At 37.3% G+C, this 256,377-nt stretch overlaps 1 protein-coding gene across 1 annotated transcript; it reads right to left on the minus strand.

The window, feature by feature from the left end:
- Positions 1-28,480: 28,480 nt before the first annotated feature.
- Positions 28,481-186,959, minus strand: CPS1 (carbamoyl-phosphate synthase 1). The gene is made up of 39 exons (XM_068544532.1): positions 186,950-186,959; positions 174,356-174,502; positions 155,482-155,591; positions 152,370-152,514; positions 151,169-151,258; positions 148,798-148,854; positions 136,626-136,718; positions 134,195-134,284; positions 132,357-132,485; positions 131,696-131,802; positions 130,692-130,830; positions 129,978-130,055; positions 128,117-128,215; positions 126,377-126,472; positions 123,242-123,431; positions 122,082-122,239; positions 120,312-120,440; positions 110,117-110,261; positions 108,406-108,616; positions 106,838-107,036; positions 104,281-104,457; positions 100,829-100,947; positions 77,780-77,921; positions 76,376-76,441; positions 75,868-75,931; positions 73,981-74,162; positions 67,602-67,796; positions 67,114-67,181; positions 65,361-65,436; positions 59,634-59,711; positions 57,111-57,218; positions 47,884-47,973; positions 46,295-46,465; positions 43,595-43,669; positions 40,918-41,016; positions 33,801-33,860; positions 32,956-33,068; positions 29,392-29,521; positions 28,481-28,665 (listed from the first exon to the last, which is right to left on the minus strand). Exons 2-39 carry the CDS (start codon positions 174,479-174,481, stop codon positions 28,567-28,569), a joined length of 4,503 nt encoding a protein of 1,500 aa, XP_068400633.1. The 5' UTR covers positions 174,482-174,502; positions 186,950-186,959; the 3' UTR covers positions 28,481-28,566.
- Positions 186,960-256,377: the final 69,418 nt, after the last annotated feature.

The following is a 256,377-nucleotide window of genomic DNA, read 5'->3' on the forward strand; positions in this document are numbered from 1 at the left end:
CATTGACTGTGTGTTCATGGCTCAGTTATTTTCATTTTCATTGCTCTTTTTTAAAAGAGGGAACTTTTCACACTGGATTATTTAATTAATGATGAATATGTGACCTTATGTACATTTCAGTCCATTGTGATCCCTGACTACACAAATAATTCATATCAAGGAAACTGCTCGTATACAGGAAAGAGAAGCACTGACTTGGAGCTCCATTATCAGTTTCATCTTCAGTAGGTGTCATATCATAATTCCTTCTTCCATTTCCTTTTAAATTTGATTAACAAAGAGCAAATATGTTACTGCTGTGCAAGAATGATGCATTCATTAATCACAATACCATTTACAATTATGAGCTACATTTGTTTTTTATATTAAAATAATAGCTGCCATAAGAGTAACTAATCTGACAATAATATTCTATTAAGAACGTTCAACAGTGCATTATAAATCTAAACTACAAAGAGAAATTAGAGTGATTGGAGAGTTACTGTGTTCCAAAATAGAAGGTATCATATGCCAGCTATTGTCATGAGATGGTCAGTAGAAAATACATAAGGCGCAAATTCCATGGTGAAGATACCTGTAAGTAAACACAGAGAAGAAATATTTCCATTTATCCTTATAGCATCTTAACTTCAGTTATAAAAGCTGTTATTCAAAGAGTACATGAAGGCTTAGGGTTATTAAAGCAATTCGTTTAACGATATGTGCACAAAGATAAAGGTAACTACAAATGTCTGACTTCTAACTCATGCTGATAGTTTGGAATTTTCTCTTTCTCATGAATTCATGTTTCTTGTAGATAACAAGCTGCCCTGGGGAAAAGGGACCTGGAGAGAAAAGGGTAGTAGCTATTACTGGGAGTTTACAAAGTGCTGCACTCCATTAACATTTCTCGTTCCCTGGGAGCCTGTTTCTGACAGCTCCCAAAGCTCAGCACTAAGGCAAAGGCTTAAGCAGGTGGATGGTGGGCTGTTACACAGGCGTCTCTGCATTCTGGAAATAACACAAGTTTAAAATCACACAGATATGGGTTCAAAACATAACTCTGCCACCTACTAACTCTGTTGCCTTGGGCAGATGATAACCTCCTGAGTTTCAAGTTTCTCATATGTAAAATAAATAGAGAATTCTCCTCCATCAAGATAAAATGATATTTTGGAGATTAATCCTTTTTCTGTTGTTTCATTTGCAAATATTTTCTCCCATTCTGAGGATTGTCTTTCTGTCTTGTTTATGATAGCATGGACATATATACACTACCGAATGTAAAATAGTTAGCTAGTGGGAAGCAGCAGCATAGCACAGGGAGATCAGCTGGGTGCTTTGTGATGACCTAGAGGGGTGGGATAGGGAGGATGGGAGGGAGACTCAAGAGGGAGGAGATATGGGGGCATATGTATGCATATGGCTGATTCACATTTGTATTGTATTATACCAGTATTGTGTAGCAATTATAACACAGTATTGTGAAGCAATTATACTCCAATAAAGATCTATTAAAAAAAAAGATAAAATGATATAATGCATACAAATATCTGGTAAATCTAAGTGTTCAATTAATTAAGCTAGTATCTATTTGAAATACTTAAGGTCTATCATGTGGCAGGTACTACGCTGGGAGATAGTGGTGACTAAGACAGACAGAGTGACTTAGCCTGACCAACTCTCCTCATTTGTCCAGGATTTTCCCGGTTTTAGCAAAGAAAGTCCTGCATCCCAGAAACCCCTCAGCCACAGACAAACAAGGACAAACTGGTCATCCTACCAGAGCATTCAACCTAAAAGACTGTATCTAGATGCCAGCAAGGATATGACCACAGCATGAAACTGTAGTTTCAAAGAGTTGTCAAAAGGGCAAGCAAAGTTGTCATCGCTCATCCTGAATTGAAGTGAGCCTGAGAATTACAGGATTCTCAAGGGGCTGGCAGGAGAATAAAGAACTGGATTATGAACAGGGTGTGCTAGAGAAATTAGCTGAGTAAAGAGCTGACAGAGCCAAACAAGAGTCCTTGAAACTCCAACCTGTCCTTGAGGAAACTTTCTATAGTTTGTGACCTACCTATAGACATCCAATTCAGAAAGAAGGTATAAAGGAAGCCAGGCATGTGGGTAGGTAACCACATCACTTGAGGAGGAGATAAAACATAGAACATTTTGCAAGAAAGTCTCAGTGGACAAAGCCTGACTGGAGCACAGACTTGAAGCATCATATACTCTTGGATAATATCTCCGTGGTGCCTCCATCTAGTAGTGATAGAAACTAAAGCTCCGGATGTCCCCTCAGCCTCGTGTTCCTGAGCCACTGCTTCAGATGTAAGCTCCTCTGTGTTTTTTCTTCCTTTCCTGGAGTTTTATTCCAATACTGCTCCAAGCTTTCTGCCTCCAGTGCTCCCTCCCTTGCCTGCCCTCCCAACCAAACCTTCCTACAGCCTCTGGACCCCACAATTTTTAATGGGAACTCCCATCAGATTCTATCTACTAAGTCTGGAAAGAGTTTTTTTCAATGCTTCTAGCAGCATTAATATTCCTCAAAAGATATTTTAGAAAGTGTTACTCTAGCCTCACCTCTTACCTGCAGTAGCCTTTACCCACTGTATATAGAACTTCTGGAATCCATCACACTCTTCACACCCTCTTATCTTTGCATGTGTTCTTTTCTGTTCCAGAAATGTTCTGTTTTCACTCTTTCTCCTAGCTAATTTATACTGCACCTTCAAGACTAAGTTCAAATACACTGCTTAGGCCCCTCCATCTGGTTTATAATCCCTTCCCCATACCTCCAGGGCACCCAGTTCATTCCACTTAGCAGTCAGTTTCCCAAGGAAAGAGCTCCTCTTATTTACCTTTGTTACTTCAGGGATTACTACAGTATCTGATGTATGCTAGATTTTTGCTAATTGTTGAATAAATAAGATGTTGAAGACAAGGGAGAATAAATCATTGAACCAAAATTTAATGGGGGAATTTGAACGAGCAGTATACCAACTGCCTCTCTGCAAAATTGGTAAGAAGAAACAAAGCTGTCTTTCTGGAGCTCTCTTAGAACAGGAAAATGAACTGCATGACCTCTGGGGTCTTCTTCTTGCCTTTGGAGTCTGTAAAGTTCTGGGAGAATAATACATATCTCTATGAGTTTGATCTAGACCTTTCAAATGGATTTATTATTCTTTATTTAAATTATGTATGACTTACACTTCCAGCTGAATATCAATAGGAGAAACCAGTCTGATCTTAGATTTCTTAACATCTCCAAGTTAGAATCTCATTCAAATTCAACGAGATTAAAAGACCTTAGATAAAAATTATTAGGGATTTCTCCCCACTCTTTTAACAGTCACTTATATGATCTTTTTCACATCTATTTTGACTTTCTAAATCCTCTTGTAGAGATTTTAAATTATCCTTTCTTGACTTGTTTAGTGAAAACATTTGAATCTTCAGAGGAAATCTGTTGCATTTATAACCATCTTTTTTTCCCTTTTAGATTTTTTTCTCTTGCTCTTTTATAACTTCTTTTTTTCACTAATCTACTCTGCCAGGGATTTTGACAGCTGAAATATGTGATTAGTGCCATTTTATGTCTCAATGTATGTATTTAAATTACTCACAGTGGTTCTAGTTGAAGTTTTGATCTGTCAAAATATTTTATTCTTAAATGAAAGCTACCCACACGTGCTTTTTACAAAAGCAATTCTTGCACAAAAAGATTTATAGCATCTCTGTTTTTGAGTAATTCTGAATAGGTGACCTAAAGTATCTAAAAATGACAGGTTTCATTTCACTTTCTGTATTTTGGGCTTAGATATACACAGTAAAATTTTTCATGCACACCAGTACTTAAGATTCAATAAAGGAGTTAACTTTCTTCCCCCTGGAAATCATTGTCTGCTATCTTTTCTTCCACCACTTCCGGCTCACTCTTCAACACACTCAAGTGTGGCTTACAATCCATCATCTCATGAGAACATTATTTTAAATTCTTTTTAACATTTGTGACATTCCTCAGCATTGTATGAGAAGTAAGGGAAAATTAAGCAGTTCAAATTCTGATATAGATTAAAAAAAATAGAATTTGGGAAAATTTGAACTTAGTCTCTAATTTAAAAAAATATATCCATATAATAATGTCTTCAACTCTATAAAGGTAGTTTGTTACTCTTTTAAAGGAGAAATGTTACCAGAATACTAGCAAAGCCAGACATTTCTAAGTCAAATGTGTTACAGAAACAGTATATTTTAAAACATATTGCTCTAGAAATAATTTAGTTTTAGTCTAAACACAGATTTATACATGTAAATTTAATATTTGAAGAGTTAACACATTTTAAAAGTTTTGATGTGAATATTAAGAAAATAGTCTCTTAAAACTAAACTCTCAGAACATCATGAATTCCTTGAAGAACAGTCTATGCTTCATGTTTCTTTATCTATCGTGACTATCATGCAGCTAGGCACAATGTTAGTATGTAAAAAGCACTCCAAGTTGAACTTGAAGTGGAGAATTGAAGCAAATGACTGAAAAATCAATGAAAGGCAGATTTTGATTTCTTACTTCAGAATCCACCTGTTGGCCTTACCAATCACTGTTCCAGGGGGAGATTTTATTTAAGAGAATAGAAATAACTTACATGGTGACTCTACCACATGACTTTCCTCAGTTAAGCAACAAAGGGAGTTTGTTCTACAGAGGTCAAACTAGCTTCTCTGTGGTCTAGTATTAAAGTACGTTGGAGAGAGACAACACAGAAACTCTTTCGGCCAGGCTTGAGATGCCAGGGTCATACCTTTAATCTTTCTTTTTTAGATGGTTCCAAATTGCTGGAGAAAAATAACACAGTGGGGCACATTTATGGTTTCCCAACCCAGCAAGGCCCTTAGGACTGCCTGACTAGCTTTCCTACTCTCCACAATGATCATTTCAAGTCTTCTGCTTTCTCCTTAAATTTTGATCCTTCCCTATCCTCTGGAATTTCAATGGATGACCCTCTCTCTTATTTTGCTAATAAATTAGAAACATGATAAGGAAGTTTTCACAACTCTCATCACCAAATACACAGACCTACTCACATAGACACCTGGATTCACCTCTTTTTCTACTTTGAAAATGGAGGAAAGATCCTTCCTTCTAAAAAGGGCCTTACCTGCCGCCTTCTTATAACTCTATGGCTAGAGGTTATCTTCCCTGGCCTCTCTGCTATCTCTCTCTTAGACCCTACCCTTTAATATTTAAACATGCTTTAATCATTCCCTTAAAAATTAAGAAAGATAAACTGTCCTTGGACCCTACATTCTCCTAACCTATTCTTCTGTCTCTTTTCTCCCCTAACTCTTGTAAAGAGCTCTCTGCCTTTAGTATCTCTACTCTCTATTGACTCTTCACCCATTTCAGTATGGCTTCTATTATACCACCAATGAAAACATATTTTAATAATGCAAATAATCTTTATGACTCAAAGAAAGTTTTAATTCTTCATTTTACAGGACTTCCTAAGAGCATTTCACATAATTGGCCTCTCTCTCCTTTTTAAAATACTTTCTTCCTTGAGTTCTGTGACCACAGATCCCCCAGGGTTTCCTTCTACTTTGCTGTGACTGGCCATCTCAGTTCCCTTTGATAGTTCATTCTCCTCTACCCAGCCTGCTGAGATACTGACTGATGTACATTATTTAGAACAATAGGAACAAAACAAATGGACTGGGAACTGGACTTTCCCAAGATTAAATTTGGTACTACAGAATGAGATGACACAGACATGCCATCTTTACAGAAAATATTCTGCAGGTGAGTCTAAGGAGAGTCTTAATTCCAGTCATTTTGGGCAACTGAAAAGACAATAGATTATATGGGAACAGGAGGGCAAATAAAGCCTAAACAACTCACATACAAATTAATCTCTGCCACTTATACTATTGCCCACATACATTCCCACATAGGCTTAGTGCAAATAGCTGACTCAAATGTGATAAAAAATGAATTATAATAATTTAAAAAGGATACAGCACAGACAAAATCATTTAAAAATACTTTTCAAGAAGAAAGGAACAGAAAAAGCAAAAGGCAGACCAAAAACAATAACTAGAAAAAATATTGCCACCAAGCAGATAAAAATGTAGGCCAAGCATATTGCCATGAATTCAATATAACCAAGTAAATTAATCAAAGAGCTCAAAGGAGAATTACAAAAACTCAGAAAAAAACATAGTGAAACAACAGAGTGAGATGAAACAATCTTTCAGAGCTCAGGAAAGAAGTAAAAAGAATCACAAAAAATGAAATCCATCAGAGACGTAATGAAAAGAAAACAAGCTGGCTAAAACACAGTAGGAGTTATAGAGAAGAGGTTTGGGGAGAAGAATTTTAGAACTGGAAATGATGGAAATGATAATTGGGAAAAGAAGGAGGTAGAAGTGTGTAAGACTGATTCCCTCAAATTTCATATACAGAATATAAAATATATTACTGAAACAGAAAATTATATAAGTAGTATAAGTTTATTTAAAGGAGGTAAACAATAGATAACCTAAGAAAAATGATGTAATCCATGGAAATCATTTCATAGAGAGAAGGGGTTAAAAAGATAGAAATATATACTAACTTCTTACTGTTCATTCTGAGAAGTAAAATGATATAGGTCATTAGATCATGAACTCAGAAAAGAGATAAGTGTAGATAAAATGAAATATTTTGGGTTTGATCTCAGCTGCTCCTATGGACACAACAAATATACAGCTACATATGGAATGATTTTCCTCTGAAAAGGACCTGAGAACTAGATGAACAGTGTGTCTACAACAAAGGATAAGAGGCACATGGAGACAGGTAGGAGAAGCAGAGACACAGTCTCACCCTGGACGATACCCCAGGAGCAGTGACCTACAATCAAGAGATACACCAAAAATATGAAGCTTTCCCTCAAGGAGTGAAGGAATTGAGCCCCACATCAGGCACCCTGACCCTTGAATCCAGCACCAGAAGACAAGCACCCAAAATATCCAGTTTTGAAAATCAATGTGCATTAAGTCCAGGAGAACCATAGCATTGTAGGGAATGGAGACGCCTCTCTTAAAGGGCTCATGAACTGTTCCATTTGCACTGATATCCAGCACAAAAGCAACAGTTTGAAAATGCCTAGAACATAAGAAAAGGAAGTCTACTTACAGATTTAAAGCTGCTGTTGGAGAAGCAGGAAACTGCTGGGACTTTTGCCAAGGATGGAAGTGCTGGTGGGTGCCATTTTGGTAATCTCATCCTAACTAGCTCATGACAGAACCGGCAGGTGCCATTTTTGGTGCCCTCTCTCTAACCTGCTAGCACCAGTGTGTGTGCTCTGTCCACCCCATGCCACAACCCAGCTGGGTGAGTGCCCCAAACCCTCCTTCACCCCATGTAGCAGCCACACCACAACTAGGCCAGGCAAGCACTCTGTGCCTCACCCACCCTACACAGAAGCTGCAGCCCTGCTATAGCTGGCAGGCACACACAGCCCATACAAGGGACACCTCTTTAGTGCCTGACTCTGGTGGCCAAGAGAGACTTCACTTCCTACATAAGGACACTCCTTCAAGAGTGAGAGAGTTAGCCTGTTTCACCTAATACATATAAATAGAGAGTTAGGAAAAATGAGGAGACAGACCAATCCCAAACTAAACTAAAGAACAAGACAACCCCCCAGAAAAAGATCTTAATGAAATGGAGATAAGCAACCTACTTGATAAAGAGTTCAAAGTAATGGTCATAAAGTTGCTCACCGAACTCAGGTGAAGAATGGAAGAACACAGTGAGCCTCAACATAGAGATAGAAAATATAATAAAATATAGAACAGAAGTTATAACTGAAGTGAAAAATACACTTTAGGAATTCAACAGCAGACTGGATGAAGTAAAAGAACAAATCAGCAAGCTAGAAGACAGAGCAATGAAAATCACCCAGACAGAGCAGCAAAATGTAAAAAGAATTTTAAAAAGTGAAGATACTGTTCGGGAACTCTGGGACGATATCGAGCAGAATAACATTCATATTATTCGCTTCCCAGAAGGACAAGAGAGAGAGAAAGGGACAGAAAAATTATTTGAGGAAATAATGGCTGAAAACTTCCCTAATCTGGAGAAGGAAACAGACATCCAGGCTCAGAAAGCCCAGAGAGTTCCAAAAGATGAACCCAAAGAGAAACACAACAAGACACATTATAATTAAAATGGTAAAAGTTAGGGGTAAAGAGAGAATTATAAAAGCAGCAAAAAAAAACCCCAACTATTATGTACAAGGGAAACCCCATAAGACAATCACCAGATTTTTCAGCAGAAACTTTACAGATCAGAAAGTGTAACATGATATATCCAAGGTGCCGGAGGGAAAAAATTTCCAATGAAGAATTCTCTACCCAGCAAGGTTGTCATCCAGAATTGAAAGAGATTATGAGGCTTCCAGATAAGCAAAAGCTAAAAGAGTTCATCACCAATAAACCATCCTTACAAGAAAAGTTTAAAGGATTTCTCTAAGCTAAAAAGAAAAGGCACTAATTAATAATAAGAAAACATAAGAAAGAAAAAGCCTCACTGGAAAGGTAAATATATAGTAAAGGTAGTAGATCAATCACTTATAAAGCAAATATAAAGGTTAAAAGACAAAATTAGTAAAGTAATCATTTTAAATATAAATGATCTAAATATACCAATTAAATGACAGATTTTCAGAGTGGCTATAAAAACAAAACAGAAATATATGTTGTCTGCAAGAAACCCACTTTAAATATAAAGACTTAGGTTAAAAATAAAGATAGCTCATGATAATACTAACTTTTTAAGAAGCTGAAGCAGTATATTAATTTCAAACAAAGCAGATTTAAGAACAAGGAAAACTATCAGGGATGAAGCAGAGGACACACAACTGATTTAAAATTCTATATCCACAGAATAACCTGCATGTGAATGTTTATAGCACCAAATGTTTATAATCACTAAAGACTCGAAGCAACCAAGATGTCTTTCAATAGGCCAATGAATAAACAAGCTGTGGTATGCCCATAAAATGGATATTCAGCAATAAATGAAATGAAGTATCTGTATTAGGTTGCTTGGATCACATAAAGAAATACCACAGACTAGGTGGCTTAAACAACAGAAGTTTATTTTCTCCCAGTTTCTGGAGGCTAGAAGTCCAAGATCAAAGTGTCAGCAGGTCTGGTTTCTCCTAAGGCCTCTCTCGCTGGCTTGCAGGTGGCCACTTTCTTGCTATGTCCTCACATCCCTGGTACCTCTCTGTTTCTCCAAATTTCCTCTTCTTATAAGAATATCAGTCAGATTGGATTAGAGCCTATGCCAAATGCCTTATTTTCAGTTAGCCACCTCTTTAAAGTCCCTATCTCCAAGTAGAGTCACATTCTGAGGTACTAGAGGTTAAGATTTCAACATACAGATTTTCAGGAGACACAACTTAACCCATAACAGTGTGAAACCATGAAAAGACTTGAACCCACATTTATGTAAATAAGTGATTAACTACATTCATAAATTCTGGAGAAGAGACAACTCATTGCAGAAGAATATCAAATAGTTTATATAAATATTCTGCTCTCAAAGCAATGGGGTATAACTCCCCACTCCTTAAATATGTGCTGCACATAGTGACTTTCTTCCAAAAAGTACAGCATAGAATGGGGGAAATAAAGAGTAATTTTACAATGGAGAAGACTGACAAGCATTACCTCAGTCGGGGAACCAATATTAACATCAACAGTCATACCTAATACTGATAGTACGTACCCATCATACGATGTAATGAAAATGACACTTCACCTCTGTAGTATCTTTTCCCCAAAACACGTAACTTCACTCTAATCATGAGGAAAATTTCATATAAATCCCAACTGAAGAACTTTCAGTATTTGACCTGTGCTCCTCAAAACTGTCAAGGTCATCAAAAACAGGGAAAGTCTGAGAAAATCTCACAGCCAAGATAAACCTAAGGAGACAAAGTAAATGTAACGTGGTATCCTGGATGGGACTGTAAAAAATAAACAGAAGCCTCAGTTAAACAGAGTTGAGAGACCAGAAGGGGGAGCGCTCAAGCTCTGTGACAGCAGAGTCCAACAACAGGAAGAAATACTCCTCTTCTTCCCCGGCAACACTCAGCTAATGAAAAGCCATGGATTCTTTACTTACTATAGCCCTGTAAATTTCCTTTTCTTCTTCATAAAAGAGTTCTTCCTTTGTTGTGCTTGAACTTGTGTGTGGCTTGCCGTGGTTGCAGACCCTGTATTACAATTCTCTGCTGATTCCAAATAAACCCTTCTATGCAGGAGGAATAGCTGGCAGTTTATTTGTTTTAGGTCAACAGGATCCTGGAACAGGAAAAGAATATTAGGTAAAAACTAAGGAACTATGAATAAAGTATGGACTTTAGCTGATAATAATATGTCACTATTGGTTCATTAATGAAATAGACCATACTAATATAAGATGATAATAATAGGGGAAACTGAGTATAAGTTATATGTCAAATTCCTGTACAACCTTTGCTATTTTTCTGTAACTCTAAAAGTGTTCTGAAAGAAAAGGTTGACTTACCAAAAACACCAAAAAACAAAAAAACCCAAAACAAAAACAACAACAACAAAAACAGGAATGGACACATAAAAACCAAACCGAACTGTTGGCTACATAAAATAAATGCATGTGCATTTAAATAAATGTGACTTTGAAGACTGAAAACAAAATTATGAACAAAGACTTACCCGGCACATGCAAATTTAAAATCAGTAAATAAATAAAAGTAAGAAAATCAAAATTTGGCCATAATCATAATAGCTAACCAAGCTGAATACAAAGACAAAAGTAATAAAATAAGATAGGGCATTTTTAATGATAATATGCCATATCAATACAATATGCCATATACAAAATATGATATACAATATGCAATAAAGATCATCCCACCCTGAATATTTTTGTACTAAATAGAGCATTAAAATTCAAAGCATAAAATCTATACGGAAAATAAGTGAAATACACAAAAATAAATTTGCCTATCTCTAGCCATGATAGATCAAGTGAAAAATATTTTTAAAAATCAGGCACTATACATACCTTGTTTGTATATAGTCTTCGAAATTCAATTATATTCACCATATGTAAAGACACAAAAAACCGTCCATTAAAATTTCAAAAGTACAAATATAGCAAACAATGTGATTTTTTTTCAAGATGCAATAAGTCTAGGAATTAATAACAAAACTCAAAAACAGTTAAAATCCAAATACTTGGAAATGTAGGGCTTTTTTATTAGAGAATTATTTGATTTAAAAATCAGGAGTCAAATAGCAGATTTGTTAGGAAATAACTAAAGTTAAAACAATTGCAATAAGAACCTATGGGATTCAGATAAAATGGTGGCTTAGAGTAGTATTCTTAGCATTGGAGACATATTAATTATAGAGAAAGAATAAAAATAAATTAATAGATCAATCAGCAAATGATGTTACAAACAAAATATAACAAAATAGCCTAAGAAAATTGGAGGAAGTAATTAGTCAAGGGAATAGCAGAAATCAGTGACAGGAAAAAAGGAACATTTAAAACTATGAATATACCTGGATAGGTGAATTGTGAATGGGAGGAAGAAAAAATGATACAACACATTAACTATTAGTTAATCTAATGAAGAAATAAAGGATGGGGGAAAGCACAAATACACAAAAGAATAGTAATGGGGATCCAACCACATATAAATTTTAAAATATGGAGGTATATTGCTTAACTCTAAACAAATTTATTCTAAGCCTAAATTAAATGAATAACTTTTCTAGAAAAATATAAAGTTCCAAAAATAACCCAAAAAGAGATAGAAAACCTAACTAGAACAATTATTTTAGATTAAATGATGTTCAAAAGTCAACCCCTCCTCCACAAAAAAGTGCCACTGCTGGACAACTTCACATTGGATTGATATCATGCCTTTAATTTTTAAGTTCTTAGTATATCAGAGATATTAAACCAGACTAAGATAAAACAGAAACGAACACCGCAGTCTAATTTCATTTATTAATATGGATATAAAAAGTCTAAATACAATAAGAGGTAACTGATATTTTTCTTAACATGATTACGCTTAATGGAAAAAGCCTAGAAGCATCTCCTTAAGATCAGAAACACAAATACATCAGCTATCACGATCATTATTTATAATTCTTTTGGAGAAATAACTAGAAGAATAGGAGTGAAAAAAAGTAAAAAGTGAACAGAAAGAGGAAAAATAATTATTTGCAGAGGAAAACTTAGAAAACTCAAGCAACTGAAAATAACTATAAATAATGAAAAACTTCAGTTAAGATGGCTGGATACAAAATCAATATGTGAAAATAATAGCCTCAATATATACAAATAAAAGTCCATTAGAGGATGTAATGGAAGAGAACATGTTCTTTATGGAGGTGATCATGAAAAAAAAAATAACATAACTAGGAACAAGCTTAAGAAAAGTAAAAGATCCTTATGTAGAAAACCTTAAAGTGTTACTTCAAGGTTTAGAAAAGATCCAAAGAAGCCTAGGATAAATAGAAAAGCAATCCCTGTTCTTGGATGTCAAAGCTTAATTAATTAATTTATAAATTTAAGATGACCTCATTAAATAAAAAAAAGACAAGCAGTACACTGGAGAAAGGACAGTTTTTTCAAAGAGCAAGGCTGGGAAAGCAATAAACCCTACCTCCTACTTCATACTCTACACCAAAATAAATTCTAGATGGATTGTAAATGTAAATGTGAAAGAGAGAAATATAAAGTTCCTAAATTTAAGGCAAACACATCATGACATTTAGTTAGAAAAAAAAATTCTGAAATGGTGTACAAAATGTCTGATCAAAAATAAGTAAAGATGTTAAAAAAAAAAGTAAAACATTGTTAAATTTAATAGTTTGAACTTAAGATTTATCAAAATATTTCATTAAATTCTGAAAAAAGCAAACCACAGAATGGGAGAAATTTGTAATACAACACAAACACATACATTCAACTATAGTTAACAAAAGTCTCAAATCTAGAATATATAAAGTGCTCCTATAAATCAGTAAGACAAAGGAAGATGACCCAATAGAGAATAGATAAAAGATTTGAACAAGCAGTAACAATAAACGGTGTCCTAATGACCAAACCTGAAGAGCTGTTCAGCTTCATTCGTCATCACTGAAACGCAAATTTAAACCATATTACAACATCACCACACGTCTACCAGGAGAGCTAAAATACAAAATAAATACATAAATTTAAAAATATACAAGTGTTGATGAGGGTGTGGAGCGAATAAAAACATTTACTGTTGGCGGGAGTGTAACAGTTTCAACAGCTTTGAAAAATTGCTTGGCAGTATCTACAGGAGCTGACAATGTATGTACACTCTGACTCAGCAGTTCTCCTTTCAGATAAATGCCCAACATAACTCATATCCACCAAAAGATATGGACAAGGATGTTCACAGCAGTATAATTCAGAATAGCCAATAAAACAACTATTTCAATAACAATCCAAACACCCATTAATAGTAGAATGGATAAAAAAGAAATAGTATATTCACACCACAGACTATGATTTAACAATGAGAATGAACAACCCACAGCTACACAAAACAATGTGGATGAGTATTATTACCATATTTTTAGCCAAAGAAGCCAGACACAAAAGAGTATATGTGTACAATTCTGTTTCTGTAAAGTCAAAAGCAGGCATAATGAATCTATGGTGTTAGTAGCAGGGTAATGGTCACCCTTGTGAGGAGGTAGAGACTGGAAGTGACGTCTGGGGAGCTGGTTATATTTTGTCTCTTGGTTTGGGTGACAATTACATGCATATGTTCACTTTGTGAAAATTTGTCAATCTGTATATGTGTGATATGCGCACTTCTCTGTATATATGTTATACTTCAAAAACAAAGTTACTAAAGCAAACTTTTAGAACGAGATACGGTAAACTTTATATGGAAAAACTAACATCAAGAATTAGCTGGGGGTTTCCCTGGTGGCGCAGTGGTTGAGAGTCCGCCTGCCAATGCAGGGGACACGGGTTCGAGCCCTGGTCTGGGAGGATCCCACATGCCACGGAGCAACTGGGCCCGTGAGCCACAGCTGCTGAGCCTGCGCATCTGGAGCCTGTGCTCCTCAACAAGAGAGGCCACGATAGTGAGAGGCCCGCGCACCGCGATGAAGAGTGGCCCCCACTTGCCGCAACTAGAGGAAGCCCTTGCGCAGAAACGAAGACCCAACACAGCCAAAAATTAATAATAATAATAATAAATAAATAAATAAAATTTAAGAATTAGCTGGGAGATTATAATAGTTGAAGTATAACAAGAAGAGACAAGTGTTTTATTAAATCATATTTCAAAGTTACAATAATTAAAAGCATAAAAGGGTCAAGTAGTCATTGTCTGCTTTCTTCTGCAGATCTGTTATTGCTTTTGTCTACCCTGCTCTGGAGAAGAGAAATGACTATCCTGGGGGACGGTTGTGGCTGGATGACATACTTTTTCATCATATGTACCATGTGCACAAACTACTTATCCTAAAAGTAAATTGATCACGGTACTTTGTTTAAATCAACATTTTCCCATTGCTCCTGGGATATAATCTAAAATTCTATTGTTGCCCAGCCTGATCTTCCTCTGAACTGGCTTGATGAGGCTGTCAACAGCTTGAGAATAATTATCAAACTCTTATTTCCAAGGCAACCCTCTTTATCAAGAAGACTCAAGGACCCAGGTTATAGAAAGCAGACTGTCTACACTGGCTGACTTGACTGGTGAGAAAGATCAGTCTTCTCGCTACTCCAAGAAAAGACCAAAAGTCTGCGAGAGGGAGTATCTGTATATACTGATCATGTGCTTTATTGACATCAACTAAGAGTGGACTCAGTGGATAAATGATTCTGTCACCTAATTACTGACAGAAAGTATGGCTTAATAACACCTACTGGAAAGCTTTAAAATCAATTGGCAGACTAGCAAAGTTTAACTGGCTTATAGTTAAGAAGTTTATATCATAGGTCAATTCATTTAGTTACCTAGGGGTATATATTTCTAACCAGTTTATCTTGGAGGTATACCAGAAATTGTCTTTGATTAATATTAAGCACTCTATTGTTGCCTTATTGATATTTTTATGGCTACTGTGAACAACTGGGAACACCTGCATTGGCTTTTCTTTTTTTTCATGATAAAATGGTTATGACCATGTTATATAGTTATCTGTCATAGAATTTGAGGAACTTGAATGCCCCTTTATTCATTTGTTGAAATAGACTTGACAGTAAAAAATGCTTTGAGATCATATGGTTTGTCAAATATTCTACCCAAATTCAGATTACAAGTAGAAAAGATTCGCAATCCTGACCTTAAGGGAATTTCTGATTTCCAGGGTTTGCCGGAGAAGATATGGTCAAATCATCCGATGTTCAATTTTTTTAAATTGTTTGATAGGAAATAAAACTCAAAGAGGATGTCAATTACCCATTTTTCTAGACATTCCAAATCCTATAACCTGTTTCCCACTGCCCTTAGAATAAAACCCACATGTCTTACCACAGGTTACTATGCCTTCTAATCCCATCTCCACCCATTCACTATAGCCCAGCCACACCAGCTTCCTTGTTATCTCTCCAACTCACCAGAACTGTTTCTTTTTCTGAAACCTAAAAATTGTTGTTCTCTAATAACTTTCTTCCTAATCTTGTCATGACGGTTTCCTTCCCATCATTTAAATGTGCTTCAATTATTGCTCTTCAGAGAGGCCTTCCTCCTAGTTACTCTCCATCACATAATCCTGTTGTATCATTCTCATGACACTTACCACTATTTGAAACGAGTTTAGTGATTTGTTTGTTTTATCGGCTATTTTCCAAACAGTACACCATCTCTGAGACCTTATCCATCTCAGAGTGCAGAGTCCAGCACATAGCAAATGCTCAGTATTTTAAGTATTTCTTAATTGAATAAATAAAGCTGATTATCAGACTAATGACCTACATTGAGAGTAATGACCTACAAGCAGCCATAAAATCTAACGTTTATATCATATACAAGTTTGAGGATTTAATCCACTATACCCTACAGTATTCCTCTAAAGGATTTATAGGAGTTATTTATCTTACATATTTATATACAGGAGGAACTAGCAACTTGTGTGCTCTGATCTGGGATCATATATCTCTTGTACCCTATCTTGTTTCTATCCCTTGCTGCCAAGAAACACAGGACCAAATCTGAGACCCATCTCCAAAAGCCAGACAGAAATTGATGGTGCATATTTGGAGTCCTGAGCTCAGCCCTAGGATCACTGCATAGTGTCATTTTTTTCCATCTCTATTTTATTTTATTTTGTTTTATTTTTTAATTTATTTTATCATGTTGTCCTGCATGCATTTCTGTAAGTTGTCTCAAATTCTATTTGGAATGAGACAAGTTAAAAAAAAAAAGAGAACTGTATAAAATATGTGTGTCCATTCAGTGTCTGTAGGCAACCTTGCTCAGGATGTCCTCCTCTGTAAATTTCTCAAGTGCTTACCCTTCTCAGAATTAAGGTGGCTCTGGTCCATTGGTTACAGTCAGGTCCATCGGTTACAATTCAGCATTTGATCAAATACTCTCTTATAGTATGTTCTAGTTGTTTCATAATATAGATTCTATAAGATTTTAAATCCTTACCTATCTACGTATGTTCTCCACAGCACTTATAATAGTACTTGCAACATAATAGGTATTCAATAGACCTTTATTAAATTAGTAAATGAGCAAATGAGTAAATAAGTCCCATGGCTCAATGAAGGGAAAGAATTGTTTTTAAAACCTCTAAAAAAGAACAAAATCAGTTCAATCTTTCTAATATTCTGTAATCCTACCAATCAAAACAATGGGAAATTAGGGGATATTTTTTGTCTATAGGTTTCCTACAAGAACAAAGAAAGCATTGATGATGTTCAACTATATAAATATTAAGAGACAGTCTATGCCATGCTTTCAGGATACAGAATTTTACTAGACGCAGATGTGTCAACTCTGCAGTGTTTTTGTATTGATTCTAAAGTGCTTTTTGGATGAACTTTGGAAGCCATTTGCTGAGTGTGGGATTTTGTATGCTTGGGGTTGTCAATAAATATGTTTTGCTATAATTAATAACTGTATGTTCTTGCACCTGTGGGGAAGATGAAGCATCTTTCTAATTTCACATTCAGCAATAAACATGAACAACTGTCTGCAGGATTCCTCTTTTGATTCCAGCTGCCAACAGCTTGGAATGCTTCGAGTCCAGCTAACTCTACATCTCCCCTCATTAGCTGGTGCCCCCATTTATTTTTCTGCCTAAATGGGTAGAAAAGTCATTTTGTTTAGCTCATTTGGATCTGTTGAGAAAGATACCAGCAAATCAACACCTGTCACTTTTCAGTAATTCCTAAGAGGAACTGGGGTTTTGTAGCAGATTTGCCTTGGCAGGAAACGAAATGCTGAGGATCGCAGTAAATGACTGGATTCTATGAAACTGCCATCTCCTCCCTTAAAGTGGAGAATGAGCATCAGCTTATTACGGACATAATTAATCCAAATCACTTATAAGGTAATAAAACTTAATTCTGTATTCTTAAAAGCTAAGGACCCACCGATTGTTGTTAAGCTTTTTCTTGATTGTAGCTAGTGAGTTAAATTTGTTGAGGCTATTTTTCCAACAGTTAATTTTTTAAATATCATTTTATTTTTAGTTAAGTAGCTTTGATATAACATTGCTTTTAGTGGTAGATCAAATACATCCATTAACTTCAGCTTAGTTCCTGTATTTTGGGAAACATTGGTTAGGAACTAAATTCCTGGATGTATCTTTATATAATTGTCATTTTCTGCACCTTAGAGACTTTCTCTCTTTATTATCTATTAAGAGAAGTATTTCCCTCTCATCTCTGAACAGCCGGATATCTGTCTTTTCATTGATTTTTAGGTACCTCTGTGCTTGAGAGCACAAACATGACAAAACATTTCAAAATTCCTTCTGATTTGGTCAGATCCTGTTGTGAGTTGACTGTTGTAAATGAGTGAGATCATCCCTTGAAAGTATACTAACAAGGACATTATGGATTTAATGACCCTTCTATCCACAAAAGGTTAAGCTGACCCCAGAAATCAGCTGTTCATTCTTAAAAAGTAATTAAAAGAACTAACATTTATTAAACTTTTGCTTAATCAATGTACTTTTATTAAGTGTACCAGGTACTTTTCTATAGCAGCCTACATGAATTATCTTATTTACCTGAACTACAATTCTATAAACCAGGTACTATTACTGCCCCCTCTTTAGTAATGTGGAAACTGAAGCAAGGAGTTTAGACAGCTTACCCAAAGTTATACAGCCAGTTAGTGGTGAAGACATACTTTAAGCCCAAGAAATCCAGATTTTAATCATGATACTCCAGTACCCTTGCTTGACTAAAGGGTACAAAAGTATGCACACATACATGTACACTCATTTCTCTAAAACCTGTCACACGCTTACTGTTGTGAGCACCGTGATCAATACCATAAAATCTCACATGTGTGGATACTATATGTAGGTGCCTTTTTGGTAGATCATGTCCAAAGGATGATCATGTCCGTCATCTTGCAGGATGACAAGTCTGCTCCTAGTTGTAGCTACACAGCTGCTTCAGAACTTCCTGCCTATCTCTTTTCTAAACCTCATCTAAATAGATCTTTCTGGCAATGATTCTCTGTTTGCTTTTGAGTCAAAAGCAAAATTTTGAGTCAAAAGTCAAAAGTCAAAAATTACTGTTATTACAGATCTTGACCTCGGTTGACTTTAAAGTACCACCTAGCCTTCAACAGCAAAATATTACTTTGTGCCGTGGGAGAGCCAGGTATGTCTTCAAATAAGATGATGTTGTTCATACACTGCTGATGAGATTTGCACTGTGAATGGCGTTTACAGCCATGATGGTGACAATGCACAGAAGTCTTCAGACTCTTGAATCAATTGAAATTATTTGCAAGTTATCTAATTGGAGTTAGGGATGTGTGGTTAAACACAGCTGTAAATTCTTTGCTACTTCTCCCACTGATAGGTGGAGTTTCATTTCTCTGTCTCCTTGAATCTGAACTGGCTTTATTGGTGTATTTGACCAATTTCAACGTGGAGAAAGTGATATTCTGAGACTTCCAAGGATAGGTCATAAGACTTGCAGCTTCCACTTAGGTCTTTCAAATGCTTACTCTGGGGGGAAGCCAGCTGCCATGTAAGAAGTTCAACTTCCCTGAGATCACCATGTTGGAGATGCCAAATGTAGGCACTCTGGTCGACGGTCTCAGCTGGAGCCATGCTTCCATTCATTCTTTCCAAGGCACTATATGTGAGTGAAGCCATCTTGGACCTTCCAAACAAACCCAACTACCAGCTGAGTAAACAAAATGACCCCACCAATGTCACAAAAGCAGATGAATCATACAGCCAAGTCTGGCCCAAATATCGAACCTACGTAACTGTGAGATATAATAAAAAAGTTGTTTTAAGCCACTGAGTTTTGGGGTAGTTTGTTATACAGCAATGGATAAATAACCACAGCAGAAAATGATAGATGGCTCTGCCACAAAGAAATCAAACCTGACATTCTGTCATCACATAACCTCAAAGTCCCCAGGCTCTAAAGAAGTCATTTCACATTTATAAGCAGATTTCACTTCCGTGTTGGGATCCAGATCAATAAACATGGATCTCTGACTCTGTCCTGTTACTGGCCCCTCAGAGTGCATCTCCACTGTATTCATAAATGAGTCCATGCACACTGGCTGCTCACCTGGCAGAATTCTTTATCCCCTGGGTCCACTGAAAGCTCCCACAGCTTCTGATCATAATTCACATTTTCATTAACATCTTCACCTGGACCCCAAAATCAGTTCACGTGACCAGGTAAGTATTCGGACAACACCCAACTCTTCCTTCATCTGCTGTCTACTCCTCCTGACCTCCTCTCTCAACTTCTTTGATCTTCCCCTTGCTCTCGGTGACTCTCCCCTGCAGCTCCATCTCCTTCCCAGACCTACTGCTTCTTTCTACCTCCTCCTTTCACCTCTGTATGAACTTGGGCAGTCACTTTACCTCTCTTCACATCTGTAAATTAAGGATGCAGTGAACGTTAAAATTAGGTCATATAATTTAAATGTTAGCATATCACAGGATACAGAGTAAGTGCTCAAAATATGTTCACCTTCATTAAGATCATTACTACTATCCTTCAGCCTAAAGCAATAGTGGCCCTGGCAGTCAACTCATGCCAATAAACACCTGTCTGACTACCAACTACTACAACATGTCGTCACTCCTTCCCATAAAAATCTAAATTCCATTTGGGCTCATTCAGGACCACTTCAATCATGATCAAAACCATCAAATCAAAATAACTACACTTCCCAGAAAATCAGAGCTTGTCATGGTGTGAATAAGCATAATGTCCAACCCCAGCATACAGAGAAGCTATCTGTCAAACTGTCACGGAGGTCCTGCCAGAAACCCAAATTTGTGTAACCAAATTACTCTTTATAATTTCATGGTTTTGTTCAATATGATTATATTATTTCTGATGGACATATCAAAGTTATTTCAGATTGGGTTAATCTGATTAGCAGAATATTAAAACTTGTTATTTTAGCCCAAGTAGTATAATATGACACTACATTTTCTTATCAACCAAGAAAAATAACAATTTGCAATTTTGTCTTCCTAGAAGACATTTTTGTTCAGAAATCTCAAAACATTTTAATACTGCATGAATTTCATTTTTATATTGCAAAGAGGTTAATAATAACTATTAGAATTTCCTCTTTTAGGGCTCTTTTTCCCCCAGTATATGATAGATATTGAATAAGCTATGTACATACTTATAAGCGATATGTTTCCAATCTTTAAAACTAAATATAGAGCTGCCCTCTAGACATCTCCATTTAGATGTTCCATCACAATAACAACAACAACAATGATAATAATGGCTAACACTTACCATAGCACTTACTCTGTACCCAGCAATATTTGAAGTACCTAATTTCATTTTCTCAATCTTACAATCATGACAAGCCTATGAATAGGGATTATTATTCCCACTTTATGGAGGAAACTGAAGTATGAAAAATGTAAATAACCTGCTCAGGATCACACAGCTACTGAGTGTCAAGAGCCTGGATTCAAACCCAAGAAGACTGGCTCCAGAGTCTGGCTTTTAACCACTGACTACACACCATTTCCATTCTGCCTCTCATGGACACCTGAAACTCTTGTGATTAAAACAGAACTTATCATTTTCAACCAAAACCCAGTACTAACTCCTGTGTTTATTAATGCCAAAAATATCACATGATCTCTCACCTATTTGCTCAGGCAAACATGGAGCTCTGGATCTGAGTAACCCCTCTCACTCATCCAAACAAATCGTGACAGTTCTTTCTCCCAAATACATCATTCTTCAAATTGATTTCTCTTTCCTATTCCAGTCCAAGTGATTCTTGTCTCTCCCTCTCTCCCTCTCTCTCTCTGTCCTGGGTTAGATCACTGCATTAGCCTCTTAACTAGTCTCTGCCTCCAATCCTGGTTCATACCATCCATTCTGCGTTCTGCAGTCAAAGTGAGTTTTCCAAAATGCTAAAATAATTATGTCACCTTCTAACTTAACTTCAACATTTTCCTGCTATCCTTAGCAAAGTGTCCAAATTCCTTAACATGGCTTATAGGGTGCTTAGGGTTTAGTCTGTGCTATTTCCCAGCCTCACCATCAACCATGCATGAGTGATGCTCTAGTCACACTCAGCCTTCTTCAATTCTTCAAACACAGTATGTTTTCTTTGCCTCGGGGTCTTCACACACATTATTTTCACTGTGCATACACACTGTAGAACACACCACACTTCTTCACCTGGCAAATTCTTACTTATCCCTCGGGTTCCAGTTTAGATGTTCTTTATGGAAGCCTGCCCTGATCTGCCCCAGGCATGTGTTCATATAGCCCCTAAATTTCCCTTACAAAAGCATTAATCAAGGTCTATCATAATAGTATTTTTTAAACTCTCTGCATCCACCCCTAAACTGTAAACTTTGTAAGTCCAAATCTATTTTATTTATAGACGCTCAATAAATGTTTGTGAATTTAATGAATAAACATAAGACACAAACGGCTAAAGAAAAGTGATACGGAGATACTATATACAAGAAACTACATACTCTTAAATTGTCTATTTTCTACCAAAAAGTAGATTTGCATGACTATTCTGTGTGAACTACTCTATAATAAGCAATTATAAAGATGAAAAAGGAATGGTGAGTGGCCATGAACAAACTACAATGGAGAAAGAACAAATGAAGGTGTAGATTACACATCACTCTTGGAGGTTGATAAATATGTGCTTATTTAAAATCATGGTCACTGAGATATACACAAGTATTAATAAGATTACTGAAACAATAACTAAAGTTGAAGAGAATTCTGTTGATCTAGTCTTGAGGAGAAAGTTGACTGAAGATTTTGGAAAATTAGTGTTTACAGGGTTTCCTTTACAAACTCTGCAGCCCCCTAAATATATGAAGAGTGAAATTAAGACTGGAGGTCCGGTGTAAACTGGATCAAGATCCCTTAGCCAAAGGAGGAGATAGGAACTTATAACTAAAAGGGAGGACAGGAACATAATCATTCTGATCAAACACTTTGCACCACAATCATTTTTAAGAATCAAAATTTTGTGGATTCAATAGTTTTGAACACCTATTATAATTTAGGTTCCAGGAATGTAACAGGGAAATATGTCCCTACTTTCTGTAGATCTGTGTAAGTACCAGAGACTCATGATTGGCTTTCAGCTCTAGGTTTCAGGTTGAAGAAAATAAGTGCTAAGATGACCTGGAATTATTTATAGTGGAATAACCTCAATGGATCAAAGAAAACCATCATTGATTAAAAGCAACCCCTTCATATGGACATTAGTACAAATATGGTAATCAAAGAACCATGTGTTTCAGTTACTTCTGAAAATATGTTTGAAATCACCCTTCCAGAGAGATTAGCATGGCAAAACCCAATTAGGGTAAGCCAGGGACCATTCCCTGATGAATCAGTCTACAAAGTACCATGTGTTTACATTTATAAGTCCCTGGGGCCCCACAGATCCACAGATTTCAACAGAGTCAGACCCTAGAGTGAGTGAATTACTTCTGAAGAAAACAGGACTTAACACAGTACACCAAGGCAGGTAATGATAGATTTAGCACAAGGTAACTTTTTGCTCTGGAGGCCCCCCAACACTGGGAAAGTCAATTCAGTGTTGCTTTATCTTATTCTGATATAATGAATAAAGTATGAACCTAATTTACTTCAAATGCTTGTGCCTTATGGTTTTAAAACAATCTCTAAAAATTCCTATTCACTCACATCTTAACTGCAACAATACCATTTTCCCCCTGCAGCTCCCTATATATTTTAATTATGAATGGGAAGGAAAGCATATAAAACCTGGCAAGTAATATGAAATTATGTCCTTAGTTTAATTAGAAAACATTCTTTAAAAAGGATCCATATGTAACTCCTCTTGAATGGAGAGATTAAAATAAATATTAGTCTAATCCATATAAACTTCATTTGCAGAATTCTATGTGGAAACCTGTAAAGAGTTATGGGAAACATTTAGCAGAATATTTCTGTTATGCTAATGACCTCAAAGCCATGCCATATTTCATCCTTCAGGACCTTGCATAGGCAGGTAGAAGAGAGACTATGAAGGAGATTACTGAATGAGCTTAAATTTCAGAAAGGAAAATATAGTTACCTAGACACTGGATATTAGAGTGTATTTTTATTAATAAAATACATACATTTCCAAGTTATTTCTCTTTTTTAATAACATGTTTTGAACTTTTGGATTTCTTCTCTTTTCTGCATGCTCATATCTCACCTGTCTTCATTGCAGCTGCCAACAGCTCTAAGCTTTGTGTGGGAAATTGCCACTTGGGAACACAGCATCTTTGACTTTTTTGTGAGACTGCTGTGTTTCTTCCTTTGATGAACAAAAGCACTTCTCTGGAGTTTGAGTGTTTCTTCTAGGAAACACCTTAAAGAAATAATTAGCTAGGCTGGTAGTTTCAGGAGAGAGAAAGTGAACCTTTACCGCTACCAGAAAAGCCTATTTTTTTGTTTTGGTCAATAATCAATAGTTTTCTTTGTGAACACAAGTCCTTTATAAAATGAAAGTTTAAAGACTTTAAAAATGATCTTAAAGCAACAAGGAGCACTCACAAATGGTGTTAGTTTTGACTTGCTGAGGTTCTTTTTGTTTTTTTATTCATTACTGCATTGATCTCAACAGCTGTAGGTACTTAAACTCTCTTTCTGGAACCCTTGCACCCTACACTGTGCACAAGAGAAGAAGTAGGGACAATTATTACCAATTTTTCACAGAGCCCAGGGAGCCACGCAGGAGGAGGATGGACGTTCTTCCTCCTGCCACATTCCCCTCACACTCACCAATTGCAACAGCGTCTCATAAAATAGCACAGTAATATTCATTAGGAAAAATAGAATTTTTTTACATAAGAACCAAGGAAAAAGAAGTGGTAAGAGAAAGACAGGAAAGATGGAAAGTTAAGCTAGTCTTTTTCAAGCTAAGGGTGTCTCCAATAGTATATAATGAAAGGTCTTTGTGGATTTCATTGGGTGTATGTGAGCATTTATGGCACCTGCGCCTGCAGGGGAGCCGCACCAGCATCCAAATGGTAATACTGGTGTGTAATTACAGAGCACTTAACTGCATTCAGCCTTGGTTTGTTTCTCTGATAATTTCCACTTTCATTGTTCAAGAGGCTGTGGACACTGTAGAAGCTGAGGTTCAAGTACCTGCAGCTGTTGAGATACATGAACGTAGTAGCTGTTTTTAAAAGTTTCCAGTAGGAATGCTGTTTAAGAGGAAAGTTTGACAAAAGTACAGTTAAAATAGTCTACTTACCTTTCCAAAGCCGTAAAATCCTACACCTCTAATTGGATCATTCTTTAGTCGTCTTTCTTCATTTCACAAGCTGGCTGAGCTCCTTTTCACCCCACTCAGTAGAGCTGGTCCTCCTTGCCTGCTGTTGAATTCTCAGTATGGAAAATGCTACTTTGATTTTTATTCAGCTCTACAGACATAGCCCGTATGTTGTCTGCACTGGTGATATATAACAGATTCAGACGTTTTAAAATGTGTTAACCTGTTTATATAAAAGAGTACAAATGTTCCAAAAGGACAAAGACTTGCCAAATCTAAACACAAATCTGCTTTCATTTTCTTGCATTTCCCTCCTCCAACCAAACTACTGAATGCATTATTTATTTGTGTTTAGTTCTTAAAGTTTGGAACATTAGAAAACCCAAAGGTAACAAAAACAAAAATTAATATAATTTCATTTTCAGCACCTTGGAGAGAGAGTGTGTATCATCTTCCATTTCCCCAAAACCCTTTATTTCAGGAACAAAAATATAGGGATTATTTAGAAACACTACTGCTTGATTAATTATTACTACTCATTTTATTGTATTTTACAAATAGCTTCTTCAAATTAATATAAAAATTGAGAGCGTTTATAAAATTTCCACAGTACAAAACTTAACTATTACTTTGAACTTTTGGTACTTTCAGCAAGCAATTCTGTTTGTTTCAAATTATGAGTTACTTTTCTAAATTGGTCACTAACAGTCTGCTTACTTTTGGTCAAAGTGTAATTTTTCTCTTCCTTTGAGTGTGTATATACATATGTGTGTTTAGATAGATAGACAGATGATAGATAGATAGATGATTGATAGAGGATAGATAGAGAAAGCAATACTGAATCAAATGGGGTAAAATATTACCAATAGGTAAATCTGGGTAAAGGGTGTACTATTTTTATTTTTGCAAATTTTTAAGTGCAAAATTCTTTCCAAATAAAAAGTTTTTAAATTTCTATGTGGTTTAAACACGCATAACTAAGAATTCATTCTCAACCTCTCCCCATAGCTCTTTCTCTCCACACATGCCTTGAGCTCCAGTTATACGAGGCTGCTTGTAATTTCCTCAAATGAATGTGCTTATCCTCTAGTCTACCTGGAGAACTACAACACACTGTACAAGACAACACCTGAGACCATCTCCCCAGAAAAGCCTTTTCCTGATCTCTACAAGCAAGTATTTTCTTCACTGTGAGAAACGATTTTTTTTTTAACATGCCTGTCTTCATTAAAATGCAAGATATAGGCTTCCCTGGTGGCGCAGTGGTTGAGAATCTGCCTGCCAATGCAGGGGACACGGGTTCGAGCCCTGGTCTGGGAGGATCCCACATGCCGCGGAGCGGCTGGGCCCGTGAGCCACAACTACTGAGCCTGCGCGTCTGGAGCCTGTGCTCCGCAACAAGAGAGGCCACAATAGTGAGAGGCCTGAGCATCGCGATGAAGAATGGCCCCCGCTTGCCGCAACTGGAGAGGGCCCTCGCGCGGAAACCAAGACCCAACACAGCCATAAATAAATAAAATAAATAATAAAAATGAAGAATTTCTAAAAAAAAATACAAGATATAAAGAAATGAAACTGCATTTTGTGTGACCCTGGGCATGTTACTTAACTTCTGGTGCTTCAGTTTCTTTACTTATAATATGGAGATGACAGCACCTACTCATAGGGATATTTTGAGGATTAGATGGGTTAACTCATGTAAAGGACTTAGAACTACCTGAGTAATAGCAGATACTCCATAATGTTAGTTACTTATGGTGGTGCTGGTGGTGTGATGGTGCAAAGTAATACAGCATCAGAAAAGTACTAGAATAATAGGTGTAGGAGGGATCATAGTATATTCTACACTAAAACTTGAAGAAACTCATTAAATATTTTTAGGTGAATGAATCGATGATCAGGGAGTATATTAATATAATATTATGGGGAAGAAGTAAGGAAGGGTCTCAAACACAATGATAACAAGAGGGAAAAAAAGGGGAAAATAAATTTTAAAAGCCTTCATGTAGATCTATATCAAGGGAAAGGATAAAAGCTATTATGTCCTCATTATCTTAGAAATTTCACAAAGCCACATTTTAGGTGGTATTTCTGGGATATGGTATCACCACGGCCATTGGCACTATCTTTCAGACAATGTGGATCAGCCTCTGACTGGGTTCAAGTGCTTTTCTCTGTGTTATGCAAGACGTTTTTTTAAAAGTTTAGTTTATTACATATGTGTGGCAATCATTAGTCAGTGTGTGATTATAGCTGTATGTTTGAAAGGATCCAGATCAAGGGTAGTATATAACTACATAAAAATATAATAAATTTTTAATGAGATTTATAAGCAAGGGATGGGAGGAGGAAAAAAAAAGAGAAATGTAACAGTTTAAGCTTCATTAATTTTAATATTAATTTGTTCATACCCTATAGGGCTTTGAATAGAAAAAGAAAAAAAGATATAATCTTGGCCCAAAACCCTGTTTCATCAGAGAAATGAACACATTTTGTGTATCAGTGTAAAAACAAATGAACACATAATAGCAAGAATACAACTGTCTTGTCTGTTGATAGCATTTTATTTAAAAGTTCACAATTAGAGCACTTGTAATAACACAAAAAGTTTAAAAGTGACAAAGGCTGCCTGTAGGAAGGACTTTTCTTATATGTAGAAGGAACAAGGACCTTGTGCTTAAAATGTGTAAAACTCTCATCGCAGTGTGGGACTCAGTAGATCAACAGAATCTATAATCTGAAGGGAATGAACATAACTTCCAAGTTATTCCAAAGTTGGCAGGAAGAAGGGGGGGGGGTGGCAGAGATGGCATAAATCTGAAGATTTCACTTGGCTCAGGTTAAAAATCCAAAGAAAAACAAGAATAAACCACCTCAGCGGTATCCACCATCTGCTGACATACTACAAAACACAAAACTGCAAACCAGGGTCCTTTAAAGAAATCCATACTTTAAAGACCTCTGTCACACTTCTCAAATTCAGCACTGTGGGAGGGGATAAGGATATTCCTGGTTAAGCCAGAGAGAATGATTATTAAAAAGAAGCAATACACAAACATCATGATGGAGGAGTTCATAAATTAAATCCATATTTCATTTTAACCATTTTTATAGTATTCTGCCTTTGTTAAAGTGTCCTGAGTATGGCAGATAGTATTTAAAAACAATGACAATAGTGTCCGTAAAGTATATATAGAAAGAGTTCAGAAGATAGAGCAGCAACTTTTTCGACCTTGATCATCGTTAATCAGCACCATAAAATGTTAGCTGCAAAGAAGCATGTAGGTAAGCTTAGCCCACCAAAAATAAGGCATTAGTAAATGAAGGAATTCTCGTGAAGAACAGTTACTCAGGAAGGACTCTCTAAGTAAGGTTTTTAAAAAGTGACTGACAACAATTTAATTGTGAAAGAAGAGAATATTAAGGCATAACTAAGTAAACTGAAATAAAGCTTGATATCAATATTCGTCTCTGGGAAAGAAAGTTGCGAATCAGTTCCTTTAGATAAAAATGTGGCTTAGGTTGATTTAAGAATGGAGATGGGGTATCCGTTTCTCTATGCCGCTTTCCCAGCACCATACTGCCTGTAGTGGAAGAGACTCTTGGCGTCCACATTGCGAGATTTCTTCACAGCTTCCGCAAAAAGTTTGGTCACCTGAAAATATAAGGGTAGGAATCTTAGCAACGCATACGAAATGAAAGCAAATGTTTAATGAAGCAGAAGCAAAAAGTCACAGTTTCTGTACCCAATTTTCAAAGGGGCAGGAGATGGAAGACACAAACATTTTTATTTAATGGGGACTTTCTCCTGTATCTCAGACCTCAACATGAATAAGCTTATTTCCCCCCACACCCCATGGGGATTAAAACTGACTGAGGTGGAAAAAAATACAATGGGCAGAAAGTTAATGAGTCTTGACAAACATTTCTTCTCCCTGTGATAAATTTGATGGGTCATGTCCAAGTAGAAGGGAACATACCTCCTGCAATCATTTCCTGTGAATTGGACAAGTGCTTGCACTGTATCTGGATCTTCAATGATCATTAACCTGTTGCTTTTATGTGGTGGCTTTCAGTTAGACACGATGGAATAAAATTGTGTATCTTTATTCCATGCCACACCACATGTTATTTAAAGGATAATTGTATGGGTAATGAGAGAACCATGGCTATCCATGGTTTCTGATTATCTCAACTCCTTGATCACCAACTGTCTCAGATAGGCCATGACCTACCAAAATAGACCATTATTTTAGATTCTATTTAGAAATTCTTCTCCATTCTGAAAGTTACAAGAAAGGGAGAAGAGAGATGTGCACTCTTAAGGGAGGCACAGAAATAAAAACCCTCAGGCAGGCTATCTTTGAGAAAAATAACATACCTGGAAATTAGTGAGGAGAGCAATTCCACTGTCAACAGCTGTCCTCCGAATCACATAATTATCGTGGACAAATTTAGTGTTGTTATTGGGGAGGTTAATCACCAGGTCAATGCTGCCGTCTCTAATCAACCTGGAGGAATAAACCAAATAAACACAAGTTTACAGGAGACTATGTATATTTTATAATTAGCTTTTTAAAATACTAATATAAATTACTGTCTTAACCATTCAAGTCCATGCCATACTCAGTTGATTGACACCTACCCTCCTTTATTCTTAAGCAGATGTACAAATTACACACATTTGGGGGTTATAAATTTTTGTTGTGTTCTTGAAAGAATTCTGGTGAATGCCTAACTAATCAAATGGAAATATTTGTTTCTCTTTAAAATGCTATCTATCCATAGCAAGAATTGGTAATTTGATAGACAATTATTTATTTTACAGGAGGTGGTTCCTCCAGCACTGAAGGCCATTCGGCCCCCATACTACCCCCTCAGATCAACTTTACTTCATTGCCTGTTTCCCAGTGCCTCAGCTGATGGTGTGGAAATACAGGTCACCTGATTTTAAATGAAAACATTTCACATTCTGTTGCTGGGCTACACACACTAGGAGACATTTAATCAAAATGTCAAAAGCATGAAGTATTGTTTTACAAAGCCCTAAGGAGGGCATATAGCATCATTAGAAGTCTACTAAGGTCAGAACAATGTGCCCTTCTTTTATTAATGTGATAATAATTTTAGGTTACTTTCTTAAGAGCCTTATCAAATAGTATATCACATAGAATTTGGTATGACTTAGCCATTCAGTAGGCTGTAACATCCAGTAGCACCTGAGAATTATCTCCCATGTACCTGTGCCACATAGCTCCATAAGTGTTGATGTAATGGTGTTCCTGAAGGCTCATATAGTGTGCTGAAATAAATGTCTTACAAAACCTAGTGATGTAGAGAATCCAAAAGATGCTACCAGAAAACTACTAGAGCTAATCAACAAATTTGGTAAAGTAGCAGGATTCAAAATTAAAGTACAGAAATCTCTTGCATTCCTATACACTAATGGTGAAAAATCTGAAAGAAAAATTAAGGAAACACTCCCATTTACCACTGCAACAAAAAGAATAAAATACCTAGGAATAAATCTACCTAAGGAGACAAAAGACCTGTATGCAGAAAACTATGACACTGATGAAAGAAATTAAAGATGATAGAAACAGATGGAGAGATATACCATGTTCTTGGATTGGAAGAATCAACATTGTGAAAATGACTATACTACCCAAAGCAATCTACAGATTCAATGCAATCCCTATCAAACTACCAATGGCATTTTTCACAGAACTAGAACAAAAAATTTCACAATTTGTACAGAAAAACAAAGACCCCCGAATAGCCAAAGCAATCTTGAGAAAGAAACACGGTGCTGGAGGAATCAGGCTCCCTGGCTTCAGACTATACTACAAAGCTACAGTAATCAAGATAGTATGGTACTGGCACAAAAACAGAAATAGAGATCAATGGGACAGGATAGAAAGCCCAGAGATAAACCCACACACCTATGGTCAGCGTACCTTTGATAAAGGAGGGAAGAATATACAATGGAGAAAAGACAGCCTCTTCAATAAGTGGTGCTGGGAAAACTGGACAGCTACATGTAAAAGAATGAAATTAGAACACTCCCTAACACCATACACAAAAATAAACTCAAAATGGATTAAAGACCTAAATGTAAGGCCAGACACTATAAACTCTTAGAGGAAAACATAGGCAGAACACTCTATGACATAAATCACAGCAAGATCCTTTTTGACCCACCTCCTAGAGAAATGGAAATAAAAACAAAAATAAACAAGTGGGACCTAATGAAACTTCAAAGCTTTTGCACAGCAAAGGAAACCATAAACAAGACGAAAAGACAACCCTCAGAATGGGAGAAAATATTTGCAAATGAAGCAACTGACAAACGATTAATCTCCAAAATTTACAATCAGCTCATGCAGCTCAATATCAAAAACAAACAACCCAATCCAAAAATGGGCAGAAGACCTAAATAGACATTTCTCCAAAGAAAATATACAGATTGCCAACAAGCACATGAAAGAATGCTCAACATCACTAATCATTAGAGAAATGCAAATCAAAACTACAGTGAGATATCACCTCACACCAGTCAGAATAGCCATCATCAAAAAATCTACAAACAATAAGTGCTGGACAGGGTGTGGAGAAAAGGGAACCCTCTTGCGCTATTGGTGGGAATGTAAATTGATACAGCCACTGTGGAGAACAGGATGGAAGTTCCTTAAAAAACTAAAAATAGAACTACCATATGACCCAGCAATCCCACTACTGGGCATATACCCGAGAAAACCATAATTCAAAAAGAGTCATGTACCAAAATGTTCATTGCAGCTCTATTTACAATAGCCAGGACATGGAAGCAACCTAAGTGTCCATCGACAGATGAATGGATATAGAAGATGTGGCACATACATACAATGGAATATTACTCAGCCATAAAAAGAAAAGAAATTGAGTTATTTGTAGTGAGATGGATAGACCTAGAGTCTGTCATACAGAGTGAAGTAAGTCAGAAAGAGAAAAATAAGTACCATATGTTAACACATATATATGGAATCTAAGAAAAAAAACCAAAAATGGTTCTGAAGAACCTAGGGGCAGGACAGGAATAAAGACACAGATGTAGAGAATGGACTTGAGGACGCGGGGAGGGGGAAGGGTAAGCTGGGACGAAGTGAGAGAGTGGCATGGACTTATATATACTACCAAATGTAAAATAGATAGCTAGTGGGAAGCAGCCGCATAGCACAGGGAGATCAGCTGGGCGCTTTGTGACCACCTAGAGGGGTGGGATAGGGAGGCTGTTAGGGAGGCGCAGAGGGAGGAGATATGGGGATATATGTATACGTATAGCTGATTCACTCTGTTATACAGCAGAAACTAACACACCACTGTAAAGCAATTATACGCCAATAAAGATGTTAAAAAAAAACCCAAAACCCTAATGATGACATAGTCTAAGGCATAATAACCAACCTGATCAAAGAATGGCAAACTAGGTAATACAATAGATGACATTACCATAGCACTCCCCCTAGTGTCCTGCATGCTGCAAGTCCTCAGTAAATTGACTGATTCATTGATGTACGACCTCAGTGAAATTCAGCTGAGCATTCTTGATATACACAATATAAGTTTGACATAAAATACAGAGTGCTACATTACATTCTTCATGCCCATGATTCTCATCACTGAGATCTTGGTGTCAGTCAAGGAATGGATACTTACTAGGAGACGTTTTGAGAGATGCTACATAGCACCATGTACGTATATGGAATCATGTGTTTTGTAGTAATAGCAAAGTTCATGAGAAGGAAGCTTTACTATCGTTCACAAATTTCATCATTTTAAATTGGATGACTAAGAAGACTTTTAGAAGACTTGCAATAGCGTAAGGTGATATATTTACATCACACTAGTTCCCAAAGTTAATCCTTCATCTGTTTTGCTATCTCAGAATACTCTGCCCAGTTCTTACTTTCTGATGGAAGAGAGGCTGGGATTCTGTCCTTCTTGAGACGGCCACGCCACTGGGGTCGCAGGGACATTGTTGGCATTGAGCCAGTCTGATGTGGCTTCCGTGGCAAAGAGCTGCATTTAAGATGGAAAAGTCGGTTACTGTATCACAGGGAAAGTTTTCATAGAACAAAGACGCCCACTGGGACACACGTGTCATTTAAAGCATAGAGCAGAAAAAACTGGTGAATATGAGATGCAAAATGATGTCAGAAATAGAGATTTAGACTCAGCATCTAGAGTCATGGGCACTTTAAATATTTTTAAAATATTTGCAGTAAGAAAAAGTTTAATAACCTCAATTGTAACTGCTTTTGTAGAGGAGAAAAATAAAAGAGTTATTGATGGCTGAAAATTCATTGTTATTAGGCCAACAAACCCTCATGACCACAGGTCCAATGAGCCTTGGGACTCATTCTGTTTTACAGAACCAGGCTTTGTGTGGAGATATTCATGGCAAAGAATTTTTGCCTGTAACTGTAACACCTGGAAACTATGACTTCATATGGAAACAGGAAAAATGGAAAATATATGGAAATACATTGAAACTTTATCCCAATTCTGTGTATGCAAAACTCTCTAAGTTTTTAGCCAGCAAATTTTATTGAGTTTGTGGTAATTGTGTTAAAACTTAAAGCTAGTCTTTCTAATTAGTTTATTCCATTGACGTTTTGAAACTATCAAGTTAGATATCTTTCAAGTGGAGAGGCTGTATTTTGCACTATTTTATTCGCTAATATTCTTCAGTATTCTTTTTTGCAGATAGAATGCTGACAGAAAACGACTTAAAAAAATAATATCACATACCTTGAAGCCTTCATTGTGTAACTGTTCAGCCACACCAAGGAATTGTGGACGGAATGATTGCTGAAATTAAAGGAATTTAACTGAATTCACTTTCCAGATATACATGCTATTCATTTAGTCATGCAATATGGCATTCTCTCATGTCATAAAAGGCAATGCCATGTGTTGCCAGGTGCTTTATATTCAAAGATGACAAGTTTTATCCTTTTATTCTCCTTTAGTGAGTATGAGCTCTTACTTATTTTCCGATATAGATGAAATTCCATCCACATTGTCTTGCTTTCTACTGTCTTACTTCTTACCCCTCAAATTCCTTCACCCCCTATTTAATCCACTTAGTCTCTGCCTGTAGAATCAGAGTCACCCCAGTTCTGGATGAACCCTTTTCCTGGTCAGGGAGAATTTAAAGTCACCTGGATTAGGCGCTCAGCACCAAGTCAGCCTTGTTGGATGTTTTGCTGTTCAACCCGTGCTAATTGCTGAATTCTAACTTTGGACTGCACTTCAATAACTAGGCCCTGTCCTAGCAGTTCATGCACCGTTCCCTACAATAAGTCAATCATTTGGAACTCAGTTTGGCAAAAAGTAAAAGAATGGGCTCTGGAGTCACTAAGCTGCATTTCAAATCCTGTCTTACTATTCATGTGTATGAAAAGTTAACGTCTTTGAACCTCCATTTCCTCATTTATAAAACAGCAGTAAGGATATTAATGTATCTGCTTCTTGGGGCTCCACAATAAACGGTGTAACCTTGGGCGACTTACTTAACCTCTCTATGATGTACTTTCCTCATCTGTTAAATGGGAATAGTAACTGTATCCACATCATAGGGTCACTGTGGGTATTCAGTGAATAAGTCCTATGTAAGTGTTAGTACAGTAACTTAGCACGATTACTGGCTCATTAATAGTTCTCATTAAATATTATTATTACTATCATTAAAAATAATTGCTGGGACTTCCCTGGCGGTCTAGTGGTTAAGACACTGCGCTTCCACTGCAGGGGGCAAGGGTTTGATCCCCGGTCAGGGAACTAAGATCCCACATGGCCACATGGCCAAAAAATAGAAAAAAAAAAAAAAATAATAATAATAATAATTGCTTTTTCAGCCTCCCAGAGACTAGATTCCTGACCCTGCACCCTAGCTCCCAAGCCTGCGTTCCTCTACTGGCTGTCACACTTACAACACAAACAAATTTTCTTCTCACATATATTTTCCTTCCCGACAGGCTTACTTAACATTCAATCTCACTGTTTAGATATTTTCTTAGAGTCCATTGCTGTGCTCTTCCGAGAGCCCCAGCTGGACTCACCCAGTTTCTGGCCTGCATTCCCTGGACTGTCTATTGCCATCAGGGTTCCTCAGTTCTGAACATACCTCCTTCCTGTGACCAAAAGCCAGTATTTGCAAGACAGTGGTCAGGGTAAAAGAAAGCAAAACTCAGTGGCCTACCCAATGTTCAACTTCTGACCTTGACCTCATTAACATGAGTGTCTGAGTAACCTAGCTAAACAAAGTATGCAAAATTATACAAAGTTAAAAACATATCCATTCTGCTTCAAATTAGAAGATTTTGGCTGTTTTCATTTATAAAAAGTTTGTAAACAGATGACATAATTTGGTTACTTTAGAAAATGTTTTATAATCTATTAGAAACCATATTAGTAATGGTTGAAAAAAATCATGGATATGGTCTCATTTCAGAGTTCCAGAGAAACTAAGAATTGTGATAAAATATATCAAGAGCCTTGCACAATTTTGATAATGTTTAATACACAAAACCTCCTAATAGTTACTTGCAGAGGTTTTTTTGAGAAAAAGATCTAAATCCTAGGAAAAGACCCCAAGACTATGTTCAAATATAAAATTCTTTCAGGTTCTGGCCCTCTCAATCCCAGAACTGCAGTTTTATGAGAGGAAACTGTTGGCAAATAGAAAAGATAAATGCAAATGGATGAATCTCAGCTAAGGCAGGCTCAGGGATTATTCATGGCAGCCTTCTAGAACACAGATTTTAACCATGCCCAAGATAGTAGCTTTTTATTCCCACTTAGGACCCAACAGGAAGAAATGGGCTTAGATGCAAGAAGCTCAAGGCTAGACATAAAAAAAAAAAAAAAAAAGTGTAAAATCAGAGAGTAAGTCAATGACATCAGGGCAATTTAATGAGCTGTGTGGCAGTCTCTTTAAGAATAGGTTAGGCAGAAAATTTGGATAATCATTTATTCAAGTTTGATTCTGCTTGGAAAGCAAGGGACTGACTGAAATGGCATTTTAGGTTTTCTTCATGTTTTAGTTGCTTTGAATATAGCAAATATATGTGAAATATTCTAAATGAACCTCTGAATTTTGTCAAGCCCCCCTAATATGGAGCATTATATAGTGGCCTCCTGCTAAACAAAGAACAGACTTAAGGAAGCACCAAAGTACATTAGGAAGCTCACCATAAAGGTGACCAAAAAACACTTATTGACCAATTGATACATTAATCATGTACTGAATGAACTATTCTCAATCTCTAACATTTTCCCCTAGCAAAAAGTCAGTGATAATATATGGTCACCATGTGCTAACATAACATTGAACCAGTTTCCTAAAATACTATTTCACAAGTATAGTAGTTCTCAAAATGTGGTCCCTAGGGAATCAGCATCACCTGGGTTTGTTTAAATTACGAAAATTTGGGCCCCACCCCAGATCTGTGGAATCAGGAATTCTGGGAGTTGATCCCAGGAATCTGCATTTTAACAAACCCTCCAGGTGATTCTGATGCGCACTTACATTTAGGAATAGGAGGGAAGAGGGGCTAGGAGGACCACTCTTCACTCATTTTGTAATTTGAGGTGAAGACGCATTAACCTTGGCCAAAGTCACTATGGAGAAGGTTGAAGGAGGAGTACTAGAATGTAATTTTTTTTCTTTGCCATTTTAAAGTAAAATAAGTCAGCAAATCCTCTAAGACCTGCAGACACCGGTCAGAACCTCATTATGCAGCTGTTTCAGTGTTGCCTCCCAGGTGGAGAAGATAAATATCCGACATGACAGTATTGGCAGTTTCCAGCCAGGGAACTACTCTGCCTTCTGGTCTGGGGTGTTGGCTTTCACAGTCACATTATAAACTTCTATCAAACATGTATTGAACACTCGTGACACATAAAATAGGCTCTCTACAAAAAGAAATTACAGCTGTCAGCTTGCATCTGAGTAGCCCCAGATTTAATAGCTGATTGAAAATACCTGGGTAAGAAACCATTTGTTACTAAAGGTGAAAAGTACAAGCTGATTTATTTCCTGGAAAACATTTATAAGGAAGAAAGTCTTTTAAAAATGAGAAAGACAAATATTTCCTCTAATTATCATTTTCACATTAATCCAACTTCTGGCTACAGAACCAGAAGCCAAGTTGAGGCTGCGTCACGCCTGTGGACTCTACAGGGACGTCTGGATTGACAATGCTATGGTTGTTCCTAATGATTCTGTACTGAAGATAAAAGGTTATTCATGTCACTTGGAGTTGTCTTTTTCAAATAAAATGCTTGCTTTGTGTTTCTGAGCAGTGCTGACGCGCAGATGTCGGGATGGTGCTCTTCACAAGCCATCACTGAATAGCCCAATCAGAGGGGAAAAAACAGTGAGGGCTCTTGATCTACTCTAGAGTAAATCATTTATTGTTAAAGGGCGTTCCAGAAAACTTCAAAACAAGGCAGATTGCCTACTCATAGCAACTAAAAATAAACCCTGATGGAAATATTGCAGGAAAATCAAAGACGATTTTGTTGCCACATAAACCTACATTACGCCTTTCTTATATCAGGATCTATGCTTATGGAAAGGGTCTTGGTAGAGACACAGTACATATAATAGTTGACAAGGATCCTTTGACAAAATCTAAATCTTGATTTTTTTTTCCCTAAGTCCTAGTTACACAAGATTGATGCTATGAATATTTCAAACTTCCCGAGTAATTTGACCATAGGATTAACTTTGAGAAGGCAGAAACAGAGGGTCTCTGTGTATGAAGGAGTAGGGTAGGAAAGAGAAAAGAAAGAAAAATTAGGAACACTGAAATATTACCAATGAGCGTGTACACATGCACACACACACACACACACACACGATCTATTTACTAAATGTTGAGACGTGGTTGATACTTGCTAGTGATAAATTAAAATTTGAAATATGTGTTAAACTACCAACAATAAGAAAAAATGTTTCCCGGCTCAGCGTCCCTTTTGCCCTTCCTCCATATTTCTCTTTTCCCCCAATTTTCTCTTGCAACCTGCTGTGAAAAGTTAGAGGTAAGGTTTCTTCCATTAAATCTTTCTACTAATAGCAGGTAGCTGGGTCAGGGTGGGGCAATGATGAGAAAAGAAGACCTTTACTTCAAATAAATGGTATAGATGTTGCCCAATCTCCCCATTTATACATGAATGAATAATAAAGCAAATTAACTGCAACAGTGCTGGCTACCAGGGCTCTTCTGTGATTGAAGTCTACATAACATCATGCTAAATGAATGATTATCTCAGGAAATCAAAATGCAATGGTGGACTTTCTTTCTTAGTGCTTCATTACATAACTCAATGAAATGCCTTCTCTTGTATTTACTGGCCTGAACCCCGTTTATATATTAGCAGTACTATTTTAGGTCCTTTTCAGTTCTGACTTTATGTATTTGGATGAATTTATATGAATTCTTCTGTCCAAGTGGAATCACGTTAAATAAAATGTGTTTTTTTTAAGCATAATGTATCCTGAAATATGGAAATATAATTACTTTATCCATAGTTAATATGAAGCTTAGGTAGATTTGGTCCCATTCTGCCTAAGAAGATGTCCAGTGAGTTTTAGCTATTAACTCTAGGGTTAGTATATTCTGTCATATTGTTCAGTTAAATTTATGACTATCCTTTTTAAAGAAAGCACTATACATGAAAATCCTCCATATAATAATGAAGAGATTATACACTGACTGTTGGTGATGGCAGCTTTTCTTTGCCTCCCATATAAAGTAGGTTAGAAAATGATTTTTGCGTATCTCTAGAGGCTTAAAGTCTTAATGATCAATTTTACCACAGCTGCAAATATTTTATTAAATATAATTTTATTATTAAATATTTCTTTAAATATAATTTTTAAATTCTGTAATTAAAATACATATATATTTAAATTCCTTACATTATGCATGCATGCACAGGGAGAAAGTTCTTTGCAAAAATTCATGTAGCTGCTGGAACACTGATTTCTTTAAAAAAGAATACACCGAAAGGTAAAACTTCAATGGACAAAACCTCATTGCTTTAAGAAAACTTTTTTTCCCCTACAAACCCCCTTTTTTCGCTACAAAGCAAAAATTCTGTTCACTGACGCCAAAATCACACTAGTACTTCATGGGGATCAAATTAATTTTTGCTTTACATTTCCCTGCAGCATTGGAACCAAACAAGGCACAATTTTATACATCACTGCCTTCTTAAAGTGGTATTTTAAAATGTTAGCACTGTTATGATTAGTTGTGAGGACGGGGACTAAGGGCATGGTCTCCTCTGAATGCCCCCAGGTCTCACATTAAACTTTAAGCCATAACTAGAAGTTGGAGAAATACTCTTATACTTGTGACTTAATAATACTTAATACCCATTATAATGTGATGAGTCTCTCATATGGTGTGATGTGTCTCTGAACTGCCATTAAGCTTCGCAATTGCAATTCACCTTGTTAGCTTCTGTTCTAACTGATCACCATCGCCCTTCTGGCACCTTTATGAAGCAAAATCCCAATTTAGTCTTTGCAGAAACTTCTCCAAAGCCGCTACCCATCCAGTCTCCAGAGTCTAATTTGCTGATATTAAGGCACTCTAATGCGACAGCATCTATAATAATTACCCACTGATTTGAAAATACCTGGTATTATTCTAATTATATTTTTATTGATTTGTATGTAACCATGCAGGATTTGAACTTATTAAAAGTATGGCAGGGGTGATATATAAAACCATCTATTGTTATTATAGGCTCCAAGAATTACTAACCTCAAATGAAAGTGAATGATCAGTTGGGAAACATCTAGTATTTTTCAGGAAATTTATAAACAAACAGTTTGTACATTCTTGCAATAATATTCCAAGGAGTGATATGAGTTTCCTGGCTCCAATTTTGCCCTAAGATTTACATTTGACTTGCAATAATAAACCAATAATGTCCTTCTCACTGTATGAAGATATTCACATATAATTACTTCACCCTGCTTTGACTTAGAAGGTTTACTAAGTAACAATATTTCAAGAACTTCCACAGTACACTGTGGGATGTGCTGACTTTCTTAAGCCCATTAAGTCACCTCCCTTTAAGAACTTTCAATTTGTTTTGGAGTGTCAGGCTAAGAAAATTTCTCAAATAATGCCCATGTCTTCTTCAACTTTGAACCTTTGACATTTAGTAGAAATTGAAATGTGAATGAATGAAAGTAAGGAAGGAAGGAACAGAGGTCAGGAGGGGATAATACTGCCTTCAGTTTGGGATGTGTTGTGTTTGAGACATCCAGATAGAGGTATCCAGCAAATTGTTGGAAACAGGGGATGGCTGAGGATAAAGATTTAAAGTTGATAGTTTTAGATGGAGAGTGGATACCACAGACATGAATGAGCTGGCAAAAGGGAAAGTCAAGAGAAAGACCTAGACATAGACATAGACACAGACTCAGAAAAAGATTTGAGACCCAACCTTATGGAAAGCCTAGGTTCAGAGGCTAAGGAGGTCGAACTAAGAATAAAAATATAGAAAAGATGTAACCAAAGAGTAGAATAGAATCCTTTTGAAGTTACCCTAAATCCCGTTCAGGATAAATACCCCTTCACTAGAGATTTTTTTCTTTTCTTTCTTTCTTTCTTTTTTTTTTGGTTGTTTATTCACTTATTTGTGTTGGCTGCTGCAATGAGAAAAGGCAAAAATCAGGGAACAGACAGAGTACCAATGTCCATTCTTTCTGGAAGTTGCTGGGGTTTTTTTAGTGGAACTTTAAACAAATCTCCCCTCTTCTATACCACCATTAAGGTCATTTCCCCCACCAACTCCCAGCATGTGCCCGCAGGCATGCATACAACCACACACCACTTACCTGAATTCCAATCAAGATGCCTTTCTGGGGTATCTTAAATCCTGTGGAAAGCATTGCCTTTAGGAAAGCGGTATGAATACCTTCACCAAAGCAAGCCACCTGTTTAGAATAAATGAAAAAAATAAAGTAAAAGAAAGCAAATGATAGTCACCCAACCTTACCAAAAAACAAACACAAATGAAAAGTCAGAGACTCCTATGCTAGATTTTATTGAGTTGCCCAAGGACCATGTAATCTGAATCCAGGGATTAAAAGTCTGGCTAGGGCAGACGTATCTTGTGTTTTTAATTAAGCATAATGAATAAATAAGCAATTCTTTCTCTATCCAACAACACTCCATAGAGCAACGTAACTGGATTCTACTGTGAGATATCTGGATACAAATTACAACTTCTGGCCCATAATATGGTGAGTTACCAAATGTTAATATGACTTAACGTTTAAATAATGGTATATGTCATGTATGCTATGCAACAGGGCATGAATTCATGGTTCAGTAGCACAAATGCATAACTGCTGATCAATCAGTTAGGTGTCATTTCATATGTGTGAGAAAGCCTTCAGAGAAATTCAATAAATCTATGAAAATCTCAAAGGAACTTGTTCTTTTATTATTATTATTGTTTTCATAAAATGAACCAAAATACCTTGCTACTAGTCCTGAATACTATAGCCTAAAGTAAAAAAAATTCCAAATTAACATATAATGTTGGGATATACAGAGGCTTCCCCTAGGGTAACTGTACTACAATATAACTACAAGTCAAGTGCCCACACTAACTACAGAACAAGTGGTATATCTGAGCATGTTAGGAGTAGATTCTGCCATGCACATCATCATTGGGCATGGGTAGAGAACCACCATTAGAGTAAATAACACTGATGTCTAAATTCATTCTTTAAGCAAATGACTCCCTTACTGTCAAAGGAAAGTTCTCATGACTATGATTTTCAGTTGATCACCAGTACATGTTACTTTTTACTCTACAGTGAACATTTTCTTTGGTCAAGAACTGGCTAACCAAATTAGTAATGTCACCCTAAGCTAACAGAACCCAAACCACACTGAAAGAACCTGGGCAATTCCATCATAAGTGCATATACAACCCACAAGAGGTTTCAGCAGTTTTCTACAAATAACATAAAAAGTAGTTAAATATGTAAGTAAAGATTAGGACTAACATTCCCACCTCACCACTAGGAAAGCTAAAGGTTTATTTAATCCCACAACAAGCCATTTTAACACTGAAAATGTCTCTGAAGCATAACTGAGATTTCACTAACTTAGAATTATTATTATGATTTCAGTTATAAAACAGAACTTGTAACATTGTACTTAGTGACACTTGGAAATATGACTCTAATTATGGAAGAAGAATTATCTCTCTGTACTTCTGAAACAGATACAAGAAAGGGGGAGCTGAATTTCTAATTCTCTCATATTTTCGTATTTCAACAACTCCAAGAATGTATGTCTGGAGGCAGAATGGACATAGATACAGTACTGAAAATAGATTTGCCACACTAGAGAAAACAGCATGAAGGAAAACAGATCTCTCCCTGATCTGAATCCTGGGCTGGCTGAAAACAGCCCTGCTACTGAGTGACCAAGGGATCACGATGAATATCAGAGTAGCTCCTTAAACAGCAGAGAAATGTAATGAAAGTCCCTTGTTTTCAAGTTAGGTTTTCTCATCTATTAAATTAACAGAAGCAGCAAAGGAGCTAAGAAAAGGCAATCATCAGTCCAAATATGAACAAGATAGCCATTTATTCCTCACTGCCTCTCTTCCTGTTTCACTTGGCTTCTCATCACAGATCTTGCTTGCAACCAGGCAACCATATAAAATATCACGTATATGTTGCAATTAGGTATTTTCCCCTTTCAGGTTTTCCTCAACACCAAGAGGAAACAATGACGTCTCCCAGTCTGATGTTGCCACCCCCGTGTGCACTGATGAGAATGTGAAGGCTGTATCTAGTAAGTCTGTCAAGGGCTAGGTGATTCATAAAATGTCCTGGCACTAACATGTAGGGAACTCTCTGGAATCTGACAGCTTTCTACAAGAAACACATTTCACATTCTTAAAGAAACCTTCAGCTGACAGAGTCCTCAACACAAGTGAAGAGGGACATCCAGTGGCCAGTCCCACTATAGTTTTTAGATAATCCCCAGGAGGTTAAAGTTGCTTTGAAAGTGGTTCTGGGATTTTGCATATATTTGCAGATCCCACAATATTTTGGCCCCACTATCTTTCTGCTGCTGTACATTCATTCTACATATTGCTAGTAAAATCACAATGATCTAATTTCATAGTAGCAAGGAAAGTTAGATGGAGCAAGAGGTGCTGTTACAGAGAGACTTGAGAACCTTAAAATAAAAATACCTGAGAGATATTTACCTAGACATCTAGAGAAATATTTGAAAGATGTTCTCAATGTGTAATGTGGAAATGAATGACACATGTTGAAATATAAGTGAGAATTTAGACTCTGGGCTACAAAAGTCAAAGACTTTTCCGCAGCTCAAAATGCCTAAGTCTTTTCAGATTTACTCTGATAGCAAAAGAAGTATCCCGCTAACTACTTACTAACTTGCTTTACTATATTCAGATCATAAAACCATAGATTTCAAAGTAGATTTAATGAAAGTGTTCATGGATCATTAATTAGTTACCTCTCCAGTAGAAGCCATCTCACAACGCAGAATGGGGTCAGCGTCTCTCAACCGGGGCCAAGAAAACATTGGAGCCTGTCAAAAATAACGGGTAGGAAAAATATGTGAGAGAAGGGTATGAAAGGAATAAAGGAGGATAAAAATATTTAGTGAATCATCTCTCATAGGGTTCATTTAGGTTACAGTAGACATGTAAAAAATTTCTTTGGTCCAAGCATCTGACTTGAAAAGTGGCTTTAAACCTCTGTTCCAGGAATTTCTTGAGCTTTGGGCCAAAAATTGGGTTAAATAATCACAAATTATTTCTGTAAATAGGGCCCCAGTGACCAGTCTAGGCCAGTGTTTCTAATCTGGCTTACACATATTCTTACTGGAGTGATTTCAAACGAAGTATATTGGGCATTGGTCTCCCCAAACACAGAGTTCAAACACACTTTTTCCTTGGTAGGCTTCTGAAACATTCCTCTTCTTGTTCTGATTATTTGGACTTGCAACAAGCCACCTTGCCAGAAATGTCTGTCTGCAAGCTGACTTCTGAGACATTAAACTGCTGTTGATACCTCTTTAAAAGCTTTGAAAAACATTCTGCTTGGGAACACTTTTGCCCAGAACTTTCATATGAACTAGAACATAGATAGGAGTGCTTCCTTTTCATTTATTTTAGCAATGCAATTCACTAAGAATCAAATTCTTGTTTCTTGCATATATCCATTTATCTAGCCTAGACTATTCCTCTTTGATTCTGGTACCCCTCTAAGTCATCATGGGAATTCTAGCTTGGGGTCATTTCACTGGGTCATCCTAGTCAAGTTATATATTCCTGCCCTCTAGCCTCTCTCTATCTCATCTGTTGATATCCACCCACCTCACTAGGACTATATTAAGATTGACTGTGAACAAGTAATTTGACAGAAAAGTCAAGATTCATGCACAAGGATAACTAGGAAAGAAGTAAACTGAAAGATACAGTGCATTTCAAAAAATTCATATCTACCCCTCAGTATTGTTATTAGTTGGAAATTGTTTCATACACATATGTGTGTGTATGCGTGTGTGTGTGTATATTCCTGTGGTTAAGAATAAAGAAACATGAATTTGAAATTCATATATAGAATCTCCAGTGGAAAAATACTTTTCGGGGCCTTCTTCTTATTGGTCTCAAACAGTAAAATCCTATGTACATATATTCCCACTGAAAGCTTTAACAATTTATGTTGTGTCACAGCTTCCAGGAATAAAATGTTACCCTCCCCCAACATAAGAAGTGACATTCCATCCCAGTGCACTATAAAATCCAAGGCATCCTAAATTATTAACTTAAATAAGATTAACAAATATTTTTTGATTTATAGCTTCAACTTAAAACTTCCACTGTGAAAGTCAGAAGTCAGAGTCTCAGCTGTAACACAATTATGGTTGAAGTCACTAGTACACATAAGAATGGAAACCTTTGAAGGCATCCAAAATATGTAAATGTCACATAAATATATTATACAATATAAATTAATTTTATTGTATGCTTTATCTAAAAAATTCAAATATATTTACATAATATGTCACTAATCCTCATACTGTCCAGTGAGGTAGTTAAAGGTCATTATTATAAATACTCTGTTCATGGGCACACTGAGGCAGCTAGAGGAACACAATGGATTTATTATTAAGTTCTTATTCAAAATGTACATATATACGGGCATATCTTGTTTTATGATGCTTTGCTTTATTGCACTTCGCAGATACTGCAATTTTTACAAATTGAAGGTTTGTAGCAACCCTACGTAGAGCAAGTCTATTGGCACCATTTTTTCCAACAGCATTTACTCACTTCATGTCTCTGTGTCACATTTTGGTAGTTCTCACAGTATTTCAAATTTTTTCATTATTATTATATTTGTTATGGTGATCTGCGATCGGTGACCACTGATGTTACTATTGCAAAAAGATTATGACTCACCAAAGGCTCAGATGATGATGAGTATTTTTCAGCAATACAGTAGCTTTTAATTAAGGTATGTACATTGTTTCTTTAGACATAATGCTATTGCACACTTAACAAACTACAGTACAGTGTGAATGTAACTTTTATATGCACAGGGAAGCCAAAAAAATTGTGTGGTGGTCTGGAACCGAACCCACAATATCTCCAAGGCATGCCTGTGTTTGAAGTTAGTGAACAAACCTTAAATTTTCCTGGTCACTCTTCATAAAGATGCCATCAATTTCATTGCCCTCACAGTACCACTGTGAAAAAATTCTGCCACTAAAGAAAATAGGAACTAAGCCAAGGCAGTAAACATTTAACCAACACCACAAGGTAACACTTTTACAAGATTCATGCATTCCTGAAGTCTTGGCACAACTGAAGCCTTATCCCAAGAAGATATGTTCAGAATTTCTGTCTACCAACTAAACTGGCAGCATTATGCATCAGCTTCACAAATGTAGTTTATAAGTCACTCAGCTAGTTGGTTTTGAAGTTATGTAATTCTAAATATTATTTTAATTTTTGAAATGCACAAGAGTACACATAAAGTTGCCCGTATAGCAACTGCATTGCATTATTCAAAGCAAACATCATAAACCCCTAGTCTAGCACTTGAGTTACAAGGTTCAGAATGTATCAAGATTATTCTTGATGAAAAATTATTCCTTTCATTTCTTTGGAACTTAAAAAATGACTAAGATTTTTGAATATGTTACCTTAATCGCAACATAGTCAGCAGGAATTATGGGATGCTCCAATGTTGGAAGGGGCTTCTCATCAATGTTCTCTCCAATCATCACCTTGGTGGCCACATCAATGAAGTCTACCCCAAGGGTCTTTGAAACAAAGGGGAAGGATCGAGAAGCTCTCAGGTTACACTCAATCACCTGGAGAGATAACAAAATTCAGAAGAAGAGAAAGGATGGTGAGAGACAATGACAATATTAATATGCTCCCGGCCACTCTGGTTCCAGCTGTTACTGGGGCCCAGTCTTGCTTTGCCAGCCTCTTCCTTTTCTCCCCACTGCTTGACTTTTGCTAACTGGTTTCCTTTCAGTCAGTATCCTTGAACTCTGACTTTTTCCCATCCCCATTCAACAATTCCATCCCCACACACTCTTGACAGATTTGTTTTAATGCAGAGTTCAGATAATGCCACAGCCCTACTAGAAAGCCTTCAGTGGATTTCTACTAGCCATGAGATTAATGTCTAGTCCTTGAAATACTTCTATCCTCTTGCCTCAGTATACCCCTCTATGTTATCTTGTACCACCTTCCTGGCCCCAGTCTTTCTTTCTAAGTTTACCCTCCATGATTTCCCTGGAAAAATAATAAACTGAACTAGTCATCATCAGCTGGTCATTGATAAACTGAACTAGTCACTATCTCCTAAAATGCGCCAAATTTACCCATAGATATTGTATGTGTACTGTCCTTTCTATCTTCCTTTGCTTGTCAAAATTCCAGCTATTCTTTAAGACTCAGCTCAAATTACAAAATCTTCCTTGAAATCTTTTATGATCCACCCCAAATCAGGCATATGACAGTCAAATACATGCTCATACACATATGTGCAGGCACACAGACATACAGACACACACACACACACACGCACACACTAATAGATAGGCTCTCTCTGTTCTGTGCCTCCGATACCACTTTATTTGTACATTCCTTCTAGCAGCTATTATATTCTAACTTATGTTATAGTCATCTATAAATTCATCTTCTTCCCAGTTCTCACTAAATCGCGGATCTTTGAGAGCAGAGACTGGGCTCTATACGTCTTTGTAGCCACCTTATGACTTTGCATAGTAGGTGAGGAATCAATATTGGTTACTGATTAGTTACATTAAATAAACTAAATTAACTAAGACTAACCTAGTTGACTTAACATTTTTTATTTTTTTTTGATAAATGGTATCCAAAACAGCTTTCTTCTCTGAGAAAGGAGTAAACTTCAGTACATGTAATTTATGACTATTCTACAGTAACCTGGACAGATTACTTTATGATAGTTACTGCATCCATCTATAGTGTACTGAAGATGGCAGTCAGTGATCTTCTTTCCAGTGGATCAGAGTGCTTTTCAAAGCTGTGACTGACATATCAGTGCCACCAAGAGCCAGTGCCTTCAAACAAGGCAGGCATTATATGTTGTGCAACTCCCATACTCAGACATAATCAGCTGCAGGGGTCTCAGCTGCTCTGTGGCAGTGTTCACAGAGAAGAGTACCAGAGGGACACAAACCAACACGACCTAACACAGCAGTGGTGTCCTCTCAAACACCTTGGCATTTCTTACCAAGACCTCGTTTCCTTTGACAAGAAACTGGACGTTGAATGGGCCAGAGATGGCAAAAGCCTTTGCTATCTTCCAGGTGGCATCCTTCACCTAGATAAAAAGGACAATGATATAGTGCTAAAGAACATTCCTTAGTTTAAAAACAAACCAACAAAAAAGATATAGCACCTTAAATTTAGATTTCTTTCATTTCTCTTTACAAAGAACTACATCTCCACTGATAATAATAATAGTAATAGTAATAGTAATCATAGAAGCCATTCTTAGGCTTCTATTAACAAAGTAATATTTGCACCAAATGTACTAAATATTCACAACAGGATAGCAGGGAAAAGAACAAATAATCTTACAGGATTATCTTTCTGCCAAATGCCTCTATCTACCTACAATTATATACTCTGGTTTTATTTTGAGGACTAAATGGAATCCTTTCAGTCTAGTTGCTTCAGCACCAAAACTGCAATCCAAACTCTGTAGCAATCTAATGACCTACCTGCTGAGAAGTGCAGGCCCTAAAATTACATGGTACTGCAAAGAGACCAGAGAGATTTCTTTTATGTGCTTTTCTTTTGCCCTAGACTGCAAGGGTAGATATTATGGTCAGAAGGAAACGTTCCCTTGAAGGGAGGCTCTGCATGTCACATATAGGAATTCCTGTATCCAACCAGAGACAGAAGGTACTCATGCAAAGAGAGAGTACTGACTGCTGGAACCAAGAGCTCCTCATTCATTACTCTTACAAGAGTGGTTCAGCAACTTAATCAGTTATAAAAGGAAGCAGAGTCCATGACACAATGAGCTCTGAGAGATTTGGAAAAATCTGAGTTCTTGAGGTCATTTATCCTGATATAAAAAACTGAAGCACATTTGAAATCCCAGGATAGTGTTCCTTTATGTTGCTGCTGTTACAAAGCATCCTGCTACCTTCAGATTCTAGAACAAAGTAAGACCTTCAGAATTCAGTCCAATGTACAACTAGCCAAAGAGGCCTGCCTAGATTCTGATGGCAGGATTATTGGAAAGTTTCACTAAAACAGCTAAGCCTAACCTCATATACCAGAAGACTAAAGGAACATCCCCAAGTTATTCAAGATGGTGGAGGAATAAGACATGGAGATCACCTTCCTCCCCACAAATACATCAGAAATACATCTACATGTGGAACAACTCCTACATAACACCTACTGAACGCTGGCAGAAGACCTCAGAGTTCCCAAAAGACAAGAAACTTCCCACGTACCTGGGCAGGGCAAAAGAAAAATGAAAAAATAGAGACAAAAGAATAAGGACGGGACCTGCACCAGTGGGAGGGAGCCGTGAAGGAGGAAAAGTTTCCACACACTAGGAAGGCCTTTCGCAGGCAGAGACGGGGGATGGTGGGTGGGAAGCTTCAGAGTCACAGAGGAGAGCGCAGCAACAGGGGTGCAGAGGGCAAAGTGGAGAGATTCCCGCACAGAGGATCCGTGCCGACCAGCACTCACCAACCCGAGAGGCTTGTCTGCTCACCCACCGGGGCGGGCGGGGGCTGGGAGGTGAGGCTCGGGCTTTGGAAGTCAGATCCCAGGGAGAGGACAGGGGTTGGCCGCAAGAACACAGCCTGAAGAGGGCTAGTGTGCAACAGCTAGCCGGGAGGGAATCCGGGAAAAAATCTGGAACTGCCTAAGAGGCAAGAGACCATTGTTTCGGGGTGTGCGAGGAGAGGAGATTCAGAGCACTGCCTAAACAAGCTCCAGAGATGGGCATGAGCCCCGGCTATCAGCACGGACACCAGAGACGGGCATGAAACACTAAGGCTGCTGCTGCAGCCACCAAGAAGCCTGTGTGCAAGCACAGGTCACTATCCACACCTCCCCTCCCGGGAGCCTGTGCAGCCCGCCATTGCCAGGGTCCCATGATGCAGGGACAACTTCCCTGGGAGAACACATGGCATGCCTTAGACTGTTGCAACGTCATGCTGGCCTCAGCTGCCGCAGGTTCAACCCTCATTCCGTACCCCTCCTTTCCCCCGGCCTGAGTGAGCCAGAGCGCCCTAATCAGCTGCTACTTTAACCCCATCCTCTCTGAGCGATGAACAGACGCCCTCAGGTGATCTACACGCAGAGGCGGGGCCAAATCCAAAGCTGAACCCAAGGAGCTGTGCGAACAAAGAAGAGAAAGGGAAATCTCTCCCAGCAGCCTCAGGAGCAGCGGATTAATTATTCACAATCAACTTGATATACGCTGCATCTGTGGAATACCTGAATAGACAACCAATCATCCCAAAATTGAGGCAGTGGACTCTGGGAACAACTGTAGAGTTGGGGTTTACTGTATGTGACTGACTAGTTTTTGATTTATACGGTTGTCTTAGTTTAGTTTTTAGCGCATGTTAACACTGGTGGATTTGTTTATTGGTTTGGTTGCTCTCTTGTTTTTCTTACTTTTAAAAATTTAATAATTTTTAAAAAATTTTATTTTAATAACTTTTTACTTATTTTATTTTTTAAATTGTTTTTTCTTTCTTTCTTTTTCTTCTCTGTTTTCTTCTGAGCCGTGTGCCTGACAGGGTCTTGGTGCTCTGCCTGGGTGTCAGGCCTGAGCCTCTGAGCTGGAGAGCCAAGTTCAGGACACTGGACCACAAGAGAGCTCCGGGCCCCACATAATATCAAATGACAAGAGCTCTCCCACAGATCTCCGTCTCAACACTAAGACCCAGCTCCACTCAATGACCAGCAAGCTCCAGTGCTGAACACCCCATGCCAAACAACTAACAAGACAGGAACACAACCCCACCCATTAGTAGAGAGGCTGCCTAAAATCATAATAAGGTCACAGACACCACAAAACACACCACTGGAAGCGGTCCTGCCCACCAGAAAGACAAGATACAGTCTCATCCACCAGAACACAGGCACCAGTCGCCTCCACCAGGAAGCCCACACAACCCACTGAATCAAACTTACCCACTGGGGGCAGACACCAAAAACAACGGGGACTACGAACCTGCAGCCTGCAAAAAGGAGACCCCAAACACAGTAAATTAAGCAAAATGAGAGGACAAAGAAATACACAGCAGATGAAGGAGCAAGGTAAAAACACACCAGACCAAACAAATGAAGAGGAACTGACAATCTACCTGAAAAAGAATTCAGAATAATGATAGTAGAGATGATCCAAAATCATGGAAAGAGAATGGAGAAAATACAAGAACTGCTTAACAAGGAACCAGAAGAACTAAAGAGCAAACAAACAATGATGAACGACACAATAAATGAAATTAAAAGTTCTCTAGAAGGAATCAATAGCAGAATAACTGAGGCAGAAGAACGGATAAGTGACCTGGAAGATAAAATAGTGGAAATAAATACCACAGAGCAGAATAAAGAAAAAAGAATGAAAAGAATTGAGGACAGTCTCACAGACCACTGGGACAACTTAAACACCAACATTTGAAGTACAGGGGTCCCAGAGGAAGAAAAGGAAAAAAAGAGACTGAGAAAATATTTGACGAGATTACAGTTGATAACTTCACTAGTATGGGAAAGGAAATAGTCAAAGAAGTCCAGGAAGTGCAGAGAGTCCCATACAGGATAAATCTAAGGAGAAACATGCCAAGACACATATTACTCAAACTATCAAAAATTAAATACAAAGAAAAAATATTAAAAGCAGCAAGGGAAAAGCAACAAATAATATACAAGGGAATCCCCATAAGGTTAACAGCTGACCTTTCAGCAGAAACTCTGCAAGCCAGAAGGGAGTGGCAGGACATATTTAAAGTGATGGAAGGGAAAAACTTACAACCAAGATTACTCTACCCATCAAGGATCTCATACAGATTCGACAGAGAAATTAAAACCTGTACAGACAAGAAAAGCTAAGAGAATTCAGCACCACCAAACCAGCTTTACAGCAAATGCTAAAGGAACTTCTCTAGGCAAGAAACAAAAGAGAAGGAAAAGACCTACAATAATAAACTCAAAACAACTAAGAAAATGGTATAGGAACATACATATCGATAATTACCTTAAATGTAAATAGATTAAATGTTCCAACCAAAAGACATAGACTGACTAAATGGATACAAAACCAAGACCCATAAAAATGCTGTCCACAAGAGACCCACTTCAGACCTGGGAAACATACAGGCTGATAGTGAGGGGATGGAAAAAGATATTCCATGCAAATGGAAATCAAAAGACAGCCAGAGTAGCAATTCTCATATCAGACAAAACAGACTTTAAAATGAAGACAAGAGACAAAGAAGGACACTACATAATGATCAAGGGATCAATCCAAGAAGAAGATATAACAATTGTAAATATTTATGCACCCAACATAGGAGCACCTCAATACATAAGGCAAATACTAACAGCCATAACAGGGGAACTCGACAGTAACACAATCATAGTAGGGGAATTTAACACCCCACTTTCACCAAAGGACAGATCAACCAAAATAAAAATAAATAAGGAAATACAAGTTTTAAATGATACATTAAACAAGACGGACTTAATTGATATTTATAGGACATTCCATCCAAAAACAACAGAATACACTTTCTTCTCAAGTGCTCATGGAACATTCTCCAAGATAGATCATATCATGGGTCACAAATCAAGCCTTGGTAAATTTAAGAAAATTGAAATCGTATCAAGTATCTTTTCTGACCACAACGCTATGAGACTAGATATCAATTACAGGAAAAATATCTGTAAAAAATACAAACACATGGAGCCTAAACAATACGCTATTAAATAACCAAGAGATCACTGAAGAAATCAAAGAGGAAATAAAAAAATACTTAGAAACAAATGACAATGAAAACACGGCGGCCCAAAACCTATGGGATGCAGCAAAAGCAGTTCTAAGAGGGAAGTTTACAGTAATACAGTCCTACCTCAAGAAACAAGAAACATCTCAAATAAACAAACTAAACTTACATCTAAAGCAATTAGAGAAAGATGAACAAAAAAAAAAAAAAAAACAAAACCCAAAGTTAGCAGAAGGAAAGAAATCATAAAGATCAGACCAGAAATAAGTGAAAAAGAAAAATGAAGGAAATGATAGCAAAGATCAATAAAACAAAAAGCTGGTTCTTTGAGAAGATAAACAAAATTGATAAACCATTTGCCAGACTCATCAAGAAAAAAAGGGAGAAGACTCAAATCAATAGAATTAGAAATGAAAAAGGAGAAGTAACAACTGATATTGCAGAAATACAAAGGCTCATGAGAGATTACTACAATCAACTATTTGCCAATAAAATGGACAACCTGGAAGAAATGGACAAATTCTTAGAAAGGTATAACCTTCCAAGACTGAACCAGGAAGAAATAGAAAATATGAACAGACCAATCAGAAGAACTGAAATTGAAACTGTGATTAGAAATCTTCCAACAAACAAAAGCCCAGGACCAGATGGATTCACAGACGAATTCTATCAAGCATTTAGAGAAGAGTTAACACCTATCCTTCTCAAACTCTTCCAAATTATAGCAGAGGGAGGAACACTCCCAAACTCATTCTACGAGGCCACCATCCCTCTGTTACCAAAACCAGACAAAGATGTTAAAAAAAAAAAGAAAACGACAGGCCAATAGACGCAAAAATCCTCAACAAAATACTAGCAAACAGAATCCAGCAGCACATTAAAAGTATCATACACCATGATCAAGTGGGGTTTAGCCCAGGAATGCAAGGATTCTTCAATATATGCAAATCAATCAATGTGATACACCATACTAAAAAACTGAAGGAGAAAAACCATATGATAATCTCAATAGATGCAGAAAGAGCTTTTGACAAAATTCAACACCCATTTATGATAAAAACTCTCCAGAAAGTAGGCATAGAGGGAACCTCCCTCAACAAAATAAAGGCCATGTATGACAAACCCACAGCTAAGAGCATTCTCAATGGTGAAAAACTGAAACCATTTCCTCTAAGATCAGGAACAAGACAAGGCTGCCCACTCTCAATGCTTTTATTCAACATAGTTTTAGAAGTTTTAACCACAGCAATCAGAGTGGAAAAAGAAATAAAAGGAATCCAAGTCGGAAAAGAAGAGGTAAAACTGTCACTATTTGCAAATGACATTATACCATATATAGAGAATCCTAAAGCTGCTACCAGAAAACTACTAGAGCTAATCAATGAATTTGGTAAAGTAGCAGGATACAAAATTAATGCATAGAAATCTCTTGCATTCCTATACACGAATGATGAAAAATGTGAAGGAGAAATTAAGGAAACACTCCCATTTACCACTGCAACAAAAAGAATAAAATACCTAGGAATAAACCTACCTAAGGAGACAAAAGACCGGTATGCAGAAAATTATGACACTGATAAAAGAAATTAAAGATGATACAAACAGATGGAGAGATATACCATGTTCTTGGATTGGAAGAATCAACATTTTGAAAATGACTATACCCTCCAAAGCAATCTACAGATTCAATGCAATCCCTATCAAACTACCAAGGGCATTTTTCACAGAACTACGACAAAAAATTTCACAATCTGTATGGAAGCACAAAAGACCCCTAATAGCCAAAGCAATCTTGAGAAAGAAACACAGTGCTGGAGGAATCAGGCTCCCTGGCTTCAGACTATACTACAAAGCTACAGTAATCAAGATAGTACGGTACTGGCACAAAAACAGAAATAGAGATCAATGGGACAGGATAGAAAACCCAGAGATAAACCCACACACTTATGGTCAGCATATCTTTGATAAAGGAGCAAAGAATATACAACAGAGAAAAGACAGCCTCTTCAATAAGTGGTGCCAGGAAAACTGGACAGCTACATGTAAAAGAATGAAATTAGAACACTCCCTAACACCACACACAAAAATAAACTCAAAATGGATTAAGGACTTAAATGTAAGGCCAGACACTATAAACTCTTAGGGGAAAACATAGGCAGAACACTCTATGACATAAATCACAGCAAGATCCTTTTTGACCCACCTCCTAGAGAAATGGAAATAAAAACAAAAATAAACAAGTGGGACCTAATGAAACTTAAAAGCTCTTGTACAGCCAAGGAAACCATAAACAAGACGAAAAGACAACCCTCAGAATGGGAGAAAATATTTGCAAACGAAGCAACTGACAAGGGATTTATCTCCAAAATATACAAGCAGCTCATGTAGCTCAATATTAAAAAACCAGACAACCCAATCCAAACATGGGCAGAAGACCTAAACAGACATTTCTCCAAAGAAGATATACAGATTACCAACAAACACATGAAAGGATGCTCAACGTCACTAATCATTAGAGAAATGTAAATCAAAACTACAATGAGGCATCACCTCACACTGGTCAGAATGGCCATCATCAAAAATCTACAGATAATAAATGCTGGAGAGGGTGTGGAGAAAAGGGAACCCTCTTGCAGTATTGGTGGGAATGTAAATTGACACAGCCACTATGGAGAACAGTATGGAGGTTCCTTAAAAAACTAAAAATAGAACTACCATATGACCCAGCAATCCCACTACTGGGCATATACCCTGAGAAAACCATAATTCAAAAAGAGTCATGTACCACAATGTTCATTGCAGCTCTATTCACAATAGCCAGGACATGGAAGCAACCTAAGTGTCCATCGACAGATGAATGGATAAAGAATATGTGGCACATATATACAATGGAATATTACTCAGCCATAAAAAGAAATGAAATTGAGTTATTTGTAGTGAGGTGGATGGACCTAGAGACTGTCATACAGAGTGAAGTAAGTCAGAGGGAGAAAAACAAATATGGTATGCCAACACATATATATGGAATCTAAAAAAAAAAAAAGTTTCTGAAGAACCTAGGGGCCAGACAGGAATAAAGACGCAGATGTAGAGAATGGACTTGAGGACACGGGGAGGGGGAAGGGTAAGCTGAGACGAAGTGAGATATACACTACCAAATGTAAAATAGACGGCTAGTGGGAAGTAGCTGCATGGCACAGGGAGATCAGTTCGGTGCTTTGTGACCACTTAGAGGAGTGGGATAGGGAGGGTGAGAGGGAGATGCCAGAGGGAGGGGATATGGGGATATATGTATACGTACAGCTGATTCACTTTGTTATACAGCAGCGACTAACACCATGTAAAGCAATTATACTCCAATAAAGATGTTTAAAAAAATGTACACAAATAAACATGTGTTGACTGATTAAAAAAAAAAAAAAGATGACAGCCTCAAAGACGACACCTAGCAATGCATATTGAGTACTGAGGCAGAGTCATCATTACTGGAAATGTCTTTAAAGCAGTGGTTCCAAAAGAGGGTTTGAAAGAGACATATCATAAAGTACTGTTTGAGGTGAGGGTAAGGGCAGACAGTGAAAGCATCGGTTGTAGAAAGTTCTCACGTGACTGCTGCATACCTGCTTCTAACTGAGAAATGTTGCTTTAGATGCTGCTCACCTGTAAGTGGCCCAAACATTAGAATCATCTGCAGCAGCAGTTATCCAAATGTGGTCCCCAGACCAGCAGCAATAGCATCACATGGGGTCTTGATAAAAACACAAATTCTGGGGGCCTGCTCAGAACTACAGATTTAGAAACTGGGGATGGAGTCCTGCAACCTGTATTTTAACAAGTCCCCCAGGTGGTTATGATGCATACAGTTACAGAACCACTGCACTAGCATACAACCATATGGGCTCTGAAGGGCAGTGAAGGAAATTGTCATCTTTAAAATACCCAGCAGACTCAGAGGAGGAAGTTCCCCTCAAAATTAAATTTTACCTGGGGCATGTCCTACTGCTACCTAGTTTAAAATATGTTTTTAATGGGCTTCCCTGGTGGCACAGTGGTTAAGAATCCGCCTGCCAATGCAGGGGACACGGGTTTGAGCCCTGGTCCAGTAAGATCCCACATGCCACGGAGCAACTAAGCCCGTGCGCCACAACTACCAAGCCTGCGCTCTAGAGCCCATGCGCCACAACTACGGAAGCCCACGCGCCTAGAGCCTGTGCTCCGCAGCAAGAGAAGCCACCACGATGAGAAGCCCGCGCACCGCAACAAAGAGTAGCTCCCGCTTGCTGCAACTAGAGAAAACTTGCGTACAGCAACGAGGACCCAACACAACCAAAAGTAATAAATAAATAAAATAAATAAATTCATAAACAAAAAAAGGAAATGCATAATAAAAAAAGACCCTTCACAATCCAGCCCCAATTAAAAAAAAATGTTTTTAATCTTTTTCCCCCTTCCAGTTTTATTTATGAATGATGACCTTTTCAATGGCTCCTTGGCTGATGGTTTGTGTGGGCAGCATCAGAGTGGCATCTCCTGAGTGGACGCCTGCATCTTCCACGTGTTCAGAGATGGCATGGGAGATGACCTGGCCAAAAGAAGATTTGCAAAAGAAGTGTCAGCTCTTCTTCGATGAAGCTACTGCCTGACTCATCCCCCTTAATTCTAACAGATGCCTCCAGCATCTTTGCTAAGTCCAGGATGAGAGCAGTAGAAAGAGCTGCACGTGTAGCCTCACCAAGCCTCCCTGTGCAGTGACAGATCACCTCTAAGGGCGGCCGAGAGTGTCTGAGAGCTTACCTCCCTCTTCCATTGATTAGAATAGGTATTGATACCAGGAGAAGAAGGCAACTAAGCCAACTCGTAATGACTTTTAAAAATGGATAGGAAACTAAAGCATTTGGGGGGCACTGGAGATAGCTTTATCTTTTCCTTCCAGGTTAAGTTTTAAACACTGGAAAAGAAAAGATGGGAGAGGTCAATATCTAGCTTAGGTAAATGTCATAACTTAGATGGATCAGAAAGAAAATGTAAGATCTAAAGATCAAGAGATCTTTATCAGCACCACACTCTAACCAACTGAGCTAACCGGCCACCTACAAGAGATCTTTAAACTGAAATTCGAGACAGGAAGGAAGCAAGAGGAAAATATTCTTGTCCTCTTTTAGAGGTAAGAAAACCAAGGCAATATAAGAATAAATAACCCAAGTACATGTGACTGCTATGTGACCAAGTCAGGATTTTGAACCCTTATCTGGCAGATTGCAAAGTTTACGGTCTCAACCACAGTAACCTGAATGTTAACAGTATGTGTGTCTTTGGAAAATGATAAAGCTGAGAGTGGGGGAGAATAATTGGGTGGCTGTAAAAGACTTAAATAAATTACAGTGAAGATCTGTTTATCAGATTTATAGACGATTTAAAGCAGAGTGACATTTGAGTCCCAGTACTCCTGCTGTCACTTATGAGTTCTGTGACCTGGGTGACATACTTTATCTCCTTAGCCTTGGTTTCTGATAAGATAGGAATAACAATGGTATCTGCCTCACAGAATGTTTGTAAGGATAAAAGAGAACACATAAACAGTGTCTGGCATGATATTTAGTGCAGAGTAAGCGCTCAAATTTTTTATACTGTCTAGAAATGGGGAGGCAACACCTCACTGAACTCTGAAAAAAAGTTATAATATGTCTGAAGTACTAGGTCCATTTCTGAGTGTGACTGTTTAAAAGTTATGTGAGTAACCTGGAACACTTCCAAAAGAAGGAGTCCAGGATGATAAGCAATGGTCAAGGTCTAAGAGAATCTTAGGGCAACAGCATATCCTAGCAAAATGGAACCAAATCAGGCCAACAGACCAGCATTACTTTACCAGCACAACGTTTGAAAAAACACAAATGTCTGTAGGCCAGTCTTACATTCTCCACTTCCACACTGGTATGATCACATTCGTCTTATTTTATACCTCAGTCTCAAATACATAAAATGTTGAAGTGGGAAAGAATATACATATGCTCCATAATTCTGGAGGCCAGCAGGTCAGGGATGAAAATTCTAGGGAAGCAGACCTTAGTTCAAGAGAAGGAATATATTAGATGTCCAAGAAGTAAAAGCAAAAACAAAAAATATATTCGTCATCTTACAACTTTTTATGCTCTGTATAACCAAAAGAGTTAAACAGAAAGCAAATGACCACTTTCCAGGGTTGCTGTGAAGAAAATTCTCATCCTTGGGGAGTAAGGGGTTGAAATAAATGATATCTAAGGGTGCTTAAACTCTAGATTATAGGATAAGAGGTCATCCTTACTATATATATAGTAGTTTTTTGAAACAACCTTGCTTTGAACTGTTAATCTGGAAGACAAAAAAAAAAAAAAAAAGACCAAAACAAAGAAACAAAAAAAGCTTTAACATGTCTTATTAGTACAACTTGAGAACTAAAGGAAAGAATTCTTCATACTTTCATGTCTCCCTGAAGTTGGAGGCATTCATTGTATTAGTGATACAAGATGTGATATGGTAAGCCAATTTTGTTATTATCTTTACCCACCCTACTCTGTTCAGTTTTGCTTTTATTAACCCGATAAAAAGGAGAAGGATGGAAAAATCAAGAGAGAAGAAAAACTAGGGATTCAGTTAGGAACTTCAGAACGAAAAGTATTGGATGTTTTTCTAATATCCATTGAAACAAAAAAGGAAACACACAGACAAAAGAAAATGAGAGAGAAAATCTATTCAAAAAGAAAGAGTACAGGATGATAATTTTTAATATCATCAAAGAGAAATTCTAACAGTATGAAAAGCAGAAGATATGATACCCATGACACATGAACTGAATTGTCAGTGAATTGGAACAATTTTTTTGACTGAGCATTTTGTCCATTATTTTTAGAGACCTGTTTTGCAGAAATCACGAACTCTAACCTGAGTTACGTTTCTAAATTGCCAAGAAAAACTTTCTGATGGGAAGGCAGGGATGGGGGGTGGGAGATAAAGCACTTACTCTTCCATCTCTGCCAACAGCATCCATTTCCACTTCCCGGGCCCCCTCAATAAATTTTGTCAGCACCACTGGGTGTTCCTGTCACCGAGGAAAACAGAAGGGCAGAAACTTTAGCTGAAATTACATGTATGGGGTCAAGTAAATCGTGTACCTTAAGTCAGTACCACGGCAATACTTGAAAAATAAACCAATGCTCAACATACTACTCAAACCCATTAGCCAGTTTGTTTGGTAAGAACACGGTCATTCTCTGCTAACAGTGAGGAAGAGGAAATCTTTCTCCAATTTTCAGTTCTCAGTGAATTGAACATGAGTTTTGAAGTTTCAAACATCGACTTCTAGGTGAGTTAGAGAAAAGAGGAGGCTAAGGAGAGGGCAGAATCTGGTTCCTTTTCTGTCTCCAGAGTTATAAATATCTCTCTATTTTATTTATAATTATATATCAGTATTGGTTCAGGTTTTTTCTCTCTTCCTACACTTATCTTTTCCAAGCACTACAATGCCCTCAGTTAGTTCTCTGTATGAGAATTGTGAACGAACTTAGAAGGAGAGCAGCATTTTGTTTCAGTTTTATTAGGCCAAAGATGGAATTATTTACATGGAACTGACATGCTTTAAATCACTTCAGAAGTGTGACATTTGTAACTGCAAAATCAAACATTTTTCTTTATAAATCTTAAAATGTTCTCCCTCTCTCAGCTGTTTCAGACCCATTATTATTCTTGATGTTCTTCCCACACTCAGTTCCTTCACGACAGTGCTGCAATGCCCTCCGCAGCTTGATCACTAGGTGCTTTTCCAGACTAAAAGAAGTGGTTGAATGAAGGCCTCCAGGGTTTAGGAATCTCTTCTCCTCTGTCCCAGGCACCAGCAACCGGCACCACTGGCTGTTTTCTTACCAGACCCTGCCTTTACCTGTCTCCATGCCTCTCTTCCACAAATGCACTCAACCTTCTCTCCTCAGCTTCATCTTTCAAATTTCAACCCATCCTTCAAGGCCTAGCTCCAATGCTACCTCCTCCCTGAAGGCTTCTCTGAACATGTCTTTTTGCTCTGAACACAAACTCCTTTTGGCCACTATCTTGGAGTTTATCATTTTATGCATATGTGTTAAATATAATATATCTAAAATACAAGCAAAAATAAACAAATGGAACCTAATTAAATTCAAAAGCTTTTGCACAGCAAAGGAAACCATAAACAAAACGAAAAGAAAACCTACAGACTGGGAGAAAATATTTGCAAATGATGTGACTGACAAGGGATTAGTCTCCAAAATTTACAAACTGCTCATGAGGCTTAATATCATCAAAAGAAGCAACCCAATCAAAAAATGGGCAGAAGACCTAAATAGTCATTTCTCCAAAGAAGACATACAGATGGCCAAGAGGCACACGGAAAGATGTTCAACATCGCTAATTATTAGAGAAATGCAAATCAAAATTACAATGAGGTATCACCTCACACCAGTCAAAATGGCTATCATCAAAAAATCCACAAACAAGAAATACTGCAGAGGGTGTGGAGAGAAAGGAACCCTCCTACACTGTTGGTGGGAATGTAAATTGGTACAGCCACTGTGGAGAACAGTATGGAGGTTCCTTAAAAAACTAAAAATAGAGCTACCATATGACCCTGCAATCCCACTCCTGGGCATATATCTGGAGAAAAAGATGGCCCAAAAGGATACACGCACCCCAATGTTCACTGCAGCACTGTTTACAATAGCCAAGACATGGAAGCTACCTAAATGTCTATTGACAGATGAATGGATAAAGAAGACGTGGTATATTTATACAATGGAATATTACTCAGCCATTAAAAAGAATGAAATAATGCCATTTGCAGCAACATGGATGGACCTTGAGACTGTCATACTGAGTGACGTAAGTCAGACAGAGAAAGAGGAATATTGTATGATATCCCTTACATGTGGAATCTAAAAAGAAATGATACAAATGAGCCTATTTACAAAACAGAAACAGACTCACAGACTTACAGAGTGAACTTATGGTTACCAGGGGGGAAGGATGGGGGGAAGGGATAGTCAGGGAGTTTGGGATCAACATGTACACACTGCTGTATTTAAAATGGATAACCAGAAAGGACCTACTGTACAGCACAGGGAACTCTGCTCAATGTTATGTGGCAGCCTGGATGGGTGGGGAGTTTGGGGGAGAATGGATACATGCATATGTATGGCTGAGTCCCATTGCTGTGCACCTGAAACTATCACAACTTTGTTAATCGACTATTCTCCAATATAAAATAAAAAGTTAAAAAAATGTAATATATCTTATCTCCTTTAACAGAACATTTTAAATAGAAGTAAATTTTATAAAAAAATTCAAACTAACCAATGTCTCAAGCCATAAATAAGCTTCTCTCTTCTTAAATTTATTATTAAATGAAGAAATTTTCCTTTTCTTCAAAGGCCTATCGGACATGGAAAATTTTTTTCATCTCTGTTTCCTCTTTTTTAAAATATTGGATGTTTACTGTTGGCAGGCCTGGTAGAGCTGTGTTGAGACTTACGTGGGAATTTTTCCCTATATTATAATAACAATATAACTGCAAACAAAGGTAAAGTTTAACAGCTGTCTTAGTCTCTCTAGTCAAGCCTAAGACAGGGGTTCTTGTTCAAGTCATTTATTGAGGGAGTGAGAAAAGCAGGATGGGGCAGCAGGAAAAAACTAGGAAGTTCGTGGTCTCAGTGGGGACTGGATTTGGCCTTACCACAGAGGGTGCTCTGAGTTGCAGCACGGAGTTAAGTCCCATCTTGAGGCAAAGGGCAGTCATTGCCCAGCGTTTTGAGCGTGGTGGTAAGGTGAGGGATCTTGCCTCCTGGTTGACAGAGGCTCCCATTTGACTGAGAACAGTTATCCTGAGAAGTATAGCTGGGAGGTGTCCTCAGCTACCTCAGCAGGTGGGGGATGGGTGCTCCCACAGGTAAGGGGATCTGAGGGGGGCAACAACAGCAACCTCCATCCTGGCCAATTGAACACATTTATGAAATAGCCCTTAATATGTTGAGGAAGAAAATTTCTTAATAAATTTCAGTCTTTCAGCAACATTATACATTGTTGGCCCTCTGAAAGCACTTCTTTCCTTAGGGGTCCTTTTCATACTTCTTTCTCAGGCTCCTTTGTGGTTCTTTCTTCCCTGCTCAGCCCTGAAATGCCAGTATTCCTTTCATCTCTGTCTCAACTGTTCCTTTTCCTCTATACTATCCCAGGTGATTGCTTTCAATCTCAACACTTCAATTACAATGATATGCTATTGACTTCCAAATCTATATCTACATCTCTGTCTTTAGCCACGATCTTGATCTTCAATTCCAATTCTATATAACCCTCTGCTTTCAGAACTTCTCTACTTGGATTTCTCACAGGCACCTCACATTCAAAAGGTCAAATATTACATATATGATTTCCCCCTCTAAAATGTCTCCCTTAAGTGTTCCTTGTTTCAATAAATGGTACCACTGTCCATCCAGCTGTCTAAGGCAGAAACTCAAGAATCATCTCTTATCCTCTCTCACCCTCCACCTCCATCCATTCACATCCTCAATACACATTCTCAATATTTCTAGAACACTTGCACTTCTCTCCATCTTTACTACCATTACTCTGATCCAAGGCACTGTCATCTCTACCCTGAGCTACACAACAGCCCCCTAACCTCCTTCCATGAATTCAGACTTGTCCCAGATTTTACTCTCTATACTATAGAAGGGTGATCTTTTTTTTTTTTAACTTTCAATTGCTCTTTTTTTTTTTTTACTTGAAGTATAGTTGATTTACACTATTGTGTTAGTTTCAGGTGTACAGCATAGTGATTCAGTATTCAGAAAATATGACTAAAATCCACCTCAGTATAATGACTGACAAGGTTCTCTTTATTTGCTCCTTGTCTTTCTGCTTTTCCACCATCGTTATAATCAACACTCCCCACCATGTTTGGCATCCTAGCCATATAAGTGAATGCTTTATCAGTTTCTAGAAACTCCATGCTCTTTCTCAGCTTCAGGCCTTTACATACGCTGTTCTTTCTTCCTACTCACACCCACAATGTAAACCTTTTAACTCTGAATCAACCATTTGGAATCAATTTAAAAGCCCCTTCTTCAGGGACTGGACCCCGATACTTTTACACTCTCCTTCAACATCATGTATTTTCTCTATTGCGATGCTCATCATATTTAATTATAATTATTTGATGTCTGATGTCCCTAGGAAAGAGAGTCCTCTGTGAGACTATCTTTTCATGAATGTAACCCCTGATACTGAGAACAGTGTCATTATATAGCAGGTGCTAAATATGAATGGATACATAAATAGATCAATGATTAATGGGGGCTAGTTTTACTCTAGATTCACTGAATTGAGAATCCCAGATTCTACTGTAATTTGACGGGGAGACTTGAACCAGAAGTACTCCATTAAGACATCTCTATTATAAAACTTTGGCCCTGTAAGGATTCTATCCACCTGCTAGCAGAAAAAAATATTTTAAAAATATTCTACCAAGTAGAGGCTCTATAAGATCCACTGTCCCAGACAGAGAACACCTGCCTCATCATTCACATGAGACCAGCTGGGTCAGGCTGCTGGTTTCTCAAAAGATGAGTGTGGCAGGACCCCTCGCAGGGAGTGAGATAGAGAAGAGGACAGTATCTCACTCCAGAGCACATTAATGAAAACTGGCCCTTTGGAGAGAGTCCCTCCTCAGTTATCTGACTTCCACACAAAAGTGAATTCAAAATCCACTTGGTTTCTTTTTTTATACTCTGTCTCTTCTCACTCTTTATCCTTATGCACTCTTTTCACTGACCAAATTTCCTTGGGGAGCAACTGCCAGGCAGAAACGAAGCCCAGCTTCATGTGTCCAGGAACAATCCATGCTCTTTATTCCTCTTTCAAATGCCTCTGATTTCACTCTTTGGCTCCCTCCAAACGCCACTTGCCTAACATCAAACTCTTCTCTATGAGTTGTGTTTTCTCTCTCTCTCTGCTTTTTTTTTTTTTTTTCTTTTAGCCCTATCTAGCTTTTGAAAGCTTTTAAAAAGAAAACATTACTTTTATCCTCTACAGTACAAGGTCTGCAGATCAATAACCCCACTGGGCAAATCTTAAATGGATTACACTGAGGTAATGCCGAAGAAGAAAGTAAAAGCTGGGGCAGTGGAGAAAGCTGGTTGAGTGAACACAGAATTATAAACATTTTTATTAACTTACAAATGGAATGTACCAAAATGAAAAAAATCAATAGGTGAGTGAGGGGATTTACTATTGAAGTTGCAGGATTGACTAAGGCAAAGAAAGTCTCTCCAGGTGTGAGAATTAAAAATCAGGGAAGCCTTCACTTGTTCGTGATGACAATGGTTGGGCTGCCCTTGAGGCTGGGAATCCCACGGATAACTTGACCAGCATCTAACTCATTAACAGACAAGTTTCTGCTTATGCAGCCTTGCTCTTGGAGACTAAAATCGTATAAATCTCTGTTCTGATCAAATATTCACTGGTCTTCCTCTTCTTCCACTAACCCTAAGGATCCAAATATAATTAAATGCATATGTATTTTCTCATTTCTATATTTAGGAGTATAATGGGTAGAAGAAAAAAGGAAAAACACCATAACAACATCCTGTGCAAAGAAAAACAACATAAAAACAAGGTAGCAATTAACAGAAGAGGTAAAAGTCACCAGAAGGAAATAGGACACTACCTGAGAGACTCTAGTGGCCTCCTCCAGGAATTTTTTCATCTCATCCTCGGAGAATACCACATTCATGGCAGACCCACTGGGTAAGGAGGGGGAAAAAAAGAGGTCAGTTTCTTTTACCACTTCAGAAGTAAAGCATGCTAGAACTGATTGCTTCTCAGAACAGTTCCAGGCAACCTCTAGTTCCAGACTAGGCTAAGTAAGAAGGTGTCTCTTTCTACATTGAGACTTTATGTAATCAACAGGACAATCAACCAAAGTAAAAAGTCCCCAAAGTTGGGGACGAGGAAGGGGGGTGAGACATGTGATAATGCCCAAAGAGAACCATGGTAGCTCTTAGCGATGGCACATCTCCAAGGTTCAGCCTTTCTGATTTATTGTTTTAACTCTCTTCTGGTTCCAGGTAATACTTATACTGTAACAGGATTCATCCCAGGATCTAGCTTTCTAAACTTGTGTCTTCAGAGTTCATTACCCATAGCTGATCTTAACCCACAAGTATGCTGTCAAAGCAGGTCATTCTACTATCTCAGCTGGGTTACTAAAGAATCAATTTTTTTAGTAACATTTGCAAATATAATGTATGGTATCTGACTGAAATGTATTCAGCTGTGTCCTTTCAAATTCTTGAGAAAGAATACTATCTGAAATCAATTTACTCTGAATTTTGGCATTTTCAGAGTGGGATGGGAGGGGAGGAAAGAAGGAAGACTAAGCAGGAGGGAAGAAACAAGGAAGAAAAATATCACTTTCCACTTCCTTTTAAAAGTAACTTTTTCTTTACCTTTCCTACTATATTGCAAATTTTATGCTTGAAGAGCTTTCAATTTCTTCATCTACTTAAGACATGAAGGCTAAGGTCCTAATGATGCTGATAATTCACAGTATAGGGAACTAAAAGAAAGATACGGATTGCAATGATGTGAGGGAGCACAGTAGTCAGAGCGATCCCCCCTTAAATGCCTGTGTTGTTTAAATTAACTTACATTAATACCTCAGAGAAGCAGTAGTATTGGACTGTGGCTTACACAAAATGTCACTTAAAGAAAAAGGAAAGTTTCCCACCTCACTTGAAATTTTTCATTATTTTAAAGGATCCCATCTCACATTCCATTTACACTTTCAAACTGTGCACAACAAATTACGTTTCTCTTATTATCCCCTGTTCAGTGAAGTAGCTCTTCACATGTGGTAACATCTGAAGAGAGTGACAATTGACGACTTCTCCTTTGATGACAGAACTTAGTTTCAAAGTTTATTATAAAAGACACTGTCCATGTACTCCAACATTGTAATTCATTTATTTAAAAAATCTGATCTCAAAAAAAAAAGGAAAATTCAAACCATACGCACCATGGGAAGGTGCTGACAATAGCCAAAGATAAACTGTCATTTCTGGGTATCAGAGAACAGATGCTGGTGAGAGATATCCCAAGCTTGTTTTGTTTTGTTTTTGCTCTTTGGTTTTTTAAATTGTCCTCTTCTCTAATGTAAAGCTATCCTCCTCCATTTGGCAAGGAGATGCCCTAAGCCATGCTTCTAAGATGTAGGATTGGAGAAACTGTGTTGTCACTCCTTGAAGGAAAAGCATTAGGCTGAAGAACTGTGCACGGGTCTTCACTCTGGCTGTGTTGGTATGGGGATTATCTATGGATTTACAAATTACTACACATCAAAGCCTAGTGCTGTTAGCATACAGAATGCAGTTCTGTGTCTCCTGGCTTTTAAATAATAGTTTTAGAAAACAATATATTACCTCAAAACATAGGAAGGTCTCAACAAGCAGGGGTAGCCCACTGACTTCGCAAATTCCAATGCCTCGTTCTAATTAACAGAAACAACAACAACAAAATGCATGAATAGTTTAAAATATTCAATAAAAATGCAGAATGGTATCGTTAGAACAAGTGGTAACCCAACTCCTTTTATTCTTTCTCTCAAAAGACACCATTAAAATGTAAACTGGACACCAAAATACATAAAACTTCTAGTTTCTAATTCTAAATATCAAGTCTAGTTCAAAAATAGTTTGAACTTCTTTTCATTGTTGGAATCAACGAGAATACTCCTATCAATTTATAACCAGCATTTAACTGCAATCATGGAAATTCAGCAACTTTAAAGTAAATTCACTAAGCATAGCGCATTCTCTCTGCCCTGCTGTCAGCATCTGCAGTCGTTAACATTCAGGTTATGACTCTTCAAAATGGACCATTAAAAACAGACTCGTGTTTCTCTCCTTACCAAAGTGTTAACGGCTTTCCATGGTGCCTGAGACACCTTCAGCTCGTCCAAGACAGCTGAGAAGATGGAGCGATCCTCAGCCCTGTCGATCTGCAGAGGGCTCGTGCCCATGATCTTGACACCGTTCTTGTACAGGGGGACTGCCAGGTTGTTTGGAATCTGGCCCCCAACTGATATGATACAGCCACTGCACGCCTGAAAAACATGTCCTCGATGTCAGCCTCTGGACAATGAACAGCTGTGCTAATACTGCCTCTGTTTCCTTTCTGAGAATGCTGAATGAACATGACTGCGATATTTTCATTATTCCCATCAATGGATATATTGTTATGCCACAAAGAGGTAAACGGACTTAGTCCTGACTTTCCAGGCACTTACCTGCTAAAATCTTTGTAAGACTCCCATACAACTACACATGATAACCATGTAAGACTCCCATACAACTAACTACACGTGATTACCGTGCACGACTTCCATACAACTGCATGTAAACGTGTGACATTTGCACGTGTGGCAATTAAAAGAAAATCAAGTCAATGAACATTTCCATCCTGTACTTTACATTATAATCAACTACTTCTTGAACTACTGTTGTAATTTCTTAAACGGATACAGATCTCTCCTTTTAACATTCCCCTCTGCGGCTCCTCTCCACCCCAGCACTTCACATTCAGATTAATCATTCAAAAGACTGCTTCACCAAGTTACTCCTACACTCGGAGTTCTCCAAAGGCTTCCTTTGCCTAAAGGCTATAGTGTTAACTCATTACCGCTGGGGCCATCAAGACTTTCCAATCTTATCTATGATCACTCCTGTCAGCCCCAGGAAAACTACCTACTCACCGTCCCCACCTTCTTGCATTCCCACCAGCAAGCTTTCTCACCTCCACGTAATCTTTCCCTGCCTGTTTCCTTTCTCCCTTCTCCTTTCCCTTATCAATTTTCTAACCATCCCTAAAGTCCAGTCTAAATCCTACCTCTCATTGTGACATCCTGTCTCCTTTACTGCTGCTTGGTACCTGTCTACAGTACCCAGAACTCATTTTAATTCCTATTTCCTTACTATTTGCCTTATAAGCAGTCCCTGAATCATTAAACTTAATCTCGTATGAGCAGTCAAAACTCCAAGATTTTTTTCTTAAAAGCCCACCAAATCCCAAATTTTCTTGAGACTAGTGGTAGAGAGGTGAGGGTAAGCCAAAGAGGGATGGTGGGGAATTGGGTTTGGACTTAGAAGTCCCTCCTCTTCTTGGTTCCCTCTGTGAAACTCTCCCTGAGGTTCAATCTTCTTGTCTGTAAAATTAGGATAATACCTGCCTACTTCATAAGGTTCCTATGTATGTAGATCAAATAAGACAATAAACACTAAAGGTGTTACTACATTATAAGTTATAAATAAGACATTATTATTTATATTAGAAAATATTACAATATCTGATAGGCCATTGATCTGGGCGTAATTTGTGTTTGTTTTAATGACCTACTAATGAATGTTGCTGAAGTAATACATATGTGCCAAAGGTATTTTGTCATTATTTGAAATTATTCTGAAATATTTTTTAAAGGGATGAAGCTCATTTCTCTCTGATAAGAGAAATTATGTGCTGCCCAAGCAAACACCCTGCAATTAAGTGCTTAAATTCATTGTAAGCATTATGGAAAATAACAGTCCACATTTCTGCATATTTATAAGTACATTTAAACTGCTTTTATCGTCATTTTTTATGTTCGATATCCATTTTTTGCAAAACCTTTAATAAATATTATTCTCTTAACTATAGTATTTTTATTTGCTTATCATTTTTAGTTTATTAACAGCATTAATATTTTAGAAGCCTAGAAACTAATTCCTCAATTAAATATATAGAAAAGTCTCTTATGTGAAAGACTTCAAAATAAATTCTCAAATTAAGGGAGAAGTAGCCAGTTATGAGCAAATATCAGAGACAATTGGACTAAATAGGTACTTACAGCTGAATAAAAAGGCTCTAAGTAATAAATATATCAATATTTTCCAAAATAACTCTATGGAATTGATTTTTGTTTTTCAATAAATTAACAAATTTAAAAACAATAATAATATGCACTGCTACTATTTATTAAGTACATTACTATATACCCTAGACGATGTTGACTGTCATGGTCATGGTATCACTTTGAAGCAATTATTACTATCCCCATTTTGCAGTTAAATAAACTGAGGCTTGGTGAAGGTGAAATGACTTGCCCATTTTTCTTATCTAGCAAATACAGACTTACTTGAACTCAATTCTACATATTGTAAAGCAGTTATACTTACCTAACATACCAAATCTTTGAATCTGAAGCTAACCCTGTTTTTCTGGCTGGTTTCAAAGGTAGTGAATGTTAGAAGTTAGGAGAAGAGCAATTTCTAAAACACTCTTTTTGGGAAGTGGTAGATAGAAAAACATTCACTGCAAAACCCTATTCTCGTCATTGACCTCCAGAAATAAAGACCATCATTTGGAAGACAAATCACATCCATAGGAATGTTTTAGAGTAATGGTGTGATGGTTTGTGCAGGTTTTGCCTGAACAGCAAAGATAATTCAGTAGAAGAGAACATTTATGGGATGAAGTTAATAGATGAGAGTTTTGTGGAAGAATTTTATCTTAAATTGTCCCCAACTCCAAGCACAGAACTTGTAGGGACTTAGGGAAGAGAATCTGGTATCCCACACAGACAAATTATTATCATACATATTGATACAATCACACAAATAGTTTCAAGTAACCTTCTGAAATAAAATAGTCTAAAATTCAGATTTGTTTCCCAGATTTCCAAATACTTTAGGCCTAAAGTAATTCCATTAGTGTCCCAAAGTTCCACCGATGTTACCTAGATTTGTCTGTAGTATTTTTACCCAGCTTAGTTTCTTAGTTTTTTAAACCTGATATCACAAAGCTAAGGTATCACTGCACAAAAACCTTTCTGAAATAATCTTTAAGCTGAAATTTATTTTTAGCAGTGAGGAATGAAAAGAAAATTCTTCAAATTTATTTGAGAACATCTCAACTTCCCTTAGACACTAATCACTTTGGTCAGTCCTTATTTTTATAAACAAATTAAATGCTGTATTATTGACAGGATACAATGTAAGAAAACTTGTCTTATTAATGGAAATAGCATTTACTTCATCAAAAAATAGCCTTGATTTTTGTAATTTCATGTATTATCTCTAATTTACAAGCCTCCACTATTTATATTCTGTCAGTGAAGTTGATCATGCATTATTTTTTAGTAATTTGCATTTTAGTAAAACATTTTTAACATTTCAGACAGACTCTTAAGCTTATATTTAATTACAATTAAACCAAATGCTAGGAATGAACCCCAATCCTGGTTTAGAGTGATGCATTACCTGATGGGCTTTGCCTGTCACTAATTAATGTCTGTCACTCTTTCATTCACTTAACTCAAGTTGTGGTACAGAGGTACCATTGTCTACATATACATATGGTATTAGGTGTTAAAAATAGGAGAATTAAATCATTAAGCAGAGTACATATTTATGGGGTATGATCCAGTAAATTATACATCATAAAAAGCAAGAAAAATTGTATAATCAGGACTCAAATCAGACAGGGACATCATAAGGTGTCAAATATGTTGCCTGGTATTTTTTTTTGTTTTGAATATTTGAATTTTATTTTATTTAGTTTTTATACAGCAGGTTCTTATTAGTCATCCATTTTATACACATCAGTGTATACATGTCAATCCCAATCTCCCAATTCATCACACCACCACCACCACCCCCCGCGGCTTTCCCTCCTTGGTGTCCATACGTGTGTTCTCTACATCTGTGTCTCAATTTCTGCCCTGCAAACAGGTTCATCTGTACCGTTTTTCTAGGTTCCACATATATGCGTTAATACACGATATTTGTTTTTCTCTTTCTGACTTACTTCACTCTGTATGACAGTCTCTAGATCCATCCACGTCTCTACAAATGACCCAATTTCGTTCCTTTTTATGGCTGAGTAATATTCCATTGTATATATGTACCACACTCACACACCAAAACATAAAAGATAAAAATGCAAATCTCTTCTCAGGGAGCAGAACTCATGAGCACAATCATAAGGAATTAATGACTTCAGTTTAAAGGGTTGCTCTTTATAAAGTTGAAAACAACTGTCTGCAGCCAAAGGGATATATCGCTATAACATTTTCTCCTTAAAAAAATAAAGAACAAGTGGGAAGGAGATTTTGGCATTTCTAGTATCTCCTCTCACTCAACTTCTGATCAAGACCTCCCTCCAAAGCAGCCTGCTTTACTCACAGGCCATGTCACTTTTCTGACTTCCCCTTAATGTTTTCTTTAGAGGTGCTTCTTTGATTCCATGGAAACAGGCTTGGTCCTGAACTAGACCAAGAGACCTGGACCAAGGGACCTATCATACTTTCTATCATCCCATGTAGCTATGTATCCTTGGGAAAGCCTATTGCCCTTCTAAGTGACTCAAATGTGTGCTTTTAAATAAGTTTAGACGTGCTTCCAATTTTCCGCAAATTTACAGCTGAATGCCTCAGTGCCTTCAGAATCTCTAGGGGCATCCAAGGTCGAATAAGGGCAGCCTTCTGAAGGTTGAGGCACACCCGGTATGAGAGACAATGCCTGTAAAGCCTGCTGTGAGGAGACACACAACAACCTTATACAAGGAAACACATACACAAATATATGTACATACGTGTATGATATGTGCATATGATATATAACATTTCTTGTGGGGTAGTTTAAAGAATACATCAATGGCATATTGTTCTTATGTTCTTCAACATAACATTTACAATTACCTTATTATATATAGTAGCACTATAAAAACCAATTAGCTTCAAATAAGGGGCAATTTATTTATTTCTATCACACTGAATTCAGTTATAACAAAAGGACCTCATTATCATCCATGTGTAACTGCATCCAAAGGCAGTTGTAGAAGTTTTTCATCTTTCCTTAAACCATTTCATGGGGAAATAATTAGTTATGTGTAAAATGCCTGCTGCTATTGCTTGTAATGCTTGTTAACATTTTTAAAGCAATTATGTAACTTTTCACATATTACGTCATGGATTCCAGTTTTATTTTAATGTCTTAAAGGTAGGGACCTGGTTTTATGGCTCTCTATCCTGCTGAACCTGATTTTTAAAAGGTATTCAAGAAATATTTGCAGAATGTACTTGTTTTGATCCCCACTTATGTGTCTAAAATGAATAAAAACATCATTAGAAAAATCAGGTCAGAGAGAGAACTAAAAATTGTGTATATTCTACCTAATGGTTTAGTTTCATTATATTACAATATTAGTAGGCCAGGCCTAAATATTGATAGAAAAACATGATGATACATCAATCTTAAATTTGTCTATATTTTTCTTCACAATAATAAAATCATCACATTGTTCTAGCACAATACTTTATACTTGACAATGTGATCTCAACTACAAATCTCATGTTGCCTTCACAGTACCTGCATGTAGAACATTTAAAGACTCATATGATTCATAAACAAAAAAAAAAAGATGAAGCCCAGAGAATTTATATAACTGGCAAAAATCAATGAATTTTCAAGTCAAGAATTTAAGTCTTGTGGCTCCAAGTTAGAATTTTTTTTCCTTAAGTGACCATATTTTGTACATAGGGATGATTCTCTGTAGTAGGAAATGAATTACAATAACATCAAAAGGCACAACTATTGGACATCACTCTAAAATTTTCAAGTAGGTATTTTTTTAATTGTAAGCTAACTTGTTCTACAGACTTACAGTAACCTGGGATCATATAAATCCACAGTGAAGATACACTCAATAATATTGGAGTGGAGATGGAAGAGCTACTTCAGAGCAAGCTATAAAGGCACCAAAATCATTCAGAATAAACTCATTGATTTTAAATTGAAGACTACTGGCTTCATCTGATAGCATAAAGAATTAACCAGTCCTCTGTGAACGACTGTCTCCTCTGAGAACTGGTCATCATTAAACTGCAACAGCACGTAACTAGAGAGAGGCTGCTTATCATATGTCTACATGACCAATTAAATCGTTTTGCAGAATATTTATTGGGGCTGTCTTGTGCTAATTAATATGTATCGGGCACATGTTACCAAGAAGAATTTTCAGTAGAGCTAGAATGCTTAGAAAGAAAAAGTGAATTTTATATGAAAAATAATTACTCTGTGCCAGGGCCTCAAGAATCTAAGGCTAGGTGATATTTTTTTAGAGTTTCACTACGAAATGAGACAATGGAAGACACCGGCAGCTCTTTCTCCTAAGGGGAATTACAATGTAAATCTACATACATGAATACACATATATAAAGTATGCACTGCATATATTTTTCTCTTTGTTTTTTTTACCTCCTGATGGTAGATGTCTAGGATTCTCTCCAAAGACAACTCTTCGAAGTACAGCTTGTCACACTCATCAAAGTCTGTGCTCACGGTCTCAGGGTTACAGTTTACCACCACTGTCTTCTTGCCAAGCTGACGCAGCGCGCGGATACTGGAGACGGCACACCAATCAAATTCCACGCTGCTGCCTGCAGAGACCATGAGATTGGGGAAACGGGGGAAGAGAAGCCTGAAGTCACCACGCAAAGAGAAGCAGAAATATACTGCCAATCAGTCCAGGCTAAGGGAGCTAATGCCCTTTCAGTTCAATTTTTAAAACTCCAAAATATACATGTGAGATCTATTATGCACACTATATTAGTAGTAGTAAAAACAGGGACTAATTAAACAATGACAGGTTGGCTTGTTCTGTATGCTAAGTTCTGCAAGAGGTAATCTCCATATTCAAAGCATTCAGAATCTGAACGTTAATGGGAGATAACTGTAATAATAATTTTAAAAACTTCATTTACTGAAAAGAAACTCAAAGTGAACATATTGACCTCAGTACACAAAAGTAGTTAAGTTAGAGATCAAAATACTTGAGTTCTTATTTCAGTCCTTCCACTTACCCTGCTGTCTGAGGGCCAAACCCAATGATCCCTGAGGTGCCTTGCAGCTCTGACATATCTTGATTGATTGGAAAGCCCTGGCCTTTCCAAGCATATCCTTTTAAGCTTGGCAAGGCCACCCCATGCAGAGTGAGCGACCTTCTAGGAAGTAGTTTGAAGTATAATAATGGCCTAAATGCCTCAAAATATCACCTCTACTGGGATGCCATAGAACTGAAAGTTCTGGGATTTGTACTAATCCTTTGCATTAGGACTTTGTCTCCTAAAAATTCTTATCAGAATAATAAGTTGTCCAAATATAGTAGCATGTTAAATCTCATTATCAATTAAGTATGCACTTGATTATCAGCTCAGCTAATCTTTCCTAGGCCCTAAAGTAATGTAGAATTGTTGCATAATTAGGTGAAGAAAGGTTTCGAGAAGAGAAGGGTAGATCCTGGTGAAGGCGTCCAGACCATTTAGCCATAAGATAACTGAAGTGGCAAAGGTATAAACACTTTTGACCTACTTTAAGATCTGGCCAAAAATTGGCAAACTACCATATCCTGAAGCACTTAGTTAATTGTAAAAACTATAATAAACTATGCTTAAAGTAACAAAACAAGACCACATACATTTAAATCATATATTTCATCATTTCCATATTAGAACACCTTGCAGAGACAGAATGTTAGATATACTTATTAAGAAACATCATTGTCTATTTAAATATATACTTTGTAACTGTAATAGATCTTGATTCATTATTAAATATTCAGTTTTAAGTGACTGGGAGAAATATAACAATTTCTGGTGAGAATGTTTTAATTAAATTATGTAATACTCTTCCTGTGTCCCAAAGAGAAGAGCTCTTTGCATCTAATGTCAACACAAGTCATATGTTAGGTCAGACACTGGGTCTACAAATATAATTACTGGCTGATGGATAAAGTTCTTGAGCAAATAAAGATCTTTGTGAAAAACTATGCGGGAAGAGAGAAAGTCAAAGTGTAATTCATTCCCCAACCCCAGTAAGAGACTCAATTTAGTTCATGAGGATGAAAATGATAAAGGGATGACATGATAAAATGAAAGAAGATGGAATCTGTGGTTGAGACCCACATTTGAGTCCTACTTCTACCACTTAACAGCTGTATAAGTTGGGCTACATGTCTCTGAACCTCTGTTTCCTAATTTGTAAAATTTTTATTATGACAGCATTTAGTTTACATAGTTCTTAGAATAATGGAATTAACATGGATGAAACTGAAAAGGCCTATGTAAATACAAGTTATCACTTTACCAATGTGATATGGACCACAGCCCAGCACCATCATTCCATGTTCATCAAAATTGATATCATGCTCCTGAGGGAAAAAAAAAGGAAGATGTGGAAATTATTACATTATTCTTCCCTCTATTTAAACTGTGTCCTTTGAGTGTGTCTTCCCCATTCTTCCTCTTGCTGATATGCATCCTCTATTAGTCTTTGGGAATCCATAAGTATAAAGTGTTATACAAGCCCTACTTATTCATAAAAAAAATTATTCAATATTTTTAATTAGATAGTCATGAGAAAACAGCATAATTGTATGATCATGTAACCACTGTCTTTATCTCTTCACTTGTTTGATTTCACCATCTTAGGGCAGTTCTTAAAAGACTGAGTACAGAAACACATCATCACATTCAACTCACATGATGTCACTGTTTATTACTAGATAACCAAAGACACACAAAACGTATTCCCCCATGTGGACCATTTACTAAATCTAGAGCTTTCTTCATTACAGAAATTTGGCAGTTCCTACCTGACCATTGTAGGTAACATAGAGGTAGTTTGTTACTGATGGGTATTCTGCAGCCAGTGTATCAATCTGCAAGATAAAGTAAATAAATACTTACATACATAGGGATTTTTACTCCCCTTATTATAATTTTTTTTCAAGAATACTGTGGACTTTTTTTTTTGTTCTGCATTCATATTCCTTTAACATCCATTACTATCAAATATAAAGACAAGAAAATGGTATGTACAATCCAATTGCTTTCTAATTCTAAAAGTGAGAGGGGAGAGAAAAATAATGATACAATTTAGCTATCACTTGGGCAATGAATGACAATACGCATTCCAGAGCAACAGATCATTACATAGTACCTCTCAGGAAGACAACAAGGTGGTCATATAGTCCACTGGTTATCAGGAAAACTTACCCAACCAGCTGTCTAAAGCAACTGCAAATAAAATCTAAAATCAAAGCAAAATGACCTATATATAAGGATGTCTTTGGTTTGCAAATTAATGCATAGGATTTAAGTTACCTATGGCACTGAGCGATGGGATGACATAAATACCACAAAGCATGAGGAAGAAGGGAAGAGGACAAGATCTCATTGAACATATTTGGAAAGAGTAAATCAATTCAGCTCTCAAGGGCCAGGAGCTCAGCTTAGTGAGCAAGAATTTGGGGCCGACAGGGCAAACTAATGTAAGGCAAGTGAGAAGGAAGAAAGATAATAATTGCTGAGTAGAAAATATTCGGCATCAAGCCTGAGACCTAAGGTTATGTGTGTGCCCCCTGAGCACATGGGGAAAAGCCAATGATTTTAAAGGACAAATCCCAGCTGGTGGTACTTTAAGCCAAAGCATCTCTTCTACTAAAGACCCAAAAAAAATCACAACAGTACACCTATGAAAATTCTTGTGTGATTGTCATGAATACTAGATGAGCTCATTATGCCCAACCCTAACACAATGAATACTAAATGAACCATAATGATGGGGCACTTAAAATAAAGTACTACCCTGTAAATAGTCAGTGCCAAGAGAGATGACTATTCTTTTCAAGAGGGTCAGTCACTACACTAGGGCATTTCAAGTCCTTCTGTTATGCTAAGGATTTCTCTTACTACAGATATATTTGCACGTGGGTCAAAAAGTAGAGGAGAGGTCATTTTGATTTTTTTTTTCATTTAGGCCAAGAAAATCATGTACTCACTCTTCCCTTTATATCCCAGTGTCCCTTCATCCTTTCCCCTTTAAAGCATAAATCAATCCTGTGCTGAATAAAATAAGTGACATCATGGGCATCAATTGAAAAAGTAAAATCACTTTTGAATTCCACCCCTTTTTATTGAAAATGGCTCTATGAATTGGTGCCTACATTTCACCCAAGGAATCCTGGGAAGAAAGAAAAACTCCTTTTCTCCTTTACCTGTTTAACCCAAGGATGAATGTTTTTCTTTAACCTCAGCTCCCTTGTCTGGGCCTCAGTCAGCCCGAGGCATTTTGAAATCTGCTTGTCTGAGAACCCAATCTCCTTTGCCTTTTTCAGGGTTTCTTCTGTAATGGACTCACTAGAATTTAATGAAAAAGAGGATTCAAGTTTAGACCAAACACAAGAAGAAGCAGTGAACTATTCACTTTCAAAATCACCAAAGGCTCCTTATTTTCCAACTTCAACATACTTAGGTCTCCTGCCTTTTAAAAATACACGAATAACCAACTAAATGGTCTAGCCTCTATGAAGTCTACTATTTGCAATACTGACTTTCTCAAACATGTGGTTTCCCACTTTCACACCTTATGCACCCTCTTCTCTTCTTAATTCCTGAAAAGTGACTTCTGCACCAAGTGTCCTAATGAATTTGCTCTTTCAAAAATAATCAAAACCTCTTAAATCCAGGAGTCTTTCTTAATTTTCATTTTCTCAGTCTTTCAGCATATGTCCCTTTTGATGTTCCGTTCTTTAAAGATATTTTTCTCTGGCAATAAGTTGCTTCTCACCCTATTTTATTACAACAACAATTTACTGTGTTTTTTCTCCAAGGCTCTGTCCTCTGTTACCTGCTTACATCTGGCTACTTTCTCTCCCTTCCGAAATTTAGTCACTGTCATTGGCTCATAATGACTAGTTATCCTACATAACTAGTTGATGATTCCCAAATCCGTAGCCCCTTCTCCAGTGTCTGACCTGTGTTCCAGGTCTTTATGGGCTTTGAGAATTTCTTCATCTGCGCATCCCAACATGGCATCAGACTGGGTATCCTCTCCATAAACTGTCTCTATTTACTAATGTTGCATATCTGTCTGTGTTGAGAAGATAGTTCTGTGATTTTATGATTATTTTCCACTGAAGCCAGATTTGTCTCCTCACTTTCCCCATGCTCATTTCCACAGTGTAGACACCATTCACGTTATTTCTCTCACCTGTAATGCCTTTGACATTCCTGTCACCCACCCATCTTCTCTCCAGCTCCCAGCTTCATAGGTCAGCTAAAGCCAGGGCTCATCCTCGAAGCCTTCTTAGTCTGCCCTAACCCACACAGATCTTCCTGGGTTCTTAACTGACTCTTTTACAGGAGCTAGGGGCATAGTTGGAATCACACTGTTTAACATGTATCATTTCCTGATATTTTTAATGTTTGTTAGCTTTTATTCAGCAACCAGACATTTTTCCTGCTAGATTCAAGTTCCATGAGGGCAAAGAATACGTTTGGCTCATTTACCAGATTATTCCCAAAGCTTAGCACACTGTCTGGCTCACAGACAGCATTCAATAAATATTTATTACATGAATGAAGGAAACTGTAACCCTAGAGTTTTTTTACTTTATAGAAAAGACAAAGAAGTTATTGAAATCAGCTTATAACTAGAATTCAAAATGTACACAAAATAATTTGCAAAGGGTCGATCGAGGTACAGAAGAATTAAATACTACTCTAAAAGCGTCTCTAACCAAATAGCTGTGGCCAAACTGTTTCAAGCAATAGTCGATACGATAAAATTCAGTTTTAACAGTTTGATAGTCAATACAATGAAATTAAAATATAACAGTGTGTTGTCAGAGATCTAATAATAAATAAAACATTTTCATTGAAATTCTGCTAATAGAATGCAGTTGAATTAAACCTACTGCATTTTGTTCATTCTATCCTTCAATCTTCTTAATTTAATTAACTCATATTCTGAGTTTACAGAGGAAGCAAGATGGTACATTTAATAGCTACTTCTCTGGCTTTTTTATATCAGTGTTAGTTTGGATTTCTGAAGCTACAGGTCTTCCTAATCAATTCACTTTCTCTATGGTACCTACTTTGTCTTGTCTCTCAAATCCATTATTTCTCCCAGTGAATTTAATTTCTTTTTTCCTATTCCCATTTTGATTTCTCAGTCTTCTCAAGTATTTGATAAGCATTCTCTCAGAATGACACATTTTCCTGTCAAATTCCTGAACACAGTCTATTAAGTATTATTGGTCACTTACTATGTGCCAAGCACTGTGTTACCTACATGCTACCAAATATGGTAGCCACTAACCAAACATGACTATTTAAATTTAGATGTTAATTAGTTTAAAATTTTTTAGATTATTCAGAGCCACACTTTCACTAGTCACATTTCAAGTGCTCAATAGCCATACAGACTAGTGGCTGCTATATTGGACAATGCAGATTATAGAATATTTTATCATCACAGAAATTTCTGCTAGACAGTGCTGCTCAAGACGACACAAAACAGTATTTGAGGCAATGCAGTGATAGTGAGTCCAAACACTTTGTGAAGAGATAAGCTGTGTAGTGCAATGTGAGGTCAGAGAAAGGAGACAACAATATGAGTGGTTGCACTTGAGAAATACTATGGCAGTAGAGGGATGAGAACAGAACCATAAAATAAGTTCAGGTTTATACAGATGAAAGGAGTTGACAAGGCAAGGGCAACTGCATTCGCAGTAATGTGAGGAAGCAATAGGCATGGCAGGCATAGGAACATACTGAGGATTTGTAGTTGGAAAGAGTTAGTAGGACATTGTGGATGGTGAAGGTGGGGCAACACTCACTGTCATTTCCTTCATTAGTGCTTTAACATTTAGTGAACAAGTGCTCTGTGTATCAGAGCACTGTCCTACGTATTTTGATGGAGAGATAAAATATCAAATCTCCACACTTAAGGAGATCAGAGTATATAAGAAGGCAAACAAATAGCCATTTCTCTGATAGCACAGTGAGAGGTGCTGTGAGGAAGTACTCCCAGCTTCTACTGGGGAAGTCTGGAAAGGCTTTATCCAGCAGGTGACTGCTGAGCTTCTGAGCTTCTTGAAACACCCAAATTTATGGCGTTTGCCTTTAGTTTTGCAAAAAAACAAACAAACAAAAAAAAAGTTTGAGACGAAAGCGGAGGAAAGATTTTTTTGTTGTTGCTGTTGCTATTTGTTTTATAAAGGCATATTTCTACTCTCCTTGCCAAGACTATATTCCTAAACCAATTGCTCATTTGCTTATGTGCAAGTGTGCATTCAGCCTCAAAGTGGAAGTGTTTGACAAATAAACAATTTTCCTAAATTAAAACTTTGGATGATGTTCTTTTTCAATCATGAGTTTCCTGGATGGTTTCAAATCATGTTTACCTGTATGAGGAAAGGCTACACATTTTCTCTGTGATCTGCAATCTTATTACAAACACAGGTATGAAGCTTGAGTTAGGTGGAAAAACACCGTGCATACAACATTGAGCCAATTCTTCCCCGTAGATTTTTTTAGCTACCTGCCAGAACATTTTCCCATCATTGTGGGTTGGCAGTAAAAGGAAAAACAAGCACAAATAAATAGATTTTCAATAAGACATTTCTTTATTATTGCAAAAAACTATCTGAGGCAAAACCTATATTATGTTTCTATATCAACAACCACACTAACTAAAATGACTAAATCCTAACTCTGAACAGCAATGGTCTGGACACACATAAGAAACAGGCCTTGAAAAGAACAATCACACCTATAATTATGACTATGGACTAGCACAAATGCAAGTTCTTCAAGTCCAAAGATAACCAGAAGTAACGTATTTATCTTTAACTCTTCTGGTGAGATATTTTTTTTTTTGCTTTGAATGATTTATTTTTTATTTCTTATTATATGGAGGATCAGTCAATTCTTCAAAGGCTGCTATATTGCTTTAAATAAAAATTATACATAATGGCATTAAACAAACAAAAAAAGAAACCATTTAGATGCCTCAAATTTCTGTTAGGGATGCAGTAAATCTGCATTTGTTTTGTCCACATTCAGCAATGCAGTCTTTTCTATTGCTGAAATATGCATAATTCCTCTTATTCTTTTCCACCAAAAGAGTCCAGTAGAGCATATAGAGACATCTCCAGCAAATATACACAGACTTCCTCCTCCACCCACCAAATAAAATTGGACTCTTACCAACAAACAAATAAAAAAAAAAGAAAAAGGAAGGCTGATAGATAGAATTGGCCTTGTGCATACAAAAGTAAAGTGAATTAGTTTTGTGCTCAGCTCTATGGCAAAGAAATAGCTAAGACTAACTCAATCATTACTGCTCCCCATAGCATACCCACCTCAGAGAGTTTTCATTATTTAAAGGGGATGCTGAGAAAAGCAACAGTAACACAAAATAATGAATGACAGAGTTTCAGAATGGGGGTGAAAACTACTTCTCCATAGGCACCCGCTCAGGTGAGAGTTCTAAAACAGATGCTTCAAGCTAGACCTACAAAGTGCATGTTTTAAGCTCACAAGCTGATTCTCAGAATATTTTCTTGGTGAGCCAAAAACTGATTTAACTTTCACTCAATATTCAAATAACTAGATCAATAGCATGATATGATATTTAAACGTCTTAAAATTAGGGTGTATTAAATTGGAATGGCATATGAATATATTCATGTTCATCTATTTCAATTTGAATGCAAATATTGGGTAGATATGTTCCTATGAAGTTCCAAGTAATATATCTTCTACAGTATTTCATTCATGGCTTCTCTGGTTATTAATTTCTACTCTTTAGACATGTTTATGAAACAGTGCAAAGCAGTTTGCAATCCTCCTCCCTGAGAAACGAGACGTTGATTCTGACCCACCATGGCAGTTACAAAGACACAGACAAGTTAGATTCCTACCCACACTGACCATGGTCCTAATTCTGTGGGGTACCCCTAACTCCAAGACAGGACGTAGGTGGCCGCTCTCCATTATTTCCCTCATTCACTCTCTCCACTGTTTCTGCATAACACAAGGTTGGCTGGCATGTCATTACACACAGAAGAAAATTCACTTCATTCCCTACTTGTTCTGATACAAAATTTTATTCTGAGTTCCATTATAATAAAATAAGAGAAGAGACAGTTTGAAGACATGATTCATTAGCTTTGCGCCAGTGATTTAGATAAGGTTAAACCTCTTCAGAGTCAAATACAAGATGAATAATCTTAAGTGAACATAAAGCTCATTTAACAATGTGATTTAGATATATGCTCCTCATCTTTATCTGCCCATATTGAGTGCCCCCATTTTGTCTGCTAAAAGGAATTCCCACCAGAGTGAGATTTTTTTTTATATCAAGCTAGGTAAAAGCTTGTTTTAGGGACAGGGCTATAATATTTCTATTTTTTTCAAAGGAAAATGAAAACCTTAATTTGGAACAAACTCAAAACAGAATAATTACTAAAAGAAAGATAAACACTGAATTTGTAATTCAAAACTGTTTTTGAAACCTCAGTAGGAAATGCTCCATTTATATTATATTGTAAATCGAGGAAGCATTATACCAAGCGAGAAATGTGCTCAGCTGAATGGAACATATTGCACTAAAGAACACAGTGTTAAAATATGTATAATAAATAAATTACCCTTCTGTTATTTGATATGTATTTGAATGTACTAGTATGTTTATCTTTACTCCTTTGAACATGAACACATTAAATCCATATTTCAGAACCGTGTCCTCTAAAATATACTACATATACAAATTTTCCTTCCCCTACCAGCTTTCCTTGCTTTCAGAGTTCAAGGGAACACTCTTCAAAGGTTACACTTTCATCATTGCATAATAGATTCTAAACAATTAAACACAGAAACCCAAATAGCCGTGAGCCTGGCCTTTTCATAATCTTCAGTTTTTCTCTACTTAGCAGCACAAAATGACAGTCTGAAATTTTAGAGGGGGAAAAACATCTTAAAAATAGATGATCAGACTTTTACACGCCCTGACATCACCTTTTAACGGTTAGACAGGATGGCTCAGCTTCTACAGCGACAAGTCTCTCATGTGTTCTCCCCGTTTTATAAACAATACAAGCCTCTCTCCTCTTTCTCCTCGACTTCCGATGTAGATTTTGTTGTTGTTGTTTAAAATTCTACCCTACCCTGTCATCTCTGAAGCTTCCGCCACTCACACTTAGTCTTCAATAATAAATGATAAAAGGAAATGGAATAAATTCCCCTTAATGAGGAAATTTTCACCTGGCACAGAGGAGCTGGGGCAATCTATTAACTGACTGGAGGAACACCTGCAGCTTCGCAATTACCAGGGGAGCCCGCGTACTTCTCTCAGTCCTCTCTTCCACTTGACTGGCTTTTATCTGATCCACCAACTCACAAGTAATACTAAACAAATTTCCCTCCAGATTGCACAAACTCTAATGTGAAAATGAGCACTCCACTTGGCCCACAATTATGGGATGGGCTTACAATTTTATTAATATCTTCTTTTAAAAAATCCCCCAAAAGGCAGAAGCTAAGAAAAACACTAGGCCTGATGTTCAGTAATGACACCAGTTTTAATAAGGAAAGAGAACTGAGAAAGATGTATGTGCTCTGTTCCAAGACCCCTCACCAGCCTCTCCCCTGAGTTTTACAGGGCTTCACTGATTATTTTTGGCATTTCACGGGTTCAAGACCATGCCACAATCACAATAATGCAATCAAGTGGAGAAGTTGTCTTCTCATTTTTTCTGTCAAGGAGACAGGTTGTTACCTCTTTCCTTGAGAGAAATGAAAAAGACATTTTTCAAAAGCAGCAGCAGCGTTTAAAAAAGCAAAGGATAAAACCCAGGAAATAGGGTAAGTACTACTATTTTCTCTTAATTTTTGAGAGCACCATGCCTTATTTCTGTACAGCAATGAGGTCTTTGGAAGAGTTAAAGAAAACCTTGATCTTTATCTCTCATGTCCGGGACAAACAGTGATCCGATGTTCATGTGAAACCATGACAGTATGAAAAGTATTTATTAGGATCTGTGTTCACTTAGCACTATCACAATAATGCTATAAAATTGCAAGTGCTGATTTTCAAGGGATGACACACTTAAAATTATACTTCACCTTAAAGGCTATTACAAACAACAAAATCAAAACCTAGAAGAAAACCTTATGAGAAATTGATACAGTAGATATTTTTAAATAGGCAATTTTTAAATTCCTGAATCCTATGTTCATTTTTAACCAATCTTTAGTGATTCCAATAATCCAGAAATATTGTTATATAACTTTTAATCTGGTAAGCTCATTTATATACATCATTAATATATGATGATTATAACATCATAATTATATTCTATGAATACCAAGTAATGAAAATGGGGAAAATAACCTAATATAGGTTAGGTTAATCATAATTTTTGATCCTTAATAAATCACATTTTGTATCTCAGTGATCTCTAGTTGAGAATGCTGTGACTCTCTTTCTCTGCCCTTGATTGCTAACGATGAAAAACAAATGGAAACCACCTAATCACAGTAATAAGACTTGTCCATTAGTATATAAAAAAGTGTTCTGCTACATTCAAAAGAGCATGCTTCTACTAAGAAAACAGCTTTCACCTGATCAGATTGAGCTAAAAGGCAAAGTCTATACTATGGAATATTGCTTCTGTTATTTCTGCTTAGAAAATTTATTTATAATTTTAAATACACTCAGTGTATTTTTTTCAAAAATTAAGAGGATGTATTCAGTAAGCAAAATCCTGGATTTTTCCATGAATATAGGTTTGTTATACATCCAGAATTTAAATCCAGCAGATAAAAAGAAATATTGTATAAGGCCCCAGTAGAAAACTGACATTGAATGAGCATTCTTTGATGTTTTAAAATTTGTTATTTCATAATAAGTTTATTTGGAAGTCCTACATTTTAAAACTTCTCCATCATCTTTGTTTAAAGCAAGTCATGTTTCGACAGAGTAGTTTTCCAAATACCACATGTTGTCCAAGCAACAAATGTATAACAAATGTGTAACTTTCTTTGACTTTTAGAAACTATTACTTAGAATCTTATTAAAATTATTTACTTAAGTGAAGCCTATCTACTGATAACTACTGCATAGATTCTTTTTCTTCCTAAATGTAACTTATGTAGAAATAATTTTTCACCAAATTTTTCTAGTTCTTAAATGAGAAAATGTAAGCCTTTTCTAGAAAGGGGAAAAATAAGAAGCCATTTCTAGAAAAATTGTAGAATTAAATGTAGAAAAATGCAGATGTAGAAAAATTCTAGAATTAAATTCCTGGTGACATGTCACACTAGATCTATGTTAATTTGAGGATTACTATGTACATGGAAGTCAAAAATCTTTATCACTGAGGGTTTTTCAGAAGAAGACATATAATACCCAGATAGCAAAAATTCTCATCTATTTCATACTAAAAACTATATACTCAAGAACTGAGTGAGTAGCTCCCTCTTCAAGTTACCTAGAGCAAAGTATGGTCAATTAAACCAGACCATCTGCTAAAGATAGGTGGTAGGTAGGGTATGAGGCAGTATGGGCAATATCAACACAGCCATGTGATGGCCATTAGGTTATCATTACTATATTTACATAGGCAAATAGTGCTTAACTGCCTACTTCAACCCGAGATAGGCCAATATCACTGACTGAATCTAAAGTCAGGCTTCAACTATGCTGAGAAAAAAAATCTCGTCAATTAAATGAAACAATAAACGTGTCAAGTGTTTAGCACAGTGCAAAGTAGGTAATAAGTGCTTCATAAATGCAAATGCCAGAAGACAGGAAAAAGGGAAGGAGCAGAGACAAGAGAGGAGAAAGAGGAAGAGAAGGAGAAGAAGCAAGAGGAGGGGACTTCCTCAGTGGTGCAGTGGGTAAGACTGCACGCTCCCAATGCAGGGGGCCCGGGTTCAATTCCTGGTCAGGGAACTAGATCCCACATGCATGCTGCAACCAAGGAGCCCACGTGCTGAAACTAAGGAGCTGGTGAGCTGCAACTAAGGAGCCCTCCTGCCGCAACTAAGATCTGGTGCAACCAAATAAAAGAATAAATATTAAAGGAAAAAAAAAAAAGAAGCACGAGGAATTTAACAGAACAAAACTGGCAAGTCACCTAAATGTGGCCTCAGCACCTCAGCTCTTCTAAGTCTCTTCCCTCTCTCTGTAGCATTCCTGTATCCAGACCTTGAGGGGTGAGGCCCACCATACTTTGTATCCCCTGCAAAGCATAAATGATCACCCAGACGTTTACTCCGTTGTTGGGAGGCAAGGCCACTGCCTCACTCCTCGAGATAGGCATCACCCACTTCAGCTCCCAGGGCACTAGCGGAGGTTCTGCGCCCATATAGGCATCTCAGGTATGAATGAGAAGGTGAAAACTCCTGAGGGCCAGTGAGTGATTATCAAGCGTCTGTAATTATAGCTCAGGCAGACTATTTTGTCTACATTTAATTTCCATTGTACACTTCAGGAGCTTTTAACTCACACCCGCATTAACATGGAAGATAAGGCATTTACATTTTATTTAAAGAAAAAAATATATGTACATGTATGTATGTGTGCATATATACACACACATATATATACTGTCTCATAAATACAGAAAAATTTAAAAAGAAAATTCTTATGCTAGCTCTCCATACTCTTGAAAATTCTGTTTACATCTTTTAAAGGTGACTCACCAAGGCTTTCTGCGTGCCAGGCCCCCACGTCTTCCTCACAAGGGTTTAGAGAAGGGCACATCTCTTAACAAGGCTTCTGCTCTAAGTGGGGTCAACAATTCAGGCAGGGAAACGCGCAGCTCACAACTTGACAGCTAAGGAGGAGCTGATCTCCAGCTGTCTGATTTAAAAGTCATATCTCTACAAAGAAGCTTTTGAAAAGGGTTAGCAACTAGAACTGAAGGCAGAAGCCCTGGGTTAGATTTCTTGCTTTCCTCTGACTGGTGGGACATAAAGTATGACACACAGCTCTGTGTGACTCAGTTTCACCACCTACAAAAATAGAATAGCGATTATTTTCCACCTGTATTATAACAGAAATTCACCTTAAGGTCACCAGAGAAATACAAATCTCTGTACCATAAGTGTTATGATTATATATTTTTCGCCTTAATCTTCTTTGCTGGTTAATTAACTCAGAGCCTGCACTACCATTGTACGTATTTATGAATATTTCTCATAAAAAGTTTTCTAGAAATTTGCAATTTTGAAAACTTAGATAACTTTATAAATCAAAACTAGGTAGGGACTTCCCTGGCGGTCCAGCGGTTAAGACTCTGAACTTCCACTGCAGGGGGCGTGGGTTTGATCCCTGGTCAGGGAACCATGGCACGGACAAAAAAAAAAAAAAAAACTGTGTAAATTTTGGCTTGTTCTCAACAGGCAATAGAGTTTATAATGTCCATGTAAGTATTATAGTGTTCCCAGTATATATAATTTCTATTTGACTATAAAAAACAATTAGATATATCCCCTTTTATTAGAAAATAGTCATTCAGAGACTTTCTAGCTAATTAGTAAATATATAGTCACTTAAATAATGAAAACCTAGAGATGCTGATTTCCAGTGTCTTCCAACACAGAGTTTATATTCTGTTTATTTTATTTTATTTTATTTTTTGGCCACACTGTGCAGCATGTGAGACCTTATTTCCCCGACCAGGGATCGAACCCATGCCCCCTGCACTGGAAACACAGAGTCTTAACCACTAGAAAGTCCCCAGAGTTTATATTTTGGACTACACATTTTCCAATTAATAATTTTGTGGGTCCCTTGAGCAACCAGGAATTGTAATATATTTTCCTCCGCTCCAATCTCCCTTCTTTGGCATGACTGAAAAATTCTGATTTTCACTTTCTACCAAAAATATTTTTATTTATTTAATGGGAATATTATCATACAAATATTATTGAGATTTTACTCTATGCAAGGTCAATTTCCAAGAAAATATATAGTATATAGAGAACTGAAAATCATTCTTATCTGTTTCAGAACTGACACTATTCTTTAGAATGGTGAAGTCCATTCTTCATTCACACAAATCAGCAAAAGCTTTTAAGAAAATCTTATAATAAAAGTATATTAAGACATGGTATTTAAAATTTGCCCTAATGGAATTTACAGATTAATTGGAAGATCCTCCTAGTATGGAATAATTACAGAACAATGAGTGAAATTGTGTGGCTCCAACTATAACGTACATTGAGCAAATAGGTAGATAGTATTCACTTTAATTTCTGTTCACAGCCTTAATTTCCTTATAGTAAGATTCTCATTTTTATGAAATACAGCATAAATATAACAAAATAATAGCAAACACGATTTGTCACTTCCTGAGTACAATTCATCCATTTACCTACTTCTTTCTCATTGCACATTTGGTTCTTTTAGTCTAGCTCCTACACTTTCCTCCCCATCATCAAATTTGGTGGACTTGCTCAATTCTCTCCCTCTCTGCTCTCCCTAAACCATGACATATTGTTGACAGTGTCTTCCTATTTATTTATTTATAATTTTCTCTTCCCTTGGTTGCCATGGCATAGAGATATATTGAAGGAAAGATGCTATCCTTGTATTCCAAAAGTCCTGAACTCAAATCGTGGCTTCAGTGTGAACTTCCCCTGAAATCTTGAAAGATTTATTTAAATGTTCTGAGTCACTGGTTTGTTTGTAAAATATGGGGTAGGGTTGCATACCTTCTAAGAACTCTTAAACTGTGACTTATATGAGATAACAGTGCACAAAGATCTTAGAGCTTGTTGGTCCATTAAAAGCATCCTGTCTTATGTATACCTACGTGTATACAAACCTTCAAAAACAGATTACAAACCCATTGAAGGCAACTAACAATATCATTTGGTCTAATAACAGCTCCTAATAAAGAGAAATGTCATCAAGCAAATACACAACCTATCATGCTGAGATCACAGATGTTGACATATGGATAATCTATTAAATCCTGGCTATTAATAGATACATACATACATACAAATTATGAGTATATGTTATTTCAAACCAACTTAAGATTTTGGGAACTATCGAACACATAAGAATCAATAAGCAGAAAATATATAATATTTATTTGATGTGAACATCACTCTGAAAACATTTTAGGTGAAACATGCATCTTGCCCATGCCAGACTCAAGTTCTCTCTCACACTTTCAAAATGCATAATTATTTGTTAAAACTATGAAAGCACTGTTTAAATAATTAATTCAGTGAGGGTTCTCAGAACATTAAATATTTGATGTAAAATTTTATTCACAATATACCTGATATAATAAATTATTAGTTAGAAAAATTAATAGAGGCTTGTCAAATCTGTGGCATCGCCTAAAATATCACATGGAACATAAAAACAAATTAAAAATAAAATGTATTTTTGGCATTATTTCACGGGCATGGAAATTCCCACAGTAATGTTCCTCTTTTCCAGAAGAAAAACTAACCTTTTTATGTAAGGTCCAATATTTAGTATTCTTGAAGAGGTTTATTAGATAAATGGTTTAGGGTATGAAGACAAACCATAGGATACTAATATGTAGTAACTAATAAAATTGTTTTCCTTTAGAGTCAATTACTTTATACATAATATATATTCATCTTAGCAGCATGGCTAACTAGTAAAATAAGAGAATATATATTTTTTAAACTAGGGTGAAACTGAGACTTATAAATATAGTGTGAGTTGATAGTGAAGTCAGAGGACATAACCTATCTTCTGCAAATCAGATCAATGGGTTCCACTAAAGTGTCCAACCATCTCTATTCTCATTCTACATTCAAAACAATAAACACCCAAATACTTAGTGTGTATATACATATATATATATATATACACACACATATATGTACATTAGTGTGTGTGTGTACGTATATATGTGTGTGTGTGTGTGTATATATATATATACTTAGTGTGTATATATATGTTCAAATATATATGAAGGTTCACAGACTGGGGTGGAGAAAACAGCAAATGGTATCACAAGCATATATCATAGTAAAGGATCATAAAAATTATAACATGTGATTATATGTTATATATAGTGAAATGTATATTTTTCTCTAAATTGCTTCTATATTAAATACCTTTTATGGCTAATTGTTTATTGTTAATTTTTTCTACCAAAAAGTATAAATTATCATTAGAAAGTAAAGTACTGACCCTTCTCTGTCTTAAGCTTAAGTTTTTTTGTTTTTTTAAAATTTTTATTGGCATATAGCTGCTTTACGATGTTGTGTTAGTTTCTGCTGTACAGCAAAGTGAATCAGCTATACATATACATATATCCACACTTTTTTGATTTCCTTCCAGTTAGGTCACCACAGATTATTGAGTAGAGTTCCCTGTGCTAAACAACAGGTTCTCATTAGTTATCTGTTGTATACATAGTAGTTACGCCTAAGTTTTAATGACTTTTAGGTGACACTTTTCCCTAGAAAACTTCAATCAAATACAAGCACAAAACGTTCTTGTCTGGTTTTGCCATGCCTCGTGAACAAGTTAAATAAAAAGTCAATAGAAACTAACGTGTGTAGGAGAGGACATTCAAAGGGAGTGTTCCAGCTACGGTCACACCTGCATTATTACATCTGCCAGAAGTTTGTGGCTGCAGGGAAATGGCCAACTTTACTGAGTTCAATTTAGCACTTGAATGCCCAAGTGGAACTCACCAGGCTTGCCCCAGCTTGTTTTCCTAAGCTATAGGCACACCTATGACTCCTCAGCACTCACCAATGGATGTAGTTTATCACATTGAACATAGTGATGTTCAGATGAAAATTAGACCCTTCAAAAGCACACTTTCCTCTTTTTTTACTACACTGATTGTAGCAATAAGTGGCAGTGAAGGGGGAAGAGAATATTAATATTATCAGAATTAAAAGTTTAAAAAAAACCCCAACATATGAGCCTATAGAATAGTGGACAAAAGCAAGTTCTGAATAACTTGCACATTAATCCATAGTAAATTAAGTTTATATCAATCATTAATAGAGAAATAAATCCAAAACTTAGCCACATATATGGTGTAAACTGTATCACAGTGGTCATATCCCCTACTTTTGAACATCTAAAATGGATGAAAACAGAGTCCTTTTAAACAGTAAAGCATTATGTTGCTAACATAAATAGCAGCATTGTGCAAAAAAACAAAACAAAACAAAAAAACACCAGAGAGCAAAATGGACCATACTGGGAAAACTGCCCAAACTGAATGAAATGCAAAAGAACAAGCAGTCACCATAAATGGCGGAACCTTTCCATTTGCTGATTTAACATGGTACAGCACAAGCAGTGGATGGCTGCCTTCTTTAAGCTAATCACCGAAAGAAGGATTCAAAACTTAATTCAACTTAGTTCTAGCCAGTAAAAGAGCAAAATTATACAACTTAGGCAGGTATAATAAAGTTCTTCAGCTACACAGGTCAGTCAGAAATAGCAAAAGAAGCTAAAAATTAAAATAAAGAAAAAAAAATTTAGGAGGAGTTATAGGCAGAAGATAGGCAGGTGCTCAAAGCTGGTAATTAGCATATTCACATTTTTTTCTTGCATATTCAGGTTGTTTTTTTTTTAAGTATCATGACTGTCTTTCAATCTAAAATTGTTAATCCAACTTGATATTATAAATAAAAAGGTTTGGGGTGTAGTGTCTTGAAATAGTTCTTGCCCACAAAGAAGCTTTACTACAATTGACTTCCTTCCTTCCTTATAGTGAAAGGGGTTCAACTGTGATATTTTTGTACCTGTGCTTATCTATTTATTACTAATATTGTTGAAACCTTTATCAAATGTGCTAGTTCTATGATGATGGGACTATCACCCCTTTATTAAATACTGTCACTATGCTGGAAGTGTCTACTACATGCAGTCTGATTTCCTCCAGATGTTATATAATTCACCTTTCCACCTTTCCACATCCCTAAACATATATATATATAATATATATATATGTGTGTGTATGTGTGTGTGTGTGTGCGTGTGTGTACACATATACACACACTTATATATAGCATAGGGGCTAAATATAAAACATCCTAGGCTCTGGAGTCCTGCTCGGGTTCGATCTCAATTCTGTCATGCATTAGCATGTGATATCAAGGACGTTGCTAAATAGCTCAGAGCCTCAGTTTACTACCTATAAAATTGGGATAATTGCTGACTTTCTTAGGTTGTGGTAAGGATTAAATGAAATAATGCAATTAGAACAGTGCCTGATATGTAGTCAATAAATTCGTTGATCATTATCTTACACTTGCAAGGCGTTTGACGGAATCAAAATTCAAGTTTCTGTATTAACAGATAGAGTTCTAAATCCATTCTTTTGTTACTTTAGAGAACCAGCTGTATCAAAAGAACCTAGCTGATTAAGACATTTGACATATTTATCTGTTTGACTTATACCTGTGCTTCTGTCCTCCAATCCAGTTCTATTTGCGTGACTAAAATTGAATCTGTCCACGTACTAATGGAGGAAAGGATTACAGGTGAGACTTCTGTAATTTTTAATAGATCAAAATAAATGCATTTTTCTTCTAGTGAAAATGCTATATGGGAGGAGCATTATGTGTAAAAGAGTCAATGTTGGTAAGATGAGTGAGTATGGGGAAAATAGATACACTAAAGTCTGGATAGCTTGGTAGTGAAGGCCAATGAAGAGAGCTTTTGAAAATGTTGCAACTACACTGAAAATTCTGACAAGCTCAATTTTTCTTAAACTACTTGCAAAGTGATCTGGTAATGTGAAGTTAACAGATCAAACATATGAATCCCAATGCATATGCATAATAGGCATTGGAATCCTCCATGATACAACTCACATCACGTTGAGTAAAGAGAAACTTTTCAAAACCTAAAGAAATCCAATGTGAAATATGTTATCACTCTAGATCAATTCATTCCACTACACTAGCTTATAAGTTTGGGGAACTGCCTAGGACAGTCAACTTTCCTAGAATGCCCTTGGGAAGCAATAAACAGTTTAAGAAGAAAAAGAGAAAGTCAGTGAACTGAAGTATAGAAGAGAAATTTTTTGCTGAAGCTGTCTGAATAATGATTAACACCTAAGTTGGTAAGAATGGATATTGCTCTGGAAGTTTCCAGAGGGTTGCCATTGCTGTGATCATGTATTGAAGACAACAAACTGAGTTCTGATGGAAGCAAGCACTCAGAGCTGGAATGCTGAGGGATACTGAGTTGATGATTCTAACACCTGTGTAACTTGGCCCGTCACCCTGAAGAAGACTGGGATTTCATACTTCATCCTCAACATGATACATGTTTATCTCCACCTTTCAAGGAAGTAAGAAAACTGTAATTTCTACTTTCTCATAGACATGTAAAACTCATCCGTTATTTCCATAATGCTAACCTTGTTACAATCATTGTTTTTTTTCTCTACTCCAGTCTGTGGACATTCACATATACACCTAATACGTGGGTATATTCCATTTGGAAGTCAAATTCTGGACTTCATTTCAGGTGATTATATATAAATACAAGTAACAGACTGCCATCACTCTAAGTGCTATTCTCATCTTCTGCTAGTGAATGTATTTATTGCATTTTAGAAGAATTTTAGCATGATTAACAACTGTAAAGTGGGAATTTTTGTTCATTGTTATAACGGAGTGCTATTGATCTTTTGATAAGAATGGCATTTGTATCACTAGCTATCATTGCTTCCTTATTTAAAAAAAATAGGTCTGGTGTTAAAATAAGTGACAATGCATCATAAAGAAAATTAAGAAATGATACATTGCAAAATATATATGCAAATGCAAATCGTGACTCTGAAAATGAGTCTTAAAATGCGTATATCTAAAATCACAAAATACTGTTCAGTATAACAAGTAGCATTTTCATTTTCAGGGGGAATAAGAGAAAACTTTCTTGGACACTCATCATGTGCCAAGGGTCCTTTGCATTTATATCATTTAAGCCCCACAACAAAACTATAGAGGAGACATTAGCAGGAAGCATGTGAGGTTGGAGAAGCGAGGGAGGTGATGTGCCCATGGTTCTGCAGTGGGTAATACTGTGCACCCACCTAATACTGTGCGCCCACCTACCCGCCCTGCAGTGGGTAATACTGTGCACCCACCTACCCACCCTGCGGTGGGTAACACTGTGCACCCACCTACCCGCCCTGCGGTGGGTAACACTGTGCACCCACCTACCCGCCCTGCGGTGGGTAACACTGTGCACCCACCTACCCGCCCTGCGGTGGGTAACACTGTGCAACCACCTACCCGCCCTGCGGTGGGTAACACTGTGCACCCACCTACCCGCCCTGCGGTGGGTAACACTGTGCACCCACCTACCCGCCCTGCGGTGGGTAACACTGTGCACCCACCTACCCGCCCTGCGGTGGGTAACACTGTGCACCCACCTACCCGCCCTGCGGTGGGTAACACTGTGTGCACCCACCTACCCGCCCTGCGGTGGGTAACACTGTGCACCCACCTACCCGCCCTGCGGTGGGTAACACTGTGCACCCACCTACCCGCCCTGCGGTGGGTAACACTGTGTGCACCCACCTACCCGCCCTGCGGTGGGTAACACTGTGCACCCACCTACCCGCCCTGCGGTGGGTAACACTGTGCACCCACCTACCCGCCCTGCGGTGGGTAACACTGTGTGCACCCACCTACCCGCCCTGCGGTGGGTAACACTGTGCACCCACCTACCCGCCCTGCGGTGGGTAACACTGTGCACCCACCTACCCGCCCTGCGGTGGGTAACACTGTGCACCCACCTACCCGCCCTGCGGTGGGTAACACTGTGTGCACCCACCTACCCGCCCTGCGGTGGGTAACACTGTGCACCCACCTACCCGCCCTGCGGTGGGTAACACTGTGTGCACCCACCTACCCGCCCTGCGGTGGGTAACACTGTGCACCCACCTACCCGCCCTGCGGTGGGTAACACTGTGCACCCACCTACCCGCCCTGCGGTGGGTAACACTGTGCACCCACCTACCCGCCCTGCGGTGGGTAACACTGTGCACCCACCTACCCGCCCTGCGGTGGGTAACACTGTGCACCCACCTACCCGCCCTGCGGTGGGTAACACTGTGTGCACCCACCTACCCGCCCTGCGGTGGGTAACACTGTGCACCCACCTACCCGCCCTGCGGTGGGTAACACTGTGCACCCACCTACCCGCCCTGCGGTGGGTAACACTGTGCACCCACCTACCCGCCCTGCGGTGGGTAACACTGTGCACCCACCTACCCGCCCTGCGGTGGGTAACACTGTGCACCCACCTACCCGCCTTGCGGTGGGTAACACTGTGCACCCACCTACCCGCCCTGCGGTGGGTAATACTGTGTGCACCCACCTACCCGCCCTGCGGTGGGTAACACTGTGCACCCACCTACCCGCCCTGCGGTGGGTAACACTGTGTGCACCCACCTACCCGCCCTGCGGTGGGTAACACTGTGCACCCACCTACCCGCCCTGCGGTGGGTAATACTGTGTGCACCCACCTACCCGCCCTGCGGTGGGTAACACTGTGCACCCACCTACCCGCCCTGCGGTGGGTAACACTGTGCACCCACCTACCCGCCCTGCGGTGGGTAACACTGTGTGCACCCACCTACCCGCCCTGCGGTGGGTAACACTGTGTGCACCCACCTACCCGCCCTGCGGTGGGTAACACTGTGTGCACCCACCTACCCGCCCTGCGGTGGGTAACACTGTGTGCACCCACCTACCCGCCCTGCGGTGGGTAACACTGTGTGCACCCACCTACCCGCCCTGCGGTGGGTAACACTGTGCACCCACCTACCCGCCCTGCGGTGGGTAACACTGTGCACCCACCTACCCGCCCTGCGGTGGGTAACACTGTGCACCCACCTACCCGCCCTGCGGTGGGTAACACTGTGTGCACCCACCTACCCGCCCTGCGGTGGGTAACACTGTGCACCCACCTACCCGCCCTGCGGTGGGTAACACTGTGTGCACCCACCTACCCGCCCTGCGGTGGGTAACACTGTGTGCACCCACCTACCCGCCCTGCGGTGGGTAACACTGTGTGCACCCACCTACCCGCCCTGCGGTGGGTAACACTGTGCACCCACCTACCCGCCCTGCGGTGGGTAACACTGTGCACCCACCTACCCGCCCTGCGGTGGGTAACACTGTGTGCACCCACCTACCCGCCCTGCGGTGGGTAACACTGTGCACCCACCTACCCGCCCTGCGGTGGGTAACACTGTGCACCCACCTACCCGCCCTGCGGTGGGTAACACTGTGCACCCACCTACCCGCCCTGCGGTGGGTAACACTGTGTGCACCCACCTACCCGCCCTGCGGTGGGTAACACTGTGCACCCACCTACCCGCCCTGCGGTGGGTAACACTGTGTGCACCCACCTACCCGCCCTGCGGTGGGTAACACTGTGTGCACCCACCTACCCGCCCTGCGGTGGGTAACACTGTGTGCACCCACCTACCCGCCCTGCGGTGGGTAACACTGTGCACCCACCTACCCGCCCTGCGGTGGGTAACACTGTGCACCCACCTACCCGCCCTGCGGTGGGTAACACTGTGTGCACCCACCTACCCGCCCTGCGGTGGGTAACACTGTGCACCCACCTACCCGCCCTGCGGTGGGTAACACTGTGCACCCACCTACCCGCCCTGCGGTGGGTAACACTGTGCACCCACCTACCCGCCCTGCGGTGGGTAACACTGTGTGCACCCACCTACCCGCCCTGCGGTGGGTAACACTGTGCACCCACCTACCCGCCCTGCGGTGGGTAACACTGTGTGCACCCACCTACCCGCCCTGCGGTGGGTAACACTGTGTGCACCCACCTACCCGCCCTGCGGTGGGTAACACTGTGTGCACCCACCTACCCGCCCTGCGGTGGGTAACACTGTGCACCCACCTACCCGCCCTGCGGTGGGTAACACTGTGCACCCACCTACCCGCCCTGCGGTGGGTAACACTGTGTGCACCCACCTACCCGCCCTGCGGTGGGTAACACTGTGCAGCCACCTACCCGCCCTGCGGTGGGTAACACTGTGTGCACCCACCTACCCGCCCTGCGGTGGGTAACACTGTGTGCACCCACCTACCCGCCCTGCGGTGGGTAACACTGTGTGCACCCACCTACCCGCCCTGCGGTGGGTAACACTGTGCACCCACCTACCCGCCCTGCGGTGGGTAACACTGTGTGCACCCACCTACCCGCCCTGCGGTGGGTAACACTGTGTGCACCCACCTACCCGCCCTGCGGTGGGTAACACTGTGTGCACCCACCTACCCGCCCTGCGGTGGGTAACACTGTGCCCCCACCCACCCGCCCAGTGCACAGGCAGGAACCAGGTGAAACTTCACCCACGTCTAGCATTCTACATTTTATCCTCTCTTTAAGTTTCTCCTCTCTCCTAGTTAAGATCCCCGTTGCCCATTTTCCCAGGGACTTATAGGAAAATTGCAAAGCGACCTGGGCACATTGGTACCAGAGACATGCCCAGGCAAGGGGATTTGGGGGTCGGCCCAAATCAGGCCCAATAAACAGCTACTTCCTGGGTCTACATCTAAAGTCAGCCTTTCGAACATGGGCGCAGTTGAAATTTTGAAACAAATCACGGACAAAAGAGAACCAGCTGACCTTAACCTTCCTCCAATATGTAACTCAGCCATATAATGCCAACTGTTATGAGATAGCTATTACTGTTGGAGCAGTATCTGCCTTGATGACCAAGCCTCTCTGGATATTTAGAGGCTGAAAAAAAGCAGAAGATGTCATAATCCAGGCTAATCAGGAAGATAATCAAAATAGGGCAAAAACAAACAGACAAACAAACAAAACTGTACGTCCTGCACTCACCCACCATCAGTTGCAATATCCTTTCAACTTCAGATCCCAATGTGCCACAGAATGACTGAGACAGGTAGCTTCAGTAGCCACCCTATTCTTATCCTATTTATCCAGCACCTCGAAATAACCGTCATTATTGAATTGCTACGTGTGCATCTAAGACACTCAAAAAAAAAGGACGTAAAGGGACCATCAGATAATGATAAGTTCAGAGTTTAGGTTTACTAACAACCATGGATCCTCTGCTGAGGCCTTGAAGCAAGAGACAATTGTAAGTATTATGTTTTAGAATCTTTTCAATTATTACGTTGCACATAAAACATTTTTATTGGAGATGATTATGAACAATAGAAAAATCTCTATTTACAACTATACTTATGCCAGAAAATGGAGACTTTATTTTAAAATGTCAAATTAACAGCAAAAAAATGCAATAGAATGTTGAAGTCAGAACGATGTTGTAAGTGATCTACGGCTGTGAGTCGTTCTAATAATCCTCCAAACAGCTTTTTCACTATCAAATATACACTTATTTCTGCTTAGTTAGAATTTCAACCTGCCTTCTGTTTGTAACAAAAACTATTCAATTATAACATTGAATTTGTCCAAAAATCAGAATGTATATCAAGTGGAAATTTAAATCACAATAACATCTGCTGTTTTTCACCCCAGAACTCTTCCACTGCTACGGTTGGCATACTGTAAGTTTCTAGCACCCTCATGTGGTTTAATTGGAATGGTTTCACAGGCATTTGAAATCAGTTGTCTGAAACTGAAAACAGTGGAACAGACTATAATTCAACATAGAAGTTCTGCTGGCATCATAAACCAAGAAAGGAAACCTCAAGTCAGCAAAATTCTAAGATGAATGTATAGGCTCAATTCTTAACTTCTATCTACTGTTCATTTTATATGATCACTACAAAGGATGACTTACAAGCAACTACAGCTAGTTTCATTTTTGGCAGACTGGAGTCCCCCATTTTCAAAACCAGCATTTGTTGTGGGTGATTGTTGAACAGATGAAAAAGAACCTCCTTCAGCTCAAAAAGAAAAGCAAGTGCCCAGTGTGTGTACATTTTGATTAGGTAACCCAGTAACCCAATTACATGTTGCAGTTTCTAAACAGTCGAGAAGTCCAGGCTCTGAGAGCTTCCACTGTTTTCAACATTTTAAGCAATTAATTTTTCTACATTTACTAAAATCACTTGAGAATAATTTCTGCAAACAAAATTTTTCCCTCTCTAAACATGGGCCTAGGCTTGTAGGTGAGATTTCTTTCCAGTAGTAGTGTATTTCAAAGCCCTCTTAAGGGGGAGAAGCTAAGGAGAATTACATTGTCTTTCTTAAACTGGTAATACATGTTCCTGTTATCACAGATCCAAGTTAAAACCTATCTGTGAGTTCATATGCCTGAGCTGCCTCAACAAACGATCTTCTCAGGAAATAGAAAAAAGTAGATTTTAAAACACTGACATTGGGCTTCCCTGGTGGCGCAGTGGTTGAGAATCTGCCTGCCAATGCAGGGGACACGGGTTCGAGCCCAGGTCTGGGAAGATCCCACATGCCGCGGAGCAACTAAGCCCGTGAGCCACAACTACTGAGCCTGCGCGTCTGGAGCCTGTGCTCCGCAACAAGAGAGGCCGCGACAGCGAGAGGCCCGCGCACCGCGATGAAGAGTGGCCCCCGCTTGCCGCAACTAGAGAAAGCCCTCACACAGAAACGAAGACCCAACACAGCCATAAATAAATAAATAAATAAAACACTGACATTATCGGAATGTTCTGAACATGAAATAAAATTTTTAAAATAATTGGCCATAAAGGAGATAAAAAGGCAAATTAGTGAGAGGTAAAGAGTCTATTAACAAAAATTTGAACGTGGCTTATTTGTATGCTGAACTGGATGTCCCAATGTTAAAAATACCAGCAGAATGCAAGAGGAATATGTTTGCTCATCAATACACAGCAATACATAGGTTGATATTAAAAGAGAAAAATAGACTTCAGAACTTGGAAAATGTACAGAAAACAGAAATACTATTCATTTCATTATTGATTAATAAAATTTAAATCTAGGTAATGTCTGGTAATTAAATAGCACATCAATCCATAAAGGTACACCAATTTTTGTAAATTCAGAAGACCTAATAAAAACATCACTATGTTTCACGTCAAGGGTAGGGCAGGGGTAGAAGACAATTAAAATTATTAATAGATGCCTTTAAAAAGGTAAACGTCTAAAAACTGCCATTTCTTCTGGTTATGCCTATTGCTTTGCAGCATTGGCACTATTTACTTCATTGAAGCAGAATTTTGGCCAAATGTGTAAGGGTAACAGGAAGACAAAACTGCACAGAAGATACCTGGAGTGAATCAGAGCACTGGTGCCTTACCTGTTGAGCCCTTTTAGTGTCTTTTCCATGTTTAAAATGTCACGCATCTTATACAAAAACCACTTGTCAATGGATGTGAGCTTCATAATCTCATCCAGGGACACATTGTCTTCCAAGGCCTGCCAAAAGGAGAATAGATGCTTTCTTTGGCAAACATCTTATAAAGGTCTTATCTGGTTGAAGACATAGTAGCCATTCCTCTCCATGTTAAGAGAGCCTGAGGCTACAGACTGAGAATAAAACTGATATCACGTCATTGACGTTCCTCCCAATAAACCTACAGATTCTGCCAACAATATCCTTAAATGGCATGCACAGGAGGTACTCTGAGTTAATCAGAGTAGTGTGTGCTCAGAAAAATCCCTGTAATAGGCTCTGCTTCCCTGCTTTTTATATGACTGTGTTACCAATTATATTCTAAATCTGGTATATCTTTTTGGCATTAAAGAGAATCTCTTGAAACTATAGTTAAGCCAAATTGGTAAGAAAATGTAGAATCGATATAATGATCATTTAACTTGTATTTTGGATAGTTACCCTTTAGCATATTTAGCATATTTTTATCACTTCATTCCATATTCACACAAACCAGTCATTGAGAATTTATGGATCACATTTGGCTTGGTGTTATTCCTCTCAAATATTTCCTCACAGAAGACTTCAAACAAAAAATTATTTTGAATCAGTTACTGTGACTTTTGTGCTAAGACAGGCATTTTACAAAATCCTAATATATTCCAAAACAATGTAGTAATAACTTCTGTGCTGATAGGCAGCTCAGCTTTTTCCTCAAGCTTAGTTTAGCAATTTCTCAAAAGTAAAATTACAGCTATGGGTCATTAAGCTGAGTACAAAAGGCAGCTGAAAGAAGAGATAAACTCTCAAAACCAAAACCTTCATATTCAAAAGATGCCTACTCTTATTCTTTTCTATGTTTAGATACATATTTATACTCAATGAAAAATGATAATCAAATATTTCAAAACAACATATTTTATTATGGCACACTATATTTTTAAATCCCATTAGAAAATATATGTAACTAATAACTGTTGTTATATTTCCACCAAGGGAGCTTAATTTTCCTAAAACTTTTACTGATTTCTGGTATCAGAGAGACCATGATCATACATGTTGAGAAACAATATAGCTCATAATTCTATTGACTAGAATAAAATGACATCTAATGTGAATACCGAAAGACATACTCGTTTCACAAGTCTATTTATGTTTTTTTGTTTAATTCTCCCTATAACTATAGCCAGGTTCCCAAGGACTTAATATTATGCCTTATTTGCCAAGGGATTAAAGGGACAATTGGCTGTTTGGCCATCAACACTGTGAGGGGAATAGAACCTTAAGGTAGTGACACTTTTGATAGACAAAAGGACATTTTCACACAATCGCACACAGTAATTACCCTGCGACTGATGAAGGACCTAGAATCTGCAGTCATTTTACTGTGAGGAGGGACAACTAGAATCACATCCACAGTTCTGAACAGAAAGCAAGTTCCTGCCAGTCTTTCAAGAGCTGCAGCTTTGCCACGTCACACAGCCGTAATGAAGTTCGTAATGACCCCAAACAAGTCTGAGGTTACTCTAACGTTCCCCAAATCAAAAATAATGCCCTGTATTCTCCCCAAATCAAAAGAGGTTATGATCCAGTCATCCTGAAATAAGACTGCTGCAAAAATCAGACCTCAGAGCAAGTTGCCCTTTCTAAGAATTATGAAAGCGAGCAAAGATTTACTCACTCCCTTCATTCTTTCTCCCCTTCAGCCCACCACACTCCTAACACTCTTTGTCAAAATCACCAAGTTCCTGGTTGCTGTGGAAATGAACAGTAATGATGACCTCTAACAAACAGAAATCAGTTCCTTCTGCCAGCACGCTGGCAGGCAATAATTGATACCTCAGACCCTGCACTTCTTGCTCATACTCTGTGCAAGAAAGAATCTCCACACATTTTCCCTGAATTCTCATCCTTTATAAGTCTGTTAGAAAAGAATGAGAGATATGCTTGAGTTTTACAGCCTCACTGGGAACTTGGAAATACTTCCCTTGTTCATCCACCTCAAAATGGCAGAAGTATGATTACTAGACTCAAGGAAAAAATCTATTTACTGTCCTTTGTCTGGAAAAAAAAATTATATGTATACATACATACACACACATACACATATATACACATGTATGAATGTTGTAGGTTGCTTTTTAAACAAAAGACTGAAATAAGAACAATAAAGAAGGTGAAACGGCTTTCTAGAATGACCTCTCATTACTAATATCACTCCCACCACCATGGAAAAATGTTAATTCTCTATTCCCTTGAAAGTCAACTTTGAGAAATGTCCATCAAAAAATACTAGTATCTCTCAGACTACTTCAGAATTTCAATGAAAATGAAATATTCTGCATTTACAAACCATAAAGGTGAGGAGAATATACATTAAATGCAATGAAGGAAACATTCCCTCCCCTCCTTCTATATATGAGCATAAAAGTTGCAGAGTTCGAAATCACTAACAGCATTTTTCTGTTGCTACAAAGACAAGTTACAGAGACAGATTCCCTTTTTAAAGACAAAATTCATATTTTCATCCACTCATTCCACATGTACATACACACACATAAAATGGTCAGCAGGACTTTGTAGCTCCAGTGTGGTTTGATACTGTTGGAGGATTAATACCTAACCTTCCTTAAATGTCAAAAAGCAATTCAAGGATTTCTGACCAGACAGATCCCAGCTGCCCAAATCACCTTTTATAAAATCAGATGAACTAAAACTTCAAAACTCTAAGCATAGTAAACATGAAAGGAGATTAATATGGCATTTAATTTGCATTAAAGGGAACTAGTGGGTGGAAGTGAGAAATGTGGGGCTTTTTTGTTCTATAAGTAAGACCAATAAAATAATTACATAGAAAAGCCTATAATCATGGAAGTTCTTTAGAGTTTGTTGTTTAAACACAGAAGAAGAATCAAATAAATAAAGATTATTCTAGAGTCTTAGGTAGGACATACTAAGTGATACCATTTTACGCATCTTCCTTTCTAAAATATAATTTTACACATTTTCAATGAGCAAGTAATGAGAGTGATGGGAAATCATAAGTCAATATTATCAAACATTTAAGAGTATTGATAATATATGTACTAAAAGGGAAGAGCATTTTATCTATGTGATCATCCTTTAAAACTGCAGTGTTTCCTTTAAGTCCAGGCTTAAGGTGAAAATAAAAAAGGGTAATTTTTCATTAGCTATAGAATAATCTGATGAAGTCCATAGAAATCTCCAGTTTAATACTATTAAAGAGAATTAAAGATTTTCCAAAAATTCCTGAATTCAAGACCACTTTGTGATTCAGTTTTACATTAAAGTCCAAGCTGACTGTATTCTGGGAAAGAAAAAAAAAAGGTAGCTCTGGGCCCCTCGTCACATATTACCTTGGCGATGGCATAGATGCGGGTGCTGGATGGTTCAGCCAGCTCTCTTCTGAGATCAATGTTGGATGGCCACTCTTTGCTCATTGGGAGACGGGAAGTAAAACCAGCTATAGAAGGGTGGCACATCCGTAAAGCCTTCTGGAAAGTCTCCTCAAAGGTGCGACCAATAGCCATGACCTGTAATACATATTTAAGACTCATATTTTTAAAAAGAGCTTGCATATTTTTAATTTGTAACAAAGCTAGAAGTTGACTATTTTTCAGAAAAGACTTAGGAACAAGACATATATCAGAAGAATGCTACTCAAATTTAAGTTATTATCCTTTCTTGCCTTTTTACCGTGGTTTTCATGTAATGAATCTTTGACATTATTAGGTCACTCTTTTACCACTTAGGGAATTTAGCTTGATTTGCTGAGACTGATGAGGAAATCACCTGTACTCGCTCTGGACCATAGCATTAAAAGAAAGAATCTGTGGCCAGAGAACATAGACCCTTCCTTAATAAGATCTTGCTTTCATGCAGATGTCCTTTAGAATAAAAAAGCAAACGAAGAGAAACCAGACATATATTAACACAAAAACAGAACTATTTCTAAATGGGTATCAGTCAGTATCCAAGACAGGTTGGCTTTCTTTATAGCTAAGCATTAATATTAATAGAACCTTGAGAATCATAACAAATACTGACAGATTCAGATTTTGAATATAGGAGACTAAATTCCCCATGACAAATTCAACATGTCTTCCCACAATCTTTGCAGCTGATTGTACACTAATCAATTAGGAAAACCATGTGGTGATTTTTTTTTTTTTTTTTTTTTTTTAAGAAATTCACGTTCTTTTTTATTTATTTATTTATTTATTTATGACTGTGTTGAGTCTTCGTTTCTGTGTGAGGGCTTTCTCTAGTTGCGGCAAGTGGGGACCACTCTTCATCGCGGTGCGCGGGCCTCTCACCATCGCGGCCTCTCTTGTTGTGGAGCACAGGCTCCAGACGCGCAGGCTCAGTAGTTGTGGCTCACGGGCCCAGTTGCTCCGCGGCATGTGGGATCTTCCCAGACCAGGGCTCGAACCCGTGTCCCCTGCATTGGCAGGCAGATTCTCAACCACTGCGCCACCAGGGAAGCCCCATGTGGTGATTTAGTTTGGACAAGTTACAAGTGAGAACTAAAATTAACCTTGAAGCCTACTCAGTTATTTTCAGTGAATAAATACTGTCTTTGATTCTTTCCATGGAATAATAGATTGCCATGCATTTTTGGTCTACAATTTAAAATAATAACAGTCATAACGCTGCCTTCAGTAAACTTCCGTGATGCCTCAAATAGACCTGAATTCTCATTAATGTCAGTTCAGTAAACCTTCATGTCAATTGCGTGACAAGCTACATATTCAAAGATCACTAAAGCCAAACAGATAACCTTTTCACACTGCTCCAAATTTAATTAGAAATAAGGGAAGAGTCTCAAGAGCAGGGATAAACGAAGTATTAGTCCAATTCAGATATGTAATTTATGAGGCACAGTGGTATTTGAAGAGTTACACAATATATTCATAGATTTGCTAGCCTAAGCATAGGAGAGGGTACCAGATATAAGATAGTTTATGGCACTATCAAATTAAGAAAATACTTTTGGAATATTTAAGAAAATTTTTAAATATTATATATTTAAGAGTTGGCCCTAAAGTACTAATTCTATAAGTAATTCACCATGAATTTTCATTAAAGTACACCGTACATAATAGTATATGGAGTACATTCAATAAAAGAGAAGTAAACATAATAATAAAGGAATACATAACTGTGTTTGCTCAAAATTTGTCCTTTTTAATACTTTATAGTATTAAAATTCATATTCATTAAGTGAAGATTTCACCATTTTTCAGTGGAATATCTATTGTGGCTTTCCCTGACCCTATTCTACTACATTCTCACAGCTCCTGCATATAAATACTGCATTCTAACTTTTACCACAGTCTAATTCATATTATACTTAGTTCTGTGAATATATTCTGAACTCACCAGCTGGAGATAATGTCACAATTATCTACATCTTATCCACTGTTTTTATCATCCCAGGGTCTTGCATGTAGTAAGAACTCAGGAAATGTTTGCTAACTTGAGTTGAACTAAATGTAAGTGTTAGATATTCACTGAAGACAAAAACCTTTCAGATAATAAACCCTAAATTAACACATTACAAAATTATCTCATATTCCTTGGCCTACAAATTTTCCCATGCACATTGTGAAAGGGGAATCTTTCCATGAAATGTAAACTAAATAACAGTTGTTTATCTGGCAGAAACACCACCAACAAAACTTTTCCTGGCATTTGAGTTATAATTCTACTGTGCACCTTGAAGCATGATAGAAAAATTAAGATTTAAAACAGCAATGCCTTATGTGGAAACACTAGGGAGGAAATGAAATTCATATGTATCCTCCAATCAGTAACCCGGTATCCAAGGAAACTGAAGACTTTCAATGACATTAGGGTTGGACAAAATAACTGAGAACAAGGATGAAAGAGAGGAATTAACCAAGGACTCACCTCTCCTACACTTTTCATAGAGCTACCAATTCGGCTAGAAGTGCCATGAAAACGATCAAGATCCCAGCGAGGAATCTTGGTAACCATGTAATCCAGGCTCGGTTCAAAGCAGGCTGATGTTTTTCCCGATACAACGTTCTTGATTTCTGGAAGTGGAATTCCTAGGGCAATCTTTGCAGCAATGAATGCCAATGGGTAGCTATAAAGGAGGAGACATTTTTTTTTTCTTTCAGCAATAAGTATTAAAAACAGCTCAAAATATAAATTGGTTTTTCTTAGAAAATCTGGTATTATTTCACATCAAGGTATAAAACACACCTGATTCTCAGTTCTGTATGAAAATTTAATAGCTCCTTATAAAATAAAGTGAGTCATGATAAAGTACAGAGGCACAGATCACAAAAGAGTTCACTCTCTATGCCTGACATGCAGTGCCACAACTCCCAACCTTCACCTCTTCAACCCAAAATCAATAGCTTCCTTGATAAATAAAGTACTCACTTGTGTGTAACTTCCACTAAGATAAGAATCTGCAAAATATTCTTTTATAAAAATATATACATGTCTGCACCTAGGAAGACGGTGGAGTTAGCTGGTACTACGGGGTATGTAAAGGTCATAAAATGCAGTCCTTGAAAGTTTGGGTCCTTGCTCTGTTTCCAAATTATCTTTGAACTTTGGGCTCCTTACACAACTAACACTCTGGAAACTTGACCATACTCTTCTGGAATGTCAGTTTGGGTAATTGTATTTGAAAAATTAATTCACAGAACTATAGAATTACGTATGAGTCCTTTAGTACAACTTCCCCTCCTAAGAGGTGAAGAAACTGACAGAGACAGTAGTGATGTATCCAAAGTCCCACAATTAGTAGAAGGACCAGAAGGAGAACTCAGGTCTCCTGACTCTTGTTTAGCTCATCACTCCTTCCACACTCCATGTAGCACTGCCTAGCTACATAAAAATAGCTTTAGAGGTAAATATTTTTTAAATGTCATGTAATTTAAATAGCAGATGTTAAAGATATTAATAGAAACAAAAGATATTAATTAGTGTTCCTTCCAGTCATGCTTGCTAGCAATTGTTAAATAGATACAAATTTATTTATTTAGTTGCAAGATTTACCTATAGAAAAACCCTACTGTTGTTTGGTCTTGTGAAATTTTGCTAAAATAAAATAATGTGATTGCATGCTTGAGTCAAGTGAACTCTATTATTTGTCCAAAATTTGTTATATACCTAAAAAAGTCAGTGAAGGACTAAAATTAAGGATTAATTTGTACTTTTTAACAATATCTGCAAAGTGAAATTAAGAAGCAGGTTTTTCAGAGCCTGCTTTGACCACCCAGATCTTGATTAGTTTATGATCAGCCAGCAAACAAAGCCAGCTAGCAATACCATTTGCCTCGATCTGGCAGCAAGCTCATTAATAACCATGTCCATAGGACATGACTGGGAGTCAGCATGCAGAAATGGGGACTATAGTTTGCAAATGCAGCACAGTCTTCCACTAGCTTTCAATTTTCCAGTTCAATCTGCAAACCCATGGTCAATCGTTCTGGCCTTACCCAGTAGCTTTTGAGGCCAGGGCAGAGCTTCGGGACAGTCTGGCATTCACTTCAATGATGCAGTATTCCATTGAGGTAGGATGAAGGGCAAACTGAATGTTGCATTCACCCACAATGCCCAAGTGGCGAACGACATTGATTGAAACACGTCTCAACAACTGAAACTCCGCATTGGAGAGCGTCTGGGCAGGGGCCACAACAACTGAATCACCTGTACATCCAAGCAACATTTATTATTTGGTAGCATATCTAAATAACCAACTTTAGTAACTTAACAATCTATTTGCGTGACACAAGACACAGAATAGGCTGAGGGTTCGCTGGGAAAAGAATTATCTTAGGGAAATACATACAAGGCACATTCCCTCTGATTGTTTTACCTGTATTACTCTGACATATTTACAGAAATCACTCTAAGCTTTCCCAAGATCATGAAGCTATCAAGGCTTAGTCATCTACTTACTGCATTGACATTAACTTCTTCAATTTCCCTTCTCTGTCTCAAAAGTTATCTCTCAAGTTTTTCCTTCCATAAAATATCAGCTCCTCTTCACCCAGACTGGCTCTCACCCATCAATTTTCTAAATCTCATCCCTTCCCATTTTCTCACTTCTCTCCAATTATAGCCCCCTGTATCTTCAATCTCTTAGTCCTTAGTCACCATCCCTTCTGCCTACAAACAAGCTCAGATCGCTACAGGCTCAAGATGCCCCTCTCTGAACTGCCAGATGGTTATAAGAACCATCTCTCTCATTCCTTACATGACTAAACCTTTTGAAAATTTACCAGTTCTTCTTATCACTCATAGTCATATAATTCCTTTCCATACGGCTCACATAAGCAACTTTGCATTGAAACTATCCTCTTGAACATCCAAAAGCAACATTAAATCTTCATTCTTGACCTTTCATAGTATTTGCTACAGTCAAAACCAAAGCTCTTTTATAAAATATTTTTGTGCATTGGCTTATATGGTAACTATCATTCCCTTCTTTTTCTTCAACACCAATCCTTCCTTTTTCTTCTGCCCTATAAATCTAAATGTTTCCGAGGGTTTGGTCTTTGACCCTATTCTCTTTCCTTCTACACCTCTGCCCTTGAATATTTAGTCTATGCTTCCAGCTTCCGCTATTTTCTTTATACCAAGACTTCCAATGACCTTGCATCAACTTCTTTATTTCTGTCCTCTTTCCTGAATTCCAGCTCTACATTCTCCTCTTCTTGAGATTTCTGCCCACTCTTATTAAACTTTAGCATTTCTAAATCCTAAGTTATCATCTTCGCCCTCTAGTCTAACTAGTTTCCCTTCCTGAGAAACCTATTTATTTCACCTATTTCTATTTATTGTGGCTATTTTCTCATTCACTTGGTGACTAACACCCAGTCTGCTTCAAGCCTTCTTAACCTCATGCCTTACTTCTCAACACCAAGTCTTACAGATTTTACCTTCACTGTATTGCTTATATTTTACCCCTTCCTCAAATGAAATCAGGATAATAACATCTGCCCTACTTCAGGGGTTTGTGTGAAGATCAAATTAAATATGAGAGTATTTTCAATGCTGTAAAATACTATACATGTGTAAAATTTTATCACTAATGTGTATGCAAAGAATAGTAATTTAAAGAAAAGAACTTAATAAAGACTGCTATGAGCCACCAGAGATGTGAGCTGAAGCCATTACCATAATGCTTGAAGATTCCTTGCCTACCTGTATGAACGCCCATGGCATCAACATTTTCCATGCTACAGACAGTGACACAGTTGTCATCAGCATCTCGGACCACTTCATATTCTATTTCTTTCCAACCCGTCACTGACCTCTCCACCAGAATCTGGTTGGTCATAGCAAAGGCCTGGAAATTGGTGACAAAAGGCATCGAAGAGTAAGGAAAGGCACTAGCATTAACGTGGCTATTTGGCAAAGCACCCTGGCCTAAATCCTGGTCTGCACTGAAGTCTCAAGCCTAGTCTCCATCCTCCTTTATGCTCCAGAAGGCACAATGTGTTGGAAAATCAGTGAGGTACTAGGAATAGCATTCTGCAGTGAATATGCTTGATTTACATTATTGAGGCTTGCCATTCAAAGTGCTGATATGACATTAAATCGAACTAATTTAGGAAAAAGAGAAAATAATTGAGCAATCAGGCAAAGGGAAATGGAATTATTTTTGCAGCTAGGCTTCTGTGAAAGCAGAGATGTGATAAGTGCAAATAAATATGGAAAAATAAGTCTAAAGATTCTGTCTTTCTCTAAAATAGCTGAGGGTGCTTTGTAAAGAACACACACAATAAAAGTCAGTTGATGTTGATGAGGAGAAGAAAGGAGATGATGATGGTTGTAAACAGTTAGCCAAGATGGCATATGAAACTTGGGAATTAAAAGAATCATACATGACTATTATTATGGGTAATCACTGCCTAAGTGCTTAAATACTGAGTCGTACACCATGTCTGCCTGATTAAACAGATATGAATTAGTATAATTATCATTCCTTATTTACTCTGTACCCACTGGTGGGTAGAATGCTGAACCCAAAATCTGAAAGAGGTGGTCTCCGACCTTAGGACATTTAGTAGCTGAAAATTCAAGACAGAAATGTCCCTTTGTCTCATACTAAATTTGATTTTTTATGGCAATGAAAGTAAAAGAAAGCAACTGGGGAAAGTAATTTGAATTTTTTCAAATTATTAGCAGGTAGCATAATGAAATAATAACTCAATGTAAGTTATTCTGTGATGTGTCTCAACACTGTTTTTTTAACCTCAACAAACACTACAGGCTCCAGCATGTGCACTTGAAAATGTAACACATTTGTCCCCACAGCTACCCATGGTGAGGTTTTCAAAGTGGTTAGGAAACTCTGTAGCCAGTGTGAACAGTTTAATAATGATTTATTTGTCATTAGGATAGCCTGCTAATAGAAAAAAAAAATCTGGCAAACAAAGGAGATGAATCTGAGGAAGGCTTTTGCATTCTAATGGAGTAGACTGGACACAAGGACTATTGAGATCATCTTCACCTGTTGCCTCAGCTTCTTCTTTTTCTTTCAAGTCTCAGATTTTATACAAAGATTAATTTAGGGACCTAGATCAGCTTAATGCAGTTTCTAATTATGCTAAATATAATCCCAAGAGAGTAAGCAGTAGCTGGGGATATAACAATACAAGTCATTATTCTCAAATGAAAAGCTAGGGTTTCAACAAAGAAAACCATTCAACGGCTTACTAACTATTTTAGAGGAATATAAATAATTTTAAAATATCCCATTCCAAAGTTGTCTTCATTGTAAATATTTTTAGACGATTGAGCATTTAGAATGCTTTTTATACTGTAAAAAATACATTTTTAATTGAGAATAAATATACATTGGTCACGACTGACAGTAATAATGAGGTTGTTAATATTAAAAACATTGTGGGGGGAGACATACAAGATGGCGGAAGAGTAAGACGTGGCGATCACCTTCCTCCCCACAAATACATCAGAAATACATCTACATGTGGAACAACTCCTACAGAACACCTACTGAACGCTGGCAGAAGACCTCAGAGCTCCCAAAAGGCAAGAAACTCCCCACGTACCTGGGTAGGGCAAAAGAAAAAAGAAAACACAGAGACAAAAGAATAGGGACGGGACCTGCACCAGTGGGAGGGAGCTGTGAAGGAGGAAAGGTTTCCACACACTAGGAAGGCCCTTCGCGGGCGCAGATGGCAGGTGGCAGAGGGGGGAAGCTTTGGAGCCACGGAGGAGAGTGCAGCAACAGGGGTGCAGAGGGCAAAGCAGAGAGATTCCCGCACAGAGGATCGGTGCCGACCAGCACTCACCAGCCCGAGAGGCTTGTCTGCTCACCCGCCGGGGCGGGTGGGGCTGGGAGCTGAGACTCGGGGCTTCGGTCGGATCGAAGGGAGAGGACTGGGGTTGGCTGCGTGAACACAGCCTGAAGGGGGCTAGTGCGCCACAGCTAGCTGCGAAGGAGTCCGGGAAAAAGTCTGGAACCGCCGAAGAGACAAGAGACTTTTTCTTGCCTCTCTGTTTCCTGGTGCGCGAGGAGAGGGGATTAAGAGCTCCACTTAAAGGAGCTCCAGAGATGGGCACGAGCCGCGGCTATCAGCGCAGACACCAGAGACGGGCATGAGATGCTAAGGCTGCTGCTGCCGCCACCAAGAAGCCTGTGTGCAAGCACAGGTCACTATCCACACCTCCCCTCCTGGGGGCCTGTGCAGCCCACCACTGCCAGGGTCCCGTGATACAGGGACAACTTCCCCGGGAGAACACATGGTGCACCTCAGGCTGATGCAACATCACGCCAGCCTCTGCCTGCACAGGCTCGCCCTGCATTCTGTACCCCTCCCTCCCCCCGGCCTGAGTAAGCCAGAGCCCCCTAATCAGCTGCTATTTTAACCCTGTACTGTCTGAGCAAGAACAGACGCCCTCAAGTGACCTACACGCAGAGGCGGGGCCAAATACAAAGCTGAACCCCAGGAGCTGTGGGAACAAAGAGGAAGGGTAATCTCTCCCAGCAGCCTCAGGAGCAGTGGATTAAATATCCACAATCAACTTGATGTACTCTGAATCTGTGGAATACCTGAATAGACAATGAATCATCCCGAAATTGAGACAGTGGACTTCGGGAGCAACGATATATATATATTTTTCCTTTGTCTCTTTTTGTGAGTGTGTATGTGTATGCTTCTTTGTGTTTTGCCTGTATAGCTTCTTTTGTGATTTTGCCTGTATAGCTTTGCTTTTACCATTTGTCCTAGGGTTCTGTCTGTCGGTTTTTGGGTTTTTTTTAGTATAGATTTACTGCTTGTTATTACTGGTAGATTTGTGTTTTGGTTTGGTTGCTCTCTTCTTTCTTTCTTTTTTTCCTTTTTTTATTACTTTTAAATATCTTTATCTTTAATAATTATTTTTTATTTTTTATTTTAATAACTTTATTTTGTTGTTTTTTTTCTTCCTTTCTTTCATTTTTTTCTCCCTTTTCTTCTGAGCCGTGTGGATGACTGGGTCTTGGTGCTCCGGCCGGGTGTCAGGACTGTGCCTCTGAGGTGGGAGAACCGAGTTCAGGGCATTGGTCCACAAGAGATGTCCCAGCTCCACATAAGATCAAACAGCGACAGTTCTCCCAAAGATCTCCATCTCAACGCTAAGAACCAGCTCCACTCAATGACCAGCAAGCTACAGTGCTGGACACCCTATGCCAAACAACTAGCAAGACAGGAACGCAACCTAAGCCATTAGAAGAGAGGCTGCCTAAAATCATAATAAGGTCAAAGACACCACAAAACACACCACCAGATGCAGACCTGCCCACGAGAAACACAAGATCCAGCCTCATTCACCAGAACACAGGCACTAGTCCCCTACACCAGGAAGCCTACACAACCCACTGAACCAACCTTAGCGTCTGGGGGCAGGCACCAAAAACAATAGGAACTATCAACCTGCAGCCTGAGAAAAGGAGACCCCAAAAACAGTAAGTTAAAAAAAATGAGAAGACAGAGAAACACACAGCATATGAAGGAGCAAGATAAAAACCCACCAGACCTAACAAATGAAGAGGAAATAGGCAGTCTACCTGAAAAAGAATTCAGAGTAATGATAGTAAAGATGATCCAAAGTCTTGGAAATAGAATGGAGAAAATACAAGAAACGTTTAACAGGGACCTAGAAGAACTAAAGAGCAAACAAACAGTGATGAACAACACAATAAATGAAAGTAAAAATTCTCTAGAAGGAATCAATAGCAGAATAACTGAGGCAGAAGAACAGATAAGTGACCTGGAAGATAAAATAGTGGAAATAACTACTGCAGACCAGAATAAAGAAAAAAAGAATGAAAAGAATTGAGGAAAGTCTCAGAGACCTCTGGCACAACATTAAACACACAAACATTCGATTTATAGGGGTCCCAGAAGAAGAATAGAAAAATGAAGGGACTGAGAAAACATTTGAAGAGATCATAGTTGAAAACTTCCCTAATACAGAAGAGGAAATAGTTAATCATGTCCAGGAAGTGCAGAGGGTCCCATACAGGAAAAATCCAAGGAGAAACACACCAAGACACATATTAATCAAACTATCAAAAATTAAATACAAAGAAAAAATATTAAAAGCAGCAAGGGAAAAGCAACGAATAACATACAGGGGAATCCCCATAAGGTTAACAGCTGATGTTTCAGCAGAAACTCTGCAAGCCAGAAAGGAGTGGCAGGACATATTTAAAGTGATGAAAGGGAAAAACCTACAACCAAGATGACTCTACCCAGCAAGGAACTCATTGAGATTCGACGGAGAAATAAAAACCTTTACAGACAAGCAAAAGCTAAGAGAATTCAGCACCAGCAAACCAGCTTTACAACAAATGCTAAAGGAACTTCTCTAGGCAGGACACACAAGAGAAGGAAAAGACCTACAATAACAAACCCAAAACAATTAAGAAAATGGTCATAGGAACATACATATCGATAACTACCTTAAAAGAAAATGGATTAAATGCTCCAATCAAAAGACACAGACTGGCTGAATGGATGCAAAAATAAGACCTGTATATATGCTGTCTACAAGAGCCCTACTTCAGACCTAGGGACACAAAGAGACTGAAAGTGAGGGGATGGAAAAAGATACTCCATGAAAATAGAAATCAAAAGAAAGCTGGAGTAGCAATTTTCATATCAGGCAAAATAGACATTAAAATAAAGAGTATTACAAGAGAATAAGAGGACACTACATAATGCTCAAGGGATCAATCCAAGAAGAAGATATAACTATTTTAAATATTTATGCACCCAACGTAGGAGCACCTCAATACATAAGGAAAATGTTAACAGCCATAAAAGAGGAAATCGACAATAACACAATCATAGTAGGGGACTTTAACACCCCACTTTCACCAATGGACAGGTCATCCAATATTAAAATAAATAAGGCAACACAAGCTTTAAATGATACATTAAACAAGAAAGACTTAATTGATATTTATAGGACATTCCATCCAAAAACAAGAGAATACACTTTCTTCTCAAGTGCTCATGGAACATTCTCCAGGATAGATCATATCTTGGGTCACAAATCAACCATTGGCAAATTTAAGAAAATTGAAATTGTATCAAGTATCTTTTCCGACCACAATGCTATGAGACTAGATATCAATTACAGGAAAAAATCTGTAAAAAATACACTGCTTAGTAACCAAAAGATCACTGAAGAAATCAAAGAGAAAATCAAAAAATACCTAGAAACAAATGACAATAAAAACATGATGACCCAAAACCTATGGGATGCAGCAAAAGCAGTTCTAGGAGGGAAGTATATAGCAATACAATCGTACCTCAGGAAACAAGAAACACCTCAAATAAACAAACTAACCTTACACCTAAAGTGATTAGAGAAAAAAGAAGAACAAAACCCCAAAGTTAGCAGAACGAAAGAAATCATAAAGATCAGATCAGAAATAAATGAAAAATAAAAGAAGAAAACAACAGCAAAGATCAATAAAACTAACAGCTGGTTCTTTGAGAAGATAGACAAAATTGATAAACCATTAGCCAGATTCATCAAGAAAAAAAGGGAGACGACTCAAATCAATAGAATTAGAAATGAAAAAGGAGAAGTAACAACTGACACTGCAGAAATACAAAGGATCATGAGAGATTACTACAAGCAACTATATGCCAATAAAATGGACAGTCTGGAAGAAATGGACAAATTCTTAGAAATGCACAACTTTCCGAGACTGAACCAGGAAGAAATAGAAAATATAAACAGACCAATCACAAGCACTGAAATTGAGACTGTGATTAAAAATCTTCCAAGAAACAAAAGCTCAGGACCAGATGGCTTCACAGGCAAATTCTATCAAATATTTAGAGAAGAGCTAACACCTATCCTTCCAAAACTCTTCCATAATATAGCAGAGGCAGGAACTCTCCCCAACTCATTCTATGAGGCCACCATCACCCTGATACCAAAACCAGACAATGATGTGACAAAGAAAGAAAACTACAGGCCAATATCACTGCTGAACATAGATGCAAAAATCCTCAACAAAATACTAGCAAACAGAATCCAGCAGCACATTAAAGAGATCATACACCATGATCAAGTGGGGTTTATCTAGGAATGCAAGGATTCTTCAATATATGCAAATCAATCAATGTGATACACCATACTAACAAACTGAAGTATAAAAATCATATGGTCATCTCAATAGATGCAGAACAAGCTTTCAACAAAATTCAACACCCATTTATGATAAAAACACTCCAGAAAGCAGGCATAGAGGGAATTTATCTCAACATAATAAAGGCCATATATGACAAACCCACAGCCAACATCGTTCTCAATTCTGAAAAACTGAAACCATTTCCACTAAGATCAGGAACAAGACAAGGTTGCCCACACTCACCACTATTATTCAACATAGCTTTGGAAGTTTTAGCCACCGCAATCAGAGAAGAAAAAGAAATGAAAGGAATCCAAATTGGAAAAGAAGAAGTAAAGCTGTCACTGTCTGCAGATGACATGACACTATACATAGAGAATCCTAAAGACTCTACCAGAAAATTACTAGAGCTAATCAATGAATTTGGTAAAGTAGCAGGATACAAAAGTAATGCACAGAAATCTCTTGCATTCTTATACACTAATGATGAAAAATCTGAAAGAGAAGTTAAGGGAACACTCACATTTACCACTGCAACAAAAAGAATAAAATACCTGGGATTAAACCTACCTAAGGCGACAAAAGATCTGTTTGCAGAAAACTGTAAGACATGATGAAAGAAATTAAAGATGATACAAACAGATGGAGAGATATACCATGTTCTTGGATTGGAAGAATCAACTTTGTGAAAATGACCATACTACCCAAAGGAATCTACAGGTTCAATGCAATCCTTATCAAACTACCAATGGCATTTTTCACAGAACTAGAACAAAAGATTTCACAATTTGTATGGAAACAAAAAAGACCCCGAATAGCCAAAGCACTCTTGAGAAAGAAAAACAGATCTGAAGGAATCAGGCTCCCAGACTTCAGACTATACCACGAAGCTACAGTAATCAAGACAGCATGGTACTGGCACAAAAACAGAAATAGAGATGAATGGAACAGGATAGAAAGCCCAGAGATAAACCCATACACATATGGTCCCCCTGTTTTTGATAAAGGAGGCAAAAATATACAATGGAGAAAAGACAGCCTCTTCAATAAGTGATGCTGGGAAAACTGGACAGCTACATGTAAAAGAATGAAATTAGAACACTCCCTAACACCATACACAATAATAAACTCAAAATGGATTAAAGACCTAAATGTAAGGCCAGACACTATCAAACTCTTAGAGGAAAACATAGGTAGAACCCTCTATGACATAAATCACAGCAAGATCCTTTTTGACCCACCTCCTAGAGAAATGAAAATCAAAACAAAAATAAACAAATGGAACCTAATGCAACTTAAAAGCTTTTGCACAGCAAAGGAAATCATAAACAAGACAAAAAGACAACCCTCAGAATGGGAGAAAATATCTGCAAATGAAGCAACTGACAAAGGATTAATCTCCAAAATTTACAAGCAGCTCATGCAGCTCAATATCAAAAAAAAAAAAAACAACCCAATCCAATAATTGGCAGAAGACCTAAATAGACATTTCTTCAAAGAAGATATACAGATTGTCAACAAGCACTTGAAAGAATGCTCAACATCACCAATCATTAGAGAAATGCAAATCAAAACTACAATGCGGTATCACCTCACACCAGTCAGAATGGCCATCATCAAAAAATCTACAAACAATAAATGCTGGAGAGGGTGTGGAGAAAAGGGAACCCTCTTGCACTGTTGGTGGGAATGTAAACTGATACAGCCACTATGGAGAACAGTATGGAGGTTCCTTAAAAAACTAAAAATAGAACTACCATACTACCCAGCAATCCCACTACTGGGCATATGCCCTGTGAAAACCATAATTCAAAAAGAGTCATGTACCACAATGTTCATTGCAGGTCTATTTAGAATAGCCAGGACATGGAAGCAACCTAAGTGTCCATCGACAGATGAATGGATATAGAAGAAGTGGCACATATATACAATGGAATATTCCTCAGCCATAAAAAGAAACGAAATTGAGTTATTTGTAGTGAGGTGGATGGACATAGAATCTGTCATACAGAGTGAAGTAAGTCAGAAAGAGAAAAACAAATACCATATGCTAACACATATATATGGAATCTAAAAAAAAAAAAAAGTTTCTGAAAAACCTAGGGGCAGGACAGTAATAAAGATGCAGACGTAGAGAATGGCCTTGAGGACACAGGGAGGGGTAAGGGTAAGCTGGGACAAAGTGAGAGAGTGGCATGGACATATATACACTACCAAATGTAAAATGGATAGCTAGTGGGAAGCAGCCACATAGCACAGGGAGATCAGCTCGGTGCTTTGTGACCACCTAGGGGGTGGGATAGGGAGGATGGGAGGGAAGGAGATGCAAGAGGGAGGAGATATGGGGATATATGTATATGTATAGCTGATTCAGTTTGTTATAAAGCAGAAACTAACACACCATTGTAAAGCAATTATAGTCCAATAAAGATGTAAAAAAAATTTAAAAATTTAAAAAAATAAAAACATTGGGAACATCTAATATGGTAGAGGAAAAAAATGTATACCTCCATAAACATGTCTTTTCTTTAAATACATGATTCAGAAGTCCAGATGGAAACAAGGAACATTTGAAAAAAATGTATACCTCCATAAACATGTCTTTTCTTTAAATACATGATTCAGAAGTCCAGATGGAAACAAGGAACATTTATATTAGATATGTTTCCCTTTTGGGGAGGGGTTTTGGCAACTTTAGAAAAACTCAATCCAATTTGTAGACATGTATGTTTGTCATTGCAGTTATTAAAATACATTTAATTTTATTTGTTTGTTCTCAAAATCTTACGTCAACAATTCAAGGGCTCATTCTTTTTCACTCTAAAAAGTAAATAATGATAAAGGTATAAACTCTGCTTGATATTTACTCAGCACCCCTAAAAATAGCCGTCACAATAATTCTGTCAGCTTCACATCCATAACTGCTACATGGAAAGTTACATGAGCCTCTTTGCCCACACACATATTCATTCATTCAACAAGCACTTACTGAGCCCCAGTATTGCAAGGCACTGCTCTATTCTGTGGGAGTAGAGTGTGGGCAAAAGTTGCTGATTTCATGAAGCATGATTTCTGTGTTAATCTCTAATTCATTTTTTGAAGCATATCTTAATTTTCAAGATCCTCCCTTTAATACTTAAGAAAAGGAGTATTCAGAAATAAAGTGATTTTTATGTAAATGGTAAGCACTCAGATTTCACTTTTGCTTATATATGTGTGTGGCAGTTGGCAGAGTAATCACTCATTCATAGTACTAAGAGGTTTATATTGTATATATTTTAAACACCTGAATTTGAGGTAAAGCTAAACTACTCAATGTGTTTTATTTCCCTTACCGGATGTCATCCATGTCTTATTGTTTCAAAAGATAATGGCAAAATGGGACATTATATTGTGTTTTTTTTTAAACCACTAAAATATATTGTAGCATGATGGGTGTTTTGGAGCAGATTTTGTAGCAGAGGGAGATGGAACTGGATTGACTGCCTATCAGTGAAATCAATAGACAGTACAGTAAAGACGGACTTTGGGTTAATGCTATGTTCCAGTGTAAGTAATTGCACTGTATTTCCCTTTCAAAAGTGTCCGTCATCTCTTGGACAACAGTTTAGAGATGTGGCAGTGATTTATAAACAGAGAAAAGGTTATTTCTTATCTACATAACTTTCTCTAATTGAAAGACTATATCAGGGAGTTTTCTTGGCGGGTCAGAATTTGGTCTGCGAAAACACATACCTTTGTGCTGAGGTCCAGTAAGATCTCCCTATTAGGACATATGCCTGAGCCTAACCCGCCCAGGGCATAGGCAGAACGGATCATTACCGGGTAGCCAATGGCGTCTGCCGCCTTCAGTGCATCCTCAATCTGTCAACAAGAACAAGGACTCAAAGTTTTAAAAGCTGACAGTAGAAAAGACCAACCAAGAGAGTCTGGTAATTCAGGTAAATCAGTTTATTTGGAAAAAATGACTATGGAAATGTTCTATTATTCCCTTATCTCCTTCTGAAAACCAAGTGTTATTTTACAAATTTTAAGTTAAATTTTAGAATTTTTTAATATACAGTGAAGGCTCTTTTTTAACACCTTTGGGGTAAATTTTATTTTGCAATATAAAAAATAAAACAATGGCCAGAGGTGAGATAGTTGCCATTAATTTGAGAATGGGAGCTATATTGAATTTTTAAGTTCAGTTTAAAAGTCTTCGTCTCTTAACAAAACAAGGTTTTCTACTACAGAATCTAACTTGATATTACTGCAATAAGCCATTAGGAATATTATATAGAAAGAGATTTTTCATTTTTCAAGTTCAGTCAGAGAGTAGTCTCAGAAGCTTGGGATTTTTTTTTTTAACTTACAGAATACAGCATATGTTGGCTACATTTTTCTGTCATGGAATATTATTACACTACCAATGGGAATGTAATTACACCTTTCCCATATGCCTGTTTCTCATCCTAAGGAAGCAAGGACATAATTAAATCTGGCAATGAAAGAATAAATGTATGGCAGGAGCTTTCCACATGTTCAGCAGAGCTATCCTGGGATTGCTCCTGATTGACAGCTTTGCAACTTGCTATATACTTGATAGCATGCTTTTCTGAAAACATACATAGCCCATTTTTAGTTGTCCCAGCAGTACTTGCCTTATCCCAGAGGATTTGCCTATTTCTACACTGAGGAAGTTGCATCAGAAACTGTCTCCAGTACCCCCATTTCACTGACTGAAATCAGGAATAAAGCCACGGACAAAAAGAGATGTACAGGAAGCTGATCTTTTCCTGGCACCTCGTAATAGCCCATCAATAGGCACAGGATACAATGGAAAATGATTAAGAGAAATGCAAAACAATCTGTCCTCTTTAACCATCTAAGCCACAGGTTTCTCAGTCATAAATATTACTGATTAGATCCAATAGCTTTTTTTTCTAGATAATTTTATTGTAAAATGTTTATTCCATTCTAACAAAAAAAAAAATTGTTTGTTTATTTTTTGGCCATGCTGCACGGCATGCAGGATCTTACTTCCTCACCCAGGGATCAAATCTGTGCCCCCTGCAGTGGAAACACAGAGACAACCACTGGACCACCAGGGAAGTCCCTAAAAAAAAATTTAAGTTCAACCATTTCCCATTTGCAGGACATTTGCACTTAACAAAATGTGTGACTGATCCCAGGAAGAAGGTAAAAATTACTTTGGCATTGCAAGTTGATATGGTTCTTTGTTTTGATTCAGGAGATTTGATACTCAGGTCACTTCAGCCATTGATAAACCACATCATCTTTGAGCTTATGCTTCCCTTTTCATAAAAATAAACTATTAATACCTGTCCTTAATGTTTTAGCATTGAATGCCACAATTAATACACAATGTCTGAAGTAATAACACATTTCTGGAAGATAACATATACAAATATAATACTTTATTATTTTTAGGCATGACAAATCATTCTCTCTACAACGCAAGACACATAATGGTCCTGTTTCTCCAGAACAAAGATTTCTTACCGATTCCACTGCAAAGCTTGGAGCAATCTTTTCATTAATCTCGTTTAGTTTGTCTGAGAACAGCTGTCTATCTTCTGTGGCCATAATGGATTCAACTGAGGTTCCCAGGACTTTCACGCCATATTCCTTGAGCACACCTCTCTTAAATAGTTCCACTCCTACAGAAAAACAAAATAAATCTGTTTTTATCAAACTCTTATGTTTTCTATAACAGATATCTGAATACAACTTTAAAAAAAAAAAATCTTAACTCCAAAAAGCCACCAGAGTCCACAACAGAATTGCACTTAGAGTAAAAAAATTTTTGAAAGAAAAATTCTGAAGACATTTTAGCAAAACATTTTGCTGGTGCTACTGTTATGTATATTATCACCTTCTCCAAATGATTTTTATTATTCTCATTAATAAAAATCATAGGATTACAGTGAGCCTTAAGATTTTAGTATATTTCATTTCCTTCTAAGGAAGGTCTATTCCTATATGAGCTTCTCTTATGTAAATAATCTCAGTGATGTGGGTATCTATCTAGGTTAAAAATTAACAAAATTGTTTGTGTTCCCACTAACTTAACATCTAACTTTGGCTGTTTTTTATAGTTGACATACAAATTATATCACCAACTGCTTACCCAAACTAGCCAATGAGATTCTCATTCATGATCTAATTCTAAAGGTTTGAAATATTTTAAATAGGACAGAGCATTGGACTCAGCAGATGCATGAAGGGATGGTAGAGAGACTGATTTATGTAAACATGAAAATATATGTGAAAGTCAAATGTCACAGGGCTGATACATAAGAGCACAGAGCACTTAATCAATGTTAATTCCCCTTTTTCACTCATAGTAGTTCTCGGAGTTTCACTGGTAACAGAGAAAAGCAGTATCCTGGGATGGAGGAGAGGGACTCAAAAAACCTACTCAGTCACCCTGGAGCATTAAAGCAAAAGGTTTCTTTTTGTCCCCCAGCTGTTCTGTGAAATAAACTGGTAATGTTCATCATGTGACATTTTCAGGTGGCTGTTTACTAAGCTTCCTCACACAGCAGAAAACTTTACTTTTATGAACACACAGAGCACAACTGCTAAATAAATTCAAACAAAAAAATATTATATATAAGTGTGTGAACCAAAACTCTGCAAATAAACTTAAAAGAACTCACCACAGTTCAGAGCTGTCTGGCCACCCATGCCTAGAATTAATCCATCTGGCCGTTCTGCCTTGATAACCTCTGTGACAAACTGAGGGGTGATGGGGAGGAAGTAGACAGTATCTGCTTGCTTTAAGCCCACTTCATTGGTTTGCACCGATGCAATGTTTGGGTTCATCAGGACAGTTTTGACATTTTCTTCCTGAAAGAAACAAAAAGATCTAGAATCTCAATATATGGTCTAAAGAGAAAAATCATATTCAAATGAAGGGTATTATCAGGTAACAAAACTTTTAGGTTATTCTGTGGGCTCTAGAGATCAGTAATGGAACCAGTGTGAATGGAAGTTAAAGGATGACAAACATTTGGTAAAAGGAAGGAAGAAAAGTGCTTGAAAATAAAACTATCCAAAAAGAGCTGGCTACCTCATGAGGATCACCCTGAATTCCTTGTCACTGTAGGTATCAAGGAAAGCTGGAGATGTTTTCTATAGAATTTGACTGGAGGTCCACAAATACTACTCAATTTTACAGCTCAGTCGACCTTAAAAGAATAAAATATTCCAAATTTTTTTGAATGAGTAAAACATAAAATGGAAAAAAGGCAGCATCAAAGCTGCTTCCTTTTCTAACGTTTATTGAAGAACAGCACCGAGCATACGTTTTAAATCCAAGATAACGTGTTCCCTTCTAGCTGGAAGCACTGAGAGCCTTCTGCTGGTTTCCATTTTCTTTAGATTTTCATGCCTGCTGTAGTGCTTTGACAAAGAGCATTATACAACTGTTTATACATATTATATAAAAAGAAAATTGACCGTATGGCTAAAAATAAAAAATAAAAATTTGTGTGTGTGTGAAGATATTCATAGCCCTATCTCATTCCTGACATCTGGAGAGACCCCTAAAATAATTCTTCATGTAGGCTACTAAGGATAATAGCTTTATAGACCAGGATGAGGGTGACATTTAGTAAACTAATTATTATGAAATCCGGCCAAATGGTTCTTGTTTTTTTACCTATTAGCATGTCAATTTTGAAGTCTTCTAAAAAGTCAACAAAATATTCATATGAAAGTATAGAAATCATCATTGAAAGCCCTACATATCCTTGGGGGTGCGGTGGATCCAAATGAAAAATTAAATATATTTCATACTACTTTAAATTCAAATAGTGCCTTAAAACTTGTAGTGTACTTTTTTGTTAATTTACTTGATTTTTATAGCAAGACTATAAAAGAAATTTTCACCTTACAGATGAAGAAACTGAGATTCAGTAAGGTTAAGTGACCTGCCAAAGATCATACAGCTGATAAATGACAAAATTAGGGCTCTAATCCAAGTCTTATGACTCAAGTTCTACGCCCTTTCCTCAATATGAGTCCTCTCTAAGATCGTAAGGAACTATTTTACAGAGTATTGTTAACAAAATATTGAATAGATACATATAGATAAGCAAATGCATTTAAAATATGGGTTAGAATTTAAATAATTGAGTCCAAACGGAGAGCACATCATAAACAGAAGTTATAGAACGTCTCACTACTAGAGAAAAGTACCAATGGATAGGTATATTTGTTAAATATTTTCCTGCATGTGCTATACAATGAATATAGCTATTTTTATAAATCAAATTACATAGGAAAAGGTCCCATAAATTCATGTGATGAGTGTCTATTCAAACCATTTTAATAAATGTTACATCATTTTTTTCTAATATAATTCCAGCTATAATTTATGCACAATCTAAGTTTTTAAAAATACTTAGTGCGTAAATTCATCTTTATTAACCTCTTAATCACAATACTATATCAAATAATTCCTATTCTTCAGTTCAAATCAATAACTTCACCTTTTGGATGTAATGCATATAAAAAATACAACCTATGAAAACATTAATTCTTTACAAAACTACCAAATAGGATAAAAAATTGCATGCTACTTAAATGTGTTCTAAACCCTTAACACACTTAGACTGTGTTCCAACCAATCTGAACCATTGGATACCCACTAATTATCTATCTAAAGATAAATGGAATCTGAATACAATGAAATAAAGCACACTTTGAAAATGTACACAAAAAACATGTGTGCATGGGGTGAACATCCATGGGTGTATGGAGAAGAGTATTAAAAATAAAAACAAATGGGAAGATGAGTAAGGTAATTGGGGGGTTGTGTCTGTTTTCAACAGACATCTGTCAGGTGAAAATCTCTGTATATAGAATACTGAATAAAGCAAAGGAAAAAAAGGAAAATTTTGGCCAACTGTTTTTCTTGTTGGTTGTCCTAGTCTCCTGCTTCCTTTCCTATGTTGCTCTCTCCTAGCCAGGTCTCTTGGTAAGAGTGGCTTGACACCACAAAGCCTGTGGCAAGGTCACAGAGAGCTCACATTGACTTTGGATGGCTTGATTAGCACCAAAATGGGGACTATCCTGGAAAATAAGGACACCAAAGAGAAGCCAAGTTAGCTCTTCAATAGAAATATCTTACACTTACAGTGTCAGTTTTCTAAAGCTTTATTTTACTATGATAAAGGTTGGGGAGATTTCGAGAGACTCTGAAGAAACAGGGAGGATATTCTTCCCAACTTAGGTATCAAACCCTCTATTCCACTTGAAAATCCAGCCATACCTTCCTGGTAGGTTATCCAGTCCAAGTCACAGATGGGGGAATTAGGTGACCTGCAATAACTTCTAAAGCTTGAACAAAAGGCATTGTTGCCTTTGTTCCTCCAGCTGGATCTTCCCCCTTTCAACCAAAGAGATGCCTGAAGCATCCTGTAGAACACTTGAAGTACTTTAGAGCACCAGGGATACCCAAATTCCCTCTTTCACACAAAAGACAAATATGTTTTAAAAGCTCACTGCCTCACTGAGTAACATTTATAAGTGTAGATTTATGTTTTCAATATAAATAGGTGATAACATAGATAATTCTGGAGATCAATCCAACCTTCTTAATTTGCAGGTGTGCACATTTAAGTTAAAAATCTTGTCTGTGATCAAACTTCCTTTCATATAAGATGTGGAAGGAAATTAATTATAGTGACTTTGAAAAGAGGTAGTGTCATAAATCTAAATTATAAAATACTAATTAGACTCATTAAAGGGAGTGTATATTAATTCCAGCAAAGATCAGAGTCTCTCACCTTCATGGCTTTTACAGCTTGCGATCCCGAGTAATCAAATTCACCTGCCTGACCAATGGACAGACCTCCGGATCCTAGGATAAGGACTTTGGAAACCTGTAAGCAATAAGAAGATAGCATTGCTTTTATTATTAAGATGGGGAAATTAGTCATTGTTAAGTATGGGAAAGATAAACTATATTGTCTGTGTTTATGTGGTGATTTAAAGTACAATGTTTTGAAATATACATAATATGAGTAAAAAGACCAACAATTTAAACATCTCTAATTTCAAAAAGGAATTTCCAAAGATCATGGTTTTTTTCACTTAAGTAAAAACTTTTTGGAAGAGGTCTACATTTTAATTAAACATATATAAATATCTAAAAATAACTACATAAATATATATGGAAATGTATATCTATATGTGTATATATAATAAATATAATTTATATATATAATTTTTAGATAAAAATCTCCTTAAAATTTAATTGACTAAATGTCCATGGGTTTCCACTGGACAAAGAATAGGCATAAATACAAACAAGCCCTTCCTAACAAACGAAGAGAAAACACAGGAGGCAAGGGGACACAGGGACACCTTCATACTTACATTTTGCCTTTACTTTGCAGTTCAGTCCAGAAATATTTACAGAAAATACAGTAATGAAAAGATCATATTTTGGCAGCATACTGAAATTCATACAAATTGTATATATGATTTCAAGCAAATAATAATTCTGCTTATTTTTTAACCACAACTGCCAAGCCCTTCAGAGGAGAAAGATGTTCTAGGTCACTGCAAGAGACAAGGACTTGGGAAACTTGTTTTGTATTTATGGAGTGCCTACTATGTGCAATGCAATGTAGAATCCCAAATTACACTTTTCCCTCACTATTTAAAAAAAGAAAAGCATCTGAAAAACATGAGTTGATATTTTGAGAAATACACTGTATGGTGGGGTGGCTTCTTTAGCTACCAAGAATCCACAGTTTGATTCCACATTGAGTGGCTGGATTACCTCCCATCTCTCCATCTCAGGAAAAAAGGCTGTCATAGAAATCTTTAAAACAAACCATCTAACTCAATTTATCATTTCATGTAAACATATAAATCAATTCTTTTTGTTCATAAAAAGAGGATTATATATATACTTAAAAATATACATACACCCTTCTAAATTTTATGTAATAAAGGTGTGGGTGTGGGTGTGCCTTAACGATGAAGGAAATGCGTAGAAACCCTTCCATATTAAATACATATTCAAACAAATAAGGAGTCAAGTCTTACACTATATTAACCCTTATCTATCTGCTCTTTAGAGGTATTGGGTTGTCCAAAGGTTTGCTTGGGTTTTTCATTGAAACAAAAATTTCTATCATCTATAATGATTCTGTAGTCTGAACTGTATCTCAAGCATACATAGGGCTATGGTTTATTGAGTAATGGAAAATATATCAAATTTGAAACTAAATTAAACCTTATTCTCTATTAAATTATTTTCATTACAAATGTTCTAGAAGAAGTGAACTTTAAAAGATATGATTTTTAAATCAAAACATGAAGATTCCAATGAACATCCAATGAATCATCTAGAACAGACCAAATAATTAGATGCTAAAATGATGGGTGATTGCAATATTACCAATCATTTTTCATAGACATCAAAAAGGTTTACATCATTCACTTAAAAAAGAAGTCATCACACAATAGAGAAAATCCAAAATACATAAACCAAAAGGAAGCCCACATATACTGACCTCAACTCGAGACGCTACTAGGGCTGGCTTCGGTAGAACTGATGTAATTGTGGTACCTTTCTCCTTCTTTATCAGTGAGAAAAAGGAATCAAACAGGTACTAGAAAAAAAATATAGCCAACTAGTTAGAAGTTTCAAAATTCACAAAATTCTCAGATAAAATACAGTATACCCAGTTCAAGTTGAACTTTAGATAAGCAACAAATAAATTTTTAGGATAAGTATTGCTATGCAGTATTTGTTTTTTGGGTTTTTTTGTTTTTGTTTTTGTTTTGCCAAAGCTGGCAAAACTAAATATTTACTACTATAAGAATTAGATCAAATAAACACTTCTAACTGCTCATGTCAAATCCTATTAAAAGAAAGTTTTCAATATAGGTATACATATAGCTGATTCACTTTGTTGTACAGCAGAAACTAACACAACATTATAAAGCAATTATAATCTAGTAAAGATGTAAAAAAAAAAAAGTTTTCAGCAGAGAATGAACATTTCAAATAATGCCTTCTGAGAATGTCAGTTTCAGCCCCTTAATTATGAATCATTTTCTTCTTCTAAATAAAATTCTAACTATGCAAAAAAAAAAAAATGAAGCTATATTACTTATGCACCCTAAAGTTAGAAATAACTGGATATTTAAATTTTCTATCAGGTCAAAAATATCTCTAAAGATTGTATTATGTATAAAAATATCTCTAAGGTTATTCTTAAACTTTATCAATGATTTACTTCCACTGTTGCACTAGACGTGACAAATTTCAACAAAGATATTTATTTTGCAACTATTTGGCAGGACAGGAGAAAAAAAGAACTAAGTGATACTGGATATCACATATCTTAATTTCAGTGTTCCTAATCTGAAGTCCTACTATAGGCAAATAATTTAAATTTTAAGTTAAAAAACTATTAACATGCATTAGGCAATAGATATACAAAACTAAATTTTATTTTTGAGTGTCATCACGGGTAGGTAATGTTGTAGTGACTTTGGCTATTAAGAACCATTCTTTCCTAATAATATTAAAACAAGAACAAAATACAAATATCTGAAAAGGCAGCTCAGGGATGAGGAAGTAGAGTCTACAATGGGAAAATTTTTATTCTCCTCTTTGTTTTACCTAGGTGTCTTTTCTGAGAGCATCTGCTGACAAGGAAAAATTGTCAGCATTACTACTGGAGGCCCTAGGGTATAGAAGAGGAAGAGTCACTTCAGACTTCCCAGACTTTTCTGAGTATCACCACAAGCTCTTGTTTGGAAAGATGTTCTTGAACATTGAACCAGAAGCTCACACAAAAAAGTAAAAATATTTAAATTAAAAACAAAACTCCTCTAAGCATTCCTTATGGTTCTTTTCTTAAGCCATCTGACTCATATGTATGTGCACGTATACCCTCTCCCCTCCTGACACCCCTGACCTTCTTCCTGTTCCTGCTGCTGTTTATTCTTCCTTCGTGGCTACGCAACCAGTTGCCATAGGGGTTTTTGTGAAGTCACAGATGGGGGATTAAAATTTCATTTCAGTTATGAGAACGAGATAGCAAGAGGGAATTCATTTGCATAGTACCACAATTGTAAATTTCAGAACTAAATATATTAGAATGATAATCATTTAAATAAAAATCACATTGCATCAGTTTCTTAAGCGCTTTCCCACTTTAACTGTTTAAAAAGATAGAAATTTCCTCCATGATATTCATGGGGAAATTTTCTTACAATATGGGCATTATCAAAGCACTCTTTTTAAGAATGTTCTGTACTAAGACCACCCAGGTGATTATTTTGGTTTCTCAGTTTTTCACATAAATATATTTCTGATTTAAAAATTTTTAATATATAATAGGCCTCATCTTTCTGACATACCTCAGTGTCTGTTGGCCCTGGGCTGACTTCTGGGTGGAACTGCACACCAAAGAAGGGTTTGCTCTCATGCATAATCCCCTAAAGGAAAAAGAAATGGGAAGAAATTCCTTCAGTAACAAAGAATGTCAACCAGGACTACGTATGATTCAGTGGACAATAAAGTTCAAACTTTAAAAATTAAGTTAAAAGTTTGAGAACATTCTAAAAACAAACAGTACTAATAAAAATAGGCCAATAAAGATTCAACTGGTGTGGTTCCCTTATTAAAAACAATTGATTTGGTCTATAGCCTTTGAGGCCCCTCTAGGCTCTGTTCAGAATAAACTCAAATCCTCTTCTTTTCTCCAACTCCTAAATTACTTCTCCAAGGGTCTTCTCAAAGGCTACTTCAGTGCTAAGTGAGTCCCAGAGACCCACGCAGACTGGGCTCAAACAGACCTCCACCAATCACCCATTAGCAATGAATGTGTAAGACAGCCATTGATTAACCACTCAAACTGTGGATCTTAATGAGTCAACCGATAAGAGAATAAGACAGAGAGAAATGACTTTTTAAAAAGCAGAGGGCTGTGGGAAATAATCTGTAACAAGAATTCTTCCACATACACACCCCAGAAAAGCCCACATAAACAAGGGAAAGGTCATTGTAAAACAGAGTATTCAAAGTCCTGCACTTCTCATCACTCACTCAGCAGGTTTACTGAGAGCACTTACCTCATTTGTTTGATCATTGACATTCACAAAAAGTGGTTTCCAACCAGCAGGAAGGGTGCCGTCCAGGGCATAGCCATGATTCTGAGCAGTAATGAAAGCCTGTCTGTTTGTGATATTCAAAACAGGCTGATTCTGCCCTCTGGAGAGAAAAGGGGGAAAAGGATATGGAAAAGGAAAAGTGAAGAAAAGAATATAAATGCATTAGTTGTAAAATAGTGAACAAGAAAAGCCTATTAAAATTCAAAAGTTTCAATTGCTTAGTGAAAATTACTCCATGAGAAAAGTCACAGATTGTTAATCCCAATCATTTTAGGACAAAAATCAATTCAGGAAGCTTTGTTGTGTGTTAAATATCAGGTCTATTAAACTTCTGTAATCAGTTTTAGAAAAGGGGAATTGCACTCATAACAAAAAGCTAAGATTTGCTCACTAGCTGAACAGAGACAAATATAAGCCACTTATTTTAAGGGAGCTACAGTAATTTTAAAGCCAAAGAAGAGTTCTTGGGGGATAATAAAGAGATAACTACTCAGTCCTGAATCAATCTGAATTATACTTTATGTGGAGGGTGGACTGTGGGGGAAAGTTCCATGTTGAATAAATTAACATCATTTGGGGTAAGGAAGTAAAACCAAGAGGAGCTGAAGATTTCTCGGTTCTTAAGTCACACTATAGTTTTACAATGTTATCAGTGCTCTGAAATCAAGCTTAAAATCAGAACAATTTCCCTTGGAATATTATTTGATTGAGTATTATAACTTCAATTTATGCCAAGGAAAGGAAAATAACTTTAAACTACAGCAAAGTTATCATTAGAGAAGGCTGCCTTTCAAAAATGCAATGAAAGTGGTATCAGGTAGTCAGACAACTGTGAACCATATAATAGTGTGCTTATCGATTTATTCTGAAGAAAATGGCACGTTGTTTTCTAAGTCTTTTCGGTTTAGTTACTAACAGTATTTCAGAGCCAGTTTGACATGTAAACAGAAGCATAACTGCCTTACCTGTTGGCCATAGACATTTTGTAGGCTTGGGCACCAGCAGCCAATCCTGTTATTAAATTTCCTGTACTGATTCCAAACAATGGCTCCTTGCGATCACTCTCCAAGATCTAAATCAGGGAAAAATTTTATTACTCCAGAAGAACGATTCCAAAAAATGCAATCTCTGAAGGAATGAAATGAAGCATTTTTTTTCTTAATTTACAAGGTAAAGACAATAGTAATTGAATAAAAAGTTAGACGATAAATAAGGACAGGATTGACAATTTGCAGCATTAAAGTTCAATAGAATGCACTTAACATCCAGACTAAACTAAATCTAATTTAATATTTCTCTGGAAACTTGAAGGTCTTATAGGTCCCAAGTTGTCATTTTCCAGTTGTACAGACAACACATTTGGAGATTGGACTCCAGCTCTCTGCACTCAAAGGCACAATCCCAGTCACTTTGTCTAAAGTTCTTTTTTCTTCTTCCTGTGGAACTCTCTCCTCGTTGGTTCCCCCTATATACTATCTGTGCTGACATTGCCTCAGAGGTCACAAATAGGAGTACTAAAAAATTACTTGTATAAATAAAATATATTACAGCTTTTTCGGCCGTGCAGACGAGAGCAGACTCTCTCCACTTCACACACAGACACAGACTATCCCAGGTTCACTGCACCTTTTTGACATTCTGAATTAGTGGTTGTGCAAGAGCTGGGTTCCCAGGTCCTCCAGCAATTAAAAGCCCATCATACTCCATCTTGGTGAAATCATGATTCCAGGGCACTACATGCACTTCCGCTCCTCGCTGGAAAAGAAACACAAGAATGATCAATTTAATAATATTTTTCTTCGCCAAAGTGGTAAACCTTCTCTTGGCTAATTACTCCCGAAAGGGAAGGGAAACTGAGTCCACGATTCAAATAAATAATGCTGAGCAAAAAACTCTTTGTTGACTCATATTTTGTGTGATGTAAATGGACCCTAGGATAGAAAGTGGAGAAAAAAAACACTATTTACATTTTGATTCTGAAAAAATAGATAATGCGTTTTCCCACACTTCAGGAGGCTGCAGACCGAAAGGCTTCGTGACTGGGCACACAGGAATACAGGTTATCTTCCCTAGCTCTGGGAGAGGGAGTTGCAAAAAAGAAGATAAATCCCTTTCTCCAAAATTTAATTTGGTCCACCTCTCACCTTTTTCAATTCTGTATTTTTTGTCTGACCAAATTTTAATGACTTCTTTCCTAGGGTTTTTTCATATTATCTATAATACCTATATTCTGATAGAAAAATTAGAACTTTTCTATACAAAAGTGGATGGGAAGATGTCTTTGATTATTTCCCTAGAAGCATTTCCTGATATAAGAATTTGAGAGAAAGAAGTTTCTTTGGAGGGGTTTCCAGGAAATACAAATAGAAAGCAACATGGGGAAAGACCCTAATAAAGTGTGCATTATCAGGCAGTTACCACAATGAAGAAAAGGAGCTTCAGCCCACTGGGGAATTCTGAGAGCCAGTGTAGCATATTTCACCTAAAGACAGCTTAGCAATGTGGCAAAGGAACTGGGGAATTTATACTCTGTCATTGATTGGGGCTGCTCCAGGGATCATTAATTCTATGTCATTTCCTGCCTGCCAGCAGCCTCCAACCAACCAAAGAGAGCCCTCAGGCAATAAGATGCAAACACTTGCAATTAGAAGATGAACAAAATGTCTTAAAATGATAAAATGAGAGGGAGATATGGCTAGGCCAACCACAGCATCTACTATTTAAGGGTCCATGCACATTTTTGTTAATAAAATTGATCAGCATTCAAAATCATGATTTGGATGTTGCTGATATTCTATAACAAAAAAAGTGAATTGAAGAATTCTCCTTTACCCATGCTAATCTGGTGTTATGCAAATATATCTAGGGGTGGGGTGCATGTGTATAAGAGAAATAGAAAGACAAAGAGACAGAGGGAGACAGAGAGAGAAAGAGAAGGAGAAATCCCAACAAAACAATGTTTAAGAAAACATTGTAATAATGGTTACGTTCTCCTCAAGTATTTTTAAGGTCTAATTTCAATTGGTTCTCTAAGAGTTGATATAAAGCAATGTGCAAGTTTGTACTATATCAGGGCATGATCCCTACAAACATGTGGTACATAATAAATGTAACCCAAAGGGGGAGTTCTCCTACTGACTACCTTTTTGGTTATCTCTAAACCCCAAGAAACTGAGTGTGTCATGTCTCAGAATGTCAGTCAGTAAGTGAAAAGAACAGTCTTCATTTCCTTCTGCGTTTTTGTGGCCTTTGAGGTTTTTTTTTTTTTTAACAGAAATCTACATCTCTAATTTTAACAGGAATAAATGTGTTATTTAATAGATCAAAGGCAAAAAGAAGAGAGTATATCCCCTGACATTCTGACAGAATACACAAGCTTTCTCTGAAACAGATAGAGGAAATCAGATTAACACTAACGATCAATATTAGAAGCCCCCATCCTTGAGATGGAACAAATTACTTACCTTTACTAGTAAGCGGATTACATTGTTTTTTATCCCACAGTCTACAGCTACCACTTTCGTGGGATTTCCTTTGCCATACACCTTGACATCCTGCCATTTTAAAAACCAAAGAGTAAGAGAGAAGGTCCAGCTATGAGCAACACATCAATATCATAAACATCTCAGGATGCTCTGCACTTGGTAACAGATTGATCGCTAACTACTAGGGAGTGGCTGGCAGTTAACAATCAATTTGTAAGAAAGGCACAGCAAATGCCACAAACTCTATCTTCTTCATGAGAACAAAGTACCTTGCTGTTTTGTATAAAATGTTGATTACAGTAATAACAGTTATCCCTAAGAAATTGGTTGCTTCCATAATTAACAAATATCTTTCCCATGTTTTGCCTCATTAACAACCAGTAGCAATGGAATTTCCAAGTATTATTGCCTGATTCAGCACTAAACAGATGTAGAAATAGATATATCATGCTTTAAATACCACTTGATCCTCAACTTGCAATAAAGTTTGGATGAGGTAGAGCTGTTGTGCATTAGGCTTATGCAGTGGGGCTAATGGATAAAATCAGTCTGAGTCAGAGGACTCGCTAAGCTAGTGTAGACCCCTGGTCCCTTTAGGTTACTGTGCAATCATTTGCATTTAAATGGTAGGCTTCATAAAAGGATCCCAGAGCATATCATAATCATTACCTATGTTTTAAGCACTGCTAGGAGTCAGATCCATTTTCACAGGCATTTACCCAAGAAGTAGTTCCCCAAAGCCGTAAAAGAAGAAATAAGAGAGAGAGAGAGAAAGCCTAGAGGGCTGGGTGCCCGCACTGGTCCCAGCTTCGAGAGTCAGCTAGCACATTCTGAATTTAGAATGATTTCAAAGTCTGTTAAAGGTTTTAGATGAAATTTGCAATCTGGTGTCTACACAAACACACCATATACTCTCTGTACAGAATGACAGAAGTAAGCAAGACCTCACAGAAACTGGGATATATGAATTTGCTAAGAATCTCCAAGACAGGAATATATTATGCAGTATTTTTCAACCTTAATTGACCACAGAATATTTTTAAGGTGACTTTCTCCAGGCCAATACTTCTCACATTTGGAAAATCTAGACTAGATCTCCAAGGTAGTTCTAAACTCTAAAATTCTATAAAAATAGCCCTCTATCACGCTGTGTCTCAAACAAAACCACTTCATAGGAAAATATGTTAAAACCTCTTTGTCCTATTTGTCTAAGCCACCCTGCTGTCTCTTTTCCTGCTGTTACTGCTCAGGCTAGGCTTTCACGAGTTTTGTCCTAATTAGTTGCAATAACTTTCTAGTTATCTGCTCTTTTATCCAGTTTACTTTGCTCCAAAATGATGCCAAATGGGTTCCCAGTAGTCTCCAAGTTGGTTGATTTATTTAGCCAACGATACTAAACCATCTAGCTCTAGCCCCGTCCATCTCCACTCATCTTTGGCCAAATGTGAGAACCTATATGTGTGAACCCTTAGGTCAGCCACACCAAACTACACATAACTCTTCAGAGACACCGTATCGTCTCATACCTCTGTGCCTTTCAACACATGCCATTTCCTCTGCCTGAAACGAAGTTCTCCTAGCTCTCCATCTACCGAATTGCTCTTTATGTCTCAGAACAAGCCTAATTCCTCTGTAGAAACCTCCCCTGATCCACCTATTTCATTGGACGTTTCCCCACACATGCCTTTATGGTACCTCACGCACATTCCAAGGACAGCATTTATCACAGTATTCTCTCCATGGTGCCTACTTGCTTGCCTACCCCACCAACCTCTATGATCCCCAACGACAGAGGCTGTAGCCCAAGAGACTCACAACTACATTAACAGATATTCAATCAAAATCAACACATCTTTCTAAGATGTATTCTATACCTTCCTGTAAATATACAATAAACATATCTCACTTTGGGGTGATACAGTCATCGTCATGAATACTACTCTTTGAACTGAGCTATAATACACTAAATCTTCAGTGTGCTCAGGAATACTTTTCCCTGCACAAAATGACCCCAGATTCTGATTACTGTACTGGGTCTGATTTCTATAAAGTGTTCTTGACTCTCTGGCAGACCATTCGCTCTGACTCCTGATATTCAATTGAACAGCCCTTTTATTTGACATTGTTAAAGTCTTGAGCTAAGGAACCACAAGAGGAGAGAAGAAAAATTAAAATAACAGTAAACAGCCTCTAAATCAGGCCATGAAGATCACTCTGTAAGTAGTAGTTATAACTTTAAATGCACTGATTTTGTAATATATCAATTTTAACTGCTATGAGACCCTTTTTTCCCTCAACTCTGATGCTTCTGGAAGATGACCTCGACTTAAAAGAAGATTTTGATATTACAAAAGAGGAAAGTCTAAAGGGAATAAAATAAAACAACAAAACGTGAAGGAAAATTTCTCACCTTGGTTGAAACCTCAGCAATCAAATTCTGCTTATTTGGATCCACAAAGTCCACAGACTGACCTTCAAATTCAATCTTCCCAAGCATGGTACCCTACCAAATTAAAAAATTAGACAGTTAACAGGGAGCAAGGACGCAGGTGCTGACAGGTTAAATTCACAGGGACTTACACAGCTGCTCCACTATTTAGATGTCTTTATAACATACTCATAACCATCAGCAAGAGATCTTCATCTTCTCAACTAGGAAAGATGAAGCAGTTTGCATGGTACATTTTGGGAAACACTATGAGAAGGTACAATTAGTTCTTTTAGGGCTGAGACAGTTACCTGGGGTAAGCAAAGTCAAAGGGCAACAGAATTCAGGTCTCCAGTAGATGCAAATCAGAGTACTTAGAGTACTTATGACCTAAAGCTATTTCGTGGGTGACGTCGACAAAATAATCATTGAGAAGAAAAAAAGAAATCTAAAAATAGCTGAAAATTGAAAAAGAATGCAAACTTATTAGAGAGTAAAATTCACAAACAAAAAAATGTGGAATGCTGTATAAGTCACAAACTTTGAGAAGTTGCTATGAAAGGGTTCACTGCTTTAGACATGCTAATAAGGGCTTGAACTTTAGAGCATGCTTAACCCTCTGTAAAGTTTTCACAAATTAACCTTGCTAGCTTGAACGTGGCAAATGTTATATTATTCTTAGCTGTCTTGAGATTTACTTATTTGTTAGTAAGTCTACTTTGACCTATTTAGAAAATGGTATATTTCGTAATCAAGACTTTATTGAGGGAGGGAACAAGTCAAAATAATTCATTGATTTGCTTTTCTCCAAGGAAATTGTTGCACTGAAGGAAATAGAGGAAAGCCTTTATTTCCCTTTGAAACGCATTCCTTAGGAGAAGTAACTTGGGAGTGAGTGAGTACCAGCAACATGGTTAGAGGGTCAGATGGTTATTTCAGTGTGATTATTAAAACCAGAGTACTACCTCACACTCTGGGAAAAATAGTAAAAATCACCTTTCACTTCCATACTGGATTATTAAGTTTCATAGTGATCTCCACTTACTTTTATAATCCAAATCACAGAAGTCCTTGACTATATTTATGGATCCCTAACTTTGAAATTCGGTTTTCAGTTCTCATTCCCTTTTTCTTAAAGCATGCTGAATGACAAACACCCCTACTTTTCAACCCAAGACTAATAGAACTGAAAGCCACAACATAGTTTTGTTGCTGTTGTTGTTCTTGTCGTTTTTAACATCTTTATTGGAGTATAATTGCTTTACAATGGTGTGTTAGTTTCTGCTTTATAACATAGTGAATCAGCTATACATATACATACGTCCCCATATCTCCCCGCTCTTGAGTCTCCCTCCCACCCTCCCTATCCCACCCCTCTAGGTGGTCACAAAGCACCGAGCTGATCTCCCTGAGCTATGCGGCTACTTCCCACTAGCTATCTATTTTACATTTGGTAGTGTATATATGTCCATGCCACTCTCTCACTTTGTCACATCTTACCCTTCCCCCTCCCCATGCCCTCAGGTCCATTCTCTACGTCTGCGTCTTTATTCCTTTCCTGTCCCTAGGTTTTTTAGAACCATTTTTTTTTAGATTCCATATATGTTAGCATATGGTATTTGTTTTTCTCTTTCTGACTTACTTCACTCTGTATGACAGACTCCAGGTCCAACCACCTCATTACAAATAACTCAATTTTGTTTCTTTTTATGGCTAAGTAATATTCCATTGTATATATGTGCCACATCTTTTTTTTTTAATTTTTTTAAATTTTTAAATTTAATTTATTTTTTTATACAGCAGGTTCTTATTAGTAATCCATTTTATACATATTAGTGTACATATGTCAATCCCAGTATTCCAATTCATCACACCACCACCACCCCACCGCCACTTTCCCCCCTTGGTGTTCATACGTTTGTTCTCTACATCTGTGCCTCAATTTCTGCCCTGCAAACCAGTTCATCTGTACCATTTTTCTACGTTCCACACATATGCGTTAACATACAATATTTGTTTTTCTCTTTCTGACTTACTTCCCCCTGTATGACAGTCTCTAGATCCATCCACGTCTCTATAAAAGACCCAATTTCGTTCCTTTTTATGGCTGAGTAATATTCCATTGTATATATGTACCACATCTTCTTTGTCGATGGCATTTAGGTTGCTTCCATGTCTTGGCTATTGTAAATAGTGCTGCAATGAACACGGGGGTGCATGTGTCTTTTTGAATTATAGTTTTCTCTGGGTATACGCCCAGTAGTGGGATTGCTGGGTCATATGGTAATTCTATTTCTAGTTTTTTAAGGAACCTCCATACTGTTCTGCATAGTGGCTGTATCAATTTACATTCCCACCAAAAGTGCAAGAGGGTTCCCTTTTCTCCACACCCTCTCCAGCATTTGTTGTTTGTAGATTTTCTGATGATGACCATTCTAACTGGTGTGAGGTGATACCTCATTGTAGTTTTCATTTGCATTTTTCTAATAAATAGTGATGTTGAGCAGCTTTTCATGTGCTTCTTGGACATCTGTATGTCTTCTTTGGAGAAATGTCTATTTAAGTCTTCTGCCCATTTTTTGATTGGGTTGTTTGTTTTTTTAATATTGAGCTGCATAAGCTGCTTATATATTTTGGAGATTAATCCTTTGTCTGTTGATTCATTTGCAAATATTTTCTCCCATTCTGAAGGTTGTCTTTTCGTCTTGTTTGTAGTTTCCTTTGTTGTGCAAAAGCTTTTATGTTTCATTAGGTTCCATTTGTTTATCTTTGTCTTTCTTTCCATTACTCTAGGAGGTGGATCCAAAAAGATCTTGCTGTGATTTATGTCAAAGAGTGTTCTTCCTCTGTTTTCCTCTAAGAGTTTTATAGTGTCTGGTCTTACATTTAGGTCTCTAATCCATTCTGAGTTGATTTTTGTGTATGGTGTTAGTGTTCTAATTTCATTCTTTTACATGTAGCTGTCCAATTTGCCCAGCACCACTTATTGAAGTGACTGTCTTTTCTCCATTATATATCCTTGCCTCCTTTGTCATAGATTAGTTGACAATAATGACCTTGATCATTATGTAGTGTCCTTCCTTGTCTCTTGTAACATTCTTTATTTTAAAGTCTATTTTATCTGATATAAGTATTGCTACTCCAGCTTTCTTTTGATTTCCACTTGCATGGAATATTTTTTTCCATCCCCTCACTTTCAGTCTGTATGTGTCCCTAGGTCTGAAGTGGGTCTCTTGTAGACAGCGTATATAGGGGTCTTGTTTTTGTACCCATTCAGCGAGCCTGTGTCTTCGGGTTGGAGCATTTAATTCATTCACGTTTAAGGTAATTATCGATATGTATGTTCCTATTACCATTTTCTTAGTTGTTATGGGTTTGTTTTTGTAGGTCTCTTTCTTCTCTTGTATTTCTCATTTAGAGAAGTTCCTTTAGCATTTCTTTTAGAGCTGGTTTAGTGGTGCTGAATTCTCTTAGCTTTTGCTTGTCTGTAAAGCTTTTGATTTCTCCGTCGAATCTGAATGAGATCCTTGCCAGGTAGAGTAATCTTGGTGGTAGGTTCTTTCCTTTCATCACTTTAAATATATCATGCCACTCCTTTCTGACTTGTAGAGTTTCTGCTGAGAAATCAGCTGTTAACCTTATGGGAGTTCCCTTGTATGTTATTTGTCGTCTTTCCCTCGTTGTTTCAATAATTTTTGTTTGTCTTTAATTTTTGTCAATTTGATTATTATGTGTCTCAGTGGATTTCTCCTTGGGTTTATCTGCCTGGGACTCTCTGGCTTCCTGGACTTGGGTGGCTGTTTCCTTTCCCGTGTTAGGGAAGTTTCCAACTATAATCTCTTCAAATATTTTCTCGGGTCCTTTCTCTCTCTGTTCTCCTTCTGGGACCCCTATAATGCGAATGTTTTTGCATTTAATGTTGTCCCAGAGACTCTTAAGCTATCTTCATTTCTTTTCATTCTTTTTTCTTTTTTCTGTTCCATGGCAGTGAATTCCACCATTCTGTCTTCAAGGTCCCTTATCCGTTCTTCTGCTCAGTTATTCTGCTATTGATTCCTTCTAGTGTATTTTTCATTTCAGTTATTGTATTGTTCATCTCTGTTTGTTTTTTAATTCTTCTAGGTGTTTATTCTTTAATTCTTCTAGGTCTTTGCTAAACATTTCTTGCGTCTTCTTGATCTTTGCTTCCATTCTTTTTCCGAGGTCCTGGATCATCTTCATTATCATTATTCTGAATTCATTTTCTGGAAGGTTTCCTATCTACACGTCATTCAGTTGCTTTTCTGAGGTTTTATCTTGTTCCTTCATCTGGTACATAGCCCCCTGCCTTTTAATCTTGTCTGTCTTTCTGGGAATGTAGTTTTGGTTCCACAGGCTGCAGGATTGTAGTTCTTCTTCCTTCTGCTGTCTGCCCTCTGGTGGATGAGGTTATCTAAGAGGCTTCTGTGCCACATCTTCTTTATCCATTCATCTGTCGATGGACACTTAGGTTGTTTCCATGTCCTGGCTATTGTAAATAGAGCTGCAATGAACATTGTGGTACATGACTCTTTTTGAATTATGGTTTTCTCAGGGTATGTGCCCAGTAGTGGGATTGTTGGGTTGTACGGTAGTTCTATTTTTAGTTTTTTAAGGAAACTCCATACTGTTCACCAGAGTGGCTGTATCAATTTACACTCCCACCAATAGTGCAAGAGGGTTCCCTTTTCTCCACACCCTCTCCAGCATATATTGTTTGTAGATTTTTTGATGATGGGCATTCTGAGTGGTGTGAGGTGATACCTCATTGTAGTTTTGATTTGCAATTCTCTAATGATTACTGACATTGAGCATTCTTTCATGTGTTTGTTGGCAATCTGTATATCTTCTTTAGAGGAATGTCTGTTTAGGTCTTCTGCCAATTTTTGGATTGGGTTGTTTGTTTTTTTAATATTGAGCTGCATGAGCTGCCTGTAAATTTTGGAGATTAATCCTTTGTCAGTGGCTTCATTTGCAAATATTTTCTCCCATGCTGAGGGTTGTCTTTTTGTCTTTTTTACGGTTTCCTTGGCTGTACAAGAGCTTTTAAGTTTCACTAGGTCCCATTTGTTTATTTTTGTTTTTCTTTCCATTTCTCTAGGAGGTGGGTCAAAAAGGATCTTGCTGTGATTTTTGTCATAGAGTGTTCTGCCTATGTTTTCCTCTAAGAGTTTATAGTGTCTGGCCTTACATTTAGGTCTTTAATCCATTTTGAGTTGATTTTTGTGTATGGTGTTAGGGAGTGTTCTAATTTCATTCTTTTACATGTAGCTGTCCAGTTTTATCAGCACCACTTATTGAAAAGGCTGTCTTTTCTCCATTGTATATTCTTGCCTCCTTTATCAAAAATAAGGGGACCCTATGTGCATGGGTTTATCTCTGGGCTTTCTATCCTGTTCCATTCATCTCTTTCTGTTTTTGTGCCAGTACCATACTGACTTGATTACTGTAGCTTTGTAGTGTAATGTGAAGCCAGGGAGCCTGATTCCTCCAGCTCTGTTTTTCTTTCTGAAGATTGCTTTGGCTATTCAGGGTCTTCTGTGTTTCAATACAAATTGTGAAATTTTTTGTTCTAATTCTGTGAAAAATGCCATTGATAATTTGATAGGGATTGCATTGAATCTGTAGATTGCTTTGGGTAGTATAGTCATTTTCACAACGTTGATTCTTCCAATCCAAGAACATGGTATATCTCTCCATCTGTTTGTATCATCCTTAGTTTCTTTCATCAGTGTCTTATAGTTTTCTGCATATGGGTGTTTTGTCTCCTTAGGTAGGTTTATTCCTAGGTATATTATTCTTTTTGTTGCAGTGGTAAATGGGAGTGTTTCCTTAATTTCTCTTTCAGATTTTTCATCATTAGTGTATAGGAATGCAAGAGATTTCTGTGCATTACTTTTGTATCCTGCTACTTACCAAATTCATTGATTAGCTCTAGTAGTTTTCTGGTAGCATCTTTAGTATTCTCTATATATTGTATCATGTCATCTGCAAACAGTGACAGCTTTACTTCTTCTTTTCTGATTTGGATTCCTTTTATTTCTTTTTCTTCTCTAATTGCTGTGGCTAAAACTTCCAAACCTATGTTGAATAATAGTGGTGAGAGTGGGCAACCTTGTCTTATTCCTGATCTTAGTGGAAATGGTTTCAGTTTTTCACCATTGAGAACCATGTTGGCTGTGGGTTTGTCATATATGGCCTTTATTAGGTTGAGGTAAGTTCCCCCTATGCCTACCTTCTGGAGGTTTTTTATCATAAATCGGTGTTGAATTTTGTCAAAAGCTTTTTCTGCATCTCTTGAGATGATCATATGGTGTTTATCCTTCAATTTGTTAATATGGTGTATCACATTGATTGATTTGCGTATGTTGAAGAATCCTTGCATTCCTGGGATAAACCCCACTTGATCATGGTGTATGATCCTTTTAATGTGCTGTTAGATTCTATTTCCTAGTATTTTGTTGAGGATTTTTTCATCTATGTTCATCAGTGATACTGGCCTGTAGTTTTCTTTCTTTGTGACATCTTTGTCTGGTTTTGGTATCAGGGTGATGGTGGCCTCATAGAATGATTTGGGGAGTGCTCCTCACTATGCTATATTTTGGAAGAGTTTGAGAAGGATAGGTGTTAGCTCTTCTCTAAATATTTGATAGAATTTGCCTGTGAAGCCATCTGGTCCTGGGCTTTTGTTTGTTGGAAGCATTTAAGTCACAGTCTCAATTTCAGTGCTTGTGATTGGTCTATTTATATTTTCTATTTCTTCCTGGCTCAGTCTCGGAAGGTTGTGCTTTTCTAAGAATTCATCCATTCCTTCCATGTTGTTCATTTTATTGGCATAGAGTTGCTTGGAGTAATCTTTCATGATCCTTTGTATTTCTGCAGTGTCAGTTATTACTTCTCCTTTTTCATTTCTAATTCTACTGATTTGAGTCTTCTTACTTTTTTTCTTGATGAGTGTGGCTAATGGTTTATCAATTTTGTTTGTCTTCTCAAAGAACCAGCTTTTAGTTTTATTGATCTTTGGTGTTGTTTGCTTCATTTATTTTTCATTTATTTCTGATCTGATCTTTATGATTTCTTTCATTCTGCTAACTTTGGTGGTTTATTTGTTCTTCTTTCTCTAATTGCTTTAGATGTAAGGTTTGGTTGTTTATTCGAGATATTTATTGCTTCTTGAGGTAGGAATTTATTGCTATAAACTTCCCTCTTAGAACTGCTTTTGCTGCATCCCATAGGTTTTGGGTCGTCGTGTTTTCATCGTCATTTGTTTTTAGGTATTTTTTGACTTCCTCTTTGATTTCTTCAGTGATCTCTTGGTTATTAAGTAGTGTATTGTTTAGCCTCCATGTGTTTGTATTTTTTACAGATTTTTTCCTGTAATTGATATCTAGTCTCATAGAGGTGTGGTCAGAAAAGATACTTGGTATGATTTCAATTTCCTTAAATTTACTAAGGCTTGATTTGTGACCCTGGATATGATCTATCCTGGAGAATGTTCCATGAGCACTTGAGAAGAAAGTGTATTCTGTTGTTTTTGGATGGAATGTCCTATAAATATCAATTAACTCCATCTTGTTTAATGTATCATTTAAAGCTTGTGTTTCCTTCTTTTTTAAAATTTTGGATCATCTGTCCATTGTTGAAAGTGCGGTCTTAAAGTCCCCTACTATGATTGTGTTACTGTCGATTTCCCCTTTTATGGCTGTTAGCATTTTCCTTATGTATTGAGGTGTTCCTATGTTGGGTGCATAAATACTTACAGTTCTTATATCTTCTTCTTGGATTGATCCCTTGATCATTATGTAGTGTCCTTCTTTGTCTCTTGTAATAGTCTTTATTTTAATGTCTATTTTGTCTGATATAAGAATCGCTACTCCAGCTTTCTTTTGATTTCCATTTCCATGGAATATCTTTTTCCATTCCCTCACTTTCAGTTCTTTGTGTCTCTGGTGTGAAGTGGGTCTCTTGTAAACAGCATATATGAGGGTGTTGTTTTGCATCCATTCAGCCCATCCATGTCTTGTTTCGAGCATTTAATCCATTTACATTTAAGGTAATTATTGATATGTATGTTCTTATTATCATTTTCTTAATTGTTTTGGGTTTGTTATTGTAGGTCTTTTCTTTCTCTTGTGTTTCCTGGCTAGAGAAGTTCCTTTAGCATTTGTTGTAAAGCTGGTTTGGTGGTGCTGAATTCTCTTAGCTTTTGTTTGTCTGTAAAGATTTTAATTTCTTTGTCGAATCTGAATGAGATCCTTGCTGGGTAAAGTCGTCTTGGTTGTAGGTTTTTCCCTTTCATCACTTTAAATATGTCCTGCCACTCCCTTCTGGCTTGCAGAGTTTCTGCTGAAAGATCAGCTGTTAACCTTATGGGGATTCCCTTGTATGTTATTTGTTGGTTTTCCTTTGCTGATCTTAATATTTTTTCTTTGTATTTAATTTTTGATAGTTTGAGTAATATGTGTCTTGGCTTGTTTCTCCTTCGATTTATCCTGTATGGGACTCTCTGCATTTCCTGGACTTGATTAACTATTTCCTTTCCCATATTAGGGAAGTTTTCAACTATGATCTCTTCAAATATTTTCTCAGTCACTTCCTTTTTCTCTTCTTCTTCTGTGACCCCTATAATTCGAATGTTTGTGTATTTAATGTTGACACAGAAGTCTCTGAGAGTGTCCTCAACTCTTTTCATTCTTTTTTCTGCTCTGCAGTAGTTATTTCCACTCTTTTATCTTCCAGGTCACTTACCCGTTCTTCTGCCTCAGTTATTCTGCTATTGATTCCTTCTAGAGAAATTTTAATTTTATTTATTGTGTTGTCATCATGTTTGTTGGCTCTTTAGTTCTTCTATGTCCTTGTTAAACGTTTCTAGTATTTTCTCCATTCTATTTCCAAGATTTTGGATCATCTTTACTATCATTACTGTGAATTCTTTTTCAGGTAGACTGCCTCTTTCCTCTTCACTTGTTTGGTCTGGTGGGTTTATACCTTGCTCCTTTATCTGCTGTGTGTTTCTCTATCTTCTCATTTTTCTTAACTTACTGTTTTTGGTGCCTCCTTTTCGCAGGCTTCAGGTTTGTAGTTTCCGTTGTTTTTGGTGTCTGCCCCCAGTGGCTAAGGTTGGTTCAGTGGGTTGTGTAGGCTTCCTGGTGGAGGGGACTAGTGCCTGTGTTCTGGTGGATGAGGCTGGATCTTGTCTTTCTGGTGGGCAGGACCGCATCCGGTAATGTGTTTTGGGGTGTCTGTGACCTTATTATGATTTTAGGCAGCCTCTCTGCTAATGGGTGTGGTTGTGTTCCTGTCTTGCTAGTTGTTTGGCATAGGGTGTGCAGCACTGTAGCTTGCTGGTCATTGAGTGGAGCTGGGTCTTAGTGTTGAGATGGAGATATCTAGGAGAGCTTTCGCTGTTTGATATTAGGTGGAGCTGGGAGTTCTCTGGTGAACCAATATCCTGAACTCGGCACTCCCACCTCAGAGGCACAGCCCTGACACCCGGCCAGAGCACCAAGACCCTGTCAGCCATACGACCACTCACAAAAAGAGAAAAAGGAAAAACATATATATATCGTTACTCTCAAAGTCCACCCCCTCAATTTGGGATGATTCGTTGTGTATTCAGGTATTCCACAGGTGCAGGTACATCAAGTTGATTGTCGAGATTTAATCCACTGCTCCTGAGGCTGCTCAGAGGGATTTTCCTTTCTCTGTTCGCACAGCTCCTGGGGTTCAGCTTTGGATTGGCCCCGCCTCTGCGTGTAGGTCGCCTGAGGGCGTCTGTTCTTCGCTCAGACAGGACAGGGTTAAAGGAGCAGCTGATTCGGGGGCTCTGGCTCACTCAGGCCGGGGGGAGGGAGGGGTACGGAGGAGGCGGGGCGAGCCTGCGGCGGCAGAGGCCCACGTGACATTGCACCAGCCTGAGGCACGCCATGTGTTCTCCCAGGGAAGTTGTCCATGGATCACGGGACCCTGGAACTGGCGGGCTGCACAGGCTCTCGGGAGGTGAGGTGTGGATAGTGACCTGTGCTTGCACACAGGCTTCTTGGTGGTGGCAGCAGCAGCCTTAGCGTTTCATGCCCGTTTCTGGGGTCCCCAGTGATAGCCGCAGCTCGTGCCAGTCTCTGGAGCTCGTTTAGGTGGTGCTCTGAATCCGCTCTCCTTGCGCACCCTGAAACAATGGTCTCTTGTCTCTTCAGCAGCTCCAGACTTTTTCCCGGCCTCTCTCCTGCTTAGCTGTGGTGTACTAGCTCCCTTCAAGCTGTGTTCACAAGGTCAACCCCAGTCCTCTCCCTGGGATCTTACCTCCGAAGCCCGAGCCTCAGCTCCCAGCCCCCACCCACCCCAGCGGGTGAGCAGACAAGCCTCTCGGGCTGGTGAGTGCTGGGCGGCACCGATCCTCCGTGCGGGAATCTCTCCGCTTTGCCCTCCGCACCCCTGTGGCTGCGCTCTCCTCTGTGGCTCCGAAGCTTCCCCCTTCTGCCATCCGCAGTCTCCGCCCGTGAAGGGGCTTCCTAGTGTGTGGAAATCTTTCCTCCTTCACAGCTCCCTCCCACTGGTGCAGGTCCCGTCCCTATTCTTTTGCTTCTGTTTTCTCTTTTTTCTTTTGCTCTACCCAGGTACGTGGGGAGTTTCTTGCCTTTTGGGAAGTCTGAGGTCTTCTGCCAGCGTTCAGTAGGTGTTCTGTAGGAGTTGTTCCACATGTAGATGTACTTCTGATGTATTTGTGGGGAGGAAGGTGATCTCCACGTCTTACTCCTCCACCATCTTGAAGGTCTCCCCCGCAACATACGTTTTTAATATGAGCCCATATCACTCATAATCAAATATAATAGGCAATACCACTATTTTGTCTGTGCTAATCTATTCAGCCAAATTTTGAAAACCTAACTGCCTCTGATAAAAGCAGGGTTCACCTTAAACTAACCTATCACATGAACAACATGATATGGTCTTGTAAAGTGTTTTCCGAAATTACTAGGACTGATTATATTCTATTCAACCTGCCAAATCTACAGCTTGAATTGAATTTCTCAATTTTATTCCCTTCCCATTCTGGTATCCTCATCATTGTTTACTGCTCCCACAACATCATTGGGCTATGAAAACACAAAAATCTACCTGGGATATATAATCTCACTAACATCTATTCTCAGGAATATCATGGAGGAGGGAATAAAATCAGAGATAAATAAATGCATAAATTCTCAGTGTCTTTCTTCTGGTCATGGGTATGTGGCCATGTTCTTATTTTCAAAGCTTTTTTTTCTGTTTACAGAGATCCTGTGTCAATACATATTCCAACAATCTACAGCAGATTTTCTTGAAGAATCTTTTTAACTTTGAAATTGTATCTTTTTTACGAAAAAATATATAAGTTAATGAGAAAACTTTGGTGGCGTTAAGGGAATTTAGTTAACATTCATGAGATAAAGTTTCTTTGTGTTCTGGGATATGAAGGTTTCATGTAAGAAAAAAACAAGTGTCCACCTCTTATAACAAGAAGAAGGAAGTAGATGGGGCTGAGATATTCTCAGAGGAAGGGTCAAATATTTCAGCTAGCAGATATGAAAGCAAAAGATAAACTTATCTTCATCTTGGTCATTGGAACAATTTCAAGAAAGACTATATAACTGAGGTAATACATACAGGGTTCATTTAATACACCCACGAACTATAACTCACTAAGTTCAAAAACTCCTCCAAGAGGACTAAACAAATAATGGCCCCAGTGCTGTACACTGCCTGGTTTTCCTTTTTCAGCAGGTAGATATTCAATTTAGGCAAAATTCTTATGCACCTAGTTACCTTCTCCACTTGTTTCACTAGCCCTATCACATGAGCTGAATTACAAAGGCTTTAACTTGTCACTTGGAATAGTGAACATAGAGTGGGCACTCAATAAACTACTGCTGAGTGAATTAATCTCAAAACCATTCAGTAACAATCATCCCAATCAAGTATTCAGTCTTGAAAATTACATCAAAAATAGTAAAACAGGATGGCAGAGACCCAAATGACAGAAATTGACCAGATTTGTTCTTTTACACACCAATGGGTTCCTTGGGCAAAGGGAAAAAAACATATATATATATATATATATATATATAAACATAAATTTGGCTAAATATGATTATCATACCTTATCTCGAATTATTTTAGTCAGCATTCTTGTATCCACTCCATAGATTGCAGGGACCTGTAAGGGAAATAATTGTAGTGACAGTAAAATTGGAGGAAATTTGGTCCAGCAGAGTGTTTTCAAGTTACAAACTTAACATCATCTACCTTCTTGAGCAGTAAATAATTTCCCTACTCCTTCTTTTCTCTGATCCAGGGTGTCTGTCACAAGAACAAGGTAAATTGCTGTTCAATTGGGCACAGGACTCTTAATACCCAGACCCTTCCTCAGAGTGAAAAGTGAGAAATTCTGAACATCAGTCTTCTGCTACAGCTCTTTTGCTTTTAATCCAGGATGTTAAATAAGTAATATAATATAATTTTATATATACATATATATTTTTAAAAAATGGAATTTGTGAACTTCATAAGCAAAGATATGTAATTAATAGGCATATCCATGTTGTGAACCACATGTTCCTGGCACATGGTAGGCAATCCTGAAGGTTTTCCTGAAGGTGCTTGTTAGGTAGCCATGCTGTATTAAAATTTTGCCCAGTCTATTAGTAAATCAGGCACCACCATTTGTTTTAGTTTCTTTGACTAGGTTGGATAGAGATAGATGTAGTACAGTAAGTTACCCCCTTCTCCCCAGTTTTGCTTCCTGTAGTTTCAGTTACCTGTGATCAACCAGAGTCTGAAAATATTGAATGGAAAATTACAGAAATAAACAATTCATAAGTTTTAAATTGTACACCACTCTGAATAGTGTGATGAAATCTCCCACCATCCTGCTCTGTCCCACCCAGAAGCTGAACCACCCCTTTGTCCAGCAGCGCCCACCCATTAGTCATTTAATAGCCACCTGGATTGTCAGGTCAACTGTTGCGGTATGGCAGTTCTATGTTCAAGTAACACTTATCTTACTTAATAATGGCTCCACAGCGCAAGAGTAGTGATGCTGGCAATTCAGATATTCCCTTACTGTGCCTAATTTATAAATTAGACTTTATTATAGGTATGTACACATAGGAAAAGACTTAGTAGATATAGGGTTTGGTACTATCCATGGTTTCAGGCATCCACTGGGGGTCTTAGAACGTATTCCCCGTGGATAAAAGGGGAAAGAGCAGCAAGTTAAGAATGAGGAAACAGGTTTTAGTTTCTTTTCTTCCATCAATTATCTGAGTGATATTTGAGCAAGATGTTTTCCCATTACCTGTACATAGAAGGAGGTAAACTGGTTATTATTTTAGACACTCTTCTACTCTATGTGTCTATGATCATGGAAGAAGAGTCAAAGCACATTTTGAAAACAAACTAACAAAACATGGATTAAGTTTATACTTCAACTATTAGTTCTAACACAAAGCAGCTATAATATCAGGTGTCTAAATAACACAAAGGAAACATTAAGGGGAGGAGGGAGGAGTCTCCTGAATGATGATTACAAGGAGGTAAATTCAGATAATGATTGAGAAGAAACTAGAAAAGACCTAGAAGATAATACAGATGCCTTCTTCTCTCTTGTAAAAATTTAGCAAGAATGAGACTCAGGAAACAAAGATCAAGATTTTTTGCTTTGTTAGAAAGAGGAAACGTTTAGCCTCAATTGGCAGATGCTCCTCAGAGAGGCAGAGCTTTCTCAGAATAATATTCGGTCAATTACAGGCCCAGTTGCAACTTAACAAAAAGCAGCTACGGTAACACTGGAAATAAAGCTTAGTATATTAGGTCTGTTAACTTTCAGTAGGTCTGACTTACAAACCAGGAGAATCCCCTTATCTGATTAGAAAATAATACTTAAAGTAAGGAAGATATAAGATAAGGTTAGTAACTTTTTAAACTTATTACTTCAAATGAGGTGATATCTAATTATACGTCATAGTCATAACCTTTAGGCCCAAAGAGACTTGACGGCAATCGGTTTATATTAATTAAGAATTAAAATTAAGAATGTATGGTATGATTACATGACCTGAGCAAGGTCACACAGCTCGTGAATGGTAGAGCTGGTACTAGAATCCATGACACAAGTTACATATCTAGATCCTGGTTAAAAGGGGGAGGTTATGTTGCTCCGGAGAGTAGAAAATTCTAAAATTTTCTCTAACCCCTTTCCAGAATGAGAAAGTCTGTCTACCAAGCATGTATGAGTGCCACCTAGTGGATAAACTGAAAATATAAGGTCCTCAGTGTTTGTATAAAGAATGAGTTCTGGACAGTTCTGGACAGTAGTAACATTTCAGCCTGAAGGAATCGCGCTCTGAAACAAAAGGGTCCCAATCTGCTTTATCTGTTTGGCCCTTTTCAATTACATACACCTTCCCAACTTTCCACGGACCCCACCAATCGTCCTTAGGTGATGCTGGATGACCTATCATATTTCTCACCTTTTCTTCCTGTAGCCATTGCCCTAGACTCTTGGCAGCCAGCCAGTGGTGGTAGTCATCACTATAATTCAGCACCAGCAAACCTGCAACCTAGAAAGACAGGTGGTCATTTTTAAAAAGTGATCACAAAACACTACCCAACTCTTGTGACTTTTCTTTTTAATTAATTAATTTATTTTTTTCCATTCTTTTTCAAATTCTTTTCCCATTTAGGTTATTACAGAATATTGAGCAGAGTTCCCTGTGCTATACAGTAGGTCCTTGTTGGTTATCTATATATTTTAAATATAGCAGTGTGTACATGTGAATCCCAAACTCCCAGTCTATCCCCCCTGTTATGACTTGACTTAAGAGTCAGTTTGCATTTTTCAAGCTTTATTATATTCGCTGATACAACACTCAAAATTTTGAAACTTGAAAAAAATGTGATAAAAAGTTTTCTCGTAAAATATAATAATTGTTACCTTAATTACCATGTGGGGAACAGTCTTACTTGGTTTGCCAAATCCTGAGAGTAAACTAGGTCCCCCTTCTCAGTACCCTGTACTTTTCCACCATGGCATTTATCGATAATCTAATTAATAATTATTTGCTTAATGTACGTAGAGAATAAAACAATTTTTTAATTTACATTTAAAAGAAACTAAATATTTGGGGGAAATGGTGAGATATAGAACTAAATTAAATGATCAGTCCAAGTCATTCAAAAATAGAGTGGTGAATTTAGAGTGTAAATTTTTGAATTGTTTATATGGTTCACATCCCTAAGATATTATTCAAATTTGTCTTGAATAGGAAATTTTAATTTTGTTTACTTTTCGGCTGGCATACAAGTTATCTTTTACTCATCTCCCAAAGAGGATAAGATTTAAAAGGTAAATAATTGATACAGAGTTGATTCTTAAAATCCATTTAAAAGGTGATTCAACTCGAATTCTTGCAGCATAGTTGTTATCTGAACTTATAACAACATTTTTCCAAATGAAGCCAGTTTTATCCATGGCATTAAAAATAAATCCAGAGTGCCCTGAGAAATGAAACTCAGAATAATGTCATGTTAAAGATTATTCTCATATACTTAGGAGTAAGATTGAGAATATAAATTTAATGATTTGTACTATAGGATTGAAGCCGAAATTTTGTCCAGCTTAGATTCTTAATAAATCAACTATGCCTTTTAAATAGTCATCACTGGTACTACCTTAATTCCATCGGACTCCAAATATTTGCTAAGTCCCAGTTCATCCAGTGCAGTAGTGTCAGGGGCTCCACCATTCCCAACAATAGGATTGGCCATGGTGAGAATCTGACCCTTGTAAGCAGGGTCAGTAAGAGCTTCCGGGTACCTAGGTAAAGATGCCGAGAAATTACCAACAAAAAAATGTATTCCACATACATGATCTTAATGATTGAACCCTTGAAAATTAGAGAACATGAGAATAAAATCCTACAAGCTCGTCTCTAGATTTTGCCAAACCTAGGGAAATTTTATGATAGAGTATGGAAATTTATCCCACGATATTACTGATATGAAAAGACTCTTAAGTAATATGGCATATTCTCATTTAATTTTCATTCCCTCAATTTCTTAAATTTTTTAATTCCTTGAAAAATTCTTCACAGGGTCTTAATTTTTTAAATATTGCTCTATTTAAAGTTTGTAGATATCCTGAAGAATCCCCTAGCCTACCAGACATGACTGAGTCCAAACTGATATTTACTACAGAGGGCTGACAGTTTCACCAAAATATTAACTGTCAAAAATTGAAAAGTTGTTAAAAAATATCTTTTAGGATACTGAAGAGCATACTGATCACGTCAATGATGGTCACCTGGGTATATATATTTATTAAAATTCACTGAACATTTAAAACTCTGATTTATTTTCTATGAAAGAAATACTTAATAAAGTTGATTTTTAAAATATTTTAGTTATATAGAGAGGTGTATGTTTGATAGTTATTATCAAGTTATCATTGATAGTATATGTTTGATAGTTATTATTTTATTACAGAAAAAAATCAATCCCCAAAAAATTGACCCAAAGCATTTCTGTCTTCTAAGTTAAAAGATTCCAAATAACTATTTTAAAGTACTGATGTGGAATTAAGAAGAAATGCAGAAGAGCTTTATTTTAAAGTGTGGGAAGGAAAAAATAAGAATACATGTATTCTTGTTTTTATTCTATATATAAATAAAATTATATATAAAATCTCTATTCTTAATAATAAGAAACATTATTCCCATAAATACCAGGATCTAGCTACAGCTATTCCATGCATTGGAATGCATTGCAATGAGATTTTTTTCCCACCCTCTTACATTTTCACTTCCCACAGAGAGAGTTAAACCTAATCTTTCTTGTGGATTACTACTGAAAGTGAATTTAGGTGCTGAGGGGGACAGACTGACAACCTCGAAAGCAATAAAATTCAGCTCCGGCAGTAGTCAACACGAATTCTTCAACCCTCATCCAGACTAACTCCTCCCAGAACTCCCTTTGTCAACAGAATACTTAGTCTCTCAGCTCAGCAGCCTCTAAAGTGACTAAGATGCTGTGATATTTACCCACACCTCCATCAGCTAATTTCTCAGATCCCTCTCACCTGTCAGGAGCTAATAATTTTTTAACCAAGGCTTACACATAATATAAATGCATTTCTTGAAGATGAAAAACAAAATAACTCCCTTAATTATCAACCACCTTACTGAGTGAGCCACGCATGAATGAAAGCAGCATTTCTCAATGGAAAATAGGATGTGTGGACTAATCTTATTAATGAATGCATTTTTCTACATCAAAAAAAGTCTTTAATTAATTTAATTTTACTTCTTTTCTTCTTTCTTGCCATGAAAGAACTGGCCATTCCCTTTAAACATATGCCTACAATGCTCTCTCCAGTAAATGAATAAATATAGCTTGTCCTAGAGAACTGCACTGTTGGAAGAAAATTAATCCATCAGGTCCTGTTTGACTTTTGTGATGTGACAAGATTTATTACCCATAATCTATCACAGAGAAGAAAACTCGAGTGCCCTCCATCATTCTGATCTATATTAAACAGTTGTTTGTTGGCAGGTATATTAACACAGCTAGTAATTAGTGCTGTCAAAAGGCTTAAATAATTGCCTGGTGAAGCAAAACTTTGCAAACAGTTTTCATACACTGTAAGTTAAAGTTCTTAACAGTGGAACTATTTTAAAAACCATCTAATATTCTGTATTTCAAACAGAGAGCTAAGAGTTTAGAGGATAATGCACATTAATAATATAATGGAAGTTTGGTCAGTCAATATCTTCAATACCAGTTAACCCAATGCCTCCTTGTCTTTAAAAGGCTAACTGTATTTCCCTAAAGAATTCATCAAATATTTTACAGTTTAGTCTATTGAATCTCTAATGGAAACCTTTTGAAACCACCTAATTTTTTAAGACATAATTTTTTAAATTCCTAGCCATAAATTACTATCTAATCCAATCCCCTCACACTTTACATGTGGAAACTAAGATTCAGAAAGGTTAAGTGATTTTCTCAATATCACATAATCAGTTACCATTAGAACTGAGACCAGAACTTCAGCCACCTGGTTCCCAGATGAACATTTGTTGGCTAGATAAGAACAGCTACATGATTTCTGTAGCAACTCTTACCTTCGTTGCTCTACACCTATTAGCAGAACTTAAATACTAAATTCAGTCTCAGTTGATAAATTTTGAAAATATCCGATCTATGAACCTGCTCTCCTGTGTATTACTTTAAGATAATAAATGTATCTGTTATTTTACCTTTCTTATTAGAGTGCAAAATTATATATTGCATTTTATATAATTTTGCACTATAATACCTAAGGAATTTCTTAGCTCCTTATAATAGTTCATATTAGATGTGCAAAGTTGATTCTTAACTTCACTAATGGAATGGCACTAGAGAGTGCTACCCATCCTTTTCCCTGTTCGATTTTCACCTTAAATCAGATTGATACTGACCCCCCGCCTTACAGAAGCCACTTGGTAATCTCACATAACTTGTGTCTCTGTACCCTAAGTTTCTAGAATTAATTTTGTTCTTTTTTAGCATGGGAACACCAGTGTCTGTATTCTCTTCCATTTACAGCCACAGGGAGGAGTTTGTGTCTATGCCCCTTTTCAGGGTTGGCTTGAGCAAGCTATGTACAAGCACAGGGCAACTTCAGGACAATGTGTAGTATTATAATGATGATGTGGTGATTTCAATTTCCCACCATGAATAAGATCATCCAGTTATTCCTCTATATAGAGGAAGAATAAAGCCTTGGAATAGAAGCATTACTCACCCTGCTAGGCCAGTATTAAAAACCACTTCACCAGCAACAGAGGATGGATGGCCAAAGGAGTAACCTTTCATCTTAGTTCCATCTTCCAGGACAATGTGCGCTGTCTGTGCCTAAAGAAACAGATTCATGAATCATAGCAGAATACAAAATATAAAGTACACCTAGTTGAAAAACTCCAAAGGTACACTACATAAACGTATTAAATAAATGCACAGTATATTTGATGAAACCATACTATCTAGATTTGGAGTCACTCTCCTGTTACCACTTTTCTTCAAATGTATGACTCTTGTCACAGGCAGGTGTTTTATTTTGTTTTGCTTGAAAGAGGAACTGAAGCATGTCGACACATTGTCTATCCTAAGTCTACTTGTAGAGTTATTGACAATCCAGAAATACTTCAGTTTAGCTGTAATGCTATGTGTCTGTCTTTTCCCTCTTAATATTCCCTAGCTTTGTCAAGTATAGCTTAAGGGAAATTCATGAGTTTGCAAAAACTTTGTGAATTTTACTCATTACTCTGAGGCTTAGAGCTAGAAGGAATCTTCAAAGTTATACATCAAATTGCGTTCCATAGAGCTCTTGTGTTTGATGGAGTTGTCTCAGGGGCTGCACCCTCCCCGAGCTTTAGGATCATAAAGAAACTGAAACTTTATCATTCTATTAATACTGATACAAAACTGTGGAACTTCTGAAAATATAGCGCATTTTGCTTTTTAGTAGAGTTAGTTATATACATGTCTGGTTCTCCCTTTAGACTACAAGGCATTCTGAATTTGACTACTTCACCATACTAATCTTTGAACCAGCTTCTATAAAATTCTTGGCTAAGAAGAGGGACAATTAGAGAAACTTATCTCAGAAGCAGGCATCATCTACTCTTCAAAAATACTCTCAATCCTATTGTTGAAACAATTTGGGTCTAATTCTCAATTTCCATACAATTCAGGGGGGAGAGAAATGTGTTAAACTACACTTCGGGGTGCAAAATCTAGACTCCGTAAAAAACTCTATAGGACAAAATAATGGGAACATTTTGATTTTATTAAAAATAAACTATAAAGGAAAACATCTCTGCAGTAATTTAGGAAATTTGAAAATAAATTGATATTTTATTGTATTCAGTGTAATTTTTAAGATTGATGATGGCATTATGGCTATATTTTTAAGAATTTTCATTTTTTAAAGATATACACTGAAATACTTAAGCATAGACTACTATGATATCTGAGATTGGCTTCAAAATAATCAGAGGTTAGGGGGAATGAATAGGGATATGAATGAAACAAATCTGGCCATGAGTTGAAGTTGCTGAAGTAAGGAAGATCATTGTGCTGTTCTCTCTGCAAGGGTTAAGTGCAGCCATTAAAGACAGAAAAATACTAATTCACTACTTTCCTTTCCTTACTTTTTTAGCTCTGGATCCCATAGCATCTAATCCTTTTCTATCCTATCACCCACCTCCAGTCTTACCACACACATGCACACACACACACAGACACCAATCTCAGTATACAGCAGGAAGGCAATACATGATTTCTAGACCTCTGTCTCTATGTTCCTCCAGCTTTACAAGCACTCAGCTTCTCGAGAGTTAAAATGGTAAAACCTCATTATTTTTCTATAGTAACCTTCTCTTTAGAAATACGATGCCTCTTTTACTTGTAAAGTACACAAGTCCCTTGACACTGGAATGACTGCTTTTCAATGTAGTGTTTATCTTTAAACCAATAGACCATGTGTCTATGTATTGTTTATGTGTAGTGCATACACATTAATTTATATTTACTCACAAAGCTATCTTAGTATTTCCTATTAAAATTGATATGTTTATGGTACTCCTCTCAACAGTAAGTTTATTTTTTAATTGGAGGTACAATGCATGGATTTCAATTTATATTTTGAAGAAAGTTGGACAAAGTACTGTCCGGCACATTTTATATGTGTTTGTGTATGTGAGTGTGTATGCGAGTGTCCATGGGCAGAGTTAGCCAAAAGAATGTTGTCCTTCACCCAGCTTATCAAATAATCTTTGAGGTAAAGTTTTGTTTTATCTACAGCCTTGGAACCAGTGTTCAAGATCTCAAGCTTGACACTTTCTCTTTAAATAGTCATGGTTTACCTTCTCAGACACTAAACTAAAAAAAAGTTTTTGGAATTACTCAGCACAGAGGAAAGCACAATAAGTAATTAATGTAACATGCATGATGACAAGACTTCCCTGACAGAGACTGGTTTAACACACAAGTTCTGAATTCTGCCTCTGCATCCAGGAAGTCACCTTTGCACGTCATTTCTTCTAATAACACAATTTTCTTATTTTATATTTTATTTTAATTTGTCAATCATTCTTTACTTAATTCAAGACAGATGTTGTTGATTTTAGGAAGTAAGTGTGATTATGTTCAGTGTATTTCCAAAGAACATTATAAACTAATCAAATGTCTATGGTGATGGTTCTCAGTAGGGGTAAGTTTACTGGGAAAATTTCCTAGGTATCTCTGACATGTTTCACTAGGTGAAAACCTTTGGTCCAAGTAATGGAAATTCACTGTCAAAAAATATTTTCTACTGAAAGTATTATTTTCTGTTCTTGAGGAAGTCATGTGTAGCCTACAAGCTTTCACCAAATGGAGGTAAGGCAGGAAACATTTTCTTAAATAATATTTAACTTTGATAGAACCTAAAATAACTGTACTTAGTTGGCAAAACTTGGCGTGTGAACTGCAAATTTCAATTGTCGTCTATATACCAATTTATCTACCTTACTCTGAGCCATGCCTGCCTAAAATATCACCTCTGTTTATTTTGTTCCTTTTGCTTTTCTCTATCCTATTCTCATCTAAGAATTTCAAATTCTGTGATCTATCTGTGATCTATCTGTGATCTATCTAATTATTTTAAAGAAAGGTAAAAATTAGCATAAACAATCTGACTCTTGTTAGCCTATTCGTACAATTCTATTTGGTATTTTTCTTCCTCTCTCCATGGGACTAGTTTTCTACTTTGCTTTCTGTCCTTTAAAGATATATTTGAGGAGACATTTACTGTTGCCCGAAATAGTCCCTGAGATTGTGTTCAATACGTCTTTTTTGCTCCTTTAATTATATTTTTTGTTCTTTTCGGCAGCTTTTATAGATTTTCCAATCCTTTTTTCCACTGCACATTATATTGTTACAAGGCTTCTGTTTACTGCCTATAGTACCCTTTATATTTCACTTAACTACACTGGCCTCCAATGAGTCTAAAATGATGGGTGCCAATTGACTTATCTATGAATTGATGGAGAAACTCTGAACAAAGAGCTATTATTTGGAATCCCCTCTTCTAGCTAATAAGTTCCCAAATGCTATTTCATTCCAACGAGTCTAAAAGAAATCACCTTGTTACCAGCGTAAGATATTTTAGTAGCCTCAGTCCTAGTAGAAAGAGGACCATAGTCTAGGAATTAGACTATAACCTTAAGGGTTCATTTAAGTGCCTACTGCCAGAGCACTTTGGTAGTTTGAATGCTGAAAGTGCAAAGGAAACCTTAATGAGAAATCTGTACACTCATAGAATGTCAGGAAAAGTAACCAATGGCTATATAAATTTAAGTTCTACAAAATAAATGACCTTTATCATGACATGGTCCCTAACTGTTTAACAAAAAATGTATATGCCAATAAGACAGTTTAGACCTTCAGGTCACAACATCATTTAGCTCCCATCATGTGCCAAGTTTCACGCGAGGCTTTGGAGCTACATGGATAAATATCCCCAGTCCCCCCCACCCCTCCCACCCTCAATTTAGTAAAAGGGCCAGCTATGTGCTTGGATGGTAAAATAGAGGAAACCTCGAGAAGATTACCTTTGAAACACCTAGAAACACAAAGATAAATAAAATATCCTTTCCTTTCAGAGATTTCTCTTTAAAAAATTAATTCACCCTTTCCTTCCCATTCATGATTTCAGTAATAAAGTTAAAATTTTAAGAGAGAAACTCATCAAATTTTGAATCTAAAGTTTAAAGATTCCTTCAAGTCTTTACTCAAATGTCATCCATCTTCTTGGCAAGACCTATTTAAAATTGCAATATTCCTAAATGTCCATCAACAGGAATGGATAAAGATGTGGTACATATATACAATGGAATATTACTCAGTCATAAAAAAGAACGAAATAATGCCATTTACAGCAACATGGATGGACCTAGAGATTGTCATACTGAATGAAGTAAGTCAGACAAAGACAAATATAATATGATATCACTTATAAGTGGAATCTAAAAAAAAAATGATACAAATGAACCTATTTACAAAACAGAAATAGAGTCACAGATGTAGAAAACAAACTTATGATTACCAGGGGGAGATGGGGGGGGAGGGATAAATTGGGAGATTATACTAGATATATTATACTAGATATAAAATAGATAACTAATGAGAAACTACTGTATAGTACAGGGAACTCTACTGAATACTCTGTAATGAACTATACAGGAATGGAATCTGAAAAATAGTGGAAATAAATAAATAAATAAAATTACAATATACCCCTCAGCACCCTATCTACTAAGTCTACTCTTTCTTCACAGCACTTATTGGCTTCTAACATATCATCCAGTGTCTTATTTAAAACATCTGTCTTGTCCCACTAGAAAGTGAACTTTATGTGGGCAGAGTATTTGGGTTTGCTTTGTTCACTGATGTCCCTGCCTCCAGGGCCAACATCAGTGCCTGGTACAGAGTAGATAGTCATTTAATTTTTGTTGGATGAATAAAGCATCACTAAGTGACAATCTAAAGAAAAATACTGGGACTTCCCTCGTGGTGCAGTGGTTAAGAAGCCGCCTGCCAATGCAGGGGACACAGGTTAGATCCCTGGTCTGGGAAGGTCTCACATGTCGTGAAGCAACTAAGCCTGTGCGTCACAATCACTGAGCCTGTGCTCTAGAGCCCGCGTGCCACAGCTACTGAAGCCCACGTGCCACAACTACTGAAGCCCGTGTGCCACAACAACTGAGCCCACCCGCCGCAACTACTGAAGCCCACGTGACTAGAGCTCGTGCTCCACAATGAAGAGTAGCCCCCGCTCACCACAACTGGAGAAAGCCCACGCACAGCAAGGAAGACCCAAAGCAGCCAAAAATAAATAAAATTTTAAAAATAAAGAAAGAAAATACTATTTTAAAAATACTGAAACACATAATTATCCATTTGGTTTTTAGTTTATTCTAGACATAAATTTTAAAATAGCAAATATCTGTTTTGAGTTGCCTTTTCATTGTTTAACAGTGCCTTTCTACAATACCTTAAGTGTAGTCAATGTGGAGATATTATGGTGGGAAAGAGATGTGAGCGACATTGAGGGAGAAAGGTTAGTGGATGGTTAGCCCAGGATGTGCATATTGAGTATGCTGCACGTGAGTGTTCAAGTACATCTTACGCAGAGTTAAAACAAATATCATGGTAATTCAAAACAAAAGGATCATTCATATCAATTTCCTAGGGATTTCACATGAAAGAGGATGACAGTGCTTGAATTAACATAACAAACTGTTTCAGTCCCTTTTTCACTTTGAAAATATGGAAAAAATGAGAAAGCTCTCTTTACCCAGTGTATTCTAAAATATAGGAGTATGGAAAGAAAATCCTGTATTCTTCTACTTAGTTTTAGAATAGCTTATACAAATGAATTTTGCAGAAAAAACATTTTACATTTCTCATATTATTCTCACATATTTTTGCCATAGCAAATTCAAGTAACAGGTCTAAGTCAAATTCAAAGAGATCAAAAGTTATTTTGAACAGTGAAAGCTATTAACTTTTTAATCGCCAAAATTAGTTGAATAAGCATGGACTATTATTCACCCAGTTCAATTTGAAATTTGACTCTAACCAGCTGCTGCCTCTCTCTAGGTCGATCACTACAGGGCAATATAAGCAAGCAATAAATTCTAAGGTGAGTTTAATCTGACTCCCTCTTAGTGGAATTGAGGAGGCTTTTGTTCGGTTTGCTCTCACTAGACACGGAGAACAACTTTTCTCTTTCCGAAATATGAATATGTATACAAGCCTTATTGGCAGATGACTACTTTGGGTTTTTTTTTCTTTGTTTTACTTTTTTCCCTGATCTGGATAAGCAGCCTCAATTCTTTTAATATGTCCTTACAGCTCTTCATTTCACTTTTTCCCCTCTGGGTCTCTTACTAATATTCCAATAACTTTTCTCAGTAAAACCTTCATGTAAATTCAATTCCATGTGTGACAGGATCCACTTAGTGGCTTACTTTTAACGGGGTACTCATTTTCATTATAGTCTAATTCTTCATCACTATTTAAGTGCATATGAAGTTATAAGAATATTCTTCAACTCTCAAGATCATAGCCAGTTAGAAAAATTTAACTTTTAGTTCATTACCTAAGTTTAGATCTAAGTGCCTCAGAGTCAAAGGACTAGTTAGATGTTGTTGATGTTGCTACCTTTTATTCATATCGACTCAACCAAATAGACACAAAATGCTGAAATATAACAAAGAAGTTTCGAGTTCCATCTGTACTAGTCTTCAACTTAGAAGTTAAGAGATATTTAAACTGCTTTCATTAATCAAATGTAAATAAATCCTTCACTCAATGTTATTTATCAACCCAAATATACATAGTCCACTAAAGATAATAAGGGAAACCTTACCACAAGGGGCAGCGGAAACATTAAGCTTGTATCTGGAAATCTCATTTCAGTAAGATCAAGCACATTGGGTTTGGCAAATGCTTAGATCATAGATTTTGAAAGATAAAATAACTATCCATTATATATATGTATATATATCTCACTATTCCCTAAATAACTATTGCCCAAATTTGCTTATATATTCATAATCTAAATTGCAAACCAGTTTAGAAAGACATTTCCACATAAGAGTAGAGTATAATTTTCTATCCAACCAGGGAGGAATTATTTTAAGTATAAAGAGGGCAGACTTCTGGAGAAAAGCACTGAGAAGAGCAGATGCTTTAGGGGAAAAAAATATTCATACACTATGGCAATCACTTTCTCTACCCTGGCCCCATTATTCCAATCTATATGTAGCCCTATCCATTAGGAACTGTTTGAAATCGTGCTCTGTGTAAGGGAAGAAAAGGGGGTATGAATGAGGTTGGGCTGGAGACAGCAATTTTGATAATCTCTTCCACCTTTCACCATCTGGGTTTCTCTTTCCCTCCCATACCCTGCCTGTTGAAATATGGATTTCACTCGTTTTGGGTTTGTTTGTTTGCTTAGTTTGGGTTTTTGGTTTTATACTCTTGATCAAGTGTTGTATATTAAAGGTCAGTTCTGCAGATGTCTTTGGAGACTTTGTCAGAAAAACAAACCTTGAAGACCACTAGGCATAATGACGCAGATATAACCAGGTCCTTACCCTCATTCCTGCCCTCTCTTCTTTCCACATATCCAAATTCTACCTCTTGCTAGGAACTCAAGCTGATCATCTTTGTACACTAACTAAATAGGCATTGAAGGATTTGTCACTTCTAAATTTAAGGTTAAGTAAAATTGGCTCTTAGAATTTACTGCCGTATACCCAAGTATTTGACTAATTTCTCCAATAAGATTATAGTCAACATCAGACAACATCAAGGAGAGAGACCCTGCCTTCTCTGTCCAACACAGTATCACTAGCACATAACACAGCATCTGGCACTTAGTGGGTGATTGGGGAAACCACTTTGCATCTCTCTGAATTCATACTTTGGCCCATGAAGTTAACTTTCAGGGATTTTGGAAAGATCATTTAACCCCGGGTCCACAAGGGAGAGTAACAGGTATGATTGGTGACTTTGGGAAATAGAACTGAGCAAGACTGGCTCAACTCTTCGCAACAATCTTTTCAAAGAAGCCTGTTTTCACGTGCACATCAAGGTGGGAGATTTGCAGTTGTGAGCAAATACATTTGACTCAGGGAATGGGGATTTCTAAGAAGTCCATTTGGTTACAGATCTAGACCCTGTTTTCCAAATAGCTTTAACAGTAATCAAGCTGATATTCAGATCTCTATCTCTCTGAATTCTATGTCTTGTTTCTCAGTTGATTCTAAATTTAGAGGCTGAGAAGGAGGTGTGATTAATTATCACTCCTAGAATCCTACCTGTAGTAGATACCTAGCAAATACTGATTGGTTGAATGAATGGATGAATGGATGAATGAATGAATGAATGAATGGCTATCAGGTGGCAAAGGTGCAGCATAATTCTACTTTTGTTTCTCTGAGACATAACTGGCTTGCAAATTGCACTCCTGCTTTACTCCAGTCGTATTTTAACTATTCCTCTTAGGCTTTGCTCACAAACATGAGAAGCAATGGGCAATTTATAGCTGTATTTAATTCTATGTGATTTATTTCCTGGGAAACTAGTTAAGGGAATAAAGAACACCCACTTTAATAGTATTTTCTCTTCGATAGTCCGCCAAGTAGGGATGTAAGTGGGTACAGCAATTCCTTTTTATAAAGCCATTATATAATAATTAAGCTTTATTCACACCTTAGTAAAATTACTTTAGTTAGATAATCTACTATTTAGCAGAATACAGCTAAATGATTAAATAATGAACTCAGTGAAAGAGGGAAAATTACAACAGAAAACAGTAAAAGTATATACTCTCTTACCCTACATGCATCTTCCCCATTATTACTTTTCATACTTAAAATATTAAACATTTATTTTTCTCATTTCATACTTGATATAATATTTATTTGTAACCACATTTAAAATTAAACTTAATTGTTTTATGTTTGGTTGAACTCTTTTCTAAAACATAGATTTCTAATTCAATATATTTCTAGTAGTGGTTAGTCTTACAAATCTTTCAAACCCACAGATATTAAATTCTAATAGTAAGATATTAGAGTTACAGTCTCTCTCCCTTTGACATCTTTTCCTAACATTTCTTGGGAGTGAAACTTTCAAATCACATCTGGACCTATAGGCTAGGTAATACAGTTACTTAAATAATTACTACTCTAATTAAAAATAATTCCACTGTTGATGGAAATACAAAATGGTACAGCCACTGTGGAAAACAGTATGTAAATTCCTCAAAAAAATTAAAACTGGAACTATTTGATCCAGCAACCCTACTTCTGGATATTTATCCAAAGAATTGAAATCAGGATCTCAAAGAGATATCAGCACTCCAATGTTCATCACGGCACTCTTCACAATAGCCAAGATAGTGAAACAAGCTAAATGTCTATTAGTGGATGAATGGATAAAGAAAATGTGGCACATACACACAATGGAATATTACTCAGTCTTAAAAAAGGAAGGAAATCCTGCCATATATGACAACATGAATGGCCCTTGAGGGTATTATGCTAAGTGAAATAAGCCAATCACAGAAGAACAAATACTGCATGATTTCACTAATCTGACGTATCTAAAATGGTCAAACTCACAGAATCAGAGAGAAGAATTATAGTTGTCAGGGGCTAGGGGAAGGAGGTAATGGGGAGTTGCTAACCAATGGACATAAAATCTCAATTGTTCTCAACATGAATAAGTTCTAGTGATTTGCTGTACAGCATTGTACCTATAGTTAGACTGTATGTATCATACACTTAAAAGTTTGTTAAGAGGGTGGATCTCATCTTAAGTGCTCTTACCACAATAAAATAAAATTTTATTATCTTATGTTAACAGAAATTTAATCTTCCATCACTGGGGAAAGAAAGAAAATTGAATTCAGCATACATAACCCAATTATTCTCTTTCCTCTCTTTACTTTTTATCTAAAGTGCTTGCCAATTTTACTGTATGTCAGTAGCAAATTTGTTTGTTTTCCTTTACTGATGCAGTCTCATAATATTCCATCTCTATGCCAAATTCCCAAATAGTTTACAACTGATAATTAGTCCATTTTTATCCCCCACTAAAAAAAACCTGAGGCTGCTATATTTCTATTGTTATTGTTACTGAGGTTTACATATGGTACTGATGCATACTTGACACTCAATAAATATTTGTATAATTAATTTTGAGGAGAGTAACTAAGGACAACATGTATACTTCAACTTTTCTCTAGTTTGAGTTCATGTGTTAAAGCACATCCCATTTTGTTTTGTTTTATTTTTTAATTCTGGAATAATTCTTATATTTGAAAAAAGTAAAGCATTAACATTTCTTAAGCATGCCTTATAGAAGTAGATTGACCTATCACTGTCCTATATCTACCCTTTGGCATTTGGCATTGCTTTGGCATTGCTTTAATGAGACTCTATTAAGACATTAACCAGATTGTATACATAGTGACCAATGCTTATTAAAGTCTATATGCAGTTGCACAAATAAATTGTGTATATATATTTGAATGAGAAATTTCTACTGTTCTGAGAAAGGTATCTTACTTCAAATAAAACCATGAAGTTATGTTGGAAAAATATGTTTTGGGAGCACTTTGCCCTCACTGAAAACCCCACCCTGATCCCTTCCTTAAGACATCATTAATAATAGTTAACATAAACGTACTAGGCACTGTCGCTCAAGCTATTGATGGATTTTCTCTAACCCTCTCCCGCCCCCCACTGAGGTAGATTAAATTAAGCTTTCCATTTTACAGTTGAGCTAACTGAGGCTTAGAGTAGTCAAGATCATTTCACTGGTAAATGCAGGAGTAGTGGTTTCTAAACCCAATCAGTGTGACTTGGAATCCACAACCCTCCATCACTCTACGGTAGTCCTTCCCATGGAACCATCATGTAGAAAATTTCAGCCTAAACTGACTTACATATTACCCCTCCTTTTCTTTTTCTAAGCTTACTTCTATTTCTGCTTTCTAATTTTTAAAAAATGGGGATAAAAAGCAATTCAGTCATAGACTGTACTTAAATTTATTTATAAGAATTTTAATTCAAATCTGCCACAGATAAGCTGCAACATGCCCAGGTCAACCAAGAATGACTTATCTGTAAATCTGTAAATCATCAGAGGGAAAATGTCAAGTCATTAATTACATCCTATAATCTGAAGAGAACTAGCAGGTTTTAAGAACTCTTCACTCTGATTCCAGGCCCTTGAATTCTCAAGCTCTCAAGACTGTTAGGACCAAAGATGCTGTAAACATGGAGATGCTCTTCTCAGTCCCCTTCCAGGAAGGACCTGCCATCCTGCTGCAAGGAGTGAGGTCAGTGGATGGTCACCAGCTGTCAATTCCTTCAGGATCTACCTCAATTGCAGAGAGCTGCCTTGCCCTTCCTGGAGTAGCCCACACCAGGTAACCTACTATATTAGACTTTTGTATATGTGGAGTTTACAGGACTATATGAGAAAGAAATAAATTGAAAATTGAAAAACAGCATGTTTTGTTACAAACACATGACAATTTTTGGTTGAAGTGGAAGAAATATGTCAACAAAACAGCACTGCCCTAAAATATCGTATTTATAGAATTACTAACGTCCATATAAAGCAGGAATCCTCACTGATTCTTTGATTAAAACAACCTGTTCTCAAAATGGAATCAAAAAAAGGAAAGGAAAAGAAAAGAAAAATATGATTTATTTTGTATTGAGATAAAGTACAGTGCATAAATGGGCTCTTGAGTAAGAAATAAAATTCAGCAGGAGAAATTGTCTAGATCATTCTGAAGCCAGGTTAAACAACAAATATGGCTTCAGATATACATATAAGCACACTAACAAAATGCCAAATTAAAAAGATCCATATGATGTTTGAGGCCTAATTAAAATTCTACCCAGAGTTGCTACATGTATATTCACTTTGTGTGCAGAAACAGACATCCATGTGTCCTTGTATTAACTACAGCACTTACACATCTGTGAAATGGGAAGAACAACATTGTTTCTTCCCCTGAGTGAGAATTCACCAGCAAAATGTTCTGGATGTAAAGCTTCAAGCTAATTTAGCAATAAGTTCCATAAAAGATTTGAATAAAACGTTATAGCTACAATAATCCCCTTAAGTTAGTAATGGAAATGAAAATTACTTACTCTGGGAATCTGATTGTATTGCTGTTAAATCATTTGTCTATGTAAATTATTTGCATATCTGAAAAGATAGAAGCCCCATGTGTTTATCTCCATTTTCACCCAGGCCTAAAGCTATATAAAATATTTGATTTCTGGCGCACCTGAGGTTTCTCAGCTCTTAGTTGACATCAGTACTCATCCTCTTAAGAAATAAAATAAATCTGAACCAACCTTTGGAAGGTAGGAAGCTTACAGCCAGAATTTTAGTTTATTATTGCACAGATAATATGGTAAAAAGTTAAAATCTTGAAGTGTTCTTTATTGGTAAATGAAATCTTATTTTTCATTCTTAGAGTTAATACTTTCAAAATATGGATACTTAAGATTCAGTATTACAGCACAATTTGCTATGTCTAGAATATTTAATGAGACTTCTCTGCAGTTACAATGCCTAACACTTCAGGATTTCAAAGTACTGTAACAGCAGTAATCAATTAAGCCTTACAACATCTTAAGTTAATAGCCTTACAACATCCTAAGTTAATATTAAGTCATCTGCCTTTGGTTAAACATAAACCAATGTTGGGGGAAAAAATTACAAGGTTAATTTACTTGAATACTTCTATGTTCTGAACATTTATAAACAAATGAGTCAGATTCATAAGTAATTTTTATTCTAGTTATGTTTCTTATTATAAATAAAACATTCAGAAAAATTCCACCACAAAATACATGTATAAAGTATAGGTTTACTAACAAGCACTTAATGAGCATCTGCCATGTGGTAAATCGTTCTGAATCTGGGAGGAATCTTCAATATTGTTAGCTAATGTTTACTTTTTGGTTATAAATTATTATGGATCTTATGTTTAGTTCTACATCATAGAAGAAATTTATTCAGTAAAATTCTTAGTGATACAGCAACTCTATTGATTCATTTATAAGAACCTCACATTAGCCAATAACCTCCCTATGAAATTTAAAAGATCAATATATGGCATTTATTAAGTTGGAAAAAAAAAAAAAAAAGAAGAGAGGAGTCTTGAAAATATTTTCATGAGTTGAACTCATTTAGACCAGATGAAGGAAATCAAGTGTAAGATAGGGATTGCTAGGGCTGAGCAGTCCAACACCAGGCCTGACCTTGGCCCATGTAGCTTTCTTCAACCTTCAGTCACTGGAAAGACCCTAGGAAATACTGGTCACATTAAGGACATTCAGTCTTGCATAGCAAATTCCAGAAGCCTTAAAGTGAGCTCTGGTATGACCATTGCCCAAGAGATATTGGAAACTCTCTACTACACCCTCCAACCTTTGGTACTAGTCAGACATATGAAGAAAGTCTAATGAAGACGTGAAAGCGGAGGAATGTTCTTTATTTCCACAGCAGTAGGATCTAAATTTGCATTTAAACTATCAGTAAGTCTGGCCACACATGGTCAAATAGAAACTCAAGGTGCCATCAACAGGAGAGGGTTGCCTGAGGCCAAGACTAGTGCCAGTTCTTTTGGCATTTCCCCAGCCAGAATTCTTAGCTTCCGACCGACCCACGGCTGGGACCAGGGTGAGGCGAGTGAGGTGCTCAAGGCACAACATCAAAGGAGGCACATCGTGGGCCTGGTAGTGAGATCCTCCTTCAATGTTGTACAATAGATGTCCCACTCGCCTACCTCAGGCTAGGTCCTGTCCGACTATAGCTTTTTCAAGGGTTTTATGGCAAGAAGCTCAACATGTCAAGACACTGTCAATGACAAACAAATAAGTCTATACCTTAGAAAGGGAGGTTATGAATGGTAGAGTACATAAAACAAAAATGTTCAAAAGAGAGGCCCCCTCCCAATTAATGAAATATTGTCCACCAAAAATATGTAGTTGCTAAATCATCTGAACTAATTCTACAACACCTCATTTGGGATTGGAACACAATTTATTATTTCAAAAATTTGGATTATCATGGATAAAATCCATCCTTAAAATGTATCTAGGGACTTCCCTGGTGGCACAGTAGTTAAGAATCTGCCTGTCAGTGCAGGGGACACAGGTTCAAGCCCTAATCTGGGAAGATCCCACATGCCGCAGAGCAGCTAAGCTCGTGCACCACAACTACTGAGCCTGCGCTCTAGAGCCTGCGAGCCACAACTACTGAACGCACGTGCCTAGAGCCTGTGCGACGCAACAAAGAGAAGCCTCTGCAGTGAGAAGCCCGCACACCGCAACAAAGAGTAGCCCCTGCTCACCGCAACTAGAGAAAGCTCACGCACAGCAACAAAGACCCAATGCAGCCAATAAATGAATAAATGTATCTATATGTGGTAAAAGTCTAATACAATAATTAGTCTTGAAAATGCATAATAAATTTACCCCTACTCCCACCCCTAATATGTACGAAGAGGTTCCTATATAATAATGAATTATATTTCCCATGAATGTCTTTAAAGCTACTACAATATAATTAAATGATTATAATCGTAGGAGTTTTTGTAGTTGTCAATTTCTAATCAAATGACAACAGCTCCTCAAAGGTTGAGCTAAATAGCTCTTTCTACGTTACAATCAGAATATAATATCTTACAAAATGAAAACGTTTCAAAAGGAATAGTGATTCTGGGGGTTCATTCATATCTGAAGTACCAGAGTGAAGGACACTTGGACTGTTAGGTTCCTGGCTTAACTGTAACACAGGTTACCATTTTTATAAATGAGTGGATTAATGTTAGAAGCAGTACTTATTGAATCCTTTTCTATTCATAAGGAACTTAACCTTTTCAACTTAATACCTTTCATTCCCAAATTTGCAAGTAAAAATAAAACTATTTAGTCTTAGTGACTTTCTAAGACTTGTGAACTCAGAATTTTTTAATTTGTAAGTTTCCTGCAGTCAGAGATTATCCACTTATTATCTATTTATTTCAACTTATTATTCTCCCTGTATACTCCCAGGGTACAAGTTTCATGTTTATTTGTTAAATAAATAAATAAATAGGATATTAAGATGTACATCCTAACTTTTGGAATTGAATTCAACATAGTGAAAAAAAAAAATCTGCTTCATAGTCCTTGAGTCTAATTCATTATAAGCAATATCTTCCTAGAGATAGGTTTGCTATTAAGGCAAAGGTGAAAAAATCATCAAAGATATTTGAGAATTTTTATCAGATATCTTGTCATTGTAATAATTTGTAGCCCACAAAAACATGAAGAAACTCTGATCTAACTTTCTATTAAGTCCTTCTACTAAAATGTATAGAATAGAATGTTTTTTAAGTATCAAGTTTTTACTTTTTGGAAATCAAGCCCTTGTCAGCTGCATCATTTGCATATATTTTCTCCCAGTCCATAGGCTGTCTTTTCATTTTGTTTATGGTTTCCTTTGCTGTGCAAAAGCTTATAAAACTGATTAGGTCCCATTTGTTTATTTTTGTTTTTATTTCTATTGCCTTGGGAGACTGACCTAAGAAAACTTTGGTATGATTATGTCAGAGAATGTTTTGCTTATGTTCTCTTCTAGAAGTTTTACAGTGTCTTGTCTTGTATTTAAGTCTTTAAGCCATTTTGAGTTTATTTTTGTGTATGCTGTGAGGGTGTGTTCTAGCTTCATCGATTTACATGTGGCTGTCCAACTTTCCCAATACCACTTGCTGAAGAGACTGTCTTCTCCATTGTATATTCTTGCCTCCTTTCTCGAAGATTAATTGTCCATAGGTGTGTGGGTTTATTTCTCGGCTCTCTCTTCTGTTCCACTGATCCATATGTCTGATTCTGTGCCAATATCACATTGTTTTGATTACTGTAGCTTTGTAGTATTGTCTGAACTCTGAGAGGTTTATGCCTCCTGCTTTGTTCTTTTTCCTCAGGATTGCTTTAGCATTTCTGGGTTTTTTATGATGCCATATAAACTTTAGGATTATCTGTTCTAGTTCTGTGAAAAATGTCATGGGTATTTTGATACATATTGCATTAAATCTGTAAATTGCTTTAGGTAGTATGGCCATTTTAAAATATTAATTCTTCCAATTGAAGAGCATGGGGATATCTTTCCATTTCTTTGAGGGATGACTCAATTTCCATTATTAATGTTTTGTAGTTCTCAGCATACAGGTCTTTCACCTCCTTGGTGAGGTTTGTTCCTAAGTATTTTTTTTTTTTTTGATGTGATTTTAAAAGGAATTTTTTGTTTACATTTCCTTTCTGATATTTCATTGTTATTGTAAAGAAATGCAATCAATTTCTGTATCTTAATCTTGTACCCTGCTACCTTGCTGAACAGTTTTTACTTTTAAAATATTTTATAGATTTTTAAGCACTGATCATGTGTGATGGTCACACAATTCTTGAAGTAAATCAAGAATTGTTTCCACACTACGGATGACAAAATTTGGGTTCAGAGAGAATATGTGACTTGACTAAGTTCAGAGCATTGAAAAATGCATAAGAAACATTAGAATCCAAGTCTTTTTATTCCTATCCAGTGTGTTTTCCACTGCAAGGTACAACTGGCTGAATGTAATAATGAGCACTGAAAATTTTAGATACTAATAGAAAAAGATTACTGTCTCTAGAGATTTCATATTTTATGGTAGTTGATCATTTATACCCTTGATATCAAATTCCTTTAAAATGTAGAGTACCTTGAAATTCTTTCTTCTTCCTTATAAGTGAAATATAACTGTGCCTATTAACAAGGTACACTCTATAAATATTAGCTACAAACAAACGCATGAGGAAGGACCACATAAAAGTCCAAGTGCATCACTGCTGTCGTCAAACCCACTCTCCTTGTCCGAAAGTGACCTCGAAAGACATTGAAAAGGCAACCCATTTACACTGCAGTGCTTATATATCTGATCCCAGAGTATCTTCCACAATCCATTTACTATCTATAACTGGCTATAATGTTATTAACCTTTAGTGACTAGTCTCATTGCCCTTCACTGACCATATATAACTATATCCTAATGATTTTAACTATCTTTAAAATGGGATACTCATATAAAAAGAGTAAGTTTAAATATATCTTTCTAAGAGAATTGAGTTTTAAAAGTGAAGGCATGAAGAAAAATTGGTAGAGGACTGTTTCAAATAAGTTCCCTTGGATTGCTGTATAGAATTTTAATTCACTACTGTGAAGTTCAAGAACTTCTATTTTTCATGCCTGGCATTCCTCCAAAACTTTGGCCAGAAATGATTGAGTATGAGTAATGGCTTTTACACTGTGAAATGATGGCTTATTCCTCCTACAAACTTGTCATTCTTAGCTGTGAACTTTGGCAGACCCTTAAACTACTTTCACAGTGGACCATCCACATAATTAAACCATTTTGTTGTAGTTGTGGTTGTATAGAGCGCATATTATGATAGTGGAGAATTGGCTTCTAGTATCAGTCACATCTATGCCATTTTAAGTAGTTACTCAATTTCTTTTTTTCTGATGTCTGATGGAGATACACCTAACTCTATCTACCTATTTTTGTGAGAAGAAAAAGATATTCCAAGGGACACAACTTCAAAGTCTTAAAAGACATGTCTAACTTTAGGCAATACAATGCATCACTATTTATTCTCTCTGAAGTGATCTAGGAGTACCCTTGAGATATTACTAACACTAAACTGAAACCAAATATTCACTCTCATAGCTTATATGTAGTCACTCTATCTTTGATGATGGTTTAGAACATATCTCCTTTCTGGCTCTCTTGTTACAATTAAACTGAACCCAAGAAAATGGCTGTTCCTGGGTTTCTTAATTTAGAATGGTAGTTTCTTATACTTTCTCTTGAGATCTTGAGATCTCTTTTTCTTTCTCTCTCTCTCCCCACCATACCTACTCCTTCAGACCTCCTTTCTCTTTCTGTCTCCCTCTTCCTTCTGCTTTTTTTCACCCCTGTTTCTTTCCCACTCCAGTCAGTGGAGGTCACGAGAATCTACGGGCGTTGCTTAGCCCTGCAGATATCATTTGGGCTAAAATCATACTGAATCCTTCCTTGAGCAATCTAAGCAATAGAAGCTGGGGAAGTATTTGTAGGATTTTTAGCCAACCCACTGAGCACACAAAGTATAAGCAGTACACTCAAAACTATTACAACCTATGTTTACATCAACAGCTAGAGTTTGGGTTTTTTTTCCTACTTCACTTTTTACAGCTCTTACTACTATAGAAGCAATATATTTAAAGCTACTGTGATTACTTAAATTTTATATTCACTAAAGATGATTTTCATTAGCAAAGTTCCCTTGTAGTAATTTCAGATTTCTCTGGGAATAAATGTCTTCATAAAGGTATAGGAAGGAACAGAAGTTCCTACAGGAATTTCATAACTCACTGGTGGGGGCAGGGGAGGAGCACTTAATGTTCTCCTCCTGAACCTGCTCCTCAGTTACAGATACACTCAGAGAGACAGGTTCATCAGCTGATAATTGCCTTAGTGTCTTAATCTGCAAAATAAATATAATAAATTTGTCCTTCTAAAAGAAGAGCTAAGAGGGAAAAGGAAAAAGCAAAGGAAGTGTCTACATGATGATCTGTAAATATCAAAATTATGTAGATATTTTCCTCTCAACATTTTTTCCCAGAAAACTTTACAGTGAGCCAACACAGAATAGGGGTTAAACACACTACCTACAGCCATGTGGCTCATGTACATATAAACAACTCCATGCTTGAACCCAAAGTGTGAGCAATAGTGTCTGGGCACAAGCAGAGCCCTGATGGCCTTCTGAAAAATTTGTTTTCTAAACAGAACACCTACTTTTTTACATATTCACAGGAATTGTGATCCTTCTTTATGTTGGGTGAAAATTAGTAAGTTAGTAGTTCAGAACTATGTTTTTCCTTTGTAAGCGACACCTTTGCTTCATGATAAACTACACCCCATACAATCTTATTTGAATCAATGAATACGGGAATAATACCTTGACAGAAAGGAGCCTGATGCCAGGTCTTGAAAATTTCCATGGATGGTGTGCAGTCACATTGTTTAAGCCAAAACCTGTCTTCAGGGTCTTCACCACTTTGCAAGCTGTCAAAATCCTCATCATTTTGAAGACGTTGATTTGTGACTAAAAATAAATGAAATTGCATATACTTTATGAGAATTTTGCTATAAGATTTTTAAATTAATGTGAAGAAAGCTGGGGGTGTGCAATCTGGTGTTTAAGGCTGACTGCACAATGATCTTTGAAATTCCATTCATTCTGTCATTAAATGTCTTCGGCCATAGCTCCTCCTTCTCTTAAGCCCTCCTCCTGAGGTAATGTCCAGAGATGTTCCATGGACATGTAATACAAATTGCAACACATCAAACACTACCTTCTCCTGCTGAAATAATGCTAGTGTTGTGGAAAACCAGTCATCTGTCAAAGGAATTGCTTATGCAGCTGAATAGAATGATCTAGAAGCAGTGGACAACCTCAGGAATATCACTTGCCCTAAAAAGTAGCAACTTTCTAATAATGCTAAGGATCAAAGGTTTTTGCTTCTGTGAGATGTAATGCCTAATTTGCCTTACAAGACATTTTGAATTCCCAAAGAAACTGAAGACTTGCGACTTTCTGCTTGGAAAAGACAATGGAAATCACAGAGTAAAAAGGACATCAGAATAAGTTTTCTCCACAAATATAGAACAAACCTTTCTACATTGCGTTTTTTTTTTTTTTTTTTGAGTTAATAGTGTATTATTACATTCTTACCATTGCATTGTTCTTTGTTCCAAATTTTAAAGCAATCAGTAATATCAACTAAAACACAACTGGAGCAAAGTAGCCTACTTCTATCCCTCTTAATTTTTCAATTTGTAAAAAGTATATGAAATAATGGTAAACATTGATTTTAATGAGTACACATTCCTAAGTCAAGATTTTTTTAGTTGTTTAATTGTTACATATAAAATTCTCAAAACATGAATATTTGTGTTTCAACCTGAGTTGAAATTGATTCACTTAGCCCTCAATCCCATGTTTAATCAGGCAGTCAAAGGGTCTCATTGGCTGGAGGAAGCCCTCACTTAAGTCATGTGTTTATGTAGATTAGGAAGCTCTGCAGTATTATCCTTTGATATCCTTGCAAAGGAGGCCAAGAAATAAAGGTTTTTTCCTAGCACTTTTCACAATGGAAAAGATGACATAGAATGGCACAGAGATTGTAAACTTCATGATGTAGGATGAGTGCTAGAATTAAGTTGGGGGGGGGTTGAGGATTTTTTTGTTTTTAAGGAACAAAGTTTAAACTCCATCTTCTTCTGCCTTACTTAATGTATTCATGTATAAACATTCTCTGAAGCCAAACTGTTTCACAGCTCCTGGTGATAGAAGACTGAAAAAACAGTCTCAATCTAGTGTATATATTTAATAAAATAAGTAATGTATGGTAGTGTGTCCAAATACAGTGGAGAAAGAGAAAGAAAGAAAGAAAGAGAGAGAGAAAGGGAGAGAGAAAGGAAGAGAGAGAAAGGGAGAGAGAAAGGAGGAAAGAAGGAAGGAAGGAAGGGAGGAAGAAAAAGATCAACTCCCTTGTGCATGTTCAGTAAAATTTAAATATGTGATTATGTTGAACCATATTATCTTGAAGGATTCAAAGAGTATACCAAATAGATGCAGGGGAAAAAAGCAGAAGGGACAGCATGAGCAATAGCACAGATACATGAAACCATATGGCATATTAAAAAAAAAAAAAAAAAAAGCTAAAACAGTCTGCTAAAGCCTAGGTGCACAGTACAGGTTAGGGAAATGAAGAGGAACCGTAACAAGGAAGATTATGTGTGCTTTAAAATGGTTGGTCTTAATCCATAAATAGTGTTCATGGTAGTCATGAAAGTGTTTTGAACAAAGGTGAAATTACTGAGAAAGAAAGATTATGGAAAATGAACTGAAGGAGGATGAAACTAACAGAAGAAAAACTCCCAACTCAAAGAACTAAGAGCTTAGAAACAGAACTTACTGGTTTAGACCAGTAAGTACGATAGGCCGTGGACTCACCCTTGTCTATATACATAAAAAATATAGATAGTGAGGATTTGTCTTTCTCTATAAGAAAAATAACATGTACTTAACACAAAAAAAATTTTAAGATGCACAATAAATTTAAATCAGTCATAGTCCCATTACCCAGAGGTACCCATGCAATGAACACTGTGGTATGTTTCCTCCCTTTATTCCCTACACTTTGGGGTACTAAGGAGTCCAGAACTTAAAGAAGGAAAGACATTAGTAAGTGACTTCATAACCACTTTTAACAGTTGACCAAAAAGCATGGTGAACTGAACATGGTTTTCCAAAAAGATGTCAACAACTTTAGGGTACAATTCCATAACTCTAGAACCTAAAGAAAAATATAAGCCTGAGAGTTGTAATGGGCTTTCACTTTTGTCAGTAAAATGTCCTGGATGTAGGCTATGGTCCATGTTTCTAGTCACCATAATAAAAGAGGAAAGGGCAGAAGATTTGGAGAGTCTGGTTAAATATTCTGAAAATTCATCCATCATGATTCTACAATTATCTCAGGAATTGGAAAGACCAATAAATTAAATGGTGGGTAGTTTCAGATTTGAGTGTTCAGGGTGGACTGAAATCTACAACCAAACTGAAAAAGAAAATTATGTTAGTTAGTGAGGGAGTTTACATTTGGATAGATCAAAGGGGTGAGGTGATAAGAGTTGATTAGTAGTGAATATGAAAGTCATAAAGATAGCAGAAATATTACACTTTTGTGAAAGACATTTTTTCAACACACTTTAAAAGAAAGTATTTTTCAGGTTGGAATGATTTTTTTCTCTGATCCCATTTACATGGTCCTCCTCTCACATAAGCTATCCGCATACAACTAAGCAGGGTAAAAGCATGCACACATGTACACACAGAAGGTTGGCGGAATCTGTATTTGAAATGTATTTTGTATGAGCCAGGTCATTAAGGGTTCTCTAATCTTATAAGTCACTCACTCAAAACAGCAAAATACTGTTTATGAATTTAGCCCTTCTTTTCTACTGATACATTTATTATAGTTATCACAGTTTGCAGCATTAGGCTATTTTCCTCTGTACAACCCCATATGGAAAATTAAGAATTATTCAAACTAAACATTTCTCAGTATTGATGGAGTAAGTAACATTCTAGTACTTTTTAATCTAGTGCTGATAAAGCATTTTATTTCCTCCATAAAGTGGAAAATGCATATATATATATTATATATATATATGAATAAATATGTATTTATGTGTTTATGCAGAGAGATTAAAATATGTATGTATATATAGAGAGAGAGCAAGAAAAGTATCCTTAACTAATACAATTATTTATCATTTCATAAGAGAAATGAAAGCATTCAGCCTTCCAAATCCCTGAGAAGACTTAATTTGATGAATTTGTCATTAGGATATCTGGTATTGAAAATGGTGCTATATCCAGCACTAAGTGGTAGTTATTTTCCTCTGTTACTTAGAGAAATTTGGAAAACACTGAAAAATAGATAATAGCCTACTCCCAAAACATAACCTCTGTTAATATTTTAGCATATCTTCCTCTAGCATTTATTTCTATATACAAGTCATAATTTTGAAAACAGTGATCAACTTGCGTTACGCTTTTGTGAGGCAATATTATATTTAAGGTATGTTCAATGTTATTACATGTTCTTTTCAAACCTTAATTGAAATGGCTACAAAATATTTCATTTTCATTGCTTCTATTGTTGCTACAAAGCATATCAATATTGCCATTTTTTATAAATATTGCCAAATTTCTCTTCAAAAAGAACGTACCCATCTACATACCAATCACAATGTGAATGTCCCTTTCAATACACCCTTGCCAACTCTAGGTGTTATCTTTCATTTGCTTATTTGAGCACAGGAAATGATATTTTGTTTTCATTTGAATTTTAAATTACTAGTGAAGTCGAACACTTCCATATGCCTTTACTTAGTACTATTTCTCCTTTTTTTCTTACATCTTTTTGTTCCCATTAATCCATTCCCATTAATGATCAAGAAAGCCTCTTAAAAGGAAACGTAAAGCAACACTGATTGACAGCCTGTATTTCTACTAATTTCAAGTGTCCTCTTCATTTGGATGATCCATTGGTATAAGTAAGGGAGACCTGCTACCATTTGGGAAAAATTAGACCAGCTCATCCTGGATAATAAAGGCTTTAGGTTTTGGAATAAAGAGAAAATAATGGCATTAGTAATTCCTTCTTAAAAAGTACAGAAACTGCCAACAGCTTTCTTGAAGTGTGTCTTACTAAGGAATGAATAGAGACAACTCTAAGAAAGTGATGCATCTTTCAAAAAGTCTCTAATATAGCAAGCATGCAAGAGGTGCTTCTGAAAAATGATTGAATGAATGAATTGGTTCCTGTGTACTGAGTTCCTGCCTGATCAATGACATTTATTTAAGCAGAAAAATAAAATTATGTCAGATGAACATAAGAGGAAGTAAAGATGCTTTGGAATAGGAAAAGAGAGCTGTCAATTAAGAATTATACAAAAGACGATAAATTTAAGGCAAGAAGCAAGGTATGTCTGGAGAGCAAATAAACTCAGAGTAGAAGAAAATAAAGAACCACCCCCTTCAAAAAAGAAGTTCTATTTTGTGTTTGAGCAGGGATGCATGAAGATAGAATAGAAAAGGTAGAAGTGATTATTATGGTTCAATTCTGATTTTTATTAGCCTAATATAAGGAACACTGTCACAAGTGGGGATATGGACAAAAAAGGGCTACTCTTTGAAGAAAAGTGGTGTGGATTTGTACCTACATAAAAAAGCAATCCCACTACTGGGCATATACCCTGAGAAAACCATAATTCAAAAAGAGTCATGTACCAAAATGTTCATTGCAGCTCTATTTACAATAGCCAGGACATGGAAGCAACCTAAGTGTCCATCGACAGATGGATGGATAAAGAAGATGTGGCACATATATATTCCATTGTATAATGGAATATTACTCAGCCATAAAAAGAAATGAAATGGAGTTATTTGTAGTGAGGTGGATGGAGTTAGAGTCTGTCATACAGAGTGAAGTAAGTCAGAAAGAGAAAAACAAATACAGTATGCTAACACATATATATGGAATCTAAGGAAAAAAAAAAAAAAGGTCATGAAGAACCTAGTGGTAAGACGGGAATAAAGACACAGACCTACTAGAGAATGGACTTGAGGATATGGGGAGGGGGAAGGGTAAGCTGTGACAAAGTGAGAGAGTGGCATGGACATATATACACTACCAAACGTAAAATAGATAGCTAGTGGGAAGTAACCGCATGGCACAGGGAGATCAGCTTGGTGCTTTGTGACCACCTAGAGGGGTGGGATAGGGAGGGTGGGAGGGAGGGAGATGCAAGAGGGAAGAGATATGGGAACATATGCATATGTATAACTGATTCACTTTGTTATAAAGCAGAAACTAACACACCATTGTAAAGCAATTATACTCCAATAAAGATGTTAAAAAAAAAAAAAAAAGCATATACTTTCTCTCATCATAGAAACTAGGATAAGCTGGTAGAAAGATTCCTCAAATAAAGTTTGGCCAGGGAGAAGATTTGTCAATAATGACAATAGATGTTAGGTTGTTAGATGATGAGGTTTTTTAATAACCAGATGTCTTTGAAAATCCAATCAAGTAAGACACATTCATTAAGTTCCAATTGGCATTTTGAGGAATAGAAGGTGAAGAACCAAGTTCCTGAATGTGCTTATCAATCTAACATTTGATGGCATAAAGGTTGAAGTGATTCAAAGGAAGGTGAAAAAATGAAGCTGGAAAAGATACCTTGACCCCATTTGTAAAAAAAATCTTAAAGAGAACAGGTTAGTTGGTACAAGCAGCATGTGTTTGTAAAGAATAAATCTTATGATACCAATTTCCTGCCTTTAAAAAAGAGACATTAGGGCTTCCCTGGTGGCGCAGCGGTTGAGAATCTGCCTGCCAATGCAGGGGACACGGGTTCGAGCCCTGGTCTGGGAAGATCCCACATGCCGCGGAGCGACTAAGCCCGTGAGCCACAACTACTGAGCCTGCGCGTCTGGAGCCTGTGCTCCGCAACAAGAGAGGCCGCGACAGCGAGAGGCCCGCGCACCGCGATGAAGAGCGGCCCCCGCTCACCGCAACTGGAGAAAGCCCTCGCACAGAAACGAAGACCCAACACAGCCAAAAATAAATAAATAAATAAATAAATAAATAAATAAATAAATAAATAAATAAATAAATAAATAAATAAATAAATAAATAAATAAATAAATAAGAGACATTATTACCAGACTATGTAGAAACGTTAGACGTAACCTACTTTAATTCAAGAGCATTGAGTATACATTCTAGAACATTATTAGGTGCATACACATTTGCTGGAGAATGTATATAAATGTAGGAGGGTGTAGTGAATTACCCAGTGAGTAAAACAAGCTTTCTATGATTTGTGGGATTAGAAGAACAGAGTGGACAATGCCTTAGAAAGCTGATTCAGAATTCACAGTGACCTTGGCAAACTGAAGACATAGTCAAACACAAACAGATTAAAGTACAAGCAAAGGGAGGTCAAGTGTAAGTTAGTCCAAAAAGAGGAAGAAAAACAAGCTACAAATACAAGTTGTAGAGGACTGATTATATAGAAGTAGGTCAAAAAGCATATGTAGCAGTCATACAGTATAGCAACTGCCCCAAGTTAGTCATAATAAACTGTAATCATTAAAGTTGTAAATCATTGAATCATAAATTATACAAAGAAGGAAGAATTTAGAGTGAACTTTAAGAAAGAAAACTCAAAGTCACTAGAAAGTTAAATATTAAATAACTTGAAACACAAAAAATAAAATTTTGACATTGAGATAACTATAAATTTAAAATCATGTCATGTAGGATTCCTAATCAAAAGCTTTCAATCTTCCTAAAAGTCTAAAAAATTTTTAAAGAGGAAATTCTTGGGTAATAAATTTTAAAAATCCTACAATAGAAGCTAAAACATTGGAATTTATAACCACAATATATTAGCATATACCTATATCTATATAGAGAGATATATACACCATTTACTATTATGCCAGTAAGTGCAAATAAGTATTTAAATAAATCAATTTTAATGAGTCCAATGATGATAAATATGATCCTGCCTGACAGTTGAGGTACTTGCCATTTTTTGATCACCTACTAAGTGCCATCCCTTGAGCTAAGCACTTGGAATGCCTTTTTTGCTAATCTTAAAAGCAATCTCTGTACTAAGTGTAGCTAATAATATCCCTATGTCATAGATGAAGATGGTGAGTGTGTCCCAGAGAGTTTAGCTTGCCCATGATCACACAGCTAATAAGTTGCAAAGTCAAGATCAGAACTCAGCTCTTAGCCAACGTCCATTCTTTTTCCAGCATGTCAAGTATATCTGGGAAAAGCAGAGGCAACAACATGAAATGACTTAGAAAGAGTAGGCTGGTTGAGATCAATTTCGCAGAAAGAATACATGATTGTAGAAGTTGCAATGCTCAGAAATACCATGACATTACCTGGAAATGGATGAAATGTAACTTCAGTAAAAATCAAAGAATGAGAAAGAAGAAAGTATCCATAACTTCTTTGATTTATTGTTATGTTTAAAATTAAAATAATATAAAAAATGAAGAAGGTAATATAGAAATAAAACTATAAATTTTTTCCAATAATCTATCTAGTAGAACTAATTGGCCTGGGAGTCATACTTCTAGTTAGCTAACTGATTCAGCCCAACTTACCTAAAATAGCAAAGGAAATTTTATATTTTTCTGTGTTACATCCTATTGCTTTAAGTTACTTATTTCAGAATCTGAATAATTTAATGCCATTGAATTTTCATGATTGCTCATAAAGTTAGAATTGCTAAATGAATAACCTATTCAGGAACTATTTACTGAGTGCTTTCTATGTATCAGATGCTGTATAACAGGAAACAGGATTGTTTTCAACTAAAAGATACTTTGTAGGAAATTAATCTCTTTTTAAATGTATTGCCTAAACTATCATCAAACAGAGAACATAATAATTATGTAATAGTTTTATATACCTGAAAGTGATTTTTAAAATCATCTTTTCTAATTGCTCTGTTTTATAGATATAAGAAATAGATATCTAAATAAGCCAAAGTTATCTCATTATTTTTGAGTTAATACCAAATCTAAAGCCTTTAGTAGAAATCGCTGTAGAAAAGTAAGTTCCTAACAATTACTACCTTTCAAATAGAAATAATTTTGTAAATGATGGAACAGTTAGTGAAAGAGACTAACAACTACATAAATCAAACTCTACACTTAATTTTGGCCTAAACATGCCTACAACATAAATTTCATAAAATGGAATGATTAAATCATTAGGCAATTGTCACTCTAAAGAGTAAAATATTTCTAAGGAAAATTAAACAATTTAATTCATCACCAGCCTTTTTTGCACAATGATTATCACTGCAACAAAATCATCTTGTGCTGAACAGAACAAACAGCTCTGATGGGCTTGTTAATTCTTAACTTTTGCCAAGAGTAAACACAAAAGATTTTGCAAGGCTCTAAAGAGCAACCCTACCCATGAGGAGGGGTTACCCATGGTACTCCAGGTCATGTGCTGGGAGAGTACTGGATCCTCTTTAAATTAAATATATTTGAGGATCACAAAGAAGCAAGTTGTGCAACGTGTCTTGAAATTTCCGACCTCGTGAAGTAAGGGGTGGCAGGTTACATGGGAATGACGTAGAAGACTTTTTTTTCTAAACTAAAAACAGGTCACCCACGCACATTCCTACTCTACCCCCTTTATAGTATATTTGTTGCGTTAAATCTGATTTCTTTCATGACCTCTCCTGGACCAAGTTCCCTTGAAAACTTGGTCCAGGAAGGTATATTCCGCCCTTCTAACAATCAGATCACCACTCTCACAAACAGTAAAGTTCCATCTTTCTAAACTAGTATTGCAAATTTCCATGAATGGACCACACAGCTATTTCTTCTTCCAGATTTGGAGATTCCTAAATTGGGTCATTGAAAGGTGGGGTGCCTTTTTTTATTTTATCGAGGTTAAAAAATTTTGGAGGAAAGTAATGCTGTAGAGGGAAAAAAGAAAAACAAGAAGGAGACAGAGAAGGGGAGAAAGAAGAGGAGGAAAAAAAATCTTCATCCTTCAATGCTACAAACTGCTAACAGTCAAAAATGCCTATTTGGATTTTAACTGCTGACATTCCCTGGGGTGTTGAAGAATTAAGTGTTTTATTCTGGTATTGTTTATTTGATGTCATTTACTTTTAACCTCTACTTGACTTAATCAAGATCATCCTCACCTGAAAGGAAAAGGGAAATATATAATGTTGTTGCTATTGGACTCAAGGGATTGATTATTTCAAGAGAACATTCTTGAAAGCTTTGCAGACCGAAAAAGCACGGGATTGAGCATTAAAAAGTTGCAGACTGTGTCAAGGTTTCAAAAATTTGTTTTTAAAAGCTAATTGAATGGGATTAGAAGTTGAAGTTAATCAGTAATAATAAAAATCCGACAAAAGAAATGATTAGACATTTTGTAAAAAACAGTAAGACAAATGAAAGAAATAAAGTTGTATAAAGGAAGAAGTATTATCACCATGTTACTTACTATGGATGGGACACCAATATGTAACTTGGAAAAAAAAGGGTTGTCAAGTTAGAAAATATTTGTACTAAAATTGGTGACTGCATTCCTCAAATTATTAAAGACCCTGACTTAAAAAGTCACTTGTCCGTACATGTCTGTTTTTCTACCATTAATTAACTGGATTAATTATTACTTGATTAATTAATCAATACTTCTTTATTATAACAAAACAAAGAGAGTTTTTAGGGACATAGATTAGTTATAAATTATTGCTACTCCCAACACAAACCAAGGATTCTCTCAAAAATATATCTTGTTCTTCTCCAAATTTGCAAATAGTAAAATTATACATCCTTTAGATAAATTGATTGTGTGATAAACCTTTAAATAAAAGACAGGTCTTTTATCAGGACAATTTTTTTCTTATTTTTCTATTCATATAAGTTTTGAAGAATTAATAGCTAATGAAAATTACTGAAACCTTCAACTAAAGTTCTTTTAGGGGTGTCATTTAATTTCCCTGTTCACATGCAAATCAGAGCACCTGTGATCTAATGACCATTCTGTTAACATTATATGAAAAGAATTGCTATCCACTAGACTACATAACTCTCATCTTTCATTTTTAATGTACAGCGTAAGAAAAATTAGAAATTTCTTTATTGTGAAGATATCCCGATACATATCTTGCTAATACTTAAAAGCAATTGAAATATCACAGTGAACTGAGAAAACAGAACTCAAATCCAAGAATAAACTTTTTTAATGACTCAGAATTAAACTCCTGAATTGGCTGCATATTTTGCAGATTGTCTTTGCCTTGAACTCTCTGTTTAGAGACCAGAATCAATTTCAATGAAAATCAGTCTTTTAAAGAGAAAATACTTCTTTTAAAATAATGTTTACCTTTAAATAAAAATTGTTTATCATGTTAACTGACAAAAAATAACCAAATACATCTATGAAGCACCATCATTTTTTTAGCTGTTATTTTCAGTCCTTGCAGTTTATAAGTAGAGTCTTTGGCTCAGTTCCTGGGCAGACACAAGGATGTAGGACAGGGACGGTAACGGGCCCAGATGGCTCTTGAACACTGAAGGTAGGACATACAGCTATTTCACAATGATACTATAAGAAATAAAAGCAAAGTCCTATGCAAAAGAGGGGTGGGATAGGGAGGGTGGGAGTGAGAGGCAAGAGGGAGGAGATATGGGGATATAGGTATATGTATAGCTGATTCACTTTGTTATAAAGCAGAAACTAACAAACCATTGCAAAGCAATTATACTCCAATAAAGGTGTTAAAAAAAAAAAATTAACACTGAAGGCTAAGACTGACTCCTGGCCAAGATTAGAGCCATTCAGTAATAGGAGGGTCCAGTTCTACTGATGTTCATTTACCACCTTCAGCTATGGCCAGCAGCTAGAATCCAAGGCATCTTAGTATTCCCCATCTCTGATTACCTTTTTCTCTTCTTTTCCTCATCCTGCCACACAAATTTCACCAGAGAAAATGCTTAGGACATGATAGAACGAGTACAAGGAACAAGAAAAAAAGAGGAGTCAAAGGAAGAGTGTGTGATTATAAGACTATACATTTAAAATATGTAAATGAATCTCACAGTGACTTGACACACTGCCAATGGTGTCAAAGACCACACAACTTCTGTCAACTGAAGTTTTCTCTTTATAAAGTTGAGTTGATAAAGAAAACTATGAGGAATAATTAACAAAACAGATTGTGAATCATTTAGCCAACATAAGATGATGGCAGTATTTTACTTGATGAAGAAATGTGAGGCTGTACATTTGTTAGATTAATTTTCTCAACTTCTCTATATCCTGTCAATCCTTCAAAGCCATGTGAAATCCTACTTCACGAACTTTATCTACATCTTGTTTGTACCATAGTTAAGTTGCTATTTACATACTCTTATTTCATATATTTTCCTGATTAAAATCATTAAATAGCTCCACATTGCTTCTTGACTACAGTATAAAGCTAAAAATACAATATATACTCGTTTCCGCTATTTTAGGCTCTTTTATACATCATTCATGTTGTGTGATCCAAAGTAGTTTCTCCATTGTCTCCATTTTATATGAACAAATTGGAAATAGTAGCAACTGTGACCTCTCATAGGCCATAACTCTTTCCTTCAATATTTATTGAAGGCCATTTATATGCCAAGGACAATGCTAAATCTTAGAATAGAAATAAGACTCGAACACAGACTTGTCCCCCAAAAGCTCACTCTTGAAAAGCCTTTCGGGTTTATTCTTAAAAAGAGATATGACATCTATTTTCTACTCTCAAGACTGAGCAATAAAGAATAACAAAAAGAACTGAAGACCTAAGAAACTCAAGACCTGTGAGACCCAAGCATAACATTCCAAATCAATATTCCTCTCCAGCAGCACTCCCAGGATGAAATGCACTTTATGAAGTAAAAACCCCTCATATCATCTTTCACTTTCCAAAGGAGTTGACCCACACCTTAGAAGCCACTTCAGATCCAACAACTTCTCAAGAGAACAAAAATTATAACGCTTCTTCACCAGCCAATTTTGACTAAAGGGTGTAGTGATCAACCCTGAACTAATTAACGAGAGAAAACTGAATATCCACTCCACATGTAACTACAAAGAACAAGGAATAAACCATAAACTCTCACATTAATGTCTTTAAGAAACCAAATGCTTTCTGAAAAACACATGAAAGAGAAATTTATGATAAAACGCATTTTAAATAAGTTTAGGTTAATATTGAATTACAAACACTTAAGGCCTAATATTTAAAAATAGCAAATTTTAAAATAAATAAAATCCCAAACACCCATGAAATTATAAATGTATAGCTACTATAACACTCAATAGGAATACCAAAATATATTTAATTACTAAATGGTAGAGAAAAAAGTAAAGGCTCATACCCAATTTATATTAAAGTTACAAGGGTTTAAAACTCAGGAATAATAAAATTTCTCAAGAGCGCCTCATCAGAATCCAATGAATTACTCAGCTCACCACTGTTCCTTCTTTTCCAAATCTTGAATATGAGCAGCTAAGAAAAGATGAGCCACATCAAAATCAAAACAAACAAACTTTTGACTGCTAAAGCTTATACACAGGATGGCTGGAAACAGGATTGCCATGTCCAGGCCCAAGTCAGCAAAGTCCTTTTTTAAGGAGATTAATCTCGTTCTTCAGGCTTGAAAACCTTGTGCTATGTCTGGGAAAATAACTACTCCACTACCTTGATACTGGACTCTGTGCTTCTTCCAGACCTAAGATAGGAGACTTTTCCTTATCTCCTCTGAAGAAAATACATGGCTCCAAAGTCCAGGAGACAGGTTATATTCTAATACCAATAGAATTAGAGGCCTTGCCAGATCACCTGACTTAGAATTAGTAGGGAGGGCGAAAAAAATAAAAAGTACTAGACACTTTAATTCAATTAAAAAAATTCTTCAAATTAACATATTTCTTCAGTAAATACATTCCTAAATATCTTGATAAATTTCAAGGTGAAATATGACAACCATTCTTTTACATACTTAATATATTATACTTCAAAATATCACACCACACTTTGACTTAACCAGCAGAAATACACTCCAATTTTATTTGCAATTATATATCAAGGCTGATGTCATTTTTCTTCTACTTCAAGGATTATCTATACACTCAAACTAATGTGAGGAAAATTCTTGTTAAAGCCAGTTGAAAATAATTTATGGCTTTAAACATATTTTAAGTAATATTTACATGTATGAATGGTACCTAAAGAGTTAAGTAAAAGGTTACACAAAATGTTTCCCTAGAAGGACTCAAAGCATTCTGGTTCCTATTAATCTTCCTTCCATATGTTAAAGTCTTAGCAATCAGCAGAATTAGGATTTTTAATATTAAGTGTATAAACTTTTCTTCAAATGAGGATGAAAAACATAACTGTTTATACAAGTCAACTCAAAGCCCCAGAATGAAGCTGTAACGCGAATTAATTCTACCACAGTGACTGAGTTATTTAACCTTTGTCCTTATCATTTTCTCATAAGGAAATTGAGAAAGATTAATGACCATGAAAAAAGAGTTCTTGGCCTAAAGGTGTATCTCATCAAATGTGCTATGTGCAGAGAAGGAATATTTATAGTACTACATTTCAGAAGGAATTTTCCAGTTTTACAAACCTAATGATGTGGATATATTCCCAATATGTTTTCTTTAACCACTAACAAGTGTGCAAAATGCTAAACTAGTTAAGAAGTAGAGGCAAATTCTATCCCTGGCTCTGTTGTAAACTTGTTCTATTCTTAGCCAAGTCAATTAACCTTTCAATATCCCAGTTTCTCTAAAAATTGGGCAAGTCAATGCCACATAAGTGACAGAGATGTGTGAGTTAATGAGAGAATATCTACGAAGGCTATGATCTCAGAAGAGAGCACAAAAGAACATCAATTTGATTAAACATCAAATGACCTTATATTAATAGCCTTAATAGAATTGTTAAGGGATAACCAGAGAACACATGAGTGTTTCTTGATCCTCTGATTTTGTATGTCTAATTTATTCATCATTTATCCATTCATTCATTTATTCATTCAACAAGTTGAGTATATTTTACCACATACCCAATACTCCATTAGGCAATGATGAAGTGAACTGACATGGCCCCAAACCTCATGATACCTCATAGGAGATGTTTGCAAATATGAATGAATCAGGGCTTTCAGTGTATTAAGACAGTTTAGTAATTAATCACATAGCATATAATTACAAATTATATTACAATGTATAATTACAACTCTACAGGAGAAAAGCAGGGTATTCAGCTAGAAAATAATAGTGGAGAACAAAATTTAGATTCGATGGATAGAAACAGTCTGAGGAAGTGATATTTAAGCTGAAATGGAATGATTCATATTAATTAAATGGGTAATGTTAGAGGAAAAGTATTCTAGCCAGAGGGAACACCATTCGTGAAGACTCTTAGCTGGGAATTGATGATACCTTCCAGGGACTGATTGGTGGGATAAAAGGATGCTGAACAACGGAGGAGTATGACATGAAGAGATCTGAGAGATAGACTCCAGCTCCTGTAGGGGTTGGTAGGACATGTTAAGGTGTAGATTTATCATTCATAGTACAATAGGAAGCCACCAAGGGATTTTAACATGGTGTCAGTCTACTCAGGCTGCTAAACTAAATACTATGGACGGGTGGCTTGAACAACACACATTGATTTCTCACAGTTCTGGAGGCTAGAAGTTCTGATATCAGGGTGCCAGCACGCTCAGGTTCTGGTGAGAGCCCTCTTCCTATTTTTCTCACAATGCAGAAAGAAGGAGGAAGCAAGTTCTCTTGTGTCTCTTCTTACAAGGGCACTAATCCCATCTGGAGAGATCCACCCTCATGACATAATTACTTCCCAAGGGCCGCATCTCCAAATATCATGGCACTGGGGATTAGAGCTTCAACACATGAATTTGGGTGGGTTTGCAGGGGGGTGAGGGTGACATAAAAATTCAGTCTGTAGCACAAAGAAAGTTAAATTATCTTGTTTATGTTATAAAAAGATCAATCGGATTGCTTTAGAGAGGATGCATTGCATATGAGGTAAGTCCACACAAAAAGCTAACTGTGGCAGACTTGTTTGTGTGCCCCCCCAGAGACCCTCTACCAGGCCAGCATATCCATCTCCCAGCCACTGTGGGTTGCCTGCTAATCAGTCACATCTGACACCTTTTCCAGAGAATTGCCCTGGTTGACAATGTTGCCTTGCTCCATCATAGGGTCATGAAAGACCAAACTCCTTTCCCTCAAGAGCAGACGACTCTGCCATGTGATTTGTGCTCCAGAGCTCTCCCCTATGGATCCGGCCAAGGCTAGAATTTATCTGAGAATACATATTTAATTTAATTTTAGTGGTGAAGGGAGAAGCCAGATTGAAGTGCATAGAGTGAATGGGACATAAAGAAGTGGAGACAACATGGGAAGAAAAGCAGTTAAGTAAAATGATAGAAACTGGATGAGAACATGAAGCAAGGGAGAGTTTATTTGCTGTGTGTGTGTGTGTGTGTGTGTGTAAATGGAAAGTGACCAGGGCATATCTGCACTTGATGAGACTGCTCTATCTGAAAGGGAGGGGTAAATTTGCATCAGAGTATAACCAAAAGGTGATGACTTTGGGAGAGTCAAGATGAAATCTAGAGAACATGGAAAAGGACTCATAGGAGGGGGGACATTTCCACCATTGTAACAGGAGGGCAGTAGGAGTAGATGTATGAAATATCCCTTCTCTAGCTGAAGATGGGTAGACTTGATGGTATAAAGCTGAGAGCATGGTCACTTGATAGTTCCTACTTTACAATGAAGTAAGATGCATGGTTTTTAACTGAGGATGGAAAGGTTTAAAATAATTCCTGTGAAGAGTCAGATCATGTACTCATTAAAGAACCACTGCAGGAGATCCAGTAGTATTAGATTCCCATTTGAGGTTGGTGATCATGAATTTATAGCGACACCAGAATGTCCATGTATGTGGTTTTCTCCAGCCATGTTCAAATATATGAATACAGGCATGGAGATGGAGGATTGTTCACCAAAGGTCTGAGTTTTGCCAGTTCAGTTAGAGAGAAACAAGGGGGGGGAAGTTGAGAATATCTGCAAAGGAACGATTATAATGGTAGACCCTAGTCTAAGCTACATTAAAAAAAAAAAGAGATGCTCAAAAAACTGTTAACAGTGGGAATACTTGAGTACATGAGGTCAAAGAATAAGGAAGGGGTATGTGGAAAGAGGGATGTTTGAATTTTGGAGGTGGTTCAATTTTTGGTAAAGAGAGGTCTAAATGTGGCCACAGGAGTTGGTGGCTGAAGTCAAAGTTAAGGCATAGGAATGGGATGGTTTGCTAAAATTGATTTTCATTACACCCTTCAGTTCATGCAACTCCAGTACTCTGTGGTCAACCAACATCTGCCAAATAACATGAATTCTCTTTACAAAAATAATTAACCATCATTACATTACAAAGCAATCTGGATGAGTAAATTATGCTAAGTGAAGCACAAATATTCTCCCATTTTTCCCTTTGGGGAAATTTATAACTTTTTAGCTCAAATACATTGGTTCAAAGAAAGTTCTAAAAAGTTTTTTGTTGTTGTTTTTCAGGGGTTAATAGTACTAATGCGGCCTTGAACTTCTCTAAGTCAGCACAACTGATCAATCAGCATTTCACTGATTGCTTAATTCCTCCTTCTCTACATAAGAGGGGGAAAAAGCCCTTGCAAAATGTGTTTGTTCTGTTTGTTATTCTGGACAAAGCCGATAACGAGTTGCAGCTGCTGTACAGAGTGTACTGCTTGCCGAGGCCACTGCTTTAATTTATAGATAGAAATGGAGCAGCCAGAGATGTGCCTCGGGCTGAAGTGGGTGCTGTAAATAGGACAGCACTTTCCGACTACAGTATATATGTTTCATTATCCAACAGTTTGTTCTGCGAGGAGAGTTTGGCCAGGCAAGAGACCAAAAGAGAGATTTTTAAATATCATGACCCAGCTGAAAGAGTTCTGTTTTCTGACCTGAGGAATTCTCTTCTGTCAGTCTCAATAAAGATGCTTGTAATAGCAGGTGATATAGACTCTGAAGGTGTGTGTGCCTCTGCACCAGTGCACCCCTGATGATTAGAGTCTTGGGGCTATGCCTCAGGCCTCACAATTCCTAGTGCTAAACCTACTTGCAGATCAGCCCTTCATCCAACTGAGTTGTGTTCTTCTGTATCACTAATGACTGCGAGTCAAAAACATGTGAGGTCAACTATTTGCCTTTGACCAGTAAATAGGTGTTTAAACTGAGCTAACTAAGGAAATAGCATCATTTGTCCGTCCTTGCATATCATTTTTCATTTTATCATAGATTATTAACTAGGACATGAGAAAACAATTGTAATCAGTATCATAAAGTTTAACCCAAAATAGAGACAGATTTCTGGAATGGAGGGATTAAATAATAGATGTCTTATGCTTTGCTTAAAAAGGTTCCCAAATTAGCCGCTTACTATCTGTGTGACCTTGAACAGGTTGCTTTAACTCTTTGAACCTCAGTGTTTTCATATATAAAGTGGGAATAAGAATCCCTCCTGTGGAGGATTGTTGAGAGAATGTAAGTGGAATAAGTTATGTAAAATGTCTGGTACTGGTGAGTAAAGGATCCTCTCAAGTCATTCATAACGTGAGTGTACGTCGGTCTAGCCACTTTGTAGCATAATTTGTCATTATATAGTAAAATATATAATGTAAAATGTGCATACTCTATGGCAATTACTTCTCTCAGTATGTAATCTAGAGAAATACTAAAACATGAGCAAAATGATAGACACCACAGAGAGCAGACCAGCTCAGTCCCTCTGTAGATATCAACAAGGATCCAGAGACACTACATCAATCCGGGCCCCCTTCCTTTCTCCACCATCAAATCATGTAAGCCAAACAACCAGATGCCACCTCGAAGAGGAACAGGGTGAGCAGATGGGATGTGGAAAAATTGAGCATCTACATAGGTCAACCAAGCAGGGACAGAGTTACCTAAAAGGAGTGTTTGAATTGCAGCATTGGACTCAATACAACATTTAGCAGATTAGACTTAAAGTTTAATTTTTAGCAGGTGAAATAGATCAGATCAGTCATAAAAACAAAAAAAATAAGCTACATTTTTTTTGTAAAGTTGAGCCTTCTCTGGGTAATTCCAAACCTTACTTCAAAATATCTAATGGAGATATGACAGAGTGTGTCAATTTTGTGGAATATTTTGCAGCAGGTGAAAAGATTAAAGTAGATCTTTACGCACAAAGAGCAAACAGTGACACAGTGTTTACTCTGTGTATTGGCTCTGTTCTAAGTGCTTCATGTGTGTTAACCCACTTCATCCTTCAACAAGCCTGACATGCTGATTCCGTTGTTATTCTCACTTTATGTGTGAGGAAACTGAGGCACAAAAATTAAGTTGTCGTCTCAAGATTCCCCTACTAATTAGTGCTAAGGCCTAGACAGAAAGATTTCTGAGCCGTACTGGGGAGTGAGAAGGCAATTTACAGAACAATACCTACTGTATAACATTAATAAAACACACAGAGGCAAAAACGAACACCATGTGATTTTTGTCTGTAAACAACTGGAAAAAGGTCTGAAAGGATATAATCAAACTGGTAATAATATTCTTCTCTGCAGCAGGAAGAGTTTTTGCATAGAGAGGAGTGTTGTCAAAGAAGATGTTAGCCTTATCCATAACGTTTTAATTTTCACATTGAGGCTACAGCAATGCACTCCTCATGTTGCTAAGTTGACAAAATATATGATACTAAAAATGGTGGTATGAGAGTATGATGATATGTAATGTTTTTTATTTGCTACTTTATCTGCAATATTCATATATTATAATAAATTAGAAGAGAATGCAAGCATATGTATTGGGTAATGTTGAAAGTTAATAAATTGCACAACATTCATCCTACCATCCTCACCAGATGTCACTGGACTGATTTTTAATCATGCAGTAGTAATTAAACAGGGATCAGTGGCATTCTCCCAAGAACACTAACACAACCAAAAATAGTTCCTTGAGACAAGATCATTTCTATTAAAAAATAAAAGAATGCAAAGTTAATTATTGAAATTAAAATGCATATCTTTACTTAAATGCATAAGGCTACCTTGTTTTAATATAATGAATTAGTTTAGCCACCATAAAATTCTGTTTTCCTGATTTTTTTCAAAGATCAAATGAACCTTCACTATTGGGCTGTATTATAAAGTCTTTAATATACAAAAGTTGAACATTTCAAGTGTGGCATCATTATATACATATATACATAAATATGGAAAGAATTAAGGATACAGGCTTTATTATTATTATAGGAAATCCAGGCTCCTGTAAAATTTACAATGGCCTTTAGAACTTGAATAGCATATTGAGACAAGATAAGAAATCTGAAAATAGCACCTTATTAATTTGGAAGATAATTTCATTATATAATTATACAATCTCTATTGTTATTTCAGATCCTGCCACAAACAAAAATGGATCATGAAAGAGGATCTTAAAAAAGGATTGTGAATTATGCTGCCTTCCCCCAGGCCAGGAGGATCAAAGCACCCACATTCTACGGGAAGAGAGCCGATTGCTATTGTATCGTTCTTTCAGCCTGCAAAGATTAGTAGTACTGGATAGTAGTGTGGAAGAGGAAACGGCATGTGTTTTGTAGGATAACAGACTGCTCTAGCCTCAGTGCAAGACCAGACTAAACACAAGCACATCATCTGTCAACAGTACCCGATGAATCACATCACCACTGATCCTAAAAGAATCACTGCTGTCTTACAGTTTTCATATAAAATAAAACACCATTCAGGGAAATGTGGTAGCTTACTACAAATGGATGGTACAAGACATCCACCTTGGAATCAGGGTATCATATATGATTAACACTACAATTGAACAGAGTTGAATATTGCTGCTGTAAAACGTAGAGAACACTCGGGTATGTCAGTACTCAATACTTCAGGGGGCTCTTTTGGCAGGTGCTAAGTATGTTATTTATGTGTGGCAGGCTCACCACTGGAGGAGGATGGCAGTTCCATGCTGGAGCAAACTTGCTGTCCTGTACATAAAGTCTTTACTAAAACCCCATGCCTGTTACTCCAACCAAACTGAATTAGGCAATTGTCATTCCTTCCGGAACACACAGCAATTACAATAGAAAAAACAATATTCACATGGAGAGAGTTTTACCAGTTATAACTGCTTTTGTCTCCTTCTCTTATCACTAGCCCTTCTCTCCACTCACTGGTTTGAAAATTAACTCCTTAGCAGTGTGTTGTAACTGAACTTGGTGGTGATTTGAGGAAATAGAAATCCAAAATTGGTAATTCATTTTCAGATAATGTAGGATACACCTCTGGAGCTTATCAGCATTTCAAAGTACAAGAGTTTTAAAAATTCCTATTAAAATGCATCTGGTATTATTAAGAAAGGGTTTCTGGTGTGTTTATGAGTATGACATAAATTTACCACAGATTTCAACTGCTGACATTTCTACTACTTGAAACAATGAAATCACCTGTTAATACTACATGAGCTTTTTTCTACTCATGTTTACTTATCTTGTACTATTTAATTTTAGTTTTAGAAGTAATCTAAAAACTATTCAAAGTTTCCATCCAATAATTTATTCTTATGTTCTTTCTCTTTTACTTTCATTTCCTTCTTAATGGATATAAGGTCTATCAGGCAAATTAAATTCTCTACAAAGGTATTATACGGAAAAACATACAACTGATATTTGTAATTCCAGTATTCTTTGAAGACCTACTGGCACATTTTAGATTGCCAGACAACTGGGCTTATATCTAAAGAACTACCTAAGCACTATTTAATCATAATGATTTCTTTTAGCTATCCAGCAAAAACTTTGAGATTATTAGAAACTAGAGAGCTGATTTTCTTTCAAATTTAAAAATTGTATGTAATTTTTTAATTGTATACATATAAAATCCTTTTGTAGGAAATTAATTTCCATGTAATGTATTCAGATGGACTTAGCTTAATGTCTGTTTGATAAGCTTGAAATAGGCTCAAATTGGAAATGGCAGTATAATGTCAACTTTAGAAATTTTAGATAGGAAGTTACAGACCTGAGTTTGAATCCCAGCTTCATCACTTACTAGCTAAGTGAATCTGGACATAATCTCTCTAAATTTGTTTTCTCATCTGAAAAATCATAATAGCACCTCCCTCATAGTCAGCACCCATTTTACATGGTCTATAGATGGGCATCAATCTGATTAAGGGGAGCAGGGATTAAGTTGCAGTTGCACAGAACTTTACCCAGTAATGAAGAAGTTTTAATGTTATCAAAGAATAGAGAAGGAAAATAAAAGAGAAGAGACTGAACTTTTTTTTTTTTAAGTGCATGCAGTTAAAAAAAAAAAAAGCGTGGGGCTTCCCTGGTGGCACAGTGGTTGGGAGTCTGCCTGCCAATGCGGGGGACACGGGTTCGAGCCCTGGTCTGGGAGGATCCCAAATGCCACGGAGCAACAAAGCCCGTGAGCCACAACTACTGAGCCTGCGCATCTGGAGCCTGTGCTCCGCAACAAGAGAGGCCGCGATAGTGAGAGGCCCGCGCACCGCGATGAAGAGTGGCCCCCGCTTGCCACAACTAGAGAAAGCCCTCGCACAGAAACGAAGACCCAGCACAGCCAAAAATAAATAAGTTAATATTTTTTTAAAAAGTGTTATAGCTAGGATAATATTTTTGAAATAGTAACTGATGCATTTTCTTCCCCAGGTGTCCCTCATCTTTGCTACTCTACCCACTGAATTCCTTACTTCCAGGAGAGGATGAATACAGCAGAGAACCAAAATGTCATTCCTCAGCTTTGGTATTCAAAACTGGCTTTTTAAAAGTCAGTAGCTGAGACAACAGTCTGAAAAGCAAGGCTTTCAGGTATTATTGTGAGAAAACCGATTTGTGGGTCCCAATAAGCCAGAGCTTAAGTGCCTCAGCACAGTATTTATAGTATAAAACTTAGAGCAGGGATAAAACATGAGGTTTTTCCAGCACTAAAAGGTAGATAAAGCCTTCAGTGGGAGGTGGGTGGGAGAGAGAAGGAGATGAGCCCTATGTGAGGCTTAACAGAGATCGGGCATATTGTAGCACGCTGACATGGGTGGATGAATAACTTACGTACCCAGCCACCCCACTATGATTAAAACTCCAGAATAAAAGAGCAATTAAAACACCCAGAGCAGAGATGCAAATGTTTTGTTTCTCAAAGCATAGCCAGGGAACCCTGCAAACTCTTAGGAAAATTCAGCATGACACCAAAGCAACATGGCGCAAGGGCCAGCACAATGGCTGGGGAAGGCTCTAGACAGCTGAGCCAGAGGCAGCCTCCTAGAGTGCCACAAAGTCCACTTTCTGCACAAAAAGCAGCCATGAGTACTTGAGCATCCTCTAAGGAAAAACAAGGAAGTGCTCAGAGGACCTGTGGCCTAAGAGAACCTAAGAGAGCCAGGCCAAGTACATCAGCACCAGATGCTGCACACCTCAGTGGAAGCCAACAAGGACCAAGACACTTCTCTCCCAATGGCAGGATGAGTTATAAACCACACAGCAGATCATCTCCAGAGACAATCAAAGAATGGGGCCAGAAAGATAACCTCAGAATTTGACGGAATAAACTGGAAATAACTGAACTAAGCTTAAGTGGCAAGAATAACAGTTTTCAACCAGTGGAGCGAGTAAGGGATTAATTAGTCAATAATAGAAAAATAAACAATCATTTCTATACACCCAAGTTATGACTGTAAGTTTTAACCCTACTATATAATATCTTAGGAATTATATATTTCCACGTAAAGTAGATCCACTGAGAACTCTTGGAGATTCACTGCCTATTTCTCCTAAGACACTTTCAAGTTAACAAAAGCATGCAGTCAATGCCAATGAATTTGTCCCCATGGAAAAATCCTAGAAATGTACAAATCTGATGCACAGCAATGTGTATTAGTAGATTTTGGTAATGGTTACAAGAGTGGACAGTCATTTTTCTTTCCATAACGAATTTGCATTAAACAAAAGAAAGATGACATGATTATGCATGGTCCCTCCTCCTTCAAAGGTTCCCTTCATACCTTTCCCAGCACAAATGAAGGGAGCAGTATATCTGTCAGTCACTGAAGGGCTGGCTGTGTGCCTAAGCAAGTGTGTGCCACTGTGGGCAGTCCCTCCTCAAGCAGCCTTTTGGCATTTGAAACGTTGCTTATTTCCCCCCAGGATATCCTAATGCTCCTTTTAAGAAGCTGTGTGACAGCAGCAACTGACTGCTAACTCATCAGAATATGTGGCACGAACATCCAACATGTCTCTATCACTCACATTACACTTGGCCCAATCAAGGAGCAGCTAAAAAAGGGCAGCTAAGGACACTGGCTTGATTCAATGGCTCACTGTCTGATTAAACCAGACAGAGAGAGTTCTAGCAGTTGGTTTCCCTGTCCCTCAATGGCTTTCCTTTGAAGAGAGAGAAGAACAAAGGATCATTTTTGATAACTCTGAAATGAACTTGTTCCTATGGTGCTAATTATTGATCATTTGATTGATCCCCCTTTGCCACTGGCAGCTGGTGCATGATCCCTCAGGTGCCTTCCAGAAACAGATATCGAGAAGCCCCTAAATAGGAAATAACCCAAAATGATTCCTTCCCAGAAAACAGATGAATTTTTATTGTTTTGGAAGGCCAGATATATAGCCTGTTTCCACTGCTTCCACCACTTTGAATCTAGACATGCACAGCTTCCCTTGGTGGCAATATATCTTAGGAATCTGGTTCCTTGTGCAGGTTATAACTGGGAACATAGACCTGGGAGTCCGACTGCCTGGTTCAGTTCCTGACTCCACCACGTACTAAATGTGTGAACTCCGGAAAATTGCCTACTTGCCTTTTCTGTGCCTGTTTCTCATCTGTATAATCAGAATAAAGACATTACTTATCCACTACTATATATAAGACAGATAACCAATAAGGACCTACTCTAAACCACAGGGAACTCTACTCAACATTCTGTGATAACCTATATGAGAAAAGAAACTAAAAAAGAATGAATATATGTATATGTGTAACTGATTCACTCTGCTGTACACCTGAAACTAACACAACATTGTAAATCAACTATACTCCAATAAAAAAAGACATTACTTATCCAATAGGATCATACTGAGAATTAAATGAGTGATTTATAGATGGAGTGCTTACAACAGTATCCAGCATATAGTAAGTGCCATAGAAGTGTTAGCTTACTTATCATTGTCATTACTGTTATTTTTGCAATCTCAAGACACCCTACTCATGAAAAGTTTTCAGTTTTCCAAACCTCTGACTTAAATTTAAGCCTTCAGAAAATGAGAAACCCTTTTCATTCTTAGGGTCTCCTTTGAGTCCATAAGATTCCATCCATTTGAGGCAGTGTGGGGATGATTATGACAGGCCTGCTGATGTGAGCTTCTTGATCCTCGTGGTCATGCCACTCTGCAAGAAAATCTTTCACCTGAAGTTACTTCCCTTCTTGGTGCTGCCCTTCCCTACCTTTCTCAACTTCATTGGTCACTAAGTCTCAGAGGGTTGCCACTTGAGGCTGATAATAACTGAGATTAGTTCTTGCAGGATCATCTTCTTGAAGACCTGTTTAACCTAGAAGACTTGGCAGATCTCCCTCAGAGAGTGTGATCTTTAAGGCTCAATATTGTGTCATTAAAAAAAAAAAAAATCTTCCCATTTGAGCTGTGAGCCAGATCTGTGATCAGATTCATAGAACTGTTAATCAGGTATAAGGCACCATGTATAGGAAAAATTTTTAGTACTAAACTTTCTTGTAAACATATATATTTTATTTAGAAATAGCTATCTCCTAAACCAAAGTTTTAAATAAATAACTTCAAACTAAATATAAACTATTTAATTGAATAGAACAATTCAGAATTATGAGCATCAGAATATATACTACTACAAGAAAACCTAATATCTGGCTATCTTTCTTAATCTAACAAACTCCAAATTAAAAAGCAAGACATGAGAAGCAAGAACTACAATCCTGCAGCCTGTGGAATGAAAACCACATTCACAGAAAGAGAGACAAAATGAAAAGACAGAGGACTATGTACCAGATGAAGGAACAAGATAAAACTCCAGAAAAACAACTAAATGAAGTGGAGATAGGCAACCTTCCAGAAAAAGAGTCCAGAATAATGATAGTGAAGATGATCCAGACCCTCGGAAAAAGAATGGAGGCAAAGATCAAGAAGATGCAAGAAATGTTTAACAAAGACCTAGAAAAATTAAAGAATAAACACCTAGAAGAATTAAAGAACAAACAAACAGAGATGAACAATACAATAACTGAAATGAAAAATACACTAGACGGAATCAATAGCAGAATAACTGAGGTAGAAGAATGGATAAGGGATCTGTAAGACAGAATTCACTGCCACAGAACAGAATAAAGAACAAAGAATGAAAGAAAAGAAGACAGCCTAAGAGACTTTTGGACAACATTAAAGAAACCAACATTCGCATTATAGGGGTCGCAGAAGGAGAAGAGAGAGAGAAAGGACTCAAGAAAATATTTGAAGAGATTATAGTAGAAGACTTCACTAACATGGGACAGGAAATACCTACCCAAGTCCAGGAAGTGCAGAGAGTCCCAAGCAGGATAAACCCAAGGAGAAACACACTCAGACACACAGTAATCAAACTGACAAAAATTAAAGACAAAGAAAAATTATTAAAAGCAACAAGGGAAAAATGACAAATAACATACAAGGGAATTCCCATAAGATTAACAGCTGATTTCTCAGCAGAAACTCTACAAGCCAGAAGGGAGTGGCACGATATATTTAAAGTGATGAAAAGGAAGAAGCTACAACCAAGATTACTCTATCCAGTAAGGATCTCATTCAGATTAGATGGAGAAATCAACAGTTTTACAGACAAGCAAAAACTAAGAGAATTCAGCACCACCAAACCAGCTTTACGACAAATGCCAAAGGAAATTCTCTGCAACAAATGCTAAAGGAACTTCTCTAATTGGGAAACAAAAGAGAAGAAAAGGACCCACAAAAACAAACCCAAAACAATTAAGAAAATGGTAATAGGAACATACATATCGATAATTACCTTAAATGTGAATGGATTAAATGCTCCAAACAAAAGACACAGGCTCACTGAATGGATACAAAAACAAGATCCATATATATGCTATCTACAAGAGACCCACTTCAGACCTAGGGACGCAAACAGACTGAAAGTGAGGGGGTGGAAAACGAATTCCATGAAAATGGAAATTAAAAGAAAGCTGGAGTAGCAATACCCATTTCAGATAAAATAGACTTTAAAATAAAGAATGTTATAAGAGACAAGGAAGGACACTACATAATGATGAAGGGATCAATCCAAGAAGAAGATATAACAACTATAAACATATATGCACCCAACATTGGAGCACCTCAATACATAAGGCAAATGCTAACAGCTATAAAAGAGGAAATTGACAGTAACATAATAATAGTAGGGGACTTTAACACCTCACTTACACCAATGGACAGATCATCCAGACAGAAAATTAATAAGGAAACACAAGCTTTAAATGACACAATAGACCAGATAGATTTGATATTTATAGGACATTCCATCTGAAAACAGCAGATTACACTTTCTTCTCAAGTGCACACGGAACATTCTCCAGGATAGCTCACATCTTGCATCACAAATCAAGCCTCAGTGAATTTAAGAAAACTGAAATCATATCAAGCATCTTTTCCGACCACAATGCTGAGATTAGAAATCAATTACAGGGAAAAAAACATAAAAAACACAAACACTAGGAGGCTAAAAAATACATTATTAAATAACCAAGAGATAACTGAAGAAATCAAAGAGGAAATCAAAAAATACCTAGAGACAAATGACAACGAAAACACGACGATCCAAAGCCTATGGGATGCAGCAAAAGCAGTTCTAAGAGGGAAGTTTACAGCAATATAATCCTACCTCAAGAAACAAGAAAAATCACAAATAAAGAATCTAACCTTACACCTAAAGGAACTAGAGAAAAAAGAAAAAACAAAACCCAAAGTTAGTAGAAGGAAAGAAATCCTAAAGATCAGAGAATAAATAAATGAAATAGAAACAAAGAAAACCGTAACAAAAATCAGTGAAACTAAAAGCTGGTTCGTTGAAAAGATAAACAACCATTAGCTAATGGTTGATAAACCATTAGGCAGACTCACCTAGAAAAAGAGGGAGAGGACGCAAATCAATAAAATTAGAAATGAAAAAGGAGAAATTACAATGGACACCAAAGAAATAAAAAGCATCCTAATAGACTACTACAAGCAACTCTATGCCAATAAAATGGAAAACCTGGAAGAAATGGACAAATTCTTAGAAAAGCACAACCTTCCAAGACTGAACCAGGAAGAAATAGAAAATATAAACAGACCAAGCACAAGCACTGAAATTGAGACTGTGATTAAAAATCTTCCAACAAACAAAAGCCCAGGAATGGATGGCTTCACAGGAGAATTCTATCAAACATTTAGAGAAGAGCTAACACCTATCCTCCTCAAACTCTTCCAAAATATAGCAGAGGGAGGAACACTGCCAAACTCATTCTACAAGGCCACCGTCACCCTGATACCAAAACCAGACAAAGATGTCACAAAGAAAAAAAACTACAGGTCAATATCACTGATGGACATAGATGCAAAAATCCTCAACAAAATACTAGCAAACAGAATCCAACAACACATTAAAAGGATCATACACCATGATTAAGTGGGATTTATCCCAGGGATGCAAGGATTCTCCAATATACACCAATCAATCAATGTGATACACCATATTAACAAACTGAAGAATAAAAAACATATGATCATCTCAATAGATGCAGAAAAAGCTTTTGACAAAATTCAACGCCCATTTATGATAAAAACTTTCCAGAAAGTGGGCATAGAGGGAAACTACCTCAACATAAAAAAGGACGTATACAGCAAACATCATTCTCAATGGCGAAAAACTGAAAGCATTTCCTCTAAGATCAGGAATGAGACAAAGATATCCACTCTCGCCACCATCATTCAACATAGTTTTGGAAGTCCTAGCCATGGCAATCAGAGAAGAAAAAGAAATAAAAGGAATACAAATTGGAAAAGAAGTAAAACTGTCACTGTTTGCAGATGACATGACACTACATAGAAAATCCTAAAGATGCCACTAGAAAGCTACTACAGCTAAGCAATGAATCTGGTAAAATTGCAAAATACAAAATTAATGCACAGAAATCTCTTGCATTCCTATACACTAACAACGAAAGATCAGAAAGAGAAATTAAGTAAACAATCCCATTCACCATTGCAATAAAAAGAATAAAATACGTAGGAATAAATCCACCTAAGGAGGTAAAAGACCTGTATGCAGAAAACTATAAGACACTGATGAAAGAAATCAAAGATGACACAAACAGATGGAGAGATATACCATGTTCTTGGATTGGAAGAAACAATGTTGTGAAAATGAATACACTACCTAAAGCAATCTACAGATTCAATGCAACCCCTATCAAATTACCAATGGCATTTTTTACAGAACTAGAACAAAAACTCTTAAAATTTGTATGGAGACACAAAAGACCCAGAATAGTCGAAGCAATCTTGAAGGGCAAAAAAACAGAGCTGGAGGAATCAGACTCCCTGACTTCATACTATACTATAAAGCTACAGTAATCAAGACAATATGATACTGGCACAAAAACAGAAATATAGATCAATGGAACAGGATAGAAAGCCCAGAGATAAACCCATGCACCTATGGTCAACTAATCTATGACAAAGGAGGCAAGGTTATATAATGGATAAAAGACAGTCTCTTCAATAAAGTGGCACTGGGAAAACTGGACAGCTACATGTAAAAGAATGAAATTAGAACATTCCCTAACACCATACACAAAAATAAAACTCAAAATGGATTAAAGACCTAAATGTAAGACCAGACACTATAAAACTCTTAGAGGAAAATCTAGGAAGAACACTCTTTGACATAAATCACAGCAAGATCTTTTCTGACCCACCTCCTAGAGTAATGGAAATAAAAACAAAAACAAACAAATGGGACCTAATGAAACTTTAAAGCTTTTGCACAGCAAAGGAAACAATAAACAAGACGAAAAGACAACCCTCAGAATGGGAGAAAATATTTGCAAACGAATCAACGGACAAAGGATTAATCTCCAAAATACATAAACAGCTCATGCAGCTCAATATTAAAAAAACAAACAACCCAATGAAAAAATGGGCAGAAGACCTAAACAGGCATTTCTCCAAAGAAGACATACAGATGGCCAAGAGGCACATGAAAAGCTGCTCAACGTCACTAATTATTAGAGAAATGCAAATCAAAACTACAACGAGGTATCACCTCAGATGGGTCAGAATGGTCATCATCAGAAAATCTACATACAACAAATGCTGGAGAGGGTGTGGAGAAAAGGGAACCCTCTTGCACTGTTGGTGGGAATGTAATTAATACAGCCACTATTGATTCAGCCAGTACGGAGGTTCCTTAAAAAACTAAAAATAGAATTACCATATGACCCAGCAATCCCAGCAGAGAAAACCATAATTCAAAAAGACACATGCACCCCAATATTCATTGCAGCACTATTTACAATAGTCAGGTCATGGAAGCACCCTAAATGCCCATAGACAGACTAATGGATAAAGAAGATGTACATATATACAATGGAATATTACTCAGCCATAAAAAGGAACGAAATTGGGTCATTTGTAGAGACGTGGATGGACCTAGAGACTTCCATACAGAGTGAAGTAAGTCAGAAAGAGAAAAACAAATATTGTATTTTAACGCATATATGTGGAATGTAGAAAAATGGTACAGATGAACCAGTTTGCAAGGCAGAAACAGAGACACAGATGTAGAGAACAAATGTTTGGACACCAAGGGGGGAAAGCAGTGGGGGTGGGGGTGGGGTGGTGGTGTGATGAATTGGGCGATTGGGATTGACATGTATACACTGATGTATATAAAACTGATGACTAATAAGGACCTGTTGTATAAAAAATATGAATCAAATAAAATTCAAAAAATAAATAAATAAATAAAAATCAAGGCATAACTATTAGCTATTTCTTGTGCACAAGTCTCCCTTTCTAGTCACCACCCCAGTTTTAACAGGAGGATGGAAAGGAAGAAAAAGCTACATCTACTTCAGTTTTACGTAAGACTATTTCAAAACAAGAGAGTTATTCACAATTTAGGACTGCTAAGTAGAAAGCCATTCATTTAGCACTTTATCAGGTTCTCTCTCCATTCTTCAGAATAATTTTAATCTTCTACTTTCCAAGTACCATAGTCCCCTTCCAAAAGACTCTAAGGTCAAAGATGAATGAACATTTTCTCTCTAAATTTGGCAATGACACACACCTTGTTGTCTTATTTTACAGTTTAGAGTTGTCATATAATCTTCCAAAATTAATTACACATTCTCTAAAATGCCTCATAGTTCTTTGTGATCTAGTTGAGACTAACGAAATGTTTAAACTTTCACCCAAGGGGCCCTAAACTAAAACCATGATATAAAAATTTAATGGTAATCAGAGACCTAACTAAATAAGATTACCAGAGAACTGTGTTCAGAGTTAACAAAACCCTGCACCTTAGGAAGACAGCATCACATGGAGACTTTGCTCTTTTCACTGCCTTAGGGACCAGGAGCTGCTGACCTAATGCACAAGTGTACATTTTTCCAGCAATTAAATAGGGAAAATTATATTCAGAGTCTCCACCTCACGAGAACAATGCAGTCTAGAAAGCCATGCACCACATAGAAGAACAGAAAAATAGGGTTATAATCATCCATTTGTGCTTAAATCTTAACATTCAGGACATTCTACAACATGACTAAAATCTCAACTTATATCAAGACCAAATTATAATCTTGTTCCCATGTCCTTTTTGGTAGTGCATTGTAAATGATTTAAACAAACCATCTGTTCAAAGAGTATTCTACTATAAACTCCTCCCTATAAATGACTTTTTTTTTGCTGCTCAAAGTTACCAAAAATTCTCCAATCTTTTTATCTTTTCTCATTCATTAGGCCAAGTTAAACAGAGCTGGAGGCATAACCTCCTCAAACTTGTACAAATACTTGAATGCAAAGCTTCGAGTTGGATTGCCTCATTAAAATGTTCCCAATTGATTACTCTTATTGTTCACTTTTTTCAGTAGGTAGGGAGGATAAGTACCAAAGAAATAGGAATCCTAAAATAATTGGTAAATCACTGGACAATTGAGATACTATTACACAATGCTAAATAAAAACCACAGGTGCTAACGGCTGGCAGAAGAGTTCTATTCAAAATTCAAACTGAACATAGAATTATCTGTTCTGCAGAGTTCACACTTTTTTTTCCCTGTCTTTGCCCACTCTGGCTAAAATTAATTCCCTGGGGCTTTCAGCCCCAAGGCCATGATCTTTCAACTGGCATACAAGTTGTTCCTCCTGTCATCATTTTTCCTATATCAGAAACCAGAAATTTTAAGTCAGGTCTTAGAGAGTTTTCAAGCCTTGTAGTTTTATTCAACTGGTGACATGGCAAGAGTTTTCAGTACAATATTACCACTTATTTTTCAAAATGCATATGTAAGACTTAAGTAAGAATCAAGATTAAAAAGCCATTATCTTTCTCATGAACATTTTCCTGATATTAAATAAGGCTGTTGTTCTCCAAGCTTACTGTGCATAAAAAGGGCAAGGAATAATAGTTTAAAATACAAATTATTGGGCCACTCACAGGATCTACTGAATCTGAATGGCTACAGTTGGAACTGGGAGCTGCTTTTTTAACCAGCACCCCAGTTGATACTGAAGTAGGTGGTTGTCAGCTACACATACATCATCAGACCTAGAGTATGAATGGAGGTTGAGGTCAAAACAAATAGAGAGTCACTATTTGTGATGCTGAATAGAGATTCTGAAACTTGGCTTTCTACAGACTTTACCATCACCAGTCACAACTACTTCCTTAGGTTAAGCTATGCAATCTCTTTAGGCTCGGTTTCCTCATCTGAGGAATTAAAAACACTAATACCTACCTCACAGCACTATTGTAAGGATGGCTTTACAGTACTGAAAACACTCAATAAAAGATAGCTACTGTCGGGCTTCCTTGGTGGCGCAGTGGTTGGGAATCTGCCTGCCAATGCAGGGGACACGGGTTCGAGCCCTGGTCTGGGAGGATCCCACGTGCTGCATAGCGGCTGGGCCCATGAGCCACAGCTGCTGAGCCTGCGCATCTGGAGCCTGTGCTCTGCAGCAAGAGAGGCCGCGATAGTGAGAGGCCTGCACACCACGATGAGGAGTGGCCCCCGCTCGCCGCAACTGGAGAGGGCCCTCGCACAGAAACGAAGACCCAACACAGACAAAAATAAATAAATAAATTTGAAAAAAAAAAAAAAAAAGAATGGAGCTTTCAGTTTAGTAAAAAAAAAAAAAAAAAAAAAAAAAGATAGCTACTGTCAATCAAATTGAACACCCTTCACAGCAGACCAGAAAAAAAAAAAATCTTTGCTTTAGGAACTGTGATGTAAATCCTTATGTCTTTCATGTTCATGTGTCCACCAAAGACAACTATCTCAGAAATGGGAGGCAACAGTGGTCAAAAACGCTGATTCTGTAGTTAAACCATCTGAATTTGAAGGTTAATGCTACTGCTTATTTGAGCAAATTAATGAACAATTATGGGACTTGGTTTCTTCCTCTGTAAAACCAGCATAATGAGTACCTATCTCATGTAAAATGATTAGCAGAGTTCTAGTCAATGCTCAATCATTTTGCTATTATTGCAACATATGAAGGGGAATGTCATGGAGAAGAGTGAATAATTTTATAGGTAAGGGTAGAAGAAAAGATGATGCAAATTACCTTATTAAGAATCAATGGCATTTAGGAAAGCAAATTGTTGTCATTTTCCACAAACATGACTCCAGAAGAGTCAAACCCATTTAAAGAGCCTAGTAACTCCACTCATCAAAAATTGTATTTCACTTAATGGTATAACAACTGATTTTGTATAGGAATTTGATAATTTTGCACAACTTTTAGATAAGTGACCTCATCCTTTACGCAAGTCCCTAAATTGCCTTTAATATCAACTATCATGGAAATAATTATAAAGTGGTAACCCTTACCAAGATATTATAGTAATACACTTTTAATAAAATGTTTAAAGTTTAAAAAACAGGAGCTTAAAATCCCTAACTCATTACAGGAAACTTGAAATCCATAAGAAGAGAATTTAGCTGGTGACAAGATCGGAAAATGTTTTTGAGTGAAAGTGCCTAGCATTATATTGTGTGTATATCTCAAGTTAAAATAGAATAGAATTGAACTGACATGGAGCAATGACTGGGCAATAAAATGGAGATAGAACAAATGTAGTTAAGATGAAACCAAATAAAATCCGCATTTTATCCCTCCCCATTCATCTCCACAATACCGTTGCTTATTTTCATGCTGTCTAACTTAGTTTCTACTTTCACCGTGAAGGAAAACATCCTGTCTCCTGCTGCTGGTGGAAGTATTGATTAAGTAGTGAAGAGTAAGCAAAAATATTCTGGAATACTATCTTTCCAGATTTTTTTTCTCTTTTGTCAGAATCAATGGAAAACTCAGACTTAAATGCTTCTCATTGTTTTCTCTCAAGATGCTAATGTTCAGGGCTTAAGCATCTGTAATGCAATAAACCCAGCAACCAAGAGAAGGCAAATGAAAAAAATCCTCCCCTAGTCATATAAATCTGACAGGAGGAAATAAATGGTGTAGATGGACTCTCTGTTTATCGAAAGAGGTAGACTTTAAAATAGGTTTATGCTGGCAGAGACTTAAAAAATGAAGGTGAAATTTTGAACCAGTTCCAGGAGAAAGTGGAAATTCCTTAGCACTCCACTCTTTTCTCTCTAAACTTCAATTACATTCATTGTCAGAGTGACTTCTCTTGCACTTACTAAGTGCTAAGCCTTAGAAAACTGAAAGATAGCTAAGGCATGTTTCCTGTGTTCAAGGAACCTAGAAGAATCAGAGGTGCACAGACTTCACTCCAGGAAGTGGAGTGTTCTGATCTCATGGCTACACCAACACCTGACTTTATGTTTCCAGTATTTTTTTTTCTACAGTAGGTACTTGTTAGTTACCTATTTTAAATATAGCAGTGTGTATATGTCAATCCCAAATTCCCAGTCTAGCCCTCCTCCCCACCCTTCCCCCCTTGTAACAATAAGTTCATTCTGTCTGTGAATCTGTTTCTGTTTTGTAAATAAGTTCATTTGTATCATTTTTTTAGATTCCACATATAAGCAATATCATATGATATTTCTCTTTCTCTGTCTGAATACTTCATTTATTATGATAATCACCAGGTCCATCCATGTTGCTGCAAATGGCATTATTTCATGCTTTTAAATGGCTGAGCAATATTCCACTGTATATATGTACCACGTCTTCTTTATCCATTCCATTCCTTATCTTCACCTTAACTCCCTTTAAAAATCTTAACTTGGACATGTCACCATCATGATAAATTCAAATATGTATAAAGCCAAACATATAATAATTCCCTGCCTCCTCCTCCCATAAAAATCCCTCTACATTTTAACTTCTCTCTTGGCACCACTATTTTCCCAATCACCCCAGACTGTAAATGTTAACATTTTTAAAAATTCATTCTTTTCTTTCCTATCCCATATTCAGTTAGCCACTATGTCCTGTCAAATTTTCCTGAGGAATTTACCTCATAACAATATTTTTCTGTCAATCCTACTACTAACTGAGCCTTAATTCAAGTTCCCTTGACCTTTGTCTATTATAGTCATGGCTTGACACGGACTTGCCTCACACCCATGAACTTGAAATTAAATGAATAAAAATGTAGTAGACGCAGCTGGAATGGCTTCACAAGTTTCACCACTGAGGTCAACATCATTCCTGCCTTTCTGAGGCACCATTATTTGGTTCATCCTCCCCTTTGAGCTACCTTGGTATAGTTCCAATAAATTACCTTTTTTTAATTGAATGATTTCTGTTGCTTGCAACCAGAAGAAGCGTAACCAATAAAAAGGGAAATAAGATTGAGAGTTAAATGTATTAAATCAACAAATAATAAGAAGAGGTAGAATGTCTTCCAGATCCATAATATTTTGCTATAACTTAATTGATACTTTTGACACAAAAAATCATGAATGTTAAGTGGAAGCCAGTGTTGAAACATTTAAGGGGACTAAAGTAGCACTGCGTACATCAGAGAGACTGTAGTCGGGTAAAACAACCTTCATAAAATAGGCCTCAAAATCATCACCTCTCTTTTCTCCACTAAACAATCAGCTGAATATGATTTCAAGTCCCCACATACCTCAGCACTGGCAACAGGGTGACCTAACCTGTGTTGAGAATGTAAGCACTTTAAAGGGACAGCTCCTATTTTAAATGAATGCTGCCTCTATGCATTTGGTTACTGTGAGTCTCTAAGAGTCAAATTATTTCTGAGTGGACCAGTAAAGACTAGCATATATCTCTAAAACAGTAAGGAACATAACTTTAACTGCCATGAACTCACAAGGAAAATATCAGTCTCTGAGCCTTTGATGCAACCTTCTTGTCACTGACTCTCATTCCTCACTTCCGCTCTGCTGCATCAAATTTCAACATCTGTATAATTGCCACCCCTGCAAAACTTCCCCTGCTCATTCATTCATTTTTGAGTCTTTTTTTAATCTTTCAAGCACTGTATTAGGTAATGAATATATAACGGGCATTAAAGATAGACAATAAGTAGTTTATTAATAACTAATAATTTACTAATATTATGCAACAAATAAAAATTCTATTTGGACATATAAGATGGTGACTTATCTTAGTCAAGGGTATCAGGGAACACTTCCCCAAGGGAAATACCATTAGAGTTGTGTCCTGAAAGATGGTCTCAGATTCATCCCTTCAAACAGTTTTTCCCCACCACTGCCAGAGTAATCTCTAATAGAGGTTTCAACGCTTCTCTTATGTTCAAAATCTCTGCCCACTAGGAAAATAACTAAACTGGGGAGACATATCTTTGGGAGTTACTAAGCTAGGTGATCTCTAAGGTCTATTACAGATCTAAAGATTCTATAAGTATTTTTCAATATGTGCATAATGTTCCATATTATGGGAGTCCTACAGTTAACTGGATGTCTCTGATGTATTTTTATGTAATAAAAGTAAGTTACAAAGAAATGTACATTGCTATTCCATTTTTAGGAAAATAAACAACAACAGTTTAGTATAGGTGTTTTTGTTTGTATACAGTTTTATGAACATAGAGAAATATATGGGAGGGAAATACATCAGGCTGTTACCAATGATTTCCTAAGGAGAAGAAAGAAAGTAGGAAAAAATAAAGAAGAAAAAATGGCTATCGAGTAACTGAAAAATATCATGGCTTAATTTTAAGTAAAACTTCAAATGTAAATATCCCATCTATACTATTTGTACAAAAGAGTAAAAGTTGAAAATAGTAGAGATTTTGGTCTTTACCAAATAGAAATATCAGGGATAAATGACAGTATTGATTGATTAGCTGACAAGATTGTAGCAATTTGTATCATTGGTTTCTGTTTTCATTTTTAATACTAAGCTTGCAATTAAGTAATGTTTAAGCTTGTGACTTTAACTCACAAAAGCTTCTACCCAGCTTCAAAGGCTCTCTTTAAGCCAGCTTCATCCTCTCTCTTCGATCAATTTTTCACTACTTCCCAGATGCATCCACCCAACACTTTTTATCAGTAACCTTCAGCTTTTATGGCTTTTGTGATAAATTTCAAGGTGGGTGGTGGGGTGGGTGAGAAAGAAAGATTTCTTGAATTCTGCTACGTGGCAGACACCATTCTAAGCACTTTACATTCATGAATCCATGTAATCCTTACAACAGTGTTAAAAAAGAGGTACTGCTACCTTCTCCCTTTTACAGATAAGGACTCTAGGTTAAGTGACTTTACTGATTTGACAGCATCAAAGGGGCAGAACTTGAATTTTCACATAGGATATCTTAATTACAAAACTCATCTTTTACACACTATGCTTTGTCATCTGCCTACCTTTCCAGGCTCATTTTCCACGAGTCCCCCAGTGAATTCTTCACTCCCGTCATACCAGTCATATTCGACTACCTGCATTTTCTAGCACAGGCTACTTTTCCTTTCACCCCATCTCCCCTTCCCAATCTCCTCCTCCTCCTCCTCTTCCTCCTCCTCCATCTCTCTTTCTCTTTCTCTCTCTCTCCCTCTCTCTCTTTTACTTTGTTTGGAATGTACTACTCCTATTCTACCTGTATATTAATCAAACTTCTATTTGCTCCCTAAGACTCAGCCCAGTTATTCTCTCTTTCTGCACACCATCCTTGGACATCTCCAGTCAGATTCAAGAGCTTCCTTTGTGTTCCCATTATGTCTATTTTTATACCTCTATTGTGGCACTTATCACTGCCATAATTATTTGCTTATTTAGCCACCACGCCACTGCTAACCAACTTCCCTTCACCTGACTGTGAGTCACTGTCAAGCAGAAACTGTAATAAATTATTCTTTGTAATTCCAGAGCCTCATACAGGGCCTGGGACAGAGCAGAAACTTAATAAATGCAAGCTAAATGAATACATAAGTGAATTGTTCCCTAGAGTTCAGTTCAAATGACAAACTCAAGGTCATTTAAAGAAGACAGGTGAGTGAACAAGACAGAGTGAACATGATAGCTTGCCCTCCGTTCTTAGAAGATTGCATAGACTCTCAGGTAAGTTAACTGTCTGAGGGAGGTTTTGCACCAGAATAATTAGCTGGAGAGTACAAAGTTTCAGAAAAATTATATATATTTACATATACTAAGTTTTACTGGTGCACCTATAGAAACTGAACCCTAACTCAAGGTGTCCAGCCACATCAAAGATTTTCTTATCCCTGGTATGGCACAGATGCTGGGATAGTGGATATTTCACCAGTGACCCATGCAGACAAGTGACTGAAGAAAACAGGAACCTCCTGAGTTCTTATCCCTAAAGGGAAGGAGGACCCACTAATAAAAATTAATTTCCTGCCAACACAGTGGATGAGATAGAGTTGAACTTAAGTTAATAAAGAGTGGTAAAGAAATGTAATACTTCTCACTTAACCAATTTAGTATAGTTAGGATTACAGGGTTCCAAGCAACACAAAACTCAATAACTTAAACCAGAAATATTGAAGGAGAATTGCACGGAAGGAATAGTCAAAAAATAAGGTCTTTGCAACCAACAGGAATTAGTCAAGCTCTGAAGTTCTAGATAACAGGAAACAATGGCCTTTGTCGGAGTGCCATCTTTGAGCTGAATTCACTCCAGTAATTTTCAGTCCTTTTGTTACTCAATCTGATGGAGCATCTGATTGTTCCAACATTGCCATGTGTCCACAAATTGGCTAAGGGAGATTGGAGTAACTTGAGAGTCAGTTCCACTAAGATTTTAATCAAGGGAAGATGACAAGTTTTCCATAGAAATATTGGGGTGCAGTTACCATGAAATAAGAAAATAGATAAATGGATATGGGGACAGCAAAAGTGACATATCTATTACTGATTCATATCACTACTTTTCACTGTTTAGAATGTAAGCTCCATGGAGACAGAAACTGTTATTTGCATTGTTCCCAAAGGTATCTTCATCACTAGAATATTACCTACCATATAGTAAGCACTCAATAAGTATGTGTTAAATTAATACCTTGTCTCTAAATAAATTGCCCTTTGGTTCTATTAGCTAATTACCTAGTGTGTCCAAGAAGCAAAAATATGTACAGTGGTAAATTTGGAGTAAAAGCAAAAGTTTAAAAAAGAATCAAAGCCTGAGGCAGATTTTAATTGAGAAACATGGATGAACAGAGAACAATACTTATGAAAGATAAATAGCATAGTACATGTTGTGGGACAAGGCATAGGAAAGATGAGGTAGGAAAGTAATATTCATTGAATGCCTACTTTCTGACAGCTATTGTGGCAGGCAGTTTTACATATGTGTCTCACTAAATATGATGACCAAAACGTTAGGGAATATACAAATAATAACCACTGCAGAATGCAAATTCAGTTACTTCATAATTGTGTGTATGGCTAGCTTTTGGCCTCCACTAAGCACATATTTGTTTTGCACAATGGGGCCCTTGTCTCCAATAAACAGCAAAGGATCAACATCACAGGTCAGAACAACAACAATTTTCCAGCCCATCTCTGCCCCACTCTCAAGCACACCCACTGCAGGAAATAACACCAAGCACATGATACCCATGTTTACATAAGCATCTCTCCTTAAATGTGTGCAGACATTAGTCAGCTCACCTTTTTAGGAACTTCCTTCTACTCTAGGACCTAAAGTGGAAAAAATCCAGGTCACTCTGTCTTAAAATAAAGACTGCTGTTTTGAGGTCGAAAAGAAAATGTTTCCAGATGATTATCTATAGACAGTTGTAAGCCTAAAGAACTCTGCAATATCTAGTCCACGTTGAAGATGACAAAACAGAGGCTCTGATAAGAAAAGTGAGTTGTTCAATATCTCAAAGCTAGTTAGCCTTGGGTTGAGGCCTTGAACGTGGGTCTCCCATCTCATAATGCAGTTCTTATCTTATTTCACTGAAGTTTGCTCAGACGTTGAGATTCCATGGTGGCTTTAAGTTGTTTACAATAAAAAGTAGTAGATTAACTACCTTAATTGTTTATTAAATAGTATTTTTACACTTGCTTATTCACCTCTGTCTCTCAGAACTGTTTTTCTCAATCCAAATTTTACCCAATAAAACACAGCACTAGCTTCTCATAAGAACCATAGAGACAAAAATCATGGGTTTATCATAAGAGGTTTTAACTTTGGGGTGCTATTTTTCCATTTGAGCCCTCACCAACATGACATGCTCTTTCTTCCTAATTATCTAAGAATATGATGAGATCCATGGATCCAAGAAGCAACATAAAATGTCCACTATGATCTCTAGAGTGCTTTAGATCAGAACAACTTCAACCATTCAGATAAAAATATCCCTTGGTAAGGCAATCTACAGATTCAATGCAATCCCTACCAAATTATTAATGGCATTTTTCACAGAACTAGAACAGAAAATTTTAAAATTTGGATGGAAAAACAAAACACCCTGAGTAGCCAAAGTAATCTTGAAAAAGAAAAACAGAGCTGGAGAAATCAGGCTCTCTGACTTCAGACTATACTACAAAGCAACAGTGATCAAGACAGTATGGTACTGCAGAAAACAGAAATATAGATCAATGGAACAGGATATAAAGCTCAGAAATAAACCCATGCACCTATGGTCAATTAATTTATGACAAAGGAGGCAAGAATATAAAATGAGGAAAAGAGAGTCTTTTCAATAAGTGGTGCTGGGAAAACTGGACAGCCACATGTAAAGGAATGAAATTAGAACATTCTCTAATACCACACACAAAAATAAACTCAGAATGGATTAAAGACCTGAATGTAAGACAGGATACTATAAAACTCCTAGAGAAAAACATAGGCAGAACACTCTTTGACATAAATCTCGCAGTATCTTTTTGGATCGGCCTCCTAGAGTAATGGAAATAAAAACAAAAATAAACCAATGGGAGCTAATGAAACTTAATAGCTTTTGCACAACAAAGAAACCATAAACAAAATGAAAAGACAACCTACAGAATGGGAGAAAATATTTCCCAATGATGTTACTGACAAGGGATTAATCTTCAAAATATGCAAACAGCTCATACAGTTCAATATCCAAAAAAAAAACACAATCCAATCAAAAAATGGGTAGAAGAACTAAATAGACATTTCTCCAAAGAAGACATACAGATGGCCAAGAGGCACATGAAAAGATGCTCAACATCGCTAATTATTAGAGAAATGTAAATCTAAAATACAATGAGGTATCACCTCACACCAGTCAGAATGGCCAATATAAAAAGTCTACAAATAATAAATGCTACAGAGGGTATGGAGAAAATGAAACCCTCCTACACTGTCAGTGGGAATGTAAATTTAGACAGCCACTATGGAGAACAGTATGGAAGTTCCTTTAAAAACTAAAATCAGAGCTACCATATAATCCTGCAATCCGACTCCTGGGTTATATCCGGAGAAAACCATGGTTCGAAAAGATACATGCACCCTGATGTTCATTGCACTACTGTTTACAATAGCCAAGACATGGAAGAAACCCAAATGTCCACTGACACATGAATGGATAAAGAAAATGTAGTATATTTATATAATGGAATATTACCCAGTCATAAAAAAAAGAATGAAATAATGCCATTTGCAGCAACATGGATGCACCTAGATATTATCATACTAAGTGAAGTAAGCCAGACAGAGAAAGACAATATTATATGATATTGCTTATATGTGGAATCTAAAAAAAAAAAAAAAATGATACAAATGAACATATATACAAAACAGAAATAGACCCACAGATATAGAAAACAAACTGATGGTTACCAAAGGAGAAAGAAGGGGGGAGGGATAAATTAGGAGTTTGGGATTAACATATACACACTATTATATATAAAATAGATAACCAACAAGGACCTACTGTATAGCAGAGAAACTATACACAATATTCTGTAATAACCTATAAAGTAAAAGAATCTGAAAAAAATAGATATATATGTTTGTATAACTGAATCACTACTGTACATCTGAAACTAACACAACATTGTAAATCAGCTATAGTTCAATTAAAAAAAATTTTTAACTACCCCTTGGTAGATGAGCCTATAGCTCTCTCTGGTTGACAGCAGCAAAGGCAAGCAAGAAAAATTATAACTGTCCAAATTAAAGTTTTATGATTCCACATTAGCTTGCTCCCTGGAAGCAAAATATCTGGATTAGAAATATAATTCTTTTGGTGTCCTTTCTTTTTTTTTTTATAAATTTATTTACTTATTTATATTTATTTTTGACTGTGTTGGGTCTTCGTTTCTGTGCAAGGGCTTTCTCTAGTTGCGACGAGCGGGGGCCACTCTTCATCGCGGTGCACAGGCCTCTCACTGTCGCGGCCTCTCCCGTTGCCGAGCACAGGCTCCAGACGCGCAGGCTCAGTAGTCGTGGCTCACGGGCTCAGTTGCTCCGCGGCATGTGGGATCTTCCCAGACCAGGGCTCGAACCCGTGTCTCCTGCATTGGCAGGCAGATTCTCAACCACTGCGCCACCAGGGAAACCCTTGGTGTCCTTTCTAAATTATCATGTCAGTCAGTTTTCTTAGATATAAACAATAAAATCTACTCTGACTAGTTTAAATAGAAAACTAATTTCTTAAAATGACACCACCCTCAGCGACACCAAAACATGATGATAAAATTTTAAAATGATTAATCGGACTTCATCAGAATTAAAAACATTTGCACTACAAAGTTACCATTAATTACAGTAGATTTGCAGTAAAATAGATAGCCAGTGGGAAGCAACCACACAGCACAGGGAGATCAGCTCAATGCTTTGTGACCACCTAGAGGGGTGGGATAAGGGACAGCAGAAGGGAGACGCAAGAGGGTGGAGATATGGGGATATATGTATATATATAGCTGATTCACTTTGTTATAAAGCAGAAAGTAACACACCATTGTAAAGCAATTATACTCCAATAAAGATGTTAAACATAAATAAATAAAAATAAAAATTGGTCAGAGCCAAAAATTAAAAAAAATAAAAGTACACTTAAAAAGAATAAAACATGAAAACAAAAAAAGTTACCATTAAGAAAGTGAAAAGATAAGACACAGACTGGAGGAAAATATTTGTAAATCATATTATTGGTAAAGGCCTTGTACCCAGAAAATATTAAGAACAGCTATACCTCAATAATAAGACAAATAATCTGGTTTAAAATGAATAAAAACATTTGTATAGATGTTTCACCAAAGAGGATATACAATGACTAATATGCACATAAAAAAATGCTCAACATCAGTGGTCACTAGGAAAATGCAAATTAAAACCACAATGAGATACCACTTGATGCCCACTAGATAAGATATAAACAAAACGACAGACAATAAGAGTGTTGATGAAAATGCAGAGAAGAGAGAGACCTTCAAGATGGCGGAGGAGTAAGATGTGGAGATCACCTTCCTCCCTACAAATACATCAGAAATACATCTACATGTGGAACAACTCATACAGAACACCTACTGAATGCTGGTAGAAGACCTCAGACCTCCCAAAAGGCAAGAAACTCCCCATGTACCTGGGTAGGGCAAAAGAAAAAAGAAAACACAGAGACAAAAGAATAGGGATGGGACCTGCACCTCGGGGAGGGAGCTGTGAAGGAGGGAAAGTTTCCACACACTAGGAAGCCCCTTCACTGGCAGAGACGGGGGCGGCGGGGGGTGGGAAGCTTCGGAGCAACAGAGGAGAGCGCAGCAACAGGGGTGCAGAATGCACAGCAGAGAGATTCCTGCACAGAGGAAGGGTGCAGACCAGCACTCACCACCCTGAGAGGCTTGTCTACTAACGCACCAGGGCGGGTGGGGGCTGAGGCTCCAGCTCCGGAGGTCAAATCCCAGGGAAAGGACTGGGGTTGGCTGTGTGAATACAGCCTGAAGGGTGGTTGTGCACCACAGCTAGCTGTAAGGGAGTCCGGGAAAAAGTCTGGAACGGCCTAAGAGGCAAGAGACCATTGTTTTGGGGTGCGCAAGGATAGGGGATTCAGAGCGCTGCCTAAATGACCTCCAGAGACGGGCGTGAGCCGTGGCTAACAGTGGGAACACCACAGACGGGCATGAGACGCTAAGGCTGCTGCTGCAGCCAACAAGAAGCCTGTGTGCAAGCACAGGTCACTATACACACCTCCCCTCCCAGGAGACTGTGCAGTGCACCACTGCCAGGGTCCCGTGATCCAGGGACAACTTCCCCGGGACAACACACGGCATGCGACAGGCTGTTGCAACATCACGATGGCCTCTGCCACTGCAGGCTCGCCCTGCATTCTGTACCCCTTCCTCCCCCCGGCCTGAGTGAGCCAGAGCCCCCCAGTCAGCTGCTACTTTAACCCCGTCCTGTCTGAGCAATGAACAGACGCCTTCATGTGGCCTACACGCACAGGCAGGGCCAAATCCAAGGCTGAACCCCAGGAGCTGTGCGAACAAAGAAGAGAAAGGGAAATCTCTCACAGCAGCCTCAGGAGCAGTGGATTAAATATCCACAATCAACTTGAAGTACCCGGCATCTGTGGAATACCTGAACAGACAACGAATCATCCCAAAATTGAGGTGGTGGACATTGGGAGCAACTGTAGAGTTGGGGTTTGCTTTCTGCATCTAATTTGTTATTGGTTTTATGTTTATTTAAGTTTAGTATTTAGAGATTATTTTCATTGGTAGAGTTGTTTACTGATTTGGTTGCCCTTCTTTTTTATTCTTTATATATAGATATATATATTTTTCCTTTTTCTCTTTTTGTGACTGTGTATGGGTATACTTCTTTGTGTGATTTTGTCTGTATAGCTTTGCTTTTACCATTTGACCTACGGCCCTGTCTGTCCATTTTTATTTTTTTTTTTAGTACACTTTTTAGTGCTGCTTATCATTGGTGGATTGCTTTATTTCCTTTGGTTGCTGTCTTCTTTTTTTTAACTACTTTTAAATTTTTTACATTTTTCATAATTTTTTATTACTTTTTATTTTAATAACTTTCTTTTCCTTCCTTCCTTCCTTCCTCCCTCCCTCCCTCCCTCTCTCTCTCTCTCTCTTTCTCTCTTTCTCTCTTTCTCTCTTTCTCTCTTTCTCTCTTTCTCTCTTTCTTTCTTTCTCCTTTTCCTTCTGAGCCATGTGGCTCACTGGGTCTTGTTGCTCCAGCCGGGTGTCAGGCTTGTGCCTCTGAGGTGGGAGAGCCAAGTTCAGGACATTGGTCCACCAGAGATTTCCTGGCTCCATGTAATATGAGATGGCAATGCTCTCCCAGATATCTCCAACTCAATGCTAAGACGAAGCTCCACCCAATGACCAGCAAGCTACAGTGCTGGACACCCTACGCCACACAACTAGCAAGGCAAGAACACAACCCCACCCATTAGCAGAGAGGCTGCCTAAAATCATAATAAGGTCACAGACACCGCAAAACACACCACCGGACGCGGTCCTGCTCACCAGGAAGACAAGATCCAGCCTCATCCACCAGAACACAGGCACCAGTCCCCTCCACGAAGAAGCCTACACAACCCACTGAACCAACCTTACCCACTGGGGGCAGACACTGCAGGGAACTGTGAACCTGCAGGCTGTGAAAAGGAGACATGAAGCACAGTAGGTTAAGCAAAATGAGAAGACAGAGAAACACACAGCAGATGAAGGAACAAGGCAAAACCCCACCAGACCAAACAAATGAAGAGAAATAGGCAGTCTACCTAAAAAAGAATTCAGAGTAATAACAGTAAAGTAGATCAAAAATCTTGGAAATAGTATGCAGAAAATACAAGAAACGTTTAACAAAGACCTAGAAGAACTAAAGAGCAAACAAACAATGATGAACAACACAATAAATGAAATTAAAACTTCTCTAGAAGGAATCCATAGCAGAATAACTGAGGCAGAAGAATGGATAAGTGACCTGGAAGATAAAAGAGTGGAAATAACTACTGCAGAGCAGAATAAAGAAAAAAGAATGAAAAGAATTGAGGAAAGTCTCAGAGACTTCTGGGACCACATTAAATGTACCAACATTCGAATTATAGGGGTCCCAGAAGAAGAAGAGAAAAAGGGACTGAGAAAATATTTGAAGAGATTATAGTTGAAAACTTCCCTAATATGGGAAAGGAAATAGTCAATCAAGTCCAGGAAGTGCAGAGAGTCCCATACAGGATAAATCCAAGGAGAAACACGCCAAGAAACATATTAATGAAACTATCAAAAATTAAGTACAAAGAAAAAATATTAAAAGCCGCAAGAGAAAAGCAACAAATAACATACAAGGGAATCCCCATAAGGTTAACAGCTAATCTTTCAGGAGAAACTCTGCAAGCCGGAAGGGAGTGGCAGGACATATTTAAAGTGATGAAAGGGAAAAACCTACAACCAAGATTACTCTACCAGCAAGGACCACGTTCAGATTTAACAGAGAAATTAAAACCTTTACAGACAAGGAAAAGCTAAGAGAATTCAGCACCACTAAACCAGCTTTACAACAAATACTAAAGGAACTTCTCTAGGCAGGAAACACAAGAGAAGATAAGACCTACAATAACAAACCCAAAACAATTAAGAAAATGGTAATAGGAACATACATATCGATAACTACCTTAAATGTAAATGGATTAAATGCTCCAATCAAAAGATATAGACTGGCTGAATGGATACAAAAACAAGACCCATATATATGCTGTCTATAAGAGACCAACTTCAGACCTAAGGACACATACAGACTGAAAGTGAGGCAATGGAAAAAGATACTCTATGCAAATGGAAATCAAACAAAAGCTGGAGTAGCAATACTCATATCAGACAAAATAGACTTTAAAATAAAGACTATTACAAGAGACAAAGAAGGACACTACATAATGATCAAGGGATTAATCCAAGAAGAAGAAATAACAATTGTAAATATTTATGCACCCAACATAGCAGCACATCAATACATAAAGCAAATCCTAACAGGCATAAAAGGGGAAATCGACAGTAACACAATCATAGTAGGGGACCTTAACACCCCACTTTCACCAATGAACAGATCAACAAAAATGAAAATAAATAAGGAAACAAAAGTTTTAAAAGATACATTATACAAGATGGACTTGATATTTACAGGACATTCCATTCAAAAACAACAGAATACACTTTCTTCTCAAGAGCCCATGGAACATTCTCCAGGATAGATCATATCTTGGGTCACAAAACATGTCCTGGTAAATTTAAGAAAATAGCTATCATATCATATCAACTATCTTTTCCAACCATAACGCTATGAGACTAGATATCAATTACAGAATATTATCTGTAAAATATACAAACTCATGGAGGCTAAACAATACACTACTAAATAATGAAGAGATCACAGAAGAAATCAAACAGTAAATCAAAAAATACCTGGGAACACATGACAATGAAAAAACGACGACCCAAAACCTATGGGATGCAGCAAAAGCAGTTCTAAGAGGGAAGATTATAGCAATACAATCCTACCTCAAGAAACAAGAAACATCTCAAATAAACAAACTAACCTTACACCTAAAGCAATTAGAGAAAGAAGAACAAAAAAATCTCAAACTTAGAAGAAGAAAAGAAATCATAAAGATCAGATCAGAAATAAATGAAAACAAAAAGAAGGAGACAATAGCAAAGATCAATAAAACTAAAAGCTGATTCTCTGAGAAGATAAACAAAATTGATAATCTATTAGCCAGACTCATTAAGAAAAAAACGGAGAAAACTCAAATTAATAGAAATAGAAATGAAAAAGGAGAAGTAACAACTGACACTGCAGAAATACAAAGGATCATGAGAGATTACTACAAGCAACTATATGACAATAAAATGGACAACCTGGAAGAAATGGACAAATTCTTAGAAAAGCACAACCTTTAGAGATTGAAGCAGGAAGAAATAGAAAATATAAACAGACCAATCACAAGCACTGAAATTGAGACTGTGATGAAAAATCTTCCAACAAACAAAAGCCCAGGACTGGATGGCTTCACAGGAGAATTCTATCAAACATTTAGAGAAGAGCTAACACCTATCCTTCTCAAACTCTTCCAAAATATAGCAGAGGGAGGAACACTCCCAAACTCATTCTAGGAGGCGACCATCATCCAACACCCATTTATGATGAAAACCCTTCAGAAAGTAGGCATAGAGGGAGCTTACCTCAACATACTAAAGGCCATATATGACAAACCCACAGCCAACTTCATTCTAAGTGGTGAGAAACTGAAAACTATTCCTCTAAGATCAGCAACAAGACAATGTTTTCCACTCTCACCACTATTATTCAACATAGATTTGGAAGTTTTAGCCACAGCAATCAGAGAAGAAAAAGAAATAAAAGGAATACAAATCGGAAAAGAAGAAGTAAAGCTGTCACTGTTTGCCGATGACATATTAGTATACACAGAGAATCCTAAAGATGCTACCAGAAAACTACTAGAGCTAATCAATGAATTGGGTAAAGTAACAAGAGAAAAAATTAATGCACAGAAATCTCTTACATTGCTATACACTAGTGATGAAAATCTGACAGTGAAATTAAGGAAACACTCCCATTTACCACTGCAACAAAAAGAATAAAATATCTAGGAGTAAACCTACCTAAGGAGACAAAAGAGCTCTATGCAGAAAACTATAAGACACTGATGGAAGAAATTAAAGATGATACAAACAGATGGAGAGATATACCCTGTTCTTGGATTGGAAGAATCAACATTGTGAAAATGACTATACTACCCAAATCAATCTACAGATTCAATGCAATCCCTATCAAACTACCAATGGCATTTTTCATAGAACTAGAACAAAAAAATTCACAATTTCCATGGAAACTCAAAAGACCCCGAATAGCCAAAGCAATCTTCAGGAAGAAAAACAGAGCTGGAGGAATCCGACTCTCAGACTTCAGACTATACTACAAAGCTACAGTAATCGAGACAGTATGGTACTGGCATAAAAACAGAAATATAGATCAATGGAACAGGATAGAAAGCCCAGAGATAAACCGATGCACATATGATCACCTTATTTTCGATAATGGAGGCAAGAATATACAATGGAGAAAAGAGAGCCTCTTCAATAAGTGGTGTTGGGTAAACTGGACAGATACGTGTAAAAGAATAAAATTAGAACACTCCTAAACACCATACACAAAAATAAACTCAAAATGGATTAAAGACCTAAATGTAAGGCCAGACACTATAAAACCCTTAGAGGAAAACATAGGCAGAACACTCTATGACATAAATCACAGCAAGATCCTTTTTGACCCACCTCCTAGAGAAATGGAAATAAAAACAAAAATAAAAAAATAGGACCTAATGAAACTTAAAAGCTTTTGCACAGCAAAGGAAACCATAAACAAGACGAAAAGACAACCCTCAGAATGGGAGAAAATATTTGCAAATGAAGCAACTGACAAAGGATTAATCTCCAATATTTACAAGCGGCTCATGCAGCTCAATGTCAAAAAAACACACAACCCAATCCAAAAATGGGCTGAAGACCTAAATAAACTTTTCTCCAAAGAAGATATACAGATTGCCAACAAATATATGAAAGGATGCTCAACATCACTCATCATTAGAGAAATGTAAATTGAAACAACAATGACGTATCACCTCACACCAGTCAGAATGGCCATCATCAAAAAATCTACAAACAATAAATGCTGGAGAGGGTGTGGAGAAAAGGAACCCTCTTATACTGTTGGTGGGAATGTAAATTGATACAGCCACTATGGAGAACAGTATGGAGGTTCCTTTAAAAACTAAAAATAGAACTACCATACGACCCAACAATCCCAGTACTGGGCATAAACCCTGAGAAAACCATAATTCAAAAAGAATCATGTACCACAATGTTCATTGCAGCTCTATTTACAAGAGCCAGGACATGGAAGCAACCTATGTGTCCATCGACAGATGAATGGATAAAGAAGATGTGGCACATATATACAATGGAATATTACTCAGCCATTAAGAGAAACGAAATTGAGTTATTTGTAGTTAGGTGGATGGACCTAGAGTCTATCATACAGAGTGAAGTAAGTCAGAAAGAGAAAAACAAATACCGTATGCTAACACATATATATGGAATCTAAAAAAAAAAAAAAAAATGGTTCTGAAGAACCTAGGGGCAGGACAGGAATACAGATGCAGATGTAGAGAATGGACTTGAGGACACAGGGAGTGGGAAGGATAAGCTGGGACGAAGTGAGAGAGTGGCATGGACATATATACACTATCACATATAAAATAAATAGCTAGTGGGAAGCAGCCGCATAGCACAGGGAGATCAGCTCGGTGCTTTGTGACCACCTAGAGGGGTGGGATAGGGAGGGTGGGAGGGAGACACAAGAGGGAGGAGTTATGGGGATATATGTATATGTATAGCTGATTCACTTTGTTATAAAGCAGAAACTAACACACCATTGTAAAGCAATTATACTCCAATAAAGTTGTTAAAAAAAAAAAGTAAATGCAGAGAAAGTGGAAACTTCACACATTGCTTGTGGGAATGTGAAATAGTACAGTTGCTTTGAAATCATTTTACGGATTTCTTAGAAACTTAAACACAAATGTAGTATAAGACTCAACAATTTCCCTCTTAAATATATACTCAGGAAAAGTGAAATGAAAACATTTACCCCCACAAAAACATGTAGATATTCATAGAAACATTATTCACAATAGCCCAGAAGTGGAGACAATCCAAGTGTCCATTAATTGGATAAATAAGATGTGCTATATCCATCCAAAGAGATACTATTCAGTCATTAAAAAAGAACAAACTACTGATAAATGCTATTACATGGCTATACCTCAAACCCCTCATTTTAACTAAAGGAAGCCAATGCAAATATTGTCTAATTCCATTACGTAAACATCCAGAAAAGGTAATACTTTGAGACAGAATAAAGATTAGTAGTGGTGGAAACAAAGATGATTGATTGCAAATGGATATGATATCTTTTTGAAGTGATGGAAAAGTTCTAAAACTAGATACTGATGATGATTGTACACCATTTAAAATGGGTGAATTTTATGGAAATTAAATTATAACTTATAGAACTGCTGAACAATCATTGAGAGGAAGACACTGGAACTCACCAAAAAAGATACGCTACATCCAAAGACAAAGGAGAAGCTACAGTGAGATGGTATGAAGGGCACAATCACAATAAAATCAAATCCCATAACCACTGGGTGGGTGACTCACAAATTGGAGAACAATTATAGCACAGATGTCCACCCACTGGAGTGAAGGTTCTGAACCCCACGTCAGGCTTCCCAACCTGGGGATCCAGCAACGGGAGGGGGAATTCCCAGAAAATCAGACTTTGAAGGCTAGTGGGAAATGATTGCACGACTTTGACAGGACTGGAAGAAAGAGAGACTCCACTCTTGAAGGGCACACACAAAGTAGTGTTCACATCAGGACCCAGGGGAAAGGAGCAGTGACCCCATGGGAGAATGAATCATACCTACCTGCTAGTGTTAGAGGGTCTCCTGCAAAGGCAGGAGGCGGCTGTGGCTCACAATGGGGACATGGACACTGACAGAAGAAGTTCTGGGAAGTACTCCTTGGCATGAGCCATCCTGGAGTCCGCCATTAGCCCCACAAAGAGTCTATAAATTCCAGTTCTGGGTCGCCACAGGCCAAACAACCAACAGGGAGGAAATTCAGCCTCACCCATCAGCAGAAAAGCAGATTAAAATTTTACTGAGCTCTGCGCAACAGAGCAACACTCAGCAATACCCACCTCCAATCCCTCCCATCAGGAAGCTTGCACAAGCCTTTAGATAGCTTCATCAACCAGAGGGCAGCCAGAACAAGCAAGAAGAACTACAGTCCTGCGACCTGTGGAATGAAAACCACATTCAAAGAAAGACAGACAAAATGAAAAGGCAGAGGACTATGTACCAGATGAAGGAACAAGATAAAACCCCAGAAAAACAACTAAATGAAGTGGAGATGGGCAACCTTCCAGAAAAAGAGTGCAGAATAATGATAGTGAAGATGATCCAGGACCTTGGAAAAAGAGTGGAAGCAAAGATCGAGAAGATGCAAGAAATGTTTAACAAAGACCTAGAAAAATTAAAAAAACAAACACCTAGACGAGTTAAAGAACAAACAAACAATACAATAACTGAAAGGTAAAATACACTAGAAGGAATCAGTAGCAGAATAACTGAGGCAGAAGAACAGATAAGGGACCTCGAAGACAGAATGGTGGAATTCACTGCCACAGAACAGAATAAAGAAAGAAGAGTGAAAAGAAATGAAGACAGCCTAAGAGACTTCTGAGACAACATTAGAGGCACCAAGATTTGCATTATAGAGATCCCAGAAGGAGAAGAGAGAGAGAAAGGACTCGAGAAAATATTTGAAGAGAGTATAGTCGAAAACTTCCCTAACATGGGAAAGGAAATAGGCACCCAACTCCAGGAAGCGCAGAGAGTCCCAGACAGGATAAACACAAGGAGAAACACACCGAGACATATAGTAATCAAATTGACAAATATTAAAGACAAAGAAAAATTATTAAAAGCAGCAAGGGAAAAACGACAAATAATGTAAAAGGGAATTCCCATAAGGTTAACAGCTGATTTCTCAGCAGAAACACTACAAGCCAGAAGGGAGTGGCATGATATTATTAAAGTGATGAAAGAGAAGAACATACAACCAAGATTACTCTACACAGAAAGGATCTCATTCACATTTGACAGAGAAATCAAAAGCTTTACAGACAAGCAAAAGCTAAGAATATTCAGCACCACCAAACCAGCTTTAGAACAAATGCTAAAGGAACGTCTCTAGGAAGGAAACAAAAGAGAAGAAAAGGACAAAAACAAATGCAAAACAATTAGGAAAATGGTAATAGGAACATACATATCAATAATTACCTTGAATGTGAATGGATTAAATGCTCCAACCAAAAGACACAGGCACACTGAGTGGATACAAAAACAAGACCCATATATATACTATCTAAAAGAGACCCACTTCAGACCTAGGGACACAAACAGACTGAAAGTGAGGGGGTGGAAGAAGATATTCCATGAAAATGGAAATCCAAAAAAAACTGGAGTAGCAATACTCATATCAGACAAAATAGACTTTAAAATAAAGAATGTTATGAGAGACAAGGAAGGACACTACATAATGATGAAGGAATCAGTTCAAGAAGAAGATATAACAAAATCACAAATATATATGCACCCAACATAGGAGGACCTCAATATGTAAGGTAAATGTTAACAGCTATAAAAGAGGAAATTGACATTAACACAGTAATAGTGGGGGACTTTAATACCTCACTTACACCAATGGACAGATCATCCAGACAGAAAATTAATAAGGAAACACAAGCTTTAAATGACACAATAGACCAAACAGATTTACTTGATATTTATAGGACATTCCATCCGAAAACAGCAGATTATACTTTCTTCGCAAGTGCAGATGGAACATTCTCCAGGGTAGATCACATCTTGGGTCACAAATCAAGCCTCGGTGAATTTAAGAAAATTGAAATCATATCAAACATCTTTTCTGAACACAACATTATGAGATTAGAAATCAATAACAGGGAATAAAACATAAAAAACACAAACACATGAAGGTTAAACAATACATTATTAAATAACCAAGAGATCACTGAAGAAATCAAAGAGTAAATCAAAAAATACCTAGAGACAAATGCCAACAAAAACAGGATAAACCAAAACCTGTAGGAAGAAGCAAAAGCAGTTCTAAGAGGGAAGTTTACAGCAATATAATCCTACCTCAAGAAACAAGAAAAATCTCAAATAAACAATCTAACCTTACATCTAAAGGAACTAGAGAAAAAAGAACAAGCAAAACCCAAAGTTAGTAGAAAGAAAGAAATCTTAAAGATCAGAGCATAAATCAATGAAATAGAAACAGAAAACCATAGCAAAGATCAATAAAACTAAAACCTGGTTCTTGAGAAGATAAACAAAATTGATAAACCTTTAGTGAGACTCATTAAGGAAAAGAGGTAGAGGACTCAAATCAATAAAATTAGAAATGAAAAAGGAGAAGTTACAGTGGACACCGCAGATATAAAAAGCATCATAAGAGTCTACTACAGAGAGCAAAGGCCAGCTCTACCCTTCACCAATCCCTCCTATCAGGACACTTCCACAAGCCACTTAGATAGCCTCATCCACCAGAGGGCAGACAGCAGAAGCAAGAAGATATACAATCCTACAGCCTGTGGAACAAAAACCACATTCACAGAAAGACAAACAAGATGAAAAGGCAGAGGGCTATGTACCAGATGAAGGAACAACATAAAACCCCAGAAAAACAACTAAATGAAATGGAGATAGGCAATCTTCCAGGAAAGGAATTCAGAATAATGATAGTGAAGATGATCCAGGACCTCGGAAAAAGAATGGAGGCAAAGATCGAGAAGATGCAAGAAATGTTTAACAAAGACCTAGAAGAATTAAAGAACAAACAAACAGAGATGAACAATACAGTAACTGAAATGAAAAATACACTAGAAGGAATCAATAGCAGAATAATTGAGGCAGAAGAACGGATACGGACCAAGAAGACAGATGGTGCAATTGACTGCTGAAGAACAGAATAAAGATAAAAGGATGAAAAGAAATGAAGAGAGCCTAAGAGAACTCTGGGACAACATTAAATGCAACAACATTCACATTATAGGGGTCCGAGAAGGAGAAGAGAGAGAGAAAGGTCCCAAGAAAATATGTGAAGAGATTATAGTCGAAAAATTCCCTAACGTGGGAAAGGAAATAGCCACCCAGTCCAGTAAGCACAGAGAGTCCCATACAGGATAAACCCAAGGAGAAACATGCCGAGACACATAGTAATCAAAGTGGCAAAAATTAAAGACAAAGAAAAATTATTGAAAGCAGCAAGGGAAAAACGACAAATAACATACAAGGGAACTCCCATAAGGTTAACAGCTGATTTCTCAGGAGAAACTCTACAAGCCAGAAGGGAGTGGCATGATATACTTAAAGTGATGAAAGGGAAGAACCTACAACCAAGATTACTCTACCCAGTAAGGATCTCATTCAGATTCGATGGAGAAATCAAAAGCTTTACAGACAAGAAAAAGCTAAGAGAATTCAGCACCACCAAACAACCTCTACAACAAATGCTAAAGGAACTTCTCTAAGTGGGAAACACAAGAGAAGGAAAGGACCTACAAAAACAAATGCAAAACAATTAAGAAAATGGTAATAGGAACATACATATTGATAATTACCTTAAATGTGAATGGATTAAATGCTCCAACCAAAAGACACAGGCACACTGAATGGATACAAAAACAAGACCCATATATATACTATCTACAAGAGACCCACTTCAGACCTAACGACACATACAGACTGAAAGTGAGGGGATGGAAAAAGATATTCCATGAAAATGGAAATCAAAAGAAACCTGGAGAAGCAATACTCATAGCAGATAAAATAGACTTTAAAATAAAGAATGTTACAAGAGACAAGGAAGGACACTACATGACGATGAAGGGATCAATGCAAGAAAAAGATATAACAATTATAAATATATATGCACCTAACATAGGAGCACCTCAATACATAAGGCAACTGCTAACAGCTATAAAAGAGGAAACCGACAGTAACACAATAATAGTGGGGGACTTTACCACCTCACTTACACCGGTGGACAGATCATCCAAAATGAAAATAAATAAGGAAACAGAAGCTTTAAATAACACAATAGACCAGATAGATTTAATTGATATTTATAGGACATTCCATCCACAAACAGCAGATTACACTTTTTCTCAAGTGCACACGGAATATTTTCCAGGATAGATCACATCTTGGGTCACAAATCAAGCCTCAGTAAATTTCAGAAACTTGAAATCTTATCAAGCGTCTTTTCTGACCACAAAGCTATCACATTAGAAATCAATTACAGGGAAAAAAAAACATGAAAAACACAAACACATGGAGGCTAAACAATAGTTTACTAAACAACGAAGAGATCACTTAAGAAATCAAAGAGGAAATCAGAAAATACCTAGAGACAAATGACAATGAAAACACGACGATCCAAAACCTATGGGATGCAGCAAAAGCAGTTCTAAGAGGGAAGTTTATGGCTATACAAGCCTCCCTCAAGAAACAAGAAAAATCTCAAACAATCTAACCTTACACCTAAAGGAACTAGGGAAAGAAGAACAAATAAAATCCAAAGTTAGCAGAAGGAAAGAAATCATAAAGATCAGAGCAGAAAGAAATGAAATAGAAATAAAGAAAACAACAGCAAAGATCAATAAAAGTACAAGCTAGTTCTTTGAGAAGATAAACAAAATTGATAAACCATTAGCCAGACTCAACAAGAAAAAGAGGAAGAGGACTCAAATCAAAAAAATTAGAAATGAAAAAGGAGAAGCTACAACAGACACCTCAGAAATACAAAGCATCCTAAGAGACTACTACAAGCAATTCCATGCCAATAAAATGGAAAACCTGGAAGAAATGGACAAATTCTTAGAAAGGTATAACATTCCAAGACTGAACCAGGAAGAAATATAAAATATGAACCGAACAATCACAAGTAATGAAATTGAGACTGTGATTAAAAATCTTCCAACAAACAAAAGACTAGGACCAGATGGCTTCACTGGTGAATTCTATCAAACATTTAGAGAAGAGCTAACACCCATCCTTCTCAAACTCTTCTAAAAAATTGAAGAGGAAGGAACACTCCCAAACTCATTTTATGAGGCCACCATCACCCTGATACCAAAACCAGACAAAGCTACTAAAATAAAGAAAACTATAGACCAATATCACTGATGAATATAGATGCAAATATCATCAACAAAATACTAGCAAACAGAATCCAACAACACATTAAAAGGATCATACACTATGATCAAGGGGGATTTATCCCAGGGATGCAAGGATTTTTCAATACACACCAATCAATTATTGTGATATACCATATTAACAAATTGCAGAATAAAACCATATGATCATCTCAATAGATGCAGAAGAAGCTTTTGACAAAATTCAACACCCATTTATGATAAAAACTCTCCAGAAAGTGGGTATAGAGGGACTAGTTTCCTCAACATAGTAAGGCTGTATACAACAAACCCACAGCAAACATTATTCTCAATGGTGAAAAACTGAAAGCATTTCCTCTAAGATCAGGAACAAGACAAGGATGTCCACTCTCATCACTATCATTCAACATAGTTTTGGAAGTCCTAGACAGACGTCAGAGGTGAAAAAGAAATAAAATGAATACAAATTGGAAAAGAAGTACAACTGTCACTGTTTGCAGATGACATGATACTATACATAGAAAATCCTAAAGATGCCACCAGAAAACTACTAGAGCTAATCAGTGAATCTGGTAAAATTGCAAAATACAAAATTAATACACAGAAATCTCTTGCATTCCTATACACTGACAATGAAAGACCAGAAAGAGAAATTAAGGAAACAATCCCATTCATCATTGCAAAAAAAAGAATAAAGTACCTAGGAATAAACCTACCTAAGGAGGTAAAAGACCTGTACTCAGAAAACTGTAAGACACAGAATGAAAGAAATCAAAGATGACACAAACAGATGGAGAGATATACCATCATCTTGGATTGGAAGAATCAATATTGTGAAAATGACTATACTACCCTAAGCAATCTACAGATTCAATGCAATCCCTATCAAATTACCAACAGCATTTTTTATAGAACTAGAACAAAAAAATTTGAAATTTGTATGGAGACACAAAAGACCCTGAATAGTCAAAGCAATCTTGAGGAAAAAAAACAGGTCTGGAGGAATCAGACTCCCTGACTTCAGATTATACTACAAAGCTACAGTCATCAAGACAATATGGTACTGGCACCAAAACAGAAATATAGATCAATGGAACAGGATAGCAAGCCCAGAGATAAACCCACGCACCTATGGTCAACTAATCTATGACAAAGGAGGCAAGGATATACAATGGATAAAAGACTGTCAGTGGAGAAAATAAGTGGTGCTGGGAAAACTGGACAGCTACATGTAAAAGAATGAAATTAGAACACTCCCTAACACCATACACAAAAATAAACTCAAAATGGTTTAAAGACCTAAATGTAAGGCCAGACACTGTAAAACTCTTAGAGGAAAACATAGGCAGAAACTCTATGATGTAAATCACAGCAAGATCTTTTTTGACCCACCTCCTAGAGTAATGGAAATAAAAACAAAAATAAACAACTGGGACCTAGTGAAACTTAAAAGCTTTTGCACAGCAAAGGAAATCATAAACAAGACAAAAAAACAACCCTCAGAATGGGAGAAAATATTTGCAATTGACAAAGGATTCATCTCCAAAATATATAAACAGCTCATGCAGCTCAATATCAAAAAAACAAACAACCCATTCCAAAAATGTGCAGAAGACCTAAATACGCATTTCTCCAAAGAAGACATACAGATGGCCAACAAACACATGAAAGGATGCTCAACATCACTAATTATTAGAGAAATGCAAATCAAAAATACAATGAGGTATCACCTCACACTGGTCAGAATGGCCATCATCAGAAAATCTACAAACAACTAATGCTGGAGAGGGTGTGGAGAAAAGGGACCCCTCCTGCACTGTTGGTGGGAATGTAAATTGATACAGCCACTATTGCTACAGCCAGTATGGAGGCTCCTTAAAAAACTAAAAATAGAATTACCATATGACCCAGCAATTCCACTACTGTGCATATAGCCAGAGAAAACCATAATTCAAAATGACACATGCACCCCAATGCTCATTGCAGCCCTATTTACAATAGCCAGGTCATGGAAGCAATCTAAATGCCCATCAACAGATGAATGGATAAAGAAGATGTGGTACATATATACAATGGAATATTACTCAGCCACAAATAGCAATGAATTTGAGTCATTTTTAGAGACGTGGATGGACCTAGAGACCATCATACAGAGTGAAATAAGTCAGAAAGAGAAGAACAAATATCAGATATTAACACATATATGTGGAATCTAGAAAAATGGTACAGATGAACCGGTCTGTAAGGCAGAATTAGAGACACAAATATGTAGAGAATAAACATATGAACACCAAGGGGGGAAAGTTGGGGGGCGGGTGGATGAACTGGGAGTTTGGCATTGACATATATACACTAATATGTATAAAATGGATAATAAGAACCTGCTGTATTAAATAAAATAAAATAAAATTCAAAAAAAATTATAACTAAAATTCCCTTTGAAGACTTTCTTTTTTGGTTAAGATGGAGTAAGAGGAACTAGATACACCCTTCCACATGGAACAATCAAAAACAAACAGTATATATGAAACAACTCTTTTTCACGATTAAGGAAAAAAGCAGTCTAGATCAGGGGGTCTCAGACAGACTGGATAAAAATGAGCCCTGTGATTGCCTTAGCTAACTGTCTTGAAGACTTTTCAGGTTTTGGTTCAGGGAGTCCAGGGGACTCCCTGTCTCTAAGGACATGAAGCTGAGTCTGGGGAGATAAATACAGCTATAGTTCTCAGTATGGAGTGTCAGAGAGGAGTGAGACATACAAAGAGAGAACTTTGGAGCTCTACAAAGGGTCTCTCTCTAGTACTCAGCATGGGCATGCAAAGAAATTACCTAAGGCCAGGAAAAGAACAACCTGAAAAGATCAGCGAGAATAGCCAGACTAAAAAAATTCAGGATTCACAGTGCATTGGGTAGTGTCATAAGGGTCTTGCTTTAATGGGGTGGGGAGGGGAGGGGATAATTAGCCCTAGACTAAACACAGGTCTGGTTCCACCTAAGAAATCATAAGAGCAAGAGCCAAAAGTATCAAATTGTTACCAAGTAACTTAGCTGTGCTCTAGAACAAAGCTCAGGAATATTTATAGGAATTATAAGATCTCCAGAACCCAATAAGGTAAAATTACAATGTCGGCTATCCAATCAAAAATTACCAGGACTCACATAGATATTAGAATTAGCAGTAAAGAAATTAAAACAATTATCATAATTATATTTCATATGTTCAAATAGTTAAGTAGAGACATGAGAGATATTTCTAAAAAACAGAAATTGACTTATGGAGATGAAAATCACAATGTCTGATATTAAAAATCCACTAGATGATAACACCAAACTAGATATTGCAGAAGATCAACAAACTTGAAGATAGCAATAGAAACTTTCTAAAATGAAACATGGAAGGAAAAAACATTTTTTTAACAGATAAACAAAGCATTAGTGAGATGTTGGACAACTTCTAGTGATCTAATATATAAGTAGTTGGAGTCCTCAAAGGAGAGAACCATAGGGACAGAAAAACATTTGAAAAATAATGGTTGAAATTTTCTGAATTTTAAAATTATAAACCCATAGATCAAATAAGCCCAACAACACTCAAACACAACAATGAATAGAAATGAATTACTGATACACACAACAACATAGATGAATCTCAAAATAATTATGTTTGGTGAAAGAAGCTAGACAATCATATTAAATTCATGTAAAACTCTAGAAATGCAAATGAATCTATAGTGACTGAAACAGATCAGGGATTGACTGGGAAGACAGGTGGGAAGGAGGAATTACAAAAGGGTGTGAGGAAACTTTGGGGGTGATGGATATATTCATTATCTGGTTGCAGTGACAGTTACACATATGTATACACATGTTAAATTAAATACTTTTTAAATGTAGTTTATTGGGTGTCAATTATATCTCAATAAATCTGTTAAATAAATAAATATATATGTTTTACATGTATATATCAGTATTTTAAACTCATAAGTTTAACCAAAATCAATACCAAAGCATATATCACCATTTTAGCATCTTAGCATGAACTAGGATAAAATAAATTCTAAAACTGATAAAATATAAATAACTAAATAAATAATAATTTATAGTGCTCAGAACTGTTTTGAAGGATATAAAAATAAACATGTGGTTATGCTTCCACGAACATAACAGAGACTTGGGCTAGTGAGGAAACCACAGCTGTAACTGCTGCCTCTGAACACTGCACACTGAAACTTGTCTCTGACAATATCACTATAACCACCAGAGTGCTCCTGTTTCATAAGGAATTTTTCCAAAACTCACTGCCCCTTCCTAAAGACAAATACTCCTGCCAATACTTGCATCAGAAAAGTGCAAACTCCACTGATGCCTCGTAGTGCCCACTTTTGAACTGAAGTCTTATTCAGGTTCACCTGATAGTGAGGCCTGGGTCACATGTTTGGTACCCAGCTACATGTAAGGCTGGGAATTAGAGTTCAAAATCCAAATAGAATAGGAAATACTTTTGATGCATTAGCTTTTCCATAGACAGAAAAGCCGTTTAGAAAATAATGGGCAGCTATAAATAACGATGGATGTCCACTACAACTATTACTCAGATTAGACCCCAGCCAAACTACTAACATTTCATTAAACATCGCTTTCTAGAAAAGAAAACTTTGTAAATTTCAATACTTCAAACTTTAGATATAACACTTTTCTTAATTTAATGCTTACAAGTGATGCTAGAGAGATGGATTAAACAGTTTTACTTTCAGAATTGCATCAAAAATATGAAATAGAAAAACTTAGATGCATAAGTTCTTTACATCTTTCAGGGATTTTCACATAACTTATTTGTAATTTCAGAAAGCAGTGGTCACACCTTAGGCAAAATGCAATCAGGTCTCCAGACACTGAATTCAAGTATTAAATAGCAACTCTGCCTGGTTAGGCAGAATTAATTTACGATGCGGGAAAAAAATGGTGTACATATACAAATCACAAGTAACAACTTGGCACAACTTAATAAGTAAATTTATTTTTCTATAGAAACTGATCAGGAAACTCAGTGAAGAATGTATTCTGATTTTTCAAGACCATTTCAGGGAGAAAATCTTCTTGACTGTGGTAGATTCTCTCATAATGGCATGAGAAGGAAAGGAACTAAAGATGTTTTCAAGGTTTAGTTTAGAATTAACAAAGATAAAGAAGAACACAATAGGAGCGAATTTGGAGAAGAAGCTAATGAGTTAAATTTGGGTCATCCACATGGAAAGGTTCAGAAATCAGAAGTTTTGGTCTGGAATTTAGGAATCATGGACTCATTACTTCAATTCTCAACATTTATTTTGTTTGGAATTTATTATCATGAGAATTAGGTTCAGAAAAAAAGAAATAGTGGAAGTTTAACAAATTAGAAACATGGTTCTCTTTCCTATCCAATAAGTCCAGAAGTTGGTCTGGTAGAAGGCGCCACAGAATCAGGCACCCAGTTCCTTTTCTTAAGTGACTTCCTTTCCCAAAGTTATCTTGTGGCCCAAGAAGGTTGCTGGAGCTTCAGCCATCATATCCATAGTCCAATCAACAGAAAAGGGAAAGAAGACAAAAAAGCATGCCCCCTTCCTTTAGAGACACTTCCTATAAATTGCACATACCACTTCTACTTTTATCCCATTGGCCAGGATTTAGTCAATGGCTACACCTATCTACAAGAATGGCTAGGATATATGGTCTTTATTCTAACCACCCACATACTCAGCTAAAAATCATGGCTTCTTTAAGGAAAGGAAGTGAACAGATATTGGGTGGTAATTAGCACTTAGCATAAAAACCTAGGACAAATGGCTCTAGCACTACTATTTCTTCCACTAAAAAAAGTGGCAGTAACAGCATCATCGTAAGAATCACTGTGAATCCAATCTAATTACAAAACAAAATCATTCACAGTCTTGGGTATCTTAACAATCTTTAGTGACCAATTACTTGTAAGACACAACAGATCTCAACATATCAACTTGTCAGGGCGTCACGAGTACATAGAACCTCACTGATGGTGGTTAAACTATCACAGCACAACCATATGAAGTTACTAATCACTTTGTATAGTGGCAAATGAACAAATCCCATGGATAGCATGTATAATGTTCTGAGTCTGATATATAATTATGACACAAAATTGCAAAAGATGGCTTGAAGTTATCAAAAATGAAAACCTCTCATTTTGGATAATCACTTGGTGGACCAGTTCAAAATGAAGCATAGCCAGAATGAGTTTCAACAAATAAAATTATTTAAGACATCCCTCTGAACTGTGTGCTGTTTTGTATCACATAGTCCTCTAGAAAAAATTCAAAATCTACATGCTCTTATCAGTCAGATTAAAAAAAAAAAAAGGAAAGAAAATTGGAAAGAAACATCAATGAGAAAGAAAAAAAGGCTAAACTGTGCAAGTGCAATAACTGCTATCATTTTTCTTTGCCATTACTTTGACAATAAAAGTTTTGTATGGAAGCTCCTGATTTATGGTCCTTTCAGGCAGTCACTGCTGAACAAAGCCACATTGATTTCCCAGGATCTGAGGTGGGGCAGTTCAAGGCCACGAAAAATTGCAACTCATACTTCTGTTGGTTGAATATCTATGAATTGGATTTGACCCAGACCAAATTTATGAAAGGGGCTGCTCTTGGCCTACCCGTCTTATCACTGACAAATGGAAAGCTTTACCTTGCCATAAGTCACACACATGAGTGCACCCTGGACTTCTGACCCATCCTCATTCTAGTCTTAAGGTCTGTAGACCTTAAGACTCTCTTTGAAGATTATACAACAATAAACTGTATTAATATTTGATACAGACAAACCTTTAACTGCTGGGAACAGTATTATTACAGTAAGAAGACTAATTTAAAGGAATTAGGTAGAAAAGTTCAATGTGTTTCTTCCTGGGTTTTCCTTAGGTTAATGTCATTGATAAAGCAGGACTAAAAATTCCTTTGTAAAATAGTTCCTTTTTCACAAAAGATTATAGGGCAAATATGTACAGAAATAAAGAAAGGACACAGAAAAGAGCAGACCAAAACTTAGTATATATTAATCTATGCATAAAGGTAAAGAAGAGAGAGATCAATAAAAAAATAGTAGAAAGAAAGGAAGCTAATATTTTAATAAGTAACTGATAAAAAGAAGAAAAGCCTGACACCAAGGAAATAATAAAGAAAGGAATGAAAAATATTGGAGAAACAGAAAAATTGAAGTCTTAACTGTACAGATGAGGTCTATCATTTCAAGGCTTTCTGGAGGAGGAGGCATGAGCTGACTTTTGAGGGAAAAGTAGGCGTTTATAGAGGGACAGCATGTGTGAAGACAGATGTGCCATAGCAACTTACCTGACAAACTGCATGCAAGGGTGAGGCGGGGGTATAAAGGTAGAGAGGGAGCCAGGGTTCAAATCTTCAAGGGCTCCATGTACTAAGGCAGAGTTTACTTTATGCTGAAAGCTCTATGGAACTGCTGAAGGAGTTTAAGCAGAGAAGTAACATGATCAGATATGCATTTTTTAAAAAAGTCATTAAACCGAAGAGAAGGATACAAAGGAATGTGGTCAAAGAGGAGAAGCAAAGACCAATAATACAAATGAGAAGCGACAAGATCTTGAACTTAAAGGCACTTAGAGAGGAAAAGAAGATAGATTCAAGAGGCATTAAGAGACGGAAACTACAGGACTTGTAGATTGATTGGATGAAGGGGTGAGAGAGTAGCATAAGAAGCTACCAACCACATTTTGGGTTTGAGCAACAAGGTAGCTGGTTTTGTCATTCTCTGAAATATGGTTTCCAGGAAAATTAAGAGGCCTAGGGGAAAGATGGTGATTTTAATTTTGATTAGGGTGGTCAGGGGACAATTGACTGTGAATCTGAAACAGTATAATTCATGATGCAGTGACTCACACAGAACAAAACTGAGAGAAATTTTTTAACTAGAGAATTATACTGACATGAATAAGTTTGTTGAGAAGCATCAAAACTATAACGTATAAATGAAAAAAATATGCCCCAAACAGTAAAAGTGTCAGTCACTTTTGAGTTTCGTCTAGTCCTTTCTCACTAAGGAATTGGTATTGACCCTCAATCAGTGTGGCTCAGGTAACAGCCTCTCTAAAAGCCTTTCCATGTTGTTCTAGACATGCACCATATTGTCCTTGTCCCGTGTGGCTAAACTAGCAGTGTGATGTAAGCTTATTTCTAGGCCTCGATCTTTGCTTATGGACTCATGAAGGTCTTTGAATACTGAGTCTCTATCAGCTCCCCTGGATGTCTGCACAGTGATGATGACTCTTGGATTCTTCTATTGAGACCATTATTATTCTATAGCAGGGACTGTGCTCTTTTCCTCTTTTTAGTAGCTAGTTTCTTCATGATATGTTGATTGAAGGGATTTCAAAACCCCGAAGATTATGAGTTTCTTCCTCCTACATTCTCCATTCATAATACTATTATATGCCCCCAAAAGTCACTCATTCAGAGAAGTACTACTGTCTGCTCTGTTCATGCCCAAAAACACATGAATTACACTAAGAATGCACTCTCCTAGGCTGTGTTTGTGTCTCTCCTCTCGACTTCTTTTGACCTAAAGCAGTTAGTGTATGGCTAGCAGGGAAAGCTTCCAAATGCCACCTGTTAGAGTTTTATATATATTGGTCCCTATCTCTGCCCCCTCTCAGGTAATGCAGAAGTAAGTCAGCAAAAACCAAACAAGGATAACGCTCCCAGTTGCCTGCTTCTCAAACTTATTTAAGATTGCGTAGACACACTGAATGATGCCAATCACAATTAAGAAAGAAGTTTCCCTCCTTTTGATTGCCTAACCAATAAGAAGTGGAAATACCAGAATGCACTTAGTTCCTCCAGAATGGGGAAAGACTGGGTTTGGAGCATCTATTCAATCTTACACCAAAGAAAATATAGTTATGTTAACAGGAAATACACCCTTTCCTAATGACTATTCAATTGGAGAACCTATCCTTTATTTGTGAGGGACTCTAATACCCAACCCTTCAGAGTCTACATGTAGGGTTAAGTGACCATAACCTCTGGTGTCAGGTTGCCTGGGCTCAGAGTTTGGCTCATCTACTTATCAGCTGTGTGGCATTGAGCAATTTCCTTACCCCTGCTTTTACTCAGTTTCCTCATCTGTAAATTGGAGATAATAATAGACCCTAGATCATGACATTGATGTGAGGATTAAATGGTAGGATATATGTCAAGTGTTTAAAACAGTACCTGGCATAGCGTAAGCACTCAATAAACACTAACTATTAATTTAAAGAAAGGCTTTTTCTAGTATTTTTTGTTTTCTGCATTGTTTGGGTTTTTTTTTTTTAGTTGGTGGGTTGATTGTTTTGTTTTGTTTTTTTAATGAAGATTGGTATCTGATGCTGCCAGAAGGAAATAAGAGAATAGTAAACAACAAGAGTTCTTCACAGATGGACACACACCATGCTTCGCTCCACTGTTCCAGGCAGTGACCCATCAGTATATGTCACTCAGGGAAGAAGAAAGCTCAGTGGTATATTGGCACCAACAGCATAGCATCTCCCTGAACAACAAGCAGCTGGGCTGGAACAAAGCCAGGGAAGGAATGCAATCTCTTTGGGGAAAAAAAAAGAATCACAGCACATCTTCCTATTTTGACAGCCCAGGGAAAAGAGGCAGCTATACAGAATAAAGCAGCAAGTGCGCTTTGAGATCTTGGGATGAAAAGCATTGGAGAAGCACACCCTATTATTGTGCAAAACCCCTACTTATATGTACACCCAGAGCTTTGGCCCTCACCCGAATTGTGCTGTAGAAAGAAGAGGATTTTGACTGTTTTTCTCTGATAGGGCACATAAAATTCTTCCTTTCTTCCTGGATTTGGCTGGTGCTGCTGCAGCTGTTACAGAAGAAGTCCCCTGAATAAGAATTTCCCCATTGTAACCTGAATACGTTCACCCTTCTAAGAATGCTGGGTCTGAATCATTATTAGATTCCTGAAATTTTTATCAACCACAAAAGTAGCAAAATAAAATGTATTCTCTCATTAGTTATTATAACCAAATTATGCATAGGGGTTAGAGGCAGAAACCAAGAAAAAAGAGAAAGAAAGGAAAAGAGAGGCCATTGACAGAAAAAGAGAAAAATAACAGAGAACAAGGAAGGAGCATACACCTGCTGGAAATAATAAGAAAAATGTGAGCTAATATCTATGCAGGGGTTCACTTTCTCCCTTCAGACAATAGAAGGTTTATTTAATGAGTCTCTATCAGCTTGTCAAGAAAAACAGCTGCACCTTCTGGGCCTCTGGCTCAGGGAAAGGAACTAAATTGTCAAGTCCCCACAAAGCTTCCTAAGCTAGGTGTCTCAAGTATATTACACAGGGAAAGCAAAAATCCCAAATAACTAGAATCCCCTCCATCCCAGGAGTTGCCACTACCATCTAGTGGCAGCATGTAATATAACCTCCAAGAAGTTATCACCGGAAATCACTAGTGATTCTGACTTTATTTTCCATAGAATTAGAAAGACCTAAATTATCCACCCAGTCACAAGATGTCAATGCTAGGAGAGACATTAGCAAGACCAATGGTCTAGGCTCTGGCTGCACAAAAGAATCACATGGAGAGCTTTTTAAAAGTATATTAGTGTTTGGCTGATGAAAGAAATTAAAGATGATACAAGTAGATGGAGAGATATACCATGTCCTTGGACTGGAAGAATCAACATTGTGAAAATGACTATACTACCCAAAGCAATCTACAGATTCAATGCAATCCCTATCAAACTACCAATGGCATTTTTCACAGAAGTAGACCAAAAAATTTCACAATTTGTATTGAAGCACAAAAGACCCCGAATAGCCAAAGCAATCTTCAGAAAGAAAAACGGAGCTGGAGGAATCAGGCTCCCTGACTTCACACTACACTACAAAGCTACAGTTATCAAGACAGTATGGTACGGGCACAAAAACAGAAAGAGATGAATGGAACAGGATAGAAAGCCCAAAGATAAACCCATGCACATAGGGTCCCCTTATTTTTGATAAAGGAGGCAAGAATATACAGTTGAGAAAAGACAGCCTCTTCAATAAGTGGCGCTGGGAAAACTGGACAGCTACATGTAAAAGAATGAAATTAGAACACTCCCTAACACATAAATAAACTCAAAATGGATTAAAGACCTAAATTTAAGGCCAGACACTATCAAACTCTTAGAGGAAAACATAGGCAGAAACTCTATGACATAAATCACAGTAAGATCCTTTTGGACCCCACTCCTAGAGAAATGGAAATAAAAACAAAACTAAACAAATGGGACCTAATGAAACTTAAAAGCTTTTGCACAGCAAAGGAAACCATAAACAAGATGAAAAAACAACCCTCAGAATGGGAGAAAATATTTGCAAATGAAGCAACTGACAAAGGATTAATCTCCAAAATTTACAAGCAGCTCATGCAGCTCAATATCAAAGAAATAAACAACCCAATCCAAAAATGGGCAGAAGACCTAAATAGACATTTCTCCAAAGAAGATATACAGATTGCCAACAAACACATGAAAGGATGCTCAACATCACTAATCATTAGAGAAATGCAAAACAAAACTACAATGAGGTATCACCTCACACCAGTGAGAATGGCCATCATCAAAAAATCTACAAACAATAAATGCTGGAGAGGGTGTGAAGAAAAGGGAACCCTCCTGCACTGTTGGTGGGAATGTAAATTGATACAGCCACTATGGAGAACAGTATAGAGGATCCTTAAAAAATTAAAAATAGAACTACCATATGACCCAACAATCCCACTACTGGGCATATACCCTGAGAAAACCATAATTCAAAAAGAGTCATGTACCACAATGTTCATTGCAGCTCTATTTTCAATAGCCAGGACATGGAAGCAACCTATGTGTCCATCGACAGATGAATGGATAAAGAAGATGTGGCACATATATACAATGGAATACTACTCAGCCATAAAAAGAAAAGAAATTGAGTTATTTGTAGTGAGGTGGATGGACCTAGAGTCCGTCATACAGAGTGAAGTCAGAAAGAGAAAAACAAATACCGTATGCTAACACATATATATGGAATCTAAAAAAAAAAAAAAAAAAAAAAAAAAATGTTTCTGAAGAACCTAGGGGCAGGACAGGAATAAAGATGCAGACATAGAGAACAGACTTGAGGACACAGGGATTGGGAAGGGTAAGCTGGGGCGAAGTGAGAGAGTGGCATGGACATATATACACTACCAAATGTAAAATAGATAGCTAGTGGGAAGCAGCTGCATAGCACAGGGAGATAAACTAGGTGCTTTGTGGCCACCTAGAGGGATGGGATAGGGAGGGTGGGAGGGAGGGAAACGCAAGGGGGAGGAGATATGGGGATATATGTATATGTATAGCTGATTCACTTTGTTATAAAGCAGAAACTAACACACCATTGTAAAGCAATTATACTCTATTCAATAAAGATGTTAAAAAAAAAAAGATAACCAAGTAAACAAAATAAAAAATAAATAAATTACATAAATTAAATGGGGTGGCCAGGAAAGGTGTTGCTGAGAAGACAAGGCACGGAGTCAAGCATCTATCAGCACAATAGGTTTATTTTTTACTCACGTGATGATTCTGATCCATATAGTAATTCAGGGCACGTAGTAATTCAGGGTCTTTTCCATCTTGTGGTGCAGCTCTCCCCCAGGTCCTCAGTGTTCTTCTCTGCATTTAGCTGGAGAATGTGGAAAGAGAAAGAGTGGGGGGGGTGCACACACTCCTCCACCTGAGGAGGCTGGCCACATCTACTTCCATACCCATGATGAGAACCAGTCATACAGCTCTCCCTGGGTGCCAATTAGACAAGTGCTGTGCCAACCAAGAAGGGAAGAATATGCACCTACATGAGCATTAGCAGCTCCTGCCCGCAACCAGTTAGGAAGCTACTGCAGTTATCCAGGGGGAAGATCGTGCTGACTGGGGCCAGGGCCATGACAGTTGAGCTGGTGAAAACTGAAAGGATTCTGGATATATCCTGCGTTAGAGTTAAGTTTTATGGAGGAGGTGGAGGTGGAGTGCATGAGAATGAGAAGAGTGAAACTTAAAGCCGAGATAGGTGAACTGCTGATGTTTGGACATTCCTGCCCAGGGGCTCCTTGAGAGGACTCAGTTTGCCTGAGTTAACTCCTGTGGGGCTCTTAATTCCCATGTGGCCAGAGGAGGAGGAACATTTTATTCACAAACACCCGGGGAACAGAGGCAGGAAATATTGATAACAAGATGGTGGTGGCTCTCCCTAGACCACAAAGTTCTTCTGAGAGATGGATGGAGGACTTGTTTTCCCAAACTGCCCTGGAGACAGAGACATACACAGGTTTTTAAATTCTTCAAATAGTAAAATGTGGCGTGGGAAAGTTGAGTATTCTCTCATGTACATCATAGCATCTAAGGGGGCAGCAGATGCCATAGACACCTCTAGTGCACTGGCAGTGCTCTGCTGGGTTGAAATTTTTGGTGAGGAACATAGACACAGAACATAAGACATACTCAAAGAAATACTTGGTATCAGAGACAGGGCATTTTGGTGACAAGGATCTGAAGTTTTGAAAAATAAATGTCTGGTGTTCCCCATTAAATAGCCTGAAAGAAGAAAGAGAAGAAAGAAAAAGAAAGAGAGAAAGAGAGAAAAAGAAAGAAAGAAAGAAAGAAAGAAAGAAAGAAAGAAAGAAAGAAAGAAAGAAAGAAAGAAAGAAAGAAAGAAAGAAAGAAAGAAAGAGAGAGAGGGAGGGAGGAAGGAAGGAAGGAAGGAGGGAGAAAGAAAGAAAGAAAGAGGGAGGAGGGAGGAGGGAAGGCAGGAAGGAAGGAGGGAGGGAGGGAGGGAGAAAGGAAGGAGGGAGGGAGGAAGGAAGAAAGAAAGAGGGAAATTAACTTATGGTACCCTATTCCCCCATATACACATGTACACACACACACAAATTACACACACACACTCACACATACCTCAGGTAGTAAATTCAATGCTCAGTGACAGAGAGAGGTGTGGCAAATGGAAGAAAATTCAAAGTTGCCCACTAAATACCTTTCTTCATATATTTTGCTTCCATAAGTCTAAGCCCATTTTGGGGATAGGGATAAGAGGAAATAGTCCTGAAGATATCAAATATGCAAGCCAAATATGCAATCGTTATGGCAAAAGGAGTTTTCTTGGATTAAATGAGATTTCTTCAACTAGAAGGCAGGAAGAAAATCCTGTGTTGCTAGAGAGGCTGTATTTCCCACAAAGAGAATGCTTGATGATGAAGGATATACAGATCCTATCTTTCTTTAAAATTTTGATATTGTTCATCATGAATTTTTTGCATTAATTTAGATTTTGTGAATTTTGCATTAAAATATGACTTGTGTGGTAGCTGAATTTTGTGGCACCCCCTTAGCCCTAGTCCTGGTGACTTGGTGAAGCACAACACAGAAAGACACAAGTGCTCCAAGCGTCCTACACCACTAGACCCCAAGTGCCATCCTAATGGGAGGGTGGACACACAATGGTAACCTCAGAGGGCAGATGACCTACAAATAAAGAGGTACCTCTGATCCCCCAAATTTTGCATTATGTAACAACTTTGAACTATGGGGCGGGGTTAAGTAAACTGTAAGAAAGATTAGGTTAATAGCGAACTTGAGGTTAGGAATAAAAAATAGTTTGAGTTCAGTTTCTTGACCATTTGCGTTCGTAGAATGATATTCACATCCATTTTACCAATAATTCTCAACTATGGCTGCACATTAGAATCGCCTGGCGTGTTTTAATACATACCAAAGACAGAGCCCCACCACCAGGGGTTCTGACTTAATTGGTATGTTCTAAAAGCTCCGCATATTATTTTAACATGCGGCCAGCACTGAAAACCTCTGCCTTATGCTATTAAGTATCAATTTTTTTTTTTTTTTTTTTTTAGGAAGGATGAGGAGGCCAAAAGTTGCACATCCTATTTAAGAATAATACATCGTGACTGTTTTTTGTTTTTGTTTTTTTAAATTTTATTTTTAACATCTTTATTGGAGTATAATTGCTTTACAATGGTGTGTTATTTTCTGCTTGATAACAAAGTGAATCAGTTATACATATACATATGTTCCCATATCTCTTCCCTCTTGCATCTTCCTCCCTCCCACCTTCCCTATCCCACCCCTCTAGGTGGTCACAAAGCACCGAGCTGATCTCCCTGTGCTATGCGGCTGCTTCCCACTAGCTATCTATTTTACGTTTGGTAGTGTATATATGTCCATGCCACTCTCTCACTTTGTCACAGCTTACCCTTCCCCCTCCCCATATCCTCAAGTCCATTCTCTAGTAGGTCTGTGTCTTTATTCCCGTCTTACCCTTAGGTTCTTCATGACCTTTTTTTTTTTTTCTTAGATTCCATATATATGTGTTAGCATATGGTATTTGTTTTTCTCTTTCTGACTTACTTCACTCTGTATGACAGACTCTAGGTCCATCCACCTCACTACAAATAACTCAATTTCATTTCTTTTTATGGCTGAGTAATATTCCATTGTATATATGTGCCACATCTTCTTTATCCATTCATCTGTCAGTGGACACTTAGGTTGCTTCCATGTCCCGGCTATTGTAAATAGAGCTGCAATGAACATTTTGGTACATGACTCTTTTTGAATTATGGTTTTCTCAGGGTATATGCATCAATGGTGTCTGCAGTGTACCCTCTTGACAGTTGAGCCTAGCAGAGGTCCAGCAGAAAGGCAGCTTCCCCCCACTGTCTTCCCTATCTTCCCTCTTACATGGCTTCCAAACATGTCTCAGTGCATACTGCAGTGAACCATAAAACAAAACCAAGCTCACTACAAAAAGTAGGAGAGCTTGAGAACATAATTAAAACAACAAATTTAAAAGAATGCCTTCATCTAAGACTCATAAAGCGTCAATTCTTTAAAAAGTGTGCTTGCACTTATGTGATCATTTCTTTCAAGATGCCAAAGTCATTCTATAGTTAGAGAAGTTAGGCAATAAAGAAAACACATTTAGAATAAAATAGCACAAAACTCATTTTAGTTCTTTTTTATGAAGTTAATTTATTGTCAGAGCTTAAATATTTTCTCTGTGCTACGTGACAGCAACATACACCACACCGCCTTTACCTCTTAAAGCCTAGAGGTGAAGCATACCTCTCTACCGCGTTGATATGGGCCTGGTTTACATGAGGTTTAACCCTGGTTTTCAAGGTGCTTATAATCTAGCAGACTATTAGTGGTTCAAAATTCAGGATCATGACACCATGATGTCCTGAAAATAGCTTGTAAACCAGGTTACAGCCTCAGACAGCTTTATTAACCCATCTGTTCACTCATAGGAATGAAATCATTCCTCTACAAACTACAAACGACTATCACCTCAAGTGACGGCACTGCACATGAGATGTTCAACTTGAAGAAGTATTTGCCTGCCCCTAGGGAAATGTTACTGCCAGGATAAGTAGAACCAAGAGCAAACTGCAAAAGAACTACTTCCTTCTGTTTGCCAAAGTATGCCTGGCTTATGAGTAGGCAAGAGAAATAGTCAAGCAGGAAGCGACTGAAAGGTATCAGGAACAGCCAAAAAATATCCCTTTACCCATCTCCCCAGGTGCCAAAGAATCCAAAAATCCATCACCGGCACTGGATTCCTTTGGAATAAATAGTGCCTTCTCCCTGTAGACCATATGTAAATACACATACTTAATATGTCCGTGTAGAAGCTAAAGCATTGTCACTAACAATTACATCTAACTGAATGGTTCATATCACTCAGAAGCACGGAGCACCTGACTTGGAGGAAGATTATGTAGAAAGAACAGTGAATGGGCAGAAAAGAAAAACCTTATTACTTTATAATTCGATCTAGGATTCATCTAGCCTATGCTCTTACTGCAATCCTCTGCTAACTCCACTCAGTTCTCCTCCAATGAAGCCACCGGTTTGCCCCCTACTTGAAAATTTATTGGGAATCCCTATTTGAACACCATCCCAGAGAAGCAGGTGAAAAAAGATGACTTAGAAACCCAGAAGTTCTTCACTTTGACCCACAGAGAAGGGCCCAGGGATGGAATTCAAAGGATCCATGAACTTGAATTTCTTATATTAAATGACATCATTTATTTTCACTAACATCTAACTGAAATTTACTGTTTCATTCAAATATAAATGCAGGTACCAAACCACCGTAGTATCAGCAGTATATGTAACTTTGTTATAGATAGAATATACTGATATTTCTATTTCTTGTTGCAGTCTTTACAGATATACTGAAATACTGTACATGTCACTACCTTGGATTTATGATGATTACTAGGCCAGCCATTAAATTCTGTTATTTAATGCATAAATAAGAAGCACACACATTACTCTATGACAATTTTTAAATTATTTTGATAACTATTTCAGTGTGATGGGTTTTCCCTGAAGCCTTTGTATTTTATATTGTGCATTTCAAAATTATTCTGAGGAGGAGTGACAAGCTTCACCAGACTGCCAAAGCAGTCACAACACAAAAAAATTTAAGAACCGGGGCTTCCCTGGTGGCGCAGTGGTTGGGAGTCTGCCTGCCGATGCAGGGGACACGGGTTCGAGCCCTGGTCTGGGAAGATCCCACATGCCGCGGAGCAGCTGGGCCCGTGAGCCACAATTACTGAGCCTGCGCGTCTGGAGCCTGTGCTCTGCAACAAGAGAGGCCGCGATAGTGAGAGGCCCGCGCACCGTGATGAAGAGTGGCCCCCGCTTGCCGCAACTAGAGGAAGCCCTCGCACAGAAACGAAGACCCAACACAGCCATAAATAAAATAAATAAATAAAAATAAGAAAATAAACAGGAGCTGTTGTTTAAAAAAAAAAAAAAAATTTAAGAACCCCTGAAATAAACCTCTCCTTTCATTGTAATTAGACTTTTGTGTATTCTTAACATGTATCCCAAGTGTGTAATTCTAAAATTCATATCAGCAAGGCAGACAAGAAACAAAATATTCTCTACTAGATTCTTTGCTACCCTCTCGGCTAGCCCTCTTGGCTTCATGGTGGGGTAAAGAAGGCAGATAACCTCTACGCTCCATTCCAAATATCACATTAAAGTTATTTTTTGCAGATGACCAAACTTCGATGATATGAAGTGCCCTTCCTTGCATTTCTTATAAAAGAAAAGAAATTGTCCACTACCATACATGGTACTTATCCCATGAATAGTGAATTCTATAGTGACTTGCTAGAGGACAATATCAATTAATTTAACCTTTTGGAACTTCTACTTCTCTATATGTAAAAAGCAAAAAGTTGTAGGTCATTAAACTATATAACTATGTCTAAAGGTTCTCTAGCCATCAAATGCTGCTATTGCTTATAACATATTTTGAGAATTCCAGATGATGAATGCTATACAATCATAACATGCTATAGCACAGAAAAAGAATTCTGGAAGGATAGTGAAGCCTAACTCTTGTCAATTGGCATGTTGGAATGGCTTCAACCTAAATTTGTAGCAGTCAACTTTGTTGGCTTCAGTCCTACCACAAGGTTCTTCATTACCAGCAACTCCTGATACCATAGTGTTGGTTGCTGCCAATGGCTCCGTTGCACTGTCACGAGCTCTGCTACTACCACCGCTAAATCTCCACTGAAGGCCCTGCTAAGTTAAGGAGGAAGAACTGAGTGGAATGACATGACTAGTCCTCAGGTTAATAGGCTTGAGGGAAGGCCTGGTCCTCCAAGAGGAAAAGGGCCCCCTGCAGAAGATTCCTCTTAGGAGGGAGCCATCCACAACTCCCCAGGGCTGTTAGATCTGCTAGAGGTGATCCCACATCTCCTTTTATGGGGGAATCGGTGGATACCTGGTGCCTTAATGGTGGTGGCAAGATGGTAACTGCCTACCGTCACAGGACACTCAGAACACCAAGGGGAACTAAATAAACCCACAGATATCAAATGCACACTTGTACAACCGATGCAATTCAAATACATCCAAAATCTAAATCATTCCTGCAGGAACTCAGCACAGGCAGTAATTACATCATCCGAAGAAACAAAGCACTCTCTTATAACCAATTAAACTCATTCAAGTCAATTACTCAAACAATTGCTGCCAATACACAATTGAAACCTTCACATCAAAAGAATTTGTTTATAAACCGACTAATCGCCTCTAGAAACAGCTCTCTGGAAACACTGTAAGGTGCACCAGTCCAGAGCATCACAGCCCTCAAGGGGGGTTTCCAACTGTGCCCCACAATATTCTGCATCTTATAGATGAGCAATCCAGCGACCGAGGAGTTCTAAGGGACTTCTCTGAGACCACAGACTCTTGAGGTAGAAACATAACTGGAATCCCAAGTTGGGCTCTGTGGATTATATTGTTATTTCAGACACACAGGAAAAAATATAAACTGAGCTTTTTAAGAATTACATTAACAGACCAAGAAGTTCACTGTGTACACATGTATTGTGTGGCCCGCATTTTAGATGATAGTTTGATGGTGCAAGAATTGGACTATCCCACTTTTAATTTTCCAAGAAATCCAGCTTTTGTTAATTATAGCCATGGCTCACCACTGAAAGAAGAGAGCCTCTCTTCTCACTTTTGATATACCCTGTCACCATTAATTAGGCCAATAAATGCCCTAATCCCCACTACCTTCCACAAGTACTCTGAAATCCTATCTCTGCAGACACATTGCGCCTAACTCCACAAGCAGAAGAGGAGTTCAAGTTGCAGTGGCAAATTCAGATGTTAACATGCATCATTTTAAAATGTTCAATTCTGCAATAAAAATGCTATTGTACAATCATTTAGGACGTAATTCTCCATTTACTTATTAAAGTCATATGCACATATTAGGTGCAAGATTCTTTCTTACAACCAATGCTAAGACTGATCTACCAAAGTCACATAAACCCATATAGAGAAACCCATCATGGCTGCGCAGGAGAGGAAAGAAGGGTTTATGCACAATTATAACCTATACTGGGGACAGTTTGTGGGTCAGAGGTAAGTCTATACATATCTCTGAGAATTATTACTGCTAGCAATAAGGCTCCAGTTCTAAGAGATTTCCTAAATGCTATTCAGAGGAGCAGAACAATGCTGATAACACTGTTATGTGCTGATAACACAGCCCAGGGAATGCTGATAACAGCTGAATCACTCCCTAACTGAAGCAGGGCTACATATAAAGTTAAACTTTCTTTCTCTCTTTCTCTTTCTTTTTCCTTTCTTGCTATCTTCCTTCCTCCCTTCCCTCTTTCCTTCCTTCCTCTCTTTCACTCTTAGGATAGTATAAGGAAAAGAAAGCATGACCAAGGTTCTGTGATTGGTTTATGGCTCTGTCTCGCCATTTTATGATGTTTGACTTAAGCTAGATTTCCATATCTTTGATTGCTCCTTATCTAATATTTATTTACTTGCTCCTATGACCTCCACATTGGAAATATCAAAGTGCTAGCAGATAAGTATGCCAGGGAAGGGAAGTTTCTCTCCTGCTCACACGTGAAGTGCAGCAGCCTTCCTTCTGGGTCGCTCCACTGCTGTGGAGTCCATGTGCAGGGAGGATAGTGTTCATTCCTGAGATATGCCGCGAGTGAACCAGTGCCAACACACACGCACCTATACTGCACCCAACAAGAGATGTGCTCTGGCCTCTGAAAGTTCTGTAGCCAGAAATTCAAAGCAAAGTCAACAGCAGTTGAATACCTCACCCCTCAAGTCAAACCAACCCTGGGTGCAAAGAGGGAAAGGAGGACCCCTTTCCCTTTAAATCCTGGAATAAACATTCTTCAGTCCTAAAAGGTAAATCAAACTAAAGATTTTCTTCTAGGGCTGCTTGCACGGATCCAGGCCTCCTCCAAACTTTCGCATCATTCTATAAATTTGCAGTCTAGACCACACAATTTGTCAAATGTTAAAATAATAAGTTTCTTACCAAGCTCTCTAATGAACAAATAGCAATATTTCTTAATAATCTGTTGCATCTTTAATTTCCTAGATTTGTATGAAAGTAAGGATTAGAGGGATATACATGAAAAGTGTGAACCTGCAGTCCACTAAGATTTCATCTAGATTTGCTAGGAAAATCTCAGTAAACGTACTTGGGCAAATTTTTTCACCTTTTTTTTTCTATAGAACATAAAAAAAATTAAACTTTCCATGATTTTTCTGGCTATTAATTGCAATTATAAATAAAAAGTAAAAGGGATGAGGGAGTGGGAAAGGGGATGTAGGCACAGTTGTAAACACAAGTTTTAACTCCCAATTCCCAAGGGAAACTTTACTTTCCCAAGAAGAGATCTTTCAGTTATTGTCTGAAAGGTGGGTAGAATTTGTACAGTCACTAATAGATCCGTTGGTTTATTTCTGCTCACATGCACCCTTAATCTCTGAGGGCAATAGTACCTATACACACAAAACAATCACTACCACAGCAGGGCAGCAGGAGTGGAGAGAAGGAACAGGCAGCATGCTAATAATGAGACTGTTAGAAAAAGCACAATTTGTCAAGCCCTGGAAAAGAAATGTGGTCATGAGCAATTCAGCCTGCAATCAGAGGCAGGGTTTTTATGGTAAGGGTCTGAATGAGGATGATGGGCCCAGACATACGTTGTCATCCTTCCTCACTTTTCAAATAGAAAGGATGTTTTTGCTTCCACTATGGCACTGGAGACATTATAATAACTCTTTGTGTTGAAAACTAGTTCATCTCCCATCTAAACCAGAGGAGGTGTGTCTTTTCCTCCAACACGAAAGGAAAGGTTCTACCTGTGATCTAACAAACAGTATGATTTAGTCCCGATTTTTTCTTTTCTTTTTCTTTCTTCTCTTTCAACCTTGGAGAATAGCCAACTTGTGCAGCCAAAAAAGAATAATGCAAGCAAGCCAAAGCAAAAGGTTGTCGAGCAAATCAGATATTTAATAAAGAAAGAAAAAGGCCATTTCAATGTAGATTCAATTAGTTTCAAGTCCAAAGGTTTCCCACAGGTACCCTGTACGGACCCATGAGTTATACTGAGTGAGTTTCAGTTGCTCCTTTTTTTTTAAAGAACTAGGACATATCCCTATGGTCCCTGACACCGGCACAAAAGCTGATTTAATGGCCTAATTCCATTCTCAAAATTTGAAACTCCAGTATTGCATTGGTGCCTTCTGGGCATTTTCCTGACATCTCACTGGTGCTAAACTGTTCTCTATTTGGCTTTTTACAAATTGATATGTATGGCTGGGAGTACAGACATGTGTAAAGGTAAATTTACTATCCAAACACTTGAATGAGGAAATACAAACTGTGGGGAAAAGAAAACAAAAAAAGAGAAGTCAGACTTTGCTTTTAAAAAGGGGATGGGAAGGTGGGGTGGTGCATCTCAATGTACTAAACAACGCCTAAGATAAACATAAAGACAGCAAGTCACTCAAAGAATGCCAGTGCCAAGAGGTGGCTTGGAGGAACATTAATATAATTTCCATCAACTTCCTCATCGTTCATTCCTTCATACACACAATAGACTCTTTTTCTTTCTTAGGTAAAGTTTTTTGCAAATGCAGGTTCAGACAACCCCATTCTGTGTTCCACCCCATGAGACAGCTGCCTGAGCCACTCCCACATACAAATTATAGAGCTGCCACAAAATTCCAATGACTCAGATTGAATCTGTTGTATATTAGGGTCCATGCATGATTTGTACAGCTAGTTGTAAGACATAAGAATGCATATCCCTCTACTGAATATCTAAATGGCTAAGGTCAGAAAGGTGACAATAGGCTAGCAGGAAGGAGGTTTGGAGGTGGAGGCACTACACCTGGAGCCACATGAAAGACAAGCGGAGTGGCATGTGGTTCAGTAGATCCTTCTGAGAAAGTAACGTACAGCTTCTTTAAGGAAAAAAGAGGGTAAAAGAAGGTTACATATATTCTTGAGTTAGACTTGATTTCCAGAAATTTTAACTAGGGACAAACAAAGATGTGCTTCAGTGTACATTTTTGTGTGTGTACAGGGTAGGATTCAGTTAGAGAGTAAGGATTTAAAGCAAGCAAAAACAGTCACAGGCCCTGCTTTAGGCGTGGTTCCTGGAAACTGACTCAGAGAGAAACTTGTATGTAAGAGGTTATTGTAGAGTATCCTTTGGAATAAGAGCTGTGAAGAAGAGAGAAGGCAGATTGCAGACAGAGAAGCTGACCCATAATGTAGTCACAATAGAAGCCCTCGCCCATCCCATGGGGAGCTCTGGATCTAAGATGTCCCTTCAGAGTCATCCCAGATTGAAGCAAGGGTTCTGGGCACTTATACTTCCCCAAACGACCAGTCATTAGATGCTCTTCAAAGACAGTGTTGAGAAAATGAGAAGACAAGACACAGCCTGAGATAAAACATTTGCAAATCACATATCTGATAAAGGACTTGTGTCCAGAATATATAAAGACCTCTCAAAACTACTAAGAAAATAAACACCCTAATAAAAAGAGGGGCAAAGGAACTGAACAGACACATCACCAAAATAGACATATGGTTTGCAAGTAAGCATATGAAAAGATGTTTAACAGTGTTAGTAACTGGAAGAATGAAAAATAAAGGCATAATCAGATACTACTGCAAATCCACTAGGACGGCTAAAATTAAAGGACTGAACACACCGTGTGTCAATGAATATGTGGAGGAACTGGAACTCTCATACACTGATGGTGGGAATGAGAAATGGTACAGCCACTTTGGTGAACAGTTCATTCATTTCTTAACGTCAAACATACACTTTACATACTACCCAGCCATTCCATTCTTAGGCTTTTACCCAAGAAAAGCAAAAGCGTATACCCTTACAAAGACTTGTACATGCTTCTAGCACTTTTATTTGTAAATAGTCAATAATTGGAGATAACCCAAATGTTCATGAAGAGGTGAATGAAGAAGCAAATTGTGGTATATCCACAGAATAGAATAAAACTGAACAATAAAAAGGATATTGATATATTCAATATGGATAAATCTCAAAATAATTATGCCAGGTGAAAAGAAGGCAGAGTACATACCATATAATTTCATATATATATACAATCTAGAAAATGAAATCATTCTAGTACAAAATGATCACCCCTGCTCACTTTTATTTAGCTCACTGCTACACTTCCTTCTAGACTCGTCTCAGGTGTCACCTTCAAGGAAACCTTCCAGGCTCCCCCAGATTGGGTTAGGTGCTCCTGCTATGGTTTCCCCCAGTTTCCTGCACATCTTATAGCATAACTTTTATGTAGGTTGTACTCATCTATTTACTTGTTCATCTTCTTACTAGACTGAGATTCTTTAGATCAAACACCACACCTTTTAGTTTTGTATTCCCAAAACCTAGAACACAATAGACGTTCCACAAACATCTACTTGAAATACCTATTTGAAAAGTAAAAGGATGAATAATGAACAAAAGAACCAACAAATGAATCAGAGAGTATAATTTGGAGGCATGTTAGAGGCCCAGCCCTTACACATCCAGGCAGGGCCAAACTTGTATATAAACCAAATATATGGAAACAGATAATATGTGATTTTTGCAGACAAGTGTAAAATTTTACCTCCCACCTCACACATATGCATCAGGTTATTTGAACTCTAAATATTCAGAGTGAGAGAAAGATTTGGAGCAGGAAGAATAAATAGGAATTTACAAGGAATGGTGGGGGTTATGAGAGGGTCTGAGCAACTGACAGCCAGCACTGGGGCCCTAATGTCAGCAGGGGGCAGGGACGGAAGCACCGAGGGCTGGAGCTGCCTGGGTTGAAGGAGGGGGATAATGTGTGAGCATGCTGGCTCTCCAGTTGGAAGGTCTAGGGCCACCTTGGAAAAGTGTCTTAACTTTGTAAGTCTTGGTTTCCTTACCTGCAAAAGCAGGATGTTAATAGTAGTGACTACTCGCAAGACTGTTCCGAGTATCAAAGCAAATATCTCAAGTAAACTTCCCAGCACGCACTAAAGGCCCTGTATACAGTAGATGTTGTTATTAGGAAGGGGCTGTGGACCCATCTGTCCTTCTTGGCCTTTTTGTAGCCCCGTCAACAACACCAAATGCTCTGGCAGGTTTATGAGTGACAGCAACCTCCTGGTCCCCTCAGCACTATCTGCCTGGTTCCCAGCTTGATGATTTG

Source organism: Eschrichtius robustus, chromosome 5 (genome assembly GCF_028021215.1).
Source record: "Eschrichtius robustus isolate mEscRob2 chromosome 5, mEscRob2.pri, whole genome shotgun sequence".
NCBI classification, from domain to species: domain Eukaryota; kingdom Metazoa; phylum Chordata; class Mammalia; order Artiodactyla; family Eschrichtiidae; genus Eschrichtius; species Eschrichtius robustus.

Coding starts and splice junctions, on each gene's coding strand:
- CPS1 (XM_068544532.1), bottom strand. CDS start 174,481: ATGATGAGGATTTTGACAGCTTGCAAAGTGGTGAAGACCCTGAAGACA. Junction 126,473..128,116: donor TAGTAGCGTCTCGAGTTGAG/GTCAGTATATGT, acceptor TATTGCTTACAG/GTTTCCAAAGTCCTTATCCT. Junction 120,441..122,081: donor CAAGCTTTGCAGTGGAATCG/GTAAGAAATCTT, acceptor TCTTGTTGACAG/ATTGAGGATGCACTGAAGGC.